Source organism: Lithobates pipiens, unplaced genomic scaffold (genome assembly GCF_037356315.1).
Source record: "Lithobates pipiens isolate NorthernLeopardFrog02 unplaced genomic scaffold, aLitPip1_a1.2 Scaffold_23, whole genome shotgun sequence".
Classification (NCBI taxonomy): domain Eukaryota; kingdom Metazoa; phylum Chordata; class Amphibia; order Anura; family Ranidae; genus Lithobates; species Lithobates pipiens.
In genome coordinates this window covers 237,493,179-237,781,536 of record NW_027507785.1, presented here as the reverse complement: position 1 = coordinate 237,781,536, position 288,358 = coordinate 237,493,179, and the positions used below count along the sequence as shown (strand labels likewise).

At 43.8% G+C, this 288,358-nt stretch overlaps 2 protein-coding genes and 1 long non-coding RNA gene across 6 annotated transcripts; 2 read left to right on the top strand and 1 right to left on the bottom strand.

Moving 5' to 3' along the window:
- The first annotated feature begins 54,602 nt into the window (after positions 1-54,602).
- LRRC8D (leucine rich repeat containing 8 VRAC subunit D) lies at positions 54,603-183,657 on the top strand. Of its 4 annotated transcripts, XM_077452945.1 has the most exons (4): positions 54,603-54,813; positions 68,606-68,632; positions 135,610-135,682; positions 180,566-183,657. In XM_077452945.1, the coding sequence occupies exon 4, from the start codon at positions 180,568-180,570 to the stop codon at positions 183,121-183,123; it is 2,556 nt and encodes an 851-aa protein (XP_077309071.1). In that variant the 5' UTR covers positions 54,603-54,813; positions 68,606-68,632; positions 135,610-135,682; positions 180,566-180,567; the 3' UTR covers positions 183,124-183,657. The 4 variants fall into 4 exon arrangements, with proteins under 4 accessions (XP_077309071.1, XP_077309072.1, XP_077309069.1 ...); XM_077452946.1 differs by lacking the exon at positions 68,606-68,632; XM_077452943.1 differs by lacking the exon at positions 135,610-135,682.
- LOC143927027 (uncharacterized) lies at positions 95,629-96,810 on the bottom strand. Its single transcript, XR_013262214.1, has 5 exons — positions 96,743-96,810; positions 96,476-96,613; positions 96,234-96,362; positions 96,006-96,093; positions 95,629-95,850 (listed from the first exon to the last, which is right to left on the bottom strand). It is a non-coding gene; the product is annotated as an uncharacterized LOC143927027 (long non-coding RNA).
- Positions 183,658-262,785: 79,128 nt separating the features above from the next.
- On the top strand, positions 262,786-276,909 carry ZNF326 (zinc finger protein 326). The gene is made up of 11 exons (XM_077452942.1): positions 262,786-262,951; positions 265,878-265,967; positions 266,675-266,750; positions 269,557-269,938; positions 271,558-271,738; positions 272,115-272,217; positions 272,767-272,914; positions 273,146-273,296; positions 273,649-273,779; positions 274,964-275,059; positions 276,275-276,909. Exons 2-11 carry the CDS (start codon positions 265,925-265,927, stop codon positions 276,458-276,460), a joined length of 1,497 nt encoding a protein of 498 aa, XP_077309068.1. The 5' UTR covers positions 262,786-262,951; positions 265,878-265,924; the 3' UTR covers positions 276,461-276,909.
- Positions 276,910-288,358: the final 11,449 nt, after the last annotated feature.

The following is a 288,358-nucleotide window of genomic DNA, read 5'->3' as shown; positions in this document are numbered from 1 at the left end:
GGTTATATTTCCCGACCAACTGGGCCGGTTGGACGTAATCCGATCATGTGTAGAGAATTTTGATCGGACCAAGTGCCACGCATGCTCAGATCAAATTCCTACATCCAAGCTATTGGCTACTAGCCTGAATGTAGTCCCATCGTAACGAAATTACATCATCACGTTCTGAAAGATCGGATTTTTCGACAACTTAGTCCGACCGTGTGTATGCAACAGTTTCGGACACAATCCGTCAGACTAAATCTGACAGACAAAATCCGACGGATTTGGTTGGCAGAATCTCCGACCGTGTGTACATGGGCTAAGACATAGTGGCAGACATATTCGCACGATAAATACTCAAGCTCGGTTTCCTGCTTTTCACTGTTAAACAGGAGTTTTAAAATGATATCAAGGTGAAATACTGATTGGTTGTGCCCATATATCCAAAGTCTGCCTTAAAATCTGTGTTCGGTGAGACCCATAATTATGTGCCCATAAACAATGTAACCAATGATGTGATGAAAATCCTCTGTTGATGCAACAAATTAACTTTGTATAAAAGTGAATAGCATAACCATAGACACATAATAGAGTCCATATACAGCTTCAAATAAAGACCAAAAAACATCCAAATGCTTAATTTTCATTTTCTGTGTCTTCAAACACCCCTCTCAATCTGACAAACAGACTGCGCTCAACACCTGTGCTCCATACAAATTCACTGGACGATCTAGGCCCTTATAGGAATAGGCTCCTCATGATGGCACATCATAAAAACAAATTTATTTAAATTTTAAAGTGGGTGCAAACCAGATTCATGAAATTTGACCTAGGCACATATATCTGTAGTGTTTACGTATCTCTCTCCAAAGCCCTGAGTCCATTGTCTTTCTGCTGCATCATTCCTCTGTTATCAGCAGACAACTTCTAATGCCGCGTAAACACTATCCGCCCGTGTGTGGGCAGACTTAGAAAGAAGTTTTGCCTTAAAATTGTCCGGCGGATAATCCGCCCGTCTGTTTGCTAGTCCGCCAGACTTTTGAAATGAACGGACTTGCCCACACACGGAGAAAAGTCCGTTCATTTTGAACGTGGCTCCAGGTAGATGGAACTAGCGAAAGAAGTCAATGTCACCGCCTCCATCGGCGAGATTGACACTTTGCTTGCCCCGTCACCAGAGCCGGTGCAAGGATTTTTGACACCCTAGGCGAAACCTCATTTTGCCGCCCCACATTGGCCCCACCCTTGACCAGGGGCGGATCCAGGGGGGGGGCAACGGGTCAATTGCCCCCTCCGAGAATACCGCCAGCTGATGACAGAACGGCCGGTTCCGCGGGTCCAATCGCGGCCGGTTCCGCGGGTACCCGCGGGCCGGTTCCGTGGGTCCAATCGCGGCCGGTTCCGCGGGTACCCGCGGCCGGTTCCGCGGCTCCAATCGCGGCCGGTTCCGCGGGTCCAATCGCGGCCGGTTCCGCGGGTCCAATCGCGGCCGGTTCCGCGGGTACCCGCGCGGCCGGTTCCGCGGGTACCCGCGCTGAGTGGACGGGTGAGGGGGGGGGGCAGCTGGGCGGCTTAGGAGGGCTGCTGGCCAATCAGGAAGCCAGCAGGCAGGGGAGCAGGGAGATGACATCATCTCTCACTGCCCTGCATCCCTCCAGTTCCGCCCTCACTGTGTAGGAAGCTGTGTGCAGCAGAGAGATTGCATCATCTCTCTGCTGCCTATGTTCACTCTGTAACCCAACAAAAGACCACCAGTAGGTGACAATCCGCAATGTGTGGCAGGCTACGTGGCAAGTGGCAATCCGCAATGTGTGGCAGACTACGTGGCAAGTGGCAATCCGCAATGTGTGGCAGGTGACGTGGCAAGTGACAATCCGTAATGTGTGGCAGTTGACGTGGCAAGTGACAATCCGCAATGTGTGGCAGGTGACGTGGCAAGTGACAATCCGCAATGTGTGGCAGGCTACGTGGCAATCCGCAATATGTTGCAGGCAACGTGGCAAGTGACAATCCGCAATGTGTGGCAGGTGACGTGGCAAGTGGCAATCCGCAATGTGTGGCAGGCAACGTGGCAAGTGACAATCCGCAATGTGTGGCAGGTGACGTGGCAAGTGGCAATCCGCAATGTGTGGCAGGCAACGTGGCAAGTGACAATCCGCAATGTGTGGCAGGTGACGTGGCAAGTGACAATCCCCAATGTGTGGCAGGTGACGTGGCAAGTGGCAATCCGCAATGTGGGTCAGGCAACTTGGCAAGTGACAATCCGCAATGTGTGGCAGGTGACGTGGCAAGTGGCAATCCGCAATGTGTGGCAGGCTACGTGGCAATCCGCATCTGGTGGCAGGCGACGTGGCAAGTGACAATCCGCAATGTGTGGCAGGTGACGTGGCAAGTCACAATCCGCAATGTGTGGCAGGTGACGTGGCAAGTGACAATCCCCAATGTGTGGCAGGTGACGTGGCAAGTGGCAATCCGCAATGTGGGTCAGGCAACTTGGCAAGTGACAATCCGCAATGTGTGGCAGGTGACGTGGCAAGTGGCAATCCGCAATGTGTGGCAGGCTGCTACGTGGCAATCCGCATCTGGTGGCAGGCGACGTGGCAAGTGACAATCCGCAATGTGTGGCAGGTGACATGGCAAGTGGCAATCTGCAATGTGTGGCAGGCTACGTGGCAAGTGACAATCCGCAATGTGTGGCAGGTGACGTGGCAAGTAACAATCCGCATTTGGTGACAAGTGACAATCCACATTTGGTGGCAGGCGACATGGCAAGTGACATCCTCAGGGCTCCCACTGATTCTGCATTATGGTGAGTTGAACCATTTAATTTTATATTACAATGTATTAATAGAAATAATGCGCTTCAATCATCCTGACACCATAACAACCATGGTGCCGTAATGATTGAAGCGCCAATACCAGCCATTTCCCATATAAATTGCCCCCCAAAAAACATATTTTATAGCAGTGCCCCTCCCGAGATTAGACTCTGGATCCGCCCCTGCCCTTGACTCCATCCACTTTGCCCTGCTAATGTGACAGAAGGCGCTGCTATACAGGAAGGAGATTGGCTCTGCTTCCTCTAGCACTGGCTCTAGTGCTGTACTGCACCTCTAATTACATTAGCAGTCAGACTGAGTTAGTTACATGCTGCAGCCTGCAGAGCATGCAAACGCGGAGGGAAGCCAGCGGCCGGGTGCCCCTAGGCAGCAGTGCGCCCTAGGCAGCTGCCTAGTTTGCCTAGTGGTAGCACTGGCCCCTACGATGTACCCCTACCCATTCACCTGGGGAAATAAAGTGTACATAAAAAACACAACACAGGTTTTTAAAATACTTTATTAGACAGCTCCGGGGGTCTTCTTCCATCTTCGGGACTCCTCCACTATCTTCTGCTCTTTTTCTAGCTCTTTTACTAGCGGAGGAGCCCGGCTTTCTCCTTTGTCGCCGCCGCCGTCCAGGGGTCTTCCTCCGACGGGTGTCAGAGAAGTACTTACCGAGGCCGAGATGCCGAGAGCGGTTCACCCTTGCGACTAAGCGCAGTACAGGGAGTGAATGGCACAAAGAGGCACAGACTACCCAGATTGCAGGAGAAGCCTTGTGTGAAGGTCCCTGTAGAGATGGGCACCTGTGCAAAGGCTGGCGGATGGCAAGTGCAGAAGACAGAATTCCTGAACCAGGCTGAGGGTCAAACACTGAAAGTGTGTAATGTGTGTATGATGTAACACAGGCAGAGATATAGTGTCTTTGGGAGACACAAGGCAAGTCTGGGTCACAGGCCAAGGGTCAAGGGAAGGAGACAGGAGGCAGGTTCGGGTCACAGGCAGAGGGTCAAACACTGGAGAGAAGTGGATTCCGTTTAAACAAGCCAGGGGTCAAGGTCCAGGAGATAAGCAGCAGAGTCAAGAACAATCCGGGCCACAGCAGGTAGTCACATGCAAGGAACAGGATCAAGTTAGCAGGAGCTGAAGACAAACCAGAAATTTGTCTGCACACCAGAGCCGCTTTTATAGGCCGCAAAGGAGACGCTAAGCGTGCGCCAATGCGCACACGCGTGCACCAGTGTGCATGTGCGTGCGTGCGCCGGGCCGTACATGCACCGAATCGCCGTTCTGCCGCGCATGTGCGCAGGAACGCAGCTAAGGCGCCAGGAATGTCTATTCCCCCGACATCGAGGATCTTGTCCCGCTCTTCGGGGGTCTTGTCCCGCTCTTCGGTTTTTCTTGCCGTGCCTCCGCTTTCTTCTTCCAGCTCTTTAACTAGCGTTGGCCTGGTCTTGTTGCTGCCGCCGCCACCTTCTTCTCATTATTATTCTCTTCTTCCTTCCGATGTTGACATGACGCTCTCTCCAGCCTTAATGGCAGGGACGCATTGTGCATTGTGGGTGACCCCGCCCCTTATGATGTCCTCCGGGAGTGTGACATCATAAGGGATGGGGTCACCATGTGACATCACCTGGTGACCCCGCCCCTCGTCCCTATATAAGTCGCCGCACAACGCGTCCCTGCCATTACGGCCAGAGAGAGCGTTGTGTCAACATTGGAAGAAGAAGCAGAAGAAGCAGAAGAAGCAGAAGGTGGCGGTGACAGTGACCGGGCCAATGCTAGTAAAAGAGCTGGAAGAAGAAAGCGGAGGCAAGAAGAACCGAAGAAGACAAAACCCCCAAAGAGCGGGACATGACCCCTGAAGTTGGAAGAAGACCCCCGGACGGCAGCGGGCTCCTCCGCTAGCAGAAGATAGTGGAGGAGTCCAGCAAGAAGACCCCCAAAGATGGAAGAAGACCCCGGAGTTATCTAATAAAGTATTTTAAAAACCTGTGTTGTGTTTTTTATGTACACTTTTTTTCCCCAGGTGAATGGTTAGGGGTACATCGTACCCCATACTCATTCACATAAGGTAGGGGGCCAGAATCTGGGGGTCCCCTTATTAAAGGGGGCTCCCGGATTCTGATAAGCCCCCCGCCCGCAGACCCCGACAACCAACAGTCAGGGTTGTCAGGAAGAGGCCCTTGTCCTCATCAACATGGGGACAAGGTGCTTTGGGGTGGGGGGGCCGCAGCCCCCCTTCCCCAAAGCACCCCATATGTTGAGGGCACACGGCTTGGATCGGCTCAGGAGGGGGGGCGCTCGCTCGACTCCACCCCCTTTCCTGACCGGCCGGGCTGCATGCTCGGATAAGGGTCTGCTATGGACTTTGGGGGGACCCCACACCTTTTTTTGACATTGGGGTTCCCCTTTAAATCCATACCAGGTAACGGGGCTAGAGAGGTGTCGATCTCGCCAATGGAGGCAGCGACATTGACTTCCTTCACTAGTTCCATCTACCTAGAGCCACGTTCAAAATGAACTGACTTTTCTCCGTGTGTGGGCAAGTCCGTTCATTTCAAAAGTCTGGCGGACTCCCGCCATAGTCCGGGGGATTGTCCGCCAGACCTAGTCCGCTGGAAAAGTCCGGTCATGTATGGGTGTGTGTGTGCAGGTCCGCTCATTCGGAAAGTCCGGCGGACCTCCGCTGCAAAGTCCGGCGGGTTGTCTGCTAGATAGTCTGATCGTGTGTATGCGGCATCACAAGTTCTCAGAGATGGGAGATAAAACAAGCCTGAAATGTGTGTCGGGGGTGGGTACTATAAATAGATTAGCTCTGAAACTATCTTCATTCTTCTGCCTATGTGGAGTGTGGGTGTGTGCCTTTCCTCGAATTAGCTGTCACACACAGTGTAAACCAACACTCCTACTGCTGAATGAGGAAGTACAAATTCTAACACAATGTAAGAATTCTAAAGAATATAGCAAGCTGAAGACAGCAGATATACATGTACAAATTATGTAAGGTGATTTGTTTGATCTCTGTGTATCATCTGAGGCTGTTCACTTCACTGGGTATAGGAGAGGGTTTACATCCACTTTAAAAACAATTACTCACATTTCACATAACAAATATGACAAATCCCACTGACTTCAATGCCCGCTCCAATAATTAGGTCAGTTAGGGACTAAGGCCGCGTACACACGGGCGGATTGTCTGTCCAACTTAGTCCGCTGAAACGTGTTTCAGCGGACAATCCGCTCGTGTGTGGGCTTCAGCTGACTTTTTCAGCGGACTGTCTGACGAACAAAGTCTTACGGAATTTCCGAAATTTTGTCCGTTCAAACTTGGTTTTGTCCGTCCAAACTTGGTTTCAGCGGACAGTCCGCTCGTGTGTAGGCAAGTTGGACGAACTAAGTATGGCGCATGCTCAGAAAGGATTTACACGGCCGAAGGTTGCATTGCAGTGTATAGGACGTCGTTTTTCTAGTCCCGTCGTACGTGCTGTACACGTCATCGCACACGCTTTCAGCGGACTGTCTGTTCATCGTGTGTGGTCAAGTCCGTTCATGCAAATTTTGAACGGACTGTCTGTCGGATTGTCTGACGAACTTAGTTCGGCAGACAATCCGCCCGTGTGTACGCGGCCTTAGAGTAAACAGTAATTGGTTGGGTCAAATCTACATGTCCCTTTAGTGACTTATCTACAAAGCCCTATAGCTGATAAAATAATAACAAAGACAAAAGACAAATCTGGGGATAAACATTCTCAGACACAGTTCCCTATGCGAGGAGAACATTACATTAATGCCGCATACACACAACCATTTTTTACGTCAGAATAAACTCTGACGATTTTTCCGACAAGGTACCGACAGAGTTCCGCTGAAACGGACTTGCCTACACATGATCACACCAATGTCCAATCGGTTAGAATGCGGTGATGTACAACGCGTACGATGGGACTAGAAAAAAAGAAGTTCAATAGCCAGTAACCAATAGCTGCCCCTGCGTCGTTTTTTGTCCGTTGGAACAGCATACAGACGAAAGGTTTTCCCAATAGAAATTGACTCTGTTGGAAAGATTTAAAGCATGTTCTATTTCTAGGTCCGTCAGAATTTTCGAGAAAAAAAAAAAGTCCCCTGAAGCCCAAACACGATCGGAATATACGATTAAATGATTCTGTCTGACTTTTTCTGCCGGAAAGTCCGATCATGTGTACACGGCATAAGGCTACCTAGAAGTTTATTTCTAGTTCTAAGGCCGCGTACACACGCGCGGACTGTTCGCCCAACTTGCCCACACACGACGAACGAACAGTTTGCTGAAACCGTGCGCGATGACGTGAACAGCACGTACGACGGGACGAAAAATACGACGTCCTATACACTGCATTATAGCTTTCGGCGTGAAAATCCTTTCTGAGCATGCGCGCAACTTTGTTTGACGAACAAGCCTACACACGAGCGGGCTGTTCGCTGAAACAAGGTTTCAGCGGACAGTTTTTCGGAAATTCCGAAAAACCTTGTCCGTCCAACTGTCCGCTGAAACTGTCCGCTGAAAGCCCACACACGAGCGGACTGTCCGCCCAAACACTGTTCAGCGGACAAAGTTGGGCGAACAGTCCGCCCGTGTGTACGCGGCCTTAGACTGCACTGTCATTGACAGATTCAAATCTCAGACTAATAAGTGGGATCCAGTTACTATGATTTCTGTTCTTGTGATCACCATGACAGCCATTCATAGTGATCAATGGAAATTTGTTATCAAAAATTTTCAGCCTGCAAGTGGTATTATCTTTTTCCCCTTTTTTTTCCCAATTTCCCTTTGGGATTAATAAAGTATTTTGTTTTCTCTCTGCATTTGCTGTGCACAGAGAAAGAGGTACAATGTAGGAAATAACTACAATTAAATATACAGTTAAAGTTAAAATGTTTGATCAAAAATTTGCAGTGCCCATTTACACTATGGTGCTGTGGTAAAGAAAGTTACTACAATGCACAGTATTGCACATTACACGTGTTGGTATGACCCCAATGGACTTTACTGACGCTACAACACACAGGTATGCACTAAAACGATTTGTGGTGTGCTGCCGTAAATGTCACATGCACCCTTTTTGGTACATAATTCTGCATTAGGCAGTCCATTCAAATGCATCATAATAGTGAGAAAAAGCCTTTACTGTATATCTAAAAGCTTATAATGAGCAGGTTAGTCATCAAATTAAAGTCTTACATCCTGAAGGAAAAAAAAAAAATAAAGCATAATGTTCTCTATTTCAGCACTCATTCGCATTGCCCATAACCAGTCCCTCCCAACTTCCCCAGGTATTATATTCTCAGGGGATCATTTTAGCATTAATATTATTAAATGTAAAAGAGAAAATGTTTTGCATCCCTCTGGAACAAAAGACTATGTTCTGAATCATATTTCTCAGTCCACAATGACCCTCAATCACAAGATAAAAAAATTCTACATTTTTCTTCCTTAATGGTTTATAATTGGTAATTAATTTCATTTGGGAACATGAAAACCCTGTATTATCTGCATTTGTGTATTATGAGAAAATTGTACTTCTATTTATGTAGGAAAACATTGTGAAATTTTAAACCGCTGATTGTAATTTGATTAAATAAAAAAGAAAAAAAGACAGTTGAATTAAAAAACAGAGTAAAAATTATTTAGCTATGTTGAGTAGTTAGTCAAGTTAATTGATGCATAATGTAGCTGCTAAATTTGGTCTAGCATCTAGGCTTAAGTATTCTACTAACTAAAAATATATTCCACCTTCGGATTCAGTAAACAATACAGACATCCTATGGTTTTATAGCGTTCCTCAACTAGGACTGAATGGAAGGGTTTTATTGAGTGAGGATTCTTAGCAAGCATTATGTGCTGTTGTCACGTTTAAAACATCTTTAGGATTTTATAATCAATATTCAGATTTTATATATATATATATATATATATATATATATATATTATATATATATTGGTTATGGAAGAGTAGCTTTTATTCTGTACTAAAATTATAATTTATATCCTTAAGGCTGGGTTCACACTGCTGCGGAAGCGAGAACCGGATGTGATTCGCACCGCACTGCAGTGCAAATCACATCCGATCTCTGTGCGATGCGAGTTCAGCCATACAGATAGTATGGCTGAATTCGCATCGCACCCGCCGCAAACTCGCACGGGACCCTTTTTTTGGTCCGCAGCAGAATCGGATCGCATGTGATCCGATTCCTGTCCGAGTTTGCAGATCGCACTGCGATATGCGGACTGATCTGGGGGTGTCATTAACATTTCACTGACACTCCCAGCAGTCCGCATAGGGCAGTGTGAACTGCCGGCGGGAGGCATGCGATGCGGGAAAACGCTGCGGATTCGCGGCGTTCCCGCATCGCTCCGGTGTGAACCTGGCCTAACTCACAGACTTGTTGATACAATAGAAAATTTCATTTTTTTGATGTTTTAATACTGCCTTCATGTAAAGAATTGAGTAAAATAATATAAACTGTCATGTATGCACCTTGTGGCCATCTAAAACTATCTCCAGGTCTGTCAATCACGTAAATCACTACTCATTTAACTTTCATCTGCCAAAACATTCATTTTTTTTCTTATACTAAGCAAATTGGGAAAATTGCTTTACCGCTACTGCAGAAGAAAACAGAACTGAAAATAACTCTGAAATTGGAATAATGGAATATAAATAAAACAGCAGTTTATGTTTATATTAGTAGAGTAATTGGAAGTGTTTTAAGGGCAAAGGAAGTAACAGGAGTTACAAACACTCTTTATTTTAGGGAAAGAGTCGCCATCTAGCAGTAGATATGTGTAAGATGGCAAACTCCTAACAGTCTGCTTAGACCAGGGGTGTCCAGCCTTTTAAAGAGCGAGGGCCACTTAAGTGACTTAGTAACCAGTCACAGGCCACAATGAGTGGAGCGAACGGATGACAGGTCCATGTCCAACCTGCATATGCAGAGCGGACACGCACATGACTCCCTCTACTCTATGGGCTTTCCGATCTGATCTGCCATGATGGAATGGGACAGGATCCCCCCCTTCTGTTTTTTTTAGTGGACCGGATTGGATAGGTGGGTGTATACAGCCACAAGTCCATTTACATTTGTGGCTCAATAGAGGTGAGCGGAGGATCCGATTGGGTCGGACCGATCATGCCAAAGGGGCCTAATGCTGCTTTCACACTGACATGCTGTGGTTTACCTGTACTGCAGGTGCAGTGCAGTACACCTGTGCCTTTCCTGTAGGTTAGCTGCACTTTGCCTTAGACTTCTATTATATCCTGCAGGTGTGATGCACTTTCTGAAAGCTCACCACACCTGCAGGTAATAACAGAAGTCTATGGCTCAGTGCAGGTAACCCACAGGGGTTCTGCATTGCACCTTCGGATCAGTTTGAAAAAAGCACAGTAACCACTGCAGAAGAGATATGCTCAAATATATACTGTGATTTTAGTAATAAACTTACCTTTAATAACAGTCTTCCATTCAGGTATCACCGGCTGTTGATGTCCCAGGCAGAGTGCATTTGGTATCACTCTGTCTGTACCAGGAAGCGGCGCTATACAGGAAGCATCAGTTTATGCAGCTCTGTAGCCACTTGCTTTCTTTACCATCAGCTCCATTAACAACACAGATGCTCTGAGATGGCGGGTCAGCAACCCACAATCTGGGCTTGCCAAGCCGCCATCAGAGAGCAGGAGGTCAAGGGCCACATCAGAGGGCTCCGTGGGCCACTGGCTGGGCACCCCTGGCTTAGACCAAACATTTTGGCTCAAACTGGGAGGGTAATGGGTACCATCTACAGAAATTACAGGTAGGAACCACACCACTGGCTCAAACTAGGAAAAAGAAGGAGATTGTTGAATGCCTGCTTTAGCAGTAACATACATGGAGCACATGATTATGGCTCAAACTGGGAGAGGAAGGACATTGCTTGGTGACAACTGTAGAGATTAAATGGACCTTGTGACTTTGGCAAACAATCCAATACAACAGGTGGCTCATATATATATATATATATATATATATATATATATATATATATATATTAAGAAGTTATCTAACAAGCCCCCAATGAAAAGTAAGGACAAGGACGGCATGGAGAAAACGTAAAAAAATATAATAAAACTAATATCACTGTAAAATTATAAATCTAGCCTACTTTAAACGTTAGCTTTAGCCAGAAACTCAGCATTCACTTTCATTCACATTTTTTTCATGTCTGGGGAGTAATTGGTCACCCATCAAGTCTGATGCAGCAGTGCATCATGAAAGCAGAACACCTGATGCTGCATGCTGAGTTTCTGCTCTGGCCAGTATAAATAGTAGGCAGTAGGTAGGGCAGTGTATAGACGTCAGCAGTAGGTAGGGCAGTGTACAGAGGTCAGTAGGAGGTGGGTCAGTGTACAGGGGTTAGTATTAGGTAGAGCAGAATACAAAGGTCAGTAGTAGGTAGGGCAATGTACAGAGGTCAGTAGTATGTAGGGCAGTGTATAGAGTTCAGCAGTAGGTAGGGAAGTGTACAGAGGTTAGTCGTAAGTAGGGAAGTGTACAGAGGTTAGTAGTAGGTAGGGCAGTGTATAGAGATCAGCAGTAGGTAGGGCAGTGTACAGAGGTCAGTAGTAGGTAGGGCAGTGTACAGAGATCAGTAGCAGGTAGGGCATTGTATAGAGGTCAGTAGTAGGTAAGGCAGTGTACAGAGTATTCAGAGGTCAGCAGTAGGTAGGGCAACGTACAGAGGCCAGTAGTAGTTAGGGCAGTGTACAGAGTATACAGAGGTCAGTAGTAGGTAGGTCAGTGTACAGCAGCCAGTTACGGGGCAGCAAAGGCAGGCACAGGATCGTGATCACCTGCCCATGGTTGACTGGTAGATCATGATCAACAGGTTACCTGCTCCTGTTCTATGGGGTATTGCTCAAGTGTAGGGATGAGCTTTGAACATAAGTTCTACCCGAACAACGGGCGTTTGCCCCTTCTCCGAACAGCGAGTTTTATGGGGCGCTATATATATATATATATATATATATATATATATATATATATACGCATACACATAATCTGCGTTCAGCGTAGCCTATATATACAGTGTAAACTATATATATATATATACATACATACATACATACATACACACAGTCAGTACAGGCAGTGTATTTGATATATTCAGTCTGTACAGGCAGTATATTTGATATATATATATACATATGCATACACATACACACAGTCTACTAGTATATACCATATTTATCGGCTTATAACACGTGCTGGCATATAAAACGCACCCCAATTTTAGGAGGGAAGTTTAAGGAAAATAAATAACTTTTAGGAGGGAAGTTTAAGGGAAAACTTTTAGGAGGGAAGTTTAAGGAAAAAAACTTACATTTCAAATGCCCATCAATGCAGCATTATCAGCGTCCATCTGCAGCCTTATCAGCGTTCATCTGCAGCCTTGCACAGTGTCCATCTGCAGCCTTGCACAGTGTCCATCTGCAGCCTTCCCCAGTGTCCATCTGCAGCCTTGCCCAAAATTGCAGCATGTTTGATTTTTAAATTTAGCGCAGCCGCTGCCGAGATATTCAGCTCCTCTCAGCTTGTCCCCCTGTCTCTGAGGGCAAGAGGAGCGCCGCCGACATAGACCGAGCCGAGCCAGGTGTACTTTTGTAATCAGCTACTCGGCTCCACTCGCAGCCATGCTTCCATCCTGGCATTTGGCCCGGCTCCTATGATGGACACGACACTGGTCCAATGGCAAGACGTAAAAAGGCTAGGAAGCGGGACTGGGCATGACTGCGAGCGGAGTCGAGTGGAGCCGAGCCTAGTCGAGTACACAGTACACTCAGTTTGGCTCGGTCAATGTCCGCGGTGCTCCTCTTGCCTCACAGACAGGGGGGATCGGCGTACAAAACGCACCCACAATTTCCCTTGATTTTAAGGGGGAAAAGGTGCATGTTATACACCGATAAATATGGTATATATATATATATATATATTCTGCATTCAGCGTAGCCTGTTTATACAGTCCACTCGGCAGTGTACAGTCTCTAATACAGTGGAGGGTGGTGTACACAGCATATAATACAGTGTAGTGCGGTGTTAAAAAATAAATAAATACCCCTCATGTCCGGAAGGCCTCCAAGGAGAGGCAGACACTCACAGGCCACTAAAAGAGGGCAACCAGCCTCTGAAAGAATATTGTACAGCAGGGCCCGTTCCTACACCCAACAAGAGTCTGCTGCCGCTCACTCAGCCTATTCGCAGCCGCCCATTTTGTGCACGGCATGGCTAGGAGACAGACTAGAGATCAGCTGACTAGTGAGGAATGTGAAGTGGGAGGGGCTGGAGGAGACCCTATCTCCTGATTTTGGCATAGGTGTCACTGTTACGAGACACAGTGAGTAACACTTCCTGTGATTATAGTTGCCATTAAACGTCCCCACTACAGTTCTCAGATCAGCAGATGACCTTGATCAAGAGCACCAGAGTTGGCTGATCAGAACTCCCCCAGCATTGCCATGCATCCCAACTCCCCGCCAGCACTGCCACTTATCCCAGCTACCCGCCAGCACTGCCACTTATCCCATTCCCACCAAGGAGTAAGAGAAGGAATACAAATAGAGAATACATGGAAGGGAGAGGAAAAGAGGGGGAGGAACAAAGAAAAAGGGAGAGAACGAATAATAGAAAATAATTTTGGAATACCCCTAGTGGTGGACTTTTAAGGCACGTACAGTAAATATCAGATTTTAGAGATACAAAAAAGCTTTTTTTTTGAAAAGATTAAGAAAATACATAAAACACGGAATTCATAAATACACTGGTAATCTGTACATATATTGGTTCCTTGAAGTTCCCTACACTTTTCGGAGAGACTGAATCTCCTTCTTCAGGGAGTATGTACAATTATAAGAGATAATCTATTAGAACAAAAAATTAGATATACATTAGAAAAAATTCTTTCTATCTTCGAAAAAAAACCCACATATATATAGTACATTCCACATTGTAATAATCACTTACATATTTAGAACAGTGTGTTGAATAAGCATTCCATCAGATTTGTAATTAAAAACATGACAGAGAGCCAGGGTGGATGTTACCGATGGCTGTTTTACCCCCTTGGAGCCTTCCAATGTGATCACTCTGACAGAAAGGGCCAAGAAACCAGCAAGATGACAAAGGTAGACAAAACCCCTAGCATTGATGGGCGGTTGGAGCTAAAAGCTAAGTAAAAAAGGAGTAAATAAAATAAGGTATTTTTTTTTAATAAAAAAATATTCACGGGGAGAGTACAAATATAAAAATAGAAAATAGAAAATCCCCTCCCTCCCCGCAATGCAGAAAGAAACATACTCTATACTATATATAGCAATTAGGAAAAATAGGTGAACTGCAAAAAATGTGAACCTTTACCTTTTTTGCCCTATAGGCAAATGACGGCTGCAAAGTGGTTTCAAAATCCTGACTGGGCGTCATATGATGTCCTCAGGATTTTGAGCCGCTGCGCGCCCCCGGGGGCGTGCATCACGGTGATCGTTGTTGTGGGGTGTCAGTCTGACACCACCGCAACTACGATCTCGGTAAAGAGTCTCCGACGGATCACAGTGTAAATAGGAAGAGCCGGTGATCAGCTTTTCCTCACTCGCGTCTGTCAGACGCGAGTAGAGGAGAGCCGATTGGCTGCTCCTCTGACAGGGGGGGGGTCTGTGCTGATCAATTATCAGAGCAGCCCCCCCAAGGATGCCCACTCTGGACCACCAGGGATGCCATCAGACCACCAGGGATGCCCAGCACCAGGTATGCCACCCTAGACCACCAGGGATGCCAGTCAGTGCCCACAATGGATGCCAATCAGTGCCCACAACGGATGCCAATCAGTGCCCACAATGGGCATCACTGATTGGCATGCATTATTGTTTGGCACTGATTGCCATCCATCAGTACAAAACAATACAATACAATACAATGCTGCCTATCAGTGCCCATCCGTGCCACCTATCAGTACCCATCCATGCCCATCTGTGCTGCCTATCCATGTCCATCTGTGCCGCCTATCCATGCCCCTTCATGCCGCCTATCCATGCCAATCCGTGCCAGCTATCAGTGCCAATTTGTGCCACCTATCAGTGTCCATCCGTGTCACCCATCAGTGCCACCTATCAGTGCCCATCAGTGCCACCTATCAGTGCCCATCAAAGCAACCTCATCAGTGCCACTTCATTGGTGCCACCTCATCAGTGCCCATCAGTGCCATCTTATCAGTGCCCATCAGTGCAGCCCCATCAGTGCCCATCAGTGAAGGAGAAAATGTACTTATTTACAAAGTTTTGATACTGAAACAAAAAAAAACATATTTTTTTTCAAAATTTTCGGTCTTTTTTTATTTGTTTATCAAAAAATAAAAACTGTTGAGGTGATCAAATACCACCAAAAGAAAGCTCTATTTGTGGAAAAAATTCATTTGGGCACAGTGTAGCATGATCGTGCAATTGTCATTCAAAATGCGACAGCGCTGAAAGCTCAAAATTGGTCTGGGCAGGAAGGTGTTTAAGTGCCCGGTATTGAAGTGGTTAAAAACACAACTGACTTCTGGGAGAGTGATCTCATACAGTATACTGAAAAACCAACTGAATGGAAAGTGGTTTCATACTGAACTTTTGTTGCCCAGATAAAAACAAACTAGAAACCACAAAAACTTGATTTTCATAACAGACCCCCTCAATTCCTTATGCCCTGTACACACGACCGGACTTTCTGGCAGAAAAGGTCAGACGGAATCATTCTGTCGGACATTCCGATCGTGTGTGGGCTTTATCAGACTTTTTCTTTCTAAAATTCTGACGGACCTACAAATAGAACATGTTTCAAATCCTTCTGCCGGAACCAGTTCCTATTGAGAAAACCGCTCGTCTGTATGCTGTTCCGACGGACCAAAAAAGACACAAGGGCAGCTATTGGCTACTGGCTATTGAACTTCCTTTTTCTAGTCCCATCGTACGTCATCGCGTTCTAAACGATCAGACTTTGGTGTGATCGTGTGTAGGCAAGTCCATTTCAGCGGAACTCCATCTGAACTACGCCGAAAAGCCCTTCGGAGTTCAGTCCGAGGAGAAGTCTGCTCGTGTGTACGCGGCATAAGAAGCAAAGTGTTTTTGTGAAACAACAGTTTTCACAGAGACCTTGTGCTTACTATCTGTTTTTCATGATATCTTGTTTTCTTTTGCAGACCAGAGGTACTGAGGATTTGCTACAAACCAAATAAACCTTGAACTGCTTTAAACAAAGTCCTGAGTGCAAAAATATTTATTTGAAGGTCAAATTCTCTATTCCAACCCATTTTACTTCTCTTGCCTCTAAAGATGTGGAAACTTTTGAGAGCATTAGGAGTTTTCTAGGAGCCTAGAACTGAGGTTGCTAAGGCAGCGTCATATGTGAGGATGTCTCTCTTGCTCCTAATCAGGAAATATATGACTAAAGCCCCATACACACTATCAGATTATCTGCTGAGTTTTTCCTTCAGATTTACCAAAACCATGTAGTAGAAGGGCCTGCCTGATTGCATACACATTGAAACTCCTAAGGTTTGTCCTCATATTATATGGTTTTGGTAAATCTGAAGGAAAAACTCAGCAGATACTCTGATAGTGTGTATGGGGCTTTAGATACATTTTGTTACAGATTGCTTTGCCAATGCAGGGAAATGCAGCAGTTTTATATAACTGCTTCCCTCCATCTCTCCAACTGCAAACACTCCCTTCGCTGCTCTGCCACTTAGTTTCGACATCACGGCAAAGAAAAAAGTACTTGGTACTCCCAGACATGAGAAGCATGTGACTCACTTCCCTTTGGCCCATAAGACAATGCTGGTGCTTGGTGATTGACCACAAAGGCTCATTGTCACATGGTGGAGGAGAGAGAGTCCATTGCCTAGTGTAAGCTCTCTGTGTACCAGTTCATTGCTGAGAGGGTCGAAGCAGGACAAGCTGTGAGATCAAACTGCTGAAAAATCAACCAGAACCAACATTGGTTCCTCTGCTTTGAACTTTGAGGATGAATTGCTCCACCACCTTGTCCTGGACACTGCAGGAATGCCGCAGACACCTCTTTGCTCTTAGAATATAGGAATAAATAATAAGGCAAAATGACCTGCAACATTTTCAGACTCAGTCAAAGAGGGAAACCTTAAAAAAGTAAAAAAAATTTTATTATTCAAAGGTGGCATGGGTCTGCAACCGTTGATCTGGTGGGCAGAAGACCCAAGCACATAGTTGGGCTTTAAAGTGGTAGTAACCCCCAAATGCAAAAATTGAATATATTGCAGCTTACAAATCCTTAGATGTGGTGGCTGCATTCGTTTTCTTTCATTCCTTTATTTTCAGCCTTTTAAATACTCTTCCTGTCCTGTGGATGTAAACCCACATTTCTGTATTTATTTTTTTGATGTCATAATGTAGAGTATACAATTTCCTATAATTTCAGCCAAGTCTTGCCACAAAGAGTTAACCCAGCTCCAAGCAATCCTCTTTTATTGTTCACTGAGATAAATCTTGACAAACAGAGCAAAGCTTTGTCAAATCCTCCCCCTTGCTGTGAGTGACAGGTGATTTACATATCTTGTGCACTAGCCTAAGAGACATGCATTATTTTTTAATTCCCTCCCACTCCTTTGTTCTGCTGCTCTGCTTCCACACCTCAGCATGATTTGGCATGTTGAAGTCATGTGGGGACTTTTTCTGGGTTTTGACTGGATGTTAGAGATCATAGCATAAGTTCAGTGTAAGAAATACACAGGAGAAAATGCATGTTGATAGAGGTGGGCGGGGAGTCTACTGAAATCATGACTTCACCTACTGAGCCCTGGAAAACAGACCCACCCACAAAATCTGCAGTTTTTCGGGTCTCATAGCAGAACAGAGGGGAGGCATTTGACAGATAAGTATACATGTAGGAGGCATGTATATCCTTCTAGATAACCAATATTGCAGTAGTTTAGAAAGGATGAGAGTGGGTTTACGTCCACTTTAAGGTGTCTGCATTCGGGGGGGGGGGGGGGGGGGTGTAGTAAAGCAGACATCTTTCGGATAGCAGAATTGTCAGTCTAAAGCTGGCCATAGGCATAGCCTGCTGAATCATAGCTGGTTCAGCAGGGACCAAGATTAGGACCATGTATAGGCAGGCTGAATCTACTTAAGTTAATTGATCGATCAACTGGAGTACAACCAGCCTGTTGGATTTTATATGTGAATATTGTCAGCGGCTATTTTAGTTGGTAGCAGTAATCACTTTGTTCTCCTGGCAGTGTTGGCTCACCACACCGCTTGGCGGGAGGGGTTCCCCCATCCACTGACTGTGTTGGTATAGGAAATCAAACAATTTTCTTTCCTGCAACCCAAGGTTGCAGTAACGTCGTTCTCTGCACAACTGCCATCTTGTGCCACTCCATATTAGCAAGTGCTAATTCTCATTTTCTAGTATTAGTTGTAGTAGTAGATTTGAGCAGAATTCAATTTGTTTTGTTCCATTTGCACAAGATGATTGCGTTTCATTTTTGTAATGAGTGGCCATTATTTTCCACATGAAAAGTTTTTTGTTAAGATTGAATAAAGTAAACAATCTTTGTGTATGTCTTGTACAAATGAGGCAATTTAATGAAATAAATCGCATGTATTCATTGTATGCAAAGCTGTGTTTATGTGAATACTTCTGAGGACAGGGCCCATATCTTTCATCAGATTCTTAAAGGGGTCAGTGACTCAAAAAGGTTACAAACCACTACTTTAAACTGCTACTTTGTCTGGGCGCCTTAGGCCTGATTCACACCTAAGCATTTTTAGTGCTTTTTGCATTTTGCAGATTTGCACTACAGAACGTGTTCCATAGGAAACCATGTTAAATGGACTGTAGTGCAAATCTGCAAAATGCAAAAAGCACTAAAACTGCATAGGTGTGAATCTAGCCTTAGTCTGTTAAAATCAGTTGAAAAACAGATTTACTGGTTGTATTATCTGGTGAAATTAAAGGAAAAAAAAACTTAAAAAAGAAAACGACTGCAGCCATCACATCTAAGAATTAGTGAGCCGCAATGCATTACATTTTTATTTATGAGTTTAATACCACTTTTAGAAAACTGTATACAGTGAGATGTGATACCGAACATAATGAAAAAAAGATTCAGAGTTTATGTAAGCTTTAATTTCTGTTCAAGATATAACTTCCAGCCCTAAAAGTAACACATACAAAAGCTAAATGACATGAAAGAACAGAAACAAGGCTTATGTAAGAGTGCACCAATAAAAGATAGGCCGAGAACGAACCACTTACATCATTAATAGCTGTGGGTAATCTAAGAGCAGCATGTACTTGTTTGCAGTACAGTACAGCATGCCATGTCTTTTATATAGTCCAGGAAGATCAGCTGGTAATTTATAGCTAGGTGAAGGAACAAAGGCTGCTGGAACAACTATTATGTTGACCAAATAGATTGTTAGATAACGTCTTCTTTGTTCGAAGAAAAACTTCTCCCATTATAAAAGCTACATCCTGTTTTTAATTTGCCAGAATTTTCTCTTTAACCATTGGGAAATGATCAGTGGCACAGATGACATCCAAAATGGGTAACCTGGCAGATGCAAAGGGCAGAATGGGGATGGAATACTTTATAGCAATGAAAACAATTGTTACAAAGCCTGGTATACCTTTGATCGAGGAGTGATTGAGAGTTTTATGATTGTTAGGATACATTCACATGATGATTAGGGCCGGTGCGAATAATAGAGGTAGCACCTATTCAAGGCTCTTTGCACAGCCAGCGATTACATGCGGTGGCTTTGTATGCATCAAGCAGCAATCACCACAGGTAATCGCTGGCTGTGCAGAGAGCCACTATGGTTGGCAACCTGTTATTATAGTGAACGGGGCCAGCGGCCACACATAGCTACTGAGAATCTCGGATTGCTGCAACTCATATTTACACCTGCCCTAATCGCCATTGTAAATGTAGCCCTATACCAGTAAGGGTGAACCTTAGCACCCCAGATGTTTTTGGAACTACATTACCCATGATACTCAACTACACTGCAGAGTGCATGAGTATCGTGGGAAATGTAGTTCCAAAACATCTGGGGTGCCAAGGTTCACCATCACTGCCCTATACCATTACTTGGATTTCTGCACAGGGATTATGGCTTATTAAATGGTGTTGGACTTTGGATACAATAGGCCATGTCATTAAATATTTTGGGGGAACCGTTGTTATTGCAAGCAAGGGCTGAAATATCTAAGCTGGAATATCAAATACTACTATATACATTTTATTTACATATTTATAAATTAGATAGTTAGTTGAGTGTCGGTTAACTATCAAACAAAGCACTTTTCAAACCTGAAAATACTAGTTGTAGAAAATGAATTCGCTCTTGTGCAAAAGATAATTGCACTCATTGGTGCTTCATCTGTTTAGGGACGCTTCCACAGCTTGCAAAGCTAACCTTTAGACCCCTTTCACGCTGGGGTCGTTTCAGGCGTTTTAGTGCTAAAAATAGCGCCTGTAAAGTGCCTGAAAAACGTCTCTCGAGGCACCCCAGTGTGAAAGCCTGTGTTTTGCTGATTGTAGACCTGTAAGTCTGATTTTTGATACATCCGGAATATACTGTACTGTATCCCAGGCTTTTTTCTCAGAGAATAAGTGTAGGAACTCCCCCCTTTTGAGTCACCCCTTGTCTCCACCCCCTACCCACCTCTGAGCAGTGTTCCTTGGTTCCACCTCCTACCCAACACCCAGTAGCACCTCTTTTAGCCCTTGTACACACGGTCGGAGAATCCGTCGTAATGTGTCCTATCGGACCGTGTCGTCGGATAATCCGACTGTGTATGGTATGCATCGGACTGATTCCGTCGGAATATCCGTCGGACCCAATTTTCCAACATGTTGGAAATATTTCCTGACCAACTGGGCCGATTGGACATACTCCGATCATGTGTAGAGAATTTTGATTAGACCAAGTGCCACGCATGCTCAGATCAAATTCCTACATCAAAGCTATTGGCTACTAGCCTGAATGTAGTCCCATCGTAACGAAATTACGTCATCACGTTCTGAAAGATCGGATTTTTTCGCCAACTTTGTCCGACCGTGTGTATGCAACAGTTTCGGACAAGATCCGACGGGCAAAATCCGACGGATTTGGTTGTGGAAATCTCCGACCGTGTGTACAGGGGCTAAGACTCCATTCACACCAATGCTTTTTTTCATGCTTTTTTTTTTTAACATGGGTTCCTATGGAACACATTCACATCAATGCATTTTTGTGCCTCTGCATTTTTGGAAACGGTCAAGGACCTCTAAGTGCTTTTTGCAGATTTGCACTAAAGATCGTGCTCCATAGGAAACCATGTTAAATGGACTGTAGGGCAAATCTGCAAAATGAAAAAGGCACTAAAACTGCATAGGTGTGAATCCAGCCTAAAACGCAAAACTGAACTTTTTTGCTTTTTTTGATCAGGCCTGGTGCAGGTTTCAGTTGCATATCAAAGGGGAATTTTGTGTCTTTCTTTTTTTTTTTTAATCCAACAAAATTTTATTAAATTCGCAGAAGTGTAATACAAACATTATCTTCATTGCAATATAGTTCAACTCCATACATCTTATTCCTATTGTTAACCAACAACGTACTTATAACTTCATTTTCACCTTATCCCTATAATTGCGTCTCTTAGCCCATTGTTCACCCTGCATTTATTCCTAACAATCTGTCAGCCACCAGTTCCACCGGGGCTAGTCCCGGCACATCCAGCCACGGTGCCCATAGTTTCTCAAATTTTTGTGCACTTCCCCTGTGCTGGTATATCAACTGTTCCATTCTCAGTGTCGTGCTATTATGAATCCATTATTTTATGGTCGGGGTGTCTCAGACTTCCAGTGTGTCATAATTAATTTTCTATCTTGAAATAGAACTCTGTGTATAGCCTCTCTGCTGTGCCCCTCCCAGGGGCGTTGCTAGGTGGCAGAGTCCAAGCCGGAAAGGGGGGGGGTTCGGGGGGTCGGGTGTTGTACGCGACGCAGGTTTTTTTTGGCTGGGCCATGACATTGATGGTAGTGACTTACATACACTAACGTACCTACACTGACGGCAGTGACCTACCTACCTGACCTACCTACACTGACAATAGTGACCTACCTACACTCACCTGCCTGATCTACATACACTTGACATATACATACACTGACCGACCTACCTACACTGACATTTACCTACACTGACATACCTACACTGACCTACCTACACTGGCATTAACACACACTGACATTTACACACACTGACCTACCTACACTGACATTTACATACACTGACCTACCTACTCTGACCTACCTACACTGACCTACCTACACTGACATTTACACACACTGACCTACCTACACTGACATTAACATCATACACTGACCTGTCTGAGCCGTGGTGTCACAGCAGTCAGTCCTCAGAGGAGAAGCCGAGGAGGAGAGGAGAGCGGCTCGCCCGAGCGCCAAGCAGGGATGTGGCACGGCAGCCTCTTTGTAATTACCTCCTTCTGGAGCCAACAGCGCCTATGATGGACGTCACACGTCCCGCTGTCCCGGCATTGGACCAGTGGGACGTCCATCATAGACATGCAGGCTCCAGAAGGCGGGACCTGCTCTGGCACTCGTCCGCGCTCGGCGGCACTCGGCCACACTCGGCCATGCTCGGCCACACTCGGCCGCGCTCGGGATCAGATTGGTCCCGGCGCTCTCGCCTACCCTGCAGAGCTGACACTCGGGGCTATAGGGGGACACATTCGGGGCTTCAGCCCCCCCAGCCACCCCCCTGCCGACGCCCCTGGCCCCTCCCATTCATATTCCTCCAAAGTACCCAGGAGACACGTTCTCGGGTCCTGTGGAAGAGTAACTTTGAACACTGAATTGATAGTGTTTACCATTCCTGCCCAATATGTGTGTAACTTGGGGCACCTCCACACCAGGTGTATGAGGTCCCCATGATCTCATTTGCATCTTGTACAAGTGGAATCAGGCTGCAAGTTCACCAGATGAAGTCTGTGAGGAGTGTAGTACATTCTTAACAGTACTGTATATATAGTTGAGTAAGTCTTTGGGTGAGCACAAGCCCACCGCCTGAAAGATCTCCTCCCATTGTTCCCCATCCAACTGTCCAACATCTGCCTCCCATTTCTCCCTTACCCTCATCACGGATTGTAACAGGATGGTATAGCATTGGAATTTTGTGTTTTTCAATACACGTTTTTGATCAATTGACATTGGATCTATGGCACCAAAAAACAGAAAAAAAGTTCCTGGCCCTTTCAATAAAATGCATAGATGTGAACGAGACCCATAGGAAACCATGTTAAATGGACTGTAGTGTGTTTCTGCAAAAACGCACAAAAAAAATGCATAGGTGTGAACCAGGCCTGAGTCATTTGTATGGAATTTGTTAATAACAAGAAAAGTAGTAAAATAGATCCTCAACAGCTAGCAGCAGTAGACCCCCCTCCACCCCCCACCCCCCAGCAACAATAGATTTGCTCAGAAACTCCCTTGAGGGGAGCGCGGCGCGCTCTGTGATCGGCGAGTCAATGAGACTCGCCTGATCACCGATCCGAACAAGGGGTCGATCCCGACCCCTTACCACGTGATCAGCTGTCAGCCAATGACAGCTGATCATGTGACAATACAGAGCCGGTAATCGGCTATTATTCCTCCTCGCGCTGTCAGAGAAAAAAAAAGCAGATCACCGGCGGCCGTGATCGGGACATCAGTCCCGATCACGGCCAGTGTATCAGTGCCCACCTGCCCCCTGCCAGTAACCCCCAGAGAATTAAAAAAGTGCCACCCAGCAGTGCCACCCATCAGTGCCCATAATGCCACCCAGCAGTGCCATACATCAGTGCCCACAGTGCCATACATCAGTACCCACAGTGCCACCTATCAGTGCCCACAATCTGCCTCAACAACATTGCTGCACCTCAGTGCCACATATCCGTGCCCATCAGTGCCCATCTGTGCCGCCCATCAGTGCCCAGCAGTGCCACCTATCAGAGCCACCTATCAGTGCCCATCAGTCCCATCTATCAGTGGTACCTATCAGTGCCCCTTAGTGCCACCCATCCATGCCACCCATCCGTGCCACCTATCAGTGCCCATCAGTGCCACCTTATCTGTGCCCATCAGTACTGCCTTATCTGTGCCTATCGGTGCCACCTTATCTGTGCCTATTAGTGTCGCCTTAACTGTGCCAATCAGTGCCCACCAGTGCCACCTATCAGTGCCCACCAGTGCCGCCTCATCAGCACATTTCAATGAAGGAGAAAAATGACCTGTTTGCAAAATTTTATAACAAACTATTAAACATGATTTTTTTTTTTGCATCTTTTTTTGTTTGTTTAGCAAAAAATAAAACTCCCAACTGTAATTAAATACCACCAAAAGAAAGCTCTATTTGTGGGAAAAAAATGATAAAAATTTCATTTGGGTACAGTGTAGTATGACCGCGCAATTGTCATTCAAAGTGCATCAGCGCTGAAAGCTGAAATTTGGTCTGGGCAGGAGGGGGGTTTAAGTGCCCAGTAAGCAAGTGGTTAAACTAAATTTTACCTTAAAATTATAACTAGAACATTGTATTTATTCTCCCCTACATGTTTTTCGATTATACAGTATGGAGATACACAAGCCAGAAGAAATAATTCTCTCGAAGCAAAAAATTGTAATTCCTACACATTATGCATATCAGTGCAGCTCTGCAAGGATGGAATATTCATGTCAGTTCACATTAGATATCAGAATTCCCCTTGAATGCATAAGGCAATTGAGGTCAGTCCACATGTTGTTGGAGGACTTCAGACAATTTCAGCTAAATAACATTTTGAAAGTACAATACATTTTTCCAATAAAAGTGATTAGGAAAGATGAATTTATTATATATTAGTGGTACACCTGTGCTCCTTATAGTGAACTCCAGCTGATGCTTCAAGATATCACCTGTTATACAAATTAGAGCTGCAACTAATGATTGTTTTCATAATTGATTATTTGGCCGATTATTGTTTTGATTAATCGATTAATCAGATAAAATGATTTTTTTTTTTAAGTAATATGCAATTCTTTTGTTTATTTAAAGTAATAATGAAATTATGGGGCACTATTTCACTCGGGAACACCAATGATGGGGCAGCACTATTCCTCCCGGCAACACCAATGATGGGGCAGCACTATTCCCTCCGGGAACACCAATGATGGGGCAGCACTATTCCTCCCGGCAACACCAATGATGGGGCAGCACTATTCCCTCCGGGAACACCAATGATGGGGCAGCACTATTCCCTCCGGGAACACCAATGATGGGGCAGCACTATTCCTCCCGGCAACACCAATGATGGGGCAGCACTATTCCTCCCGGCAACACCAATGATGGGGCAGCACTATTCCCTCCGGGAACACCAATGATGGGGCAGCACTATTCCCTCCGGGAACACCAATGATGGGGCAGCACTATTCCCTCCGGGAACACCAATGATGGGGCAGCACTATTCCTCCTGGGAACACCAATGATGGGGCAGCACTATTCCTCCCGGCAACACCAATGATGGGGCAGCACTATTCCCTCCGGGAACACCAATGATGGGGCAGCACTATTCCCTCCGGGAACACCAATGATGGGGCAGCACTATTCCCTCCGGGAACACCAATGATGGGGCAGCACTATTCCCTCCGGGAACACCAATGATGGGGCAGCACTATTCCCTCCGGGAACACCAATGATGGGGTAGCACTATTTCTCCCAGGAACACCAATTATGGGCAGCACTATTCCTCCTGGGAACACCAATGATGGGGCAGCACTATTCCTCTCGGGAACACCAATGATGGGGCAGCACTATTCATCTCGGGAACATCAATGATGGGGCAGCACTATTTCCCCTGGAAACACCAATGATGGAGCAGCACTATTTCTCCTGGGAACACCAATGATGGAGCACTATTCCTCCTGGGAACACCAATGATGGGGCACTATTCCTCCCGGGAACACAAATGATGGGGCACTATTCCTCCCGGGAACACCAATGATGGGGCACTATTCCTTCCGGGAACACCAATGATGGGGCACTATTCCTCCCGGGAACACCAATGATGGGGCACTATTTCTCCCGGGAACACCAATGATGGGGCACTATTCCTCCCAGAAACACCAATGATGGGGCACTATTCCTCCCAGGAACACCAATGATGGGGCACTATTCCTTCCGGGAACACCAATGATGGGGCACTATTCCTTCCGGGAACACCAATGATGGGGCACTATTCCTCCCGGGAACACCAGAGGCACTATTCCTCCCGGAAATACCAATGATGGGGCACTATTCCCCCCCTCCAACTCCAAGGAACACCAATGGGGCACCATTCCCCCCTCCCAGGAAAACCAATGATGGGGTACTTTTCCTCCCAGACCCCGGCACACCAATGATGGGGCACTAAAAACTCCCATCACAAATTACAATGTATGTACTGCTACTGACTGAGTATTGTTGTATACACTACAGCCGCTACCTTATATCATGGCTGCTTCTTGCCTCTCTCTCTCTCTTCCCTTGAGGCAACAGCGGGCAGGGCTGAGGGGGGAGCTGACGTCAGCGAGGAGGAGAGAGGCAGACGTACCTGGTCACACGAGCGCCACTGTAGTTTCATGAGAATACGGCACGCCGCCGCCTTGTACACAGGATTCACTGGGACGGATGCGGGACTGGCAGGGAGGAAGATGACATTAGACCAACTAATCGATAATGAAAATCGTTGACGACGATTTTCATTATCGATTTTTATCGATTAATCGTTGCAGCCCTAATCCAAATGCATAAAGTTATGATTGGAAAGCTGTGCTTTTACAAGGTTATATAAAAATAAATGTGCATGGAACTGACATACCTGAAAATGTTAAAATATAAAACTAGTAAACTGTACCTCCTACAGATATCAAAGTTCATTGAAATTGTAAAAATAATGTAATGCTTATTAGCTTATTAACACATACTTAACATAACTAATCAATAGCAAGTAATTAAGCGTTTACTATTATAGATTAACACATTCCAATGGTGCATACTTACTTCTAATGCCGCGTACACACGAGCGGACTGTATAGCGTACTTAGTTCGTCATACAATCCGACGGACAGTCCGTCGTACTTTTGACTGAACGGACTTGACCACACACGGATACCCAAACAGTCCGTCGAAAGCTTGCGCGATGACGTGTACAGCACGTACGACGGGACTAGAAATAGGAAGTCCAATACACAGCAAAGCACCCTTCCGCCGTGTAAATCCTTTCTGGGCATGCGCCATTCTTAGTCCGTCGAACTAGCCTACTGACGAGCGGATTGTCCGCTGAAACCAAAGTACGACGGACAGAATTTAGAAAAATCCGAAATACTTAGTACGCCAGACTGCACGCTGAAAAAGTCCGCTGAAGCCCACACACGAGCGGACTGTCCGCTGAAATGTGTTTCGACGGACTAAGTACGCCATACAGTCCGCCCGTGTGTACGCGGCATTACACTTATAATACCGTGTACACACGGTCAGACTTTCCGTCAGAAAAGGTCAGACGGAATCATTCTGTCTAACATTACGATCGTGTGTGGGCTTGATCTGACTTTTTCTTTCTAAAATTCTGACGGACCTAGAAATAGAACATGTTTCAAATCTTTCTGCCGGAAGCAGTTCCTATCGAGAAAATCGCTCGTCTGTATGCTGTTCCAATGGACCGAAAACAAAGCAAGGGCAGCTATTGGCTACTGAACTTCCTTTTTCTAGTCCCATCGTGCATCATCGCGTTCTAAATGATTGGACTTTGTTGTTATCATGTGCAGGCAAGTCCGTTACGGCGGAACTCCGTCGGAACCCCGTCGAAAAGTCCTTCGGAGTTCAGTCCGACGAGAAGTGTGTGCAATACAGAGTAAAGTGTGCAATAGAGAGTAAAGAGCTTACTTATAGTGATTCAACACATATAATAGTGCAAAAATCCATATGGAAAATAGTGATGATACCAGCCTGTATGGCTTTCAGAACCATAGGAATGCTTAGGGAGGTTTTACAAAAATTGATTTTTTTTGAGGCATCAGTATTGAAAATCACTACTGTAGCTGCTGACTTTTAATATAAGGACACTTACCTGCCCCTGGATCCAGCGCTGTCCTTGCCTAAGCCGATTCTTTAATTGGCTTCAGGGGAAAAAGGCGCAGGCATCTTCACTAAGGGAAACTGGAACTTTGTGACTGGTCCAGCCGTCTTCCTCTCAGATCACCATGGCCTCATTAATCATTTTCTCTATTGGTTGAACTAGACAGACTTGTGTCTTTTTTCAATATATTTAACTAGGCCCTTTGAAACCTACGCAATTGATAATAAGTTCTAACCACTTAAACCAGTTTAGAAGGTAGGGGGTGGCAACCAACTTGTTACCCCATGTGGGATAGATATGGTAAACAGAACCCCACAAACACCGCCACCGCCCCCACAACCACACACATCAACAACCCACTCCTGGAAATCATCCAAAAACAAAACAAAAATAAGTGAAAACCCAAAGGCTACCTCCTATTGCTTTATTGAATAGAATAAACAGCAGAACAAGGTATGCAAGGTGTATGATCCACAGTGTCCACCTCCACTCCAATAGATCTTTCCCCCTCTACTAACCAAAGATATCCCCCTAGAACCAATGCCAACAGATTCCCCTTTTAATGACCCCCCCCCCCCCCAGGGCCCACACCCACTAATTCCCCTAGAACCCCTAATCAGATGAAACAGCTAACAGTGACCTCCCCTAGGAGCAGGGACAGTGCAGCTTTAGCTAACTACCAATCAAGATATAACCCCTGATGAATGCCCCTCAAAAATAGCTATAATCAATGTCCATGAACGCAGAGACTCCAATGACCTCCCAGGATCTCGGATAGAGAGGCTCTACAAAGACGCAATGGGCGAATGTAGTGCAACCCATCATACCAGTGTAGCACTAAACCCCGAAGGAGCTGCTGATTTTGTTGGGCTTACTGTTACCTTCTTGACCTCGTGTGTGTCTAGGGGTTTCCCGAGGTAGATGGCCCAAAGAATTGTAGAAACTGACACTGGATCCGCTTTTGGGATTTTTATTTGCAAAAAGGAGTAGACAAAACACAGTCTCTCAATGAGGTTTAGAGGGTTTAGGTAGAAAGTTCAGGTACTCTTGGAACTGCTCAAATAGGGAGTCTCTCACTACAGAAATCCAGAGAATAGCCGCTCTCAACTGGATTCTCACAGATACTGGATAGACCTCCTCTCACTAGGCCTAGCAGCCGATAGAGTGTTCAAATAAGGCAAAGCCCCTGCCACAGACTTGCATATGGAACGTTTGAATAAAGTCTCTGCCACAGACTTGTTGTAGAACACTTGTAAAATAAAGTCTCTGCCACAGACTTGTTGTAGAACACTTGTAAAATAAAGTCTCTGCCACAGACTTGTTGTAGAACACTTATAGTACACTTATAGTACTGAAGGATGTAGACAAACTTAGAGAGCCCTCATAGGGTGCCAGTATCTTCCAGCCAGTCCGGCGATACCGTACGAGTGTAGATTCACTTGGAGTCTTTCAACTAAGCCTCCAAGCTCTTTCTGAGAAGCTAGCCTTCCGCGTGGCCTTCTCCCAAAGAGTCCTCCCCTGGTTGCTTCCTCAGTTGCTGGGCCTCTCCACAGATGAGACGGCACCGGACCACCTTTGAATCCTCCTTCCAGTTACTTTGCCTCAGGCTAGCCAGCCCCGAGACTCTAAATTGGATGGATCAGCATCCCAGGCCATGAGGGCCTCTGGGGCTGGTCAGAAGGGCCAGGACCAAACAGACAGAAAGATCTTCTGGACCGGACCCCAGAAGCATGTGATGTCAGTACCTTAAGTAACCTCTCCCAGAGTGCACAGCAGAATGACACTCCCACTGGGCTGGTTCCAAGAAAGAGTGGCACCCAATTCGCCCAGCTGAACTGCGTTCTCACACTTGCCAGTGATGACAGCGCCACCTGTGGCCAAGCAGAACACAGTGCAATCCATCTAGACTGGTACTGAAACCATAATTTGGTAGAATTAAACCCAAAACCCAACTGTGGTTCTAGGAACTTTAAATAGAGAAAAACACATAGCGCGTGCTCTTCAGGAGGCGGTGCTACACCAGGTATTCCTGTAAGTCAGTCAAAAGGGTGGAAGTATGATGACTGATGACTATCCTAGGAACAGTGATGTAATTTTCAATGCTACCAGTCCCGTCATGTCAGGTAAAGGTAAGTGCCTGTATACCTGGTTGAAGAGATGAATGGCAATATGGAAATTCATGTGTCCAACAATCTGTTATGCCAATGTGTGTAGGAAACTGCACCATCGGTAAAGATTGCACTAATCTCTCCACACCTGTGTAATAGCATGTAGTGAAGGAAATGGAAGGGCACCTATCATGCATCTCAGCAAGACCTAGGACAGTGTGAAGATGGAAATAGCTATGAACTGCATTAGATCTGGCCAGTGATAAAAAACTAGGCCCCATGCAATCTGGGTACCCACGTAATACTGCCAATGTGATCGATCTGCAGATAGTTCATTTACTCACTGTCCCGCTTCCTTCCAACTACTTCACTGTGTGTGCTGTAATCGACAACCTTCCCATGTTTTAATGGCCTCACAGAAGATGCGATCAGGTTGAAGATGGTGTGTATCCTGAAATATGTTGGTGCAAATGGGTATCCTGTACAGGTGTCGAGTGAAGCCAGCTGGTCGATCAGCCAGGCGGGCTGGCCACCCACGATCGTTCTCTGCAGTGACAGATCAGGGATCTGCCTGTGTAAACAAGGTATATCTCCATTCTGATAGGGGAGATCACACAGATCCGGTCTTTCTGCTTAGCAGGACAATGGATCTGTGCATTTCCCCAGTCACACAGTCCCCCGTACAGTTAGAAAACACCTACAGGGAACACATTTAACCCCTCTATTGCCCCGATGTTAACCCCTTCCCTACCAGTGTCATTAGTACAATACCAGTGCATATTTTTAGCACAGATTACTGTAATAATGCCAGTGGTTCACAAAAAAGTGTCAAAAATGTCAATTATGTGTCCGATCTGTCCGCCGCAATGTTGCAGTCCTGTCAAAAATCACAGATCGCCCCCATTACTAGTAAAAAACAAATTAAATAATAAAAATGCCATAAATCTATCCCTTATTTTATAGACGCGATAACTTTTGCGCAAATCAATCAATATATGCGTATTGGGATTTTTTTTTAACAAAAATATGTAGGAGAATACATATTAGCCTAAATTGATGAATGAATTAGTTTTTTTACAAAAAATAACTGCAGTGGTCATTAAATACCACCAAAAGAAAGCTCTATTGGTGGGAAAAAAGGACACTAATTTTGTTCGGATACAGCGTGCATTTATCAGTTAAGCACTTGCCGACCATCTGCCATCATTATACGGCGGCAGGTTCCAGCGAGCCATTGTACCTATACGTTAAGTGGGGTAGCAGGCGCGCGCACACGCGCTCGCTGCACTGCGGGGGTGCCGATGCCCGTAGCCGACGGTTGCGATGACTGCTGGTCACAAGCGATCGTGGGCACGAGAGGCAGAACAGGGACGTGCGTGTGTAAACACACAAATCCCTGCTCTGTTCTGTGAGGAGAGACAGAACATGTGTTCCTAATAGCTAGGAATCACAATCTGTCATTTCCATTAGGTCAGTCCCCTCCCCCCACAGTTAGAAACACACCCAGGGAACACAACCCCTTGATCACCCCTAGTGTTAACCCCTTCCCTGCCAGTGACATTTTTTACAGAAATCAGTGCATTTTTATAGCACTGATCGCTGTATAAATGCCAAAAATGTGTCAAAAGTGTCCGATGTGTCCGCCATAATGTCGCAGTCCCAATAAAAAATTGCCACCATTACTAGTAAAAAAATAATAATAAAAATGTTATACATCTATCCTCTATTTTGTAGATGCTATAACTTTTGCGCAAGCCAATTAATATACGCTTATTGCAATTTTTATTACCAAAAATATATAGAAGAATACCTATCAGCCTAAAAAAAAAAAATGTGGATATTTATTATAGCAAAAAGTTACGAAAAGTAAATACACTTTGCACTACAAGTGCACTTGGAAGTGCAGCCGCTTTAGATCTGAGGGGAAGATCTGAAATGAGGGGAAGCTCTGCTGATTTTATCATCCAATCATGTGAAAGCAGTTTTTTATTTTCCTTGCATGTCCTCCTCAGATTTACAGCGACTTCACTTCAAAGTGCACTTACAGTGCAAAGTGGATTTGCCTTTTGTAAATAACCCCCATAGTGTTTTTTTCAAAATTGTTACTCTTTTTTTGTTTATAGCGCAAAAAATAAAAACCGCAGAGGTGATCGAATACCACCAAAAGAAAGCTCTATTTGTGGGAAAAGAAGGACATCAATTTTGTTTGGGTGCAGCGCCGCAGGACTGCAATTAGTTAAAGCAACACAGTGCCGAATCGAAAAAATGGCCTGGTCATTGAGCAGCCAAATCTTCCGGGGCTGAAGTGGTTAAAGCGACGCAGTGCCGTATCACGAAAAAAATGGCCTGGTCAGGAAGTAGGTGAAGGACGACTCCTGTGTGTTTTTAAGTAACTTTTCTAATATCTCTTTTTTTGCACTGATGTCCATTCTTACCGTAGTGGCATCTTTGTTTCCTTTCTTTTATTCTCCGACTATAGAATGGCACTAATATATTTGTGCTTTACCTAAGAAGGAATCCAGAATCTTCACACGTCAGTTACAATGCTCTTGTCCTGACATTAAGCACCTGCAGAATATGGAATCAGCATTACAATATGTCCTGAGGCCTTAAAATGTCCCTGGGAGTTTCCGTACTTATGTAGTGTCGGTAATCATTAACCACACATTGTACTTAATACTATATTGCAAGCTATTGTATATTAGAAAGAAAAACTGGACATTCTTTAAAGATATTGCTGTCATGAGAGCTGCATATGTCATACAGCTAACAATACAGCCCTTTGGCAGCTCAGTATGAAAGGAGGACAGTTAGTCTGGCTGCTGCCACACACCTGACAGGGTCGGAGGGCTACAGGGAGGAAGGCCCATGAGATGCAGATGACAAATGACAAGGAGTGTGTTATGCAATCTCCCTCCGCCTTCTCCTGATCTGTGTGTGCAGCCTGGCCACTGCCACCATCTAAAATCTGGCACCCCCAGCATCCCTGCAAACCTTTTTTTTTTTTCTACATAGTATCACTGTCTCTTGTAAATGCTTTAAGCGAACAGTTAATCCTTAAGTTGTTTTCAACTCTGTAGTATAGTCACTACAAAAGGCAGGTAATGTAGGCCTTTAACTGCTTGCCTACCGGGGCAATTTTTAAATTTTTCAATAATTAAATGTACATTTTTTTTTTTGCTAGAAGATTACATAGAACCAAAACATTATATATTTCATAAAAGCAAAGGCGCTGGAGAATAAAATGCTGGCTGTTGCAATTTTTTATGCTACATATTATTTATGCAGCTGATGCAAAATTTTTAGGAAAAAAAATAAACTCTTGTCCAGTACGCTGGACAATTCGATCGTGTGTGGGCTCCAGCAGACTTTTTCATCGCAAAGTCCGGCGGACTAAGAAAGTAGTTTTGACTCAAAATTTGTCCGCCGGACAATCCATTCATCAGTGTGCTAGTCCGGCGGACTAAGAATGACACATGCTCTGAAGCAAGTACAAGAAGGAAGCTATTGGCTACTGGCTATTGAACTTCCTTTTTCTAGTCCCGTCGTACGTGCTGTACGTCATCGCGTTAGAAATCGCCAGACTTTCGGATCGTCCATGTGTGGCCAAGTCCGTTCGTTATAAAGTCCAATTCCGCCAGACAATTCGATCGCGTGTACGCGGCATTAGATGAATTTTATCACACACAAATACATAAAAAAAATACACGGTCGCACACCGAAATTAAAATTTCGATACGAAACTTCAGGATGCTCTTGGCCGAAACCAAAATTGATGTTTTTTAAAAAAAATCTATATTTTTTTATAAAAAATTATAAAAAATCTATTATCTCTTATTTCTGACATTTGTTGCTCACAAGTTAAAATCCACATTTTTTGTTTTTGTTAGAAGATTACTTAGAACTCCCAAACATTATATATATATATATATATATATATATATATATATATATATATAGAGAGAGAGAGAGAGAGAGAGAGAGAGAGAGATTTGACTACCATTTACATTTGCGAGCGTGACTAGCAGGACAGGGGTGCTTTAAACATTTTTTTTTTAATTTATTTATTTATTTTTAAATTGTCACTTTAAAAAAAAAAATTCTGATCACTTTTATTGCTGTCACAAGTAATGTAAACATCCAGTAATAGGTGGTGACAGGTAGTCATTATGGAGGGACCGGGGGTCTAAAAGACCTCAAATCCCTCCTTTTGCACTTAAGTATTCAGATCAGCAAAAACGGTGAATCTGAATATTGTCTTTTTTTTTCAGTCAGCACCATTGGCAGCCAAGAAAACCGGAAGTGACGTTGTGACGTCGCTTCAGGATTTTACATCGGAGACCTGATCAGAGCCAAATCTGTCTTCGTATGGGTCTCAGCCTTGGCGGCGGATGCTCTGGCTGGTGGCTCGGCTCTCCAGATGGGACAGGAGGCCCGGGAAGGTGCCCCGGGGGGGGTGTTCCCTCCCGCTCCTTTAGAATAACAGCCGATCTGCTTTTAGCCACTTCGGTTGTTATCACTAAAGAGCCAACCGGCCGCTCTAAAAAACGGTACCAGGGTGATGGCTGCAGCTGCATGCATCACCCTGGTATAACCCCTTCAAGCCTGAACGTAAATTTGCGTACGGTTGGCGTGAAGGGGTTATATTTGACTTAATGTCAATATTAATATCATGAATTTAAATGAATATGCATTAATTCTTATTATTGGCACCTTTTTGCAGCGATGTTAAAGGTTCTGTTTGCTGCATTTTTGGTGTATATTTGGCAAACTGCACCAAAAAGCACCTCCACATTGAAATTCATTAAACACATAGCAAGAATGCATCGTTCACACTGGTGCGTGGAAAACACTGCATGTGATTCGAACAGGAATCGCACCACATTCCTTTACACATTACACATTACATGCGATGTCTGTGCAGTTTGATTTAAGCCATACATTTTGTATGGCTCAAATCGCATCGCATCCACACCAAAATAGTGCAGGACCCTATTTTCCCCTGCACCTGATCCGCATTGCATGGGTGTTCACACCTATGTAATGCGATTCTGGCAATCGCATTGCATTTTGCGATCTGTTTTGGGGTGTTGTTAATCTAACATTGACACCCACAGCAGATCACATGGAGGCCGTGCGATTGCCAAGCAGTGTGATGCAATGCAGGGAAACGCAGCGAATCTTTGCATTTCCTGCCTCACACCAGTGTGAACCAGGGATCAAAAATCATCCATGTTGAATTTTTGATGGATTTTTTTTAACTCAAATGACCTATGAAAAACACACCATAAGCAAGTTAAAATCACGCCAAAATCACTGGCGTTTTTCATCAGCCATTTTCAACACAACGCTGAAAACCCCATTTTCGGCCAATAATTTTTGGCGGCCGAAATTTGGTGCATCACTATACAATATAATTTTTTTTGTTTGTGACGCACCCCCCTAGGGAGCCGCAGATGAACTGGGATCCCCCACCCTGCGCAGCCAGGCACACCAAATTTTCACAGGCACAGAGGCAGAGAACAGTCCGTGACTTTGTTTTTGTGGTTTATTTATGGTTAATAACTTGGATGGAGTGGGAAACTATGGGATGCCCACTTGACTTCAGCAACAACACTTTAGCAACATATTTAGGGACATCTTCCTATACACAGTCTATATACAGTCTATATACTGCCTCCTTGAGACTCCTGCACTTTACTTGCTTGCCAACTTCAGCTGGATCACTGTAATGATTTGACAGGCAGAGTCAGATTTAGCAATGGCCTTTTGCAGGCAGGAACTCAAAGTCCCTTGTTGTGCAGCAGAACACAGTGATCAGCTTGCACTCTCTCTCCTGTGGCTACTGGTCCCAGCACCACCTCTTCAGGCACTGCCAACCCACCTGGCTGCAGCTGCTTCAGGCTAACTTCCTCCACAGTCCTCCAGACTGACTCACACTGGCCCACCCAGCTGACTCAGCAGAAGATCTCCCAGGAAAGGGATGCAGACTTGGCACAACGCTGTCTTCAGGGAGTACTGACTACGTATGGCAGTCTCCCCCCTTGTAAGTCCCCAGTAGTGCTGCTCTACTCACACTGTCCTTCACTTGCTCCCGTGCCTCCAGGAAGGGCTTCCTCCATGTTTTGTGGCAGGATCCTTTCAGAACTCGAGCCCCGGCCCAAGGTCACCCCCCCCCCCCCACCAGACTAGGGGGTACCCCAGAGGGCCACTGCCAGTCTCTACAACACTATATCTCTATCTTCCACCCAACTGCCTTGCTGGTATGGCTCATGCCTATTTATGAGGTGAACCTTGCTCCCTGTCAGCCCTCTACTGGAGATTGTCTGAGGCCCTCATAAATATTCCAAACAGCTCCTCCTAACCTCCACCCACTAGCTCTAGAAGATTCTACAACCTTCTAGACCAGGGGGGGGCACCAGAGGAGCTGTAAGGATGAATCATCCTGCCCTAACTCACTGAATCCTGACCCAGATTCACAGCTCAGGCTTAGCCCTGAGCCAAACAACATTTTCCTGCACTAACAAACCTACACTACAAAACCTACAAATCTTACATCTAGCACACATTAGAGGGCACTACACTTGTAAATAGAAAACTGTAGGGATGAGTCACTGGTTGTTAAAATGCCAGTGGGTGCCTGTGTGAACTGAGCAAGCTCCTTCTCTTATAAAAAAAAAAAAAGCAGTGGCATGAAAAACGCATCACAAACATGTCAAAACACAACAATGTCGCACTACAAAATCACAGATTGGATCAAGTTGCAGCTGCACTAGAGTGAGCCTAGCCTTAGACCTTGGGGAGAGGCCCAGAGCCCCTCAGGTTTGATGGATCTCTTATACACAGAAATTAGGGTACGTTCACACTATATGCGATGACCTGCAATTTTCAGTAAATCACTGCTAGGTGTCACTAAAAATGTTTTTTATGTGCCCATTGACACCACAACCCTGATGTGATGTGTGGTGCAGTGTGGAAAAATGCAGACATTCTGCATTTTTATGCAGCACACTGGATAGCACTGCATGTCTGCGCCCGGGAGCACAACTCCCTGTACTGATCTGGAGAGACATGCATGAAGTGTCACTATGTGATGCCTAAATAAAGTTACAATAGTAAACAGTGTGATACACTGAAACATGCATTGCACCTCTGGACCTCACACAGATACTATCCCACACAGCAAGAGGTGGCATTTTACCAAGGGGGCTCTTGTGAGCAAGCCCTTTAAATACCTGGCAAATCGTTAAATTTAAACATCAGTCTGTTTATTGCATGAAAGGTTAAACGAGTTATATACATGGACATACAAGTCAGCAAAACTCCAAGATATTTTTTAATAAGACAAATTATAAAAAAAACTATAGCTACTGTATACTGGTATGTATTATTTAGTTTTCATAGCTAACAATGGCTGACTAATTTAACTCTGAACCTGTTAATGTATAATTTATAGGATGATCTAAGCGATTGGTAGGAATGTTACCAACTTATAGTGATATGCATCACACTACAAAATCTACAAAAAGTCTTTCTATCTACACTTGTCACCATCAGACTCAGATTTGTTTTAAGAGGTACATTAAAGTGATTGGAAACCCTAATGCCGCGTACACACGACTGGACTTTTCAACGGACAGTCTTCCTGACGGACTTCCGGCGGAGTTCCGGAGGACTTTCTGAATGAACGGACTTGGACACACACAATCACACCAAAGTCCAACGGATTCAAACATGATGACGTACGACCGAACTAGAATAAGGAAGTTCATAGTCAGTAGCCAATAACTCCCCTAGCATCGTTTTTTTGTCCGTGGGACTAGCATACACACGAGCGGATTTTTCGGTCCGGTGGAGTTCCGGCGGGAAAATTTCTAAAGTCCACCGGATTTTTGGCAAGCAAATGTCCAATGGAGCCCACATATGATCAAATTGTCTGACAGACTCTTTCTGTCAGATCTTTGCTGTCAAAAAGTCCAGTCGTGTGTACACGGCATTACATATACCCAGTGAAGTGAGGTGATACGCAGGGATAAAACAAATCTTCCTACATAACCTTGTACCTGTCTATCTGCAGTCTTCGCATCTCTACATCCATTCAAAGTGTTTCATTTATAAGCTTGTCTGAGAGTTCAGAAAAAAAGGGGGTGGATAGCTGAAATTACACTCTGCAGAGGTCAGTCAGGAGAACGCTAAGAGCTGATTGGAGGGAAGGGACACACCCCCTCCACACAGCTCCCAGGAACAGAGCTGAGGCTGTCAATAGGCTGGAGGTCCTTCCCTGTCACAATTTTTCTCTTGGTTTTAGAAAAACTTGTCAGAAGTGATTCATGCTGATAGCAGAGGAACAAAGCAGCAGACAGATATTACACTTTTAATTGAGAAAGTACACACTATACAGGGATATTCTTTGCTCATATTTCATGTCTAAGGTTTACAACCATTTTAACCCTTGGAAAGGTATCAGAGAGTCCTTCATCAAGGAGTAAAACCACCTGGTGTAATGGAATGAGACATGACCTACAGGTGGCAAAAGCTGAAAATAGGCCATTTTTATCTATTAACACCTTACTGAATTGACAAGTATAGCAACTTTCTAGGTTGCTAGATAGTGAGTAGGATTTTTTGTACAGGATAGGAAAATTGTCAGGTAAGCATGTGTGTTTTTCTTCTGGGTCAGGGTTGAGTGACTCAGGCAGAGCTGGAGACCCATAGATAGCATCACCAAGACCTCCCACTTCTTTCCAGAATATTCTAGCATCTTCTGGAAAGGAAGGCAAGGAAAAGTGGAGCTGCCTGGGGTATTCTGAGGAGCCCTGACCAATCCCCAAATTGGACTGGCTCGGGGCAGGCATCCTTAAATACCCAGGGTCAGCCCAGGTAGGAGGAGTTGTTTGGGTGGAAGCTGTAGATGGAGTGCTAGGCTGTCGTGGCCCTAAGGAAGCTCCCAAGTCTGGGGGGGGGAGACCTCGGGTCTGGGACTTGGGTGCAGACAGGACCCTTCTCACTACATATGGAGGTGTCCTGGACAGGTGGCATGGGAGCAAAGAGAGGACAGCAGGAGAGCACCGCTAAACAAAGTCTCCTGGGAGGAACAACAGGTCTCAGCCAAGAGGGCTGTTGAGTGACACACAGTCAGGAAGGACTGGGAGATTGCAGTCTGGGATGGGGGCAGAACCAGTGGAGTGGACTGTGGCTGCATTGGGCAGTGGAGAGAGGCAGCTGCAGCCAGGAGGGTTGGCAAGGCCCGAAGAGGTGGTGCTGGGATCGGTAGCCATGTGGACAACTAGCACTAGGACTACCACTATTTTTATGCTATACCAGAGGGGCCCATGGTCCCTGCCTGCAAAAGGCATTCACTAAGGCCTGGCTGGGACAGTGTCAGGCCTAAAATATAGTGCTAGTTGGATCTGGAAGAACAAGCAAGTGATGTGCTTGAGCTGAAGTGTAGAGGAGTATATACAGGAAGTGTATATAGTTGTGTCCCGTATACTTTCTTCAATCAAGTGGGCATCCCATACTCCCTTATGACATCCAAGTTTAATACCCGTCAATAAAAAAACAAAGTTCAAGGATTGGTTTTCTGCCTGAGGGTGAATGAGAACTGTGTGCCTGACTGGGCAGGTTGACAGACGGACCACAATACTCGGCAGCCATTACGGGTGTACCCAAGGGAAAGAAGTAATAATACATTTCTCAGCTTTATTTCTTATCTGTGCATCAGGTAGACAACATTTGTCTATATACTGACTGGTATGCTACTGTACTTTCTTGTAAAGCAGCAGACAACTGATGACATTGAATTTGAGCAATGAATACAAACAATCGTAGGCTACCTGAATGGTTTCATGGTATCTAGGTAGGCTATTAGGCCTGATCAAATTAGGCTATTAAATTCTTAAAGTATACAAATGTGGGGGACTACACAGAAGTAAACAATACTAAAGGATAGTTGGGGAGGTGGGAGGGGGATAAATAAAGCAGGAAAGGGTATCTAAATAAAGAGGATTGGGACTAGGGGCAAGGGTCCACAATTCTAAAATACCAGAATGTTGTGCAGGACTGTGGCTAGTTTTTTGGAACCATTGCTAGTAAAATCACACTCTATGAAAGGTTTCTGATCCTGTTCCTTTAAAGCATGAATAACAACACAGTGCTTGTGCTGTCATTGGCTCTTTCTATCACCTTAAATACCTGTCTGATCCTGCCTGGCTATGCCCTCCACCCTGTAAACTGACCACGGTTTGTCAGGGTTGCTGAGCCCTAACACTGTGGTCAGCCTACGTGCCTCTGTCATCTGCAGCTCTCTTGTCTCTCCTCTGTCCTCCTCTCCCTCCTCCCTCCCTGCCTATCAGATCTGTGTCAGTGACCGCCCCCTCCCCTCCTGCTGCTGAAGTTACATTAAAAGTTTCATACCATCCTCTCTGTTTAGGGTACCAGTCACATAGCCTAAATATCAGATGTTAAACCTTTTATATGCATGATATCATTTATATTTTGGATCCATGGGCTACTGAGACTTTAGGCTAGGTTCACATATGTGTGGGTGCGTGAGTGAGTATAAGCGCAGGTGTTTTTTATATCGCTGCTTTTAGCAACCTGCCCTACACCAACATTACGACCAGCAGAGGACATTTCTTCACTACTGCTTCTAATAATTGTGAGTGAGCACACTATTTCATGAGCAGTTGTACCTACTGTTCCCCTGCCTCCCAACTTTTTGAGATGAGAATGAGGGACACCTATTAGTAAAAGTATGTAGGCATAGGACACCCCCCACCATCCCTCCCCTTAAAGGAAAAATAAACAATGACAAAAAAAGATTAGTTAAACTCACAAGTGCTTTCTTTCATTTTTTTCAACCTCTACTATTCTGTAATACTGGCTTTTGAAATTAAAAAATGCAGCAATTTAGAAATTGGATGAAAGGTTTAGCACTGGAAAACACAATACAATTATATAGATGTGACCAAAATGAGGGACAAATGAAGAAGAAAGAGGTTGGAAGTGAGGAGGAAAGAGGTTGCTCCAAATCAGGGACAGTCCCTTTGAAATCAGGGACAGTTGTGGGCTATGTATGCCTAGATCCAGGAGTTTGCCTTCTATATGTTTGCATACTTACGGACCTTCCCAGTCCAGTGTTTGTCACCTAAGGCTACTGGTTTAATCAAAATATTTTTTACTATGCACTAAACTTTTGCATGACCCATCACAAAAGTTTGAATTTCTCATGTGGCCCCTTGGGAATATGAATTGCCCACCCCTGGTCTTGTCTAAACAAGGCTTCCTTGCTTTTCTCCTGGTGGCCAAATGGAGCAGTGCGAGAAAAAGTTTGGTACATACAGCTAGGGTGGTGGTAATTCCTATGTTTTTTTTAATCTAGCCTAAACCTATTATTTCTAGATAGGAGCATTGCTACGTTAAAACAAAAAGTCTTCTATACTCCATGTGCAGTGCAATCCTTCCCTATTCTCTCTGGCCTTTTCTTCTTTTATGTACCTGGCCCATAGACACTGGTGCATGTCTTTTCTCAATGACACAAACCACTGAACACAGCAAATTGACCAAGCATCCATCACTCCTGGAAATGTGTGATACTTCACTGGAGGTGACAGCAAAGATTGTTGACACGGGCAGCGGGAGAGGTTAGTATTTTATGTTTTCCATACAGGGAGCCATTTATTTTCAATCATTACTTTATGACAGTCCCTTTAAAGAATTGGCAGGCTCACAAGTTAGGCCGCGTACACACGGGCGGACTGTTCGCCCAACCTTGTCCGCTGAACAGTGTTTGGGCGGACAGTCCGCCCGTGTGTGGGCTTTCAGCGGACAGTTTCAGCGGACAGTTGGACGGACAAAGTCTTTCGGAAATTCCGAAAAACTGTCCGCTGAAACTGTGTTTGAGCGAACAGTCCGCCCGTGTGTGGGCCTGTCCGCTGTACTTTCGAAATGAGCGGACTGTTCCCGCTCGGAAAGTCCGCCCATTTCGAGCGCGTGTACAGGTAGGCGGGGCCCGCGAAGGAGACGTCGCGGGCTCCGCCGCCTGGAATGGGCTTAAAGGGGAACCCAAACGCCGAAAAAAATCGGCGTGGGGGTTCCCCCAAAGTCCACACCAGACCCTTGTCCGAGCACGCTACCCGGCCGGCCAGGAAAGGGGGGCGAGCGAGCGCGCCCCCCCTCCTGAGCCGTACCAGGCCGCGTGCCCTCAACATGGGGGGGTGCCTTGGGGAAGGGGGGGCCGCGCGGCCCCCCCCACCCCAAAGCACCTTGTCCCCATGTTGATGAGGACAAGGGCCTCTTCCCGACAACCCTGGCCGTTGGTTGTCGGGGTCTGCGGGCGGGGGGCTTATCGGAATCCGGGAGCCCCCTTTAAGAAGGGGGCCCCCGGATACCGGCCCCCCACCCTATGTGAATGAGTATGGGGTACAATGTACCCCTACCCATTCACCTGTGAAATAAAGTACAAAAAAAAACACAACACAGGGAAAAAATATTTTATTGCACAGCTCCGGGGGGTCTTCCGTCTTCGGGGGTCTTCTCGCCGGACTCCTCCGCTATCTGTGTGTAGCTCTTTTACTAGCGGAGGAGTCCGGCTTTCTTCCTCCCCGCCGCCGGCCTCTTCTCCCGACTTCGGGGGTCTTGTCCCCCTCTTCGGTTCTTCTGCCGGGCCACCGCGCCTTCTTGTAGCTCTTTTACAGGCGGTGGCCCGGTCTTCTGTCGCCGCTGTCGTCGCCGCCGCCGCCTTCCGTTCTTGTTCTTCTTCTTGTTCTTCTTCTTCTTCTCCTGGAGATGTTGACTCGACGAGCTCTCCGGCCGGAATGCCAGAGCCGCGCTGTGCGGTCACTTATATAGTGACAATGGGGCGGTGTCACATGGTATATGTCACATGGGTTGGTCACATGGGTTGATGTCACATGGGGACTATGACATCGTAAGGGGGCGGGGTCACCATGTGACCAACCCATGTGACATATACCATGTGACACCGCCCCATTGTCACTATATAAGTGGCAGCGGAGCGTGTCCCTGGCATTCCGGCCGGAGAGCTCGTCGAGTCAACATCTCCAGGAGAAGAAGAAGAAGAACAAGAAGAAGAACAAGAACGGAAGGCGGCGGCGGCGACGACAGCGGCGACAGAAGACCGGGCCACCGCCTGTAAAAGAGCTACAAGAAGGCGCGGTGGCCCGGCAGAAGAACCGAAGAGGGGGACAAGACCCCCGAAGTCGGGAGAAGAGGCCGGCGGCGGGGAGGAAGAAAGCCGGACTCCTCCGCTAGTAAAAGAGCTACACACAGATAGCGGAGGAGTCCGGCGAGAAGACCCCCGAAGACGGAAGACCCCCCGGAGCTGTGCAATAAAATATTTTTTCCCTGTGTTGTGTTTTTTTTTGTACTTTATTTCACAGGTGAATGGGTAGGGGTACATTGTACCCCATACTCATTCACATAGGGTGGGGGGCCGGTATCCGGGGGCCCCCTTCTTAAAGGGGGCTCCCGGATTCCGATAAGCCCCCCGCCCGCAGACCCCGACAACCAACGGCCAGGGTTGTCGGGAAGAGGCCCTTGTCCTCATCAACATGGGGACAAGGTGCTTTGGGGTGGGGGGGGCCGCGCGGCCCCCCCTTCCCCAAGGCACCCCCCCATGTTGAGGGCACGCGGCCTGGTACGGCTCAGGAGGGGGGGGCGCGCTCGCTCGCCCCCCTTTCCTGGCCGGCCGGGTAGCGTGCTCGGACAAGGGTCTGGTGTGGACTTTGGGGGAACCCCCACGCCGATTTTTTTCGGCGTTGGGGTTCCCCTTTAAGCCCATTCCAGGCGGCGGAGCCCGCGACGTCTCCTTCGCGGGCCCCGCCTACCTGTACACTTGCTCGAAATGGGCGGATTTGCCTCCTCCTTACGTGGGCGAGTCCGTTCATTTCAAAAGTTGAGCGAACTGTTTGCCCAACCTTGTTCGTCAAACAGTCCGCTCGTGTGTGGGCAAGTCCGCTCATGCAAATTTTGAGCGGACTGTTTGCCGAAACTGTTTGACGAACAAGGTTGGGCAAACAGTCCGTGCGTGTGTACGCGGCCTTAGAAAAGGCAAAAAAGAAAAAAGAAGAAAAAAAAAAAACAGAAAAGAATGACAGTGCTGGAAGGTAAAGAGAAAAAGCTGCTACTTTATGATTTTTTTATTTTTGAGTCTGCAAGGGTATGTATGTGTAGCGGATGACATTTGGGATCGAATGTCACATGCATTGTAAATTTAGTTTTTGCCTCAGGACCCTACGGTACTGAGGGTTAATTGTGTAGGTAGCCTTAACACCAGTCTGGCCAGGCCGTGATTGAAGTTCTGCCTGGTCATGTGAACGGTGAGGTGCCCATGACAGACTAGAACCAGGCCTGGTTGGATGTTTGGGTATGGCCCTCTCAGAGCCAATCAGCGGGAGTGCCGGACCCGCTGAGGAGTCTGGGAGGGGGCACTTAAGGAGGTGTGAGTCACGTGCTCGTGGTTCCAGAGTTGTTCAAGAGACCCGTGTGGTCTGTTCTGGTTCCAGGACCGGGGTAGCCCCGTGAGGGGTCCCGGTCACGGGGTGTCTGGCATCCCCCAGCATGTTCCTGTCAGTGGCCCCTGATAGACCCGACTGGTCTGGGGTAGGGATCCGTCTGTTCCCGAGTCTTGGAACCTGCTGGTCCGAGGCGCTGTAAATGAGGGAGGACTCAAAGTGTCCGGGTGTGCTCTCGGCTTGGAGGGGCACCACAGCTCATGCAAGTGACCGGGGGAGGACTCTTCGGAGGAGGGCTGGCAAGTGGCATCCTGAGAAGTGCCTGGTTACTGAGTTGGAAAGGACATTGATGAGTTCACACTTTTCCAGTACCACAAAGGAAGCGGGAAACGTTCCAGGTACGGTTGGAAAGAGGTTCCTGTTCTTCTCCAGTTGATTGTTCAAGTTTTCAGTCAACAAGCTGACTGCCATGACCTCTGGCTAGAGGTCTGTTCAGCCTTGAAGTACCCAGCTGCGAGTGGCTACTCTCGGGGTTGAAGTAGAGACTTTGTTAAACTTGCAGTTCAAGGTACCTGAGTTCTTCACCCATGCCCTCTGTTCCCTAAGAGACAGTGTTTTGTGAAAGTTCTACTGCAAAATAAAACCTTTTGAAAGGACTTTATCTATGTCAGTGTACAAGTCATTGGGTATCAACCCTGGGAACCCCTAGACACGGAAGAGCAGGCCAGGAGAAGGTAACTGGTAAGCCCATTCAGTCAAGGCCGCCCTGCAACGGGTGATGGCCGCTACACTTCACTTCATGTAAGCCTGCATGGGCAAAGCACAGGTTCACTTTAGACCAGGCGTTCTTACACTTTTTAATCTAGGGACCCAAACTAGAAAATTGTTACCATAATGGGATCCAAGATGACAAATTTTTTATAGAGCATTGGTAAAGCCATACAAAGACAAATAACAATAGCTGAACAACAACTGAAAAATAAAACTGTATTCACAATGCATCATGGGGGATGGTGAGTTGTCGGAATGATTGCATATGTGCACCAACTGCAGGATAATGCCTAAGCTGGAGGGGTGATGCCAACTACCCACAGTTACTGTCTGACAAGCTGATTCTGTCTCAAACAACTTGCTCTTTCACAGCCAAAACAATGTTTTTTTTAAAGCTTTCTGTGTTGCCACTGGAAAAATATTATTTGGGTCCTACTGGACCTGCAATGTACTTGATTACATCAGAACTGTGCATGCTGGGTGAGTAGTACCAGCACCAAACACGACCCATTCAAGTGCAATGGACTGCGCCACGTTAGGCTGTATGGGGTAATTAGCTCCGCCCCAATATGTGTCTGTGTTGTCATTCAAGTGGCGACCCATCCCAAATACATATGTGACAAGTTTATAACTCTTTTGCTGCCAGACCCTGCTTTCCATTCGTCACTTCAGGTGGCCAGATCATTTTTTCAATGTTTCAATTTTTTTAATAATTTTTCACTTACATCTGTAGGAGTTTGAAAACTTGAAATCATATATTTTATGAATAAACTGACTGAATGAATACAAAAGATGGTGCTACTAACTTCATAAGTCCCAGGATAGTTGTGGAAATTTTGCATAACATACAAAATTCCTACAAAATCTAAAGAAGTGCTTCCCAAAGTGGGTGATTCTGCCCCCTGGGCCATAGAATGCATTAACGTGAAAAACCTTTTGACTTTAGAGCCATTTTAATTACTATCACCAGGGCCCAACAAGCCTATTGGTGACAATATATACAACATTTTTGACAGATGCTCTTTGGAGAATCATCAGGATTCTAAACAGATTTCTGATGTTTCCCCTTGGGTGGTGGAGAAAGAGGTTGAGGATAGAGTCTGCAATCTCCTTCTCCTCATCTGCCCTGAGCTGAGCTTTGTTCATTTACAAAACAGAAGGAAATAGGAAACATGCAATTACTTTGTGCTTATGGACTTCTTTCAGCATGAATGAACATGGAAGAGCTTCCATGTTCATTCAGAAACTGAAGGATGTTGGTAAACATCAGTGGCATGTTTAACCACTTTACAACTGGGCACTTAAACCCCCCTCCTGCCCAGACCAATTTTCAGCTTTCGGTGATCTCACATTTTGAATGACAATTACTCAGTCATGCAACACTGTACCCAAATGAATTTTTTGTCCTTTTTTTCCCACAACTAGAGCTTTCTTTTGGTGGTATTTGATCACCTCTGTTTTTTTTTTTATTGTTTATGCTATAAATGAAAAAAGACAGAAAATTTTGAAAAAAAAAAAAAGCATTTTTCTTAGTTTTTGTGATAAAATTTACATTTTTCTTCATACATTTTGGCCACAATGTATACTGCTATATATCTTTGATAAAAATAACCCAAATTAGTGGATATTATTTGGTCTTTGTCAAAGTTAGAGAGTCTGATGTACTGCAACGAGCCAGGAAAGTAAAAATACCCCCCAAATGACCCCTTTTTTGAAAGTAGACATTCCAAGGTATTTAGTAAGAGGAATGGTGAGCTTTTTGATGTTGTCGTTTTTTCCCACAATTCTTTGCAAAATTAAGATTTTTTTTATTGTTTTTTTTTGTCCACAAAATTGTCATTGTAATAGGTTATTTCTCTCACTTGGCATGTGCATACCACAGATAATGCCCCAAAATAAATTCTGCTACTCCTCCTGACTATTACGATACCACATGTGTGGGACTTTTCCACAGCCTGGCAACATAGAGAGGCCCAACAATGCAGGGAGCACCATCACGTGTTCTAGGCGCATAAATTACACATCTAACTTGTTGACTACCTATTACACTTTTGAAGGCCCTGGAGCACCAGGACAATGACATGTGACACGGACGTGGCACTGATGACACTGATGACAGATGCCACTAATACGTGGCACTAATACGTGGTACTGATGATACATGACACAAATACGTGGCACTGATGACAGTCGGCACTAATATGTGGCACTGATGACACGTGTCACTGATGACAGATGGCACTGATACCTGGCATTGATGACATGTGACACTAATAACAGATGGCACGTGACACTGACAGGTGGCACAGAACTTCCCCGAAGCACGCTCGCGGGAGCAAACAGGAGGACGTCCAGGGACACCCTTCCGGCAGTTAGCGTCCGTGCTATAGCCGTCTTTTGGCTATAGCGCAGGCGCGAAGTGGTTAAAGTGGAACTTCATTCTCACTCCAGCTCTGTCCCCCCCGGCTCAGCCAATATAGTGCTGAGCAAATGTGCTGAAGTGTTCTGCCCTGTCATTGGTCCTGGCAAAGTCATTTGGTACATCTGTGCACGTGCATGTGATTTCTTGTGCATGCTCAAAGACAGCATAGTTTTAGGAATTCCCTAATATAGCTGTCTTTGTGCATACATGGATTCCCCCCTACATGCACAGATAGTCAGGGGAAACCTGTGCATGAACAGATGTGCCACAAGGCTCATTTAAGACCCAAACACCTGTGGCACATCTGCGCACGTGCAGAGGGGTAGGGGGAATGTCGCCTCTTGTCACCCTGAATGGAAAAACTGGTGATCAGACTGGCATGAAACCAGGACGGTAGTCTGATCACCAGTAAGCGCTGGGGTGGGGGGGTGACAGCAGAAGGGCACACAGTCATCTGGCAGGGAGAGCAGCACAGCACCACTGATCACAATTATTTACTAATGAGCAGAGTCCTGGAGATGCAAAGGATCTAAGGCTTGCTGAGCTGGCCAGCAGCGAGTGGTTCAGCCCTGCCATAAGCATAACCCTAAGTTCTCACCTATGCATTTTTTTGTGCGTTTTTCAGTTTGCAGAAACGCACTACAGTCCATTTAACATGGTTTCCTATGGTACTAGTTTGTATCTATGTGTTTTGCGGCTGGAGCGTTTTTGGAAAGGGCTGGGACTTTTTTTCCCACGATTTGCAGCTAATAGACTTCAATGGAGCTGCATCAGAAATGCAAGTGGTGCGTTTTTGATGTGTTTTGCATTTATTATTTTACCACTGTATATAGCTGGTTGCTAAACAGGGGGTCTGGATGCTGGACGCCGCTTTCCTAGTAACCGATGAGTCATTGGCTGTTAGCGGGGTTCCCTGCTGAAAGCTGAATGAAAATAAAAATTGCCAGCAAAAAAATTTGCAAAAAAAAAAGCGTAGGTTTCCCCCTCAGGTATGATCCAGGCCCTTCGGGTCTAGTATGGATTCGGTGGGGACACCCCCATGCCAAAAAAAATAAAAATAGGCATGGGGTCCCCCCCAAAATCCATGCCCAACCATTATCTGAGCATGCCGTCCTCAACATGGGGGGGATGGGTGCTTTAGGGCAGGGGGGGCTCTGCTCCCCCCTCCCCAAAGCACCTTGCCCCCATGTTGATGAGGACAAGGGCCTCTTCCTGACAACCCTAGCCAGTGCTTGTTGGGGTCTGCGGGCAGGGGGCTTATCAGTATCTGAAAGCCCCCTTTAACAAGGGGCCCCCCAGATCCCAGCCCCCCACCCTATGTCAATGGGTATTGGGTACATAGTACCCCTACCCATTCACCAAAAAAGCAGTGAAAAGTAAGAAAAAACAAGAGCCAGTTTCTGACAAATCCTTTATTAGTAAAATAGCTCAGAGCCGCCGTCTCTCCTGGTGTTGTGCAGCGTTTCAGATCCAAGCTCCGTGTCACAGCGGGAGATCCCCCTGTGTGTGACATACACATACACATTTAGGCATGGAGAGGAGGAGGGAGGGGAGGACTCTAACAGGGGTCGATGATGTAATTAATGCAATCATGATGTAGCCGTTCTCTGAATCAATGCAGAATTGTTTAAGGCTGCATCGTGATGCATCGATTACACAATTATTTTCAATGCCCCTACTCAGTAAGACCACCAGGTTGCCTTCCTCTCCTGTTTTGCCTTTACAATGGGTAAGGCAAGCAAAATATTTAGGTATTACCATTACTAATTCAGTGTCTGATTTTATAAGGTTAAAGGGGTTGTAAACCTGCGTGGTTTGCCACCCCAATGCATTCTATGCATTGAGGTGAAAAACCTCTTGCAGTGCAGCAGCCCCCCAGTGCCCCCGGTTTTACTTACCTGAACCTTCTTTTTCTTGCGCCGGGGACAAGCACACCAGCTCTAGCTGGTGTATTGTGTCCTGATTGGCTAGAATGATAGCAGCGCAGCCATTGGCTGATCCAATGATGCGGGCCCCGGGGGGCGGGGCTGTGTCAGGCATTCGTGTCTGTGGACACAAATGCTGGACTCGGGAGTGCGCCCGCAGGGTAACCCCCTCGGGGGTTTATCTGATGCAGGGAGGAGCCGCGAGAGCCACCGGAAGACCCCAAAAGAGCAGGTTTGGGGCCACTCTGTGCAACACAAGCTGCACAGTGGAGGTAAGTATGATATGTTTATTTTAAATAAAATAAAAAAACAAACCCTTGCAATCACTTTAAAAGTTTCCCCCTCATTGCCCACTTTAAACAAAAGATTAATGCCTGGAGAAACCTCCCTCTCTCGATCATGGAAATCAATCTGGTCAAAATGCAGTTTCTTACACTATTGCTGTATACTCCCCTGTGTGTATTCCTAAAGCCATTTTTCATTCCATCCATAGCTTAATTTCTTGATTTCTTTGGCAGGCAGGCACCCCCAGAATCCGCCTTGTAACCTTGCAACAACCTTGGAAGGGAAGGGGGCTTGGCAGTGCCCAACTTTTATAAATATTTTTTGTCTGGGCAACTTGTATTTGCACATAGGGGGTTGACCAGCCCATATGATGATGCTGCAGTAGCCTTAGAGCCCTGGCCCATTTAGTTTATAGAGGATCACAATCTCCTCATACCCAAACTAGCTCTATGAGATCTGTCATGCGGGCCTGAAGGGTGACCCATAGGGCGGAATTTTCGGGGCCTCTTTGTCTCATACTCGGCTGTGAAAAAATCCCAACCTCCCCCACTTTTACACATATGAGGAGGACCCCATAGTGTGGACGAGATATGTTCTTAAGAAACTGGGTGATAATACAAAAAATTGAGTACTGAGACCCTTTGATGGGTTAAAATCCTCATATTGCCTCCCAAATGCCCAGTTCCTTTAATATATACAGTTGTGGCATGCTTAACAGTCACAGTTTTGGTGTGTTCCTGTCTTTAGTCCTTCAGTATTAAAGGCCATGCTGAGATAAGAGGATCTACTCAAACCTCTATCTGCTGTTTGTAAATACCTCTTTCCTGATACTAGCAAATTGTTCAGAATTTGTAAAACCAAATGGCTGTCTGTTGCCCTGGACCTTGATGTGGAAGATTGGGAGGAAGTGTGGGAGGTGCCCTTCATCAGACTCATCTCTGTCAGGGACCAACTCATACAATATACATTTTGACATAACATATATTTAACTCCTGCTAAGGTAGCTAGAATGTATGGCAATAGTTCCTCCTCCTGTTGGCGCTGCTCTGTTACTAGGGCACATTTTAAGCACATGTTTTGGGATTGCTCAGCTATCCAGGTTTACTGGACTCAAGTCCTCCAATGTATTCAGTCTGTCACCACTATTCCTCTTAGCCCTTCTGTAAGGACCTGTCTATTAGGTGTGGTGGACGTTTTAGCCCCTACTAGAGCTATACGTACACTACTTACCCTATTATTGTACTATGGAAGGAAACGTATTATCCTTTTGTGGACGATGACTGCAGCCCCAAATGTAACATCTTGAAAGGCTTTAGTTAATATGGCCCTCTCCTTGTACAAAGCAAGTTTGATAACGTGTGTGTGTGTGTGTGTGTTGGGGGGCGGGGGAGGTAAATTGAATCGCCCCTCTCAGATTAAATACACTTTGTGAGATTCCCTGTGATTGACTGATTGTCAACTTCTTTGCGTTATGTACCACACTGTTCTGCTTCCCTGTTGATTACTTGACTGTATGGGTAATGCCTTTAATCACCTTACTGTTATGCGTTGTACACACGGTCAGAAATTTAGACGGAAAAGGTCCGATCGGATTATATTGTCAGAAAATCCGATCCTGTGTGGGCTCTATCGGACTTTTTTCCATCAGAAATTCCGACGGAAAAAATTTGAGAACGGGATCTCAAATTTTCAGACAAAAAAACAATCCGATCTGACTTTTTCTGATCGTTTGTAGAGAATTCCGATCGGACAAAGTGTCACGCATGCTCAGATCAAATTACGAGACCAAAGCTATTAGCTAGTAGCCTCAACGTAGTCCTGTTATAAGGAACGAACATCATCACGTTCCGAACGTTCGGATTTGCCAACAACTTTGTCCGACCGTGTGTATGCAACACCAGTTTAGGACAAAATCCGACGGATTTTGTTGTCGGAATGTCCGACCGTGTGTACAAGACATTAGAACTAATGTGTGAAGTATTGTAAGGTAATTTTTGTCCTTGATATGTAGAGAGGTTCATGAATCCTGGATGTTTCCATTGTGAATAGAGTACGCTGTTCCAGCCATTGGTAATTTTGTTTTCTATGCTACTGGTTTTATGTTTTTAGACTTCTTGTCACTGTTTTGTTAATTACAGACAGTCTCTGTCTTGTAACTCTTCTTAAAAAACTTAAATAAAAATGTATAAAAAACTGTGTGATTTTGTGCACATTTGTAAAACACATAAAAGATGTATGTTGTGTTTGTGCTGTCATTTATTGTTAATGCCACCTCAAAAGTGGCAAAAAAAGTATGTTTTTTGCATTAAAAAAATGCAATTTACTAAACATTGAATGAATTTGGAGGTATTGCAGGTATGAGATGTCCCAGGATGCACTGGGAAACCAACAAGAAAACTGAAAAGATGTCATCAGCAGTCAATTCTGGTTCATGTGTCTATATTCTGGGAGTGTCTGTTGTAGATGTCACATCTGGTGTGCAGTGTGGAGCAGTAGGAAGGTGAACAGGGTCAGGACTGGAGCAGAGCAACTAGCAGACAGCACATGTGGTGTGCAACGCGGGAATGTTATAGCGGTAGGTGAGTGGAGACTGGATAGAGAGGACTGAGAGTTGGAGGATCAGCAGAGTTGGGGAACCAGAGCAGGAGAAACTAGTAGACTTCACACAAGGTGTCCAGCATGGGAGCAATATAGCGGGAGGTGAGAGAGGACCAAAGAGAGAGTAGGATCAGCAGAGCTGGGGGTTACTACTGAGCAGGAGATCTGCAGAGTTTAGGGTTACTAGCAAGTGGGGGATCAGCAGAGCTGAGGGTTACTACTGAACGGGAGATCAGCATAGCTGGGGATTACTACTGAGCAGGGGATCTGCAGAGCTGGGGGTTACTACTGAACGGGAGATCAGCAGAGCTGGGGGTAACTACTGAGCAGGGGATCTGCAGAGCTGGGGGTTACCATCGAGTGGGAGATCAGCAGAGCTGTGGTTTACCATTGATTGGGAGATCAGCAGAGTTGGGGGTTACCATCGAGTGGGAGATCAGCAGAGCTGGGGGTTACCATCGAGTGGGAGATCAGAAGAGCTGGGGGTTACTATTGAGCAAGATGATCGGCAAAGCCGTGGGTTACTATTGAACGGGAAATCAGCAGAGCTGGGGGTTACTACTGAGCAGAGGATCGCAAGGCTGGGGGTTACTATTGAGTGGGAGATCAGCAGAGCTGGGAGTTACTACTGAGCGGGGGAGCAGCAAAGCTGAGGATACTACTGAATAGGGCATCAGCAGAGCTAGGGGTGCTACTGAGCAGGGGATCTGCTGAAAAAGGGTACTAATGAGCTGGGGATCTGCTGAGTGGGGGTACTATTGAGCTCCCTTGAATAGAAAATCAACACACACAGGGCATTTGCCAAGAATCATTAAAGCTTCAAAAAAGCATCACCAAAGCATCAAAAACACGTTGAAGCTGTAAGCAATTTAATTTGTGCTAAAGTTGTTGCAAGTATAAATGAGCCCTAAGTGTGAAAGCAGGCCAAGAGATTTTTCCTTTGCTTTGGGAGATTTCCTATCACTTTCTGTTTAGTCTCTAGAATAGGAAGTGAATGGAAATGTCCTCATTGGCACATATATATACCAAAAAGTCACCTTGGCCGGGATTTGAAAGTGGTTGTAAAGTTTGATGGTTTTTTACCTTCATGCATTTAATTCAGCATGCAGCTCCTACTCCAGCCCCCACTTGATACCCGAGCCAGTAATGTGCAAGAGAGCGGCTTCTCTTTGTCTCCTCATTGGCTGAGCCATTGGCTCCTACTGCTGTCACTCACAGCCAGTGAGCCAATATGGACGCCTATTAGAGCCTATGGCTCTAATCAGGTGCTTCAAAAACACCCTCCCTGATGCTGTATTTCAGGTGCCCTGCTCCTGAAAAAGGCACACTGGCAGCATTTGATGGGCACACTGGCAGCATTTGATGACACAGTGGCAGCGTATGATGGCACAGTGGCAGCGTTTGATGGGCACAGTGGCTGCAATTGATGGCACAGTGGCAGCGTTTGATGGGCACAGTAGCAGCACTTGACACAGTGGCAGCGTTTGATGGGCACAGTGGCTGCACTTGACACAGTGGCAGCATTTGATAGGCACAGTGGCTGAAATTGATGGCACAGTGGCAGCATTTTATGGGCACAGTGGCTGCAATTGATGGCCCAGTGGCAGCGTTTGATGATTTTTTTTCAAAAAGTTTTTTGCGCCCCCCCCCCCCCCCAAAAAAAAATTTGAGCACCAGCTGCCACTGCTGGTAATGATACATAATCACCTGATAAATGGCTATTTACAGTCCTGCATTACTAACAATTGAATTTTTCAGTTTGTTTGCACCCCCCCCCCCCCCCCCCCCCCAAAAGCTCCCCTGGTTGTAGACACTTGTACTATTGTTTGTACATACTGTACCTGCTTTTTGTTTGCATTAGAACTACTTTCCTCTTCATACAACTTACTAGATGGAATAGAAGAGCCATGGAGGAGTTCTGACTTGGCACCCAGCGCCACCTAGACGCCATAGGCGGTACGGTCACGTCTATAGAGTGTCCGGGGATGCGGCGATTTATCTATCGCTCGGCTCTCATCTCATCGCTCAATCTCCAGGAAAGAGCACCGAGCCGGCCGAGTCTATGTCTGTCCGTGTGTCCTGTCCCTTCTACACACAGCGAGCGCCCCATGCCGCCCTGTGCCACCCGCACTGCCAGCCCCTGACCGGCACCTGCCCACTGCGGAGGAGGAGGAAGAGGAAGGGAGAGCCGGACCGGGCACAGCTCAGGTGAGACCACCTTCACCCCCCCCTACACTGCCCACCGGGGGAGCACTGTGTGCGAGCACTGCCCAACACCCCTTTCCTGGGGGCATCGATCAGTCCATGTGCACGACTCCATGGCTTCTGTGTGTCATACCAACACCTGATCCGGGCACGCACATGCCAGGGAACTGCCAGAAATCTGTTGTAGGTGTGCCACAGGGGTGCCAATCGGCTGTAGCTGTGCCATAGATCCACGGTAGATCTGCTATAGATGTGTCTGGGATCTGCCATGTATCTGTCATAGCTCTGCCATAGTATCTACCATAGCTATGCCATAGATCTGGTAGGGATCTGCTGTAGCATTGCCATAGATGCACCAGAGATCTGCAGTAGATGTGCCAATGCCGTAGATCCTCCATATATCTTCTGTAGCTCTGCCATAGATCAGCCATGGATGCACAATATATCTGCTAGGGACCTGCTGTAACTGTGCCATAGATGCGCCAGGGATCTGCCATAGCTGTTCCATCGATCCACCATATATTTGGCAAAGATCTGCCATAGCTGTGCCATCAATCCACCATATATGTGGCAAAGATATGCCATAGCTGTGCCATGGATCTGCCATAGCTGTGCCATTGATTCATCATATATGTGGCAAAGATCTGCCATAGCTGTGCCATAGATGCTCCAGGAATCTGCAGTAGATGTGCCAGGGATTTGCTGTAGATGTGCCATAGATGCTCCATGGATCTGCCATAGATGTACCAGGGATCTGTAGTAGCTGTGCCATAGATTCACCATATATCTGGCAGCCATAGCTGTGCCAAAGATTCAACTTATATCTGTTAGGGATCTGCTGTAGATGTGCCATAGACAGGGTAGGACTTAGGGTGGTGGGGGCCCCTGGGCTTGAGTCGCTTTCAGGCCTTACCTTCTATACATTACCGTATTTATCAGTGTATAACACGCGCCGGCGTATAACACGCACCCCAAGTTTAGGAGGGAAGTTTAAGGAAAAACCTTACATTTAAATGCCCATCAATGCAGCCTTACCAGTGTCCATCTGCAGCCTTGTCCATCATCTGCAGCCTTGCCCAGTGTCATTTGCAGCCTTGTCATTGCAGTCTTGAAGTTTAAAAATGTCACCGCCGAGATACAGAGGGTCCTCTCGGCAGCTCTCAGTGGCTCTCGTGTCTTTTCGCAGTCCCGAGCGGAGCCGAGAGTAGCTGAGTGTACTCGGCTCGGCTCACAGTCATGCCCAGTCCCTGTGTTATGTCCATCATAGGGCGGCATTGGGCGTGACTGTGAGCGGAGCCAAGCCGAGCACACTTGGCTATGCATCTCAGCATGGCCCACGGGGCCCCCTATTGGGCGGGGCCCACAGGGCCCCCTATTGGGCGGGGCCCATGGGCTTGAGCCCAGTCAAGCCCAATGGTAAGTCCGGCCCTGGCCATAGATGTACCATGTATCTGCCATAGATGTGCCAGGGATCTGCAGTAGCTGTGCCATAGATGCTCCATGGATCTGCCATAGATGTGCCAGGGATCTGTAGTAGCTGTGCCATAGATTCACCATATATCTGGCAGCCATAGCTGTGCCAAAGATTCAACTTATATCTGGCAGGAATCTGTAGTAGCTCTGCCTTAGATGCACCATGGACCTGCCATAAATGCTCCAGGGATCTGCTGTAGCCATGCCATTCATCCGCCATAACTGCACCATCGGTGTGCCATGGCCTTCTTTGTATTACTACTGCAGGTTAAATCTAAAGTATATGCAGCAGCGTGAGTTAGGGCACTTTCACGCTGGGGCGGGCGTCAGCGATAAAGCGCCGCTATTTTTAGCGGCTCTTTAACGTTGTTTTTGCAGCGCTTTTAACCCCCACCAACAGCCGCAAAAGGTTTAAAAGCGCCGCTGCCCATCGATTTCAAGGAGCAGGGGCGCTGTAGGAGCAGTGTATAAACCGCTCCTAAAGTGCCTTTAAAGATGCTGCTTGCAGGACTTTTTTGAGCGTCCTGCCAGCGCACCGCTGCAACGTGAAAGCACTCAGGCTTTATATATATATAATATATTTTTCAGATTTATCCATGCTCCATGCACACTGTAGTACAGATGGATGAATGTCTTGCTGCAGCGATTGTATTTTGACATCTGGCCCCACCAGCTGTCAAAATCCCCAAACAGTGGCTGCATCTGATTGGATATTGGTGTTGCTGGTGTGACAGTTTTCTGCCCGGCTCCTTACATTTATCAGTCGGGAATGTCGGGTGGGAAAGGGCTGACAGGGCCACACACTGTGCTTAACTTGGCCAATCCATCTGGAAAAGGATGAAATCTGCTCCATGTGTGGATATGTACCAAACCCTGCCCAGCCACACACGGGGCTCTCATCATTACAGGGGACGGGCAGAAATCATTGTTGGCTGTATTTCACCTGTAACACTAGTTGGGTTCTATTCATCGGAATATTTTAAATGCAGTTTTTTTAAAGCACATGTTGCTTACTAAACGTGTCACTTACTAAAATGATAATGGTACACTTAAATCTTACCGATTTCTGCTCTTAAGGTGTATTACCACTTTTACCATCTTAATTAAGAACCCACACTATATGTTTTATATGTGTTGCCATTCACACAGCAGTGCCCACTGTTAACCCTCCATACTCCTCTGCTGTGCATACTGCCCCCTGCCATACCCACCACACTCCTCTCCTGTACATAGTGCCCACTGCCATACCCACCACACCCCTCTCCTGTACATAGTGCCCACTGCCATACCTACTACACTCCTCTCCTGTACATAGTGCCTGAAGAGAGATAGATATATCTATCTATATCTATCTTTCTAATTGTTTCATTGGAGTGGGTTGGTCCTATCAGGTAGCTAGCTTTGCCTGTATGGACACAGCCACGCATTCTAATTGGACAGAAGTGCGGGTTTGGGTGAGTGGCTCCAGTGGCACCCTGCTTGCATTCTGCACACCTGTTAATTGGGACGGCCTGACAGTGGCTGTGTCTATGCAGTCGCAGCATCCCCATACACTAAGGCTGGCCATACCTGCTTTGACAGGTACCTTTCCCCACTTAAACAAAGAAATCATTTTCTCCTGAGCTTGTGAATGCGTTGTGGATATAATATGGTAGTACTAAAAGGAACAGATAAATAAAAAGATGATCATGCGAGTCCCGCTGCCTAAACTGACCAGGCAGCCAAGTGTAAGAAAGAGATAGAATGCACGTGATCTGATGCATTGATCGATATGTTACAGTTTATTCATAAAAAAAGGGGGAGGAATCCATACAAAAAGGATCTACTATGTGGGACATCAGCCTCAGATGCATGCAGGTTCTTGTAAACCTGGATGCAGAGCGCAGACAAACCTGGACAAACGTAGAGTGTAGGAGAACTCATCGCTTGCCATGTGACACTCCTCCCAACTAGCAACTCCCCTTTATGTTGATCCAAAATACTGTACAGATCTCTTTTGTCGTTCTACAAGGCTCTGATGAAGAGGATTTTCCTCGAAACGTGTCATAAATTCTAGAACTTGCCTTTGCATGGGCATGTCTATTTTCTTATTTTAATGTGTATACTTGTAACCTGGTTTTATGAATACGTAGATACTTTTTGTATGGGTTCCTCCCCCTTTTTTTATGAATAAACTGGAACATCTTGATCAATGCATCAGATCACTTTCTTACACCCTTCCCCACTTCTGGGTGACAGTGACGCCGTCCCTCAGAAGTTCGTCCCCGCCTCCTTTCTTTTGACACCAGGCCAGTTAAAAAGCGCAGTGCGCTTCGCTCATGCACAGTAGCCTCCACCACTGCAGGGGGGGCTCTCAAGCCCATGTACAAGTGTAGTCCACTGTCTCCTCCATTGTAGGGGAGGGAGAAAGCACATGAGGGTGGTGTTTGAATTGGCTGAGAGTGTCCAAGCGTAGAGGAGGGAAAGCTAGGAATAAATGACGTCACCTCGCAGGCGACCTCTCCTCTACACTGAAGATGGCTGCTGGAAAGATCATGTGACTGGACCAGGGTGCCCCCAGAATAGGTAAGTATGCAAATTTTTCCCTTACAAGGTATTTAGAATGGGCCTAGAACGGGGGTGGGAGCAGGTTTAGGTATGGTATGGATCTGACTGGAGTTCTACTTTAAGCAAAGTAGAATTCCAGTCAAAGCTGTACAGTTTGTTTTTTAATCTACAGACACCCGTTATCTGCATAGACAGTTTGTTGGTAATGGGGAACTAACCCTTTAACCGCTTCAGCCCTGGAAGATTTGGCTGCTGAATGACCAGGCCATTGTCGTGTGACGTTGCACCCTAACAAAATTTATGTCTTTTTTTCCCCTGCCCAATAGAGCTTTCTTTTGGCGGTATTTGATCATCTCTGCGGTTTTTATTTTTTGCGCTATAAACAAAGCAAAAGCGACAATTTTGAAATAAAAACAATATTTTGTAATTTTTGCTATAATAAATATCCCCATTTTTTTTTTTAAAGCTATTTTTTTTCTCAGTTTAGGCTGATATGTATTCTTCTACATATTTTTGGAAAACAAAAACGCTATAATTGTAGATTGATTGGTTTGCGCAAAAGTTATAGTGTCTACAAAACAGGGATTTATAGCATTTTTATGACTATTTTTTTTTTTTTTACTAGTAATGGCAGCTATCTGCATTTTTTATTGGGACTGCGACATTGTGGCAGACACACTTTTGTCACATTTTTGGCAGCATTGGCATTTATACAGCAATCAGTGCTATACAAATGCACTTACTGTATAAATGTGACTGGCAGTGAAGGGGGTTAACACTAGGGGGCGATCAAGGGGTTAAATGTGTTCCCTAGTGTGTGTTCTAACTGAAGGGAGGATGGGACTGTCTAGGGGAGATGACTGATCATTGTTCATACTTTGTATGAAGAGACGATCTGTCTCTTCTCCCCTCACAGAACTGGGATTGGTGTGTTTACACACACAGTTTCAGGTTTTCGCTGTGTAACGAGCAATCGCGAAAGCCCGGCGGTCATCGCACCCACTGGGCACTCGCAGAGGCTTGGGGGTCGAGTAGGCGCACACCCCTAGTGGCCACAGGGCGAAGCGACGTAACATAACGTAAAGTAAGTAAGTAAAACTGCGGAGGCTGGTTGGCAAGTGGTTAATAAATACAGGGGGGGCGGGGGGGATTTACTAAGGAAAGTGCGGTTGCACTCCTTTTCCTTCAGAGCTTAGTAACTGTGGTAAAATGTCACTTTGTACAGAATAACTAATCATGTGCAAGGAAAATAAAGTGAGCAACACTTTTGCTTGCACATGATTGGATAATAGAAATCAGCAGAGCTTTACCAGATTTACCGTATATACTCGAGTATAAGCCGAGATTTTCAGCCTCTTTTTTGAGGCTGAAAGTGCCCCCCTCGGCTTATACTCGAGTCATCGCTGTCTGCCTGCTCGATCAGCGTATCGAGCAGACAGACAGCGGCCATTCTAACATTCAAACGCCGCGCCTCCGCCTCCGCCTTCGCCTGTGATAGGCGGAACACTGAATTTCCCAGCAGCCTGTGTTCCGCCTATCACGGACATCGTCTCATCCTCGTACTACGGACGAGGATGAGACGATGTCCGTGATAGGCGGAACACAGGCTGCTGGGAAATTGAGTGTTCCGCCTATCACGGACATCCGATAGGCGGAACACTCAATTTCCCAGCAGTCAGTGGGAAATTGAGTGTTCCGCCTATCACCGACGGAGGCGCGGCTTTTGAATCCTAGAATGGCCGCCGACGAAGAGCTGAAGGACGGAGGCTCGGCTCGGGACGGGACGGGCCGGGCCGGGACGGGCCGGGCCGGGACGGGACGCAGGCTGGACGGGACGCAGGCTGGACGGGACGCAGGCTGGACGGACACAGGCAGGCTGGACACAGGTAGGCTGCACGGACACACACACACACACACACACACACACACACACACACACACACACACGGATGCATGGACACACACACACACACACACACACACACACACGGATGCATGGACACACACACACACACACACACACACGGATGGATGGACACACACACAGGGATGGATGGACCCACAGGGATGGACGGACACACAGGGATGGACAGGCATGTCTCACCCTCGGCTTATACACGAGTCAATAATTTTTTCCAGTTTTTTGGGGGTAAATTGGGGGCCTCGGCTTATATTCGGGTCGGCCTATACTCGAGTATATACGGTACTAAGCTCTGAGGAAAATGCTCTTGCAAAGTGCACAGTCTATTTGCCTTTAGTAAATCCATCCCACTTTCTGCTACATTGCTATTGTTGACAATTTACTATAGATAAGGGAAATGAAGGATCGGAATCAGGCACCACATCCTATTGGATAAATAGAGACAACTGGCAAAAAAAGCGGGACTTTATAGGTGTCAAAAAAGTACACCACTTTTTATAAAAATATATAAATTTGAATATCAATTTCTTTAAAATTACAATAAATGTTCAAGCAACGTTTGATTAATACAACAATGCAGCCACTTCTTGCTATACATGTTTCGCCCAAAGGAGCTTCCTCAGGAGATTTAAAGGTACCTCATAATGTTGATACTATGAAAGAAACAGATAGTTGTGAATATTTATACAGTTATTTATATTGTGACAATCATGCCAAAAAGAAATGCATATCTTATCATTAACCTCTTGCTGATCGCCTCACGCCAATATACTTTGGCAGAAGGGGTCGTACAGGCAAACTAATGTACCTGTACATGGCCCTTTAAGAGGATACCCGCGATACTCTCACGGGAGGAAGAACGGGGAGGTGCTAATGTAAACAAGCATTTCCCCGTTCTGTCTAGTGACAGTGTCACTGATCTCTGCTCTCTGTGATCAGGAACAGAGATCAGTGACGTGTCACACGTAGCCACGCCCTCCCACAGTTAGAAACACTCCCCAGGGCACACTTAACCCATACACTGTCCCCTAGTGGTTAACCCCTTCACTGCCAGTTTCATTTTCACAGGAATCAGTGCATTTGTATAGCACTGATTGCTGTATAAATGACAATGGTCCCAAAAATGTGTCAAAAATGTCTGATGTGTCCGCCATAATGTCGCAATCACGATAAAAATCTCTGATCTATAGATAAGGTGTCATTCGGCACTGCATTGCTTTAACTGACAATTGCTTTAACCGACATTACTAGTAAAAAAATATTAATTAATAAAATTATTAAAAACTATCCCCTATTTTGTAAATGCTATAACTTTTGCGCAAATCGGTCAATAATCGCTTTTTGCAATTTTTTTTAAACAAAAATATGTAGAAGAATACATATCGGCCTAAACTGAGGAAAAAAATATTTGTTTTATATATTTTTGGGGGATATTTATTATAGCAAAATGTAAAAAATATTGCTTTTTTTTCAAAATTTACGCTCGTTTTTTTGTTTATAACGCAAAAAATAAAAAACGCAGGGGTGATCAAATACCACCAAAAGAAAGCTCTATTTGTGGGAAAAAAAGGACGTCAATTTTTTTTTGGGAGCCACGTCGCATGACTGCGCAATTGTCAGTTAAAGCGATGCAGTGCCGAATTGCAAAAAAATGCTCTGCTCAGGAAGGGGGTAAATTCTTCCGGGGCTGAAGTGGTTAAGCATAATTACATAAACTTCTCAAATAATAAACTGAGATTTTTTTCCCTACCAGATGCTTTAAAATAAGAATGCTTGAATCAGTAGAATAGTTTCAGTTCCTCTGTAGCCGGGGTCAGAGGGACATGTTGCAACCATGGGGAGAAGAAAATGTTCTGAAATGTATAAAATGAACACATAAATTAGAAATATATAGACATGGTTTATTATTGAAAGATGAGTAAGGTTGTCTATGTGTAAAATAGATTTACCTTATGCAGAACGGATTTCAAAGTAGAACCAATCGGTTCCTCATTTCCCTGGAAAGCGTAATTTGCTACTGGGATATGAAAAACCCTTAGGCCGCGTATACACGCGGGGACTGTTCGCCCAACTTTGTCCGTCAAACAGTTTCGGCAAACAGTCCGCTCAAAATTAGCATGGACGGACATGGCCACACACGACGGACGAACAGTTTGCTGAAACCGTGCGCGATGACGTGAACGGCACGTACGACGGGACGAAAAATACGACGTCCTATACACTGCATTATAACTTTCGGCGTGAAAATCCTTTCTGAGCATGCGCGCAACTTTGTTTGACGAACAAGCCTACACACGAGCGGGCTGTTCGCTGAAACAAGGTTTCAGCGGACAGTTTTTCGGAAATTCCGAAAAACCTTGTCCGTCAAACTGTCCGCTGAAACTGTCCGCTGAAAGCCCACACACGAGCGGACTGTCCGCCCAAACACTGTTCAGCGGACAAAGTTGGGCGAACAGTCCGCCCGTGTGTACGCGGCCTTAGGCTCCATGCACACTGAAGCTCAAAAAAGCTTTTTCTGGACGCCAGATTGCTGGCAGAAAACGCTGGTGAAAAACTTGCTTTTAACAGCGTATTGTACTAGCGTTTATGAGCGTTTATAATAAAAAATACAGAGGACACTCCAAAAATCTCACAGTGCATTCCAAACTCCCACAATGCATTGAAAAAATAGAACGTGAACACTAATTAACGCGTGTTTATGAGCGTTTATGCACGTTTATCAACGTTTTTCATTTTTTGGAGGTGAAAAACGGCACTTTGAACGCAAATTTCTGGCGTTCAGAAAAAAGCCCATAAACTCCACTGCTCATTAAAGCTGAAAAACGTCCATGTGTGCATGGACACATAGGCTATCAGAGTGGAGTTCATGGGCTTTAAAAAAAAAGGCCCAAACTCCAATAAACTGCAGTTTATGAGCTCCAGTGTTCATGGAGCCTTAAAGTCCCGCTCTTTTTGGCAGTTGTCTCTCTTTGTTATTGTTCACAAATAACTTGGAGCTGAATTCCAGAAATTCAGCAACTTTCTAAAATCTGCTGGCTTGGATCTCCAAACTACGGCCCTCCAGCTGTTGCGGAACTACAGGTCCCATGAGGCATTGCAAAACTCTGACATTCTCAGACATGACTAGGCATGATGGGAAATGTAGTTCCTGAACAACTGGAGGGCCATAGTTTGGAGACCTCTGACTGGGTTAGATTACCAAAAAAACTGCCTATGCAGGTAAGGGGCAAGTAAACTGTGCAGCTTTGATGAAAGTTATATAATGCCCTTGCTATAGGTGTAGGCCATTTACGTACCACCCGAAGTCTGACTGCAAAACTTCCAGAGATGGCAACATCTTGTCCAGTCTTGTTGCTAGGTTGTTGCTAAGACACTTCAAGCATGTGATGTGATGGGTGCTCACTCCCACCATCACATGAGCGAGCTCTCAAACCCCCGCACATGTGTTGTCCACTATTTTCTCCATCGCAGCATTGCTGAACTCAGGGCTACTGTGACATGGGAGATAGAACACATGAGGGGGGGCAGAATAGGCTGGGAGTGTCTTAGCAATGTCCTAGCAACAAGACAGGATGAGATGATGCCACCTCTGGGAGTTCTTCAGCTAGGCTATAGGAGGTACCTAAATAGCCTACACCTATAAAAAGGTTGTTCTGTCCCTTACCCGCATAGGCAGGTTTTTTGGTAAAGGTGAACTAACTTTTTAATTAAACATACTGTCTTCTAAATTACTATTCATTTTATTAGTGTGGAGTTCACAAATACTTTAAAGTTAAATTCCAGAAATTCAGCCACTTTCTAAAATCTGCTGGCTTACTACTATGAGGTAAGTGCAAGGAGGTGTTTGTTACCTCCTGGATTTATCTCATTAATTTTCATCTGACAATTTTACTGGGCCCTGTAGGTACAACTGCTACACTCTAGGTGCTCTGACATTGGAGACACTGTCTTCTCATACTCAGCATCCCTTTACTGACTATTTTCTGAAGGCTTTGTATCTTGTAAATGGGTTCACATAATACAAATTTGTGATTGGACAGGATAAGGGAGACGGGAACAGTGGCAGCTGTGACCAGAAGTACCAGCATCTGAGTGCAGGAAGTATAGCAATAGCTATGCTCCCGAGGCTCAGTAAAAATAAAAATTGTCAATTAAGTGCACAGGGTTGCATGCACCTTGTTGGACTTCAGACCCCATTCACACTGGGGAGCTTTTTCAGGCAATTAAGTGCCTCTCAAGCCACCCCAGTGTGAAAGCTTAAGGGCTTTCACACTGGGGAGGTGCGCTTTCAGGACGGGAAAAAAAAAGTCCTGCAAGCAGCATCTTTGGGGCGGTATATATACACCGCTCCCAAAACGCCCTGCCTATTGAAATCAATGGGCACCGCTGCTGAAGTGCCTGCAAAGCGATTTGGCGGCACAGCAACACAGGCTCTGTTAACCCTTTATTTGCCCGCTAGCAGGGGTTAAAAGTGACTGAAAAGCACCGCTATGACAGAAGTAAAATGAGCAGTAAAGAGGAGTTCCAGCCTGTATTAAAAAAAAATAAAAGTCAGCAGCTACAAATACTGCAGCTGCTGACTTTTAATATAAGGACACTTACCTGTCCGGGAAGCTTAACGGCTTCGGGTACAGGCACCGGTACACAGGAAGTGAAGCCTTGTGGGTTCACAGCCTGCTTACTACTGCGCATGCACAAGTCGTGCTGCACTTTCTGAATGGTCCCGATGTCTTTTGGGTTCTGTGTGTGTCTCCCAGAAGGCAGCGGTGGGGGGGGGGGGGAGGAAGAGGGGACTGTAAATGACTTAGGTCGCTGCATTACCCTTACACAGAAGTGGGAACGAGTACCTATTTTTGAAAGGTATCCGCTTCCCCCTCCCCCCAGAAAGGTGCCAAATGTGGCACGGGAGGGGAGAGGAAGCTGATGAGCAGAGCTTCCACTTTTGGGTGGAATTCCACTTTAATGACTGGAATCCAGAAAATATAAGAAAGTGCCTGAATTCCTGGAGTCGAGTTTATAACTGATAACGGGATCTGCCAGCACAGTATAGACAGGGTTAATTATGGCAAACATAACTTCGAAGCCCCCTTCTTAAAGTGTGTGTTTTTTTTTTTTGTTTTTTTTTAACACAATTAAAAAAAATGTCTTTTACTACCTTTACTAGAAGCCATCTGTGTCCTTTGTAATGTCAGCATAGGGCAGCCCAGCAATAAAAATAACTGTAAATCCTCCACAGCTGCAACTTCCTTTATGAGGGTGATTACGTTCGCTCTACGCGGTTCCACTGAATGTTGGAACGTGGCCACCCTCCTCTGCAGCTCCCAGCATGGACTACAGTAAAATGTGCTGATGCACCCAGTGTGTAAAATCAAATGGCGAACGCCCATTGATGAACTCGCGTGCTTCAGAGTGACAGCGCAAACTGATACTGGTCCTTGCCAGCAGACACTCATGGGTGATACCAGTCTGAAATAAACAATTAGTCATGCATGGTTTAGGTGAGCGGTGCACGTGATCACAATATATGTGCATTGCTTGCGCACAGAGCGGACACATGGAGGCACGCTTTCCTACAGTAACAACAGCAAAACCTATTACTAGGGGGTAAGCTAAGACAATGGTGGATTACTGCTTCTTAAAGCAGTATTAGACCCAAATGCAAACATTTATTATATTGCAGCTTACCAAACCTTAGATGTGATGGCTACATTTGTTTTCTTTTTTAGGCTTGCTTTCTTCTATTTTTCAGCCAGCAAGTCTGTTATTTTTTAAAAGAACAAGCTCTCCAGCAGAATGTATCAGTTACAGAAATGGGACAAACCATGTAACACTGGCAGAGTGCTTACAATAATCAGTTGTGTTGTGTTTATGTAAACTGTTATCCCAAAAGAAAAAACTGTTTGATGTAAGTGATTATAAAGAAATGGAGTTTGACTTCAATGTGTTAGTGTATCTAAATCTGCTAGTACAACTAATACTCCCCATCACCCCAAACTGTCAATGCTGCTGTCCAAAGGTGCCCCCTGTGCTCATTCATCCAGAGTAGATATACTCTAATGCAGGAGGTGTGTTAATGGCCAGATCACCAGGTGAAAGCAGAAGGGAAAAAGCCTAGGCCTCATGTACTCTGCTGCTGGTGCCGCACGTTCAGAGGCAGTTGGCTGCTTTTTTCAGCTGCCCCTGAACTCATCCAATGTTATCTTATGTGTACATGTACACGGGTTTGTTTAATGTCGTTTTTAGGCAGTTGCCTTTATAGGCTTTTCTTTGAAGGCAAAAAAATTTGTTCAGACGCCAAACGCGGCTAAACGCAGTAACTCGCGTTTAGCCGCATTTTGTTTACAGGTGTTTTTCATTTTTGGCTATTTAAAAAAAAAAAAAGTGTGTAATTAATATATATATATATATATATATATATATATATATATATATATATATATATATACACACACACACACACACACATTTATTTATGTTTTCAAACCCTTCTAAACGCAAGCGTTGCATGTAAACGTGGCAAAACTGACGTTTTAAATGTGGATTACTATCTGTCAAGTTAAATCGTTCAGGAGAGGTTGTAAAAACGTCCCGTGTACATTAAGCCTAAAAAATCTAAGGATTGGTGAGCTGCAATGTAATACATTTCTGGTTTTGGATTTATTACCACTTTAGCCACTTGAAGAACAAATTTTTTTGGCACGCTTTGTTTACATGTAACAATCATACTTTTTTTTTTCCTATAAAATTACTCTGAGCCCCCAACTATAATAATTATTTTTAAAGCAGAGGACCTAAAGAATAAATTTGTGTTTTTGGCAATTTTTTATGTCACATGGTATTTGCACAGAGGTTTTTCCAAACACAGTTTTAAAAAAATTTTTTTTTATGTAAAATATAAAAGATAATGTTACATCGAGTAAATAGATACCAAACATATCACGCTTTAAAAGCCTCTACAGGTTACCAGGTACATGATTGTGCAGCAAGTGGTTAAAAAGGAAGTAAACCCTGATGGGTTTTACATCCTCTTTTGTTCCCTGCAAAGTAAAACCATAATGGGCTAGTATGCATTATATGCCACTTACCTGCAAACGAAGTCCGCGATTTCCCCGATGGTGGCATCCATCTTCACCCCTCTTCCTTCTGGGGTCGTGGACTCTCTGTGATTGGCCCGGAGCTGCGCGACGTCACTCTCGCGCATGTGCGTGGGAGCCAGCGGTCACAACACTAGTGCCCTTTCTTCAGCGTGCTTGCGCCAATGACGCCGGCGCAAGCGTATATGGTAGATATCTCCTGAACCGTGCAGGTTTAGGAGATATTTTCAGTACCTACAGGTAAGCCTTATTATAGGCTTACCTGTAGGGAAAAGTGGTTTGTAAAGGTTTACATTACAACCACTTTAAATTGAGAATTTAATTAAACATCGAACGTTTAGTGACACTTCAAAATTATATAGAAGGGGAAAGTTGGTAGCAATTGTAACCCCTTAACGCCAATAGTACGCAGATATGCATTCTCACTGGACTGGGTGTTTTTCTGTGGGGCTACATATCTGTGTATCTGTCTTTGTGCTGGGAGTGTGCCACACAGTTCACTCCCAGCACAGGGATCCGGGTCTCAGCGGGTGCCCGGGTCCCATACTAATGATTGGGGCCCAGAACTCCTGGTTCTACAATCGTCGGGGGCAGGAGCATTTATTTTGGGTTGTTCCTTGGTGGTAGGTTTTTTTTTTTTTTTTTTTTTAAGGTATAATCCACCTGGATGCACAAAGTAGTTGTGATGATATGTACGATTTTACTAACCTGCCAAAGTTGCAAAATTGTCCTTAAGCATTAACATTTGTTTTACCCTTAGGCGCGAAGGGGTTATACAAGTTAGGAGGTAAGCAGCAATTTTTATTTATTTTTGAAGCTATGCTATGCTATAATTGGAACATGTTACAAATAAATATAAGGTATTATCCCAATTTGGCTGCAAAAGTGGAAATACACTTTTTAAGATATTGTCAGTGCATCTTGCGCAACTTTACTTAATATTATGTGTTATACAATAGTAACATTGAATACATTCAGGGCTTCAGGTGCTGCATGTTTATCTGCCTTATGTAATAATGTGTTATTGTTCATTAGTAACAATGAATACATTTAAAACTTAATTGAATTCTCACTTTAATTCAGCTAAATCCATTCCTGGTGCTTCAAAGCAAAAGCTGTTTTAATATTTTACAATTCATGTTCATTTCAAAACATCAGTCTGAGTAGGAAAGTCTGTCCCCTGCCAGCAGCTGCAAAGTGGGGCTCTTGCTAACTGTAAATAGGCAGTAGTCTCTACGCAGAAGTCCAACACCCCCCTGATTAATTAGGAGGATAGCTTTGCAGTTCTGGTGCAGCAGAAGCATGTCAGACTTCTGCAGAGAGACCCCTGCTTCCACACAGAGAACAAAGACCCCACTTTGTAGCTGCTGGCAGAGGACAGTTCAGCTCCTAGAAGATGTGAGACTTCAGCACCTAGAAGATGTGAGTACCCAGATTGCTGTTTTATAAATAAAATACGGTTTTAAACGATAAAACACCATTTAGACTTTATTTTTATCAGGATTCCAAAGAGCTTCATTCATGTGGAAACAAGGGGTGGTTCACAGGCGTTTTTTAACCAAACTTAGGTGTGCGGTCAAACGGGAGCGGGGGGGGGGGCAGCACAATGGACATTTTATATATTATATGTTATTATGTTTAATATCACGGTTTGCACTAAGATATTTATGTATTTTATATGTGTCATATTACATTGGCAAACTTAACATAGCTCTGCATTTTGTTTTTTTATATTTATGCACTTATGAGATTGTGATCAATGCCAGCAGCTGTATCAATTTAGAAGGTTCTGAGCCATTAGTTTGGTTTGCTCGCAAGCTTATTCAGTTTATCTCCAACAAGAAGAAACGAGAACAATTATTAATGAGGAATGTATGTTCCTTCCTAAAGAACAGGGCTTGGCAAATCACAGATGCCAGGTCACCATGGCAACCAGAAACCGTGTCCCGACACCCTGGCTTCCACCAGCCCACTCACCGCCAGCACCAAGCGTGAGCAACTCCCATTGCCTGATGCCCCGGACATGCACCGTGCCTGCAGCAACTTAAGATATACGCTTATTGAAGTTGCTCCGCTTGTCACAGGCTTCAAACCAGGCTGTGATCAGCACTTCAGCCACCCACCCGCTCTCAGATCAGCACTAAAAAAAGTCCTCACCCTTTGCCACCCAGCCTGGGATGAGCCACCAGTCCAGGAACCATAAAGGCTTGCCTCGCTCCTTCCAAGATGGCGCTGGGCTCAGTGAGCTCCATGAGGGACAGCGGCTCCCCTAAATTAACCTGCCAACTCTGAATACAGCCAAAACCTCTTCCCCCAACAATCTTACCTGCTGGCTGCTCCCCGGATGCATCTCTCCTTTCCCAGTGGTGGAGAGGAGTTGGCCAAGGTATCGGCCATCATTATTGCTGAGTTCCAGAGGGAACTCTGAGAGTTTGGACACAGCGCTATCTCGCTGGAGGTCCGCATTGGATGGCACTACCTCACTCCTAGAGGGACACAAGCAAGACCTGGAGATCGCTCCATGTGAATTAGAAGTCCTCAAAGACCAGCTAGAGGACATGGAAAATAGGGTCAGGAGAAGCAACTTGCACATCAGTGGCCTCTCAGAGAAATGAGTTGATCTGCAGGGTATTATACAGGCCCTGTTACAAAAATTAGCACCTGATCTTCTCGAATGCCTGGACCGTAGAGTCCTGGGCCCAAAGCGAGACTCTGGTCCTCCTCGTGACATTGAGGTAAAAATGCATTTCTATTGCTCTAAAGAACTCCTTCTACAAGTGGCCAGGCTCTCATTGTGCCTTCGATTCCAGGGCCATAAATATAGCCTCTATGCTGACCTCTCACAAGTTACCCTGCAGAAACGCTGAGCAATGGGGCCCTATTTGATGGCACAACAGTCAGCTGGCAAATAAAGAAAGAAAAAAAAAACTCCAGCTCTGCTGCTTACCCTCAGCAGAGCCAAAGTTTCTCTCTTTCTCTCCACATGTGGTCATCCCTGTGCACCCTCTACCCCCTCCTTCAGCAGGCCCGCCGTCACCATGCACAAAGGCTGCCCCACATTCCCCTCTCCCTCAGCACCAGCCAGTCCATGTGCACCGTGGCCCATCCCTCTTTCTCCCTGCCAGTTTCCACGTGCAGTGCTGGAGGGTAGCAGGGAGGCGAGCAGACACAACATACACACGCACTCATCAAAAACCTCAGCACCAACAACCTCAAATCCCCATACTCCAACCTTTTTTCCATGGTTTAGCATGTATGTTTACTTTTAATGGGACCTATGAAAATGAGTGCTAAACATCTGGAACACATGTAAATGTATTTGAGATTTTGTTCAGCATTTGCATGGTGGGACAGTAACCCTCATGCAGCTAACCAGCCAGTTACTCAATCTTTGGAGAACTTTCACTGTCAAATGAGTTGTGTGTAGCCCTAGGTTCACACCTATGCATTTTTTTAGTGAGTTTTGCAGTTTGCAGAAACTCACTACAGTTCATTGAACATGGTTTCCTATGGTACAAGTTCACATCTATTGGTTTTTGCTGCCAGTGCATTTTTGGAAAAGGTCGTGGGACTTTTTTCCCCCATGATTTGCTGGTAATAGACTTCAATGAAACTGCACCAGAAATGCAAGTGTTGTGTGTGTGATACGATTTTTGATGTGTTTTGCTTTTGCGGTTTTTATTTTAACACTGTATATAGCTGGTTGCTAAGCAGGGGGCGGGGAAGCCGACTGTCGCGTCCTTAACAACCTATAAATCATCCGCTGTCAGCAGGGTTCCCCGCTGATGGCTGAATGTAAAAAAAAAAAAAAAAATGTCGTGGGGTACCCCCAAGGTTAATACCAGGCCCTTCGGAACCAGATTGCCCCCCCCCCCCCCCCACCAAAATTAAAACAAAAATGGCGTGTGATCCCCCCCAAAATCCATACCAGACCCTTATCCGAGCACACTGCCCGGCAGGTCAGGAAAGGGAGGGGACGAGCGAGCGCCCCAACACCCCCCCCCAATTGCGGACAGAAATTGCTCAGCAGATAATTTAGGATACAGTGATGGCGTCTATAACCTCGCAGTATTTTTTTTATTATACATTTGTTCTTTTCTCTATCAGAGCCTCGTGGGTTAATATAGATCACATGCAATGTCACAAGTTTCAACCTTCACATAACTCGGTTCCTATATACTACAGATAAACAAACTTGGAACTTAGGAATGCATACACACATGGCAAAGGTTTATTGAGTAATGTCGGGTTGTTCATTTTTTCCAATGAATTTCCTTACTTAAATTTTTTAAAGAAATAGAAGTGTAAGGGCCGGTTCACACTGCGACGCGAGGCGAGGCGACACGGCTCGCCTCGCCTCGCTCCCGCAAGTCGCCCCCATTCAGTGCTATGGAACCGTTCTGAGAGGAGCGACTCGAGTCGCTCCGACTCAGAAAAAAGGTTCCTGTACTACTTCGGGGCGACTTCGGGGGCGACTTGCATTGACTTCTATGCAGAAGTCCTCTGCAAGTCGCCGCTGAGGTCCGTGCAGGTCGCGGCGAGGCAAGTCGGAGACGCCTCGCCGCGCATCGCTGTGTGAACCGGCCCTAACTCCATCCTCAGTATTATTTTGTAACAATGTGACATTTGTTGGTTTCAAGTTAAAATCACATATTTTTTTTTACTATAAAATTACTTAGAACCCCCAAGCATTATATATATATATATATATATATATATATATATATATATATTTTTTTTTTTTTTTGTAGAGATCCTAGAGAATAAAATGGTGGTTATTGCAATATTTTATGTCACACTGTATTTGCGCAGCGGTCTTTCAAATGCAGTTTTTTTGGAAAAATTACTTTAACCACTTCAGCCCCGGAAGAATTTATCCCCTTCCTGACCAAAGCACTTTTTGCGATTCGGCACTGCATCACTTTAACTGACAATTGCATGGCCGTGTGAGGGGGCTCTTAAACAAAATTGACGCCCTTTTTTCCCCACAAATAGAGCTTTCTTTTGGTGGTATTTGATCACCTCTGCGGTTTTTATTTTTTGCGCTATAAACATAAAAAGCGACAATTTTGAAAAAACACATTTTTTACATTTGCCATAATAAATATCCCCAAAAAATATATAATTTTTTTTCCCCCCCAGTTTAGGCCGATGCGTATTCTTGTACATATTTCTGGTAAAATCGCAATAAGCGTTTATTGATTGGTTTGCGCAAAAGTTATAGAATCTACAAAATAGGGGATAGTTTTATGGCATTTTTATTATTATTATTTTTTTACTAGTAATGGCGGCGATCAGCGATTTTTACTGTGATTGCGACATTATGGAGGACACATCGGACAATTTTAACACATTTTTGGGACCATTGGCATTAATACAGTGATCAATGCTAAAAAATTGCATTGATAACTGTAAAAATGTCACTGGCAGTGAGGGGGTTAACCACTAGGTGGTGCTGCAGGGGTTAAGTGTGTCCTAGGGAGTGATTCTAACTGTGGGGGGGAGGGGATGTGTGTGACACATTACTGATCACAGCTCCCGATTACAGGGAGAGCTGATCAGTGACAGTGTCACTAGGCAGAACAGGGAGATACATGTTTACATTAGCGCCTCCTCGTTCTTCCTCACTGTGAGACGATTGTGGGTATGACCGCGGACATTGCGTCCGCGGGACCCGCGATCACGGAGTTCCTGGCATGCACAGTAACTTTTAGCTACGCTTGTTAGACAGCAGTAGCCATTAAAGTGGCCACTAATCCATAACTACAGCTTGTCGAGTGTTTATTGTGTCTTATTTAGCTGATCTGTTGAGCCAGCTATGTGCAGATTCAGGGACACGGCCTTGATTGATGTTCTTATCGGAGATATGGCCTTTCTCAGTTATAAAGTGCATTGTTTTATTCTCTGTCTTCCCATTCACATGCTTTCTCATTGAATAAGCAGGGCTCAGGCCTGTTGGGTTTTAACCAGTTTAGTAGGAGTTTTTGTTTGGTGTTAATGATTATGTGCTTGACTGTATTTTGCATTCCTTTTTTAAATCCTTTTGTGTGAAAGTTTAATGTTTAACCGCTTCAGCCCCTTTCCTGACCAGAGCACTTTTTTGCGATTTAGTACTGCGTCGCTTTAAGGCCCCATTCGCACCTGAGCGTTTTGTAGCTTGAAGCCTGAAGCTACAAAACGCTGGAGGGGAAAAAAATCTATTCTCAATGGAGATGGTTCACATCTCCACTCCGTGTCGCCTGAAGCTCAAACAAGTTCTGGACTCTTTTTTTGTTGCTTGAATCGGGCAGATTTGGGAATTTTTTCTATATTGGTGTCCTTTTGCCCTGCACAAAATTGCGGCAAAATGTGATAAACGCAGCAAAATTGCGGTAAAATCGCACAATTTTCTGCCTGAAACAGCTATGCTCAGGTGCAAATGGGGCCTAACTGACACGATCGTGTGACCTAACACCAAAACAAAATTGACAACCTTTTTTGTCCCACAAATAGAGCTGTGTTTTGTTGGTATTTGATCACCTCTGTGGTTTTTATTTTTTGTGCTATAAACAAAAAAAAGAGCGACAATTTTGAAATAAAAAGCAATATTTTTTACTATAAGTACCCCAAAAAAAATATAAAAAACCCAATTTTTTTCCTCAGTTTAGGCTAGGGTTGCCACCTGTTCAGCATTCACCCGGACAGTCCGGGTTATGAATCATGTGTTCAGGTTTCAGGTGGATTGAAACCCGGACACATTATTCAGACGGGGCTGTGGCTCCCCAAGTAACCAAGATAGTCATATACAAATCTGTTGCCATTCAGGAGTTGCGGGGCAGCTGTCTTGGGGGCACTTTCGGCATTACTGAGGAGCAGAGCGATGATGTCAGCAAGAGTAATTTGACCACACCCACTGTTGGTCGTGGTGCACTATGTGGACCGCATTACTGCTCTCTTTGGGGCACCCAAAGGTGTGCCAGGCTGCTAAAGTGTTTGGGTTTGGCTTGAAGAAAAGGTGTCAACCCTAGTTTAGGCCGATATGTATTCTTCTACATATTTTTGGTAAAAAAAAAAAAAAAATGCAATAAGAGTATATTGATTGGTTTGCGCGAAAGTTATAGCGTCTACAAAATAGGTGATAGATTTGTTGCATTTTTTTATTAATCGTTTTTATTAGGAATGACGGAGATCTGCATTTTTTTTTTTTTTTTTTTGTGACTGCAACATTGCGGCGGACACTTTTGACACTATTTTGGGACTATTGTCATTTTATACAGCGATCAGTGCTATAAAAATGCACTGATTACTGTGTAAATGGCACTGGCAGGGAAGGGGTTAAACACTAGGGGGCGATCAAGGTGTTAAGTGTGTCCTAGGGAGTTATTCTAACTGTAGGGGGGATGGTCTCACTACAACATGACAGCTATCACTGCTCCCGATGACAGGGAGCAGTAGATCTCTGTCATGTTGCTAGGCAGAACAGGGAAATGCCTTGTCTACATAGACATCTCCCCGTACTTCCGCACCGTGACACGATCGCGGGACACCAGCGGAAATCGAGGCTGCGTGATCCACGGGCACGGTCACGCAGTACCCACTAGCCCGCAAATTAAAGGAGACGTACCTGTATGCCCATTTGCCCACCGCTGCCATTGTGCCGGCGTATATCAGCGGGCAGCACTTGGCAAGTGGTTAAATATCATTTACATGAATGTGTCACATTTGCTTTGTGTTGTTTAAAGGGAGTTTGGACTGGGGAGGTTTGAAGTTAAAGAGTAACTCCACTTTTGTTAATAAAAAAAAGTTCCCCTCTGGGTGATCTATTTACATTATAAAGATTTTGACAAACTTTGTTGCAGATTCCTACCTTTTTTTATTCTGAAGAAATCCCTGTGTGTTTGTAATGGGAGTGGTTTCCTTATTATCAGCCAGCTGCTGCACCTGCAGAGCTCTGAGGACAATTGCAGAATCTGCGTCTCTTTTTAGATGTGATTTCCTATTGGGAATATCTCACCAAAAATGACAGTTTATTGCCGGGGATGCCTGATATCTTAATGTAGGCTTCTGGAAAATCAGTAATCCAAACACACAAGCAGGAAATGACATATCTTGGGGGCGTTGTACACATTCTGTGTACAGAACACCTCCAGGTAGCCATATTGCATTACATTTCATAGAAAATTACAGAGCTGCATATTGAAAAGGAAAGGTAATTTTTGATAACATTCAATAACAATATGACTTGTGTCACAATTGTATATATATTATTATTTATTATTTTTTAATTGCTTTTTTTTTTTTTTATCACGAAAGTGGAGTTACCCTTTAACCACTTGCAGACCGGACCATTTTGCTGGCTTAAGACCAGAGCACTTTTTGCGATTCGACACTGCGTCGCTTTAACTGACAATTGCATGGTCGTTCGACGTGGCTCCCAAACAAAATGTATGTATTTTTTTTCCCACAAATAGAGCTTTCTTTTGGTGGTATTTGATCACCCCTGCGTTTTTTATTTTTCGCGTTATAAACAAAAAAAAGAGCGTCAATTTTGAAAAAAATGCATACAATAAATATCCCCCAAAAATATATATATAAAAAAAAATTTTCCTCAGTCTAGGCCTCTGCGGTTTTTATTTTTTGCACTATAAACAAAAAAAGAGTGACAATTTTGAAAAAAAAAACGCATAATTTTTAACTTTTTGCTATAATAAATATCCCCCCAAAAAATTGAAGAAAAAAAACATTTTTTTCCCTCGGTTTAGGCCAATACGTATTCTACATATTTTTTGGAAAAAAAAAAATCGAAATAAGCGATTGATTGGTTGGCGCAAAAGTTATATGGCATTTTTATTAATAATTTTTTTTTTTACTAGTAATGGCGGCGAACAGCGATTTTTATTGTGACTGCGACACATCTGACATTTTTGACACATTTTTGGGACCATTGTCATTTATACAGCAATTAGTGCTATACAAACACTGGCAGTGAAGGTTAACCAGGAGGTGGCAGTGTAGGGGTTAAGTGTGTCCTAGGGGCGTGTTTCTAACTGTGGGGGGTGTGGCTGAGTTTTACAGATCACTGATCTCTGCTCCAATCATAGGGAGCAGAGATCAGTGTCACTTGTTGCTAGGCAGAACGGGGAGATGCCGTTTACATCGGCATCTCCCCGTTCTTCCTCCCCGTGAGACGATCGCAGCTATCCCCGCGGCGATTGAGCTTGCAGATCCCGCGGTCGGACTCACGGGGGTCCCGACCAGCGCGCGCCCTGCCGGCGGTGCGCACGTGATGGCAAATTCAAAAGGACGTACTCGTACGCCCATTCGGCTGTCCGTGCCATTCTGCTGACGTACATCGTCGTGCGCCGGTCGGAAAGCGGTTAAGTTTGTAAGATCTAATTGCAAACTGATTTGGATTGTACAGTCTGTAGACATTGTATAGAAACATACAATCATTAAATCTACTATCTGATTTACAATATGTACAGTGCCTTGAAAAAGTATTCATACCCCTTTAAATTTTCCATATTTTGTCATGTTACAACCAAAAACGTAAATATATTTTATTGGGTATTTATGTGATGGACCAAAGTGACACATAATTGTGAAGTGGTTGGAAAATGATAAATGGTTTTACATTTTTTTTTACAAATAAATATCTGAAAAGTGTGGTGTGCATTCAGCCCCCTTTACTCTTAGGCCCCTTTCACACTGCAGCGTTTTTAAGGCGCTACAGTGCTAAAAATAGCGCCTGTATAGCTCCTGAAAAATCTGGCCCCTTTCAGCGGTGCACTAGCAGGACGGTGAAAAAAGTCCTGCTAGCCGCATCTTTAGAGCGGTGAAGGAGCGGTGTATTCACCGCTCCTACCCATTGAAATCAATGGGGCAGCACGGCTATACTGCCGGCAAAGCGTTGCTGCAGCGGTGCTTTGCGGGTGGCTTTAAACCTTTTTCGGCCGCTAGCGGGGGGTTAAAACCACCCTGCTAGCGGCCGCATACTGCCGCTAAAACGGCAGTAAATCGGTGCTAAAAATAGTGCAGCTTTACCGCCGCCGACACTCCCGCCCCAGTGTGAAAGGGGCCTTATACCCTTAACTAAAATCTAGTGGAACCGATTGCCTTTAGAATTCAGCTAATTCGTAAATAGAGTCCACCTGTGTGTAATTTAATCTCAGTATAAATACAGCTGTTCTTTGAAGCCCTCAGAGGTTTGTTTGAGAACCTTAGTGAACAAACCACACCATGGAGGCCAAGGAACACACCAGACAGGTCAGGGATAAAGTTGTGTAGAAATTTAAAGCAGAGTTAGGTTATACAAAATCTCACAGAGCACCTTATCCAAAAATGGAAAGATTATGGCACAACTGCAAACCTACCAAGACAAGACCATCCACCTAAACTGACAGACTGAGCGAGGAGAGCATTAATTGGACAAGCAACCAAGACGCCCATAGTAAGGCTGGGTCCACACTATTGCGAATTGGATGTGGATTTCCCTCAGCAGACTGTGACCAGCCCTCACATCTCCGGAGTGGCTCCAGAGTGAATTGCACAGGGGTCCTGTGTGTCTTCTGGTCTGGTTCAGGTCCCAATTCAGCCAAAAATTGGGACCAGAAATGGTGAATGGGGGACTGCTGTGAGACGCTCCGTGCAGCAGTGTGAACCCAGCTTTACTCTGCAGAGATCCACAGCTCAGGCGGGAGAATCTGTCCACAGGACAACTATTAAGAAGAAAGCCATTGTTGAAAGAAAGCCATAAGAAGTCTCATTTTCAGTTTGCGAGAAGCTATGTGGGGGACACAGCAAACATGTGGAAGAAGGTCTTCTGGTCAGAGGAGACCAAAATTGAAATTGAACTTTGTGGCCTAAAAGCAAAATGCTATGTGTGACGGAAAACTAATGCTGCATATCCCCCTGAACACACCATCCCCACCGTAAAACATGGTGGTGGCAGCAACATGCTTTTCTTCAGCAGGAACAGGGAAGCTGGTCAGAGTCGATGGGAAGATGGATGGAGCCAAATACAGGGCAATCATATAAGAAAACCTGTTAGAGTCTGAAAAAAACTTGACTGGGGTGGAGGTTCACCTTCCAGCAGGACAACATCCCTAAGCATACACCCAGAGCTACAATGAAATGGTTTAAATCAAAGCATATTCATGTGTTAGAATGGCCCAGTGAAAGTCCAGTCTTTGTAGCAAGACTTGAAAATTGCTGTTCACAGAAGCTCTCCATCCAATCTGACTGAGCTTGAGCTATTTTGCAAAGAAGAATGGGCAAAAATGCCACTCTCTAGATGTGCAAAGCTGGTAGAGACATCCACAAAAAGACTTGCAACTGTAATTACAGCAAAAGGGGGTTCTACAAAGTATTGACTCAGGGGGGCTGAATACAAATGCACGCCACAGTTTTCACATATTTATTTGTAAAAAAATAAATAAAATGATTATATTATATTATTAATTCATTTCATTGGCCAGAATAATGCCCATTGAAATGAAGTAACTCTCAATCACTTGTGTCTGCAAAACCCTACTTCTCCTGGACATCTGGAAGTGGTTTTTTTTCTGCCTCGTGAAGGTGAGGTCTCTGGAGGAGAACAAACAGATAGGTAAATTTGGATGAATGAGAGACACACACCTAGCAATGCTCTTCCAGGTGATATTCTAGCCCAGGGACCACCAGCTCCTATTGATAGATGAATAAAGCACCTGGAAGAGCATTTTTAGGTATGCGTTTCCCATTCATCCAGATTCTTGAGCTTCTTTGAGCTGGAACCCTGTTTGCCTGAAGATGGCAATGAAACTCAGGTTTAGAGTAATGCTGTGCTTTCTGGATGTCTAAAAATAAAAAGGTAGGTCTGCCATAATGTATGCTGTACATAGGTGCACAATAACCCTTTCACACTGCCCCTTAGTGACATTTAATGCAAGGAGGTAGCTGGCTTTCTATCACGTGACCACTGCGATTGTGTGTCTCTCAGAGATCACATAGTTATGTAGTACATGAGGTCGAAAACAGAGACAAGTCCATAAAGTCCAACCTATGTGTGTGATTATATCTCAGTATTACCTTGCATATCCCTGTATGTTGTGGTCGTTCAGGTGCTTATCTAATATTTTATTGAAACTAGGGATGCCCCCCCCCGCTGAGACCACAGCCTGTGGAAGGGAATTCCACATCCTTGCCGCTCTTAGAGTAAAGAACCCTGTATGTAGTTTAAGGTTAATCCTCTTCTAATTTTAATGAGTGGCCATGTATCTTGTTAAACTCCCTTCCACAAAAAAGTTTTATCCCTATTGTGGGGTCACCAGTGTGGTATTTGTAAATTGAAATCTTATCCCCCTCTCAAGAGAATAAGTTTAGTGATCGCAACCTTTCCTCATAACTAATGATCTCTGGACCCTTTATTAGCTTTGTTACCCTTCTTTGTAGTCGCTCCATTTCCAGTACATCCTTCCTGAGGACTGGTGCCCAGAACTGGACAGCATACTTTAGGTGTGGCCGGACCAGAGTCTTGTAGAGCAGGAGAATTATAGTTTTATCTCGGGAATTAATCCCCTTTTTAATGTATGCCAATATTCGGTTTGCTTTGTTAGCAGCAGCTTGGCATTGCATGCCATTGCTGAACCTATCATCTACTAGGACCCCCAGGTCCTTTTCCATCTTAGATTCCCCCAGAGGTTCTCCCCCCAGTGTATAGATTGCATTCATATTTTTCCACCCAAATGCATTTTTTTTTAAATTTTTCTACATTGAACCTCATGTGCCATGTAGTTGCCCACCCCATTAATTTGTTAAGATCTTTTTGCTAGGTTTCCACAGAAGTTATTGCCCTGCTTAGCTTAGTGCCGTCTGCAAATACAAAAATTGAACTGTTTACCCCATCCTCCAGGTCATTTATGAACAAATTAAACAGGATTGGTCCCAGCATAGAACCCTGGGAGACCCCACTACCCACCCCTGACCATTCCGAGTATTCCCCATTTATCACCACCCTCTGAACTTGTCCTTGTAGCCAGTTTTCAATCCATGTAATTGCCCCGTGGTCCATGCCAATGGACCTTATAAATGATCAGGAGCCTGCTGGATCATGGCCTGAAGCTGTGACCAAGAGCTATAGAAGACAGCTTGGTCAGTGTGCACTCTTGGCGCGGATCCTTAGGCTGCTAAGGACACCTATGTATTTCTGCCAGGCGTTAAAGCCCACTTTTGCTGCTGCTGCTTTCCATTTTTACGTTCATTTTTTTAAGTGCATGTAAAGCCCAATTTTTTTCAATAGAATGTTGAAGGGTTAGAACCCCTGATCGCGGTTTGTGTTCTCGCTTAGGAGATTCCCCCTCTCTATCTGTCCTGGTGACTTTTACCTCCAGTACAAAGAATAAAGGGAAATCCAAACTGGAGTATTGCATGGACAAGGGGTGAAAGGGAAATCTTCCAATGGGAACTGTCTCGGAGGGGAATATGTTTTGCTTTGCAGGGATCTCCTCTTACTTCTCGTGTTTTTCTGGAACATAAATCTCTGACAGGACATAGACAGATAAAAAAAAAAAAAAACATAGCTATTTGTTACTCTATTCTAAACTGATATGATAAAAGTTTTAAGCTGGCCATAGATGGATCAATTCTTTTACATTCAACAGGTGGGTTGCAGGAAGAAAACTAACCCGATTTCCCCAATCCACACAAGGTGGGGGGAGTCCTCCACGCTGTGTCATTGTATTCTGCCACCGGGTACATCTCCCCACCATCTGAATACACATGTCAGTGCTCCATAGCCTGCAGAGCTGATCGAGAGAGTTTTTTTTTGCTTCAGGGCGATTGTATAGAAGTGGATCAGTAAATGCCACAGTTACCATACATGGATCGAAATTTGCTGAACAGCTGAATTTTGATTCACGTATGGGCAGCATTTGTATGAATGCATTTTAATGCAGACCTCCACAAATGCTTACACTTGCCTTCTTTTGGCTCCAAGCCCTGTATAATCTATGGGTTGCTGGAGTCAAAGCTTACACAGGGCTAGGACTCCCCATGTGACAAGAGCTAGAGAGCTGGTTGGCCTTCATACATATTTGGGTGGCACAGTGGTGTAGTGGTTAGCACTCTCACCTAGCAGTAAAAAGGGTCGCTGGTTCGAATCCCACAACACTACCTGCCTGGAGTTTGCATGTTATCCCTGTGGCTGTGTGGGTTTCCTCCAGTTTCCTCCCATGCTCCAAAGACATGCAAGTAGGTTAATTGTCTTCTGTCCAAAAATTGGCCCTAGTATATGAATAGGGACCTTGGATTGTGGGCTCCTTGACCGATGTGAGTGTGCAATGTACAGGAATAGGGACAATTGTAGACACTCAGGTTGAACTGGATGGACTGGTGTCTTTATTCAAACTTACTAACTATGTACCCAGAGGTACCAGGTAATTTCAAGCTTTATTTCCCGGCACTGACTAGAGCAGCATCGGAGTGAAGAAGAGGTAGGTATATGGGTGAAGTGCAGGTTAGTTTAAAGCGGAGGTCCACCCTAAAGTGGACCTTCCGCTCATCGGAACCATCCCCCCCTCCGGCGCCACAATTGGCACCTTTCAGGGGGGAGGGGGGTGCAGGTACCTGTACAGTACAGGTATCTGCACCCACTTCCGGGATAGCTCTCTGCGGAAAGGGGCGTAGATTACGCCCCTTTCCGAAAGTCCCCCGCTGCCTGCTGGGAAACACACAGATCCCAGAGGCAGCGGGTCCATCCTTATTGCGCAGCGCGACTCGCGCATGCGCAGTAGGGAACCAGGAAATGAAGCCGAAAGGCTCCACTTCCTGATTCCCACACCCAAGATGGCGGCGGCAGCACCCGAGAGACGATCGAGAGATCGGCTTCGGGTGCCGACATCGCGGGCGCGCTGGACAGGTAAGTGTCACTATTTTAAAAGTCAGCAGCTGCAGTATTTGTAGCTGCTGGCTTTTAAAAAAAAAAACAACGCGGAGTCCCGGTGGACTCCCGCTTTAAGTTGGCGTAATCATTTGTAGAACATTTTGTACAGTTCAACCCAAATGTTAATTCTTATTACAAAGAGAGACTTTTGTTTTTTAGCTTGGAAAATGTAGCTTGTAGCTACGCCTTGTTTTTTTTTACTTTTTAAAGACTTCCTACCCCTCAAGTAACAATAAAGATAATCAGCGATTGTGCAATTTCATAAGAACAGACTTTAGTCTGTTCAGTTACTAAGGCTGCCATGCCTGCTATGCAAGTTTTGTCTGCTTGCAACTAGGAGTCATTTTATTTCTTTGTGATTGGTACTTTGACCGTGACCACTACATATTTTGGCAGCATAATGACTTGGTAATGTGTTTTCCCACTAGCCTTGTATGTGGTATTGGTTGAATTACATTATCTTGTGTTTCAAATAATTAACTAAGAGCAATAATCTAATAAAACTTCCAATTATGAATAAATGATGAATAATCTCTGTGCAGATTTATTGAAGGGCATATTTTCCTTTTGCAATAATAATGATCAGTTTTGTGCTGGATTGTTGTGTTTTTTTTTTTTTTTTTTTTAAGTTGAACTCCAGGATACAATATTAGATTTTAACTATCCAGGATGAAGACCTTATGGGAGGCCACTGCCACCAGAGAAGCACCTAAGGGCGGTGATGGTTTATTTTGGTGTGTTTCTGGAGCTAGGGCGTTTTGTAGCAAATTACTGAACTTGCCCTATAACATTCATTATCTACAAAGCTCCCAAAATTAATGTAGAGCTATGGTTCAGAAACCTTACAAGTTAAAGGCAGAAGGTTTTTTTTATTTTTTTATCTTAACGCAGTCTATGCATTAACCACTTAAAGAGGAAGTAAACCCTGATGGGTTTACTTCCTCTTTCATTCCCTGCAAAGGCAAAGCATAATGAACTACTATGCATCGCATAGTAGCCCATTATGTGTCACTTACCTGACACAGGAGCCAGCGAAGTCGCCGCTGTCCCCTGTAGTCCGCCGCATCCATCTTGCTGGTGGCATCTCGCAGCTCCGCCGCTGTCATTCGGCGAAGCCGCGATGACATCACTCCCGCACATGCGCACGGGAGTCGACACGCGCGGCAGCTCCATTCTTGGAAATGCTGCGCTCAGTGCGCCTGCGCGCCGCTGTCTACGGCGCATGCGCCATAGACAGCGGTGCCCGTTTTCGGGCAAATATCTCCTAAACCATATAGGTTTAGGAGATATTGCTTGGACCTACAGGTAAGCCTTAATCTAGGCTTACCTGTAGGTCAAAGTGGTTTGTAAAGGTTTACAACCACTTTAAGGACCAGGCCTCTTTTTCAGATTTGGTGTTTACATGTTTAAAACAGTTTTTTTTTGCTAGAAAATTACTTAGAACCCCCAAACATTTTATATTGTTTTTTTTTCTAACACCCTAGAGAATAAAATGGCGGTCATTGAAATACTTTTTTTCACACCCTATTTGCACAGCGGTCTTACAAGCGCACTTTTTTTGGAAAAAATTCACTTTTTTGAATAAAAAAATAAGACAACAGTAAAATTAGCCCAATTTTTTTTATATTGTGAAAGATAATGGTATGCCAAGTAAATTGATACCCAACATGTCACGCTTCAAAATTGCGCCCGCTCGTGGAATGGCGTCAAACTTTTAGCCTCAAAAATCTCCATAAGCGACATTTAAAAAATTCTACAGGTTGCATTTTTTGCTTCACAGAGGAGGTCTAGGGCTAGAATTATTGCTCTCGCTCTACCGATCGCGGCGATATATCACATGTGTAGTTTGACCACCGTTTTCATATGCGGGCGCTACTCACGTATGCGCTCGCTTCTGTGCGCAAGCTCGTCGTGACGGGGTGTTTTTAAAAACCTTTTTTTTTTCTTATTTATTTTAAATGATTTTATTTATTTTTACACTGTTTTAAAAAAATAAATAAAAATGGATCACTTTTATTCCTATTATAAGGAATGTATACATCCCTTGTAATAGAAAAAAGCATGACAGGTCCTCTTAAATATGAGATCTGGGGTCAAAAAGTCCTCATATCTCATATTTGGACTAAAATGCAACAAAAAAAAGAAAAAAGAAAAAATTACATTTAAAAAAAATATACCTTTAAGAGGTATGGGCGGAAGTGACGTTTTGACGTCGCTTCCAGCCTCCTATGGTATAGAGACGAGTGGGGGCCATCTTAGCCTCACTCGTCTCCATACCCAGCTAGTGAAAGGACCCGATTGGCACCTCTCCCACCGCCGATAACGGTGATCTCGCGGCGAATCCGCCGTGGAGACCACCGTTATCGTACAGTCGACCGGCGCCTGAAGAGATGGATATCTCGGTTGTGGCAGCAGCTGCTGCCGTTACTGAGATATCCCTCTTCAAAAATAGGACGTACATCGTCGTGCGCTGGTCGGTAAGTGGTTAATATAAAAAAAAAAACTTCTGTGTGCAGCAGCCCCCTTTAGTCCCTCTAATATTTACCTGAGTCCCATCTAGATTCAGTGCTGTTGCACGAGTGACACGGCTGTCTGGGACTCCCCTCTTCATTGGCTGAGACAGAAGAGCGGCGCCATTGGCTCCTGCTGCTGTCAATCAAAGTCAAGGAGCCAATGAGAAGAGAAAGGGGGTGGGGGCAGGCCATGGCTCCATGATGAAATGGACACAGGGAGCTGCGGCTTTGGTGCCCCCATAGCAAGCTGCTTGCTGTGGGGCCACTCAACAGGAGGGAGGGGCCAGGAGCTGCGAAGAGGGACCCGAGAAGAGGGGGATCTGGGCTGCTCTGTGCAAAACCATTACACAGAGCAGGTAAGCATGACATGTTAGTTATTTTTAACGGCGAAAAAAACAAGACTTTAGTATCACTTTAAATCTGAACTCTAGGTATGACCTTAAAGTGGATGTAAACCTGATTCATAAAATTTTGACCTGGGCACATAAATCTGCAGTGTTTTCTTATCTCTCCTCAAAGCACTTAGTCCAGTAGCTGTCTCCTGCCGTTGCATACTAGCTCATTATGAAATACTTACCTTAGAATTAAGCCCTCCATCAGTGCCCGCACACCTCGGAGATGGTTGTGTTTCTTCCAGGTTTGAGGCTCTGGTGTTCTGAGTGGCTGGAGCCACGATGACCGCACAGGGCTTTGAAGAAACGGCAGTTCCTTCAGAGTGCGTGCGCCAATTACCTCATCGGCGGCGTATACGGTAAATATCTCCTAAGCAGTGCACATTTAGGAGATATTTACAGTACCTATAGGTAAGTCTATAATGAGGCTTACCTATAAGTACAAACAAACCGGTGGAGTTTACTTTCTCTTTAACATTGTGCCAAGCTGGACCAATGCAAGTATGCAATTAACATAGCTGGAGTTCAGCTCTAACTTATATAGTTTCAGAAGCTCCTCAGCTCTACGTGATTTGTACTGAATGTTAAAGCGCAGGTTCAGTAATAAATGACAAACTCTGTAGCCATCTTCAATGCACCAAGACAAACCATCACCAAACACAGGTGCCTACTTACCTCTTCTGGTGACAGTAGCCGTCCATGTTGTTTTCATTATGGATGGTAAAAATCCAACGCTGGGCTGACCGCACCTGCGCATTACCATCCCATAGACTTGAATGTATAGGTATGTCCTATTCAAGTCTATGGGACATGATAGCTCAGCACTAGATTTGTACTGGCTGTGATGTAGAACCAGGTGGGTGTCTGCTGCCAGCAGAAGAGGTAAGTAAGCACATATGACAATTGCAACTCCCTTCTCATTGGCCTGCCTCTCCATAGGCTATCCTCTCTTCAGTATATCATGAATGCTGCTGCCAGACTTATCCACCTTACCAACCGCTCAGTGTCTGCCAACCCTCTCCTCCAATCCCTACACTGGCTCCCAATTACCCAGCGAATTAAATTCAAAATACTAACCACAACATACAAAGCCATTCACAACTCTGCCCCGAGCTACATCACCAATCTTGTCTCCAAATATCACCTAAATCGTCCTCTTCACTCTTCTCAAGACCTCCTACTCTCAAGCTCTCTTATCTCCTCTTCATATGCTCTTCTCCAGGATTTCTCCAGAGCCTCTCCCATCCTCTGGAACTCACTACCTCCACTAGTCCGGCTATCCCCTACTCTTGCTACCTTCAGGCGATCCCTGAAAACGCATCTCTTCAGGAAAGCCTGTCATGTCTCTAACTATTCTTTTACCACTTCCATCAGCTCATTCCCCACAAATACAACCTTTTGTACCACCTGCCCCACCCTATTAGATTGTAAGCTCTTCTGAGCAGGGCCCTCTTAAGCCTCTTGTATTTTATTGTATTATTGAAATATTAAGGTTTCTGTGCAATACACGAAGCATGTGTACTTTCCTTATATATATTTTTAGACATTGCATGGAGATATTACCATCACGTTCTAAGTTTATGTTTTTATAATGGACTTTTCCTATTATTAGGATTTGTGTTCATCACATGGAGCACGTGCACTTTATTTTATATTTTATTTATTTCATTCATTTTTAGCACTGCACAATTGGTATATCAGTCAAGATATCAGAATAGACCCCAGTGCTCCTACACTCTTAGCCCTTGTACACACGGTCGAAGAATCCGTCGGAATGTGTCCTATTGGACCGCGTCGTCGGATAATCCGACTGTGTGTGGTATGCATCGGACTGATTCCATCGGAATATCCGTCGGACCCAATTTTCCAACATGTTGGAAATATTTCCCGACCAACTGGGCCGGTCGGACATACTCCGATCATGTGTAGAGAATTTTGATCGGACCAAGTGCCGCGTATGCTCAGATCAAATTCCTACATCAAAGCTATTGGCTACTAGCCTGAACGTAGTCCCATCGTAACGAAATTACGTCATCACGTTCTGAAAGATCGGATTTTTCGCCAACTTTGTCCGACCGTGTGTATGCAACAGTTTCGGACAAGATCCGACCGACAAAATCCGACGGGCAAAATCCGACGGATTTGGTTGTGGAAATCTCCGACCGTGTGTACAGGGGCTTATAAATGCAGGACACATCTCGCTCAGGGGTGTAAAAGAGAAAAGCCTCTCATAGTATAATATATCAAATTTATTAAAATTGCAAGCTTAACCACTTATGCCCCGGACCATTTGGCTGGCCAAAGACCAGATAGTTTTTTGCGATTCGGCACTGCGTCGCTTTAACTGACAATTGCGTGGTCGTGCGACGTGGCCCCCAAACAAAATTGACGTCCTTTTTTCCCCCACAAATATAACTTTCTTTTGGTGGTATTTGATCACCTCCTGTGGTTTTTTTTTTTGCGCTATAAACAAAAAAATTGTGACAATTTTGAAAAAAAAAAACACATTATTTTTTACTTTTTGCTATAAATGTCTTTATGCTATAAATATCCCCAAAAAATATATAGAAAAACATTTTTTTCCTAAGTTTAGGCCAATACGTATTCTACATATTTTTGGTAAAAAAAAATCGCAATAAGCGTTTATTGATTGGTTTGCGCAAAAGTTATAGCTTTTACAAAATAGGGGATAGTTTTATGGCATTTTTATTATTCTTTTTTTTTTACTAGTTATGGCGGTGATCAGTGATTTTTATCAGGACTGCAACATTATGGCGGACACATTGGACACTTTTGACGCGATCTTGGGACCATTCCCATTTATACAGCCATCAGTGCAATTAAAACTGCATTGATTACTGTGTAAATGTGACTGGCAGCGAAGGGGTTAACCATTAGATGGTGCTGTAGGGATTAAGTGTGTCCTAGGGAGTGAATCTAACTGTGGGGGGGGGGGGGGGCTGTGTGCGACACGACACTGATCACCGCTCCCGATCACAGGGTGTCAGTGTCACTAGGCAGAACGGGCGGAGGCTTTTTACATTACATTAGCATTTCCCCATTCTTCCTCCCCGTGAGACAATCGTGGGTATCCCCGTGGACATCGAGCCCGTGGGACCCGCGGTGTGCCTCTTGTAGGGCAGCGTACAGGTACGTTAATCTGCCTGTACGTCCCCTTCTGCCGCAGAATATCTGTGTGAGGCAGTCGGGAAGCCATTAAAAGTTACACTTACAGCGTTGCAGATCAAATACAGCCTTTAAAGTTTGGTAATGCTGGGTTGCGCTCCACTTGAGTTCCACAGTGGCGGAAGTGATGTGTCATGTAGTGTCCAACGCGTTTCGTCAGTACGTCTGACATCATCAGGGGTCCCTGGATTGATCGATCATTTTGGGTACAACCACCCTTCTGGATTCTGCTATAGCCGCTAGCGATAATCGATCTCTATTCCCGGGACTGCCAGGAGAAGACAATGGCTCAGCAAGCAGTATTCCAGCATCGACACGTTCTGTGTTGATGGGGGAAACTAGCAAATTTCTTTTGCCCCATGTATTCGCTCTGTGTTGGCCGGCCTTATGGTGAGATCTGTGTGATGGTTACTCAGGACAGGCTCTCATTGGCTGCTCAGGCAGATAGACAATCATTCCCCCATAACCTCTCTAGTGGCGAGAAAGAAGCTGGCCACCTTTGGATGGTTACCCAATTCTGGTTGTAGATCTTTATTTCAACTTCACTTCAGGTATACAAAGTGAATTGCTCAGGATTAGGGATGAGCTCAGGCGTGTTCGTATTTACCATGTGCAGAGCCCGCCAGGAAGTCAGCGCAGAGCTGCGCTAATCACAGGCAGCAAGACATTGCCCGATGTCTGCAGCTGCACATCGGGGCAATGTCTCACTGCCTGTGATTAGCGCAGCACTGCGCCGACTTCCTGGCGGGCTCTGCACGTGGTCCATGCGAACGCGCCTGAGCTCATCCCTACTCAGGATAAACAGCAGCTGCGTACAGCTATTACTATGGACAGCTCTATGCAGCAGCTGTGTGTGCAAATTACATTGTAAGCCCCAAAGTGCCTGTATGCATGAGGCCTGAGCTTTACCTAGCTCGCAACAAGGGATGAAGGAGACCTTTTCCTTTAAGTGGACTTAGATCCACTTTAATTGCCTGGCATATTGCTATGAAGCTGTGGATGATTTGTCTTTGTTATTCTCTACAAAAAACCTAAAGCAAAGTTCTTTGTAAACAGGTTTCATTGTTTGCACTGCAAATCCTGTTGTAGTCTTATCCAAACACAAATGCTGGTAATGCAGGTGCCTTTATGCGACGTAATGCAAGACGTGGCGTTGTTTTTTTTATGCTAGCTGATATTAATAATATTAAAATAAAATATTTTTTTGTATTTGTTTTTTTACAGACAAAATCTTAACAAGTGAATACACCTTTTGCAGTTAAAAAATATAACCAGTAACTGCATGGTATGAATTTATTTAGGTATATGCTATCTATGCCAAATGCCTTATTTTTAGATTTATTTTATGACTTAAGCTTAGTTTGTGTGTGTGTGTGTGTGTGTGTGTGTGTGTGTACATACGTATTTGATATGTCAAAGATTTTTTATTATGTTCAACTAGTTTAGCGATCCAGGTACCCCTGCCAGAAAGCATAAGCAGGTCCTGTTTTTTTCCTGAGAGCTCTCTACTGACTACACTGCAGCTGAGGAATGAAGCTTGGTCACAGACCCAACCTAGCTTGTGTTAGACAATGAAGGAGCAGCTTTACACTTTCTCTTCATTGTTAAGGCGCTTTCACTCGGCTCTGCTGAAGGAAAATGAGGTAAAAATGCATATGCAACTTTCAGCCTGAACCTGTGAAACGTGGACATGTGATGCAAAAAGCGGACCAAAATGCAACCTCAATGCATTTTTGATGCATTTTCCATTCATTTCAATCAATGTGTTTTTTTTTTTTTTTTTGGTGCGCTATAGTCGAATGACGGCTACAGCTTGGTCGGACATTTCCCAGAACCCTGCCCCGCTGCGTGCTCCTGGGGCATGCATTGGGTGCATTCTGTGATTGCTGTGTCTTTTGGACACAGCTGATCACAGATCGAGGTACAGGGTCAATCACAGCTGCCCTTTACCATGTGATCAATCACAGTTCATCACATGTAAACAAATGCCGGTTATCAGCATTTCCTTTCCTCAGTGCTGTTACTGTCTGAGGAAAGGAAAGCTGATAACCGGCTTTCCTGTGACAGAGCACATTTACACTGATAATCAGGGCACTGGTCATCAGTGTCCTGATTATCAGTGCAACCTCATCAGTGCCCATTGGTGCAGCCTCAACAGTGCCCATCGGTGCAGCCTATCAGTGCCCATCGGTGCAGCCTATCAGTGTCCATCAGTGCAGCCTCAACAGTGCCCATCGGCGCAGCCTCAACAGTGCCCATCGGCGCAGCCTCAACAGTGCCCATCGGCGCAGCCTCAACAGTGCCCATCGGTGCAGCCTCAACAGTGCCCATCAGTTCAGCCTATCAGTGCCCATCAGTGCAGCCTCATCATCACACATCAGTGAAGAAGACAACATTTCTTATTTGCAAAATTGTATAACAGAAACGAAGAAAACGTGTTTTTTTTTTTTTTTTTCGTTTTGTTTAGCAAAAAAAACAGTGGTGATTAAAATCCACTGAAGAAAGCTATATCTGTTTAAAAAAAAATGTTAAAAATATCATATATGTACAGTGTTGCATTACGGCGCAATTGTCATTCAAAGTGCGGCAGCACTGAAAGCTGAAAATTGGCCTGGGCAGGAAGGGGTTGAAAGTGCCCAGTAGGCAAGTGGTTAAATAGGGTACCAAAGATTAAGCATGCAGGACTCCTAAAAATGCACTGCACCTTCAACACCCTGGTGTGAAGAGTTCCATAGAATTTAAGAGGAAATACTTTGATAGCATTTTTCTTGCACTTTTAGCAGGGTGAAAGCACAGCAAAAATGCATCCGAGTGAAAAGGCTTTTAGATAATCTTCAAATATGTGTCTCTCTGGAGCGTTCTATGAGACTCCGCTTCGCTACATTTTGGTGTGGTGTAATGAACAACGCAGTGCGCTGCAGCAGAGCCGAATTGGCTTCCAGCGCTGCCCCGCTCTTAGCCTCAGTAAATCATCTGCACAGCAGCACTAGGATTGATAGCAAGAAAAATTCAAATATAGCTGAGTTTGATAAATCCATACTATTTTTAAGCTGTAAGTGTACTAAATGATGGCCTTTTTATATATATGTCTCAACATTTATTTGTAAAAGGAAAACAAAGGACATATACCGTTCTGTCGTGAGGTGTGTGAGTGACTTGCATTGTAATAGACTATATATGACCGGCAGTTGAATGTGTTAGGTTACATTCACACAGGGGTGGCCAGAGGCGGCTAATGGCAGCAGCTGCCAGTGGTGGCTCTCAGATTTGTACTTGGCACTGCTGTAAGGCCCCTTTTATACTGGGGCGGTGGGTGCGCCGGCGGTAAAACGCCGCTATTTTTAGGAGCGCTTTACCGTCAATTTCGTGGCACTATTCAGCCAATAGCGAGGCACTTTTACCCCCCGCTAGCAGCCGAGAAAACCACCGCAAAGCGCTGCTGCAGCACCGCTATGCTGGCAGTATAGTATAGCCACGCTGCCCCATTGATTTCAATGGGAAGGAGCGGTGCATACACCACTCCTTCACCGCTCCAAAGATGCTGCTAGCAGGACTTTTTTTACCGTTCTGCCAGCGCACCGCTCCAGTGTGAAAGCCCTCAGGGCTTTCACATTGGAGACACAGCAGCGACTCTTTCAGGGAGCTTTGCAGGTGCTATTTTTAGCGCTGTAGCGCCTGCAATGGGCCCCAGTTTGAATATATATATTTTTAATTTGATTAGAGTATGTGTCAGGGGAAAGTTGGACTGGCGTTTATGGGTATAGTCACTATCTGAATATTTGCTACTTCCAAACTGCAAGTAGATCTTAAAACACAAAAATCAATAAGCTTTTATCTCTATTAAGGAGATATTTGAATGTTTTGCAGCCAGTGACCTCATCGCGGCATGCACACTGCGTTCTGAATGGAAGGCATACTTGAGTGTGCTGGCCACTGAAAGTGCTGTGCTCTGCCCCTAGACCACACGCGTGACATCCCGTCGCGGCCATTCAAGCGATTGGAGACTGAGAACCCAGAAGGAAGACCAGATGGGGGTGGAAGCTCTGTCAGCAGTCACAGCGCACTGCTTTGTTTACATGTACAGTTGTGTGAAAAAGTATTTGCCCCCTTTCTGATTTTTTATTTATTTTTTGCACATTTGTCACACTTAAATGACTCAGATCTTCAAACAAATTTTATTAGTATACAAAGATAACCCGAGTAAATACAAAATTCAGTTTTCAAGTGAAGTTTTCATTTATTAAGGCAAAAAAGCCGTCCAAACCTGCCTGGCTTTATGTGAAAAAGTAATTGCCCCCTAAACCTAAAATAACTGGTTGTGCCACCCTTGGTGGCAACAACTGCAATCAGACGTTTGCGATAACTGGCAATGAGTCTTTCACATTGCTGTGGAGCAATTTTGGCCCACTCTTCTTTGCAGAATTGTTTTAATTCAGCCACATTGGAGGGATTTCCAGCATGAACGGCCTGTGTAAGGTCATGACACAGCACCTCAATTAAATTTAAGTCCAGGCTTTAACTTGGCCACTCCAAAACCTAATTTTTTCTTTGTTTGAACCATTTGGAGGTAGACTTCCTGTTTTGTTTCGGATCATTGTCCTATTGCATAACCCAAGTGCACTTGAGCTTGAGGTCACAAACTGATGGCCGGACATTCTCTTTTAGGATTTTATGGTAGAGCTCAGAATTCATGGTTCCATCAATTATGGTAAGTTGTCCGTGTCCTGAAGCTGCAAAGCAGCCCCAGAATCGCGTTATCACCACCACGTCTGACTGTTGGTATGATGTTCTTATTATGAAATGCTATATTCGTTTTTTGCCAGATGTAACGGGACGCACACCATTCAAATAGTTACATTTTTGTCTCATCAGTCCACAGAATATTTGCCTAAAAGTCTTGGGGATAACATGTTTTTGGTAAATGTGTTCTTTTTGGTCAGCAGTGGCTTTGGCCTTGGATCTCTCCCATGGATGCCATTTTTGCCCAGTCTCTGAACACTGATCTTACCTGAGGCAATTGAGGCCTACAGTTCTTTAGATGGTGATCTGGGTTCTTTTATGACCTCCTGGATAAGTCGCCATACTCTTGGAGCAATTTATGTAGCCATGACACTCCTGGGAAGGTTCACCACTGTTCCATTTGTGGATAATGGCTCTCCCCAAGGTTCAATGGAGTTCCAAAGCCTTAGAAATGGCTTTGAAACCCTTCCTTGACTTATACAGTGCCTTGCAAAAGTATTCGGCCCCCTTGAACTTTTCAACCTTTTGCCACATTTCAGGCTTCAAACATAAAGATATAAAATTTTTATTTTTTGTGAAGAATCACCAACAAGTGGGACACAATTGTGAAGTGGAACGAAATCTATTGGATTTTTGAAACTTTTTTAACTAATAAAAAATGAAAAGTGGGGCGTGCAAAATTATTCGGCCCCCTTGCGTTAATACTTTGTAGAGCCACCTTTTGTTGCGATTACAGCTGCAAGTCGCTTGGGGTATGTCTCTATCAGTTTTGCACATCGAGAGACTTAAATTCTTGCCCATTCTTCCTTGCATTGTATATGTACATTACTTTGTTTCTATTCTATTATTAATGTTTTTTAGATTGTGACATGATGTGTGGCTTTTTGTGATCTGTTAGCATGCTTCACTTTGTCAGGCAGCTTCTGTTTATGTGATTTCTTGATTCAACAGGTCTGGCAGTAATCAGGCCTGGGTGTTGCAAGTGAAATTTAACTCCAAGCTTTCCAATTGCGGTTAATCAGTTAATTCATGATTCAGCATGGGAGGGGGCAGTTACTTTTTCACATAGGGCCAGGCAGGTTTGAAAAGCTTTTTCCCCTTAATAAATGAAATAATAAATTAAAAACTGCATCTTGGATTTACTCGGGTTATCTTTGGGTAATATAAAGATTTTGTTTGATCTGAATCCTTCAAGTATGTGAAATATGCAAAAAAATCAGGAAGGGGCCAAATACTTTTTCACACAACTGTAAGTCTTTCATAAAAAAAAAAAATGTATTTTTTGCTAGAAAATTACTTAGAACCGCCAAATATATGTATGTGTGTGTGTGTGTGTATGTGTGTATATATATATATATATATATATATATATATATATATATATATATATATATATATATATATATATATATATATATAGATATAGATAGATAGATAGATAGATAGATAGATAGATAGATAGATTATATATATATTTAGCAGAGACCCCAGCCTAGAGAATAAAATGGCGATTGTTGCAGTATTTTATGTCACACGGTACTTGCGCAGCAGTCTTTCAAACACAATTTTTTTGAAAAAAATACACTTCAATGGATTAAACAAAAACAAAACACAATATTTACCCACATTTCTTTGTACAATGTGATAGTAAATTGATAAACAACATGTCATTCATCAAAATTGCGCATGCTCGTGGAATGGCGACAGACTACGGTTCTTAAAAATCTCGATAGCCACTTTAAAAATGTTTACAGCTTACCTGTTTAGAGTTACAGAGGAGGTCTAGTGCTAGAACTATTGCTCTTGCTCTAACATTCGCAGCGATACATCACGTGTTTGGTTTAAACAACGCTTACATATAGAGGAATGGAAAGAGCTCAATGAGGCAAGGAATTGTCAGCGCACCTCATCCCAGTTGTAAAAGATAAAGGAAAACGAGAAGAGACAGGCGGGACTGTTACGGTGCTAATACTAGTAAGAGAAGAGTATATAAATGTATAGAAAAAAAGGAATATTTTATTAAATGTAATACACTAAAAGCGATCCAAAAAAAAAAAAAAAAAAAAAATTACAATAAGATCAAATTCAACAAAATTGCATATATTAGCTACCATACAAAGCAGTATACAAAATCCAACAATTAGTATAGATAACCATATTCTTGGCTGTTCAGATAGAATATTCCCGACATGTTTCGCCTATCGTTAGGCTTCTTCAGGGGAGCCAATAATTGGTGGAAGAGAAATTGTTTGGTTTAGAGTACAGACAAGGTACACTATAAATGAAAAAAATAGAACAAAGTTAATGGAGCCGGTCACATACTAAAAGCACACTCCCAGTCCCCAACCTCGCCCAACTGTCTCCAAAGATTGGTGGATAAGAAATAACACAAAAAGTATATATATGTCTAAAAAGCGAAATAGTACCTACCAATTTAAAACAATTACGTCTAGTCCCTGAGAAGACCCCACCCAAGATTGGAGAGTGGACCGATCACTTACAACCGCCAAAAGGGTGACTGCAGGAGACAAATCAAACATACAAACAAGTCTAGTAATCAGTAAACTTCGCAGGGAGCTTGATAAAGCTTCCATGGGGATAATTGGTTAGTCAATACGTTTAGAAAGTCCGTAACGATAAAAATAAATTAAACCATACCTGTGCTGAATTAAATGTAGAGTATGTTGCACATGGAAAGTTGAAAATTGCACAGATAAAGGTCCTTGGAAATATGTCTAGAGGCCCGTGAGGTAATTTTAATTCTAATAAAGTAGTTGCGGTAGAACACTAGGATAGAAAAGATGTAGAATATATAAAAAAAAAAAAAAAAAAAAAGGGAGGATCAGCTGGGTAGTGTGCTCAAAGGTAATTATTGGTCAATTAAAATGGTTCTTGCTTACCAAAAACATGTAAGAAGTGCAGTCACAGTTGTTGCTGTATCGCACAAGCGGCAGCACAAGCGTACCGCGAAGCAAACAGTACCAAAGCCACAATCATTCAGGCTCTAAGCAGAGCCACCAAAGGGGTCAGTCTAAGATCTAGAAATGACCAGAACAAATTTGAATCAATTAGACAAGAAAAAGGAAAAAAAAAAAAAAAAAAAAAAAAAGGTTGGAGCAGCAACCTAGTCTGTGTGGACAGGCTATGTGCTAATTCAATGAACTGACCTTGCGGCGAAAGCATCACACGTGGATTCAGCAGGGCGGACATACCTGCAACAGTGATGAACGCTTATTTATCTCCCTCAGCATCCGGCGTCTAATCAGCGACGCCGGATGTGAGCGGACAATAAATGCGGAACTGCGCATGCGCGCGCACCCGCGTCACAAGGAAAGCCTACAGTCCCCATAATGCACTGCGGCGGCGTCTCCGTGACCTAGGAGACCAAAAGAAAAACCGCGACAGGCAGTAGCGGGGAACATGGGAGAGACATTCAAGAGGGCTCAGAAGAGCTCTACAGAGAATGTCAATCCGAGAGGCTGGTGAAGCGGACGCGCACGCCCAGCAACCCGCATATTAACAGGTCCGGCTTCCACATAGCCGGACCTGTGTGTCCATACAGCACCCAAAACTGTGCAGGAAGAAAATGATCGAACGTACCCCAAAGAGATGGGGGGGGCCCTTCCAAAAGGAAGCAAAAAGACCAAAAGAAAATCTGGAAAATATTGCACTGTATTCGAGCCTATGTGGCTTAATTTAAATATATAATAATCAGAAAATGGCTGTTTAATCTAAGTTCCACCAGTTCTTATGAGACATATGGACAAAATTGAGAAGAAAGAATTGTGCCTGTTGACCGACACCATACAGATACATAAATGTACAGAAATGATAAACAGTATATAGTTAATTTAAAGGAATTTATGTACGTAACAATGCGGAACATCAATGAAAATTATGACACTGAATTAGAGAATATAAGCAAAAATCAATGAATATTAAATTATTATATAAAAAAAAAAAAAAAAAAATTAAAAATAGATGCAGTGGATTAATGTATAAACAGAAAAAAAATTGAATAAGAGGTAAGTAATCAAACTGGAAACTGAAAATAATAAAAATGAAAAAATGAAAAAATGATGATAAATAAAATGTAGCCGAAATGCAAAAAAAAAAAAAAAAAAAAAAAAAAAAAAAAAAAAAAAGGGGGGGGGGGAAAAGGGGGGGAGAAAAAAAAAAAAAAAAAAAAAAAAGACAGTAATGCAAAAGTGTGAAGGTACTGACAATTTGGCAGAAAGTAGGTGGCCCTATTTCCAAAAGATCAGGTGCACCATAACGCTTACATATGCTTGCACAACTTATGCGTTCACTTCTGAGTGTAAGCATGGAGGGATGGGCGCTTTAAATTTCGATTTTTTTTTTCTCATTTATTTTACTTTAAACATCCCTTGTAATATAAATAAGCATAACAGTTCATCTTTATTGAGAGATATGGGGTCAAAAAGACCCCAAATTTCTCATTTACCGTTTTAAAAGAAAAACATCCAAAAAATACTTTTTATTTTTTTAACTGTTGCTTTAACAAAAAAAAGAAAAAGATTTACTATGGGCGGGACCCCTCCCCCCTCGGGCACCCCTCCTACTACTTCTAAAAGGAATCCCGTGGCAAATCCGCCCGCCTGTCTCTGGCATTACGAAACTCCTGACCTTCAGTCTTGTTCTGGGTCAGTCATAACTGCCAGAAGAGGCCCTGCAATGCAGACTTCAATTCTGCCTTAACTATATATAATTTTGATTATCACATCCTTTTTTACATTTTTGTAAATATTTTATTCTCTCTTTTAATGTGACAACACTGAAGAAATAACACTTTGCTACAATGTAAAGTAGTGAGTGTACAGCTTGTATAACAGTGTAAATGTGCTGTCCCCTCAAAATAACTCAGCACACAGCCATTAATGTCTAAATTTCTGGCAAAAAAAATGGGTCCAATTAGCCATTTTCTCTCCCCTATGTCATGCGACTCATTAGTGTTACAAAGTCTCAGGTGTGAATGGTGGCAGGTGTGTAAATTTGGTGCTATCGCTCTCACTCTCTCATACTGGTCACTGGAAGTTCAATATGGCACCTCATGGCAAAGAACTCTCTGAGGATCTGAAAAAAAAAATTGTTGCTCATGACCACACAGTGGTTTAACAGGACAGGTTCCACTCAGAACAGGCCTCTCCATGATCGGCCAAAGAAGTTGAGTGCACATGCTCAGCATCATATCCAGAGGTTGTCTTTGGCAAATAGACATATGAGTCCTGCCAGAATTGCTGCAGAGGTTGAAGGGGGGGGGGGGGGGGGGGTCAGCCTGCTCAGACCATACGCCGCACACTACATCAAGTTGGTGTGGAGGAAGCCTCTTCTAAAGATGATGCACAAGAAAGACTGCAAACAGTTTGCTGAAGACAAGCAGGCTAAGGACACGGATTACTGGAACCATGTCCTGTGGTCTGATGAGACCAAGATAAACGTATTTGGCTCAGATGGTGTCAAGCATGTATGGTGGCAACCAGGTGAGGAGTACAAAGACAAGTGTGTCTTGCCTACAGTCAAGCATGGTGGTGGGAGTGTCATGGTCTGGGGCATCATAAGTGCTGCCAGCCCTGGGGAGCTACAGTTCACTGAGGGAACCATGAATGCCAACATGTACTGTGACATACTGGAGCAGAGCATGATCCCCTCCCTTCGGAGACTGGGCCGCAAGGCACTATTCCAACATGATAATGGCCCCAAACACATCTCTAAGACAACCACTGCCTTAATTAAAAAGCTGAGGGTAAAGGTGATGGACTGGCCAAGCATGTCTCTAGACCTAAACCCTATTGAGCATCTGCGGGGCATTCTCAAACAGAAGGTGGAGGAGCGCAAGGTCTCTAACACCCACCAGCTCCGCGATTTTGTCATGTAGGAGTGGAAGATGACTCCTGGAAGATTACTCACCTCTAAATACCTGTTGTTAGGGGGTCCCTCCTAGTCTGCCTTCTTCCTTGCCCGGGCTGGTGACATCACTTCCCCTTGCGCCGCACACTCACCTGGGACCTGTCACGTGTCCTAGGTGACTGTGCGGCGTATCACGGCGCCCTGCGCCGCTTGCGCATGCGCAGTGGGTGCCCGGCTGTGAAGCCACAGCCGGGTGCCCACAGTACGAATGATGGCGCTGTGAGCGGAGCGGGGAATGAGGGGGGGCTTTGTTCCCCCGCATCGCTGGACCCTGGGACAGGTAAGTGTCCGATTATTAAAAGTCAGCAGCTGCAGTATTTGACTTTTTTTTTTTTAGGGGGCACCCCACTTTAACACCCCATTCACACTTGTGTGAACATCAAACTTGCATGACAAATCGTACTCCTTGTTTTCCAATGATAACCATTCATATATGTGTGACTTAGCCCCCCATTCGCAATGGTGCAGCTTTAAAATGATGGTAAGTCAGCGCAATTTCAAAGCCGCACTGCTGATTTCATTGCAACTTCATTTAACAGACGTCTATGCAAGTCACAATGAAATCAGTAAAAAGTAGTGCAGGAACCTTTTTCATAAGTCATGACGATATGAACAGTTCCATTGCTGGCAATGGGGTGCGACTTGTCATGTTGCACCGGTGTGTACGGGGGCTTCAAGTCACACGGACTTCAAAGTCATTCATGCACTACTTTGGTCTGACTTTCATGCAATGTGGAGGCCATAGACTTCATTGTTAACCCTCAAAAGTTGAATGAAAATCGTACCTGAATGTTTTACATGCAATAGTGGGTCCAACTTTGCAGAGGGACAACAAGTCACATCCAAGTTGCACTCCAACGTCACGTGTACAGGTGTGAATGGAGCCTACATCTTTCTGGTCTGTGTCCTTCATCTACATACTTTGTGCTGAAAAGTGCCCTTCTTTGTCATCTCAAAAATGTGGGAGTTATGAAGAAGTATTCTTAATAATAAGAATGTCTACAATAGACCAGTCCTTGCTAACTAACGGATACCTGCAGTGTGTGGTTGTTAAGGACACATCCTCCAGGATGCCATACATATACAATACGTTCTGTGGTCAGCAACAGGTTAAATATTACACTCATAATTTCCCAGGATCTTAAACTAGGTGGTTATACCTTCACTAGTCCATCCATTGTAAACCAGTTTATGAGCCTGTACATTCCACATAGCTTTACTACCTGTGAGTGCAGCTCTGCTTTTTATTACCATGTATGAAGCATCACATAAGTGACCATTCTGACATCTGTGTGTTATTTGATAGGCATTTAAGAGGAATATCTGCTCTAAGGGATTACAAAAAAAGCTTTAATTATAAAGGAAAAGTTCACTTTTTTTTAAAGACCAACGCCAACCAAGTCTCCCTTGCCCACTCAGTACAGTAAACTCCTAGGCACTGTAATACCATAGATTTGAATGAGACATACCTATACAGGAGTGGAAGAAATTTCCCATTCAAGTCTACGGAATGTTAGTCTACAAGTGTGGGCATACCCTGCCACTAGATAATTATTGGCCAGGCTATAGCTGGCATAGGAGGTCTTGGCTGTTTGAGGAGGTAATAACCTGCAGGAGGGGGTGGCTCAGTTTACTAACTAAGGACGGTCATACACAGTGCAAACTTCTTTCCTGCAATGATGGGTTGCAGGAAAGAAATTTGCACGATTCCCCCATCAACACAATCAGTGCTGACAGGGGATTCCCTCCTGCCAAGCTGTTATTTGCTCTCGGCAGGGGTGGGCGGGGGAAGCTGTCGTTGCCGGGAGAGGACAGTAATTGTCGCTAGTGGCTATAGCAGTCGCTAGCAATAATCGTAAAAGAATCTGTCAGACTGGTTGTATCCAAGTTGATCGATCGATCGATCAACTTAGTACATTCACCCTGCCCATTAATGGTTCGAATCTTGGCCGATTTCCTGCTCAACCCGCCGAGATGTGAACCGGCTGGGGGGATTTTGTAAAATGTGTGAACTTGTCCTTGTATTCTGACAGCGGAGGAGTCCTTGCTGTCAGAATACAATAGTGCAGCGGAGAGCATTTCTTCATCCACCTCAAATGTGTGGATGGGGGAATCCATTCAGGTTTTTTTAATCTATATATGGCCATGTTAAGGCTGGATTCTTCTCTGTTGTGTGTTGTGTTAACACGTGTTGCGTTAAAGCGTAGCTCCACTTTTGTTGAGAAAAAAACATTCACCGCAGGTGATCTATGTACATTGCAAGGATTATAACAAACGTTGTTGCTGATTCTTACCTTTTGTTATTCTGAAGAAATCCCTGTGTGTTTGTCTGTGCCTCTGTACTGAGTGGGTCTAATGGGAGTGATTTCATAATTATCAACCAGCTGTGGCAGCTGCAGAGCACTAATGAGGAAAGCTACTGGGCCTGCATCCCTTTAGACATGTTCCTATTGGAAATATTGCACCAAAAATAACATTTTTGTTGCAGGGGATGCCAGAAATCTGACTTGTATCTTAGCCATGCCATACATGGGTTGAATTTCGAAAAATAATTTTCTTTTGAAAATCAGAAAATTTGTGCATTTTGTGATTCAACCAAGCCTTCAATTTCACCTCCTGTTGCTAGAGAAAATCATTTCTGTGGCTGGGAATCTTTTCTTTCCGTGAATTTTCTTTTCTTGCACATGCGCATTTCATTTTTCATACGATTCTCCCATCATTGATTAGAAAATCGTTCGATTTCAAAAAATTTCAAACATATCCGATAACTCAAATTTGATTGCTGCATGAAAATCGGCTGTTGCTGCAGCCCACTAAATCTATAGCCTGACTTAGGCCTCTTTCACACGGACGATCCGTTTAGGTCGGCCTGTCAGTTTTTTAGGCGGACCTGAACGGACACTCCATAGACTTGTATGGTGCATCGGATGTTAGCGGTGACATGTGCGCTGACATCCGACCCAATCCGATCCGAAAAAAAGTGTGACGGAGGAAAAAACTACTTTTCCATCCTTCTACGAATCAGATCGGGTGACCACGGACTCTACAGTCCGTCCTCATCCGATCCTCCATAGGGGAGAGCGGCGCTCTGACAGGTCCATCCCTGCACAGTGTGCAGAGACAGACCTGTCATCTTCCTGTTCAGCGGGGATCAACGGAGCGATCCCCCACTGAGCAGAGCGGGCTCCGTACATGGACACGTCCGTGTGAAAGAGCCCTAAGGCAGACTTCTGGGAAAATTGGTGAGCCAATCACACAAGCAGGAAATGATATTTTCTGGGGAGTGGTCAGTACACATTCTGTGTACAGAACAACTAGATGTAGCCATATTGCTCTGCATTTATAGAAAATTACAGCGGCTGCAGATTGAAAAGGAAAAGTAATGTTTAATAACATTCAATTACAATATGATTTGTATCGCAATTGTACATGCTATATTATTTATTTTTTCTTTCTTTGCTATTTTTTCCCCCCACAAAAGTGGAGTTACCCTTTAAGGCAGCCCATTTATTTGAGCAGGCTGTCAATGCACAGGAAAGGATCAAAAACGGACATCGAGCATTTGTATAACAATGCATGGTGCGTTGTGGTTCGCTACAGCACATGTGAATTTGGAGCTGTGTTGCCATAGTTCAGTGATGGCGAACCTTGGCACCCCAGATGTTTTGGAACTACCATATTTATCGGCGTATAACACGCACTCCAAGTTTAGGAGGGAAGTTTAAGGAAAAAAACCTTACATTTAAATGCCCATCAATGCAGCCTTATCAGTGTCATTTGCAGCCTTGTATAGCAGCCTTGTCAGTCATTTGCAGCCTTGCATGGCAGCCTTGTCAGTCATTTGCAGCCTTGCATGGCAGCCTTGTCAGTCATTTGCAGCCTTGCATGGCAGCCTTGTCAGTCATTTGCAGCCTTGTCAGTCATTTGCAGCCTTGCATTGCAGCCTTGTCAGTCATTTTCAGCCTTGCATTGCAGCCTTGTCAGTCATTTTCAGCCTTGCATGGCAGCCTTGTCAGTCATTTGCAGCCTTGCATGGCAGCCTTGTCAGTCATTTTCAGCCTTGCATGGCAGCCTTGTCAGTCATTTGCAGCCTTGTCAGTCATTTGCAGCCTTGCATTGCAGCCTTGTCAGTCATTTTCAGCCTTGCATTGCAGCCTTGTCAGTCATTTTCAGCCTTGCATTGCAGCCTTGTCAGTCATTTTCAGCCTTGTCAGTGTCGTTGCAGGCTTGCCGTTTAAAAATGGCACCGCCGAGATACAGAGTGGATGTCCTGTGTATCTCGGCGGTGCTCGTAGCTCTTGGCCGTTCTCAGCGGCTTTCGGCTATTTTCAGCAGCTTTCGGCCGTTCTCAGCGGCTTTCAGCTTTCTGAGAGCGTCCGAAAGCCGGCGAGAAACTGACAATTGGTGGGGGATTGGCGTATAACACGCACCCACGATTTTCCCCTGATTTTATACGCCGATAAATATGGTACATTTCCCATGATGCTCATGCACTCTGCAGTGTAGTTGAGCATCATGGGAAATGTAGTTCCAAAACATCTGAGGTGCCAAGGTTCACCATCAGTGCCATAGTTCCTTGTGGTGCCATTCAAAATGAACAGCAATGCAGCGCGCAAACACATCTTGTTGTAAAAGTGTGTTTCACCTTATTAGAAAATGCAGCAAGTGAAGCGCCCATCCTCAGCTGGAGCAGCTCATCAATGATGGTACAGCTTGCTTTCCCTGTATGCAGTGATGTAACCTGGGAGGAAAAGAGGGCTGTCAGTTGAATGGTATTTGGTAAGAAGATCTCTAGCAACCTGGGTGCTGGTAACGGAAGAAAATACATGCTGGACATAGGCCTTGTCAGTAAAATGTTAGTGTGGGAAACCTCTTTAATATTCTAAAAGGATTGAAAAGAAGAAGTCACATTTAAGTGCTGACACATGCTAATTTCATTCCCGAGCTCCTCCATCTGCTGTGTGGGTGGTTCCTTTACAGACGCACAGGTTTTTCACCATGCCAGCTTGCCAGTGAAGTTCTGTATATGTCTGACATTTGCAAGACACACATCCTCTCACTACCTGGAGGGCTCCATGAGAACACCGCAATCACCTAAGATGATCTTAGAGCCAAGTTTTTCTTCAAGATGCTTAGTCTGCATGGCATATATCCGGATTGACAATATAGGATAGACATAGGGATGCCACCTCATCCCTTTAACCACTTAAGGACCAGCCTCGTTTTGGAATTTAGGTGTTTACGTGTTTAAAACAGGTTTTTTTCCTAGAAAATTACTCAGAACCTCCAAACATTATATATTGTTTTTTTTCCTAACACCCTAGAGAATAAAATAGCGGTCATTGCAATACTTTTTTCACAACGTATTTGCGTAGCGGTCTTACAAGCACACTCTTTTTGGAAAAAAATAACTCTTTTTAATAAAAAAATAAGACAACAGTAAAGTTAGTCCAATTTTTTTTATATTGTGAAAGATAATGTTACGCCGAGTAAATTGATATCCAACATGTCACGCTTCAAAATTGCGCCCGCTTGTGGAATGGCGTCAAACTTTTACCCTCAAAAATCTCCGTAGGCGACGGTTAAAAAATTCTACAGGTTGCATGTTTTACCTAACAGAGGAGGTCTAGGGCTAGAATTATTGCTCTCGCTCTACCGATCGTGGTGATACCTCACATGTGTGGTTTGACCACCTTTTTCATATGCGGCGCTACTCACGTATGCGTTCGCTTCTGTGCGCGAGCTTGTCGGGACAGGGCGCTTTAAAAAAAATATTTTTTTCTTATTTATTTTACTTGATTTTATTTTTATTTTTTACTGCTTTAAAAAAAAATTGGGTCACTTTTGTTCCTATTACACGGAATTACTGCTATGGTATGGAGATAGATGGGGCCATTCTTAGCCTCACTCTTCTCCATACCAAGGACGTGAAAGGACCCAATCGCCTCCGCCGCTACCAACGGCTCCGTTAAGTGGCGGAGAGCGGCGGGAGGAGGGGGTGGCACCTCTCCCGCCACCGATAATGGTGATCTTGCGGCGAATCCGCCGTGGAGACCACCGTCATCATAAAGAGGACCTGCTCCTGAAAAGATGTATATCTCGGCTGTGGTAGCAGCTGCTTCCGTTACCGAGATATCCACCTTCAAACTGCCGACTTATGTACAGGAGCCGGCAAGTGGTTTTTAACTACTTGACCACTGGGCACTTAAACACCTTTAATAACCAGACGAATTTTCAGCTTTCGGTGCTCTCACATTTTGAATGACAATTACTCAGTCATGCAACACTGGACCTATATGAAATTTTTGTCAGTTTTTTCACACAAATGGAGCTTTCTTTTGGTGGTATTTAATCACCGCTGGGTTTTTTATTTTTTGTGCTATAAAAGAAAAAATACAGAAAATTCTGTAAAAAAATGAATTTTTCTTTGTTTCTTTTATAAAATTTAGCAGATTAGTAATTTTTTCTTCATAAATTTTGGCCAAAATTTATACTACTACATATCTTTGGTAAAAATAAGTACAAATTGGTGGATATTATTTGGTCTTTGTGAAAGTTATAGAGTCCACAAGCTATGGTGCCAATATCTGAAAATTGATCACACCTGAAGTACTGACGGCCTATTTGAATTCTTGAGACCCTAACATGCCAGAAAAGTACAAATACCCCCCAAATGACCCCTTTTTGGAAAGAAGACATTCCAAGGTATTTAGTAAGAGGCATGATGAGTTTTTTGAAGTTGTCATTTTTTCCCACAATTCTTTGCAAAATCAAGATTTTTTTAACTTTTTTTTTTTTTCACAAAATTGTCATATTATCAGTTTATTTTTCACACAGCATATGCATACCTCAAATTACACCCCAAAACACATTCTGCTATTACTCCCGAGTACGGCGATACCACATGTGAGACTTTTACACAGTGTGGCCACATACAGAGGCCCAACATGCAGGGAGCGCCATCAGGCGTTCTGGAGCACCCAGGACAATTCTGACATTTCTCTCCTACATGTAAAAATCATAATTTATTTGCTAGAAAATTACATAGAATCCCAAAACATTATATATGTTTTTTAGCAAAGACCCTGGAGAATACAATGGTGGTCATTGCAACTTTTTATCTTGCACGGTATTTGCGCAGCAATTTTTCGAATGCTTTTTTTTTGGAAAAAAAACAGTTTTGTGCTTAAAAAAAAAAAAAAAAAGCACAGTAAAGTTAGCCCAATTTTTGCATAATATGAAAGATGAAGTTACACCGAGTAAATCGATACCTAACATGTCACTCTTCAAAATTGCACAGGCTCGTGGAATGGCGCCAAACGTCGCTACTTAAAAATCCCCATAGGCGACGATCTCTTTTTTTTTCACTGGTTATATGTTTTGAGTTACAGAGGAGGTCTAGGGCAAGAAATATTGCTCTCGCTCTAACGTTCGCAGCGATACCTCACATGTGTGGTTTGAACACCGTTTTCATATGTGGGCGGGACTTACGTATGCGTTCGCTTCTGCATGCGAGCACATGGGGACAGGGGCGCTTTAAAAAAAAAAAAAAAAATGTATTGTTCATTTTACTTTATTTATTTTAGTTTGACATTTTTTTCCCCAAAAATAAATTTTTTGATCACTTTTATTCCTATTACAAGGAATGTAAACATCCCTTGTAATAGGAATATGGCATGACAGGTCCTCTTTACAGTGAGATATGGGGTCAATAAGACCCCACATCTCACCTCTAAGCTGGGAAGCCTGAAAAAAAAAAAAAAAGATTCTGGATTTGATCGTATTGGCAAGTCGGTAGAAGCACCGGAGGGCGGTGGGAGGGGGGGGGGGGTGTCTATGGCTTGGTATTGCAGGGTATCACCGACTATGGCTGGGTATCTCAGAGTATGGCGTTGCAGAGTATTGCGTTGCAGAGCATTGCAGGATATTGGAGGGTGTTGCAGAGCATTGCAGAGTGTTGCAGGGTATTTGTGGGTGTTTCAGAGCATTGCAGAGTGTTGCAGAGCATTGCAAAGTGTTGCAGGGTATTGGCGGGTGTTGCAGAGTGTTGCAGGGTATTGGTGGGTGTTGCAGAGCGTTGCAGGGTATTGTATTGCAGGGTATTGCAGGGTATTGCAGAGTAATGCAGAGTAATGCAGTGTGTTGCAGAGTGTTGCAGAGTGTTGCAGAGTGTTGCAGAGTGTTGCAGAGTGTTGCAGGGTGTTGCAGGGTGTTGAAGAGTAATGGCAGGGTATTGCAGAGTATTGGCAGGGAATTGAGGGGTTAATTTTCGGTGAGCAGCGATGTGGGCACTGCAGATGCAGTCCACATCGCTGCTGACACCGATCTCTTCCCCCTCCGCTGTTCCGATCGGTACAGAGAGGGGGAGGGAGGAACCGGCGTCATAACATGACGTCAGTTTGTTTACAAGTGATCACGCCGTCATTTGACGGAGCGATCACGTGGTAAACGGCCGCTATGAGCGGCCGTTTACCGTGATCTGTGATACAGGACCCGGCGGTCACGGATGCTCTCGAGTGCGCGCCCCAGGGAGCGCACGAGAGCGGAATTCTGGGAGGACGTCATATGACGGCCTCCCAGAGTTAAGAAACCGCCCTGTAGCCGTCATTCGGCTATAGGGCGGTTGTTAAGTGGTTAAACCCAAACACATATGAATGTTCTGAGGCCAATTAAATGCAGATAAGGCAACACAAGTTTAATTACCACCTTAATCAGCCACAGAACCTGCGTAATTAAAGTAGGGCTGAAACAACGAATTGATTAATCGACAACTAATCAATTATGAAATGAATCGATTACTATTTTCATAATCGATTAATCGCCCAGCCGATTAGTTGGCCTGCATACAGAATGCATTATTTGTTTACATATCAGGAAATAGAGTGCAGCACACGTGAATAAGTGAAGTATGTGGCGCTAACTAAAGTGCAGAAAGTAATCAATATGTATATAAATACTAAATAGAACCGATGAAAATCTGCAAAACGGTCTAAATTATTTTTTTCTTTAAATAAAAAAAGATCTGAGTCCGATGATATTTACCAGATTCAACCTCCAATAGTATATACAGTACATCTCTTCTAATATACAGTATATCTCCTCTAATAGTATATATAGTATATCTCTTATAATAGTATATACAGTATATCTCTTCTAATATACAGTATATCTCCTCTAATAGTATAAACAGTATATCTCTTCTTATAGTATATACAGTATATCTCTTCTAATATACAGTATATATCTCCTCTATTAGTATATACAGTATATCTCCTCTAATAGTATATACAGTATCTCTCTTCTAATATACAGTATATCTCTTCTAATAGTATATATAGTATATAGCTCCTCTAATATTATATACAGTATCTCTCTTCTAATATTCAGTATATCTCTTCCAATATACCTCTTCTAATAGTATATACACTATATCTCTTCTAATATACAGTATATCTCCTCTAATAGTATATACAGTATATCTTTCCTCTAATAGTATATACAGTATATCTCCTCTAATATTATATACAGTATATATCTCCTGTAATAGTATATACAGTATATCTCCTCTAATAGTATATACAGTATATATCTCCTCTAATAGTATATACAGTATCTCTCTTCTAATAGTATATACAGTATATCTCTTCTAATAGTATATACAGTATATATCTCCTCTAATAATATACACAGTATATCTCTTCTAATATACAGTATATCTCCTCTAATAGTATATACAGTATATATTTCCTCTAATAGTATATACAGTATATCTCCTCTAATAGTGTATATTTCCTCTAATAGTATATACAGTATCTCTCTTCTAATAGTATATACAGTATATCTCTTCTAATAGTATATACAGTATATATCTCCTCTAATAATATACACAGTATATCTCTTCTAATATACAGTATATCTCCTCTAATAGTATATACAGTATATATTTCCTCTAATAGTATATACAGTATATCTCCTCTAATAGTGTATATTTCCTCTAATAGTATATACAGTATATCTCCTCTAATAGTGTATATTTCCTCTAATAGTATATATGTAGCGATGACACTATGGACAAGGTGTCTGTCATGTACAAATTTAGTTTTTGCCTCAGAACAGTAAAGGGGGGTTCTGAGGGTTAATTATGTAGGTTGAACTTTGACATCAGTTTGGCTGGGCTGTATTAGAGTTCTGCCTGGTCATGTGTACAGTTAGGCGCACATGACAGGCTCAGAATCAGGCCTGGTTGGACGCTTTGGTTATCGGGGTTCCCCGGAGCCAATCAGTGGGTGTGCCTGGCCCCGCTGAGGAGTCTGGGGAAGGGTACTTAAGATGTTGAAGTCACATGTTCCAGGTTCGTTCTTGAGGCCATAGCAGCCTGGTCCTGATTCTGGACCGGAGTAGCCCCGCCAGGGGTCCCGGTCACGGGAGCGTGCATCGCTCTGCAACATGCTTCGGTTGACTAACCCCAATAGACCCGCATGGTCTGGGGTAAGGATCCATCTGTTCCCGAGTCTCGGAACCGGCTGGTCCGAGGCGCAGTAACTGAGGAAGGATTCAAGGTGTCCGGGTGTGCTCTCGGCTTGGAGGGGCACCACAGCTTGTGTAAGCAAACTGGGGAAGACTCTTCGGAGGAGGGCCAACAAGCTGGCATCCTGAGAAGTGCCTGGTTGCTGGGTTGTGAAGGACATCAGCGAATCCATGCTTTTCCAGTACTGCCAAGGAGACCGAGAACGTTCCAGGTACTGAGTAAAGGGTTCCTGTTCACTTTCTGTTATAAGTTACTCAAGGTCAGAGATTTCACAAGTGTTGGATCAAAGTGCTGATTGCCATAATCTCTGGCTAGAGATTTGTTCAGCTTTGAAGCACCCAGCTGCGAGTGGCTACTCTCTGGGTGGTATTAGAGACTTTCTGATAATTAGCAGTTCAAGGTGCCTGAGTTTCTTCACCCTTGCCCTCTGTTCCCAAATGAGACTGTGTTTGTTGGATGTTACCCCTGCAAATAAAAACCTTTCTAAAGGACTTTTATGGTGTCAGCGTCCAAAGTTTTCAGGTACCAACCCTGGGAACCCCTAGACATGGAACAACCAGCCAAGCGGAGGTAACCGGTAAGCCCAAAAGTTATGGCCGCTACACATACAATATATATTTCCTTTAATAGTATATATCCTGTAATAGTATATACAGTATATCTCTTCTGTCTGTTATTCTCAGAGTGGATTGGAGATTTTGCTCCTTAACCATATAGTTGGTTATTTATATTTACCACTGCATAAAGATATTTATGAATAAATAGACTTTTTTTTTAAACTTTACATATTAACTAAATTATACACCACACTTTTAAGGTTATTGACTGATTAATCTAAGCAATAATCGGCCAACTAATCGATTTATGAAAATAATCGTTTGTTGCAGCCCTAGTTTAAAGGGATGAGATGGCAACTCTAGATAGACACATGTATATAAGGAATCCTGTTTATTTGATTGCTAACTGGTTTGAAGCATAATCAAACTTGGCATCCTGTTTCCTGTATTTATGCTCACAGACTTCTGCTTGTACATCCTGTTTTAATGTTTAATCTTTGGCACTCTTTGCACGTATAGCAGATCGCTGTATGATGTATTTGGGATATGATCGTTAATATTGATGAACAAAAAGCCAATGTCCGCTCTTCCAGGCAATTCTATTCAACTGTCAACCGTACATCTGCATGCATAGGCTTCCCACCCAAGAAAAGTGCCTAGAAGAGCGGACATTGGAGTGCAGCTTTTTCTCATTGGTATTTGATTTGCTTTTTGGAGCCGGTACCCTGGGTGTCTGCAGAAAGTGAGAGGCGCCGGTCTGTAGCCGTGTTCTGGATTTGGCATAACATTTTTATATATTTTATTCAAGTTTACAAACCTGGCATATTGAAAAAAAATCTGTCTTCAGATATTTCTTGGCCCAGTCTTGACGTTTCAACTTATGTCTTGTTCAGTGGTGGTCGGGTTTCAGAACCCTTATGCCATACATACGATCAGAAAATCGTACGGAAAATACCGCTTTCGAAACGATCGTGCGATAATCAGATTGTTAGTACAGAGCTTTCGAGAGCCAATCACGACAGTTCATCCAATATTATTCTATCGGACATGCACAAATGTATTTTTCCGTACAATGCCAGATCCTACGATTTTCGTTTATTCAGTACAGCTATCGTTTGAATATGCAATACAAATGCGTTACAGCACATGACATCACTTCTGAATTTTTTTCTGTCTGAATTTTCGTAACGTTAGTAATCTCATCAGGTTTGATCTGAGATTAGCATGCAAAAAAAAAAAAGGACGATCATTCGTCCAATTATCTCATCATCTGTACGGGGCTTTACCTTGACCATTTCTCTGGGTACTGAACACCTTCTGGGCACTCCAGGTAGGTTGCAGTTCTGGAATATGACAGCACTGGAGGATAATGGGTTCCTGGTAGCTTCACATCTGATTCTTCTAAAATATTTGACAGTTAATTTGTATCGTTTTTTTCGACCCTGTTGACTATTTGCAACAGCACACGTTTGATGGTTCGGTGATCACGCCCCAATATCTTAGAGTGCTGCATCCCTCTGAAAGACTTTTTTTATTTTTTTTATTTTTTACTTTTCAGAGTCAGTTAAAGCTTTTTTTTGGCCCATTTTGCCTGAGGAAAAGAAGCTGCCTAATAATTATGCACACCTTGATATAGGGTGTTGCTCTCCTTCGGCCACACTTTCCATCATTACACAAATACACTTCACCTGATATGCTTAAATCCAATAAGCATTCAAGTTTATACAGCTTGGAGTTGGACAATATGCACAGGAATGATGATTTGGTTAAAATACTGTATTCACCTGTCTAAAAATTGTACACACAGTGTTAGGGCTGGGGAAAAAATGGATTTGAATTTTGAATCGAGTTGAGAGGTCAAATCGATTCAAATTTTCAGCGATTTTTATTTTTATTTTTTTTTCACTAGGATACCGCTGCGGTCCTGCTGAGCAGCGGGCAGGAGTTTTTAGGTGAGGCCGCGGCTTCGGCCTAGTCCGTGAGGACGAGCTAGGCCAAAGCCACGACCTCCTCTAAAAATTCCTGCCCGCAGCTCCTCAGGACCGGCGCAGTGTCCATCAAAAAAAAAAAGTGAATCAAGTTTTTTTTTTTTTTTTTTAGAAAATCGCCCAGCTCTACACAGTGTATCTTTCTATTATAGCTGGGTGATAGGCGGCAGATGCTAGGATGCTTTTGTACATTTGCCTACTGACAAAGAAATGATCAGTCTATAATTTTAATGGTAGGTTTATTTTAACAGTGAGAGACAGATGAACAAAAAATATCCAGAAAAACGCATTTCAAAAAAGTTATAAATTGATTTGGGTTTTGCCACCAAGTACTAAGTCATGCCCATGTGCATGAGGCCTTATTGCTGTGCTTACCTTGAAGTAATGTGAGTTTCACTAGCTTGCTTTTACAAATTTTTTGTTGTTTATTTAAATATATAAATTTTGTGATTAGCCAATAGAGGTAGCTGTCAAAAGACATTTTTACATCTGCAAAAAACGGCCCATCTTCCCTGGGCTCTAATGAAGTGGGTTGAATGGTGCTGGGCTTCCATTAACTTGGAAGACTGAGGGCATCTAGTGGTAGAAAAGAAGTACTGTGGGGACAGCTCTGATAGTGAATATGAGTGATGCAGTAAATGCTGCTTTTTTATTTTTTTTAGTATTTTAATAGGGTATTTATTTTTGGATTTTTTGCTGGAGTCTGCTTTACTTTAAGCTAGTTGTCATTTTTTTGGACTAAAAGCTCCCTAAATGCATTTCAGCCCCTCTCCAGGACAGATTGTTGTCATGTAGGAGATGTAATGCTATTAGTATAATTTGTACATTTGAAAAAGTTGATATTTGCATAGGTAGTTCATGGGACTGCATGGCCACTGTGGATGGATTGGGACCTAAAATGTCAGGATGATCTGCTACTATATGCAGATTTCTTGGTTATGCAAATGTCCTTTTACAGGTTTAATTTGAAGTGTGTTACCCTAGAAAAAAAAAATTCTGGGCAGAGTTGCCACCTATCAAATGTGCCCAGACATTGCAAGTTTTGTGCATAGGATGAAGTTCCCAGTGTTTTTTTTTCTTTTATTTCGTATTTCGTTCTTTTTTTGTATAGAGCACCAGACACGCTAGTTATATGCAGTGGCGTCACTAGGGTTGGTGTCACCCGGTGCAGTAAAACATGGTGTCGCCCCTCAGTACAGACCACCCTCAGGATAAACCACCCCCCCGGGAATAAACCACCTCCCTCCATCAGTGCAGACCCCCCTCCATCAGTATAGAACCCCCGTCAGGATAAACCATCCCCTCCATTAGTGAAGAACCCCCCCAGGATAAACCACCCCCCTCCGCCAGTGCAGATCTCCCCGCCAGGAATAAACCACCTCCATCCATCAGTGCAGACCCCCCCCCAGGAATAAACCACCTCCCTCCCTCAGTGCAGACCCCCCTCCATCAGTACAGAACCCCCCCTCAGGATAAACCACCCCCTCCATTAGTGAACCCCCCCCCAGGATAAACCACCCCCCTCCATCAGTGCAGACCCCCCTCAGGATAAATCCCCCCCCCCCAATAAGTGCAAATCCTCCCAGGAAAAGCTGTCTTCCAGTACTGTAAAGTTTTTACAGCAGTGGCTGCCACTGAGGAAAGTTGTGCCGCTCACCCGTCCCCCTCTGCCTTCTCCAGCGTTTACAGAACTTCTTTTACTACACGCCTACAATGCATCACATTTTGTGAATGGGCGGAGGGAAGCTGTCACTAAGCTGCTCTTTTGCCTTTCACAGAATGTGATGAATTGTAGAACAGTAATGGTATGAGTACTGTGAATGGCAGTGAGGGAAGAAGGGTGTGGGTGAGTGGTGCAACTTTTCTCAGTAGCAGCAGCTACCTTTTCTTCCCTGCCATGCTACTCGGCTGCCAGGAGTAGAAACCACCTTGTTTAAAAGTTGCTCAAGTCATGGCTTACATAGGGCTATGGCCTTTCTATACACTCACTGGCCACTTTATTAGGTACACCTTACTGGTACCAGGTTGGACCCCCTTTTGCCTTCAGAACTACCTTAATTCTTTGTGGCATAGATTCAGCAAGGTGTTGGAAACATTCCTCAAAGATTTTGGTCCATATTGACATGATAACATCACGTAGCTGCTGCAGATTTGTCAGCGTCACATCCATGATGTGAATCTCCACTTCCACCACATCCCAAATATTCTCTATTGGATTGAGATTTGGTGATTGTGGAGGCCATTGGAGTACAATGAACTCATTGTCATGTTCAAGAAACCAGTGGTGGGATAATTTTAGCTTTGTAACATGGTGCATTATCCTGCTGGAAGGAGCCATCAGAACATGGGTACACTGTAGTCATAAAGAGATGGACATGGTCAGCAACAATACTCAGGTAGGCCGTGGTGTTTAAACGATGCTCAACTGGTACTAAGGGGCCCAAAGTGTGCCAAGAATATGTCCCCCACACCATTACACCACCCCCAGCCTGAACCGCTGATACAATGTAGGATGGATCCATGCTTTCATGTTGTTTACGGCAAATTCTGACCCTACCATCTGAATGTCGTGGCTGAAATCAAGACTCATCAGACCAGGAAACGTTTTTCCAATCTTCTTTTGTCCGATTTTGTTGAGCCTGTGCAAATTGTAGTTTCCTGTTCTTGGCTGACAGGAGTGGCACCCGATTTGGTCTTCTGCGGCTGTAGCCTATCTGCTTCAAGGTTTAATGTGTTGTGCGTTAAGAGATAGTATTCTGCATACCTTGGTTGTAACGAGTGGTGATTTGAGTTACTGTTGCCTTTTTATCATCTCAAACCAGTCTGCCCATTCTCCTCTGACATCAACAAGGCATTTTCGTCCACACAGCTGCCACTCACTGGATATTTTCTTTTTCAGACACTTAAATCCTCTTTCTTCCCCATTATGATGCTCAGTTTGAACTTCAGCAAGTCATCTTCACCACATCTATATGCCTAAATACATTGAGCTACTGCCTTGTGATTGGCTGATTAGCAATTTGTGTTACTAAGCAATTGAACAGGTATACCTCTTAAAATGGCCGGTGAGTGTATGTGACTGCTTTGGTACTTGGTGATTGGCCCAGCACTATCCCACGGTGGGGGTGCCAAATGCTTTTCCATACCCGGACATGTCTGTTATTTTTTGAGACCTTCTACAACTGAACAAAGTGGCAGGGAACAAAGCAAAGGTATGTACTGCTGGGGGTGGGGTGCATAGATGGGTACTGGGGGGAGACTTTTTGCTTTGCCCTGCATGAGTGAAGCACAGATTTAATAGGCCCCCCGCTCAGATCTCTTCTGTAATTGTGTGAACATGCTTTTCATTGGGATGTCAGTGACTTGTGTATATACATTCTTACTGAGATAGACTAAAGCTGTAGAGAATAGAGCGGCTCAGAACTGCTTTTAAGAAGCTGTAAGTGGTTTTGGTTTCCTTTACGTTATTTTTAACTGTGCTGCAGGAAGTCCTGGCTCGTGCAAAGCTGATTGTTGCATTTTTAATTAAAACACGAGCTTGCGTCTTTTATTTTAACTGCTGCCCTTGGGAAGAGACCATTGTATATCTAACCAATAAAACTATTTTTTTCTAGGTACAGATCAGTTGTCTGGATTTTTTTTTTTATAGTTAAAAACCTGTGACAGGATGTAAGAACATCACATAGTATTTGAATTTCCCTAATGGACAATAAAACATATATAGTTTGTGCATGGGCGTGGAAAACATAGGTGGAATCATGAAGTTGGCTTACAGTATACTCTATGTACACCCAGTCACTAAAATCGTATTTTAACCACTTGCCGACCAGCCCCTTGGCTCGGCTGCGTGAATCGCCGTCATGGCTCAGCTCCCCGAATCGCCGTCATGGCTCGGCTCCCCGAATCGCCGTCATGGCTCGGCTCCCCAAATCGTCATGTTACGTTGCTTCCAACTTTAGCCACTAGGGACACTGTGCACGCACGCCCCCTGCCCGCCCAAGGAGCCAATGCGATTGCCCGGCGGTTGCGATCGCTGCCGCACTGGCCTCACGCGATCACTCGGGGCACACCGTGAACCGGGATTTGTGTGTGTAAACACAGTTTCCGGTTCTCTGAGGGGAGAAGGGACAGATCGTCTGTTCATACAGAGTACAAACAGTGATCCGTCATCTCCCCTACACAGTCCCCTCCCCCCTTCAGTTAGAACACACACTAGAGAACGCATTAACCCCTTGATCGCCCCCTAGTGTTAACCTCTTCCCTAGCAGTGATATTTTTACAGTAATCAATGCATTTTTATAGCACTAATCACTGTATAAATGCCAATGGTCGCAAAAATGTGTCAAAATTGTCTGACGTGTCCGCCATAATGTCACAGTCCTGATAAAAATCGCAGATCGCCATCATTACTAGTAAAAAATAAAATAAAATTAATAATAAAAATGCCATAAAACTATCCCCTATTTTGTAGACACTATAACTTTTGCACAAACCAATCAATATACACTTTTTGCAATATTTTTTATTTATTTTTTACCAAAAATATGTAGAAGAATACATATCGGCCTAAACTGAGGAAAAAATGTGTTTTTGTTTTTATATATTTTTGGGAGATATTTATTATAGCAAAAAATAAAAAATATTGTTTTTTTTCGAAATTGTCACTTTTTCTTGCATTGTCATCCTGTCACTATGGACTACTAGTCGAGACTAAAAGCAGCCATGCTGATACACCGTGTGCAGGCATAGTCTACTGTTCACCATTAGGATCCCCCCAAGAAACAACGTGCAGCAGTCGCTGGAGTACATGCAAGTAGATGGAAGTGGCTGAAAAGAATCTGCAAGAGATCAGCAATGTTGATATACAATTCTTGTTGGCCTCTTGCCATGGTGGGCCAAATAATCAATAAACAGTGCTGCGCTATAAATCAAAAACAATTAATAATGGTACAAGTGTAACTAAAAAATGGGAATCAATAAACCCTATATTGCTGAAAGTTCATATATAGATAATATATATAGATAAAATCCCTGATCATCTCATCCAATGATGGATGTGCAAAAGAAGGAAGGCAGAATCTAGGGCTCTCCGTTTTAAAATGTTTAATTATATATATGTATATATATATATATATATATATATATATATATATATATATATACATACACTGTGTCACTGTGTGTGTGTATATATATATATATAAAGGGTAAGGTATACATTTAACAAAGATAGCACTGTAAGCGGTGCAAGCTGAAAACACATTTCAGACACAATAGGTCTCAAGATGGCTTTGTCCCCTCGAGGCATATCGTCAAAGCATTGACTTCTTCAGTAGTCAATGTTTTGACGAAACGCGTCTAGAGGACGTGTATAGATTCTGAGCACTGGAGCACTAAATTCTGCCTTCCTACTTTTGCATATCCATCATATTTGGTGAAATGATTGGGTTTTTTTTATCCCATGGGAATAAGCGATTTGTAGGAGGAATGTGATTACCAGCACCCCGCCAGCCTTCTCTACTATCCCCAGAGGGGAACATTGCTGATTTGACTCAGATATGAGGTGAGCAGCCTGTGAGACTGGTGGGGGAGAGCACAAGCATTTTGGATTTTTGCACCGTTGATAAATAGTTTTTTTTTTTAATTAATTTCAATCAGTCACACATTTCATATATGAACTTTCAGCAATGTATGTTTATGGATTACCATGTTTTAGTTACACTTGTACCATTATTAATTGTTTTTGATTTATAGCGCAGCACTGTTTATTGATTATTTACACCTCTTAAGTGAAGTGAGAACACTTTATTTCACGAGATTGCACAGATTGATATTCACTTTATGCCCCTTTCACACTGAGGCGTTTTTCAGGCGCTACAGCGCTAAAAATAGCACCTGAAAAAAGCGGCTCCTTTCACTCCAGTGTGAAAGCCCCGAGTGCTTTCACACTGGAGCGGTGCGCTGGCAGGATGGTAAAAAAAAGTCCTGCTAGCAGCATCTTTGGAGCGGTGAAGGAGCGGTGTATTCACCGCTCCTACCCATTGAAATCAATGGGGCAGCGCGGCTATACCGCCTGCAAAGCGCTGATGCAGCGGCGCTCTGTGGGCGATTCTAACCCTTTTTTGCCTGCTAGTGGGGGTTAAACCTGTCCTGCTGGTAGCTGAATAGCGCCACTAAAACTACGGTAAAAATCAGCGCTAAAAATAGCGCCGCTTTACCGCGGCCGCCCACACCGCCCCAATGTGAAATTGGCCAGTAAGGATTTGATGGTGTTCCTTGTACACTGTGCTCAGTAGTTTCAGTGATCTAGGGTCATTCCCCCCCCCCCCCCCCCCCAGAAAGGGGGAAATGTTTTAGGATTTTTTTTTTTTTTTTTTTACACTTTGATTGTTGTTACAGTGATGATTACTATAATAGCAACTTTTTGAACTGTCACGAAAAGAATACATTCATAACAGCTGTGATTTACTATTGTGTGCTGTAACTGGCCCACAGCTTTAATTTTCTTTGGCTTTTTTAAATGAATTGGAGGGGGGGGGGGGGGGCACTAAAAAAAATGTAAATATTTATTTAGAGCAGGAATATGCAATTAGCGGACCTCCAGCTGTTGCCGAACTACAAGTCCCATGAGGCATAGCAAGCCTGACAGCCACAAGCATGACACCCAGAGGCAGAGGCATGATGGGACTTGTAGTTTTTCAACCGCTAATTACATATGCCTGATTTAGAGAATGCCCTAGCGATTGCTTGCACAGTTTGAATGCAAATGATTCCCAGTACTGAGGAAGCAAGTTGTTTTCTTAATGTGAATAAACAAGCTCAACTTTTCTCATCTAAAATCTATTTCCAGATTCGGAAAACACTATAATGCAATTAAATATTGAAAGAATTATTTCTGTTTGTAAAGATTTAAGACGTTTCCTGCAGAATATTAATTTTCCCCGCAGCACAAATGCTTTAGCCGTGACGTGTCCGCGGACCCCTTCTGCTTCTTATTAGAATATGGATTAAATGTCATTGTGCATTACAGTGGCAGCGGTCACATATTTCACCAGAGTATGAGGACTGGTGTCTGTCTTCTGGATTCCCTCTGCCCTACTACAATAACTGTTCTGATTTCCTGCTGAGCTTCCTGTGAGCACGCGGCGCGGGTAAGAACACTGCTATCTGATTCTTACTATACAGAAATGTGTCGCCGACTGTTTATATATAAAGAAACTGCACTTTCCTGGTGGCTGCAGTGCACAAAATGTCACATTTATTACAAGAGAATGAAGTCAGCAAATAGAAAGCACAGAAAAGTCGATCTATTGCTAGAGCGTATTGCAAAGTCAGATTACAGAACTGAAATCGGAGTAACATTTGTACAGTCTCTACACATTTGTGTAGCTGCGACAACTAAAGCCCCATACACACTATCAGATTTTCTGCAGATTTTTTCCTTCACATTTACCAAAACCATATAATATGGAGGTCAAACCTTAGGAGTTTCAATTTATATGCAATCAGGCAGGCCCTTGCACTACATGGTTTTTGTAAATCTGAAGGCAAAAATCATCAGAAAAACTGATAGTGTGTATGGGGCTTGAGTGGTGCACCTAAACTGCTTCAGCCCCGGAAGATTTTACCCCCTTCCTGACCAGAGCACTTTTTGCGATTTGGCACTGCGTCTCTTTAACTGACAATTGCGCAGTCGTGCGATGTTGCACCAAAACAAAATTGGCGTCCTTTTTTTTCCACAAATAGAGCTTTCGTTTGGTGGTATTTGATTGCCTCTGCGTTTTTATTTTTTGCGCTATAAACAAAAAAAGAACAACAATTTTGTAAACAAAAGCAATACTTTTTTACTTTTTGCTATAATAAATATCCCCCAAAAATCTACAAAAAAACAGTTTTTCCTCAGTTCAGGCCGATATGTATTCTTCTACATATTTTTGGTAAAAATAAATCGCAATAAGCGTATATTGATTGGTTTGCACAAGTTATAGCGTCTACAAAATAGGGGATAGTTTTATGGCATTTTTATTATAATTTTTTTATAATTTATTATTAGTAATGGCGCCGATCTGCGATTTTTATCATGACTGCGACATTATGGCGGACAGATCGGACACTTCACACTATTTTGGGACCATTGTCATTTATACAGCAATCAGTGGTATAAAAATGCACTGATTACTGTGTAAGTGACACTGGCAGGGAAAGGGTTAAACACTAGGGGGCGATCAAGAGGTTGTGTTCTAGGGAGTGATTCTAACTGTGGGGGGTGGGCTACCACTGACATGATATCGATCACCGCTCCCGATGACAGGGAGCAGTAAATCCCTGTCATGTCACTAAGCAGAATGGGGAAATGCCTTGTTTACATAGGCATCTCCCCTTTCTGCGGCTCCATGACACGATCGTGGGACACCGGCGGACATCGAGTCCGCAGTACCCGAGGCCACGGTCACGCTGTACGCGGTGGACATGCGGGCCCACTAGTGCCGCCAATTAAAGAGGATGTACAAGTACACCCATTTGCCCACCGCTGCCATTGTGCCGATGTATATCAGTGTGCAGCAGTCGGCAAGTGGTTAATGGCAGCAGTTGCACTCCATCTTGTGGCCTCCAGCCCATTCCAACCTTGCACATGCTGTGAGCTGAATGGCTTCATCGGACAGCGTCAGGTTATCTCTGGACACTTTGAGAGCACAGAATAAAACCTGACATGGGAGAGTGGTATAGTTTTTTTGAAGGTTGGCTGACTTGATTAGAAAGGTTTAGAAATAGATGAGGGTTCTCATAAAAATATGTAGGCCTGCATATCTAAAGAATACTTAAATTTTGTATGTATGCTTCAGGGTCATACCATGAGACTGGGTTCACACTAGTGCGAATTGAATGTGGATTTTAACTGCATCCAATTCGCATGTCAGGAGACTGTGACCGGCTCTCAATGGAACCGATTCACACAGCTCCGGGACGGCTGCGGAGCGGTTTGCAGAAGAGTCCTGTACGTTTTCTGGTCCATTTCAGGTTTGAATCCAGCCCAAAATTTGGTCCTGATTCATCCCTGAAACAGAGAACAGGGACGCACTGGACCCTGCTGTAAGCCGCTCTGCACAGCAGTGTGAACCCAGCCTGAAAGTGATGAGCACCAACCTATAAATTGTATCTAAACCCAAAATGAAAATGTAAAATATTGCAGCTTACCATTTAGATGTGGTGGTTGCATTAGTTTCCTTTTTCTATGCCTCTTTCCCTTTTATTTTCCCTTGGTGATGTGGCCAGTAACACATCCTGTCTTAGCATTAGGCTACTTTCACACTGGGGCGTTGCGGGCGCGGGCGATAAAGCAGCGCTATATTTAGCGGCGCTTTACCGTCATTTTAGCGTTTTGGAATGTTTGAACTTATCATGGCTTTTTGTTCTTGGAGACAATCCAAACACTTTTGCAGATCTGTAACACAGCATATATTAAGAGATATGATAATATTCCCCTTATATATGTAACAAGGTTTAGCCATCATTACCTGTGAGTGGTCTCCATCGGACTGTTTCCATCGGAATATCCGACGGACCAAGTTTTCCAACTTGTCTATAAAATTTTCCGACAACATGATCCGATCGGACTTTGTCCGATTGTGTGTAGAGAATTCCGATCGGACAAAGTGCCACGCATGCTCAGATCAAATTCCTAGACCAAAGCTATTGGCTACTAGCCTGAACGTAGTCCCGTCGTAACGAAATAACGTCACCACGTTCTGAACGATCGAATTTTCTGACAACTTTGTCCGACCATGTGTATGCAACACAAGTTTCGGACAAAATCCGATGGATTTTGTTGTCGGAATGTCCGACCGTGTGTACAAGGGCATACACTTTTTATGTAGTTACAGCAAGTTTTCCTGTTTGGATTGAAGGATTTACATATATGAAACACTGACCATTGTAAGCACCCGTTAGAGCATTAGAACAATATTTTTTTAAAGTGCCACTTTTGATTTACAAGTGAGTCTGGTAAAGGAAAAATAACAGACTTGCTGTAATTATCTGCAGGTGGAAAAAAGGAAAAGCCCAAAACAGGACCTGTGTCAAATCCTGATATGCCCGTCCTAGAGGACACAGACGTAAGCCTCGTACACACAATCGGATTTTCAGCAGGGAATTGTGTAATGACAGAAATCCAACCGTTAGTACGCTCCATCAGACAAATGTTGGCCAACTTTCTGCCAACAAATGTTGGATGGCAGGCTAGTAAATTTTCGACGTACAGTGGTCTGTTGTCAGATTTTCCTATCGTGTGTACACAAGTCCGTCACACAAAAAGTTGAAAGTACACACACGCATGTTCAGAATCAGTGCTCATCAAACATGACATTAGCAGAAGGTACCCAAAGGGTGGAGCTCAAGTGCTGAAATTCCTCGTAGTACATCACTACATTCGAGTTTGTTGGCAGATAATTGTGTGCCGTTAGTATGCAAGACAAAATCCAGGATCCTATAATCTATGTGCTTAACAAACATCTCACTGTAATTATTGAGGTTCATTTTTTCAAAGATTCTGCGGAAAGAAAATTTGAGACACTCCTAAGGAGAAAATTCCACATGGTTACAGTGTAGCATGACCCCGCAGTTGTCATTCAAAGTGTGACAGCTCTAAAAGTTGAAAAATGGCCTGGGCAGGAAGGGGGTGTAAGTGCCCTGTATTGAGGTGGTTAAGATACATTAATTATTGTGTTTATTCAGCATGAAATGGAGCTTAGTTCTGTAGTATGAGGCTGTATATAATGCAATATTTACAGTACATTTTTGGTAAACAAATTCAATGAATCCAAGCTCTGCAAGCTGAGATAACATGTACCGCATTGATGCATTCACACAATGTCACAGTAACCATGAGATAAAACAAATTTCAGGAATATTCCTTTATCCCATTGTTTTGCAAATCTATGTACACTACAAACTGTATGATTGAATCGGTTCTGATATCGCTTTTTTTTACAAACCTGACAGCTTATTATTCTAAATAGGAAATCTTAATTTTGTTAATTTTACAAATATTAAAGATTCTAACTACCAGCAAGAATAAGTCCTTACATTTAAAGAGCACTTGTCATTTCAGATCCATCATGGCAGATCCTGTTAGCGGGCATCCACTCACCTGCTGCCACCATGTCCCTCGCTTTGTTGTGTCACTGCCGCATCATCAGCCGTCCCATTAAAGTGAATGGGACTGTCGGTGAGTCAACAGCGGGTCAGAGGAGGCGCCGCTACGGGACAAAGATGACACTTGCTCTTTAAAAATTATGATTTAAATCGAGTTGATTTAAATCAAGCCTTTTTAATAGTGACTTAAATCGTGGTTTAAATCGACTTGATTTAAATCAAATCCACAGTGCCACAAACTGTCCAAGGGCAGTTAGATTTGCAGCATGCCCTCAACATCTCTTGTCCCAGGAGTCATTGTGCCAGAAACACCACAAGATAAGTTCAAAGGATTTTACTCAAACCTTAAGTTTGGCTCTTACCTACCTATCATCCTTGTGCTTTGCTTCCATGCATCCAAAGGAATTGTCCCTAAATAGTCACAGCTATTATACTAAACCGTAAGGCCTCATTCACACAAGGCATACACAAGTGTGCACCCATGTAGGGCTGTGTGTCGGACCTGTACACCCGCATGCTTGTCAGATTGGGAGCAGCTTCTGTGTCTGTGCAGCCGCAGTGTTCCAATTTACGTCAATCGGACTGCCTGCAAAGGGATGCACAGAATACCTGACGGGTAAACATGACTGTAAATGAGGGTATGCTTTTGTACCTGTGTGAATGTGACCTAAAGCTACTGCTTCTTATCAGACAAATCCCTGTTTATTCCTTCCTTGGGACCTCGCAAGGGACACCCTGTGATTGCAAGAGCTTACACTCTTAAACAAAAACCTCCTCTTTCTCTGACGTGCCCCTACTCCACCAGATCTGTAGGAATTTTTCTGGGCATTTTGGCACCACGTTTCTAAAGCCCAACTGTGTCTAAGGCCACCACCTGGTCTACTGTTCATACTTTCTCAAAGTTTTACCCCACACTTTTGTGGATGCAGTTTTTGGCAGCAAGGTTCTTGCGGTGGCACTGTGAACCTGTGTCATTTTGACTTCTGTTATTTATCGGCATTTTGGCACTGTTTGCCTAGTTGTTGCCCACTCTTATTTTTATAGTTTGGGTACGTCCCATGGTGTATGAATGTACGTTGCCTGTGCCATCTGTATGCTCTACTATGATTAAGATGATAGGAACTTTGACTTACCTGCAAATTCCATATCTTGGCGTACAGTACAGGACACAGGCCACCCTCCCTTTCTTCCTTTCCTGCTTGCTTGGATTACTATGCTTTTCTTGTTACAAAATTGGGACTCAGAGTGGGGTAGGGTTATGGGGAAGCAGTGTCCTCTAAAGCTTGCCAGTATACAATCACCTGTACACGCCCTTATATGCGTTATGTGGTCATGGCGTGAAATGTCATTGACTACTTTGGGTCACTCCTTGTTTTACATTGTCATTTCTCTGTGTTGCCGTATTGAATAAATCTGTATATATTGTCAATTGGCTCCATTTCTGTGGTGGCTGCATTGATAATGTATGGTTTGATTTGGCACACAGTAATTTTAATATAAGCAGAGGGCTTTTTATTTAGATTGTAATCTCCTTCTTTGGCCCTGCCTGTTCTGTGATTGGAAGAGTTGTTGCTCCCCCAGAGTGAAAGTAATCAGCTTAAATTAAAGGGATTTTCTGATACATTTAAATAAAGGAACCACGGGTAGGCAGCCTTGGCACTCCAGCTATATTGAAATTACAAATCTCATGAGTCATTGCAAGGCTGATAGCCCCAAGCGTGACTCCCAGAGGCAGAGGCATGATGGGTCTTGTAGTTTCATAACAGCTGGAGTGTCAAGGTTATATACTTGCATTGCAGTTTTTCTGGTCCTCTTGTTTTTAGGAGTTACAGAAGGCACTGCATGTTACAAACGACCAGCATCCCCTGAGGAAGCCCGTTTTAGTGGCGAAACATGACGGAAAGTCCATCTTAAACTGCTTTGTTGTTTAAGCTACACAATTATTTGCATTAGCCTTAATCTGTATTTTCTTCTCCTTTTTCATTTGTGTGTTTTTTTATAAATTCATTTTTATTGTGCTTTTTAAAATAAAGGAATATTTTTTATATATTTGATATCTTTTTCTAACTATTTGCACCTATAAAGTCCCTATCTCTATGCATTTTTTACCTAATTTTGGGTTGTGATGCTAAAAACGATTTGGAATGCTCTTGATCATAACAATTTGTACATAGTTGCATAGTTATTCCGGTTGCAAAAAGACACGTCCATCGAGTTCAACCCACAGAGAAAAAAAAGAAAACCAACACACTCGAATAGAAAATCTCCCAATACCCACAGTTGATCCAGAGAAGGCAAAAAAATAAAAGCCCAAACCCCAATAGGTTGCCTACCCCTGTCTATAAAAGAACACCTGATCTGCAAGTAATGTAAAGTAAAGTGAAGGTAAAGTTTAAGGTCTAAGAATATCAATTTTAAGATAAAGGAAAGCACATAGAGGCAAACACAACTAGTAGGAAGTGTGGCCCAGGAGTTGAGACCCATCTAAGCCCTTGTACACACGGTCGGACATTGCGACAACCAAATCCGTCGGATTTTGTCCGAAACTGTTGCATACACACAGTCGGACAAAGTTGTCAGAAAATCCGATCGGTCTTAACGTGATTACGTTATTTCGTTAGGACGGGACTACGTTCAGGCTAGTAGCCAATAGCTTTGGTTTAGGAATTTGATCTGAGCATGCGTGGCACTTTGTCCAATCGGAATTCTCTACACATGATCGGACAAAGTCCGATCGGATCATGTTGTCGGAAAATTTTATAGACAAGTTGGAAAACTTTGGTCCGTCGGATATTCCGATGGAAACAGTCCGATGGAGACCACTCACAGGTAATAATGGCTAAACCTTGTTACATATATAAGGGGAATATTATCATATCTCTTAATATATGCTGTGTTACAGATCTGCAAAAGTGTTTGGATTGTCTCCAAGAACAAAAAGCCATGATAAGTTCAAGCATTCCAAAATGCTGTAGAGTTTTGTTTCCAAGCATACCAGTGGGAAATAGTTTAGTATATTGTCTCTGCAGGAGACATGTTATTTCTCACAAGGCTTAGCTCTTCCTTTATAAATGAGAACAGTAGTCAATATAAAGCCCTATTAATGTCCTCTTATGAGCAAATGTTGCATTTGTATTGCGTGTGACCAGTGTTTAGAATTATTCCTTATGGTGGCAATTGCAGGTTTTATTTATTTATTTATTTATTTTAATTTTTTTGAGTCACATGGTAATTTCAGGTAATTGCATGGTTTATTAAATCAGAATTTTCAGTAAAAAAAAAATATTTATTTCATTTAAGTGCACACAAACACAGTATAATATTTAGGTAAAATATTACAAGTAAATAGCTACCAAATACATAAAGCCATAAAACTGCATGTGCCTGTGCATAAAACGATGCTACTCAAAATTGTCTATAGGTGATGCTTTAAAAGCATTTGCAGTTCAATTTAGTGTTACCTGTGAATGATGGCCCTAGAATTCTTGTCCTCACTCTGGTGTCTGCAGTGATACATAATATTTGTGGCATAATCTTTTTTCATATTTATGCCCCGAAGAGGGGGGCTTTAAAAAAATAAATGTTTTAACCGCTTGCCGACCAGCCGTCATCATTATACTGTGGCAGGTCAGCTCCTTCCCGCAAACCGCCGTAGCTGTACGTCGGTCCCTTTAACAGCTATAGCAGGCACGGCACGCACCCCCGCACAGCGGGGGAGCTGATGCGCGTGGCCAGCAGCCCGCAATGTGCGCCAGCCACCTGCGATCGCTCCACAGAGAGCCAGAACTGGGATCTGTTGAATTAAACAAACAGGTCGTCGTTCTGCCAAGGAAGTACAGAGGTATTGTCTGTTCTTAGTGATTAGGACCAGTGATCTCTCTGTACTCCCATTCAGACCTCTCCCCCACGGATAGAAACACCTCCCAGGGAACACATTTAACCCATTGATCCCCCTATTGTTAACCCCTTCCCTACCAGTGTCATTTATACAGTAATCAGTGAATTTCTATGGCACTGATCGCTGTATAAATGTCATTGGTCCCAAAAAAGTGTCCGATCTGTCCGCCGCAATGTCGCAGTTCCACTAAAAATTGCTGATCACTACCATTACTAGTAAAAAAAAAAATGAATAATAAAAATGCCATAAATCTATCCCCTGTAGACGTTATAACTTTTGTGCAAACCAATCAATATACGCTTATTGCGATTTTTTTTTTTCCAAAAATATGTAGAAGAATACATATTGGCCTAAACTTTTTTTTTTGCATATTTATTATAACAAAATATAAAAAATATTTTTTTTTTTTTATTGTCTTTTTTTGTTTATAGCGCAACAAAAAAAACAACACAGAGGTGATCAATGAGCAAAAGAAAGCTCTATTTGTGGGAGAAAAGTACGTCGATTTTGTTTGGGTTCAGCGTTGCAGGACCGCGCAATAGTTAAAGCGACGCAGTTCCGTATCAAAAAATGGCCTGGTCATTAAGGAGGAAAATCTTCCAGGGCTGAAGTGGTTAAACTTGTGTAATAGCATACTGCAGGTGATAGGTTCTCTTTAAGGAGAATCTGTTACTTGTGCTATTTTATTACATAATAGACCCCTGATGTCTTTCTTGCACTCGGTTGAAGGTAATTGAACCAAGACTATGCTTGATTACCCCAGTACCCAGAGAGTGACAGCTCTGAACCCGAAAGCGCTCAGAGCTGATGCCAAGTTCAAATGCTTTGGCAAACGTTTTTTTGGAATTTGCATTTCAACATTCAGGCAAAATCCTACTAGTGTGTGGTCAAATTGATGGTTTACATACAATCTAATACCTAGTACCTGTGCCTCCTATAAACATGTTTAGACATTGTCAAAAAGATTCCTCCATCCACACAAACAGGATTGATGGAGAAATCCCTGCTGCCGAGACATTTCTGACAGCGGGGCTCGCTGCTGATCAACAAACATTTTCCAGCATGTCCCTTCTACAGAAGTTGATCAAATGATCAACTTGTGTCTAACAGGGATGGCCACACTGATTGAAATTCAGTCGATCCCTGCTGAACCATTCAAATTTCAATTTTGCCTGTGGCCAACTTAAACTTTGGAGTCTTTTTTTTTTTTTTTGCACACAAGTGTACTTTAATAAGTGGCCAGCGCAGGTTTGATTTTGGCACATAGCCACATTTGCGCAAGAGAATAAGAGTAATAAAATAAAGGTGTGACCTTATAGTAAATCAGAAAAAAATATGTGGGGCTAGCACAAGTATATTACCCATCAAATAATTTTTATTGATCAGGAAGGATGTGCTGGAACTGGAGAGAGTCCAGAGAAGGGCAACAAAGCTAATGAAGGGACTGAAGGACCTTAGTAAGACCCCTTTCACACTGGGGCGTTTTTCGGGCGTTTTTCAGGCGCTTTAGCGTTAAAAAAAGCGCCTGTAAAGCGCTTGAAAGAAGCCGCAACTGCAATCCCAATGTAAAAGCCCGAGTGCAAGCAGCTTCTTTGCAGCGCTTTTGGAGCGGTGAATACAACGCTCCTAAAGCGCCCCTTCCCATTGAAATCAATGGGAAGCACCTGTAAAACTCCCGAAAAGCGCCTGAAAAGTGCTATTGGCAGCAGCATTTTGTGGGCGCTTTTAATCCTTTATTTGGCCACTAGCAGGGGTTAAAAGCATCCCAATAACGCTCGAAAAACGCTGGTAAAGCGCTGCTAGTTTAAGCGGCGCTTTACGAGCATTTTTCAGGCGCTGACATTGTGAAAGGGCTCTTAATGCACTTGGGCTTTCACATTGGGATTGCAGATGAGGCTTCTTTCAAGCGCTTTACAGGCGCTTTTTTTAACACTAAAGCGCCTGAAAAACTCCCTGGTGTGAAAGGGGTCTAATGAGGGAAGATAACAAGCATTGAACTTATTCTCTGTGGAGAAGAGACGCTTGAGAGGGGATATGATTTTAATGTACAAATACCGTACTGGTGACCCCACAATAGGGATAAAAGTTTTCTGCATAAGGGAAATTAAAATGACACACGGCAATTGACTAAAATTAGAAGAGAGGCGGTTTAACCTTAAACTGTGTAGACGGTTCTTTACTGTAATGCCCCATACACACGGTCAGATTTTACGCCGGAAAATGTGCGATCGGATCATGTTGGCGGAAAATCCGACCGCGTGTGGGCTCCATCTGACTTTTTCCGTCTGATTTTCCGACGCACAAAGTTTGAGAGCAGGATCTAAAATTTTCCGACAACAAAATCTGATCACATAAATTCGATCCTGTGTAAACAATTCTGACGGATAAAGTGCCACGCATGCTCATCTACTATGTAACATCATACAAGTGACACATGTATTGATGAAGAGACCCTTTGCTTTTATTGAACACTGCACTTTTATGGCGATCAAAGTGATCACTTGGTGAATAGATGTGGTTGAACATTATCATCAATCAAGTTGTTGTAGGACCCATTACAACCAGGTCTTAGTACTGCATGGTGTGTGACCAGGATGTGATTATTTATTACATAAGTCTGCTCTTGTTTAATATAGATTTGCTGCACAGCAGAGTTAAAGGCTATTTCTAGGTGTACCAAGAATGAAGCATTACATTACGTTCTCTTGCTGTTTTTATTAGTTCTTAGTTACACAGATGCTCATTTTAGCACAACAAAAAAGCTGCTGACAAGTTTAAAGTGCGGCTCCCTAGAGGTACCAGTACATATTTGTAGCAACTATCAGTACCTTCTGTTCCCCCAGATCTATGGGCCAATCAATAGGCAAAGCTTTGACATTACTTATTACTTGATGGTGTTGAAGCTTGCCCACTTCTTCCTGCCTCCTACACATTTTAATAGCCAATATGGAAGCCCATGGTGGTGGTGGTGGTGGGGGGGGGGGGGGGGGTGCTCAAATGCTGACACCCCCTAAAAGTGCCATTCTGGACATTCATTTGAATGAAGCAGGAGATAATGAAAGCTGATTGGTGATCCTTTGGACCTGTAATCAATGTTTCGTTTTCCTAAATCTCCACTATGAGAGCAATTCGCTGGAGAAAAAAATAATTCTAATTGAAATGCCTGTTTTTACCCATGGTTATGTGATGCCGCAGCCCACGTCTTCTCCTTCTTACTTCCTGTTTGGACCCTTTTGGGGGGGAGAGGATAGTACTAGACCGACAATCTTTGGCTTTATTTGCATTTCTGGATTCATGGTCTCTGGCATCTGGCACCTGAATTGTCTGTGCCAGTGACCTCAAGATGGGACACGGTCAGAAAATCGTACAAAAAATACCACCTTCAAAGTGATCTATGATAATCTGATCGTTAGTACACAGCTTTTGATAGTCGATCACGACGGTTCATCCAATATTATGCAATGTGACAAGCTAATTTTTCCCGTACAATACCAGATCGTACAATTTTCGCTTAATCGGTACAGTTTTTGTCTGAAAGTACAATACAAATCCAATCCAATACATTACATCACCAATGCCAATACAATTCAATACATTACATCACTAATACAAATACAATACATTACATCACCAATACAAATACAATACATTACATCACCAATACAAATACCATTCAATACATTACATCACCAATACAAATACAATCCAATACATTACATCACCAATACAAATACAATACATTACATCACCAATACAAATACAATACATTACATCACCAATACAAATACCATTCAATACATTACATCACCTATACAAATACCATCCAATGCATTACATCTCTTCTGAATTTTTATGTTGTATGAGAATTTTCGTAACTTTAATAACCTCTTCATTTTCAATATGAGATTAGCTTTAAAAAAAAAAAATGGATGATCATTTGATAATCTCATTGCATGTACCAGGCATTATATGAGTATATGTGGCTTCATTGGGTAAGAGGATAAAAAATCCTGTTAGGATGGGTAGGAGAGTGTTGGAGAGAGGGATAGGGATAAAAATGTTTTGCCCTGGATTGGAGCTTTAAGGTGACAGGGCCTCTTTAAAACTGAGTTCTGCCCCCCTTCCAAAAATTAAAAAGTCAGCAGCTACAAATACTGTAGCTGCTGACTTTTACTATTAGGGCACTTCCCTGCCTAGGCATCCATCCTCACCTGGCGCCGCCATCTTGGCTAAGGGAATCTGGCAGTGAAGCCTTGTTGCTTCACAGCTGATTACTACTGTGCATGCTCGAATCGCGCTGCGGTCTGTAAATGGGCTGGTTGCTGGGGGAAGGAAGGGGGTGGGGATGTCTGGCTCCCTTTTTCATGGCGAACTGAGCTGGAAGTGGGAGCGGGTACCTGCCCCCCCCCCATCCAAAAGGTGCCAAATGTTGAGGGGGGGGGGAGTCCGGACAAGCATAGCTTCCCCTTTTGGGTGGAGCTCTGCTTTAAGATGTTGATTTTTGAGCTAGCAGAGTGGGCAAGGGTATGTCAATTCTATGACTCATTTAAGTATCTGCAGCCAGTAGATGGAGCTATAAACAAGTCTCAGCTGTTAGGCAGCAAGTAGTTGGTAGTCCTTTGCTATGTTGTATATTTACATGATTTTATTACTGAACACAATACAGAAAATATTTATATCCTTTATATATGCATAACTTTAAACCCCTGGCACTTCCGTGTTCAGGAAAAAAAGGCCATATAAAGATAAATGCTGATGCAGCCAAGCATTGGCTTTTACATGAGTATATGGGCGTTCAGCCATCCATTTATGGGAGAGGTTGTACGCCCAACCTGCAGCAGAAAATCAGAGTTTTTTTACTATAGGTATATTTAATGCCTATATATGTCTGTGACCATGTACTCTTATTAGAACTTTAACAAAATGTGGCTATGCCCATGACATCGAAACAGTTAATTCACTTCTAACTCAGAATGCATTGAACTTGTGCACTGAAGAATGATCTTTAATGTCAAAATTTTATTTTTGATTAATCTGTGAAGGTCTGAAACTTTGTTCCTAGTCTGTTAGATGATGGGAAAATTGGAATAAAAGCTTTTCCTTTGATAATACAGCATTAGTAAGGAGCAGCGGTGTTCTTGACCTGTTCTTGTGTTTGAGCAGGAACTTTAATGGGATCCTATATCAAGGGGATATGACATCATTGAGACAGTGGGCATGGTACGCAGAGCTTTAATAGTGTTATTTATCAACTGGGAGCACGGATCTCTTTGGCAGAGTGGAAAACTTGCAAAGCATAACCATAAGTGAATTGAGACTCCTGATCCGGCAAAAGCACTGACTTTTAAAGTGGTGGCATGCAAGTGTGGAAAATGGATAGGTTGCCAATGCACTTTAGTTTTTATTGCAAGGAATAATGATTACTTTGAGCATCTTGATATGTGTTTTCTATATATTCTGCATTATCGGTTGAGAGACAGATTTGTTCTATATTTATCCTGCGAGTTTCAACTACGGAGAGATAGAACTAACATTATTAGAAGCTGCTTCACTTATCCTTTCTGCATCATTGGTCTGTGCCCATTGTATGATTTGCTGAAAATACAACCATCAGACAGGTACCAGGCTGCCATGGGGCAGAGTAGACCCAACCCATTAGGAAAAAAAAATTGTTTCACTCCTGGTAGCCATCTACCTGCTTGGTTATACTGCTACCTGCAGAGGAATAAGGTCATCCTTTGAGTCCTTCCTTCCTACCTAAGGTAGTGTTCTCCTTTCCTCTAAATGAGAATACTCTGCTTTCATCACTCTGCCCTATGCTGGTTTATCAAATGAGAGATAGCTTTTTACTACTTGGATGTGGTCCAGGGTATTCGCCAGACAGTGGTTAAAGTGGTCCTAAAGCCTTAACCACATCGGCCCCAGAAAGTTTTACCCCCTTAATGACCGGGCCATTTTTTGAGCAGCAGTTTTTCAACCTCAATTTTTTTGGAAAAAATACACTTTCATGAATTAATAAAAAAACAAAACAGTAAAGTTAGCCCAATTTGTTTGTATAATGTGAAAGATGATGTTACACTGAGTAATTAGATACCTTACATTTCATGCTTTGAAATTGCACACACTCATGTAATGGCAGCAGACTAAGGTACTTAAAAATCTCCATAGGCAACGCTTTAACAATTTCTACCGGTTCCAGTTTAGAGTTACAGAGGAGGTGTTGTGCTAAAATTATTGCTCTCGATCTAATGATTGCGGCAATACCTAACATTTGTGGTTTGAACACCATTTACATTTGTGGCTGCAACTTGCTGCATGCTTTAAATATATATATATATATATATATATATATATATATATATATATATATATATATATATATATATATATATATATATATATATATATATATATATATATATTTATATTTACATTTATTTTATTTATTTTCTTTATTTTATTTTATGATTTTTATTTTTACACTCTCTTTAAAAATAATTCTTCTAATATTTTTTTTTGCTGTCACAAGGGATGTAAACATCCCTTGTGACAGTAATCGGCAGTGACAGGTACTCTTTTTGGAGGGATCTGGGGTCTAAAAGACCCCAAATCCCTCCTTTGCACTTAAAAGCATTCAAATAGCCAAGTTTGCCTGTTTTCAATGCTGTTATTTTTTTAAATGTTGGTGCCTTTAAGGCTCCAGTAAACAAGAAGTGATGTCGTGACATCGCTTCCGGGGTAACTAGATATGAGACACAATCGAAGCTGATTCCGGCTTCATTCTGAACCCTGGCTAGCCAATGGACGTGCCGGCTGGTCGAGTGGGCCTCCTGGTGGGGCGGGAGAGCTGCACGGGGGGGGGACAGCTGTGTGGCTTTCAGCTGCATCGGTTGTTATCCCAAGAAAGCCGACCGTCCGGTCTAAAAAAATGGTACTGCGTACGATGCATGTCTATGGACACAAATGCTGGACTCGGGAGCGCGCCCCCAAGGTAACGCCCAGGGAGAACACTTCTCCTATGGGGTTTACTGATGCGAGGAGGAGCCGCAAGCTTCGTCGGGGGACCCCAGAAGACGATCAGGGCCACATTGTGCAAAATGAACTGCAAAGCGGAGGTAAGCATGATATGTTTATTTATAATAAATCTAGTATCATGCAATTCTAATTCATACAGACTTTTACAGAAAAAACACTTTTATTATTTGGACTAATAATATCACTATGGTCTGCTGCTGCTTTTAGATTTGACACATTGGTCCACATACAGCAGTGTATCCAGGCGCATATAACCACTAGGGAAAGTTTGATCTCTTTGCAGAGGGAAGGGAAAGGAATGGCATATGTCGCTGTCACATCAGCATCATCAATATTTCACCAACAGTTCTATGCACAAGTCTTTTGACAGAGATTTTCTATACAGAAAAAACTCTGACCAAACAACTATACACAATTCAAATATCTAAATATAAACCATCTAACTTGACAGTATATTTGTATTTCTACTCGGCTTTCATGAAAATCCCTCCCTGACTTATGACATAGCCAAGATGGTAACACCATTATTTATTCCTACAGATTCCTAACTGGCCTGCCGGCTCATTGGACAGTCAATAGGCATCCTCACATTTTCACATTTCTGCTTGTGACGTACCTGGACAAGGCAGAGTTGACGAGGGGGCTTCCTTTACACCTCTTGTCCTGTTCCCCTCCAATAATCTTCTGGTTCTCCAGAGGTTAACAGAATTGAGGAACCTGAGATAATAGCTTATTCCATCATTAAACAACAATATATGACTAGAGGATGGGCGGATAACTGAAATGTCAATAAAAGTTAGAATAGGTACTTTACTGTCGGGTTGAGAATTTTTTTTTGGTTGATGCAGGTTTACTTTTAACTTTTAACAACTTTTAAGCAGCATTAGTAATATGGACTCATTGGATAAAAATTTCAGACTGGCTTTATAGATGAGATTACTTTTTTCAGATTGGGTGGTGGCAAGTTGGGGAATTCGCAGCTCACTGGGAGCGCCAAACAGTGAGTTAACTCCACGCCAGAGGTATGTTTCAGAGCTTTTTCTACTCACCTTTATTTAAAACAAAGCAAAAAGTTCACACTTAGTAGTTTCCCATGCAGGGGTTTCTCTCCATCAATGCAATTCAGTCTTGTAGCTCTTTTTGCAGCTTCACTGCTCGTGCCTCCTCCGCCTTGGTCCTCCAGACAATCAAACACACAGTCCCAGTGCTCGTGCACAAAACACTGTAGCTTTTGTTGGCTTGACTGTTTCTCCTGCAGCTCCCAGCTGCTACATCCTCACAGGCTCGGGCCTTTGTCTGTCTTAACCTGGATAGCATGGTGCAATGTGCACTTCACAGCTCTTTTTACTTATGGACCCCGTCGGGAGGGTGAGGCCACTGACCTCTAACTCTGGCTCTAACGTGAGTGCAGCACACACCTGCATCATCAGTGCGCTTGCTTCATAAAAAACCTGGCCCAGAGACAGTGGCAGTGGCACAGGCTCTACTTGCTGGATTTATATATTGGAGAAGAAAGAGACCTGTAATGCTCAGGATGTAAGGTTATGACAGCACCACATCCCAGATTAGTATTGAACAAGCCAAATAGCGTAGGATGGGATTTTTAAGATGCATTTTGAATCCATGAACACAGAAAAAATAACTGTTTTTACAAAACCTTATTTTAACAAAGTTAAACAATTCTAAATATATATATATATATATAAATCCAAGTACAGTAAAAAAGAAACAGTCATGATTTGTAACCATGCGTTTGTTAAGTTGTTGATGATTCCAAGTGTACTTAATTTCTTCTACATGTTTCTTCAGGAATTAGTAAGTGCGAACAACATAACCTGAATAGAAAAACATTTTTTTTATAATACATAAAATAATCAATTTTCACGGTAGCCCTCCATTTTCATCTGGGTACAACCATTGGAACCCATGCTATGTTATATAAATCTGGCATGCTATATTAACTATCACTATGTATGTATTCATTTATTTGTTTTTTCTATTCAGTTATGTTGTTCGCACTTAAATAATTCCTGAAGAAGCCATTATTGGCGAAACATGTAGAAGAAATTAGGTGCATTTGGAATTATCAACAACATAAATGCATGGTTAAAATTTTTGCCTGTTTCTTTTTCACTGTACTGAGAATTTGTGTGTGTGAGCACGAGTGTGTGTGTGTGTGTGTGTGTATGTATATATATATATATATATATATATATATATATGTATATGTATTCAGTATTTTTAAACGTTGTTAAAATAAAATCACAGCGTGTATATATATATATATATATATATATATTAAATTACTTTTGTCAGGATTACCTTTTTACATTTTATTTGGGAAGCTTATAGTGGGACTTGGGAGCCGATTTCCAGGTCAGTGCCGATGGTATGATAGAGAGGAAATGACTGTAGCATGACTGTAAAGGTTTTCAGCCAAAATCTAATGGATTTCAGAATAGAGTTATTGATGCATTGTGTAATTAGGCTCTGAGTTTAATGTACATGTGTTTTGGTAATGCTGAACAGCTTCTGTCTGATCTCTGTAGAAATAGATATTAATTGTTATCTCTGGCTGTAGCTCTAATTGCAAAGTCATTTTCTGACTTGGCTGAGATGCACTGATACAGAACTCCCTACATTGGATGGTGCAGCTTCCAGCTCCAGGCAACTTCTATACCAGTGTTTACAGACATTGTTGAGGAAAGCGTACAAAGAGCAATGAGTCACAGAAACCAATCCTATTTAATTAGTCAGTGCAGTGAATGATTGCTGTGGATTGCTTAATTACGGGCAACTACTGTTTTCTAGCTATTAAAAGTGTCTTCGGTCTCTACATTTCTAGATTGTAAGCTGCAGGGCCCTCTGATCCCTCCTGTACTGAATTGTATTGTAAGTGTACTGTCTGCCCTCATATTGTAAAGCGCTGCGCAAACTGTTGGCTCTATATAAATCCTGAATAATAATAATAATAATAATACATACCTAACCATCAATGGGTAATTATTTACATTTTTAGCTTTTGCGGACTTAGGACCTCTTAATGTCCCAGTGACCACCTTTTAAGGCACCTTCATGCAGGTGCCTTAAGATTCCCACCACACAACCGATAGATAGCATGCTGTGATAAACAGAGCTTTGACGGCTCCTAGTAGCGTTCTCCTGCCTGCAACACATCCCTTTTGGTCCATCATTATGATTGATTGCCTTAGTGGCCAAAAAGAACAGGCATGAGGCTTCTAAGCTTTGAAACCTCATGGAAGTATCTCAGAAAACCTAGACTGGAAAAAGCCTCAGATTTAAACGATGCTGTGGGTGTGTGGTGCACCTCCTTTTTTGGGGGGGACTGATTTTACTTTTAGTGTTGGGGTGCAGGTTACTGGTTGGTAAAAGGGAGAACATGAGATGAAGATAGCTTTTATTTTAGGGAGAGGGTGGATGATTGGCTTGAAAGCCTCATGCCATAAACAACTGCGCTGGACCTCCGGTCCTGAAAACTATTGTTGAAAGACCTCTTGAGCTAACCTTCTGGTATCTGAATTTTACTCAGTGTGAGGTGCTGTGCAAAGCTAATACCAGTTTCTTTTTTTGTTCTTGAGTTTTAATGCATTACACTAATCACAGCTTAGAGAAAGAAGATTACAGAATTCGTATTCCTTTCCAAGAGCTCTCTGGTATTTTATATTTGACCTGTGGTTGTCTACTAATTTATTTATTTTAGAAAAAGGGAATTATGTTCCATTAAGTAAATGTTAACAATGAGACTACTGTGCAGTTATGTGAAAAGGTATTATTATATGCTGCATGGCAAACTTAGAGCACAGTCAAATCTTTTTTTTTTGTGTAGTTTTGGATAGAGCGGGGGAGGGTTAGAATCCCTGTCAGGTTTTTATTGCTGTGGTGTCCCTGCTGGTGAGGTTCACTGTCTATTTTATCCTTGTGACTGGGGAAATCACTTAATCACTCCTCAGTTGCATAAGGCCCCTTTCACACTTGTGTGACTTTTGACTGCAAAGTTGCATGACAAGTCATACCCCATGATTTCCAATGAGTACCATTCATAACTGTGAGACTTCATGTCGCAGCGACTTCAAAGTAGTCCCTGCACTACTTTAGTCCGACTTTGATGTGATTTTAGGTCCATAGACCTCAAGATTACACAGGCATTGCTTCAAGTCGTAGCAAAACCGTGCGACTTTAAGGTCGCGCATGTGTGAAAGGGGACTAAGCTGGGGGAAATCAATGAAACACCTGTTTCAATCACAACTGTCTACAGTCTAGTACACACGGGCCGAATGTCGGGCGTGTGTACGATAGTCCTGCATCGGTCCGATGCTGCATCTGTCCCCCGCTGGTTGTAAGACTGAGAACTGAGTGATCAAAGACCACTGATCGCTCGGTTCTCAGAGCTCTGTGAGCAGAGAGCTGTTGACTGTCAGTGGCCGCTCTCTGCTCTACCCACCCCCCACAAGCATGTGCAGGTGTTGAGGGGCCAGGAGTGGTTTACTAAGGCTCTCAGTGGCTCGCTGAGAGGCTGAGCCATGGGGCCAGGTCGGGATTGGGGGGGGCCTGACTTTGTTTCCGCAATCCTAATCAAGCCTGGAGCAGCTCTGTGACATCAGCCGACAGCGGGCTTCAGCATGCTATCTGCTGAAAACAGGTCAGAGGAGTGCATCCTGTGATCCACAGGAGAAGTACAGTCAAATGGGCTTTGGCTGTACTTCTTCTTTTACGCAGTGGAAATAAATTATTTCTGTAGGATAAAGATATTGTTTAGCTTTATTACTTTAAGAGACGGCCTTATAGACATCATTGTACATTGACAATGCAAGCAGGACTAGGGGATAGACGATTTCCTCCAGAGGCTTTGAAGGTACCTGTGGGCCTCAACTAGCCGTTTCAGATGAGTTTACATCTGGAACAAGGATAGGGGGGTACATTCGCTTGCTGGGAGGGTAGGCCAAAAGGACAACTGCTTTCTGTGACAGTACATCGATCTTTTCAGATCGGTTAGATTGCTTGAGGTTAAACAAGGAAAATGTTTTTGTGTGTAGGCCATTAGGAACGCCTGTAGTTGTTCGTGACACTAGTCATGGTAGGAACAAATAGATGTAGTTTCTCAAGGCCATTTTCAGCATACCATATACATTGAGATTTGGACAGGTTTTTTGCATTTGGCGCTCTAGAACTTTATGGAATAACCTGTGAATATGCTTGTACAGCTGTTTTCCCCTGAATACAGGTATCGGTCAGGGAGGAAAAGTCAGGGGGGGGGTTTTTTATTATTATTTTGGTGTGTGAGGAAGGGTGGAATGTCTGGAATAGTTATTTGCTTTCCATGAGGTCAGGTCAATGTTTCATGAGGACAAAACACATCAGAACACAGACCAGAATAAGCTGTAACCAATCAGTGAGAGCAGATGGATTGAGTAAAGCAATCGTGTCGCCGTTAGTAGGATCAGGCTGAAGGCTGTTCTCATTTTCTTTCTGGCAGCGAAGGCTACTTAGGAGATAGTTGTCTGTGATTTGTTTATGAGATTTGCTTTGCCAGTATGTTGTCAACTACAAACTCTCCAATGTGAATATAATTTAAAACCTGTATGTGGCTAATATTTGCTAGAATTACTGGGAGCATTGGCGCTCTGCAGATGCTACATAATTCTATTTACAATGAACATTTGTACAGTTAACCTCCATCACCTACAAAAGAATATAAGACAATTGGTGCATACAGTTATAGGGGAACTATAATGTGTTTTCTTAGAGTAGATCCGTAAAAATAACATTTTGTTTTGTTTTTTTTAATTTCTTTTACATGCCTCATTGCAACTATGTATCTAAACCTAAGAATAAAAATTTACTATATTGCAGCTTCAATGCATCCGCTCAGGGCAGCGCAAATGCCAGGGCTGTTATGCTTTACTGCGGCAAAAATTAAATGGCATGTCACATTGCACTCTTTTCAAGTTAATGGGGCTGCTGTCAGGGCTGGGCTCAGTCCTTCCTTCTCTGAGCTGGCCGCTCAGCTGTTGGCTAATTGTCAGCTCCCATCTCTCTCCACAATTACTCAGCTGTTGATGATCCTGCTAGTCAGTCCTGCCTACTTAACCACTTTCAGACCGGACCATTTTGCTGGTAAATGACCAGAGGTCTTTTTACACTTTGGCACTGCGCTGCTTTAACTGGTAATTGCGCGGTCATGCAATGTTGTACCCAAACGAAATTTGCGTCCTTTTCTTCCCACAAATAGAGCTTTCTTTTAAAGGTATTTGACTGATTCTGCGATTTTTATTTTTTGCGATATAAACGTAAAAAGACCGCAAATTTTGAAAAAAAATGATATTTTCTACTTTTTGTTATTAGAAAAATCCAATAAACTCAATTTTAGTCATACATTTAGGCCAAAATGTATTCAGCCACATGTCTTTGGTAAAAAAAAAGTCAATAATTGTATATTTATTGGTTTGCGCAAAAGTTGTCACATCTACAAACTAAGGTACATTTTCTGGAATTTACGCAGCTTTTATTTTATGACTGCCTATCTCATTTCTTGAGGTGCTAAAATGGCAGGGCAGTACAAAACCCCCCCAAATGACCCCATTTTGGAAAGTAGACACCCTAAGGAAATTGATAAGAGGCATGTTGAGCCCATTGAATATTTTATTTTTTTGCCGCAAGCGATTGAATAATGACAAAAAAAAAAATTTTTTTTTTTTTTTACACAAAGTTGTCACTAAATGATATATTGCTCACACATGCCATGGTTATATGTGGAATTGTACCCCAAAATACATTCTGCTGCTTCTCCTGAGTACGGGGATACCACATGTGGTCGACTTTTTGGAAGCCTAGCCGCGTACGGGGCCCCGAAAGCCAAGCACCGCCTTCAGGATTTCTAAGGGCATACATATGTAATTTTACTCCTCACTACCTATCACAGTTTTGAAGGCCATAAAATGCCAAGATGGCACAAAACCCCCACAAATGACCCCATTTTAGAAAGTAGACACCCCAAGCTATTTGCTGAGAGGCATGTTGAGTCCATGGAATATTTTATATTTTGCCACAAGTTGCGGGAAAATGACAAACTTTATAAATTTTTCACAAAGTTGTCACTAAATGATATATTGCTCACACATGCTATGGGCATATGTGAAATTACACCCCAAAATAAATTCTGCTGCTTCTCCTGAGTACGGGGATACCACATATGTGGGACTTTTTGGGAGCCTAGCCGCGTACGGGGCCCCGAAAACCAAGCACCGCCTTCAGGCTTTCTAAGGGCATACATTTTTAATTTCACGCCTCACTACCTATTACAGTTATGAAGGCCATAAAATGCCAAGATGGCACAAAACCCCCACAAATGACCCCATTTTAGAAAGTAGACACCCCAAGCTATTTGCTGAGAGGCATGTTGAGTCCATGGAATATTTTATATTTTGCCGCAAGTTGCGGGAAAGTTACAAACTTTTTTTTTTTTATTTTTTTTTTTCACAAAGTTGTCACTAAATGATATATTGCTCACGCATGCCATGGGCATATGTGAAATGACACCCCAAAATAAATTCTGCTGCTTCTCCTGAGTACGGGGATACCACATATGTGGGACTTTTTGGGAGCCTAGCTGCGTACGGGGCCCCAAAAGCCAAGAACCGCCTTCAGGCTTTCTAAGGGCGTAAATCTTTGATTTCACGCCTCACTACCTATTACAGTTTTGAAGGCCATAAAATGCCAAGATGGCACAAAACCCCCACAAATGACCCCATTTTAGAAAGTAGACACCCCAAGCTATTTGCTGAGAGGCATGTTGAGTCCATGGAATATTTTATATTTTGCCGCAAGTTGCGGGAAAATTACAAACTTTTTTTTTTTCACAAAGTTGTCACTAAATGATATATTGCTCACGCATGCCATGGGCATATGTAAAATGACACCCCAAAATAAATTCTGCTGCTTCTCCTGAGCACAGGGATACCACATGTGTGGGATTTTTTGGGAGCCTAGGTGCGTACGGGGCCCCGAAAGCCAAGAACCGCCTTCAGGCTTTCTAAGGGCGTAAATCTTTGATTTCACGCCTCACTACCTATTACAGTTTTGAAGGCCATAAAATGCCAAGATGGCACAAAACCCCCACAAATGACCCCATTTTAGAAAGTAGACACCCCAAGCTATTTGCTGAGAGGCATGTTGAGTCCATGGAATATTTTATATTTTGCCACAAGTTGCGGGAAAATTACAAACTTTTATTTTTTTTTATTTTTTTTTCACAAAGTTGTCACTAAATGATATATTGCTCACACATGCCAGGGACATATGTGAAATGACACCCCAAAATAAATTCTGCTGCTTCTCCTGAGTACGGGGATACCACATGTGTGGGACTTTTTGGGAGCCTAGTCGCGTACGGGGCCCCGAAAACCAAGAACCGCCTTCAGGATTTCTAAGGGTGTAAATTTTTGATTTTACACCTCACTACCTATCACAGTTCTGAAGGCCATAAAATGCCAAAATAGCACAAAACCCCCCAAAATGACCCCATTTTGGAAAGTAGACACCCCAAGCTATTTGCCGAGAGGCATGGTGAGTATTTTGCAGCTCTCATTTGTTTTTGAAAATGAAGAAAAAAAAAAATAATGTATATTTTTTTTCTTTTTTTCAATTTTCAAAACTTTGTGACAAAAATGAAGGTCTGCAAAATACTAACCATACCTCTCGGCAAATAGCTTGGGGTGTCTCCTTTCCAAAATGGGGTCACTTGGGGGGATTTTGTGCTATCTGGGCATTCCATGGCCTCCAAAACTGTGATAGGCAGTGAGGAATGAAATCTAAAATTTACACCCTTAGAAATCCTGAAGGTGGTGCTTGGATTTTGGGGTACCGTACGCGGTTAGGCTCCCAAAAGGTCTCACACTTGTGGTATCCCCGTACTCAGGAGAAGCAACAGAATGTATTTTGGGGTGTAATTTTACATATAACCATGGCATGTTTGAGCAATATATCATTTAATGACAACTTTGTGCAAAAAAAAAAAAAAAAATAATAATAATGTATTTTTTCCACAACTTTTGTCAAAATATAAAATATTCCATGGACTCAACCTGCCTCTCAGCAAATAGCTTGGGGTGTCTACTTTCTAAAATGGGGTCATTTGGGGGGGTTTTGAACTGTCCTGGCATTTTATGCACAACATTTAGAAGCTTATGTCACACATCACCCACTCTTCTAACCACTTGAAGAAAAAGCCCTTTCTGACACTTTTTGTTTACATGAAAAAATATTTTTTTTTGCAAGAAAATTACTTTGAACCCCCAAACATGAAGTGTTTTTTTAAAGCAAAAGCCCTACCGATTAAAATGGTGGGTGTTTCATTTTTTTTTTTCACACGGTATTTGCGCAGCGATTTTTCAAACGCATTTTTTGGGGAAAAAACACACTTTTTTTTATTTTAATGCACTAAAAATCACTATATTGCCCAAATGTTTGATGAAATAAAAAATATGATCTTAGGCCGAGTACATGGATACCAAACACGACATGCTTTAAAATTGCGCAGAAACGTGCAGCGGCGACAAACTACGTACATTTTTAAAAGCCTTTAAATGCCTTTACAGGTGACCACTTTAGATTTACGGAGGAGGTCTACTGCTAAAATTAGTACCCTCGATCTGACCTTCGTGGTGATACCTCACATGCATGGTGCAATTGCCGTTTACATATGCCACCAGACCAACGCTTGTGTTCCGCGTTGCGCCTTAGCAGGGGGGGACAGGGGTGTTTTTTTTTTTTTTTTTTTTTTTTATTTTTTTTTTTGCTTTTTTATTTTTTTTTTAAACTGTTCCTTTCATTTATATATATTTTTTTATGATTTTTATTGTTATCTCAGGGAATGTAAATATCCCCTATGATTGCAATAGGTAGTGACAGGTACTCTTTTTAAAAAAAATTAGGGTCTATCAGACCCTAGATCTCTCCTCTGTCCTCAAAGCATCTGACCACACCAAGATCGGTGTGATAAAATGCTTTCCCAATTTCCCAATGGCGCTGTTTACATCCCGCAAAATCTAAGTCATGAAATGCTCGTAGCTTCCGGTGTCTTAGGCCATAGAGATGATTGGAGCCATTCTGGTCTCTGATCAGCTCTATGGTCAGCTGGCGGAACCACCGGCTGCATTCTCAGGTTCCCTGTTGGGACAGGAGAGCCTGAGAAAACCATGGAAGATGGTGCGGGGGGGGGGACATTCCCTCCCACTGCTTGTAAAAGTAGTCTAGAGGCTAATTAGCCGCTAGGATTGCTTTTACATAAAAGCCGACCGCTGGCTGAAAAGAATGATACCAAGATGATACCTAAACCTGCAGGCATCATTCTGGTATAAGCACTCAAAGTCCCGCAACATACCAGTATGTTGCTGGAACTGGTTGGGCATATATTGTATTTTTTTTTTCATGCAGCCTGTGGGCTGAACGAAAAAAAAATATTGATCGGTGGGTATGCCCACCATTAGATACCACCCTTCATCCACCCACTTTCTAATGGTGGGCATACATGCACCATTTATATATGCCAAAGCATGGGGGCATCCTCCCGCAAAAGGTAGGAGCAGATCGCTCCTCCACCCCTTATGCCCCCATGCTTCGGCATATATGCTCTTTTTTAACTGTGGTGGTGAAATCACCCCCGACAGTGCTAGAGTCGCGGCTTTATGTATCATGGGAGCAAACGCTGTTGCTGTCAAGATAAATAAATCCGCTCTGCAGCAGAATGGCGTACCTGCTAAGCAAATGATGGTTAACAATAAAACAAAGTAACATTACAGTATAACAGTAGGACTTACCATACCTGCAAAGCAAATACAAAAAAAATCGCAAAAAATAACACATTTAACACAATCTGTGCCTAAAATATATATATGCCGAAGCATGGGGGCATCCTCCCGCAAAAAAGTTATGCCGCGTACATACATTCAAACTTTTCCACGGGCAAGCCCTCCGTCGGAATTTTGACTGTATGTACGTGGCATTAGGAACAAAATCGCTCCTCCACCCCTTATGCCCCCATGCTTCGGCATATATGCTCTTTTTTAACTGTGGTGGTGAAATCACCTCCGACAGCGCTGGAGTCGTGGCTTTACGTATCGTGGGAGCAAACGCTGTTGCTGTCAAGATAAATAAATCCACGCTACAGCTGAATGGCATACCTGAAAACAAAAAATGGTTAACAATAAAACATTGCAGAATAGAATACAGTACAAAGGAGCAGAACAATAGAGAGAGAATAGAGAGAGAGAGAACAATAAAACGACAACTATTTTTGGTTTTTTTATTTTATATTTTTTTTGGTTTTTTTGGTTTTTTTACTTTTTTTTTTTTTTTTTTAACACTTTTTTATGTAACTTTAACACTTCTGTTGTAACGGTTCCAGCGGTTTGGGTCTCTCAAAATGTGATGGCATCTTGGGAGACCCTGTGAACGTGTGCCTAGCTTGTGCAATGCTGTACCCTACGCTAATACTCAACTAGTTCATGGTAGCGTTCAAAACACTCACCCTGACAAAGACCAGGCTGGCCAGGACAGCGGGGACAATAAGAACGGGTGTCACGCCTAAATCCGCGCTTTCTGCAGACACGACATTTTCTTTGGGGGGCTCGTTGGGTAGGGGTACTCGGGAGGACATAAGAATAATGCCTCTCATGCAGCCGGCTTACTGCATCTGGTAGGGGAAGGTGAGGTGGAGCACCGCCTGGATACAGAAGGGCTCTGACGATATCCTCCTGGAATTTGAGGAAGGATCCAGTCCGTCCTGAAGCTTTGTGTAGTACATAAGCATTCAGTATAGCCAATTGGAATAAATAAACAGACACTTTTTTGTACCAGCGTCTGGACTTACGGGCAACTAGATACGGCGCCAACAACTGGTCATTGAGGTCCACCCCTCCCATGTTAAGGTTATATTTGTGGACACAGAGGGGTTTCTCCACAATACCAGTCGCCGTAGGAATTTGGACCGTCGTGTCTGCATGAAGGGAGGTAAGAACGAAAACATTCTTATTATCCCTCCACTTCATAGCGAGCAAATTATTACTGCGCAAGCAGGCTCTCTCCCCCAGCCTAAGACGGGACTCTACAAGCCGCTGGGGAAAGCCCCGGCGATTAGGTCGCACGGTGCCACATGCTCCAATCTGATGATCAAACAAGTGACTAAACAGTGGCACGCTTGTGTAATAATTGTCCACGTACAAGTGGTACCCCTTTCCGAATAAGGGTGACACCAAGTCCCACACTATCTTGCCAGCGCTTCCTATGTAGTCAGGGCAGTTCTCCGGCTCTACGTGACTATCTCTTCCCTCATAAACCATGAAACTACGTGTATAGCCTGTGGCCCTGTCACAGAGCTTATACATCTTGACCCCGTATCTGGAACGCTTGTTGGGGACGTATTGCTTGAATGACAAGCGACCAGAAAATTTAATCAGGGACTCATCAACGCAGACAACTTGATCGGGAGTAAACAAGGCTGCAAAACGTTGGTTGAAGTGGTTTATGAGGGGCCGAATTTTGTAGAGCCGATCGTACTCAGGGTCTCCACGAGGACGACAGAGTTCATTGTCGCTGAAGTGCATGAACCGCAAAATCATCTCGTATCGTGCCCTGGACATGGAAGCAGAGAACACGCGCATATGGTGAATTGGGTCAATGGACCAATATGACCGCAACTCACTCTTTTTGGTTATGCCCATGTTGAGGGAGAGGCCCAGAAAGATTTTAAATTCGGAAACCGTAACTGGTTTCCATTGTCTGGCAAGGGCGGACTGGGGAATAGTGGCGATGTGTTGAGCAGCGTACAAATTGGTTTGGTCCACAATAGATCTATAGAGATCTTCGGTGAAAAACAGTGAGTAAAAGTCAAGTGTCGTAAAATCAACTGTTTCCACGTTAATGCCAGGTTGGCCAGTGAATGGGGGAAGTACGGGTTCTGCAGAAGTGGTGGGCACCCAAATAGGATTGGCGAATTCTGCAGGAAGGGCACTATGGGTACGACGGGCCTGTCTTTGTTTTCTTGGTGGCAGCGGGACACTACTTGTGCTTGCCACCTCGCCAGCTTGAACTGCACTTATGGGACTCGCCACGTCACCACGTGTTACTGCAGTGCTGGATGTAGGTCCAGGGTGTACTAGGCCGCTGGTGCTTGCCAGTTCACCAGAAGGCTGAGCGGCTCTAGTACGTCTCTGCTCCATACGAGTGACCTGCGGTTCCTGCACCTCAACAACAGAATACATACGGGATTGGGCACACCTGTTCTTAGCAGCGGCCTCATCTCCGTCGTCAGAGCTATCTGTCATGGAGCCGCTGTCCTCTACAGGTTCGTATTCTGAGCCTGAATCTGACAGATGAGTGACGTCCTCTTCACTATCTGTCATGCTCAGAAACGTGTAGGCCTCATCACTAGTGTACCTTCGCTTTGCCATTTTGGGCTCTAAATTTAGGGGTACACTAGTGAGACTCACAGGTAAAAAAGCACCTAGCCTGTCAGCGACTGTTTCAAAACGCTACAAAAAAAACTGTTAGCGATCGCAGGGATCAAGCCTGACTCTGCGAACGCTGCAGTTATGTGTGTTGTGTTTTGTAAGTGACAGTGATCGATCGATACTGCACTTGGGTGGGCTGGGCTGGGCTTGGCGTAGGGGCTAAACGCAGGTGCTAGCGGGTATCTGGGCTGATCCCGCTAACAATGCGTTTTGGGAAACCTAAAATGCTGGCAACGATAATATATATCTGATCAGATACTATATTACTAAGGGAGGTGTATGCTTTGCGCGTGGGTGTTAGCGGTACTGGCACTAACCTGACGCTGGGGCGACGCAGGCCTTATCTGACCCTAAAAAACTTATATCACCCGCCGGGTGATCAGGGGGTTAAACCTTTATTAGGTAATAAATGGCGGGTGCCCTGAAACAAAAAAAAAATAACTAACCAACCAGCGTCACCTGTAACAGTTATATGGTGATCACTGGTGAAAGGGTTAACTGGGGGGCAATCAGGGGGCTATGCGGTAGTATATGGGGGTCCCTGACGCTATAAAAAGCTGCGGCGAACCCAAATACTTACCTGCCTATCTAGGGTCACCTGTGACACTAATACAGCGATCAGAAAAAAATCGCTTATTAGTGACACTGGTGACGGGGGGTGATCACGGGGTTAAACCTTTATTGGGGGGGGTTAGGGGGGCACCCTAGAGCTAAAGGGGGCTAGCCCTAACTGCCCTAACAGTTATTACAGTCACAAATGACACCAATGCAAAAAAAAAAAAAAAAAAGAAAAAAAAAAAAAAATGCACTTGGTGTCACTGTGACTGGGGGGGGCAGGGGTGATTGGGGGGTGATTGGGGGTGATCAGGGGGGTGAAAAGTGTGCCTGGCGTGTTCTACTGTAAGTGTAGTGTTGGGTGCAACTTACCGATCCTCTCTCCTCCGTGCCGGAACGAAAAAGACCGACACGAGGAGAGATTACATCATTTCCTCTCCTGTGTTTACATTACAGGAGAGGAAGTGATGTCACCGAGCATTTTCATTCGTCGGGAGCGATCGCGAGGGGGTGGCCATGAATGAATGGCCGTCCCCTCGTCCGGGATCGCTCCCGAACGAATACCGACCGCCGCAGGCACCGGGCGGGGGCCCGATCGGGCCCCCGACCCGCGGGAGGCAAGGGACGTACATGTAAGCCCTTATGCCTGCCCGTGCCATTGCACCGACGTACATCGGCGTGCGGCGGTCGGCAACTGGTTAAGCCGTCCAGTTCAGAGGAGCTCTGCCTTTGCCTTGGTCACATCTCAGGAAACTATCTCCTGCGTTCCTGTTTTAAAGACTGGCTTTGCTGGCATCCCTTCTGGCTCCAGATCCTGCTTACTGTTCCACTACATTGTTCCCTGACTTCTGGCTTGGCTGACTATCCGTTATGGTTATGGAACTTTGGCTATGTTTTGACTACGTTTGTTCTTTTTACTTTTATTTAATTAAACAAGTGTGATTTAACTGGACTTCTGTCTCAGCCTGATTTCAAGGTTTCTGACAGCTGCGCCACAAGACCCCTAAATAAAACACAACCGGTGTTCTCTTTTAGAGTGCTTGGGACTTCATATTGTATCTCACTCTGTGATTATGTGTAATCCAATGTCTCAGTAGGGGTAAAGATCAGTTCATAACAGTCCCATTGTAGTAACAAACGATTTATTGGAGCTTAACCACTTGAGGACCGCCGTATTGCCATTGTACGTCAGCACAATGGCACAGGCAGGCACAATCACGTACATCTACGTGATTGCCTTCCAGCGGGTGGGGGGTCCGATCGGACCCCCTCCCGCTGGTTACGGCGGTCCGATTCGGTCCAGGAGCGCTCCGTGATGAGGGGATGGCCGTTGGTTTTCGGCCACCCCCTCTGGATCGCTCCTGGCCAATGAGAAGCTTCCTCCCCTGTGTATTGTTTACACAGGAAGGAGGAAGTGATGTCATTCTCCTCGGGGCGGTCTTTTTGACCGGACTACGAGGAGAAGAGTAAAAGGAAGTCTGCACGAACACTACACTGACATGTAGGTACACACAGGCACACAAACCCCCCCCGATCCCCCCCCGATCGCCCCCCGATCCCCCCCCCCCCCGCCCCCCCTCCCCCCCCAGTCACAGTGTCACTGATTGCATTGATCATTTCTTTACTGATCAATGCATTCAGTGTCAGTTGTGACAGTAAAAACTGTCAGGACAGTTAGTGTTAGGTCCAGGGTAGCCCCCTATCACCCCCCAATAAAGATTTAACCCCCTGATTGCCCCTAGAGTTAACCCTTTCACCCCCTTTTGCCAGTGTCACTAAGCGATCATTTTTCTGATCGCTGCATGTGTCGCTAGTGTCGCTAGGTAGCTAGTTATTTTTTTAGGTTCACCGCCAGGTTTTTATATCGCTAGGTACCCCGATATACTACCCAATAATGTTTTTAACCCCCTGATTGCCGCTAGTTAACCCTTTCACCCCCTTTTGCCAGTGTCACTAAGCGATCGTTTTTCTGATCGCTGCATTAGTGTCGCTACAGTCGCTAGGTAGCTAGTTATTTTTTTAGGTTCACCGCCAGGTTTTTATAGCGCTAGGTACCCCGATATACTACCCAATAATGTTTTTAACCCCCTGATTGCCGCTAGTTAACCCTTTCACCCCCTTTTGCCAGTGTCACTAAGCGATCATTTTTCTGATCGCTGCATGTGTCGCTAGGTAGCTAGTTATTTTTTTAGGTTCACCGCCAGGTTTTTATATCGCTAGGTACCCCGATATACTACCCAATAATGTTTTTAACCCCCTGATTGCCGCTAGTTAACCCTTTCACCCCCTTTTGCCAGTGTCACTAAGCGATCGTTTTTCTGATCGCTGCATTAGTGTCGCTACAGTCGCTAGGTAGCTAGTTATTTTTTTAGGTTCACCGCCAGGTTTTTATAGCGCTAGGTACCCCGATATACTACCCAATAATGGTTTTAACCCCCTGATTTCCGCTAGTTAACCCTTTCACCCCCTTTTGCCAGTGTCACTAAGCGATAATTTTTCTGAACGCTGCATCAGTGTCGCTAGTGTCGCTAGGTAGCTAGTTAACTAGGCTCCCAAAAAGTCCCCCACATGTGGTATCCCCGTACTCGGGAGAAGCAGCAGAATTTATTTTGGGGTGTAATTTGACTTCTGCCCATAGCATGTGTGAGCAATATATCATTTAGTGACAACTTTGTGCAAAAAAAAAAAGTTTGTAATATTCCCGCAACTTTTGGCAAAATATAAAATATTCCATGGACTCAACATGCCTCTCAGTAAATAGCTTGGGGTGTCTACTTTCCAAAATGGGGTCATTTGGGGGGGTTTTGTGCTATTTTGGCATTTTATGGCCTTCGAAACTGTGATAGGTAGTGAGGAGTTAAATCAAAAATGTGCACCCTTAGAAATCCTGAAGGTGGTGATTGGTTTTCGGGGTGCCGTGCGCGACTAGACTCCCAAAAAGTCCCACACATGTGGTATCCCCGTACTCGGGAGAAGCAGCAGAATGTATTTTGGGGTGTCATTTCACATATAACCATGGCATGTGTGAGCAATATATCATTTAGTGACAACTTTTTGTAAAAAAAAATTTTTTTTTTTTTTTTTGTCATTATTCAATCCCTTAGGACAAAAAAAATAAATATTCAATGGGCTCAACATACCCATCAGCAATTTCCTTGGGGTGTCTACTTTCCAAAATGGGGTCATTTGGGGGGGATTTGTACTGCCCTGCCATTTTAGCACCTCAAGAAATGAGATCGGCAGTCATAAATTAAAAGCTGTGTAAATTCCAGAAAATGTACTCTAGTTTGTAGACGCTATAACTTTTGCGCAAACCAAAAAATATACGCTTATTGACATTTTTTTTACTAAAGACATGTGGCTGAATAAATTTTGCCCTCAATGTATGACTAAAATTTAGTTTATTCGATTTTTCTTATAACAAAAAGAAGAAAATATCTTTTTTTTTCAAAATTTTCGCTCTTTTTCCATTTATATCGCAAAAAAAAAAAATCGCAGAGGCAATCAAATACCATCAAAAGAAAGCTCTATTTGTGGGAAGAAAAGGACGCAAATTTCGTTTGGGTGCAATATTGCATGACCGCGCAATTACCAGTTAAAGCAGTGCAGTGCGAAATTGCAAAAAGACCTCTGGTCCTTAAGGTGTTTATTGGTCCGGAGCTGAAGTGGTTAAAGGTCACATAAAAATCAGTCGCAATTGGCTTCTATTTTGAAAACTCATATTGAAGAACATAATGTTACTGGGTGGTTCTGTAGTACTCAAACGTGTAACAAACCCAATTGTTGACCCGAGCCTTGTCAGAGATGGTAAAGGTAAGGCTGCTTGCACACTGATGGAGATAGTATGGTGAAAGTCTTGGGCTGCTGGAATATCCGTTGCACACGGTGCAGCTTGTGGGACTTGTAGCAGGACATCCTTGATTTTCCCCTGCGTGGGGACTCAGCACCTGAGCTGTAGAGCTGGATATGATGTCACCGGGCCACACCAGAAGAGGGGCAGAGCCGGAAAGGTCGATGTGGGTGGTTGCGAGGTGGAACACACAACAGTGTCTGAAAGTGTCACAATGCGCTTTCTCAAGTCACCTCAGTTGCCACGACAGCCCTGCAACTACGTGCAATGCAGTAGGGTGGGATTTTAAGGTTTAAAGTAGGAAAATAGTTGGCGTGGAGGCGACCTATCACCTCCTTGCCATCTGCCAAATGAACTCTGAAAAAGTGATTTATCACAGATCACTTTTCAGAATGGCAGCAATAATCGCTACACATGTGAACAAGCCCGTAGGCCCCTTTTGTATTGACGGATGGAAAATGGACAGCAATGATTTACTATGGGCAAACTGATGTAAAAAAAATGTTCGTTTACATCAATTTTTCATCCGCAGGCCCATTTTTTTTTTTTAAACGTAACAAGTCTGCATTTTTCTTCAAATTAAAAAATGGAAGCCGATGAAAAATGGATGTAAACGGATAAAAAACTGATGTAAACAGAATTTGTTTTTTCTTAGCAAAATCGTGACTGAATGGATGACGTCTGTGTGAAAGGGGCTAAAATCTAAAGGAAATTTGTAAAAGAGGATTGAACATGTATGGCCAGCTTTAGTATAAACATTGTAACAATTTGTCCTTTAGATCAAAGGAATACACTTCGGGTGTAAATGTGGGAAGTTTAACCACTTAAACACTAAACCTTTTTCTGACATTTGTTTGTATCAAGTTAAAATCATTTTTTTTTGCTAGAAAATTACTTAGGACCCCCACACATTAGATATTATATATAATATATATATATATATATATATATATATATATATATATATATATATATATATATAATTTTTTTTTTTTTTTATTTTTATTTTTTTTAGCAGAGACCCTAGAGAATAAAATGGTGGTTGTTGCAATTTTTTATGTCACATTGTATTTGCATAGCAGTCTTTCAAATGCAACTTTTTGGAAAAAAAAATACACTTTTAATGAATTAAAAAAACCTAACCAGTAAAGTTAGCCCAATTTTTTTTTGTGTAATATAAGCAAAAACATATAAGCAAAAAAATAGTGTTTCTCACTTTAGCCAGAATCGTGCAGCTCTACAGCTCTACTGGAAATGTTGTGTTTCAAAGGCCAAGTATTCTGCGGAAGACAGACTCATAACTCACAGTGCAGATGATCATTTAATCCCAAGATCCTTTGGCTGTAGTACCGCTCCAACTGCCATAACCATTTAATTTGCCTTCATGGATAATTCAAGACTGGAGAGCGATCTGACCACACGTATCTTAATCACGCATGACTAGTACACACATGACAATAAATTATTCTTTTGAAGGGAAAAGTATTATTAATCACTTCAATAAAGGGCATTTTTACCCCCTTCCTGCCCAGGCTAATTTTCTGTTTTCAGCGCAGTCACACTTTGAATGACAATTGCACAGTCATACAACACTGTACCCATATGAAACTTTTATCATTTTTCCCCCCAGAAATAGAGCTTTCTTTTGGTGGTATTTGATCACCTCTGCTGTTTTTATTTTTTGCGCTATAAAAAAAAAGAGCGACAAGTTGGAAAAAACACAATATAGGCAGTTCCCAGGTTACAAATAAGATGGGGTCTGTAGGTTTGTTCTTCAGTTGAATCTGTTTGTAGGTAGGTACATTTTTTTAAGTGTAGCTCCAGCCAAAAAAAAAAGTATTTTTAAGCTTTTTGGATAGCGTAGGGAAGGGTTACACCCCTGTAAGGTTTGTTTTGCTGTCTCTGCCTCTGTTCAGAAGATTTCATCTCACTTTCTGTTTCAGTGACAATTGAATTTAGAAAATTTTGGGTTGTTGTAGAAAAAAAGCCTTGGTGATAAAGCTTCAGTGGAGACACCTTTTATAATAACTCTTACAGGAGTGAATTTCCTTTCCCAGGGAATAGATTTCCTCTCACTTCCTGTTGTCTCCTTCCGTTTGTAAGTAGGAGTTGTTTGTAAGTCGGATGTTTTTAACTAGGGGACCGCCTGTATTTTTAACTTTTTGCTATAATAAATATTCCAATTTTTTAACCAAAAAAAACAACTTTTTTCCTCTATGTATTCTTCTACATATTTTTGGTACAAAACAAATCGCAATAAGCTATTGATTGGTTTGCACAAAAGTTATAGCGCCTACAAAATAGGGGATATATTTATGGCATTTTTATTATTATTCTTTTTTTTTACTAGTAATGGCGGCAATCTGTGATTTTTATTGTGACTGTGACATTGCGGCAGACATATCAAACACTTTTGGGACCACTGACAGTTATACAATGATCAGTGCTATAAATATGTACTGATTACTGTATAAATGTCACTGGCAGGGAAGGGGTTAACACTAGGGGGCGATCAGGGGGTTAAATGTGTTACCTAGGGAGTGATACTGACTAGGGGAGGAGACCGATTGGTGTTCATACTTGGTATGAACACACGATCGGTCTCTTCTCCCTTGACATGACGTGGATCTGCGTCTTTACACACACAGATCCACAGTCCTGCTCTGTAACGAGGGACATCGTGGCCGCCGGGCATGGGCACCGGCTCCTCTGTGACATGGTGGGGGCACGCACGTGCCCCCTATACTGCTGGGAAGCCGAGGACGCCATATGATGCCCGCCCAGGATGGGAGATCCCATCTGCCGACATCATATGACAATGGGCGGGTAGGGAAGTGGTTAAAAAACACACTAATATGCATGGTTATTGCACACTGCAAGCCTTTATTGTTGGATCTCTTTGTGGTTAGTTATGATGTATGTCTTATTTTAGGTAGTTTCAAAAGACTTAATGGAGAAAATAACTACAATAAGCAAGCATTGTGCTGAGAACACATTTTGTTGCAGGTAATGTCACAGCTGACAAAGGAAGGAACAGCAAGTGCGCATAACCTGACATGCCAGGTTACTGATTATCTCTTGTTCACGGCAGCGTTTTCACCCTGTTTCCAACCCCTTGTGGAGAGCTGTTTTAAGAAAGCTGTGGAGATTTTCCTTTTGTTCTTTCAGAGAAGACCATACATTCAATTGTAAAATGATGAAAAAATAGGAGGCCTATCGGAGGTGGCAGGAGGCAGTTCGGGATGTTTCCCTGCTGGCTGTGACCCAGACCCAGCAGTCAATGTTACACTCTAAGCAGAGGATTTTTGAACATGGCAACAAGAACGGTAGGCTGTTGGCGTGGCTGGCGAAGGTTCGCTCAGCTTCCACACATATTGCCAGTATCCGTGATGCTCAGGGGCGGGAGCTCACCTCCCCTGAGGACATAAATGGTAGGTTTTACGAATTTTTTAAAGGGGTGTATGAGTCTAGGCGAGTCTACTCAGACGCTGCACTGCAGAGCTATCTGGCGGGCATCCCCTTTCCGGTGTTGTCTGCAGAGCAGAGGGCAATGCTGGACAGGGAGATTTCGCTGGAGGAGATCCAGTTGGCGATCGGAGGCCTTCAAGCAGGCAAGGCTCCGGGCGCTGATGGTCTACCGGCGGAGTTTTACTCCCAACATAGTGATGTGCTGGCTCCTAAATTTAAGAAACTCCTTGACGGGCTCGGAGAGGAGGGCTGTCTTCCGGATTCTATGGGGGAGGCTATCATTGTTCTAATTCCAAAACTGGGAAAGGACCCTCGAGATTGTGGGGCTTATCGTCCAATCTCTCTCTTAAATGTGGATGCCAAACTGTTAGCGAAGATTCTAGCCACTAGACTGAATTCGGTGATTTCGACCCTGGTTCACACCGATCAAACGGGTTTTATGCCTGGAAAGGGCACCGATATCAACATTAGACGCTTATTCCTCAACCTCTCTATAGCTCATGAGACACCGGGGTCCCGTGCGATTGCCTCTCTCGATGCCGAGAAGGCATTTAACTCGGTAGAGTGGGGCTTTCTCTGGGGGGTGCTCGGTTGCTTTGGGTTCGGCCCTGACTTTACCAACTGGCTCAGATTGCTCTACAGGGCTCCCAGGGCAAGGGTGCGTACCAACGCTTGGCTATCGGAACCCCTCTCTCTTCAGAGGGGCACCCGGCAAGGATGCCCTCTATCACCGGGGTTGTTCGCTCTGGCCCTGGAACCCCTGGCAATCCTAATTAGGGAGTCGTCGGTAATTAGAGGTTTTCGGAAGGGGGACCTGGAGGAACGAATTTCCCTGTACGCCGACGATGCCTTACTCTATTTAAACGACACGGGTCCGTCGCTATTGGAGGCGCTCGCGATCTTTAACAAATTTGGTTCCTTCTCGGGGATTTGTATAAATTGGTCCAAATCCATCTTGTTCCCTGTGGATGACCAGGTGTCCTTGTCGGCCAGTAGTATCCCACTGCAAAGGGCCACCGAGTTCAGGTACCTCGGGGTGACGGTGACTAGGGACCCGGGCCGGTACTACGCTCAAAATGTGCTTCCTCTTCTTCGCACCCTGCGAGAGAGGTGTCAGTCCTGGTCCAGCCTCCCATTGAATCTCATAGGGTGCATAAATATTCTGAAAATGGTACTCCTACCTAAATTTAATTATGTCTTCCGAAATTGCCCTGGCTGGGTTCCGGGGTCTTTTTTCCGGGAGGCGGATAGGCTCATTGGCTCCTTTATATGGAACGGCTCGTCCCCCCGGCTGGCTAGGTCTGTTTTGCAGTCTCCAGCGAGTGTCGGTGGCTTATCCCTCCCCAACTTAAGGGCCTACTATTGGGCGGCTATACTGGTTACGGTTTCGTGGTGGTTTGCGGCGTCGAGGTCGAACGGGGCTGTGTGCCTGGAGGCGGCTGTTGTGGGCTCGCTTCAGGACCTGCAGGAGCTGGTTTACCGGGGGGTGGCGGCGAACACGGCGCTCCCCGGCCCGACGAGGACGACGCTCAGGGTTTGGCGAGTAGCTGGGCGAAGGTTTGCGAGACCCAATTGTTGGTCTCCGGCCCAGCCATTGTGGGGCAACCCATATCTGCCGCACTTTAGGTCGATCCCGGACCCGCAGGTCTGGGTGCGCTTCGGAATAAATGCGCTGGGGGACATCTTGTCGTCGGGAGGGATGCTTCCCTTTGCTCGTCTGGCAGAATTGCACGCCATGCCTGGTTGGATGTATTTCAGATACCTCCAGCTGCGCCATGCCGTTAGAGCTCAATTTTCTATATCCCCGACCTTACAATTCACTCCACTTGAAGAATTATTCAGGGGGGAGGGTCCAAAGCAACCCCTTTCGGATGTGTACCGGGTGGTCTTCCCAATTGAACCTACGAGGCTGAATCTGCTTTGGAGTAAGTGGCAGGTTGACATCCCTGCTCTGGAGAGGGAGGATTGGGAGGAATGCCTGGAGAGGGGTACTAAACTGGTTATCTCAGCGAGTGATAAACTCATTCAGACGAAATTTCTTCATCGGGTGTACCTCACTCCAGTGCGTTTGTCCAGGATATATCCCGCTAGAGACCCCCACTGCCCCAGGTGCCGAACTGAGGTTGGGACATACCTGCATATGTTCTGGGAGTGTCGACGGCTGGATGACTTCTGGTCAGGCGTTTTTGATCACTTGAATGTCCGGCTGGGGTTGGGGGTCCCTCGGACCCCTGCACTAGCCCTATTGGGCATCCATCCCGATGAAAACACGCCTTACTACTCGAAGCTGTTGACCTCCTATCTCCTCTTTTATGCGAAGAAGGTGGTTTTGTGTAAATGGCTCGCGGTACGTCCCCCAAGTGTAGCCCGGTGGGAACGAGCAGTCGACGCTGCCCTCCCATTATACAAGCTAACATACCATAATTGGGGTTGTCCGTGGAAGTTTGACAAAATCTGGCTCCCGTGGACTTCCGGGACTGCCACTTGAGGTTAGAGTGGGGATCATGGCTTTGCCTGCCCTCCAGTTTGTCAGGGCCTGCTCCCCCCCCCTTGCCTCCCCCCCTCCCCCTCCTTTCCCCCCCCGTGTCCCCCTCCCTCTGTCCTCCCCCCCCCCCCCCCTCCCTCCCCCTCTCCCACCCGCCAGTGCTTACTATGTCGACCTAAGTCTACCTATATGTGTATATCTCATGTAATGTGTTTGGTGATGGGTGATCTGTTCTGGGACTCACTGTAGGGGTAATTGAATATCCATTTTCTGCTGTATGACACTCTGAGCTACAATGTTAGTCTGTAACTACTTGGCTGTACGATTGAGTTGTTCCTCTGCCTTATTCTGTTTGTATCCTGTCATGGTATCTTTGAAATAAAGCACTCCTGTTTTTCAAAAAAAAAAATGATGAAAAAATGTCAAGGTTTATCAGTTTAAAAAAGAAGGTTTAACTTATTTTTAGGTTGCCTTTATACATTACAGTAAGGTAAAACCTAGTGTTACTAAACCCACAACAGTAAAATCAATCTGTATATGCAATAAAGCATTCTTGTTATGCTCACTGTGGAACCTAAGGAGTTAATACTCTGCATTGTACAAAAAGGATGTTTGATCCTACTATGTCTGATCCTCCCCTTCTTCCACTGTCCCCAATCCATCTGCTGATGGTACAGTGCCCTAGGAGGCACAGTCTCAGTTTGGTGTGTATTGCTAGAGAGTTTTTTTTTTCTTGGGAGGGTGCATGTGAGCAGCACAGGGCCAATCAGCACTGTCCAGACAGAGGGTCAGGGGTCCTGCAGCCCCATAGGACAGTCAGAGGAGAATGAAAACTCCTCCTACAGCTTTAAAGTGGTTATAAACCCACGTGGACAAAAAAACCTACAAGACAAATGCATAGCATGCTAGCTCATTATGATATACTTACCTTAGATCGAAGTCCCGCAGTGGTCCCGGAACACAACTTTAGCCGACGACATGAGTTACTTCCCGGTATCGTGGGCTCCGGTGCTGAGCCACGATGACGTCACTCCTGTGCATTGCGCACGAGAGCTGCCAGCAACATCACACTAGCTGAAGAAATGGCACGTACTAGCCGTCTCTTCAGTGCACATGTGCCGATGACATCGCCACATGTGTATGCAGAGAATATCTCCTAAACTATGCAAGTTCACGGTAGCTACGGTATAGGCTTACCTGTAGGCAAAAGTGGTTGTAAAGGGTTTACGGGTTTACAACAGCCTGCATTTCTATAGTCTTACCTCCACTATTTTGTCACAGCAGCTGTGCAGGGCATCTTAAAGTGGTTCTAAAGGCTAAAGGGTTTTCACCTTCATGTATTCTATGCAGCCCCCTCCAGCCCCGTAATACTTACCTGAGCCCCATTTTGATCCAGTGATGTGCACAAGAGTAGCTGCTCTCCCAGCTCTCTGCCACCTCATTGGCTGTGACACAGCAGCCATTGGCTTCAATTGCTGTCAGTCACAACCAATAAGGAGGGAGTGGGGACGGGTCTGAACCCTGTCCTGTGTGGCAATGAACACACAAAGCAGGGCTTAGCAACAAGCAAGCACAAGTGCCCCCCATAGCAAGTGGCTTGCGTGTTTGTTACTCAGCTCTACTGGTGCAGGGCCCTGCAATGTTAAGCTGGCCATAGATAGATCGAAATTTGGCTGGTTCAGCAGACACTGACTGAATTTAGATCCATCTGAATGAATGAATGAATAATTTGTATAGCGCACAAAGCGAACTGAATCGCATCAAGGCGCTGTGCATCTGTGACTACTCCCGTTCAAGAGCAGTTGATCTAAGGACTGATTGCTCTCGAACGGGCTTGTTGGAAAATTTGAAGCCACATATCAGGGCAGATGGAGGTCCTGAAAGGAAGTTACTCATGGGACCAAGCAGCATTAGTACAAGACGGATGTGTTCGCCAGTGCGGACCTCTCTAAAAGTTTTACGATCAAGGAGTTTATCAACTGCTACACTACCCATTTACTTATATGTTTGTATGTCCCTGCAACAAATATTATGTTTCTAAAACAAAGCAGCAGTTGCATGTCCGCATTGACAAACTCATCCGTAGTATAAAAAGGATGTGGAGAGCCCACTGACAATACACTTTGCTGCGCATCATGATGGAAAGCCACACAAATTTTGTGTGAAGTGGATCTTTGTGCTCAACCTGCCATTGCACAGAGGTGACTTTAATGCAATCCTCTTGAAAAAAAGAAAAATTTGGATTTTTAAGCTGGGCACGCTTGCCCCACACGGTCTAAAACCAGAATGTAACTTACGGGTCTTTCTTGAATCATTTGATAATGGCAATTGATAGCTGCCTCTATTGTTTCATCATTTTCCTTCGGTCTCTTTTTTTTGCCCTTTTTTACTAGCTGACTAGCTCTATTTTTGCCTTTATTATAATTATAAGATAATATAACCATCTTATGGCCTTCTGTTTAGGATTTAACGCACTAATGTTATGCAGGTATATTCCTGGTCTTTCCTTCCCTACCTCCACCCCAGGCCATACTGACTTCCCCTGCCTTGATATGTGGTTTATGGTTTTGCTAAGTTACTGGGATGAAACCTACCCATCCATTAAGGCAAGACAGCAGTAGATTGGCTGATGGTTTAACTGTTTATGTATATTCCTACAATCCTTTCACATCCTTTAAGACAGGTCCTTGGCTTTTTTATTTATGTTTTGGAAAATGTTGCCTTGATCAATGTATTCTGATGGTGGAAGAGCCCCGCTGTCAGGATACAATGACACAGTGAGGGGAAATCTGCTCAGTTTTTTTTTTTTGTTTCTAGTCAGCCCGCTGGCTTATAGCAAAAATGTATGTGTTTTCCAGCCCCATAGCTGGCCATATACGTATATTTCCTGGTAGACAAAAAGTTATTTAAGGCATTTCCTAGCAAAATTCGGGCACAAATTACAACAAAATTGTGGGGGCACTGGACTATCCAGGGGTAAAATGAAAGGCAAGGGCATATGTGACTGATGGCTTTCAGTTGAAAGCAGTATGATTTTGATACAGCTTTGAGGTAGAAGATAAAGTAGTCAGTAGTGACCCCTGGATAGCCAGTGTGTTCAGCAGTGTTGATGGAAGGTGCAATTATAATTTCATTTGGGGGAGCCATAATTGCCTTGATTTTGCCTCGACTTGATGGCCCAATGTAAATATCGCACCGCATAGATCTTCCTTAGCCCTTGTACACACAATCGAACATTCTGACAACCAAATCTGTTGGATTTTGTCCGACGGATTTTGTCCGAAACTGTTGCATACACACAGTCGGACAAAGTTGTCGGAAAATCCGATTGTACATAACGTGATGACGTTATTTCATTACGATGGGACTACGTTCAGGCTAGTAGCCAATAGCTTTGGTCTAGGAATTTGATCTGAGCATGCGTGGTACTTTGTCTGTCAGAGTAGGCTACACATGATCGGAGTATGTCCGATCGGAGCATTTTGTCGGAAAATTTTACGGACAAGTTAGAAAACTTGGTCCGTTGGAGTATGGAGACCACACACAGTCGAATTATCCGACAAAACGGTCCGATAGGACACATTCCGTCGGAATCTCTGACCGTGTGTACAAGGGCTAAGAGGGAATTAATGAGAACTGCTGGAAGCCGTCATACACAGAATTTCTAGTTATAGTCCGGTGAGAATTGAAAATTAGTCACATGACTAAAATAAAGATCCATACCCTGTGGTATTTATCTCTGTATGTGTTTTAAGGTTTAGTTTACCCTTTCCAGAAAATAACCTATGCAGTTAAGGGGGCCCAGTAGATATTTAAAGTGGATGTAAACCCGAAAAAAAATTTTGGGGGGGTTTTTTATGTCATAATGTAGAGTATAAGATTTCCTATCATTTGAGCCCAGTCTTGCCACAAAGAGTTAATCCAGCTCTGAGCAATCCTCTTTTATTGTTCAGTGAGATAAATCTTGACAAACAGAGAAAAACTTTGTCAAATCCTCCCCTTTGCTGTGAGTGACAGGTGATTTACATATCTTGTGCACTAGCCTAAGAGACATTATTTTTTAATTCCCTCCCACTCCTTTCTTCTGCTGCTCTGCAAGGATTGGCTGTTCCACACTTCAGCATGATTTGGCATGCTTTAGTCATGTGGGGACTTTTCTGGGTTTTGACTGTATGTTAGTGATCATAGCAGAAGTTCAGTGTAAGAAATACACAGGAGAAAATGCATGTTGATAAGGGGAGTGTAGAGGTGGGTAGGGAGTCTACTGACATCATGACTCCACCCATGTAGCCCTGGAAAACATACCCACCCACAAAATCTACAGTTTTTCGGGTCTCATAGCAGACAGAGGGAAGACATTTGATAGATAAGTATACATGCAGGAGGCATGTATATCCTTCTAGATAACCAATATTGCAGTAGTTTAGAAAGGATGAGAGTGGGTTTACATCCACTTTAAAAAAAACTGTGCAGCTTTGTAAAATGTTCATTAATTTTACTGTCATACTTGTAGGCCATTGGGACTCCCCTGGATGCCTGGCTCGAAAAACTCAGCAATCCCCACATGCTGCCTTGTTGCTAGAATGTAAATAACGCTGGACACTCATTCCCAGCATTTTCCGTTCTAGCAGCAAGGCAGGAAAAAGGGATTGTTAACTAGGAGTATCTTGGCCAGGCTTTCTGGGGGCCCAAATGGTCTACAGGTATGACAGTAAAATTTATGAACATTTTACAAAGCTGCACATTTTTTGTATTACTATTGGGACCCCTTGACTGCATAGGTTGTTTTTTGGAAAATGGGAACTTCACCTTTTTAAGCCTTGTGAATTGAGCCTTTTTTTCTCTTTTTTAAATTATTTTTATTGAGATTTTATGAAGTGCAAAAAACATAGTAACAACGACCACAGGGCCGACGCCACAATAATAGGCCTTGTAATGCCAAAACAACATAAAGCAAAACTACTTCCTGACTAAATAACAAAGACGGGGGGGCGTGGCCTGACGTGAATGGCGACGGACGTGTAGCTGAGGAGCTCCTGCCGCTCACGGAGCTATCCGTCGCCATCCACCTTTATTTGTGCACTGTCTGCCGAACCACTCGCTCTGCCCGGACCGCGCTGTGCCGCCGAGGGATCCCAGACGATTTTCCCCGGAATTGGGGCTCCCAGCCGCCTGGATCCGTAGTTTGTCTCTCCGCCGGCCGCCGCCATCTTGGGCCTCCGGGATCGCCCGAGACCTCCGGAGCCACGCCGGCGGGTGAGGTAAGGGGCTGTCATCGGTCCTCTCCAGCTATCCCCCCCCCCGCCCGGATCGTAATTGGGGTGGTTTCGGACCCCTGTGACCCCCGTGGCTCCCCGGGGGGGCCCCGCGGCCGGCTCCGGCCTAGTGCGGCCTACTGAGGCCTGAAGATCCCCGGGATTTCCTACGGCTGCTGCCCGGGCACGTGCTCCGCGGATGTTCTGGCCCACTCCTGCGGTTTGCCTGTCAGCTCAGGCCTGATTGCCCACCCCCACCAAGGAGGATTGTTTTAATTGACTTGTCCCCCTGCTTGTGGTTCTCCATCCACCTCTGTTTGTGACCCCAGCCTGCTCTTCTGGTCCACTACTCCAGGCATCCTTGCTCCAGGCATCCCCTGCAGCCCTCTGCACACAGACTCAGCTCTGGACACCTTGGTATACTCATTTACTCTACTGCAGCAGGAGACTGACCACTTTACATTCCTTTTACCTGGATCATCCTTTCATTCTCTCAGATTATACGTCACTATACCTCTCTGAATTACTACGGCGAAGGTCGCCTTGCTTTACCTCAAGTCTGTACCTATAGGACCACGTTTTGATTTATGCACGTCCCTCCTGAATGATCTGGACTTTCACCTGTGAGGGCCTGCCCCCACGTATGGAGAGGTAGGTCGGGCCTACGCTCAGCTCCTGGCTCCCCCGGCCCCACGGCCCTTATTTCGGACAGTAAACCGGCTATTCACAGCACCATGGGGAAAGACAAGCCCAAAGCACACAAGAGCGGTAATAGCCGTCACCCGGGAGGGGATCTCGATGATTATTTTGGCCATGGTCGGTCGTCCTCACAGCACCGACCGGCATCCAAGGGGACGCCGGCCCCTCCATCCCCGGCACGCTCTGAATCAGCTCTGCAGTCTCAGGTGAGACCCCACAGTCTGCTTTCACACTCTGAGGACTCTGCCCTCTCCCCCAGGCTTACCAGAAGCCGCTCTAATGCCTCCCTAGGTTCAGGGGATGGATGGGACATGGAATCACAGATTAGATCCCTGCACAGCTACATGAGGTCCCTACCCACCAAAGCTGACTTTGAACATTGTGTACTCCGGATCGAGGAAACGTACCGAAAGGAGATCTCTGACCTGAGAAAAGATGTGGGGGTGCGTTTTGATGATGTGGATAGCACAATGGATGGCCTGCGGGACACCGTACAATCGCATGATCGGATCCTCAATACTCACACTGTCCTGCTTCAGCAGCTCTCATACCAACAGGACGACCTCGAAAACCGCAGTCGCCGCAACAACATACGTATACGGGGGATTCCCGAATCGGTTGACCCCAAAAATCTGCCTGCAGCTGTGACGGCTATCTTCAACCAACTGCTTCAGCGACCCAAGGATGACCCGATCGAATTGGACCGGGTGCACCGTACATCGGGTCCCCGTACCCCTGACCCCTCCTTCATTCGTGACACGTTGTGCCGTGTCCATTTCTACAAAGTAAAGGAGAACATCATGAGGGCCGCTAGCACGCAGCAGTCGATCCTCTTCAATGACACACCCGTCATGCTTCTTCCTGATCTCTCTCGCCAAACACTGGCTTTGCGGAAATCCCTACGACCCCTCACGCAACTCCTGCAAGCAAGACAGATCAAATACCAATGGCGGTTCCCGTTTCATCTCCGAGTGCACCACGCGGGTAAAACCGCTGTATTTCGTACATTGGGAGACCTGCCTACATTTCTTAGCACGCTTGAACTGCCTCAAGTCGCCCTACCTGACTGGCCGTTTGCTCCGACCACTCCAGGTCTGCCCTACACCCCGCAATGGCAGAAGCAAGGACGCAAGCGCACCCCTCGGTCCCCGCAGCTTCAAGATACCAACGACTGACCCGATCCAGTGGGCCCCCGGGCCTGTTTTCTCCTCCCGCCGCTGGGGCCTCCCCCTGTGATGGCCTTGGACCCATATGGGTCGAATATCTCACATGTTGATTAACCCTTCTGTTTACAGGTTTTTTCCGTATCTTTTATAACCCCCGTTGCTGTGTTCCCCTCCCCCCTTTCCCTATAGTTGGGGTTCTCCGTTGTGCTGATAGTTCCTGGACTGCTCTCAAGACTTGTCTTTGCAACCCACTGTATACAACGGTCCCCTCCGTGTTGCCCTTGATTTACTTTACGATTATTGTTTTGTTTAAATCTGATCCCTTTGTTGGGCCTGTTGCATGTCCTTCCCCTTATGACTCATAGATGTTCTCTATTTTATGCCGGTTTACAATTGCATTTATTGATGACCACTAAGATGATTATGCTTACTATGTTCTTTAGTTTACTCCTTAGGTCGCACCTGATACTGGTTTACCCGTGGGGCCGGGGTGCTGGGAGCTGCCCGACTCTGGGTTTCTCCCCCACACTCCTCCCCCCCTTGCGGATTTTTTGTTTGTTTTTTTTTGTGCGCCCCACGGTGATCCTCTGATCACTGTGCGATGCACTGACTTGTGCCTTTCTGATAGGCTTCTTTTCTTTGTAATGTTTGCCTTTTGGAGCCACCTAGTGGCCTTTTTTATTTTTATTTTTATTTTATCTTTCTTGCCTACTCCTCTTTTCTGCCTGACCTACTGGGCCCATCTCCTGTCACTGATGTTTCTAAATGCCCTGTTTCATGTCCCTCTGTTTACTGTGCTGGGAATGGGTTGCCATACCTGCCACTGTTGTTACTACCTATGCAAGGTTGTTGTGCTGTTCTTTCTCTCTCTTCTTCCTTCTCTTCTCCCCTCCGCCTTCTCTCTGCCTTTACCCTCACACCCCTCCCCCCCTCCCTTACCTCCCCTTTACATCCTCTATTCCTGTTCCTTACCCCAATGGGGTTTGCCCATAGTGTCACTCATCCTATTGATCTCGAGCACCACTTCAATGATCCCCCATGGCTAGTGACGATTCGATAACTTTTGCTTCCTTTAATTGTAGGGGTTTCAACACTCCCGAGAAGCGGAGCCAGACACTTTACCATTTTCACAAACAGCGTGCGAAAATTCTGTTGCTCCAGGAAACACATTTTCGAGCTGGAGCTATTCCGGCACTGCGCAATAGGTACTACCCTCAATGGTTCCACAGTGTTAATCCACAGGCCAAATCCAAGGGGGTATCTGTTGCCTTTCATAAATCTTTTAACCCGGAGGTTCTGGACTCTCTCATAGACGATTCAGGCCGCTATGTATTTTTGAAACTGAAACTAAAAGATTTTCTCTTTACAGTAGCTAACGTTTACGTGCCGAACGTGGGCCAGGCTCGGTTCCTCTCTTCAGTCCTCACCAGACTATCCTCCTTTGGAGGGTCGACTTTTATTGTTGGAGGTGATCTCAATATTGCCCTCTCCCCATCCGCAGACACATCCTCGGGTAAGTCTTCTGTACCTTGTTCCACCTTGACACGTGTTAAATCACTCCTCCATTCCTCCCATCTGGTGGATGCCTGGCGAGTCCAGCATCCCACAGAGAGGGATTACAGTTATTTTTCAGTCTCACACAACTCCTACAGTAGATTGGACCACTTTCTCATATCGCAATCACTTCTAGACATGCCTCTACAAACAGCGATCGGTAACCTCCTATGGTCCGATCATGCCCCCATCTATCTGACTCTAGTCCGCCCCCCTGTTGCCCGCCGGGGGGCGAGCTGGAGGCTTAATGACAATCTGCTGCGGGACTCAGTGTGCGTGGCGGATGTCTCCACAGTCATTAAAAATTTCATAGGTGACCACTCCGCAGACACAACCTCCCCTTTGAACCAGTGGGACACACTCAAATGTGTGATCCGGGGTACCCTCATACAACACGGCTCCCGCCTTAAGAAGGCCCGCGCTCATGACATACGCAAACTCCTTTCTACCATAGCGGACCTTGAACCCCTTCATAAAAAAGACCTGGACCCTACGGTTTTTGTCCAGCTTTCCAACGCCCGCAGAGACTTGCTCCAGCTTTTAGACGCGCACTCCCTGATTGCCAGGGATAAAGCACGGAATCGCTTCTACTCCCTGGCGAATAAATGTGGTAAACATCTGGCCAGAACTATTCACCCTAGACCCCCACGACATTCTATCCCCTTTATCGTCCAATCGGACCTTAGGAAAACGTTTAACACCTCCGGGATATCTGAATCCTTCCGGCAATACTATTCAAAGCTTTATAACCTCCCGCGTGCAAACCCCTCCGACCGGTCCCCCCCCTCTCCCGACCCCACACGGGATTATATTATGGAAACTGCTCTACCCACTATTGATGATGCAGACGCTACGTCCCTAGATGAGCCCCTAACTACTTCTGAATTTCTGCAGGCCCTCAAAGCCCTTAAGGTGGGCAAATGCCCGGGTCCTGACGGCTTTACACCCCGGTTCTACAAGACATTTGCCCCACAACTTGCACCCCTTCTGACAAAGGCCTTTAATTCGGTAGACAGTCTTCACCTCCCCTCCAAGGAATCTTTATCTGCCAACATCTCTATTATCCCTAAACCGGGCAAAGACCCATCCCAATGCAGCAGCTATCGACCCATATCCCTGCTCAATATAGATATTAAGCTATTTGCGAAAGTTCTGGCTACCCGTCTGTCCCCTTTATTGCCTAAAATTATTCATAACGATCAAGTGGGTTTTGTCCCTGGCAGAGAAGCGAGGGACAACACCTCCAAGACAATACATCTTATCTCCCTGATCCAACGTAAAGGCCTGAAAGCTTGCCTTTTATCCTTTGACGCTGAAAAGGCCTTCGATAGGGTCAGCTGGAGGTTCCTACAGCTGTCTCTACAACAACTTGGCCTCGGAGCTCCCTTCATCTCTAAAGTTATGTCCCTATATTCACGACCCTCGGCTACGGTCCTGGTCAACGGTACCACATCAGCCCCCTTTGACATTGCAAACGGTACCCGCCAGGGCTGCCCCCTGTCCCCCCTCCTCTTTGTCATTATTATTGAACATTTGGCCTGTGCCATACGACAAAACCCCTCCATTCTAGGTATCCAAACTCCATCTGCGCATCACAAACTTTCCCTGTATGCTGATGACCTCCTCGTGTACCTTCAGAATCCGCACACCTCCCTACCATCCCTACTCAGAGAATTTCAACGTTTTGGTACCCATAGTAATTTCAAGATCAACATTACTAAGACTGAAGCCCTTAACATATCCCTCGCCCCCTCCACACTGTCCCTTCTAAAATCCAATTTCTCATTTAAATGGCAGACCAAGGGGATTTCTTATCTGGGGGTTATTATACCCTCCAACCTAGCTAACTTGTTTTCCCTGAATTATATTCCCCTGCTTAACCGTATACGGAAAGACCTTGAGGAATGGGGGGGGTCTCCCTTGCCCTGGTTCGGAAAGATTAATATCCTAAAGATGGACATCCTGCCCAAGCTCCTGTATTTATTCCAAACCATCCCCATCCAAGTCCCCAAATCATTTTTCATCTCCCTGCGTTCGTTAGCCATCAGATTCATGTGGAACAGGGGCCTCCCCCGAGTTAAATTTAAACTGCTTACACTCCCGAAGACTATGGGGGGAACAGGCCTCCCTGACTTTGAGACTTACCATACGGCTGCTCTTATGACTCGCATCATAGAGTGGTTCCCCCGTCCTCCTTGCAAGGCCTCGGTGGCCGTTGAACAGGACCTTTCTCCTGTGGATCTCCGAGCTCTTCTATGGGGATACACTCAGGACTACTCTAGTATGACCTCCCTATCCCCATTGACCTTGGCCTCCCTGAAATTATGGTATAAGACAGGGCTAAACACCACCCTTTCCTCTGATCCGGGCCCCCTGACGTCCCTCTTTGATCACCCTGCTTTACCACAAAGTACAGGGGCAGCCTCCCTAGGACCCTTTAGGCGTACGGAGTGGCCGCAAGCTTTTACATTTGTACATCCCTCTCAGGGGACCCCGGTCCCCCTGACAGACTCTGGAGATTGGCTCACGGCCCTACAGGTGTCCGCATTTACCAAACGCCTACACTCCTCCTCTCAAATACACCGCAAGCTTACCAACTTTGAGGTATTGTGCTCCCTCCCAGAAACCCCCAAACACCTGCTATCCTCCTTATATAGCTTACTACAGACTTTAGCGCATGATCAGCTCCCACCTTATACTAGGCTGTGGTCTGCGGATTTGGGTGAAGACATCTCTGTGCCGGATTGGCAAACCTCTTTCCACTTCACCCACAAGTCGACCATCTCCTGCTACTCTCAAGAGAAGAACTATAAGCTGCTGTCCAGATGGTACAGAGACCCTGCTACTTTACACAAAATCTTCCCGTCTACGCCAGCCACCTGCTGGCGCTGTGAAGCCTCAGTCGGAACCTATTTACATGTCTGGTGGGACTGTGAGAGGATCCGCCCCTTCTGGACACAGGTTTTTGAATGTTATAATCTTCTAGCTGATACTCCGGTTCCTATCTCTCCGAAAATTGCATTACTCTCCATACTACCCGGGTCTATTAAATCGCAGAGACAAAGATTGCTTCGTTTTTTTATGTCCTCTGCTAGGCAGCTGATACCTGCTTATTGGAAGACGACGACTACCCCCCCATTGTCACGGTGGGTATCCATTATGAATGACACCATGAGAATGGAGGAGATGTTGGCGCTGGACAATGATACTTACTCCAAGTTTATATCTCAATGGTCGATCTGGCTCCGCTTCTCTTCCTCTGACACTTTAATGGAACAAGTATTGAATGCGTAGGGGCGCTGTGGGCTCTCTCCTACCCTTCCCCCCCCCCCCCTACCCGTATCCCTTCCCCTTCCCCCCTTTTTTCCCTCTCCTCTCATCTTGATATCCATTTTTTCCTGTAACACTCTGTTCCTCTTTCTTTTGCTCCTCTCTTCCCTTTCTTTTCTCTCTCTCTCTCTGTCTTCTTCGTAATACTAATTGCACGTTGTCTCATGTAGTAACCCATGAGTATTCTTTCCCTACTGTGGCCTTGTGGATCGGGAACAGGCTGCTTTCCTTGTTTTCCAAACTTTCCGACGGGACCGACTGTGGCTGATAGTCGCTAGCCGTCCATTCACAAATGTAGTCCTGTTACTGTTCCTGCTTGTATTTGCCTCATGTAGGTTACTGTCTTGTTGTTTTTTTTTTTTACTTGAAATGTTCAATAAAAATATTTTCAACACTAAATAACAAAGACGAAATACCTAGTCTAAACCCCAATTACACTATTTCCCGCCCCCCCCCCCCCCCCCAACCACCAACTCAACCCCAACAACCTGTCAGGCTTCTATAACGGGACAATAAGAGGAGCAATAATAGCCACAATGTCACAGTATGTTGGATAACCCAAGCAAGTCAAGAAAATGGAGATTACGAATATTTTGTGGTTTAAACCATGATAAATGTAGGCAGCCTAAAACAATTTCACAACAAGAGGAGGGAGAGGTTCGACCAACCTGAAAATTCGATCACTCTGCCTAAAGACTTCCAATTATCAATCTCCCAAGGGTGTTTGTGTTAAAAATTAATTTGTCCTAAGTGTACTCTATACCCTCAACTGGTGGTGGAGGATGCAGCTAACCAAGCCTGCCATATTTTATCAATTTGTTCTCGCAACCCCAAGAAATGTAGGTTGCTTTGTAGATGGAGCCATGGCATTCACCAAATATTTTAGCAGAGACCCTAGAGAATAAAATGGTGGTTTTTGCAATATTTTATGTCACACGGTATTTGCGCAGCGGTCTTTCAAATGTAATTTCTTGGGGAACAAAATATACTTTAATGAATAAAAAATTTTAAAAAATGGTAACGTTAGCCCAATTTTATTGTATAATGTGAAAGATGATGTTACACAGTGGGAATCGTGATCTTTATTCTAAGCAACAATTTTATTGTATAATGTGAAAGATGATGTTACACAGTGGGAATCGTGATCTTTATTCTAAGCAACAAAAAAAAAATATGATTCTAATTTTGGCCAGAATCATGCAGCTTTACTTTAGAGGCACCGCATCCTCCACTAGACCAAGGAGACAGACCTGGACTGACATAAGAATGGGAACAAGTAGTGAATTAAGCCTTTAAGGACTGGTTGAAATAGGATCTAGGAGGTAGACAGGCAGACAGATCATCCTCTTCATACTTACGGTTGCACTATCGTGAGATTTTTAATGTGTAAGGGTGGCATTTTACCAACTCTGCTTCCTTTTCTTATTGTAACAGAAGTGTTGATCCCCATGGGGATAGAAAGGGTTCTAATAAACCCAAGAGGGTGGTCAAAAATGGCTGGATTGGTCAGCTGTCTTTTCAGCTCTTGTCTATGTCTATGGGTATGCTAGGTCATGTTGGTCAGGTGATTGTCATTGGATTTAGGGCCTTTCACACTGTCCTGCAGCTCAAACAATGATGCCTACACAGAGTTTTGTGCTGCAGAGCCATGTAGCAGGGGTCTGTGTGATGCACTTTTTTTTATTTTTCCCTTGAAGATCGCAAATATGTACACTAGTCTGAACGTGACACACACAAAACTATTGTCCTCCATGAGGAATAATGTACAGTAAGTAACTGCACAGTGCATATAAAATCCGACACTAGCCCTGAAGCTGTACAGTCCACTTTATTAGAAAATGGTAAAAATTGCCATAGCGCGAGTATGGAACTCTCCCATGGTTACTAGCGCTGGCTAAACATAAAATATCTTTGATTATGATTAATTAAAAATTGACACGTATTCTAAGGGACAACCAAGCCAGATTTGAGAAAGTATGGAATCCCTGGATTAAATACCTCCAGGTTCTGTAGTGGTGGGGATGTCTTGGGGGTCTAAGTTGAGGGGACCTGTCTCCCCCCTTCCTTTTTTCTTTTTCTTTTCTGTCCCTTTCTAAGTTTCCTGTTTCATTTTTCTTTTTGTTTATGGATGTTAATGAGAAGGCCATGATGTCTCTCTCAACCAAACCTATATTGGAATGTAAGGCATAACACTTTGTGGTAAAGGAAACTCTAGTTGATGCTATGGTACCCTATTTTTCAGTATAGTTGCAATAATATCTGCATTGTTCTTTAATAGCCAACATTTGTGTCGTTTTGGCTTATCCAGTGCGATGTACGTGGCTATTTCCAAATGCTGAGCTTTACACCCTTAGAAAGTGATTATCTAATTTAACAGAATCCACCTGTTAGAAGCGCTTCTTCTACTGCTTTTCATGTCCTTTTCATTGAGACACCGGGGTCCATGATTTGGTTCAAGGGTGCGCTCACCCTTTTATACTTGTATGCTACTATTTGCGCTTTTTGTATTTCAAATGTATTTGAATAAAAGCGATTGAAAAAGAAAATAAAGTAAAAGTAAAAGTAAAAACCATCTGATACAGCAGTGCTGTGTTTCAGCCAAGGAGGCTTTCCAAATAATATCATTAATTAATTAATTAATTAATTAATTAATTTAATTTAATTTAATTTAATTTAATTTAAATTTAATTTAATTAAATTTATTAAAACACATTAATGTGTTTTTTTTTATTTTATTTTTTATTGTTTTTGAGGAGATGTAATGTAATTGTATATGTGTATGGGGTACTCAAGCATTCTCACAATACTTGCTGTGTTGCCCATCTGACCCACTGAAAATAATGGAAGATTATAAAGAAATACAGAGCTCCCTCTAGTGGCTAATCTATACATTTCTATAGCTAATAAAATATATAAAATATGGATAAACAAGCACCAAGTTACTTTGGGCTAAACATTTCAATTGTAGTGAAAATACACCCTCGTTGAAAATACATCATTCTTTTAGTGAGTATCTGTCTATTAAATATTTTTTTTAACTGTGTAAAATATTTATTTGCTAGTAGGGTAAAATAAAAATGTCTTAATTAGTTATTTACTCTGGACGGAAGTCACAATGTGTAACAGCTCTCGTATGTTCCAGCCACGCATCTGCGTTTGGCATATCCATCCTCGCTGTACCAGCAGTCAATTAATATGATATGGGTTGGCTTTCTCTGTCTGAGACATTCCCACACTATTAATTGTGGCTGCTGACTAAGCGAGCGAAAAGTTTAACATGCCCACCTGTTAACTGTTATGTTTGTCCTCTCTGTGTTTGGTTGGGTCATACTGCTTATGTAAACATGCTTGACCAATCTCTTTCTTGGGTTTTATGGAATTGAAAGAGTGATCATGTAGCTCTAATATGCACATTGACTATGCATAAATTAGAAATAGCAAGAGCCCCTATACACTTGTGAGTTTGTGTTTTTAACACAAATTGATGCAAGCTGTTTTGTTGGTTAAGATGCGTTGCACTAAAGCAGCTTAACCAGTTCCCGACGATGTACATCGGCAGAATGGCATGGGCAGGCATATTGGCATACAGGTACGTCCATTTCTATATGCCACCCTGCCATCGCGTGCGTGCCGGTCGGGGCCCCCGTGAGTCTGGTCGTGGGTCCCGCGGACTCTATTGCCGCGGGGGTACCCGCAATTGTTTCACGGGGAGGCTAAACGGGGAGATGCCATTGTAAACAGCATCTCCCTGTTCTGGCTAGCAACAAGTGACGCTGATCTCTGCTCCATGTGATTGGAGCAGAGATCAGTGTTCACTAACACAAAGACCAGCCCCCCACAGTTAGTAACACGCCCCTAGGAACACTTAACCCATACACTGCCACCCCTTGGTTAACCCCTTCACTGCCAGTGTCATTTACACAGGAATCAGTGCATTTGTATAGCACTGATTGCTGTATAAATGACAATGGTCCCAAAAATGTCCGATGTGTCCGCCATAATGTCGCAGTCACAATAAAAATTGCTGATTGCCGCCATTACTAGTAAAAAAAAAAAATATTAATAAAAATGGCATAAAACTACTATCTCCTATTTTGTAAACGCTATAACTTTTGCACAAACCAATCAATAATCGCTTATTGTGATTTTTTTTTTACCAAAAATATGTAAAAGATTACGTATCAGCCTAAACTGAGGGGAAAATTTTTTTTTATATATTTTTTGGGAATATTTATTATAACAAAAAGTGAAAAATAATGTGTTTTTTTCAAAATTGTCGCTCTATATTTGTTTATAGCGCAAAATATAAAAACCGCAGGGGTGATCAAATACCACCAAAAGAAAGCTCTATTTGTGGGCAATTTTGTTTGGGAGCCACCATGCATGACTGCGCAATTGTTAGTTAAACCGTGCAGTGCCGAATCGCAAAAAGTGGTCTGGTCTTAAGCCAGCAAAATGGTCCGGTCTGAAAGTGGTTAATAACATTTTTGAATGGACTCTCAATGTACAAAATCTGGACCTGCAGCATTTTGGAAACTCAAGGTACCATGTTGGGGTGTGCTATAGCATAGGTGTTTATACTGTACTGTGTATGGGTGTTAAGCTGCCATTCTAAATAAATTCTGCCACATAGTACTGTGCATTTACAAGTGTTGTGGTAATGCACAAGTGTGAAGCCGAACTTAAACAAAAGGAAGTTCATAGCTTTAAATTGCTTTATACCCAGCTGGACTCTGTGAAGGCATAAACCGCTCTATTTTCTAAAACTGGAAAGAGGGGGTGCCTTTTACCTCCACTTTAGGTCGAATACAGCCTTGCTACACCCTAATTTTTACTGTTCATCATACTAGATGTTGAAAATACAAATCTTGATGCAGCTAGACACATAGGGCTCATACACTCAGATGAGCATACAGCAAGAATCATTTTATTTGAGAGTCAGAAATTGCTCAAGGAACCCATAGCAACTTCAAGGAACCCTAGTTGAGAAACCCTGGTCTAGAGGGGGGCTGGTAGATTTGGATCCACAAAATGGGACCAGAAGAAGAACATTTAGAAGCCGGGGTAGTCTGGCATAGTAGCTGTAATGGAAGAGGGCCATTGTAGATGATCAGACTGAGCTAAGTGCTCTGATCTCTGGCTAGATTAGGGAATATTTGCCTATGGCAGGCAGATGCGCTGCTTGACCAAGTCCACTCTTTTTCTTTTATTTTACAAAGGAAAAGCAATAGGGTTGTAAACATTTAATGGATCACCACTATATTGATAGAAGCCCATATGCTCCTCGCCATTGGGTAAGTGCCCCAAGAGATGGAAGGAAGAGGAGGCAAAATTCACAGGCGTGAAGGAATTGGAATTGCAAGAAGATTCGAATTTACACTATTAACTCTTACCTCTGTGTCTTGGTGCCTTTCTTTTCAGCCTGCTAGGATTTTTGTTTTTTTTTAAGAGGAACAGACCAAGTTTTTTTGGTCCTCCTTCAAAGCATACCCAATACTAAGGGACATATGAGCTGATGGTATCTGCAGCATTCCTGCAGCCATATGGCTGTGGGCACAACTGGCCATGTACTGTATTTTGGTGCATATTTATAAAGCAGTGAATCTGACAGCAAACATTCTCTGCAAGTGAATCTTCCAGATGCGTGTTTTTTTCAAAGACTGTAATTGATTCACCACAATAGAAAGTTTGGTGAAAGTCACATTCATCACTTTATAAATAGCAGTGGGGGTTCTGCTAAGTTGTATTGCTTTATAGAACGGAATCACCTTATTGACAAGCCACTTCCAGTATGACAGTGAGGGAGTCGTGGGTAAACAATGTTGATTTATCAGTATTTCAGTCTGTACACATTTTACATTTATCTGAAATCAAGATACTTTGACCTAGCTTAAAGCGGGGTTCCACCCGCTCGGGGTTCCACACCGCTCATCGGAACCCTCCCCCCTCCGGTGTCACATTTGACACCTTTCAGGGGGGAGGGGGGTGCAGATACCTGTCTAAGACAGGTATTTGCACCCACTTCCAGTCCCACGGGCATAGACTCCCACTGTTTCCTGTTCCACCGCTCTGTCTGCTGGGACACACATGGGTCCCATAGACAGCGCGGACCATTCCCATTGTGCTGCGTGACTCGTGCATGCGCAGCGGGAACCGGGAAGTGAAGACGCAATGCTTCACTTCCTGATTCCCTCACTGAGAATGGCGGCGGCAGCAGACGAGAGCCGAGTGATCGATCGTCCTCGGCTGCCAACATCGCTGGACCCTGGGACAGGTGAGTGTCCATTTATTAAAAGTCAGCAGCTGTAGTATTTATAGCTGCTGGCTTTTAATAATTTTTTTGTAGGTGGAATCCCTCTTTAAAGAAATGTAATGGCCTAAACAAAACCTTGATGGATTCTCTTATAAGGTTTGAGGACTGAGAATCCCAGTTGGAATTTGCAGAAGGACCGTTAGGTTGATGGGCTTGTAGTGGGCACAGTATGACAATTGATGAAGGACAAATTCAACTGTGTGGAAATTTAGTAATTTACAAAACAAACAAAAAACTTGTGTTTTAAGTTCACACCTCCTCTTTCTATATAGTCCCACCCTGGACCTCGCTTTCTTTAACATTTTATGCGAAGAAATAAATCAATCTGCATTTTGAGGGCCACACCTATCATTCCACATCTCAGAACAGAGGGCCTTTTATTGTCACTTACACATTTTGTTTTGTTTTCAGCCAGTGGTCAATTACCATTTTATGCATTAACATTTAAAATTGCTGAACATCACAGTTAAACGAAATAAGTCTGCCTACGTCTGAAGCTCGTTTCCATACAGATCAACTGTGCTATGAAAAGTTAATACAATGTTTTATTCCATGTTTCAATTTAGAAGCCCATTTACAAAATTGGAAAAATGAAAATGCTTTCTCTTTTCCATATTTCACATTTGCACTTTTGTATTTCAGTGAGTGTTCCTTCATGACATAAACTACACTTGAAGTTTGATTGCCAAACTGTACTTTAAAAACAATTGGCTAAATGCAGCAAAAAATTAAAAATGCTACTTTTAGGCCCCTTTCACACTGAGGCGCTTTGCAGGCGCTAGAGTGCTAAAAATAGCGCCTGCAAAGCGCCTTCAAACAGCCGCTGCTGTATCTCCAGTGTAAAAGCCCGAGGGCTTTCACACTGGAACGGTGCACTTGCAGGACGCTGAAAAATGTCCTAAAAGCTGCATCTTTGGAGCGCTGTAGGAGCGGTATATTTACCGCTCCTAAAACGCCCCTTCCCATTGAAAACAATGGGGCAGCGCTCCAAACCCGCCTGCAAAGCGCCGCTGCAGCGGCGCTTTGCGGGCGGTTTTAACCCTTTTTCAGACGCTAGCAGGGGTTAAAACTGCCCCGCTAGCGGCCGAAAAGCGCAGCTAAAATGACGGTAAAGCGCCGCTAAATATAGCGCTGCTTTACCACCAGCGCCTCAGTGTGAAAGTAGCCTTAAGGTTCCCTCTGCAGCGTTCCCCTTTGTAAATAATAAAGACAAATTTGTTGATAGCAGTTTTTTTTAACATAATTTTTCCCCCAAAAAAAGAAATTTGTGTTTATTTCATGGACAATGAATGCAAGGCTTATAATATCAAGTGCATTAATCTAAAGCTGTGCTCTGCTATTGGCTAGCCAATCTTCTGGGACCTGTGTTGTGTCCCAGAAGATCGCTGGCAGGGAGGGGCCGCCTAGGGCGAGAGGAGAAATCGACTAGGCAGCCAAAAAGAGAAAGGAGGAAGTCCCGCTAAAAAGAGGGTACACACCCCCTCAGGCCTGAGCATAGTCAAATACTTTGCTACACCGAAAAAGCCCCACTCTAGCAAAGAGGGGCTTTCAGAAGGTGCTGTCATGTTTTCCCGAACAGGCAGAATGACAAATTATTTTTTAAAATCAACCAAACATTATAAATCAGGCAAAACAAAGCAGAGACAGCCCCCCAGAATGCTGCAAGGTCCCCGAACCTCAGGTGCTCCTTATGAAAACACTGGCTTTCACCCCCAAAGGTCATCTTCTTGTATGCAGCCCTTTAATGCACCCCCTCTGTTTGTCACATTACAGTATGCTTTACAAAGATAGAGTGCTGGGAAAAAGTTTTCCAAACAACCTGGGTACCCGCTGTTAAAGAAATATGAGCTTGGAGGTTTATGCAGGCTGACATTGCGAATTCTTTTTTATTTATTTTTTTTTCCTCCAAAACGGTGGCCATGGTGTCTTTTTTGCATCAGTATTTTTTGACAGAATGACCTGAAACAGATCTGCAGATCGGAAGTTGTTACTTTATGCAGGCTTTTTTTGTCAATGACTCAGAAGGTCATAGACAACCAAGCAGCTAGCCTTCTTTAGAGGGAAGAGGCATCAATATCACCCTACATGCCTGCTGGTTTCCTTTAAGATGTTGTACTGCCTGTACAGTTTAAAGCTTATTTTTAAATTTGCTTTAAGCCCTTGTACACACGGTTGGAAATTCAGACGGAAAAGGTCCGATGTTGTCGGATAAACCGACCGCGTGTGGGCTACATCGGACTTTTTCCATCGGAATATCCGACCAACAAAGTTTGAGAGCTGGATATAAAATTTTCCGACAACATGATCTGATCGGACTTGTAGAGAATTCCGATCGGACAAAGTGGCACGCATGCTCAGATCAAATTACGAAACCAAAGCTATTGGCTACTAGCCGCAACATAGTCCCGTCGCAACGAACGTCATCACGTTCCGAATGAGTTTCAGACAAAATCCGTCGGAAAAAATCAGACGGGTTTTGTTGTCGGAATGTCCGACCGTGTGTACAAGGGCTTAGAATGAAGACAAACTTGGGTTCACAAGTTCTAGGATGACATTTTAATCGAGAAATATGAAACCACGGAACTTGACTTTTTTGAAACCCATAGGTAAAGTGAAACACCACATTTAAAAGAAACTGAATGGCATTCAGACCATGAATTGAGTAAAATGCTAGAACATGATTACCACAGAGTTAAAGTGGTTGTAAAGGCAGAAGGATTTGTTATCTTAATGCAATCCTTCATGCATTCTATGCATTAAGATAAAAATCCTTCTGTGTGCAGCAGCCCCCCTAATACTTGAGCTCCCCCTCTCTACCCAGTGATGTCCACGAGTGCCTCGGCCATCCGCAACTCTTCCTCCTGATTGTTTGAGACACAGCAGCAGCACCATTGGCTCCCGCTGTTGTCAATCAAACTCATTTAGCCAATTAGGAGATAGGGGGCAGGGCCAGGTCGCAGCTCCATGTCTGAATGTATACACTGAGCTGCAGCTCAGCTCGGGTGCCCCCACAGCAAGCTGCTTACTGTGGGGGCACTCAACAGGAGTGAGGGACCAGGAGCTCTATGCAGTTATTTGACCAATGGACTGTTCTCTGCAGGGTAAACAAAGAAAATGTAATACTATATTTGGCACTCCCCAAATATACACTATCCATTGGCTGTGTATGAGGGGTGAAAACTTAAGGCCCGCCATTGACGGTTCGAATACTGGCCGGTTCAGCAGGAACCAACTGAGATTCAAATCATTAATGGGCAGGTTGAATGTACCAAGTTGACAGATCAATCCGCTTGGGTACAACCAGCCTGCTGATTTTGCTTGCAACTATCGCAAGCGGCTGCTATAGTCGCTAACGATAATCACTGTCTTGTCCCGGCAAGGATGCCCCCCCCACTGGGAGCAGACAATTGCTCAGCAGGAGCGAATCCCCTGTCAGCACTGTCTGTGTTGATGGGGGAATCATGCAAATTTCGGTTGCAGGAAAGAAATCTGCACCGTCTATGGCTGGCTTTAGGGGGAAATCCTTTTCATATTTGGCACCTTCAATCATAAGCACATACTGGATTTTGTTTAAACAAAGCTGCATATAAATAGGGCAGCAAATCTGTTTTATTCACTTCTATGGGGTGGAATAATTATATCTTGTATGACTTCCCTTGCATTTGTTAATAATGACATTTCTTCTTTTTTCTTTTTCTTTTTAGGAATGTTTACCCTTTCAGAAGTTGCCTCACTTAATGACATACAGCCCACCTATCGGATTTTAAAGCCATGGTGGGATGTTTTCATGGACTACTTGGCAGTGGTTATGTTAATGGTTGCAATCTTTGCAGGGACCATGCAGCTAACCAAAGATCAAGTTGTTTGCTTACCAAAGTTAGATTCAGCTGTATGTTCAGCCTCTCAAACTAGCAAAACCATACAAGTTTCTCCTATATTTGAAGAAACTACAGCAGGACCTGATACAAAATGGGAAAGTACATTACCTAACGTTGAGTCAGAAGAACCTTTGACAAGACAAACTGATACTTTGGTTGCTTCGACTCAGTCTTCTGTTGAGAGCATTAACAAGGAAACAAGGAATCCAGGAGGGAGAAAGACAAATCTGGATTACCAACAATATATATTCATCAACCAAATGTGTTATCATGTGGCTCTCCCATGGTACTCTAAGTATTTTCCCTATCTTGCACTTATACATACAATTATTCTAATGGTCAGTAGCAATTTCTGGTTTAAATATCCAAAGACCTGTTCAAAAATTGAGCATTTTGTCTCGATACTGGGAAAATGTTTTGAATCCCCATGGACAACAAAAGCTTTATCCGAGACAGCATGTGAGGATTCAGAAGAAAATAAGCATAGACTTACTGGTGCTCAGTCCCTCCGTAAACACTTTTCAAATAGCAGTGAGGAGGGAAGTCCTAGCCCCAGCACTCCAATGATCAGCAAATCTGGACTTACGTTTTCAGCTGACAAACCAGTAGTGGAGGTTCCCGGGATTACCATCTTGGATAAAAAAGATGGGGAACAGGCTAAAGCTCTTTTTGAAAAGGTCCGTAAATTTCGCACCCATGTTGAAGACAGTGATTTAATTTACAAACTTTATGCTGTACAAACAGTTGTCAAGACCGTGAAATTTATTTTTATACTGTGTTACACCTTAACATTTGTAACTGCAATAAGTTTTAAACACGTCTGTAAACCCAGTGTTGAGCACCTTACAGGATACAAGGAGTTTGAATGCACACATAACATGGCATTCATGCTAAAGAAGCTTCTTATCAGCTATATTGCTCTTATTTGTGTCTATGGCCTTGTTTGTTTGTATACTTTGTTCTGGCTCTTTAGGAGACCTCTTAAAGAATATTCATTTGAGAAAGTGAGAGAGGAAAGCAGCTTTAGTGACATTCCTGATGTTAAAAATGATTTTGCATTTCTTTTACACATGGTTGACCAGTATGATCAGTTATACTCAAAGCGCTTTGGCGTTTTCTTGTCGGAAGTGAGTGAAAACAAACTGCGTCAGATTAGCTTAAATCACGAGTGGACCTTTGAGAAGCTTAAGCAGCACATATCTCGCAATGCCCAAGATAAGCAGGAGTTGTATCTTTTCATGCTTTCTGGAATTCCAGATGCTGTGTTTGAGCTAACAGATCTTGAAGTTATTAGGTTTGAACTTATTCCAGAAGCTAAGATCCCGGCTAAAATTTCTCAAATGACTGCTCTTCAAGAACTTCATCTCTGTCACTGCCCAGCTAAGGTTGAACAAACTGCATTTAGCTTTTTGCGAGACAACTTGAAGTGCCTTCATGTGAAATTTACAGACGTAGCTGAAATTCCTCCCTGGGTCTACTTGTTAAAAAATCTTCGAGAACTACACTTAGTAGGTAACTTAAACTCTGAAAATAACAAGATGATCGGACTTGATTCATTAAGGGAGTTAAGGCATCTAAAGCTTCTCTATGTGAAGAGCAATTTGACCAAAATACCAACTAATATCACAGATGTGGCACCACATCTAACAAAGCTTATCATTCATAATGATGGCACCAAGGTTGTTGTGCTAAACAGCCTTAAAAAGATGATGAATGTAGCAGAGCTGGAGCTCCAAAACTGTGAATTAGAGAGAATTCCGCATGCTATTTTCAGTCTGACCAACTTGCAAGAGCTGGATCTAAAACAGAATAGCATTCGTACTATAGAAGAAGTTATCAGTTTTCAGCACTTAAAAAGGCTAACTTGTTTGAAATTGTGGCACAATAAAATTGTCAGCATTCCTCAGTCTATTTCACAAGTAAAGAACTTGGAATCTTTGTATTTGCCACACAACAAGCTAGAGTCCCTTCCAGTAGGCCTGTTCCTCTTGCAGAAGCTTCGACACTTGGATGTCAGCCACAATTCTATATCTATGGTTCCTATTGAAATTAGTAATCTCCAGAATCTTCAGCATTTGTACTTTACAGGAAATAAAGTGGACATCTTGCCAAACACATTGTTCAAATGCATCAAATTAAGAACTTTATGCTTGGGTCAAAATTGTATCACTTCTGTTCCAGAAAAAATAGGGCATCTAGTACAGCTTACACATCTAGAACTAAAAGGGAATTGCTTAGATCGCTTACCTTCTCAGATTATTCAGTGTCGCCTTCTCAAGAAAAGTGGGCTGCTCGTTGAAGATCACCTGTTTGATGCTTTACCATCAGAGGTAAAGGAGGCATTGAACCAAGATACAAGCGGCCCTTTTGCCAATGGCATATAGACCATTTTGGCTAGCGTGTGGTATATTGAACAGAGGTTTAAGCAAACCGCTTCTTTTTCCCATAATTTTTTTTTTTTTTTTTTTTTACAAACAACCAAAAATGACAAACCTTTAGTGTACATATTACATGAGCACATAAGAAGTAGAGGTATAAACAAGTCTACATAGAACCATAAGAACAGGAGAACAAAAGGTGAACAAAGAACCACATAACGGATCGGCGAGTCAAGACTGGCATTCAAACAGGCCACTTTTTTTCTTCTCAAAATCTGAGACTGGTATTTTTTTTCTTTTTCTTGGTAGGCCAACAACATTGCACCCCTCAAGACATGATCCTTGCAGTTTGTCTATTTACTAACAGTTATTGTTCATTATTGAAGGTATAATTACATATTTCAATAGGTTTATACCATTTGCAGATCTTATGGAAATGCTGCAGGTTTTTTTTATGTAATTTGAAGGAATTCCTCTGGATGTTTACAGATAATCTGTTTTGTTCACGTTTGTAGATCAATTACATAGTAAGTTTTGGTACTCTGTGTTTTTCTTCTTAACTATTGGATGAAGTAAGCACAAAATAGTTTTAAACTAGTGTCACATCCATTACATAAACAAACAAAAAAACGTTGATGCTTGGAGGGTTTTGTCCTCCGAATATGGTGTCCAATCCCATCTCTCTCTCCTTCCTATTGGCCACATTAAATTCAGTAGGTGGCCTCATTGTCCAGTGGGAAGGCATAGATTGAAGGAATGCTTCAACCCCCAGCAAAAAGTATGAAATCAAGTATGGAAAATGTTCAGTCAATTGTTTAACCACTTCAATACTGGATACTTAAACACCTTCCTGCCCAGACCAATTTTGAGCTTTCAGCACTGTTGCAATTTGAATGACAATTGCGTGGTCGTACAATACTGTACCCAAACTAAATTTTTATCATTTTGTTCCCACAAATAGAGCTTTCTTTTGGTGGTATTTGATCGCCTCTGGGATTTTTATTTTCTGCTAAACAAATAAAAAAAGACCTAAAATTTTGAAAAAAAAATGTTTTTTTTGTTACAAAACATTGTAAATAAGGAAGTTTTCTCCTTCACTGATGGGCACTGACGGGGCTGCAGTGATGGGCACTGATAAGGCGACACTGATAGGTGCCACTGATAGGCACTGATAGGTGGCACTGATATGCGACACAGGCACTGATATGTGGCACAAATAGGCGCTGATAGGTGGCACGGATTGGCATGGATAGGCGGCACAGATGACCATAGATGGGCACTGATATGCATGGATGGGCACTGATAGGCATGGATGGGCACTGATAGGCAGCATGGATGGGCACTGACGGCATGGATGGGCACTGATTGGCATCCATGTGTACAATACTGTACACTACAATGCCCATCCGTGCTGCCTATCAGTGCCAAACAATAATGCATGCCAATCAGTGATGCCCATTGTGGGCAGTGATTGGCATCCATTGTGGGCACTGACTGGCATCCCTGGTGGTCTAGGGTGGCATCCCTGGTGGTCTGGTGGCATCCCTGGTGGTCCAGTGTGGGCATCCTCGGGGGGGCTGCGCTGATAATCAATCAGCACAGAACCCCCTGTCAGAGGAAAAGCCGATCGGCTCTCCTCTACTTGCGTCTGACAGACGCAAGTGAGGAAAAGCCGATCAACGGCTCTTCCTATTTACACTGTGATCAGCCGTGATTGGACACAGCTGATCACGTGGTAAAGAGTCTCTGTCAGAGACTCTTTACCGAGATCGTAGTTGCGGTGTGTCAAACTGACACACAGCAACAACGACCGCCGCAAAGGGGGCGCGCAGTGGCATAACATCCTGAGGATGTCATATGACGCCCAGTCAGGGTATTGAAACCACTTTGCCGCCGTCATTCTGCTATATGGTGGGCGGCAAGTGGTTAATTGTGTAAAAAAAAAAAAAACGAATCACGGACATGCCTCAAAACTATTTTCATTTAACATTCCAACCTTCTGGCTTTAAGAAGCGCATAAAAAATAAATAAAGAAAACTAGTCAATTGCAACTGTTTTTGCAGATCAAGCAAAGAAAAAAAATATGGAATCACTCAATTCTGAGGAAAATATTATGGAATCACAATGTACTTTATAGTATTATTACATCCTGAAAAATGATGTCTTAACCACTTGCCGACCGCCGCACGACGATGTACGTCGACAGAATGGCACGGGCAGGCATATGGGCGTACATGTACGTCCCTGCCTTCCCGCGGGTGGGGGGCCCGATCGGGCCCCCCCCCCCGGTGCCAGCAGCGGTCGGTATCCGTGCAGGAGCGATTCCGGGATGAGGGGGCGGCCATTCATTCATGGCCACCCCCTCGCGATCGCTCCTGACGAATGGGAGTGAAGCATTGCATCACTTCCTCTCCTGTAATGTAAACACAGGAGAGGAAGTGATGTAATCTCTCCTCCGTGTCGGTATTTTTCGTTCCGGCACCGAGGAGAGAGGATCGGTGAGTTGCACCAACAGGACACTTCACAGTAGAACATGCCAGGCACACTCACACCCCCCCTTTACCCCCCGATCACCCCCCAATTACCCCTGCCCCCCCCCCCAGTCACAGTGACACCAATTGCATTTTATTTTATTATTTTATTTTTTATTTTATTTTTTGCATTGGTGTCATTTGTGACTGTAATAACTGTTAGGGCAGTTAGGGTTAGCCCCCTTTAGTTCTAATGTACCCCCCTAACCCCCCCAATAAAGGTTTAACCCCGTGATCACCCCCCGTCGCCAGTGTCACTAAGGCTGGGTTCACATTGCAGCGGTTTATGAGAACGGATGTGATTCGCACTGCAGTGCAAATCACATCTGATCTCTGTGCGATTCGAGTTCAGCCATTCGCCGCACCCGCCGCAAATTCGCACGGGACCCTTTTTTTGGTCCGCAGCAGAATCGGATCGCATGGGTGTTCACACCATGCGATCCGAGTTTGCAGATCGCACTGCGATATGCGAACTGATCTGGGGGTGTCATTAACATTTCACTGACACTCCCAGCAGTTCGCATAGGGCAGTGTGAACTGCCGCCGGGAGGCATGCGATGCGGGAACCCGCCGCGGATTCGTGGTGTTCCCGCATCACTCCAGTGTGAACCCAGCCTAATAAGCGATCGTTTTTCTGATCGCTGTATTAGTGTCACAGGTGACGCTAGTTAGGCAGGTAGGTATTTAGGTTCGCCGCAGCTTTTTATAGCGCCAGGGACCCCCATATACTACCGCATAAAGCCCCCTGATTGCCCCCTAGTTAACCCTTTCACCAGTGATCACCATATAACTGTTACAGGTGACGCTGGTTGGTTAGTTATTTTTTTATAGTTTCAGGGCACCCGCCATTTATTACCTAGTCTCACTAGTGTACCCCTAAATTTAGGGGTGTCTACTTTCCAAAATGGGGTCATTTGGGGGGGGGGTTTGTGCCATCTTGGCATTTTATGGCCTTCAAAACTAACGCCCTTAGAAAGCCTGAAGGCGGTGCTTGGTTTTCGGGGCCCCGTACGCGGCTAGGCTCCCAAAAAGTCCCACATATGTGGTATCCCCGTACTCAGGAGAAGCAGCAGAATTTATTTTGGGGTGTCATTTCACATATGCCCATGGCATGCGTGAGCAATATATCATTTAGTGACAACTTTGTGAAAAAATAAAATTAAAAAAAAAAGTTTGTAATTTTCCCGCAACTTGTGGCAAAATATAAAATATTCCATGGACTCAACATGCCTCTCAGCAAATAGCTTGGGGTGTCTACTTTCTAAAATGGGGTCATTTGTGGGGGTTTTGTGCTCTCTTGGCATTTTATGGCCTTCAAAACTGTAAGGCCGCGTACACACGGGCGGACTGTCCGCCCAACTAGGTTCGTCAAACAGTTTGACAAACAGTCCGTTCAAAATTTGCATGAGCGGACTTGACCACACACGACGAACGAACAGTCCGCTGAAAACTTGCGCGATGACGTGAACGGCACGTACGACGGGACGAGAAATTCGGCGTCCGATACACTGCAATGCAACCTTCGCCGTGTAAATCCTTTCTGAGCATGCGCGGAACTTAGTTTGACGAACAAGCCTACACATGAGCGGACTGTCCGCTCAAACCAAGTTTCAGCGGACAGTCTTACGGAAATTCCGAAAAACTTTGTTCGTCAGACTGTCCGCTGAAACTGTCCGCTGAAGCCCACACACGAGCGGACTGTCCGCTGAAACACTGTTCAGCGGACAAAGTTGGACGAACAGCCCGCCCGTGTGTACGCGGCCTAATAGGTAGTGAGAAGTGAAATCAAAAATTTACGCCCTTAGAAAGCCTGATGGCGGTGCTTGGTTTTCGGGGCCCCGTACGTGGCTAGGCTCCCAAAAAGTCCCACATATGTGGTATCCCCGTACTCAGGAGAAGCAGCAGAATTTATTTTGGGGTGTCACTTCACATATGCCCATAGCATGTGTGAGCAATATATCATTTAGTGACAACTTTGTGTAAAAAAAAAAAAAAAGTTTGTAATTTTCCCGCAACTTGTGGCAAAATATAAAATATTCCATGGACTCAACATGCCTCTCAGCAAATAGCTTGGGGTGTCTACTTTCTAAAATGGGGTCATTTGTGGGGGTTTTGTGCCATCTTGGCATTTTATGGCCTTCAAAACTGTAATAGGTAGTGAGAAGTGAAATCAAAAATTTACGCCCTTAGAAAGCCTGAAGGCGGTGCTTGGTTTTCGGGGCCCCGTACGCGGCTAGGCTCCCAAAAAGTACCACATATGTGGTATCCCCATACTCAGGAGAAGCAGCAGAATTTATTTTGGGGTGTCATTTCACATATGCCCATAGCATGTGTGAGCAATATATCATTTAGTGACAACTTTGTGTAAAAAAAAAAAAAAATAGCTTGAGGCAAAAAAATAAAATATTCAATGGGCTCAACATGCCACTTATCAATTTCCTTAGGGGGTCTACTTTCCAAAATGGGGTAATTTGGGGGGGTTTTGTACTGCCCTGCCATTTTAGCACCTCAAGAAATGAGATAGGCAGTCGTAAACTAAAAGCTGCATAAATTCCAGAAAACGTACCTTAGTTTGTAGATGTGACAACTTTTGCGCAAACCAATCAATATACAGTTATTGACTTTTTTTTTACCAAAGACATGTGGCTGAATACATTTTGGCCTAAATGTATGACTAAAATTGAGTTTATTGGATTTTTCTAATAACAAAAAGTAGAAAATATCATTTTTTTTCAAAATTTGCGGTCTTTTTACGTTTATATCGCAAAAAATAAAAATCGCAGAGGCAATCAAATACCATCAAAAGAAAGCTCTATTTGTGGGAAGAAAAGGACGCAAATTTTGTTTGGGTACAACATTGCATGACCGCGCAATTACCAGTTAAAGCAGCGCAGTGCCAAATTGTAAAAAGACCTCTGGTCATTGACCAGCAAAATGGTCTGGTCTGAAAGTGGTTAATCACCAAACATCCTTTCAATTGATGGAATAAGAAAAGTGTCCAAAATATCAATATAAACTTGTGCATTTATTGAAGATTTAATGACTGTCATCTCCCCGCACCTTTACCTGACATGCAACCCTATATCATCAATGATTGTGAAAATTTGCATGTTTTCTTCAGGCAGTCATCTTCATATATTTCATTGGAATGGCACCAAACAAAAGTTCCAACATCATCACCCTGCCCAATGCAGATTAGTGATTTGTGAATTCTTTAGCCCACTGTAACCTTGTTTTTTCTGTTTAGGTGTTATTAATGTTTTAAAAATTAAATGGAAAGGTTGTTAAAGGGAAGTGTACTGATAGAACAAGGAATACATCAAAACGTCAAGATAGAAAATGCCCAACAGAACAAATGAGGAACTAATGGTCAGAAACTGGAGTCAATGTCTGTACCTGAACTGACAAGACATTGCCTAAAGGAAATGGGATTTACAAACAGAAAAGCCAAACGAAAACCATCATTAACACCTAAACAGAAAAAACAAGGTTACAGTGAGCTAAAGAAAACCAGTCATGGACTATGGATGACTGGATGAAAGTGAAATTCCAGCAATCTGCATTGGGCTAGGGTGATGATGCTGGAACTTTTGTTTGGTGCCGTTCCAATGAATTGTATGCGTGATGAAAGCATGCAAATTTCCCCAATAATTGATGATATAGGGTTGCATGTCAGGTAAAGGTACGGAGAGATGACAGTCATTAAATCGTCAATAAAGGCACAATTTTATATTGAGATCTTGGACACATTTCTTATTCCATCAATTGAATGGATTGTTGGTGATGATGACATCATTTTTCAGGTTGTGATCTGATGCAGATGTTTGTTTTAGAACTGCAAAGTACATGGTGATTCTATAATATTTTCCTCTGAATTGACTAATTCCATATTTTTTCCTTTGCTTGATTTGCAAAAAATTGCAGTTGACTATTTTTTTCTTTCTTTTTTAATTTTGTTAAGTGTTTTTTAAAGCCAGGAGGTTGGAATGTTAAATGAAAAATAGTTTTGAGGCATTTCTGTGCTTAGTTATTTTTTCTACACAATGAAACAATTGAATGAACATTTTCCAAGAGTAATGATTCCATACTTTTGCTAGGGGTTGTAGATTATGCCTAGGAAGTAGGAATGAGCTCAGGTGAGTTTGGACAATTCCGCCAAAGGTATCCCAGCAGAAAGCTGACAGCCAATCATAGCCGGTGGACGCATTCCCCATCCTCGCAGCCACACGTATTCACACCCCTTGCATCTGTGTGGTTGCGGTGCGGGAAATGCCTCCACTGCCTAAGATTGGCTGTCAGCTTTGCTAGTGCAGGTGACTATGAACTCTTGTTCAAACTCTCCTGAAATCATGCCTACTAGGAAACTGTGGTTGTGGTTTATGCTTTTGTTTTTTCGGTGAAATTGAAACACACAGCCAGATACGCTATGGTTTGAGCGATCACTTTAAGAGGTCACAACCAAACCCTAACCCCCCCAAAACACACATGCACCCTTAATGAAGACTATTGTGTCGACATTATTATTTAGTTGCTTTTAAAGTTGAGGTAGGTGTTTAAGCGCTACATAGAGTTTATTCATTTCTCCCATTCCAACTTCTTATTATAAGGCTAAATGAAAATTCTAAAGAGTACGTTTGTTAAATTTTACAATATACCATCTTGCAGAGGTAATTAGAAATATAACTGCTTTGGTCCTTTTGATGCAACATTTCATCTTAGTATTAAAAAAAAAGTTTATTCTCTGAAGCATACCTTAAAGTCAAGTTTTGCAGCTATTAACACTGCCACACAACAATAAAAGAGTTCTAATATATGAATTTTTGTTTTACATAATATAACACATATGCATTATTCCTTTAGAAATACAATCCATAGATGTTTGTGTGGGCCAACCTTTTAAACTGTCATTTGAAGCAGATGATGGATATAGAGAAACAAGAAATGGAATGAGTAATGCGATTATGTGAACTTTTGCTGTTAATAAAAAATTGTGAAACTGTCCATAAAGAGTGCAGGTAAAACAAAAATTATTCAAAGGACTTTCACAGCAAGGAGTGAACATTTAATGACTACTGGCAGTGGTTATGATATATATATACATATAGATAAATATATACACATATATATATATATATATATATATATATATATATATTTTTTTTTTGCATTCTGTCACTGTTGGGCCACTAGTTCTCTGCACACATAGCTAAAGGGCAATTCAGAGGGCTAGTCTATGGGTGAAGTAGCATTTTTAGATGCTGCTGAAGTTAGCATTTATCAAATATGATCACTTGACCCACACTTGTGTGACAAAGATTTATCCCCACTCAAGTGTGATAAGAAAAATATGGTTAAAATGTTCACAACATGATATAAACTTTGTTAAAGTGGAACTACATTGTATCTGAGCACCACAAACCAAAAACACTATTTCATTTTCAATATTCAAAGAAAACTCCCCCATCCATCTATGTCTCCATGCTTTATTTTGCTGAGAAATCACTTGCCTAGCATTTTTGAATGTGGCCATCTTGAGTATGATTCATGTACCATTTACTTCCTGGAATCCATCTAATCTTAGCTTAGGCATGCAGTCAGGAGGGTGTGCTTAGCTGAAAAAATCCCTCCGCCTCTCCTCCTGAAGATTTCTGGGATATATGACATAATTTGCCTAGGCCAGAAACTAGGAAGTAACTAAAGAAATGTAAAAAAAAAACATTAAAACAAGTAAATATGACATACTTTCCTATCTATTTACTAATGCTAGCAGTATAAGCCCCTTTCACTGTCAGTTTTTCAGGCAGGCCCGATCAAACCCTCTGCTGTCATCTGATCCAATCCTACCTGCCAGAAACAGAGGGATGGTGGTCCTATTCCCCATCTGTCCAGATCAGATGGAAATGGACAGGCAGTCCGTTTCCATCCAATTGACCCATAGAGAAGAGCGGGACTGTGTCTGTGTCCGCTTTGCATAGCGGAGTGGACACTGACCTATGATCCGCCTACTCACCGGAGAGATCCCCAGCTGTGCAAGTGGATTTCGATTAGTGGAGGTGCCTGTGTGAAAGGAGCTTAAGAATTAAAAATATTCAGTGTTGATAGAGAGAGTGAAGTTCTGCTTTAAATTCATCTATATACACTGCTCAAAAAAATTAAAGGAACACTTTTCAATCAGAGTATAGTATCACGTCAATTAAACTCCTGGGATAGTGATCTGGTCCATTAAGTAGCAGAGCGGGTTGTTAATCTGTTTCAGCTGCTTTTAACAACAGGTGCACTAGATGGGCAACAATGACAACGTATGCCAGGCAGTGGCGCCCAACACGCACCCTGCAGTGCAGGGTTCTGGAAAACTCTCAACTCTACTGGGAAACAGAGTGATCTTCACCCATAGTACAAGCAAATCCAAAACAGGAATGGTTTTACAGGTGGAGGCCACTGACATTGTTTTTCACTAGTTTTGCATTTGGCTTGGGTCAGAGTCACTACTGGTAGCATGAGTTGATACCAGGACCCTATAGAGGTTGTACAGGCTGTCCAACTCCTACAGGATGGCACATCAATAAGTGCCATTGCCAGAAGGTTTGCTTGGTCTTCCAGCACAGTCTCAAGAGCATGTAGGGGATTCCAGGATACAGGCAGTTACTCTAGGAGAGCTGGATGGGGCTGTAGAAGGTCCTTAACACATCAGCATGACCGATATCTCCTCCTTTGTGCAAGGAGGAACAGGATGAGCACTGCCAGAGCCCTACAAAATTACCTCCAGCAGGTGACTGGTGTCAATATCTCTGATCAAACAATCAGAAACAGACTTCATGAGGGTGGCCTGAGGGCCCGACGTCCTCTAGTGGGCCCTGTGCTCACTGCTCAGCACCGTGGAGCTTGATTGGCATTTGACATTGAACACCAGAATTGGCAGGTCTGCCACTGGTGCCCTGTGCTTTTCACTCATGAGAGCAGGTTCACCCTGAGCACATGTGACAGATGTGAAAGGATCTGGAGAAACCGTGGAGAACTTTATGGTGCCTGTAACATCGTTCAGCATGACCTGTTTGGCGGTGAATCAATGATGGTCTGGGGAGGCATATCCATGGAGGGACGCACAGACATCTACAGGGTAGACCAGGGGTCTCCAAACTATGGCGCTCCAGTTGTTCAGGAACTACAATTTCCATCATGCCTAGTCATGTCTGTGAATGTTTTACAATGAATCATGGGATGTGTAGTTCTGCAACAGCTGGAGGGCCATAGTTTGGAGATCTCTGGGCTAGGCAATGGCACCCTGATTGCCATTAGGTATCAGGATGACATCCTTGGACCCATTGTCAAACCTTATTCTGGTGCAGTGAGTCCTGGGTTCCTCCTGGTGCACAACAATGCCCAGCTTCATGTGGCGAGAGTATGCAGCCAGTTCCTGAAGGATGAGGGAATTGATACCATTGAATGGCCCCCACACTGATCTGACCTAAATCCAATAGAACACCTCTGGGACACTATGTTTTGGTCCATCCGATGCTGCCAGGTTGCACCTCAGTCTGTTCAGGAGCTCAGTGATGCCCTGGTGCAGATCTGGGACGAAATACCCCAGGAAGCCATCCGTCAACTCTTTAGGAGCATGCCCTGACATTGTCAGGCATGCATACAAGCAAGTGGGGGGCCACAAACTACAGAGTACCATTTTGAGTTGCTGCAATGAAATTTCAGCAAAATAGACTAGCCTGCTGCATCATTTTTTCACTTTATTTTTCAGGGTGTCTTTGAATTCAGCTCTGTGTAGGTTTATAATTTTAATTTCCATCAAATAATGTGGCATCCTATCGTTCCTAACACAGTCAATATCATTATAGATGATTTTTCCCCATTGAGTTCTGATGTGTTTTCAAAGTGTTCCTTTAATTTTTTTGAGCAGTGTACATTTCAGGTATATTAAAACAAAAGGTGCAAAGATCTTGGAATTAATTTTCTTCTGGGCGTGTTCACATGTGCAGCCAAGGGGTCATAAAACCAGCTGTTTTTACCACCCCTACGTCCACCTATCTAAACACAGACATGCAGCTGTTCAAGGGTGTTATAATACTGCAACCATGATGCTGTACTTCACAGGTGTGACAAAAATGAAATCGCAGGGCAGTTATGTGGCATTTACAAAGTTACATCAGGCAATGAATCAATGACAATTCCTGTCAAATGCCTCTGAAAAGTGACCCATCGCAGATCAGCTGGCAAGGGCTGCTGAACATGTGAGCTAGTCACAAGAAAGTAGCCACCATCTGAGTAGAAACACTCTGATTATTAGAAACAATGTTCCAGCCAGATTAAAAGCATTTAACATTTCCAATTTATTTATTATTAATAGGAAATCTCAGTGAAAACGTAGTTATGGGTGGAATGCTACAGCTACATCTGATGGCAACTGGGCCTTATAAATACCCAGAGGATAAAAAAATAAAAATTTTACACTTGTATAATACCTTGAATATAGTGTATGAGAATTTCAAGGAGAACTCTTTAAGAGAGAGCTTTTTGAAGCAGCAGCAATGGAGCCAAGGGAAGGTTTGCGCTGGTGATGGGGACACCATTAAGGTAAATCTTGTGCTTTACCCTGCATGCATTCAGCTGAACATGCACGTTTTCAAAGCCGCATTTCAGTCCAACTTCGGGGCGCCTTGAAAGACACCTATGCGGGTTCATGCACAGATGTCTATTGCAATCTCTCTTGAAATCACCTAAAGTAGTGCAGGAACTACTTTTGGAAATCGGTGCAATGCCATAAAGCTACAGGCTCCTGTTGCGAGCAATAGGCTTCGATTTGACATGCGATTTGACCTGTCAAATCTCATGTCAAATTGCGCTGATGTGAATGAGGGCAGATATGAAAAAGATCCTTGTGGTTTATGTTTTCATAACTTTTAAAACTGATCTCCATGTTTTAGTACAGTTTAAGTAGTTTGGACCAAGATGGTCCAAATGAAATAGTGACAGATGCAGTGGCTGTGTGCTCTGTATAACCTAGTGTTTCTCAACTCCAGTCCTCAAGGTGCCCCAACAGGTCATGTTTTCAGGATTTCCCTCAGATAAAACGGCCGTGGTAATTACTAAGGCAGTGAAATCAAATCACCTGAGCAAAATTATGGAAAGCCTGAAAACATGACCTGTTGGGGCGCCTTGAGGACTTGAGTTGAGAAACACTGGTATAACCTGTATGTAGCCTGTGGAAAAAAGTATTTGCTCCCCTGCTAATTTTGTATGTTTGCCTACTGACAACTAAATGATCAGTCTATAAATTTAATGGTAGGTTTAATTTGACAGTACGAGACAGAATAACAACAAAAATATCCAGAAAAAAAGCATTTAAAAAAAGATATAAATCAATCTGCATTTTAATGAGTGAAATAAGTAATTGATCCCCCATCCATCAGCAAGATTTTTGGCTCCCAGTAGTCTTCTATAGAGGTAATGAGCTAAGATTAGGAGCACTTTTAAAGGGAGTGCCCCTATTTTCAACTTGTTACCTGCATAAAAGACACCTGTCCACAGAAGCAATCAGATTCCAATCTCTCCACCATGGCCAAGACCAAAGTGCTGTCCAAGGATGTCAGGGACAAGATTGTAGACCTACACAAGGCTGGAATGGGCTACAAGACCATCCCCAAGCAGCTTGGTGAGAGGGTGACAACAGTTGGTGCGATTATTTGCAAAGGTAAGAAACACAAAATAACTCTCAATCTCCCTTAGTCTGGGGCTCCATGCAAGATCTCTCCTCGTGGAGTTTCAATGGTCATGAGAACAGCAGGGAATCAGCCCAGAACTACACGGGAGAATCTTGTCAATGATCTCAAGGCAGCTGGGACCATAGTCACCAAAAAAACAATTGGTAACACATTACGCTGTGAAGGACTGAAATCCTGCAGTGCCTGCAAGGTCCCCCTGCTCAAGAAAGCTTATGTACAGGCCTGTCTGATGTTTGCTAATGAATATCTGAATGATTCATAGGAAAACTGAAACAAGGTGTTACTAGATCTACTGATTACCAACAATACAGACCTGATCACAGATGTGGAAATACGGGGCAATTTAGGAAACATCGATCACAGGTCAATTTGCTTCAGCATAAATCACACAAATAGGGAACACAAAGACACTGAATTTCAAAAAAGCCAACTTCCCTAAACTACGAACCTTGCTAGAAGATATAAATTGGGATAAAATCTTAGAAAAAAAGAACATGGAGGAGAGATGGGTTTGCTTTAAGAGCACATTGCATAAGGGCATTAGCCAGTGCATCCCATTGGGAAATAGATTTTACAAGGGTGCAATTAGGGCGGCTAAGATAGAATACGAAACACACATAGTGGAGGAGAGCAAAAAAAAAATCCCAAGAAATTCTTTAGGTATATAAACAGTAAAAAAAGGGGGACAGACCATATTGGCCCCATAAAGAATGGGGAAAGACATCTGGTTACAAAGGATAGGGCGATAGCGAAGGTAATTTATTCTTCACAAGGGAATCGGGGGGACTTCAGTAACCAAAACTGCAGTGTTTGTCCTCATGACACATCACAAGAACCACCCTCATGGCTAACAGAGGACAGAATTAGAAATAGACTTGGGAAACTTAACATTAATAAATCACCTGGACCAGATGGCTTGCAACCGAGGGAACTCAGTAATTGCCAGACCATTGTTCCTTATTTTTACTGACAATCTAATGACTGGAATGGTACCAGCTGATTGAAGAAAAGCCAATGTAACACCAATATTTAAGGGCCAAAATATATCTATGGGAATTAAAGACCAGTTAGCCGAACATCAATAGTATGCAAGCTCTTGGAGGGGGTGATAAGGGACTATATACAAGATTTTAGCAATGAAAACAGTATCATTAGCCGTAATCAACATGGATTCATGAAGAAACGTTCTTGCCAAACCAATCTATTAACCTTTTATGAGGAGGTGAGCTGCCATCTAGATAAAGGAAGGCCCATAGACGTGTATCTGGATTTTGCAAAAGCATTTGACACAGTTCCCCATAAACGTTTACTGTACAAAGTAAGGTCCGTTAGCATGGACCATAGGGTGAGTATATGGATTGAAAACTGGCTACAAGGGAAAGTTCAGAGGGTGGTGATAAATGACCAATACTCAGAATGGTCAGGGGTGGGAAGTGGGGTTCCCCAAGGTTCTTTGCTGGGACCAATGCTGTTTAAAAACGACCTGGAGGATAGGGTTAACATTTCAATCTCTGTATTTGCAGACGACACTAAGCTAAACAGGGAGATAACTTCTCCATAGATGTGTGAACCTTGCAAGATCTGAACAATTTAATGGGGTGGGCAACTACATGGCAAATGAGGTTTAATGTAGAAAAATGTAAAATAATACATTTGTGTTGCAAAAATATGAATGCAATCTACTCACTAGGGGTGAACCTCTGGGGGAATCTAAGATGGAATCCTGGGGTCCTGGTAGATGAAAGGTTCAGCAATGGCATGCAATGCCAAGCTGCTGTTAACAAAGCAAACAGACTATTGGCAAGCATTGTATGGAAGAAAGGGAAATAGATTTGGCGCTATACCCTTAAATTAAATAATAGGTGGTGAAAAAAATATATAAATTGTGAAAAACTGTGAAAAGACTAGTGTGTAGATTATCAGCACGCTGGTAAATAATAAACCTAAAAAGGTTAAATCATTCCAAATACCCTTATATCAGGTGTTAGTGTCTAGTATCACTAGAAAAATTCCATATAAAATCACATGCACATATGTGTGAATACAATAAAAAGTGCAAGCCTAACCATGAAATAGATTAATAAAGGTGAGTGAACATTCAATTGCAAAGAATAATAAAAAATGCAAGTGAAAATAGTACAAGTCCCAAGTGAAGTTTAAACATAAAGTATGAAAAATAAAAGTTATCACAAACTATTTTAAAATTCCAATCAGTGAAAGTCCCACGTTTATAAAAAATCAATGTGCTAAGTGCCAAAACATAAATGACAGGTGAATAATAATGATGAATAATGAATGGTGAAAATCCTCCGTGATTCTCTTCAGAAAGTATATGCAACTGCTACTCCCAGTGTACAGTGAATGATAATGTGATTGCTCTCACCAAAACTCTTACCCCATCCGGGGTGGATCAGCCTCCACAGTATGAGCTGCATGGCAAGTCAACATATGTCTGGTCAAGTATGTGGTGCCCAAGCGGCTGATGTTTTGGCCACGCGAGATACGCTTGAGACATAGTTTCATAGTTAGTAAGGTTGAATAAAGACATCAGTCCATCCAGTTCAACCTGAGTGAGTGTCTACCCCTATCCCTGTACATTGCACACTCACATTGGTCCCTACCCTCAAGGAGCCCACAAGTCAAAGTCCCCATTCATATACTAGGGCCAATTTTGGACAGAAGTCAATTAACCTACCTGCATGTCTTTGGAGTGTGGGAGGAAACCGGAGTAACCGGAGGAAACCCACGCAGGCACAGGGAGAACATGCAAACTCCAGGCAGGTGTCGTGGTTGGGATTTGAATCGGTGACCCTTTTTACTGCTAAGTGAGAGTGCTAACCACTACACCACTGTGCCACCCAACATATGTTGCAAATAGCAGTGGTGCGATCTGTTGCACTCATCTCAAAAAAGGCACACATCAAAAATCTTTTGGAATAAGGTGCAGAGGCAGCGCCCTACACAGGTGGAGCTCTGCGATGTGATGCTGTCGGTGTGCTGCCATTAAGCTGGCCCCTGAGGGCATCCTGCCTCGGAGATCTGCCTCCTCCTTTCTCCTATCAGGAACCCACGTGGAGTCAGTGACCTCCTCTCTCCTATCAGTCACTCCTTCCATAGACCCACCATGTCCTTCTGAGGAGTCCCTCAAACTGTTTGAGCACAGTGTTGGGTACATGCTCCAGGAGGATGCCCAACGTTTTGAAGGCTCTGATGATGATACCCAGATAGAGGAAGGCAGTAGTGTGAGCACAGAGAGAGGGGATGCTTAAGAAGGACAGCAATCTGGCAGTCATGTTCCACCAGCTGCAGCATACTGCCAGGTTTGCTCCAGTGATGAAGAGGGAGCAGAAGATGAGACATCTACGGGAGGCCTTGCAGAAAGGTATGTGCAACACGTTCCCTGAGACTGGGAGGTTAAAAACTCCTGGTCCTGGACAAAGTGTTGCTGAGGCTTCGGTCAGTCACAGAAGGAGTGGTGGAGAAGGTGGCCGTCTGACCGATGCGTTAAGACAATTTTTTAGTCCCCAGCCCCAAGATATAATCGGTTCCAGCAACCATCGCCAGCGTCTGATTTACATGGTGCAGGAATACCTAGGGGCAAGGTCAGACTTGGACACCTTTTACCACCGAAAATCCTCTGGCTTACTGGGTCTTGAGGATGGATTACTGGCCAGAGCTTGCACAGTATGCATTTGAGCTACTGGCCTGTCCTGCATCCAGCGTTCTTTCAGAATGCACCTTCAGTGCTGCTGGAGGCTTTGTAACCAATCACAGGGTGCGCCTGTCCACCGACTCGGTTGATCGACTGACCTTCATAAAGATGAATCAGTCTTGGATCACCACCAGCTACCAAGCACCTAAAGCTGATGTAACCGAATAATTTCTTTTGAAATGTCACATCCCTTCAAGACTGCCTATACTGATGCTGAGTGACTGTCCTGTTATGTTGACTGACTATCCTCTTCCTCCTCAATGATCCTACTGATAGCTTGGAAGAACATTTTTGGTTCTGGGTGATGACACCAGTGGCTAAGGCCCAATTTTTCAGCCCCTGTTTAACAGAGGCACGTAATTCAAATTTTTGATGCAATGCTTTGTAGCAGGGCTCATTCCTGCACTCCAAATAGAGTATCTGGGAGAGGTTGCAGTGTCGTAGCACCAGTGCCTAAGGCCCACATTTTCAGCCCCTGTTTAACAGGGGCATGTAATTAAAATTTTTGATGCAATGCTTTGCAGCAGGGCTCATTCCTGCACTCCAACTAGAGTATATGGGAGAGGTTGCAGTGTCGTGGCCCCAGCACCAGTGCCTAAGGTCCAATTTTTGTGCATGTGCTTGCATGTGCTTGTTTAACAGGTACATGTAATTACAATTCTTGATATAATATTTCACAGCAGGGCCCATTCCTGCACTCACTGAGAGTAACTGTGAGGATTTACAGTGTTGTGGCACCAGCACCACCACCACAACCACCAAAGTCGCAATTTTTCTACCACTGTTCAACAATGGCATGTAATTAAAATTCTTGATATAATTGTTCGCAGCAGGGTGCTCCAGCGCCCACCAAGAGTCACTTTGAGGGCTTACAGTGTTGTGGCAACATCAACACCTTAGGCCCAAATTTCTGCAGAGCATATAGGGCAGGCCCCTACTTTCAAACATCCAACTTACAAACGTCTCCTACTTGCAACCGGAAGGAGACAACAGGAAGGGAGATGAAAAAAGACGGACGGCAAAAAGAAATATACAGGGGTGATAACCCTTCCCTATGTTTTCCAAAAAGCTTAATAATAGATTTTTTGACTGGAGCTACACTTTAAAAATGTACCAGTTCAAAATTACAAACAGATTCTACTTAACACAACAAACCTACACAGTCCCTGTCTTGTTTGCACCGCTTGTATACTGCTGTTCTGAGTATATAGGACGCCCCACGCCTTTCCTTTTTTTAATTTAGGTACGGGGTTCCCCTTAATATCCGTACAAGACCCAAAGGGGCTGGTAATGGGCAGGGGGGCTACCCATGAAATTTTTCTCACTAATTTTCATCCATATTGCCGAAAGCAGACGTTACATTAAAACCGCAAGCAGTTTTAAATGACTTTTTTTCCGTTAAATGTAATTTTGTGCAGGGACTGTTCTAAACACGGGAAACATGTGCCACTTTACAGGCATACTATAGACATCCCCAGGCACAATATTTAAAGGAATATTTCACTTTTTTTCACTTTAATCATCATTAAAATCAGTGCTCCCCAAAAAACTGCCATTTTTTTTTTATTTGGCATCGATCCATGTCCCCTGGGGCAGGAGCCGGGTCCCCAAATCCTTTTTAGGACAATATATTGCATATTAGCCTTTAAAATTAGCACTTTTGATTTCAAACGTTCGAGTCCCATAGACTTTAATGGGGTTCTAAAGTTCGTACGAATTTTAGGTCCGTTCGAAGGTTCTGGTGCGAACCGAACCGGGGGGTGTTCGGCTCATCCCCACTGGTGACCCCAGAATAGGGATAAAACTTTTTTGCGAAAGTGAGTTGAATAAGACATGTGGCCAATTAAAATTAGAAGAAAAGAGGTTTAACATTAAACTGCCTAGAGGGTTCTTTACTGTAAGAGCGGCAAGATGTAGAATTCCCTTCCACAGGAGGTGGTTTCAGCGGGGGGGCATCGATAGTTTCAAAAAACTATTAGATAAGCATCTGAATGACCGCAACATACAGGAATATACAATGTAATACTGACATAGTTACATAGTTACATAGTTAGTAAGGTTGAATAAAGACACCAGTCCATCCAGTTCAACCTGAGTGAGTGTCTACAAATGTCCCTATCCCTGTTTATTGCACAATCACATCGGTCCCTACCCTCAAGGAGCCCACAACCCAAGGTCCCCATTCATATACTAGGGCCAATTTTGGACAGAAGCCAATTAACCTCACTGCATGTCTTTGGAGTGGGGGAGGAAACCGGAGTACCCGGAGGAAACCCACGCAGGCACAGGGAGAACATGCAAACTCCAGGCAGGTAGTGTCATGGTTGGGATTTGAACCAGTGATGCTTTTTACTGCTAGGTGAGAGTGCTAACCACTACACCACTGTGCTGCCCTAATATAATCACACACATTGGTTGGACTTGTGTCTTTTTTCAACCTCACCTGCTATGTAACTATGTAACTGGGTGAAAGCGTTGTGGTCAGATGAGACCAAAATAAACTCGTGTTTGGAGGAAGAATGCTGCCTATGATCCCAAGAACACCATCCCCACCATCAAACATGGAGGTGGAAATATTATGCTTTTTGGGTGTTTTTCTGCTAATGGGACATGACAACTTCACTGCATCAAAGGGACGATGGATGGGGCCATGTACCATCAAATCTTGAGTGAAAACCTCCTTCCCTCAGCCAGGGCATGGAAAATGGGTCATGGATGGGTATTCTAGCATGGCAATGACCCAAAACACATGACCAAGGCAACAAAGGAGTGGCTCAAGAAGAAGCACAGTAAGGTCCTGGAGTAGCCAGTCTCAAGACCCTAATCCCATAGAAAATATGTGGAGGGAGCTGAAGGTTCGAGTTACCAAACATCAGCCTCAAAACCTTAATGACTTGGAGAGGATCTGCAAAGAAGAGTGTGTAAACCTGGTGGCCAACTACAAGAAACGTCTGACCTCTGATTGCCAACAAGGGCTTTTGCCACCAAGTACTAAGTCTTGTTTTGCGAAGGGGTCAAATACTTATTTCACTTATTTAAAATACAAATCAATTTATAACTTTTTTGAAATGTGTTTTTTGGATCTTTTTGTTGTTATGCTGTTAAAATAAACCTACCATTAAAATTATAGACTGATTATTTTTTGTCAGTGGGCAAAGGTACAAAATCAGCAGGAGATCAAATCTTTTTTCCCTCACTGTACATATCTTTTACAGTATAGTGTGCTGTATAGTATAGTATAGACTGCTGTGTTCTGGCAGCAGGACAGGAACTACCCACCCTACTCCTGGAACAAAATTGAGTCGGGCTGAGCACTGCTCAGGCAATCATATGTAGCTATGTATTCTATGAATTAATACAAAGCTTTATCTGATTGGCTAAGAAGGGGTTCATGATATCATTCACCCACCTCTCCCCGGCCATTCAGAGAAAGCTTTGTATTCCTTCATAGAATATAAAGCTTCCTGTGAATGCGCTCAGCCTACCTTGATTTTGTTTCATGAGTTGGATGGGAAGCTCCTGTCCCACTGCCGATGTTCTATTGAAAAATGGCTCATATGGGTCTGCGCATGCTCAGTGCCAAACGTCACTCCAGCTGATATGTTGATCAGCTGGCATGACGTCGACCCGGCGCATGCGCAGATCCTCTGAGGAGTTATCCAATGCTATGCAAACAGCGAAGGTAGAAGGTACATGTCAGCTTGAGCCTCACTGTTGCGGGATGGGTTCTGGGTGTGTTGAAGGCCAGGTTTTATGTGTTGCAACCCACCCTTACACACAGGAAAAACCGTTCAGCACAAAAACGCACCCCCCAACAGTGAGGCAGAATCTGACAAATGCGTTCTCCCTCCGCTGTTTTTATACATCAATAATTTCTCCCGTCGGAAAATGCCTCCAACGATCTGCACATGCGCTGTGGCGACGTCACGCCAGCTGACCAACATATCAGCTGGAGTGACGTTTGGTACTGCGCACGCGCAGACCCATCTGAGACATTTCTCGATATAACACCAGAACACAACGCTCTATACTTATGTAGCTGAAGCTGCACAGAGTGTTTATACAGTGCACACTGCCGCTGCATCTGCTAGTGATGTAAATAGTTCATTTGGAACCAACAAATTATTTAAACTTTTCTAAAACTTGGAGATCAGCTTTACATATCCAGCAATGGATAAAAGCCACAGCTGTGAAAACTATAAACCACACTAGCAGGTTCCATTAAAGGGAAATTGGCTGTCGTTTCACATTTTTCAGGGTTTAGTCTTGAGTTTACTCTTATCAAGGAATATACAGCGACAAATATTAATATGCTCAGTTTCAGACATTTTCATATTCTTTGGAAGGTTTTGAGTATTGAGCGTACTATGCAGTTTGCATTCCAAAATGAAGAGGCACCAGGCTGCCAAAATCCGATTCTTATCTGCAGTCCACTTTGCTGCATTATACTGCTCTGCAGTCACTCTGCCTCCTGTGAACTTGCCAAAAACAAGCCATAGTGATTAGCTTTCTGCATTGCTAATTCAGCCAACATTCTGTGACATTTTTATTTGCTACTTACCGGTATTTATAATAGTAAAGAAGAATTCCCGGAGGAATTTATTGTTGGATTCTATCTAGGAAAAATCTCACTGCAGTTGCAGAGAAACAATAACCCTTGTTGCAACCACAGAATCTGTCATAAAAAAACGTCTGCAAGTCTAAAGTACATCATCTAGAGCTGCCTACACATACCTGCAGCAGCCAATAATATGCAGATTTTACAGCCAAATGCCAGGCGGTTCTGACAGGCTCTTCCTGATAATAATTAACTAATATGAATGAGAGAGTGGGTGGTTGGGTAGGAGTGGAAGCTCAGACACTACCCAAAACTGTTGGATCTTTGCCTTGAATGGCCAGGGAAAACCAGGATCTTATGGCTGCTACACATAGGCCGATATCAGCAGGGCCAACATTCGGCCCGTGTGTTTAGCAGCCTGTCCAACAGAAGTCAGCCAAATGTGTACGGCTTCTGTCTAACCAGGAAAACCAGCAGCTAACTGGCATCCAATCAGCAATGGCAGCGAGCGCTGACTGGTGGGAGGGCAGTCCCCCTGTAAGAACAAGCTCAGATCACTATACTAACGTTGCATAGTTAGTACAGCAAGCTCCTCCGTTTTCTTTTTTTTCAGTCCTCTGAGTTAAACAGAAAAAAAAACTACCTGTTTGTAACAGGCTTGAGGCCGGGTTCACACTTGTATGACAAACGCTCCTACATTGGGAGTTCATGTTGCATGACGTGTGCAAATCAATGGTTCAATATGAGAGCCGTCTTAACTGGCCCGACAAGGCGGTCAGACTTTGAAAAAGGTTCCTGCACTTCTTTGGTCCGACTTTGGACCTACTTCAGCCCATTAAATATTATTGAAGTAAGATAAAAGTCGGATCCTTATCCTAGCCATCCAACTTGTGACATCCGACATGGTGATTACAGCAGCAGTAAAAGGAATTTATGTCACACACTCACTGTTACACTGAGATTGTTTTGATTGGTCAAAGAACAAGACAGACTATCTGAAAGTCAGAGCAAAATCTTATCCTATCCATTCAAGTCAGATTGAAGTAGGACCGATGTAGGACGAAGTAGGATAACAGTCATGTCGTACCGGTGTGAACCCAGCCTCAAAGTCTGCTGCAGGTGTGTACAGGCACCTCTAGTGCTTGTAGTTTATACTTAAAGTGGTTGTAAGCCCTCCCCCACAACTTTGTTCCATGTAAATAAGAATAAAAAACCCTAATTAACACTGCTTGTAGATATCTCCTTACTTGCTTAGTATTGTTGTAATCCTTTTTATTCTTTAGAATGAAGTCACTGGGCATGCCCAGATCTCCCCTGATTTACGACACACTCTATATGTGCTGATCTATCTGTTATCAGGACTTCCTACGGCACATAGCACTGAACTCCCAGAAGGCTGCAGAATCATTCAGAGCTTCCTTCTACACACCATGTGACCATGCGACATGCCATGCAGTGTAAACTTGGCCATTACTGCAGTCTTATCAGCTGAAGCTGATAAGACTGACAAAGGCAAACATCAGACATTGGCACAAGTAAATACTATGAAATAAAACAAGTCAGCTATGAACAGGGAAGCAGGGTTGCCATAGAAGCGGATTGAGAAGGAGGCTTGGTTAACAGTACAGGAAGTGCTCAATGTAAGGACGAAAATACACTCCACTGTGGACTCAGAAAACAATACTTAAGATGGCGCTGCCTAACCCCTGGAAACAAATTTTTTAAAGTCTCTTTAAACAGTAAGTAATATGCGATTTGGGCTGGATTACAGTGGCTATAGTTTGCTCATTACTTATTATAATGGACTAAATGAAAAGAAGCATCAGAGTGGGAGAGTTTACTTCCTCTTTAAAGCAGTGTTTTGTTTTTTTTGGATGAAAGCAACAGGGAGCAGCGCCTATATACAGTAAGTGCAGTATGGGGTTAAAACAGTTACGCATTAACCACTTGCCAACCGCTGCACGTCGATATATGTCGGCACAATAGCAGCGATGGGTGTACCTGTACATCCCCTTTAACTTGTGGGGCTAGTGGGTGCACGCGCCGCGTGACTGTGCCCACGGTTCCCATGGACTCGATGTCCACCGGTGTTCAATCGTGTCACGGAGCAACAGAATGGAGAGATGCAAACAACGCATTTCCCTGTTCTGCCTAGTGACATGACGGGGATCTACTGCTCCCTGTCATCGGGAGCAGTGATCGCTGGCATGTCAGTGGTAGCCCACCCCCCCCCCCCCGCCCACAGTTACAATCATTCCCTAGGACACATGTAACCCCTTGATCGCCCCCTAGATTTAACCACTTCCCTGCCAATGTCATTTACACAGTAATTAGTGCATTTTTATAAAACTGATCGCTGTATAAATGGCAATGGTCCCAAAATAGTGTCTGATGTGTCTGCCTTTATGTCGCAGTCAGGATAAAAATCGCAGATCGCCACCATTCCTAATAAAAAAAAAATACTAAAAATGCCATAAATCTATCCCCTATTTTGTATGCGCTATAACTTTTGCGCAAACCAATGAACAAATATACACGTATTGCGATTTTTTTTTACCAAAAATATGTAGGAGAATACATATCGGCCCAAACTGAGGAAAAAAATTTTTTTTTAATATATTTTTTGGGATGTTTATTATAGCAAAAAGTAAAAAATATTGCTTTTTTTTCAAAATGGTTGCTTTTTTGTTTATAGCACAAAAACTAAAAACCACAGAGGTGATCAAATACCACCAAAAGAAAGCTCTATTTGTGAGGAAAAAAAGGACATAAATATTTTTTTGGTGTAACATTGCACACCCATGCAATTGCCAGTTAAAGCGACGCAGTGCCGAATCACAAAAAGTGCTCTGGTCAGGAAGGGGTTAAAATCTTCCAGGGCTGAAGCGGTTAATATAAGGTGCACTCACAGGATAAAAACAGCATTAAGATCATCCATGTCTCATGGCTCCATCTGGGTGTAGAGCTGGGGCCTGTGATGTCTAAGGTTTCCGGCAGTGGCGGTGGCATCAGGAGCTCCAGGGTCGTGGGCGGAGGAGAGAGCCAAGTGTTACCATAGGCACGGAGTGCCAGCAGTGGGCGTGGTCGAAGTGACGCGCGTTTGGTGCATGGGTGCACCTTCTTCAGGCCTGAAGAAGATGCTGCAAACCCCAGCTCTCCACTGGGATGGAGCCATGAGACTCTAATGCTGTTTTTTCCTGCTATCCTTTGAATGCACCCTATATTAAAGGTGCTGTAAAGGCAGAAGGTTTTTTTTTTATCTTAATGCATTCTATGCATTAAGATAAAAAGCCTTCTGTGTGCAGCAGCCCCCCTAACATTTACCTGAGGTCCCTATCTGTCCAGTGTTGTCCACGAGTCCCTCGGCTGTCCAAGATTCTCCTTCCTGATTGGCTGGGACACAGTAGTGGCGCCATTGGATCCCACGGTTGTCAATCAAAGTCAGCTAGCCAATCAGGGGAGAAAGGGGCGGGGGCTGGGTTGGGGCCTGTGTCTGAATGGACACAGGGAGCTGTGACTCAGATCGGGTGTCCCCATGGCAAGCTGCTTGCTATGGGGGCACTGAACAGAAGGGAGGAGCCAGGATCACAAAAGAGGGACCCGAGAAGAGGAGAATCCGGGCTGCTATGCGCAAATCCACTGCAACAGAGCAGGTAAGTATAAAAAATTTTTATTTTTATGGAACTTTAATCACTTTAAAGTGTGACTGTTTTAGCCCTATACTGCACTTAGATTGGCGCTGCTTTCTCTTGCTTTCATATCCATAAAGTCCCTTCTTAAGCCGCGTACACACTGGCGGACTGTCTGGCCAACTAAGTCCGTCAGACAATCCGACACACAGTCCGTCCTACTTTTGAATGAACGGACTTGACCACACACGATGAATAGACAGTCCGTTGAAAGCTTGCGCAAAGACGTGTACAGCACGTACGACGGGACTAGAAATACGACGTCCAATACACTGCAATGCAACCTTCGGCTGTGTAAATCCTTTCTGAGCATGCGCCATACTTAGTCCGTCCAACTTGCCTACTCACGAGCGGACTGTCCGCTGAAACCAAAGTTGGACGGACAATATTACGGAAATTCCGAAAGACTTAGTCCGCCAGACTGTCCGCTGAAAAAGTCCGCTGAAGCCCACACACGAGCGGACTGTCCGCTGAAACACGTTTCAGCGGACTAAGTTGGACAGACAGTCCGCCCGTGTGTACGCGGCCTTACTCTAAAAAAACTGGCTGCCTATCTGCATTTTAATTAACCACATCTGTCAGCATGGACTCTCCCTCTCGGACATAATACTATGTACACATATGATATGTAATACACACAGCTGTGTGTTATTGATCCATTTCTTATCCTTTGTGCCATTTACCAGCAGCTAACCAACATAGCGCTCACCATATTCACATATTGTTTTTTTAGATGATAAGGTTTCTACCTGTTTTTGGGTCCACATATGGACATTAAAGTCCCTAAAGATGGGTCACTGCTGAGGATGTCCCATGTAAGGTATGCATTGAAGGGGGGTCTGCACTGAAGAGGGTGGTCTGCACTGAAGGGGGTGGTATGCACTGAAGGGGAGGTCTGCACCGAAGGGGCCGGGCTGCAATGGAGGGGTGTCTGCACTGAAGGAGAGAGGTCTGTACTGAGGTAGGGGGTCTGTACTGATGAGAGGGGTCTGTACTAAAGGGAAGGTGGGTCTGTATTGATGAGAGGAGTCTTTACTGAGGGGTGGTCTATACTGCAGGAGGGGGGCCTGTACTTAGTGGAGAGGGGACTATAGTTGGTGGAGGGGGGGGTGACACTGTGCTTTTCTGAACCTGGTGACACCAACCCTAGCGACGCCACTGCTCCCGCTGCGGCAGTCCCAATTTCTGCTCACTATTGACTTACATTCCAGCGGTGGTTGGTTGCTAGGACCGCTCAGAGTCTAGCAACCAACCATGTGACTCCGCCTCCTGGCATTCAGTGGAGAGCGTAACTTTCCTGGCTTGCAGTCCTGCACACCTCCCTGCTTACTGTCTCCTCAATGGTATCAACCAACCAACCACAGTTTGCTTAACTCCGCTCCCTCCCAGCATGGAACCTTCTCATTTATACCTGGCTGCTGCCAGTGACCCACCTCCCTCTTCATACGTTGTAAATTTAAAGAAGGTAAGAAACTTTAGGAGGCTTATATTTAATGCTAGAGGAGGAGCTGCTCTGGAGACTCTGATGTAAGGGGGGAGGGGGGTGGCTCTCTGGGGACCCTTATGTAAGGGAAGGCTCTCTGGGGACCCTTATGTAACGGGGGGCTCTCTGGGGCCCCTTATGTAATGGGAGTCTCTCTGGGGACCCTTATGTAAGGAAAAGGCTCTCTGGGGACCCTTATGTAAGGAAGAGGCTCTCTGGGGACCCTGATGTAATGGGGGGCTATGGGGACCCTCATGTAAGTAGGGAGGCTCTCTGGGGACCCTGATATAAGGGGAGGCTCTCTGGGGACCCTGGTGAAATGAGGGGGGCTCTGGGGATCCTGATATAAGGGGGAGGCTCTCAGGGGACCCTAAATAAGTAGGGGTGCTCTCTGGGGACCCTGATGTAAGTGGGGGGGGGGCTCTCTTATATATGGGAAAGGTGGCCAACAGTTAGGTCTCTGTATTCCTCAGTAACATTGCATTGTAACCAATAAGCTTTTAACTGCAGCTTAATTAAGCTTTGACAATAAAACCTAGAAGCTGATTGGTTACTATGCAGAGCTGCACCAGATGCTGTGTGCAATCATTTTGGTAAACCTTCCCATTAGTACTTTGGGGAAAGGCAAGTAAAAACGAAATTTTGTGCTTTGCTTCGATTTCATGTCTGAGGCTTAGGACCACTTTAATGTATCTGTTATTAGGATATATACACATTTCTGTAAGTAAGCACTATGACTAACTGATCTAAAGTGATCAAAAGCAAAGGGTAAAGTCAACAGAAAAGAAGGCCATCAAAGACAGAGTAAATTGCCTTTTTTTTTTATTCACCCACATACTCTTTAGGAACTCTCTGTGGTACCCCTTCATTTCTGACACAAATGGTTGAGCCAAGGTAGAGAAAGGAGAACTACCTACCTTGGGCACAATGCTGGCAGGGGTGCACAGCTTGGGCAAGGGTTTCTTCTGCCTCTGCATTAACCTAGCCACTAAGACGAAGTTTAATGTAACAATACAGGACCCATTCACGTTAGAACAGTATGCCACAACGCACGGATTTTCACACTTAAGGGTGCCTTGTGATGTGCTGCAGTCCATTTATAATGAAAATAGTGCATGCTGCTTCTTTTTTATTTTATTTTTTGCAGTGGATCACACAGGAGAATATTTGTTGTGGTGTGCGGTTTTGCAGTGCACATGTTGTGGAGATGGGCTGGGGGTGATGTAATGTGCTTTGCCATGTGAGTTTACCACTTCATGGGTGCTGTAAATGGGCTGTCAGCCCTGCAGATTACCCAGGAAAAATGCACTCCAAATATAATCAGTGGAGCCCAGCTGCCAGTGTTAAAAATTCCCAGCTGTAGGCACCCCTCCTGATAAAAAAATACAGCAGACTTTGCTGTCAAAGTGACAGCAGAGTCCTGATTACACTGGGAGAACTGCTCTCCCAATTGTATCTGTAGTCATGGGATGTCCTGATTATTTATTAATGAAATTGCTGTTGTAGCTTTCATAAATAAATTTTAAAAAAAACATGTTTAACAAAACTTTATCATTTTATTAGTGTGCACCTTGGATTGAGTGGAGAGGGATCAGAATGCTTGTCAGTTTTTATTTCCATCTGATAAGAAGATTCACCCTCTCTATTTGTCCTGTTAGGCCCCTTTCACACCAGCGGACTAATCAGCTCTGCCTGCCTGTTTTTCAGACGGATCTGATCGGACCACCTATTGTTCTCTGTGGAGTGGCGGAAGTCCGCCAACACCCGCAGGCATCTGATTCAATCCAATCCGCTAAAAACAGATGGATGGGGTCAGATGGAAACGGACAAGCAGTCCGTTCTCATCCAACCGCCCCATAGAGAACAGTGGGCTTTGTCCGCTCTGCATAATGGAGCAGACACAGACCTGTCATCCGCCTGCTCAGCGGGCATCAGCGGACAGCTCCCCCACTGAGCAGGAGGATCGACTTGGCGGATTCCGCTCTGTCTGAAAGGGCCATTTACCATTATCATTGAAAGTATAAGTAAAAGAAAATCCCAAATTTTGGGTTGTCCCGAGAAAAGTAATAGAGGGGAAATCTTCCAATTGGGAACTAGGTCCAATGGCAGCCCATCCATTATGGTTGCATTGGGCTACCAAATCCATGCGCCTGGCCCCTAACCTACATGCAGGGCGCCGGACTCATGGATTTCAATTGGGGTTCGATTGGCTGGGGAATCTTAAGTCACGGCCAACTTCCTATTCGGCCACGAGGAGAAGCAACCGCCCCATCTCTTCCCTGGAGCAAGGAGCACCACCAGCATTAGCCTCTTAAAAGAGAAGTATGGGTTTTGGGTTTTTTGTAGATTCATACTTACCTAGGTGGATGCAGCATTAGACCGATGCTGAAGCTGTACCCCAGTGTCTCTGCACTGAGAACCAAGCCACGAACACTGCCGATGGCTCGGTTCTCAATCCTCCCAAGCGGAGAGATGCTGCCTGTTAGTCAGCATCTCCCCTGCTCTGATCTTCCACGCTCATTGGAGCACTGAGCTGCGTAGGGGCATGGAGCGACTGTCTCATCGGCTCGCTGAGACTGCCATCAGTCAAGGCAACTGACGGATCCAGACTTGGGAAGTTGGAATGATGTGCTGCCTCAACTGATAGCAGTGATGCACTTCAGACTGCTCTCCGCTGAAAACGGGTCACTGGAGTGCAAAACGAATTGCACTCCTGGGACCCAGAGGAGAAGCCCAGCCTAAAAAGCTCAGGCTGGACTTCTCCTTTAAGGTAAGGCCACTGATCGCCACCATCCATCTCCCATGTGGGGGACACTGATTGCTGGCATCCATCTCCTGGGGGGGGGGGACATTGATTGATCGCTGCCATCCGTCTCCTGTGGGGGGAGGGGGCACTGATCACCACCGTTTGTCTCCTGTGGGGGGGCAGGAATGTTTGGCCCACCAAAAATTATTAAGCACCAGCCTCCATTGACTGGGTTTGGTGACCAGGGGGTCCCCAAGGAACTCCATTAATTTGCAGGGAGGTCCCTATCTTCCTTTTTGGCAAAGGGACAGGAAATTTCTGCAATGGGAGACAGATGGCGCAAAAAAAAATCTGACAGGGGTTATAACCTTTCCTTACTCTATCCAAAATAAAAAGAAAAAGTTTTACCTATAGTTCTACTTTTTTTTATAATTAACAGTTTTTTTTAATTTATTTTCTCCACATAACAGCAAAAAATGGTATTAAACAAGGGACTACATATAGTTCTAAAACAATGAGTAGTCTAATAAGGACACATAGCTAAATGATATGCATTAGTTATAGTGAACAAATCAACTAGAAAAATTAACAATGGGTTGAAGAAAAGAAGCATACCAGCCAATCTAGCTGCGTAGATTCAAGCAATTGAGCACTGTTCCCAACCGGGCCTAGTTCTACTATTAACGGCAAAAAAACAAAACATTGCAACACTCTGTAATCTCTTTTCACTTTTCCCCTTTTTATAAAAGCTTATCTTTCTGGATTTACTTTTTTCTGCTGGACCACCCTCTGTCTCTATTTTTGCCTAACCGAGAATGACATTTTAATATCCTCCTGCAACCTCCTGGGATACTAAAGATACTGGCATATGTACTTTCCACCAATTAAGTAAAAGGACATGGCGTCAGATCTCGCACAGATAGAGATCTGGTATTGTGTCTGTTTACATGTTCTATGAATGGTAGAAAGTCATGCCTCCTGGGATATATAATGTCTATGCCAGGACCAGAAGACACCACTGTCAACCATTAATGGAACATGTAAACAGATACAGCGCCAGATCTCCGCGAGTGTCCAAGATCTTATGCAATCTCGTTACTGGCTAGCTGTATCACCAGAAAGACAGCCAGCTCCCCATGATGTAAAAAAAGGAAGATGGTTATGTGGACAAGCGTTGTAATAGAAGAGTGGTGTGAGAAAAGAAGACAATGCTGGATCCAGGCCTGTAAGAATATTATTACAGCTTAAAAAGAGCACCATAGGTAAGGAGTAAAAGACTGATATTTTCATTGGTGGGGTGACGTTCCTCCTTAACTTTTTATTTAACGCTAGTTTTTGAAAAGTCCTTCGTCCTCTTTTTTTTTTCCCCCATCACATATTGTTTTGTCATTCCTATGTTAATGTTTTAAAATTTGCATTAATTTGTTTATATAGTGCCACATTAATGCTTTGTACTAGAAATATAATTCAAGCGCCATTAAAAAGAGAAAAATTGCAAAATAAAATTTGCACTAGTTATAAACTATTGTAGGTCAAAGATGGAAAAATACATTTTGGTTATGATAAGCTGTTTTAACAGGATAACTATGACTATATCACATTTAACCATGTCACAACAATCCCCACCATCTCATTTATTTGTCAGCACTGCAGAGCAGGGTGACACAGAGATAGGAGGGCTTTTTTTGCTCATAGGGAGGTGTATTGTTTAAGGATCTGGAGTGTGCTGTGGCTATATATGGACCGGGAACCACATTTAAGGCTTCAGATAGCACTGTTCACTTAAAATTTAGACCTTGTTTAGCAATCTGCCACATGTCTCCTTACGATCACCAGTCCAATTGAACGGATAATCCCTCGTTCCTCTTATATTGTTGTGCATTACTGATGCCCCAGTTGGGCAGCCACTGATACCCCCGCTGGCAGTGTATCATCTATTTTTATAAGTTCTATGGTGGAACATGTCACATGTAATGCCGTGTACACATGGCCAGACTTTTCAACAGCAAAGGTCCAACGGAACGAATCCGTCGGGCAATTCAACCGCGTGTGGGCTTCATCGGACGGACTTTAGATTTAGAACATTTTTTAGATTTAGAACATTGTTTCAAATCGAAAAATCCATTCGTTTGGCTACTGGCTATGAACTTCCTTATTCTAGTCCAGTCGTACGTCATCACGGTTGAATCCGTCTGACTTTGGTGTGATTGTGTGTAGACAAGTCCAATTCGACTGAGGTCCGTCGAAAGTTCGTTGAAAAGTCTGACAGAATTGAGTCCGTTGAAAAGTCCGGTCATGTGTACACAGCATTAGAAAAAAATTATGACTGCATAAACTCTTCTCTAATTTCCCTGACGAAGGTGCTTGAACCAGAAATACGTCTGGTATCAGAGATCATTATATACCAGAGAGTAACAATTACTCGTACATACCACTTAACTTATTGTGTTTTTTGTCTTGTTTATACTTTTCTGTATATTCATTTAGTATTTTTTCTATTAACCATCGGTCATTGTATGATTGAATGATTTATATGAACATTTAATAAATGAATTTTTTTCAAATTCCTTTGTGCGGTTGCTGCCTATAAAGTCCCAACGAAGGGGGAATATTTTTTCTTCACATGACCAACAACAGGTGGTAACCCCAGGATCTGTGACAAGTGACTGTCATTTCTCTACCCTGCATCGGCTCAGCCACTGTACATTCGCGACCTTGTCTCACCATTACGGACATATGACAGATTTCAGCCTCTGCTGCAAAATTACCAGGGCATCTAAATACATAATTAATACATTGATCGAAAAATTCAGTCAGTTCAGCAGGGACCGGACACATTTCGATCCATGTATTGGCACTGTGGTTGAACAGAAGTCGATCCATCCATTGACTGTACAACTGCCCTGTTGTATTTTAGATGCTCGATCAGCACTGCAGGCTATAGACTGCAGCACTGATCTGTGCATTCTGATGGCAGGGAAGTCTCCAGCTGAGCTATTGTATTCTTCAAATGTCTGGATGGGGGAATCTGGTGAGTTTTTATTTTGTTCAACCTGCTGGAGTACTGTATGGACAGCTTTAGTGGTTAGCATTTATGCCTTGCAGCCCTATGGTCCTCAGTTTGATTCTCAACCAGGACACCACCTGCATAGAACTTGGAAACATATTTTCATATTGAAAAGTATGAAGTTCTGTATGAGCTGAACAGTTGAGGGCACTTTTTTTTTTAATTATTTAATTTTTATTAATATTTTCACCAATACAAAAATAATAATTTACAATACCGGGGTGGCGTAGCCTGATACATTCCAAAACACAAGACAAAAAATTATTGAGTAGTGGCGCTAACATAGCATACATCACGCTTAAACCTGAATGTTAGATATACTATTGGCTAGTGGCTAGGCTAGTGCGCTAAAACTGCTATGTAGCGACTACACATCTCTGCCACCCCTTGATGCCCTTCCCCCGCCCTACCCCCCCCAGACCTCCCTACCCCCCACCCCACCTCGAGCGCGCAATGCCGACAACAACTGTCCCAGTCACAGCCAGACAACCACCTCCATGCAGGCCAGGAAAAAGAAAAAAGAGAAAAAAAAGGAGGAAAAAGGAAGGGGCTCCGCATTAGAGGGAAGGGGGCAGAATCCCAAGCGGGTACTAGGCCATCCATATATTGACCTCACTCCAGGGGGAATCCCATATCAGTCAGCCAGGGGCGCCATAATATCTCAAATTTTCTTAGATTGTTTAGCTTTATAAGCATTACTCTCTCGCACCATATTAGGGAGTTAATTGCGTTGACCCATTGTCCAGTATCGGGGGGGTTTCTAGCTTGCCAATTAATTGCTATCAGTCGCCTAGCTTGATATAAGCACTTCAGGACGGATGGCTTGATTGGCATAGGAATATTAACCCCGTCAAATATCCCCAGTATACAGGCCCTGGCCTCAGGTTTCAGGGTGGTCTTAAAAGCTCTATTTATTTTAATAACTATTTCTAGCCAATAACTGTACAGCTTTGGGCATTTCCACACCATGTGGAAGAGGTCCCCCGGTGCCCCACATCTAGGACATTCATCCCTGGTTTTCCTCCCCATTTTCCATAACTTCTGGGGGGTGTAATATGCCCGATATATGAGGAACAGATGGGACACGCGCTGGGATGGAGATATAGAGGCCAGGTGCCCCTGTTCAAGCGTTTTAGCCCACTGTTCCCGAGATATCGGGCCGAGATCCCCTATCCAACCCTGTCTACTCTTGGCTGGGCCTTCGCCTTTCAAGAAACTGCCTCTAAGCTTCATATATAGGCCCGAGATCTGACCTTTTGCGTGTCCATGATCTATGAGGGCCTGGAGCAGGGGTATTTCAGTTCGCTCAATAGTGAGTGATCCATATTGGGCCTGAATTGCATGCCTCAGTTGCAAATATTTGTAAAATGACCTATTAGGGACATTGAATTCCTGGCTGATAGTTTCAAAAGATTTCATTGTGTTCCCCTCATAAAGGTGTACTATTCTATTAATCCCCTGGCTATCCCATTCCGGAGCTTTGTCGACCTTATTTAATTCGAACAGATGACGGTTACACCATAGAGGAGTATAGGTAGTTATTCCCACATATCCCAATTTACGCTTTGCTTGCTGCCATACCTTCCTCATTAGAGTATTGGTGGGGCAGCTATAAGAAAGGGCATTAGCCTCCAGAGCTTCGGGAACCAGTTTGTGAGGTGCTCCCATCATCATCAACTTGTGACCTATGGACCCCCCCTCTTGAAGTCCTGCCCCTGTTAGATGCTGGAGTTGGGCGGCCAAGAAGTATGCCCCCAAATGTGGTATGGCCAACCCTCCCTCCGCGACGGGCAGCTGCAGCGTGTGTAAGCCTATCCGAGCATGCCCCTTTTTCCAGATTAATTGCCGAATAAGCGAGTCCATGACCTGGAACCATTTCTGGTTGATCCAAATTGGAGAGTTGTGTAGAATGTAAAGTATTTGGGGTTGCCAAATCATTTTTACCAGGCTGCAGCGGCCCGCCACCGAGAGAGGGAGGCCACACCAACTATTAAGTTTCCTCTTCATTTTCGTCAATAATGGTGCCAGATTCTCATTGGCATATTGACTTACGTCCCCTGATATCCAAATGCCCAGGTACTTCAACTTAGTCACCAACTCCAGGCCGGTTATCATTGGGGGTGCCCCATGTTCCCCATGCCGGAGCAGTGGTAAAAGAGCTGATTTGTCCCAATTGATCTCTAAGCCCGATTGTTGGCCAAACTCGCCCATCAGATGGATCACTCTATTCAGGGTAGAGTCCACATCACCAATAAAGAATAGAAGGTCATCTGCGAACAAGGCAATTTTTTCCTCGGAACTACCCCGCCGAAATCCCTGTATGTCCGGGCAAGACCTTACCAGGGCCGCAAGGGGCTCCATGGCCAATACAAAAAGGAGGGGGGAGAGCGGACATCCCTGCCTTGTACCTCTTTCCAGTTGAAATGGTTCAGAGGTTTCAGTACCCAGCTTGATTTTGGCCCTAGGTTTGTTATACATTAATTTTATCCACTGGGTAAAAAGGGGGCCAAATTCAAACCTCTCTAGGACCCTCCACAGATAGCCCCATTCCAAACTGTCGAAGGCCTTAGTGGCATCAAGTGCTAGGATGGCCCCCACCCCCTCATTATCTCTAGGTAATTGGACATTAAGGAAGACTCTTCTAATGTTGGTGCTAGTCGCCCTACCCGGGATAAAACCCGACTGGTCTGGGTGTATAAGTTTGTGAATGTATGTGTTTAACCGGATTGCTAGTACTTTGGCTAGTATTTTGATATCCGTACATAACAGGGATATCGGCCGGTATGATGAAACTTCCTGGGAATCCTTTCCCTCCTTCAAAATTAGGGTAATATTAGCCTCACGCATCGAGTCAGGGAGTTCCCCTGTCTCCAATGCGTGATTCAATATCACGAGGAGTTCCGGCAACAGGACCTCCCCATAGCGTTTATAAATTTCTACTGGAAGGCCATCTGGCCCTGGGGATTTATCGTTAGGCATTGCGGCCACTGCATTCCTTAGTTCTTCCAGCGTAAGTGGTAGCTCAAGAGAAAATTTATCATCTGTTGATAAAGTTGGTATTGCTGTCCGAAGTAGAAAATCAGTCGCCGAATTACCTTGTCCCTGAATGACAGATTTATATAAATTCCTATAGTAATCGTGGAATACCCTCATAATTGCGGAGGGGCTGGAGACCAGAACACCTGTGGGTGACTTAATTACCTGGGCTACTGTTGGAGCACTGTTAGTTTGAACCAGGAGAGAAAGGGTTCTACCTACTCTCTCTCCTTCGCCAAAATAATGCTGGCGCTGGAAAATCCGCCTGTTCTCAGCTTTTTTTAGGAGGGCTATTTTATAGACTTGTTGGCTGTCCAGCCATTCCCGCTGACTTGCAATCGATGGTGCTGCTATGTATGCTTGTTCTGCCTGGGCTACCTTATTTCTCATTGCTAAATCCTGGTCTCGAGTTTTCCTCTTAATAATTGCTACTTGTTGTATCGATGTGCCCCTAATGTAGGCTTTTAAGGAGTCCCAAACCACACCCGGGGGGGCAGAGCCCCTGTTTATTTGAAGAAATTCCTCTAACTTTTCCTGGTGGGAACTTGGGGGGCCCATTAATACCAGCCAGCCCGGGTTAATCCTCCACTCTCTTGGGCCTGGTCTAATACCCAGAGACAGTATCATGGACAGGGGGGAGTGGTCAGACACCCCCCTTACTCCATATTCTATCTCCTGGACCACCTCCGCGGCTGCTTTATTGCCCAGTACCATGTCAATTCTTGATAGTGTGCAATAAGTGCTGGAGAAGCAAGAATACTGTCTTACTTGAGGATGGCGTGTTCGCCATAAGTCGCTCAAACCTATTTCGGAGATGAAGCCCTGCAAACGCCCCATTTTGATCGCCAGTGGAGCAGGAAATCTATCAATGTGCGGGTCCAGCGTTTCGTTGAAATCGCCTACTACTATACATGGGACAGCTGGTTTATCTAGACAGAACGTCGTCAACTTAACCATTACTTCCAGTTTGAAAGGGGGGGGTATATAGATATTAGCTAAAATACATTGGCGCCCGGACAGGAGGCCAAACAAAAAAACAAATCTTCCCTCTTTGTCAATAGAGGACTCTTTGCACAGAAAATCTGTGCCTCTTTTAACAAGGACACTCACCCCTCTTGAATAAGTTGTGTGAAAAGAGTGATAGTATGCCGAGAACCTCCGGTTCCTTAACAATGGGGCTGTACTGGGAATTAGGTGTGTCTCTTGAAGGAAAAGCAAGCCAGGACCTCCCCTTCCTGTTTCCAGAAAAACTGCTGCCCTCTTTTTTGGGTCTCCCAATCCCCTCACATTCCATGATAAGATATGTGCACTACCCATAGGTGCTGTTAGTACTCAGACCGGACGGGACAGGGGGGAGGGAGAGAAGGGGGCCCGCCCTCCCACGACGGGCCCACTGTCCCTCCCCCCCCCCCAATTCCGTTGTATCGGCTATACGCGCTCGAGGTGGTCCCCTTAACCCTACGACCCACCCATCCTCCCCACCCTCCCATCCCCCCGCCCCCCCCCAACTTCCTGAGCAGCTCCTCCCCCCCCCACCTCCTCCCACCCACCCGCCCACCCATCAGGGTATCCCCTGGGGGACACTATTGTGGCTCGATTTTCCATACTCCCCAGGACCCTGGACACCCAACTCCGTTCCCCCCGCTCTCCCAAATAGCCCAGGGAGCCCTAGGCTCCCCGGAATGTCTCACCTCGACCTCACTCAGTACCCCGCCACTAATGCCACCTAGGCTCAAAAGGAAAAAAAGAGAAATAAAAATAATAAAAATAATAAAACGAAAAACAAAAAATACAAAACACAAAAAGGGGAGGGGGGGGGAGGGAAAGTGGCAGGGCGTATTCAGTGAGGCATCCTCGATGCCCAACCATTAAGCATTTCTAATAGTGTTTACACTATGTTATGACGTACCTGCCATCTCCCTTCCTCACCCCCCCTTACTAATCAATGATCCTATAAAACATACCACATACTTTCATAATAAAAAATTCCCCCGTGCTGCTCAATAAAGTTATTTCAAGTGCAGATATTATATAGAATTAAGACAGTGCACCTTTGCATCCAAAAAAAAAAAAAAAAAAAAAAAAAAAAAAAAAAAAAAAAAAAAAAAGGAGAGGAGAGAAAAAAAAAAACAGGGGGGGGGTGTTCAATGACACCCCCTCCAGGACCTATGTGAGGTATATAATGATCTTTGCATTATATTGTGCGGTTTATACCAACATTTATACTAACACCCTTGCTCACCCCTCCTTTCTAAAAGGTGCAGATTAGTGCTAAAAAAAAAAAAAAAAAAAAAAAAAAAAAAAAAAAAAAAGGACACTATAATCCCATACCTCGAGCTAGATCTAGCTAATATAATAAATTTTCTACATCTCTAGAATTGTTACTCGTGCAGGTTTTATACAAAAACAGGGGGGGGGTGTTCAATGACACCCCCTCCAATACCTATGTGAGGGATATAGTGATATTTGCATTATATTGTGCGATTTATACCAACATTTATACTAACACCCTTACTCATCCCTCCTTTCTAAGAGGCGCGAATTAGTGCTAAAAAAAAACATTATAATCCCATGCCTCAAGCTAAATCTAGCTAACATATATAAGTTTTCTACATCTCTAACATTGTTACTCGTGCGGGTGTTATCCCCAAAAAAAAAAAAAAAAAAAAAAAAGGCTCCCAAGGAGCCAGTCCTATTTAGCCAGTCCCAATGGTTGCAGAGTGGCTAAAAATCACTTTTATGTTCCTCCAACCATCTTTCCACTTCTCCTGGGGTGTCAAAGAAAAGAGTTGAGCCCAAAGCAGTTATTCGTAGCCGGGCAGGATACAACAGTGCATAATTTAACTTATATTGGCGGAGGGTTCGCTTAATAGGGATAAACTCAGCTCTCCGTTTCTGTAGATCTGGCGAGAAGTCTGGATAGAATGAGACCCTGGATCCTTTATAGAAAACATCCTTCAGCTCCCTGGTCCTACGTAATAAAATGGTACGATCATTATAGTTCATGAGTCTCAATATCAGAGGCCTGGTGCGGCCCTCTGATAGATGCGGACCTGCGGGGACTCTATGGGCCCTTTCAATAGCAAAGAGAGTGGTAAAGGGGGTGTTACCCATAAGTTCCCTGAACCAAATTTCCAAAAAATCTATGGGGTTAGACCCCTCGCTTCCCTCTGGGAGGCCAATCAGGCGGATATTATTCCTACGGTTGTTATTTTCCAGCGCGTCTAGTTTTGCTGACTGTATGGCTGATTGTTTCAATAGTGCATTTATTTTTTGCTGTAGTGGGGAAAAGTCATCCTCGATCGTGCTCAGTCTCCCTTCCAGAATCGTAGTTCTTGCCACTGTATTGCTCAGTAGTTGGCCCATGGAGTGCAATTCAATTTTAATACTGGCTAGCTGGTTATCGAGGCCATCTATAGACACTTTGCATTCATTAACTGCCTTCAATATATCACGCAGTGTGGGCTCATCACCCTCCAATGGAGGGGATTCCACCGGCGCTGGTATATTGTGTGCTATCTTGCTTGCTGCTGTAGCTGCATCATGTATCTTGCTGCCACTAGGTGATCGTCCTGGATTAGATGCTAGTTGAGTGGTACTTCTCCTTTCCGCAGTACCCCCCTGTGTCTTTGTTTGGACTGCTGGCTGGGGGGGCCCTTTTCTGGTAGGGGAGGTTGCATGGGCAAAGCGTTCCAGTTTTGCTACTACAGTAGCCGATGCCTGATTTGCTTTCTCTTTAGCAGCCCGAGTTTTTTGATTCCCCTCACCAATCATCCCATCCTCGTTAGCCCGCTTACTAAGCATGGTAAAAAAGCGGCCAGAAATAGAGATGTTAAAAAATTGCGATAGAATCGCCCCCCAAAAAACCTAGTGTTAGCAGCGTGATACAAGTCCATGCGGTAAGGCAAAAGAAATAGTGCGGTGGCTCCAAGCCAAGGTAACAGCAGGGTAACCGTGCAGGCTGAGCATGGACCCAAAAGACTATTCCCCCAACAGTTTGCCTGGTTCTAAATGTTCTAGATGTTGTATTGGATTTGCATAGATAATTTAACAGAGTTCATCACGCTATAGAGACTGCAATACTAAAAAAAAGAAAAAGAAGGGGAGACAGCCCTTTCAGTAAGTCCCAAGGGCTCCAAAGGCTTGGGACCCTATATCTTCCAGCAAACAGGCTTAGTGTGTAGTAGAGGTAGACAAATATATTTGAATGTTCATATGGTCATTCCCAGGTACTGTCCCCTCCTCCTTACTTGCCTCTCACCCCACCGCACACTGCCGCTTTACCGTCAGCCTAGGTAGATGCCATAGGCTTCTTCTTTATGAATTGCTGCGGGCCGCCGCCCGGGTCTTCTTAATGACTTCTTAATAGCTGCTGCTGCAGTCACTGCTCTCAGCGCGTCCCGAGTCAGCTGGAGAGGTTCCCTCGGGCTCCCGCAGGCTCCCTCTGCTCGGCTCGCTCCCGATGACGCGCCTCTGATGACGCTGGCGCCACGCCGACACGAACTCCCGCGAGACCCACCGCCAAGCACCGCCCGGCGGTGTACAACAAGCTCCGGAGCCAGGCGACCAGGGCCGCCACGTCCCACACAGGGTCCAGGTAGAAGCCCAGAGTAAGCGCCACCTCCACCAGGGAGATTCTCTTACATGGAGGGAGAGCTAGGGGAGGCTAGGAGCGGGCGTCCAGCGTTCTCACTCTCTCACTCACTCACTCCCACATCCGGCCACGCCCCCCTGCAGTTGAGGGCACTTTGAAGTTAATGTGCAGATGTATTCATTAGAGTCTTGAGTCATAAGAAAGATGGCATGTAGTAGCCTATTTAACCTTGCACTTACTCTGATTAAAATTATGATCAGTGAATAAATTACATTAGCAGTACATTAAAACCCATACATCCACATCCATATTTCAACATTTTTGGGCACAGTAATAATTACTCATGTATGTAAATTAGTGAGTTGTTGGTAGATTAACCGATGCATACTGAAGCTGTTACATTTGGTCGAAGGGATAGTATCTAAGGGGATAAAGCAGTAGCAAAGTCTACAAAAAAAAAAGTAAGTTAATGTCATAATATGCTAGTATGCATCGCATGCTAGCACATTATAAAAGACTTACCTTAAAATGAATCTCGCCAAACGTGTGCTGTCACCACTGATAGGGCTTCCATCTCCACCCAGTCTTCTTTCCAGATTCGCAGGCTCTGGGCCCTTTCAATGGTTGAGCTGTGATGATGTCACTTCCGTGCATGCGCACCGGAGTCACGGCAGTGGCACAGAGCTCTGGATTGAGGGCACATTTATTGTGTCCTCAATTCAGAGCAGTTTGCATGCACCAGTGGTGTCACCGGCTGCAAAACATATGAATAACTCCTAGACGATGCATGTTTAGGAGAAATTAATTTTGCCTACAGGTAAGTTTTATTATAAGACTATATAAGATATATAATATATAACAGACAGAGGCAGTCTAAAAATAAAAATTTAAAATTAAAACAAATAACATTTTAAAGCGCCCCCATGATCACTCGCAAATGCATACATAGGTCCCGCGAGCATATGTAGATAGTGATTGCACCAAACATGTAAGATATCGCTGCGAATGTTGCAATAGAGTGAGAGCAATAATTTAGGTGCCAGACCTGTTTAAAGTGATACTAAGCACACACTGTTTCATTTACATTGTCCCTTCTATTTCTGTATGTGGATGATACAGCTGTCACATGACCCAGATCTTTCTCAGCCCGTCTGTAGGGAAACAGGCAGAAGGAGCTTCTAGTCCTCTGCTGCTTGTCACATGTTTAAGATGAAAAAAAAAACAGCCTTTGGCATACGGGGTAAAATGTAATCATTAATATCAATGAACTGTTTTAAATTGTCATACAAATATATATTTAAAATTAAATATTTATTATTTTTTGGCAATAATGGCCGTGTCTTGGAATATGAGGGAGGTGAAGCCTCCATTAATCTACATGTAATATTCCAACCCCATTGTGTTTAGTTGGTTAGTGGGCATAGTAGAGGGAGGGAGTGGGCATAGTGGAGGGAGGGAGGTAGTGGGCTGTCATTTACCACTGTGTATACACAGACATGTGTGACTCTATAGCCACATGGGCAGATGTGATAGGGAGGAAATACTCAGCAGAGAAACTCACTGAAAACTGATCATGTGCAGAGTTGCCACCACAGCTGAAAAATCCCTAGCTGAATTGGGGACATGGACAGAAGGGTGAGATAGAGAACAGCAGGATCAACCAGGTTTGTGAGTATGAACAGCAAGTAATACAGCAATTATTGATAGTTTTTTTATGATGTGGGTTTAGGGACACTCTAAACTCATAACCTATAAAGGCATTTAAGTGCTACCTATGGATAATTTTATGTACCGTAGTTTGTCGCCTTACTACAGGCGTGTGCAATTTTAAAGCGTGACATGTTTTGTATCTATTTACTCTGCATAATATCACCTTGCATATGCTACCAAAAAAATGGGTTCTATATTGTATTTGTGTTTGCTAAAATTCTTTAAAGTGTATTTTTTCCCTGAAAATTTGTATTTGATAAACCGCTGCGCAAATATCATGTGACATAAAAATTTTAACAGCCACCATTTTATTTTCCAAGACCTTTGCTTTCAGAAAATATATAATGTTTAGGGGTTCTAAGTAAGATCCCTTTCACACTGAGGCATTTTTCAGGTGCTTTCAGGCAAAAAATAGCACCTGTAAAGCACCTGAAAAACGCCTCCTCTGCAGCCCTGGTGAGATAGCTCGAGTGCTTTCACACTGGGGTGCTGCGCTGGCTGGACGTTAAAAAAAGTCCTGCAAGCAGCATCTTTGGAGAGGTGAGGGATCAGTGTATACTCCACTCCTCCACTGCTCCTGCCCATTGAAATGAATGGGTACTGCTGCCGAACCGCCTGCAAAATGCTTCAGTAGCGGCACTACACTGGTGCCTTTAACCATTTATTCAGCTGCTAGTGGGGGTTAAAAGCGCCCCACTAGTGACGGTAAAGCACCACTAAAACTAGCAGCGTTTTACCGTCAATGCCTGCCCGCCCCAGTGTGAAAGCAGCCTTATGCCGCGTACACACGAGCGGACTGTATGGCGTACTTAGTTCATCATACAATCCGACGGACAGTCCGTCGTACTTTCGACTGAACGGACTTGACCACACACGGATGCACAAAAAGTCCGTCGAAAGCTTGCGCGATGACGTGTACAGCACGTACGACGGGACTAGAAAAAGGAAGTCCAATACACAGCAAAGCACCCTTCCGCCGTGTAAATCCTTTCTGGGCATGCGCCATTCTTAGTCCGTTGAACTAGCATACTGATGAGCGGATTGTCCGCTGAAACCAAAGTACGACGGACAGAATTTTGAAAAATCCGAAATTCTTAGTACGCCGGACTGCACGCTGAAAAAGTCTGCTGAAGCCCACACACGAGCGGACTGTCCGCTGAAATGTGTTTCGACGGACTAAGTACGCCATACAGTCCGCCCGTGTGTACGCGGCATTATATTACACAAAGTTGTCAATTGATAAGACATCTCTAATAAACATCATATTAGATGGAATTACACCCTAAAACACATTATGCTCCTCCTCCTGAGTATGGTGACGCTACGTGTGATACTTTTTCACAGACTGGTCACAAAGAGAGGCCCAAAATCCAAGGAGCACCATAAGGCTTTCTAGCGTCAAAAGGTACACATCTAATTATGTGACTACCTATCACACTTTTGGAGGTCCTGGATTAACAGAACAGTATAATACATCTGGGGCCGGCTTAAGGGAAATGTTGTTATTATTTTTTATTTTTTTTAAATGTTGTGCCTTTTTAAAGATTTTTTTTTTTTTTTCATAGTAAAAATTGTTAAGAAATAGCACCAAAAGAAAAGTCGACCCCTAGGTTCACATCTATGTGATGTGTTTTTCTGATACATTTTGCGGTGCGGTTTGCATTTTTGAACCCGTCTTTTTTGATGCATTTTTTTTATCAAACTGTGAACAGCTGGTTATTAAGGAGCTGGCCAGGAAGTTGGCCACCATATCCTTAACAACCGATGAATCATCAGCTCTCAGCGGGGTTCTGAATGTAAAAAAAAGAACTGCTGCATCTGGTATGGATTTTGAGGGGAACCCCATGCCAAAATGTAGAGGAAAATGATGTGGGCCCCCCCCCCCCCCCAAAATCCATGCCAGGGCCTTTTGCGAGCATGCAGCCCAGCAGGTCACAAAAGGGATAGGAGGAGTGAGAACCCCCCACCCCCCCAAACCATACCAGGACACATGCCCTCATTTTGATGGTGACAAGGACCTCTTCTCCACAACCCTGACCGGTGGTTGTGGGGGTCTGCGTGCGGTGGGCTTATCAGAATCTGGAAGCCCACTTTAAGCTTCCAGATCTTGGCTCCCTCCATGTGAATGAGTATGGGGTACATAGCACCCCCGTGTTGAGGGCATGTGGCCTAGTATGGTTCAGGAGGGGGGGGGGGTAATCTCTTGTGCCCTCCCTTTCCTGACCTGCTGGGCTGCATGCATAAGCACCTGGTATGGATTTGGGGGGGGGTGGGGGGACTAATGCCATTTAAAAAAACAAACATTTCCAGACCCAAAAGGCATGGTATAATGGGGGGGGGTGCACCACGCCATTTTTTCTCCCCTAATTTTTTTATGGCCGGCAATTCTTTTTTACATTCAGCTGTCAGCAGGAAACCCCTGCTAACAGCTGATGACTCATCAGTTGTAAAGGACACGGCGGCCTTAACAACCAGCTATATAACACTTTTTGTTGTGGGTCCATTGAAGTCAATTACATGCAAAATGCATTCTGCTGTGGGAAGAAAAGTCCCTGATCCAGTCCAAAAATGCATCGGCTGAAAAACGCATAGATGTGAACGTGTACCATAAAAAATCATGTTAAATGGACTGTAGTGCATTTCCGCAAACTGCAAAATGCACTAAAAAATGCATAGGTGTGACCCTAGCGTAAATGAAAAAAAATGTAAAAAATGTAAATGATAAAAATGATGATGTCAGATATTAGCACCGGAAACTGAAACATTGGCCTGGTAATGAAGGGGTATTAAGGGCTGGTACTTAAGTTAAAAAGGATGTGTAAAATACAGCGATCAGAGTGTCCCTGTTCCTAAATTTCATTTGCATTTTACTAAATTGTCCTACTTGTGTCTGCCCTTTAAAAATGTTTAGAAACAAAAGAGCCAACTGGTCATTCCATCCTCCAGACTTTCATTGTAAAATATTTTGTAAGATGAGACTGCGTCTTATATTTTCAATCCCATCTCCATTATACTGTATTGGTCTGACCTTTCTATGCAATATTGTGGCATAAATCTGAACACATTTCCATAGAACGATGCCACCAGCTGATCTGTGCTGTCATTTTCTGTGTTGTGAACAATTCAGAATTCATTTTAAATGTTGCGTATTCTTTCCCCTTGTGGGAGGAGAGCTATGAAGACTGCGCTGAGTCTTCCTAAATTGACGATTCAAGCTACTTCAATAACTCCTTTATCTTCTATGGCAAATTGCCATAACATCCATTTGTCTAATAACATATGGAGAGACCATTCAATTATCCAACCACAAACAGATCCAGACATATTTATTAGATAACAAAATCTTTCCCATTCCTAATCTGTTGTTAAAAATCTAGGATGCCTTTGTTCTATTGTTAATAACTATCCAAATAAACACCTAGTCATGCTGAATGCTTTATTACTACAATACAGTATCAGTTAGGTGTAGCCCTTTGTGAATGTATGACGAAAATAAATGGTAGTTGACCATCTATTGGTTGCTATGGTTATAGTATACCATTTCTTACTCCACTTTATTTATTATCCCAGCTTCATAAAATGGTAGTGGGCTATCTCCACCATATGTGTGTGCAGCCTATTATTATTATACAGGATTTATATAGCACCAACAGTTTGCACAGCACTTTACAAAATGAGGGCAGACAAGTATAGTTTCAATACAATTCAATACAAGAATCAGAGGGCCTTGCTCATTAGAGCTTACAATCTAGACCTAAAGCTCAAACAGACATGTGTGTGTTTACTTAAATACACATTGAACTGCCTGCCAGCACAGTGAAAGAGAAATGCACAAGCACTAGGGATGAGCTTCAATCTTACATTTGACTCGAATATCGGGTGTTCACTGAACAGCAAATTTTTTGGGGCCTTCGCAGCAAATTTGAGCACCCCATAATGCACATCAAGACCGCAGTGCAGAGCTGTATGATGATTGGCCAAAGCATACACCTGACCTGCATGCTTTGGCCAATCACAGCACACTCTTCAGCGAGAGCCATAATTGGCCAAAGGCAGGCAACTTGGACACGACCTGAGTATGAATAACAGCACGACTTGGAGTGACTTCAACATGACTTGGGGCGACTTACAACACAACTTTAAGTCACCCCAGGCCAGGCGACTTTGGCCGTGGCCAATCAGAGAATAATGAGCTCTCAAGGGGGAACTCCACGCCAAATTTTAAATAAAATCCGGCATGGGTTCCCCCTCCGAGAGCATACCAGGCCCTTAGGTCTGATATGGATTTTAAGGGGAACCCCCCACGCCGAAAAAACAGTGTGGGGGTCCCCCCAAGGTCTATACCAGACCCTTACCCGAGCACGCAGCCCGGCTGGTCAGGAAAGGGGGTAGGGACGAGCTAGCGCCCCCCCTCCTGAACCGTACCAAGCCGAATGCCCTCAACATGGGGGGTTGGTGCTTTGGGGAAAGGGGGTGCCCTACGGCCCCCCCCCCACCACAAAGCAGCTTGTCCCCATGTTGATGAGGACAAGGGCCTCTTCCCGCCAACCCTGGTCGTTGGCTGTCGGGGTCTGCGGGAGGGGGGGCTTATCGGAATCCGGGAGCCCCCTTTAATAAGGGGGCCCCCAGATCCCGCCCCCCACCCTATGTGAATGAGTAATGGGTAGATCGTATCCCCTACCCATTCACCTGGGGAAAAAAGTGTCAATAAAAAAAAACACAACACAGGTTTTTAAACTCTGTTCGGCCTCTTCTCCCGGTGTCCGGCCTCTTCTCCCGTTCTCCGGCGTCTTCTCCCGGGCTCCTCCGCTGTCTTCTTGGAGCTCTTTTACTAGCGGAGGAGCCCAGTCTCCTCCGTCCTTCTTCCCTCTTCTTTCTTCTTCCGATGTTGACACTGCATTCTCTTCCGCTGTAATGGCTTGTGCAACGTGCGTGGCGACTTATATAGGTATGGGGCGTGGTCACCGGGTGATGTCACACAGTGATCCCACCCTTTATGACATCACAGTCCCAGCATGCCCCGAGACTTGACATCATAAAGGGGTGGGGTCACCATGTGACATCACCCGGTGACCACGCCCTATGCCTATATAAGTGGAGGCTAATGGCTACCGCTGCTGTCTCTGCCAATGAGGAGGGAGAGACCCGGGACACCCAAGGCTCTCATGCACATTGCTAAAATTAGATGGGGCTCAGGTGAGGTGTGGGGGGGGTACTGCACACAGAAGATTTTGTAACTTCATGCATAGAATCAGGACTGGGACAAGGGGTTGGCAGGAGGGGAGACTGGCCTGGGCACTGTGGTTTCATGTAAAGTGGGGGGCACGTCAAGGATTTTGGGGGTAGGGGATTTGTGTTTAGAAGGGGAATTTGGGGGGGCTGCAGAAGGGCAAATTTAGTTAGGTGCTAGGAGTGGTGATTTGGGAGAATTTGTGTTGGGAGGAGAATAGGGGAAGAGGGTTTGTGCTAGGAGGGGGGATTTGGGAGTTTGTGCTATAAGAGTAAAATGGTAAAGAGAGAAATATTCTTTGGGGGGGGATTTGTGCTAGTAGAGATGATTGGGGGGATTTGTGCTAGGAGTGGGAATTTGTGGGGGGACCAGTGTGTAACATTTTACTTTAACCACTTGCCGTCCGCCCTATAGGCAATTGACGGTGGCAAAGTGGTTGCATAATCCTGATCGGACGTCATATCACGGACGTGATCAGGACTATGAGCCGATGCGCGCCCCCGGGGGCATGCATCGCGGCGATCGTTGTTGCGGGGTGTCAGTCTGACCACCTGATCAGCCATGTCCAATCACAGCTGATCACAGTGTAAATAGGAAAAGCCGGTGATCGCCTTTTCCTCACTCGCGTCTGTTAGACGCGAGTAGAGGAGAGCCGATCGGCTGCTCCTCTGACAGGGGGGGGTCTGTGCTGATCGATTATCAGCACAGCCCCCCCGAGGATGCCCACACTGGACCACCAGGGATGCCACCAGACCACCAGGGATGCCCAGCAAAAGGTAATCCTCCCTAGACCACCAGGGATGCCAGTCAGTGCCACAATGGATGCCAATCAGTGCCCATAATGGATGCCAATCAGTGCCCACAATGGGCATCACTGATTGGCATGCATTATTGTTTGGCACTGATTGGCATCCATTAGTACAGTATAACATAATACAATGCCGCCTATTAGTGCCCACCTGTGCCGCCTATCAGTGCCCACCTGTGCTGCCTATCAGTGCCCATCCGTGCCACCTATCAGTGCCCACCCATGCCCATCTGTGCCGCCTATCCATGCTCATCTGTGCTGCCTATCCATGCCCATCTGTGCCACCCATCCATGCCAATCCGTGCCAGCTATCAGTGCCAATTTGTGCCACCTATCAGTGCCCATCCGTGTCGCCCATCAGTGCCGCCTATCAGTGCCCATCAGTGCCACCTATCAGTGCCACATATCAGTGTCCATCAATGCCACCTCATCAGTGCCACTTCATTGGTGCCACATCATTGGTGCCGTTCAGTGCCGCCTTATCAGTGCCCATCAGTATAGCCCCATCAGTGCCCATCAGTGAAGGAGAAAACGTACTTATTTACAACGTTTTGAAACTGAAACAAAAAAAAAACATATTTTTTTTCAAAATTTTCGGTATTTTTTTATTTGTAGCGCAAAAAATAAAAACCGTAGAGGTGATCAAATACCACCAAAAGAAAGCTCTATTTGTGGGAAAAAAATGATAAAAATTTCATTTGGGTACAGTGTAGCATGACCGCGCAATTATCATTCAAATTGCGACAGCGCTGAAAGCTCAAAATTGGTCTGGGCAGGAAGGTGTTTAAGTGCCCGGTATTGAAGTGGTTAAAGAGACAAAAACTTGAGTACTTAATGTTCCCAGCAACTGGTGTATAAGTACTTTGGCAGCCACGACAACAAGCATACTGTAACAATGGTTGGTTTTGGCTGCACATCTAATTTTAAGTGGACGCCACCCTTAAAATATTTGCATTTGACTTTATAACAAGATATTTGGCTGAATTAAAATTAAATTGAGATAAAATGTATCAGTCGTCTTGCTGACACTCACAATATTATCACAGATGGCAGAATGTATTCTTCTGCAACTTCATTGTGCCAAGAGTTCCATCTTGTGGTATATTTGAATATTGCAGTATGGGTTCACATCAACATCTGCACCAACTGTACAAGAAAATGTCAATCCTATATATAAAGAACAATTATAAAAACATTTAAGAACATACTCCATTGAAAGAGAAAGTAAAAAACAGACCTGTGTGAGTGGGTGTGTACAGAATGCCCTTTTGGAATCTAATGTATTGCTTGTGTGATTGGCACACTGCCTTTTCAAGAAGTTTACACTTAGATACAAGTGAAGTTTCAGGCATCCCCTGCAACAAGAGTTTCATTTTTGGTGAGATGCTCTCTGCTTACCCACTTCTAAAATAATTCAGACACTGCAGCTTTTCTCATTAGATCAGTGATCTTTATCAGCTAGTGATGATTAAAAAGGATGCTTTCATTCAGGAATTAGCGTGAGAAAGGACACAATGAGACTAACGTTGGTTTCTACAGTACAAAAGAAGGTACAAAACAGTAAAAAACAAAATGCTAAAATCCTAGTAATATATAACTAATTTAAAGGGGATTGTTTTTTCTTAGAAAAACTGCGTTAAGCTTTCACATGCAACATGAACAATGGCATGCCTGTTTTGCATATTAATTGTATTGCCATTGGTGGTAACAAGTTTGTTAAACATAAACAGTTTCATTCATTTGTTAGCTCTACGAAAACAGACGTTTTTCCTATACTTTTTGTGTACATATATTTACCCAGGTCAGCAACCTCTACTTGCCTCGCACAATTACACCTCTAAATATTTCATGAGTCCTTGCACTTGCCTTAACTTGTAAAAGTAAACGCGGCAATATGAATGGTTCCATTGCCAGCAATGGGGCGCAACTTGTCATACAATTTGGATAATCGCAAGACAAATTGCATCGTGTGAACGAGAGTCCACCGGACAATCCGCCCGTGTGGGCTCCAGCGGACTTTATTTTTCTCAAAGGTCTGGCAGACTTAGAAAGAAGTCTTGACTCAAAATTGTCCATCCAACCGCTTGTGCGCTAGTCCGCTGGACTTTTGAAATGAACGGACTTGCCCACACACGGAGAAAAGTCCGTTCATTTTGAATGCGGCTCCAGGTAGACGGAGCTAGCAAAGGAGGTCAATGTCGCCGCCTCCATCTGCGAGATTGACATGTCGCTAGCCCCGTCACCTGGTATGGACTCAAAGGGGAAGCCCTACACCGAAAAAACGGCGTGGGGATCCCCCTCAAAGTCCATATCAGACCCTTATCTGACCACGCAGCCCGGATGGTTAGGAGAGGGGGTGGGGACGAGCGAGCGCCCCCCCCCCTCCTGAGCCGTACCAGGCCGCGTGTCCTCAACATAGGGGGTGCTTTGGGGAAGGGGGCCACTGCGGCTCCCCCCACCCCAAAGCACCTTGTCCCCATGTTGATGAGGACAAGGGCCTCTTCCCGACAACCCCGGTCGTTGGTTGTCGGGGTCTGCAGGCGGGTGGCTTATCGGAATCCAGGGGCCCTCTTCAATAAGGGGGCCCCCAGATACCGGCCCCCCACCCTATGTGAATGAGTATTGGGGTACCTTGTACCCGTACCCATTCACCTGGTGAAAAAAAAGTGTAAAGAAAAAACAACACGTTTTTAAAATAATTTATTGCACAGCTCCGGTGGTCTTCCGTCTTGGGGGGTCTTCTCGCCGGACTCCTCCTCTATTTTCTGCTAGCTCTTTTACTAGCGGAGGAGCCTGGCTTTCTTCTTCGTCATCGCTGCCACCGTCCGGGGGTCTTCTTCCGACTTCGGGGGTCTTGTCCCCCTCTTCATGGGTCTTGTCCCCCTCTTCGGTTCTTCTTGCCGGGCCTCCGCTATCTTCCTATAGCACTTTTACTAGCGGTGGCCCGGTCTTCTGTTGCCGCCTCTTCTTCCGACTTTGGGGGTCTTGTCCCCCTCTTCGGTTCTTCTTGCCGGGCCTCCGCTCTCTTCTTCCAGCTCTTTTACTAGCGGTGGCCCGGTCTTCTGTCCCCGTCGCCGTCATCGCCGTTTTCTCTTCTTCTTCCTTGAGATGTTGACTCGACGTTCTCTCTGGCCGCAATGACAGGGACGTGTTGTGCGGCAACTTATATAGGGACAAGGGACGGGGTCACAGGGTGTTACAATGTGATTGTAAAGGCTCAACTTTGTTTCCTCTAAAATAAAAAAAGGTTTATATTTACTTTCTCTGTGCATGGATATTGGGGTTCCCCGCCAACGCTTTCCGTTATGCCTCTTTTGTGTGCTACCATAGCAAGCCATTTGCTGTAGGGGCACACTCGTGGGAGTGCTCTTGAGCAGGACAGTGTGTGTCCATAGACTAGATTTGATTGACAGCAGCAGGGGCCAGTGCCTCCTGCTACTCTCAGTATGTCCCTGTGAGAGCAGGAAGAGAGACCAGGCTGAAGGTTGTTGTACTTTAAAGTTAAACTAAAGGCAAAACTTTTTTTTATGGACAGACTGGAGAGGGATTAGAACACCCATGGCCGGACTGGCCATAAAGCACATGGGGGGTTTGCCCGGTGGGCCACATTTTTTGGGAAGAGCGGCATCTTGATGACTGAAAGTCATTTAAAACTGATCGTGGCTGTAATGAGTTGTCAGGTCTTGGCAATATACTGTAGATAAAACTCATTGATAAAAATGGCATGGGTTCCCCTGCCAAGTCCATTACCAGGCCCTTTGGGTCTGGTATGAATATTAAGGGAAACCCCGAACCAAAAATGTAAAAACAAATTGTGCGGGTATCCTCCCAAAATCCATACCAGGCCCTTTAGGTCTGATATGGAAAGTAAGGGGAACCCTGCACCGATTTAAAAAAAAAATGGCATAGGGCCCCCCCCCCAAAATTCATACCAGACCCTTATCCGAGCACACAACCTGGCAGGCCACAGGAAAGGGGGGGGGCAGTGCTCCTGAACCGTACCAGGCCACATGCCCTCAACATGAGGAGGGTGCTTTGGAGTAGCCCCCCAAAGCACCTTGTCCCCATGTTGATAGGGACAAGGGCTTCATCCCCACAACCCTTAGACGGTGGTTGTGGGGGTCTGCGGGCGGGGGGCTTGCCAGAATCTGGAAGCCCCCTTTAACAAGGGGACCCCCAGATCCCGGCCTCCCCCCATGTAAATTAGTAACGGATACATTGCACCCCTACCATATTGTGTCCATGGAATATTTTATATTTTGCCACAATATATGGCCTTCGAAACTGTGATTGGTAGTGAGGAAGTAAAATCACCATTTTACGCCCTTAGAAAGCCTGAAGGCTGTGATTGGTTTTCGGGGTTCTGTACACAGCTAGGCTCCAAAAAAGTCCCACACATGTGGTATTATTGATGAGCTTCGTGTTCGAGTCGAACATACGTTCGACTCGAACATCGGCTGTTCGTCCGTTCGGCGAAGTCCGAACATTTTGGTCCGTTCGCGCCAAATTCGTGTGGCGCTCACGGCCCACAATGCACTGCGATGGCGCAGTGCATTGCTGGCTCATGATTGGCCAAGCATGCACTGTGACCCCGCATGCTTGGCCAATCACAGCGCCAGCAGCGAGGAGAGCCATGATTGGCCACAGGCAGGCTGTGTAGTGCACGCCCCACACTATATAAGGCCGCCAGCGCGGCGGCCTTGTGTAGTGTGTTGGCGTCTGAAGCAGTGGGTGTTCTGTGTACCTTCAACACAGTACACACCGATCGTTTTCGGACGATTTTCGATCTTGCTGTTGTGTAGTGGTTGTTGTCTGCGTGCCCTGACCGCAGTATACACCGCTATATTCACCTCACCTATATAGCTAGTGATCTATCTTTTATAATAGAGCTTGCAGTCAGTAGTGTTAGGAGCTAGTGCGTGCTGTCTGCGTGCTCTGTACCCAGTACATACCGCTATATCCACCTACATAGCTGTTCTCTATTTGAGCCCACTTGCCATCTGCAGGAGTTATTGGAAGTTGTGTGTGCCTCCAGCACAGCACAGTATACATCTGTATATACCCCTTTATCTCTGGTGTTCTATAATAAAGGCATCTGCAGGAGTTAGTGGGTGTTGTGTGCCTCTAGCACAATATAGGTTGCAGTGTCATGGCACCAGCACCAGTGCCTAAGGCCCAATTTTTCTGCCCCTGTTTAACAGGGACATGTAATTACAATTCTTGATATAATATTTCACAGGAGGGCCCATTCCTGTGCCCACCCAGAGTAACTGTGAGGACTTATAGTGTTGTGGCACCAGCACCACAACCACCAAAGGTCAATTTTTCTACCACTGTTCAACAATGGCATGTAATTACAATTCTTGATATAATCGTTCACAGCAGGGCGCTCCAGCGCCCACCAAGAGTCACTTTGAGGGCTTACAATGTTGTGGCAAAACCAACACCTTGTTCCGCCATTTCTGCAGAGCATATAGGGCAGGCCCCTACTTTCAAACATCCAACTTACAAACATCTCCTACTTGCAAACGGAAGGAGACAACAGCAAGTGAGATGAAAAAAGATGGACGACAAAACAAATTATACAGGGGTGATAACCCTTCCCTATGTTTTCCAAAAAGCTTAAAAATATTTTTTTTGACTGGAGCTACACTTTAAAAATGTACCAGTTGAAAATTACAAACAGATTCAACTTAACACAACAAACCTACACAGTCCCTGTCTTGTTTGCATCGCCTGTATACTGCTGTTCTGAGTATATAGGGCCTGGGGGCCACACGCATTTCCTTTTTTTAATATGGGTACGGGGTTCCCCTTAATATGCGTACAAGACCCAAAGGGGCTGGTAATGGGCAGGGAGGGCTACCCATGCCATTTTTCTCAATGGTTTTCAACCATATTGCAGGATCCAGATATAACATTAAAACCGCAAGCAGCTTTAAATTACGTTATTTCCGTTAAATGTCATTTTGTGCAGGGACTGTTCTAAACACGGGAAACACGTGGCACTTCACAGGCATACTACAGACACCCCCCATGTACCATATTTAAAGGAATATTTCACTTTTTTTTTCCACTTTAATTGTCATTAAAATCAGTGCTCCCGCCAAAACGGCCGTTTTTAAAACTTTTTTTTGCATTGACCCATGTCCCCTGGGGCAGGAGCCAGGTCCCCAAACCCTTTTTAGGACAGTATCTTGCATATTAGCCATTAAAATTAGCACTTTTAATTTCGAACGTTCGAGTCCCATAGACTTCAATGGGGTTCTAACGTTCGTACGAATTTGGGGTCCGTTCGAAAGTTCTGGTGCGAACCGAACCGGGGGGTGTTCGGCTCATCCCTATGTGGTATCCCCACACTCAGGAGAAGCAGCAGAATGTATTTTGGAGTGTAATTTCACATATGCCCATGGCACGTTTGAGCAATATATCATTTAGTGACAACTTTGTGGAAAAAATAATAATTTAATTTTCCCGCAAATTGTGGCAAAATATAAAATATTCCATGGACTCAACATGCCTATCAGCAAATAGCTTGGGGTCTACTTTCCAAAATGGGGTCATTGGGGGGTGGGGGGGGGGGGTTGTGCTATCTTGGCATTTTATGGCCTCCTGTGATAGGTAATGAGGAATGAAATCAAAAATGTACACCCATAGAAATCCTGAAGGCGGTGATTGGTTTTCGGGGTCCTTTACGCAGCTAGGCTCCCAAAAAGTCTCACACATGAGGTATCCCCGTACTCAGGAGAAGTAGCAGAATGTATTTTGGGGTGTAATTCCACATATAACTATGGCATGTGTGAGCAATATATCATTTAGTGACAAGTTGATGTAATTCATTTTTCAATCACTTGTGACAAAAAAATTAAATATTCAATGGGCTCAACATGCCTCTTAGCAATTTCCTTGGGGTGTCTACTTTCCAAAAGGGGGTCATGGGGGGAGTTGTACTGCCCTGCCATTTTAGCACCTCAAGAAATTAGATAGGTAGTCATAAACTAAAAGCTGCGTAAATCCCAGAAAATGTACCCTAGTTTGTAGACGCTATAACTTTTGCGCAAACCAATAAATATACGCTTATTGACATTTTTTTCTAACAAAGACATGTGGCTGAATACATTTTAGCCTAAATGTATGACTAAAATTGAGTTTATTAAAAAAAATTATAACAAAAAGTAGAAAATATCATTTTTTTTTTCAAAATTTTCAGTCTTTTTCCATTTATATCACAAAAAATAAAAATCACAGAGGCAATCAAATACCATCAAAAGAAAGCTCTATTTGTGGGAAAAAAAGAACACAAATTTCGTTTGGGTACAGCATTGCATGACCGCACATTTACCAGTGCAGTGCCAAATTGTAAAAAGTGCTCCGGTCATTGAGCAGCCAAATCCTCCTGGGCTGAAGCAGTTACAATCCATACCAGACCCTAAGGGTCTGGTATGGATTTTGGGGGGCCCTACGCCATTTTTAAAAAAAAATTGTCGCAGGGTTCCCCTTAATATTCATACCAGACCTGAAGGGCCTGGTATGGATTTTGGGGGGACCCTCACGCAATTTTTTTTACATTTTTGGTTTCGGATTCCCCTTAATATTCATAACAGACCCAATGGGGGGGGGCATGCCGTTTTTTTCAATGAGTTTTATCTATATTGCCGAGACCCGACAATTCATTACAGCCGCGATCAGTTTTAAATTACTTTTTTCCTTTAGAAATATCATTTTGCTGTGGTACTGTTCTAAACACTATGCCACTTTACAGGCATACTATAGACACCCCCCAGGCACGATATTTAAAGCAATATTTCATTTTTATTGTTTCACTTTAAGCATTATTAAAATCACTGCTCCTGAAAAAAACTTCAGTTTTAAAACTTTTTTTTGCATTGATACATGTCCCCTGGGGCAGGAGCCGGGTCCCCATACACTTTTTATGGCAATAACTTGCATATAAGCCTTTAAAATTAGCACTTTTGGTTTTTCATGTTAGTGTCCCAAAGACTTTAATGGTGTTCCGTGGCATTCAAATTTCCTGCGAAGACTGCATAATGTTCGCTGTTTGGCGAATAGGCGAACACCCGATGTTCGAGTTGAACTTACGTTCGACTTGAACATCGTGCTCATCCCTAGTCCGGACCAGTCTGATCATTGGGTCAACACTGAGTTCCCAGAGAACTGACAACCGTCTCCTGCCTAGTGTGGTTTTAATAGGAAAGTAGAGGGACTGGCGGGAACACCATGGATTTCACACAAAGGAAGCAATACAAAGAGAATAGGATACATTTTCATACAAGTACATGGTACAGCAGTCACATATCAGGAATATGAAATGTTGGGTTTACATGCTTTTAAAAAATATATATAATTGGACTTCAATTAGAAGCAAGCATGATTCATTCTATGCTGGTGCAGGGAAGTCTCAGGCCAGTGTCTAATCTCACACAACCTCAACACGAATAAGAGAAAAATTCTGGATTGTTTCTACAGATCTTTTATTGCCTCTTGTGTAGTTTTTTTTTAGATGTTGGTTTTCTACTTGTGTTCTGGACTGACATATTAAACATTGCAGGATCCCTGTGCAGAAATAAAAATGAATATCATTGTTGAAAACTGTTGAGGTCTAGGTGTCTATTATTTCCAATATATGTTGGTATAAAGCCAGCTGAGATTTGAACTGCATGTTGGCAGGCTGAATGTACCAAGTTGATTAATCAATCAAGTTGGGTACAACCAGCCTGTCGGATTTACTTGCAATTATCTCTAGCGCCTGCTAAAGCTGCTAGCAATAGTCACTGTCTTCTACAATGTCTTGGCAGGCGCTTGCAATAAGCAGAAGCGAATCCGGCAGACTGGTTGTACCCAAGTTGATCAATCGTTCAACTTGGTCCATTCAGCCTGCCCATTAATGGTTCAATTTTCAACTGGTTCAGCAGAGTTAAACTGTGTATGGCCACCCTAAGAGTATGTAAGAAAGAATACAATCAAGATTAACCACTTACTTACTGGGCACCTAAACCCCCCTCCTGTCCAGACCAATTTTCAGCTTTTAGCGCTGTCACTCTTTGAATGACAATTGCGCGGTCATACAACACTACCCAAAGTAAATTTTTATAATTTTCTCCCCACAAATAGAGCTTTCTTATGGTGGTATTTGATCACCTCTGTGTTTTTAAAAAAAAAAGACCTTTTTTTTTTTTTAAAGAAATACAAAACCATTTTATATTTTGTTAATAAATTTTGCAAACAGGTAATTTCTCTCCTTCATTGATGTATGCTGATGAGGCTACACTGATGGGCACTAATAAGGCGACACTGGTGGGCACTAATAGGTGGCACTGGGCACTGATAAGTAGCATTGAAGGGCATTGATAGGTGGCACTGCAGGGCACTAATAGGTGGCACTGATGGATGGCAGTGATGGGCACTGGTAAGTGAAACTGATAGGCAGCACTGATTGGTACCACTGGTGGGCATTGATACGTGGCACTCGTGGGCATTGGTGGCACTCATTGCTGGCACTTATACTGGTGGGCACTGTGGGCACTGATTTTTGGCACTGGCAGGCAGTACTGATGGGCACATATGAGGCAGCTTCGCCTCTTCCTCTTTGGGACCGATGTCTCTTGAACAGAAGCCGGTGATCGGCCTTTTTTTCTCCTCGCGCTATCAGTGTGAGGAAAAAAAACACATTACCGATCTTCTGTCTACATCACGTGATCAGCAGATCAACCCCTTACTCTGATCTGTGATCACCCGAGTCTCATTGACTCGGGTGATTACAGCGTGCGCGCCCTTCAGGGGGGCATGGTGAGCGTGTAAAGGGGAGGCCGTCTATTGACGGCCTCTTGGCAAAGCAGATCCGCGCTGTAGCTGTTATTCGGCTATATCGCGGCTCTGAAGAGGTTAAAAACATAGAACCTTCCAGCTAATAATACACCCCCAAAATATTAAAAGTAACCAAAATGGGAAAAAAAACTGTCAGCATATTTATAAATGGGGAGTGGTTAAAATTCAAAATACAGCACTGTAATCTCTAGTTGGGGTCTTCTGAATAAGATTAGATGAATAAAAGTGTAAACAATGAAGTGTGAGGTTCAGTGTATAGGTTATCGGTTGTCTAAATGTTTTGTAAACAAAAAATTTAATCATGCGCAAAATAGACACAGAACAGAGAAAACGCCTATTGTTTACTAACCGTAAAAGTGTATTGCTGCCCATTCACAAAAAATCCTGTTGTGGGTGGCCCCTTCTGCAGCACCCAGCTTGACAAAACCTTACTGAAAAATCTAAAGAGACGTGTAGAAAATTGTTGAACAATGAACTGTTATGGGTATTCAAGCCTCCTCAGGTGCTGCAACTGCTTGAATACAATGGCTGGCAGGGCAGATTACTCCACTAAAGATGGCTATAGATGGGTAGAATTTTGAATAAAAATTCCTGGAAAAAGAATGGATGGAGGTATCTATTTTCTCTCATTAAGGCCACGGGCTGAATGTAAGAAATCTAGTGTGTGGTTAGGCTTGTGCCTGCACGATCTGACTTTTCGACGGACTTGGTCCGGCGGACTGGAATCCATCGGACAATTCGATCTTGTGTGGGCTCCAGCAGACTTTTTTTCCCAAAAGTTTGACGGACCTAGAAATAAAACATGTTTCAAATTTTTCCAATGGACTTGAGTCCGATCCAAAAATCCAGTCGTCTGTGAGCTAGTCCGATAGACTAAAACCGATGCTAGGGCAGCTATTGGCTACTGGCTATGAACTTCCTTATTCTACGTCATCACTTTCGAATCCGTTGGACTTTTGGAGTGATCGTGTGTGGGCAAGTCCATTCGTTTGAAAGTCTGGCGGACCTCCGCTACAAAGTCCATCGGATAGTCCGCCGGACCATCTCCATTGAAAAGTCTGATCGTGTGTACACATCATAAGGCTTGATTCAGATGGGTGTTGACACTCATTCTGCATGCAGACTGCCCATGTTATTGCGCCTGCATCTGCCCTGGACTGCACGCAGACAGCCTATAGAGGTAGATACAGATGCAGTGGCTGCATTGCTATAGCTGGACACACTTTGCATTGGGATCTATGCACATGCTTCTGCATGCATGTCATATTTTGATATGTGGTTGTGGCCATATAGCCACTGTGTCTGATGCAGGCACAATAACAAACACAGCCTGCAATAATAAGCCTGCATGCAGAATGGATGTCAACACCCATTTGAATGAAGCTTTATATAAAACCATTTATATATGGCTTTTTTTCCTTTAATCTGTTATTTATAAAGGTGCAGAACTGCAAGCTATGCAAAGATCTTTAGGCCATATAAATGTCTGCATACAAGTAAAGATCCATCCTTTTCTCTCCTGCTGCCCATTCTACCATGGGTGAGAAATAAGTGAATTGAAACTGCAACGTCTGAAAATAAAAAAGTTAAAATTTCTCAATCTCTGATGCTGACCCCACTGAAAAAAAGTTTGTTCATTTTTTAGCAATGGAGAAATACTTAATCAAGTCTGAAACTGAAAGAGAAACTGTTAAATGAAAAAAATAAAGCAAGAAATCAAGTGGAAGTACAAAGAAGATTACAATCGCTTCAATCTGATTTGCTCTCAAAAGCAGAAACATGTATTTATTTGAATTTGTTACAATGTTTCTTTTTATCACATCTTTTTATCACATCTATTGTAGCACTTGCAGGGCAAGATATCTTGTTTTTTTTGCAGGGGTTATTAGCATTTAGGAAATATTATTTATTTGACATTCTATGCATATTACATTATTATATATTATACATTATTATTATTACACATTTGGAACAATTTTATTGTGTTATTGTGTATTATGTTTGGGTATTAAGTGTACACAACCTTTTGGGGAATTATTAGCTTTGTAATAATGTATTGTTTGCAGGCTATATCAGTTCATATCAGTACAGCTGCTTAGGGTTTTATTTTGGGAATTTACTGGTTTTAGTTGGGTTACTGTACAAATATAAGGACACCTATCAGAAATGTTTTGCAGTTTGGTCCTGCTGGTTACAATTTAAACAGCCAGACCCTTACCTCACACAGATGTCTCTGTCTTCATGTATTAGGCTGGGTTCACATTAGTGCAAATTGGTTGGGGGTCCCCCCCCCATGCAATTTGCATGGCAGGAGAGTGTGCCTGGCCCTCAATGGAGCCGGTTCACACCTCTATGGTGGCTGCAGAATGAATTGCACAAGAGTTCTGTGCGTCTTTGGCTCCATTTCAGGTCCAAATTTAGGCAAAAATGTAGGCCTGATTCATCTCTGCAATGGAGAACAGGGGTGCACCGGACCCCTGCTGTGAGCCGCATGTGAATTAATTGTGAACCCAGCCTTAGAGGGAGTCTTTTGTGCAATCTTTATAAGGTTTCATACTATACAGTATAAGCACCCTCTTTCATGAACCCTATTCTCTTTCCCTCTCCCCCTGCCCAGCAATTCTCTCCTGGTGTCTTCTGTCCTCATATTTGCTTTCACCTACAGTATGTATAAAGCTGGACATACTCTATTAGTTTTTTTTATTCAGCCTGAAGGCTGAACTAAAAAGTCCAACAGATTCCCTCATCTATGCTATACAGGGCAGGTGGAAGAATCTCCCTGCTGGCATTGGCTGTCAGAATACTAAAATATTGGCTGCAAAACAAAAGTGAGTACAATCCTAAGTGAAAATGTCCAAATTGGGCCCAATTAGCCATTTTCCCACCCCAGTGTCATGTGACTTGTTAGTGTTACAAGGTCTCAGGTGTGAATGGTGAGCAGGTGTGTTCAATTTGGTGTTATTGCTCTCACTCTCACATACTGATCACTGGAGGTTCAACATGACACATCATGCTAAAGAAGAGGTGCCATGTTGAACTTCCAGTGAAGACCTGAAATGGTCTTATGAGACCAAGATAAACTTATTTGGTTCAGATGATGTCAAGCTTGTGTGGGGGAACCAGGTGAGGAGTACAAAGACAAGTGTGTCTTGCCTACAGTCAAGCATGGTGGTGGGAGTGTCATGGTCTGGGGCTACATGAGTGCTGCTGGCAATGGGGAGCTACATTTCATTGAGGGAACCATGAATGCCAACATGGTACTGTGACATACTAAAGCAGAGTATGATGCCCTCCCTTTGGAGACTGGGCCGCAGGGTAGTATTCCAACATGATAACAACACCAAACACACCTCCAAGACAACCACTGCCTTGCTAAAGAAGCTGAGGGTAATGGTGATGGACTGGTCAAGCAAGTCTCCAGACCAAAACCCTATTGAGCATCTGTAGGGCATCCTCAAACAGAAGGTGGAGGAGCATAAGGTCTCTAACATCCACCAGCTCCATGATGTCATCATGGAAGAGTGGAAGAGGACTCTAGTGGCAACCTGGGAAGCTCTGGTGAACTCCATGCCCAAGAGGGTTAAGGCAGTTCTGGAAAATAATGGTGTCCACACAAAATATTGACATTTTGGGCCCAATTTCGACATTTTCACTTAGGGATGTACTCACTTTTGTCACCAGCAGTTTAGACATTAACGGCTGTGTGTGTTGAGTTATTTTGAGGGTACAGCAAATTGACACTGTTATACAAGCTGTATGCCCACTACCTTACATTGTAGCAAAGTGTAATTTCTTCAGTGCTGGTTCACACTACAGCAACTTGGGATCTGACTTGTCAGACCTCAAGTTTCCCCAAGTCGCTGGACATAAGAAATTCCATTGAAGTGAATAAGAGCCGTCTTAATGTACACTACTAAAGTTACTCCGACTTCAGAAAAGGTTCCTGTACTAATTCAAGACGACTTCTAGGCAATTTGTAACCATAGATTTCAATGGAAGTTACTTCCAAGTTGGATCTCCATCTATATTGAAGCGACTTTACAGGGCGTTTACCCAGGCAACCCTCCCTCCCACAGAGCTGATTATTCTGTGATTATCTGATTCAAGGTATGGATTAAACATCTAAATCTGCTTTCTATCCTGTTTATACCCGAGTGATACTAATTGATACTCACTACCTCAATACTTTATATGCTTTATAATCAGTGATTTAACCCTTTCATGACTAAGCCTAGTTTTGGCATTTGGTGTTTACAAGTTAAAATCCATATTTTTTGCTAGAAAATTACTTGGAACCCCAAAACATTATATATATTTTTTTAGCAGAGACTCTAAAGAATAAAACGACGATTGTTGCAATATTTTATGTCACACTGTATTTGTGCAGCAGTGTTTTTTTTAAACGCAACTTTTGGGGAAAAGGGACACTTTCATGAATTTAAAAAAAAATGAAACAGTAAAATTAGCCCAATTTTTTTGCATAATGTGAAAGATAATGTTACGCCGAGTAAATAGATACCAAACATGTCACACTTTATAATTGCATGCACTCGTGGATTGACGACAAAGTACGGTACCTAAAAATCTCAATAGGCGACGCTTTAATTTTTTTTTTACCAGGTTAGCGTCACAGAGGAGGTCTAGTGCTAGAATTATTGCTCTCCTTCTGATGATCGCGGCGATACCTCACATGTGTGATTTGAACATCGTTTACATATGCGGGCGCAACTTCCGTATGCGTTTTCTTTGCTTCACGAGCCCATGTGACAGTAATAGGTGGTGACAGGTACTCTTTATGGAGGGATCGGGGGTCTAAAAGACCCCCGATCCCTCCTTTACACTTCAATGTATGCAGATCGCCGAAAACAGCGATTCTGAATACCGTATCTTTTTTTTAAACCGGAGCCATTGGCAGCCGAGTAAACGGGAAGTGACATCATGATGACGTCGCTTCCGTGTTTACTATTAGGATACTGGAACAAAGCCAGTTACGGCTTCATTCCAGTTCCTCCCCAGCAGCCGGAGGCAGCGGATGTGAAATCGGTAACAGCGGCGGGAGGCGGCGGGAGGGGGGACGTCCCTTCCCGCTCCTCCGGCATAACAGCCGAGCGGCTTTTAGCCGCATTGGTTGTTATGGCTGGATAGCCAATCGCCCGCTGGAAAAAATGGTACCAGGATGATGCCTGCAGGTGCGGGCATCATCCCGGTATACCCCCGGAAGCCGAGTACGCAGATCTGCGTACGCTCGGCGGGAAGGGGATAAACTCCTTAAACGCATCAATTGTACATTCCCTTATATATACATTATACAATATTTTTTTTTTTTACTCAACTATTTTTCTCTCTCTTTCTTCTGTCTTAAGGTTGGGCGCTAATCTTTCCGCCTAAGTGCCTCTCCCGTGTGCGGACCTATTCCTTTTTGGGGTCCTTTAAAATCTGTGGCTGCATAATGCCTATTATAAAACACTGTTGGAGATCCTTGAAGCTCGGGGAGTCATACTCATGCACCTTTTGACTCATCCTACCTACTTTTAATTAACGCCATACCATTTGCATATAGCATCAAATTGTTGATATGTAAGTACATGGTTATAGATGATAACACTTCCTTTTTTGTAAATTTGTCTACTATCCTAATGTTCCAGTTGTTTGTATTTTATTAGAATTGTACTCCATACTGTATACCTTCCCCCAAAGAAGGAGACTCCTCAATGCTACGAAACGCGTAGGGAGATTAACCGGTTCCCGACCAGCGCACGACGATGTACGTCGTCAGAATGGCACGGGCAGGCATATTGGCGTACAGGTACGTCCAATATTCAATGCCGCCCTGCCATCAGCGGCTCGCTCCCGCGCTGGTTGGGACTCCCGTGAGTCCGGTCGCGGGACCCGCGGACTCGATCGCCGCGGGCATCCCCGCGATCGTCTCACGGGACGACTGAATGGAGGAAATGCCGTGTAAACAGCATTTCTCCATTCTGCCTAGCAACTAGTGATGCTGATCTCTGCTCCATGTGATTGGAGCAGAGATCAGTGTTCACTAAATGAAAGCCCAACCCCCCCACAGTTAGTAACACACCCCTAGGAACACTTAACCCCTACACTGCCACCCACTGGTTAACCCCTTCACTGCCAGTGTCATTTACACAGGAATCACTGCATTTATATAGCAGTGATTACTGTATAAATGACAATGGTCCCAAAAATGTTTAAAAAATGTCCGATGGGTCCCCCACAATGTCGCAGTCACAATAACAATCGCTGATCGCCGCCATTACTAGTAAAAAAAAAATAATAAAAAATTATTAATAAAAATGCTATAAAACTATCCCTATTTTGTAAACGCTATAACTTGTGCGCAAACCAATCAATAATCGCTTATTGCGATTTTTTTTACCAAAAATATGTAGAAGAATACGTATTGGCCTAAACTGAGGGAAAAAAATGTTTTTTTTATATATTTTTGGGGGATATTTATTATAACAAAAAGTAAAAAATAATGTGTTTTTTTCAAAATTGTCGCCCTATTTTTGTTTATAGCGCAAAAAATAAAAACCGCAGGGGATATCAAATACCACCAAAAGAAAGCTCTATTTGTGGAAAAAAAAGGACGTCAATTTTGTTTGGGAGCCACGTCGCACGACCGCGCAATTGTCAGTTAAATCGACGCAGTGCCGAATCGCAAAAAGTGGTCTGGTCTTTGACCAGCAAAATGATCCGGTCTGTAAGTGGTTAATATTGTGGTTAATTATATTATGCATGGATAATCAACTTTTCGTACTTTATGTATGATGTCGTTTAACCCTCTTTATGGTATAATTTTATTTAATTAAATACATTTTATATTTTGCTTTCTGTGTACGTGCCTCAAACGTCCACCACCAGGGCAACTCATATTTCCATTATTCTGTGATTGGCCACAGCCAAAGTCGCCAAAGTGGCGCTGAAGTCGTCTCCAAATCGCCTTGCAAAGTCACGCTGTAAGTTGGGTTGCCCCTGTGTGAACCAAGCCTCAGTGTTGTCATATAAAAAGATATAATTAAATATTTCCAAAAATGTGAGAGGTGTACTCACTTTTGTGAGATACCATATCTCTTTAGATGTGTGTCATTGTCAAATGCCCTTAAGCCTCATTCACACAGACTCTGAGCCCCATAAACCATGAACGACCTATTTTTTTCAGCGTTTCTAGACTCTAGGTGCTATATACAGGCATCCCATTTAAGCCCTTTAGGTTATTCATCCTAATGTGACAGGCATGCTGATATACAGTGGATATAAAAAGTCTACACACCCCTGTTAAAATGTCAGGTTTCTGTGTTGTAAAAAAAGAGACAAAGATAAATAATTTCAGAGCTTTTTCCACCTTTAGGCCTCATGCACACTGGACGTTTTTGGACGTTTTTACAGCAGCTGTTTTTGGCAGTAGACGTTTTTTTCTACAGTCATTAAATGTTACATCATGTTATCCTATGTATCCATGCACACATAGGCTGTTATCAGCAGTTTTGGGCAGTGGTGTTTTTGAGCAGTAAAAAAAACCCCAAAACGAGTGAGTTCTAAGAGACGTTTTTCAGCTGTAAAAACGTTGAATAACGCTCAAAAACATCGATCACCAGCGTTTTTTTATGTTTTTGATCCATTGAAAAAAAATTTAAAAAAAATTCTTAAAAAAAATAAAAAAATAAACGATAACGCGGAGAAAGGCTAAAACCGCTATTGCAAAAATGTTGAAAATTAGCTGAAAAAATTAAAAAAACTCACTGCAAAGCTACTGCCATTTTTCTGACGTTATTTTAACGTCCAGTGTGCATGAGGCCTTAAATGTTACCTATAAACTGTACAAATCAGTTAAACAACAAACTGAAATCTTTGAGGTGGAGGGAAGTAAAAATAAAAAATAAAATAATATGGTTGCATAAGTTTGCACACCCTTAACCAGTTCCCGACTGAGTCATGCCTTTTTACGAGGGCAGAATGGCACCCCTGCGTGAAACTCCGTACGGGTACTGAGTTCCCTTTAAGGGCACCAGGGGGCATGCATGCACCACTGGAGGTACCCGCACACCCGCTGCACAGCGGGGGACCTGATGCACGTGGCCGGCGAATGCATGCACGAGAACCAGTACCTGTTTTGTCAGGGGAGAAGAGACATGTCGTTTGTTCCTACTAAGTAGGAACAACAATATGTCTCCTCCTGTAGTCAGTCCTATCCCCATACAGTTAGAACAAATTGAGGGAACACACATTTAACCCCTTGATTGCCACCTAGTGTTAATAGTACCGATCGCTGTATATATGTCAATGGTTCCAAAAATATGTCAAAAGTGTCTGTCCGTCGCAATGTCGCAGTACCGCTAAAAATTGCAGATCACTGCCATTACTAGTATGAAAAAAAATAATAATAAAAATGCCATTAATCTTTCCCATAGTTTGTAGAGGCTATAACTTTTGCGCAAACCAACCAATATATGCTTATTGCGATTTTTTTATTACAAAAAAAATGTAGAAGAATATATATCGGCCTAAACTGATGGGTATGGTGTTATTTTGGTAATGTGCAGTGTTGTTTTTGCTAAATTTAACTGGGCTTGGATATTTTTCTTCCTAAGAAAAGGCTTCCACCTTGCCACTCTACCCCATAGCCCAGACATATGAAGAATACGAGAGAATACGGGAGCCAGTACTTGCCAGATATTCCTGCAGCTTCTTTATTGTTTTTGTAGGCCGTTTGGCAGCCTCCCTAACCAGTTTTGTTCTCGTCTTTTCGTCAATTTTGGAGGGATTTCCAGTTTGTGGTAATGTCACCGTTGTGCCATATTTTCTCCACTTGATAACTGTCTTCCCTGTGTTCCATGGTATAGCTAATGCCCTGGGAATTATTTTGTACCCTTCTCCAGACTGATATCTTTAACCACTTCCCGCCCGGCCTACAGCAGAATGATGGCTGGGCGGTGGATTCGTTACCCTGACTGGGCGTCATATGACGTCCTTCAGGATAACATGGCGCACAACGCGCCGATCGGTGGAGCGGTGTGTCAGTCTGACACACCGCTACACTGATCTCAGTAAAGAGCCTCCGGCGGAGGCTCTTTACCACGTGATCAGCCGTGTCCAATCACGGCTCATCACGATATCAACAGGAAAAGCCGGTGATCGGATTTTTCTCACTCGCATCTGACAAACGCGAGTAGAGGAGAGCCGATCGGCGGCTGACAGGGGGGGTCTGCGATGATTGTTTATCAGCGCAGCCCCCCCCCCCCTCAGATGCCCACACTGGACCACCAGGGACTCCACTAGGACTACCAGGGAAGTGGGCAACATGTGGATGGCCAGGTATGTACCCCCTGGCCATCCACATGTGCAAATGATGCCCAATCTGTGCCAGCCAGTGCCCACAGATGGGCAATGACTGGCACCATCATGTGCCAATCAGTGTCATCAGTACCACCCATCACCCAGCAATGGCACCCACCAGTGTCATCAGTGCCACCCATCAGTGTCCAGCAGTGCCACCTATCATTGCCCATCCGTGCACACCTAACAGTGCCCATCCATGCCACCTATCCGTGCCACCCATAAGTACCCATCAGTGCCACCCAAAAGTACCCATCAAGTCAAGGCGCCTATGAGTGCCTATCAGTGCCACCTATGAGTGCCCATCAGTGCTACATACCAGTGCCACCTATCAGTGCCCATCAGTGCCACCTATCAGTGCCCATTATCAGTGCCCATCAGTGCCACCTCATCAGTACCACCTCATTGGTGCCACCTCATCTGTGCCCATCAGTGCTGCCTTATCAGTGCCCATCAGTGCAGCCATATCAGTGCCCATCATTGAAGAAGTAAATATACTTATTTACAAAAAAATTTAACAGAAAAACTTGTTTTTTTCCAAATTTTTGGTCTTTTTTTATTTGTTGCACAAAAACTAAAAATCTCAGACGTGATCAAATACCACCAAAAGAAAGCTCTATTTGTGGGAACAAAATGATAAAAACTTTTTTTGGGTATAGTGTTGTATGACCGCGCAATTGTCATTCAAATTGCTACAGAGCTGAAAGCTAAAATTGGCTTGGGCAGGAAGGTGTCTAAGTGCCTGGTATTGAAGTGGTTAAACAATGAGATCCCTCTGATGCTTTGGAAGCTCTCTGTGGACCATGGCTTTTGCTTTAGGATGAGACTAAGAAAATGTCAGGAAAGACCTACTAGAACAGTTGAACTTTATTTTTAAATGATGGCAGGTGTGTACTGACTCCTATTTAACATGAGTTTGAATGTGATTGCCGAATTCTGAACACAGCTACATCCCCAGTTATAAGAGGATGTGCACACTTATGCAACCACATTATATTTGTTTTTTATTTTTACCCCTCCCCCCAAAAAAAAAAGGTTTCAGTTTGTTTTTTAACTGATCTGTACAGTTTATAGATGACATTAAAGGTAGAAAAAGTTCTGTAATGATTTATATTTGTCTAATTTTTTTTACACCACAGAAACTTGACATTTTAACAGAGATGTATAGACTTTTTAAATCCACTGTAGGTGAACGGTCCCAAACACGCACTCTCTGCATTTTGTGCTGCTCAACTCCACCCACATGCTTGTAACATTGGGACAAGTGGCTATGATTTTGCAGTCGTTGCGTTCTAATGGACTAACAGACTGCCTCCATGTCAACAAGGCCTTGTTGTGTGTGTGCTCTTATAGTTTTTTAAACAAAGAAAGAACTAAAAAAATTACAGCAAGAATCATTCCTCTGAGCTCAGAGCATCAAGGATCCCACCCGCTCTTTGCAGCATTTAGAATTTGTATACTACCAGTGGAAGAATAGGTCAAAATTGGACCTGTCTGAAGTCACTGGCAAAAAAGCTAAATATATATATATATATTTTTTTTTAAAGATGGCAGGGGTACTCCAAGAGGTGTGGGGCCAGAGAATGGGGAAACAAGGGGCCACCCTGCTGTTATTATTAGTATATTGATGCAAGGTTATCTGCTAACAGTATTTACCCCATCCCACCCATATTTAGTCCTGTGGTGGGCAAATAAATGCACATATTCCAATACGCCACTTTGGAGAACCTTCAGGAATATGTGCCAATGATTCTCTGCACCTGCTGGGATTGTGGTACAGTCACACATCGGTGCATATGTGTTCTCAGGCCTCAAATTATTTTGTGTGAAATCTGTTGGCAATCAAGTGCTAAAAGAATACAACCCCACGGATAAACCCTTGTCCAAATCACTTCAAATAATCCAATGGCACTGTTACTTGATAATATCACCAGATTGCACCTCTCTAAAAACTGCTTAAAGCGGAGGTCCACCCAAATTTATTTTTTACCTGTCTTTTTTTACCTGTCCAGGGCGCCCGCAATGTCGGCACCCAAAGCTGGTCTGTCGCTTGGCTCTCAGGTGCTGCCGCCGCCATCTTGTGGCCTCACTTCCCGGTCCCTGCTGTCTCTGGGACCCGTGCGTTTCCCAGAAGAAAGCGGGGGGGGGAGGCGTAGACTCCTGTGGGAGTCTATGCCTGGAAGTGGGTGCAAATACCTGTATTATACAGGTATCTGCACCCCCTCCTCTCTGAAAGGTGCCAAATGCGACAACGGAGGGGGGGGGGGTTCCGAAAAGCGGAGGTTCCATTTTTATTTGAACCTCTGCTTTAATCTAAAACTAAGGCTTCATGCACACTACAGCTCATAAACCTGAATTTAGGAGCTCTTGTTCTGTTTTTTTGCCTTCTAAACTCAACTCCATAAGGCTCCATTCACACCTGGGAGATTTAAATCATGGGCAGAATCACCATGATACTTCCCAGAATTCAGAATTGCAGCAAAACACTGGACACGTTTGCGCTGCAATTATTTCTCAATGGCACCTTAATTATAGGGCAATTTCACCGCAAATGTTGCGTGACATATTGCAGCAAAATCGCAGGACACATTTCGCTAAAAAGAAGTTCTGGCAACACATGTCCAATGATTTTGTTTGCATGATCTTGCAACAATAGCAGTGAAATTGCCCTGAAATTAAGGTGCCATTGAGAAATAACGGCATTGCAAACGTGTCCTGCACTTTGCCGCGATTCTGAATTGCAGGCAGAATCGCCCTTGTGTGTCAATGTACACATAGGCTTTTAGAATCATTTAGGAGCTGCTGCGGTTAGGGGGTTCAACCTCCCTCTTCTGAACGCTTAAGAATCACGTTCAGGATAGGAACATTGTGACTGCTGGCTGCAAAACTTTTTTTTTGTGCTGCATTTTCCATGGCTGCAGAACCTAGACTCACTAAGACAAAAAAGAATGCACTGGCCTCATGCAAAATCATCAATAAAAACATTATTAGTAAATGCTGCTTATACTTACAAAGCTGCTTCCAAGTCAAATATAACAAATATGGAATCCATCCAAATGGAGATAATCTCAATACACTGAATACAGATAACCAACTGTAGAACTTGTTCAGCCACCTTGAGTCATCGACCTAATAATGCATTTTATATGACGCATTTCGAGTGCAAATAACTGTTCTTAAAGTTCATCAATTCCATACATCATTAGTTCCATAACAGGGTAGCTGAATGAGCCATACAGTTGGTTATCTGTATCCAGTGTAGTGGTACCCCGGTAAGAGCTGCTGAGTATTGTGGTGCGTCTGTCACCCTGCCCCGGTCAGACACACACTTGCCATTCATCCAGAAACATGAAGCAGTCCTTGTGTTTATTTTTGTTATTATTGTTTTTATTGAAGGAGATTGAACTTGAATAGTGATGGGTACTTATGAGATGCCCATGGAATCAAAGCTTCAATGATTGGGACTTTATATACATAACTCCTTTCCTCCTCCTGCACATCACTTCCTTTCTTCAGAGTATCACTCCTTACTACTCCTGCACATCACTTCTTCTCTTTCCCTCTCCAGACTAGCTAGCACTGTAGGCCTGACACTGGCTCAACCAGGCCCAAAGCAAATGCCCTTTACAAGCAGGGACCTCAGGCCCCTATGGTGTAAATAGAAAAGTCCCAGTGCTAGCTGTCCCTGTGGCTACTGCTCCCAGTACCACCTCTTAAGGCACTGCCAGCCATCCTCCAGACTGGCTTTGCACCTATCCCAGACTGCTCCACATCAGTCCTCTCAGGTGTGCCTCCCAGTCCTCCAGACGGTGGGCTCACTCACCCTGTATAACCACTTGAAGGCTAGCAATGTACCGCTAAGTCGCTGGTCAGCAAATGGTTAAGATGAAATGTATTAATTGTGTGCCTGGTTCTGCAGGAATACATTTTTACTCCCAAGTATATGCAGCATGTGTGCATTCCATTGTTTTAAGGGTATATTTATATACTAGTATTCCACACCCAAAACAGACACAAAATTAAGGTTTAGTCTTAGAATGCTTCATGAAGGTCCGGGTAAAAACTACATTCCCTGTTGGTTCTGTGTTTCTTATGTCCCATACACACGGTCGGACATTCCAACCACAAAATCCGTCTGATTTTTTCCGACGGATTTTGGCCCAAACTTGTGTTGCATACACACGGTCGCACAAAGTTGTCGAAAAATCCGATCGTTATGAACGAGGTGACGTCAAACATGTACGTCGGGACTATAAACGGGCCAGCAGCCAATAGCTTTCGTCTCTTAGTTTATTCTGAGCATGCATGGTCTGTTGGAATTGTCTACACACGATAGGAATTTTGTTGTCGGAAAATTTTAGATCCTGCTCTCAAACTTTGTGAGTCGGAAAAATCCGATGGAAAAAGTCAGATGGAGCCCACACACAGTCGGATTTTCTGACAACATGATCCGCTCGCACATTTTCCGTTGGAAAATCCGACTGTGTGTATGGGGCATTAGACCTCGAACGTATGGGGCAGATTAATAAAGACACAGTATAGTCCTCAAGCAGTCAACAAGTTGATTTAAAAAGACCTTGTTACCAAAATAAAAAACTTCAGGTAAAGGGACAAAAAAATCAAGTATTTTAAATACTTACTTGCAGTGTTTCTTTTCCATTAACTATTTTTATTGATTTGCAGTGTGCCTCTAAGCATACTTGCAAATTTGACTACTCCAAGAGGAGTCGGTTCCCCAGCACAGCCCCCTTCCTCCTTGCATATCATAGCCCTATCCTTTCTTGTAGTATCTAACTACTCTCTGTTCTCATCAAGCTCCCAGAACCCTTCCCTTCACCTTCATAGATAACCTGCTGCTAAGGTGAGCAAAAAATTATACTTTATTTATATAAAAGATATATAAAAACAGGTATTTAATCACATCCCATCCTGTATTGCTACGCTACGTTCATAAACACACCACATTGCAATACCGTTCCAATCACAAAATAAATTACATGTACATATACATAGCATGATGACTATGTGCAGTGCCCCTGATCCCTCACATCATGCATGATGCCCCTTTATCCTGTAAACGGTATGTGGACCCTGAGATGCCACCAAAATACCAGTCAGGGTGCACATCCTTTATCACACCACTACACAAAGAAAACTATTCCAAACTTTACAAATGGCAACGTGTGTTGATGGGGAATAGGAAGGAGGAATAAGGGAGGGGGGAAGAGTCCACAGGCCTGAAGCTTTATGACAAAGACACATAAAGGAAAGTGGGGGAAGGGGAAATCTTCTCAGATATCTTCTTTCTCCCTAAAGCCTAGTACACACAATAAGATTATCGGCCACTGTGGACCAGTCTGCAACACTTCTCAATGGACATTATCTCACTCTGGTAGAAGGGGGGCTTCCTGGCATACCACAAAGCCACACATCACCTGCCATGCACCATCAATATCCTCCTGTGCAAATGCACCACAGAATAGTCCATTTAGCACCCCAAAGTGGGTGAAGGCTGTCTGTGGTACAAAGTCTTTGAGTTCTGGCTTGAGAGCCCTCAACAGGTTCTGAGCAAAGGGGCACTGCCAGAAGACATGTAAAACTATTTCTTCCTGAATTATTCAAAAAAGGGCAGTGCTTGTACCTGTTCAGGTTTCTGACATGCTTTAAAGTCCCCAAAGGCAACCCCCTTGGATCACCGTTCATGCCAGATCATTGGGCCTGTTAGTGAGTCTTTTTTAAGAAACATTTCTCCAAGGCACCTTGCAAGTGGCTATCGATAGGACTAGAACAGGCTCCACAATGTCCTTGTCTATGATTAACTTGTGGACAGCCTTTGGTTTTCACAAGTTGGGCTTAAGGCTGGCCATAGATGTTTCTAATCTCAGCCAGTTCCTGCTGGATTCACTTGCGATTATCACTAGCGGCTGCTATAGCCACCAGCAAAAATTACTGTTTTCTCCTGGTGGGGATGGCTTCCCCCGCTGGGAGCAGACAATTGCTTAGCAGGAGGGATTCCCCTGTTAGCACTGTTTGTGTTGAGAAAATCGTGCAAATTTCTTTAGTGCAGCTCCTGATTGAAGGAAAGATATTAGCACTGTCTATGGCCTGCCTTACACTACCTCGGATTATGAGTAACGGGGTTAACGAGCGCTTCGCAATACGAGCTATTATTTAAAAAAAATCCTGACTCGGTTTGCGAGCGTTGTCTCGTGAAACAAGCAGGATTCAAGCCTCTGTGTGCAGTACCGCATTTGGCCAGAGGTGCGGGGCGCTGGTGACATTTGGAGCCGCTCGGATGAACCAGTTCCCGAGTGCATCTGAGCAGCTCCAAACGGTTTCCAAGTGTTTGCGGCACCCCCCACCTCTGGCCACATGTGGTACTGCATACAATAGAAGTCACTGTGGAACGAATTATCTGATTTTCCATTAACTTCTGTGGGGAAACTTGCTTTGATATATGAGTGCTTTGGATTACAATTATTCTTCTGAAACAAATTATGCTCGTAATCCAAGGTACCACTGTAATACTAGGAAGTGTCCCAATTATAGAGGATGGAGCTGTTCCATCCAAGGGTCCTCATTTCAGGCAGGAGGATGAAATGGAACATGGATTTATAGTCTTATAGTACAGTGCCTTTAAAAAGTATTCATACCCCTTGACATTTTTTAATGTTACAACCAGAAACATAAAAGTATTTTATTGGGATTTTATGTGATAGACCAAGACAAAGTGCAACATAATTGTGAAATGGAAGAAAAATGATAAATGGTTTTCAAAATGTTTTACAAATAAATATGTGAAAGGTGTGGTGTGCATTTGAATTCAGCCCTCTTTACTCTGATATCCTTAAATAAAATATAGTTAACCAATTGCCTTCAGAAGTCACCTAATAAGTAAATAGAGTCCACCCGTGTGTAATTTAACCACTTGCCGACCAGTGCACGCCGATGTACGTCGACAGAATGGCACGGGCAGGCAAATGGGCGTACATGTACGTCCCTTTAAATTTGCCGCCCTGCCATTGGGAGCGCGCCACCGGAGGTGCGCTCCCGCGCTGGTCGGGACCCCCGTGAGTCCGGTCGCGGGACCCGCGGACTCGATCGCCGCGGGCATCCCCGCGATCGTCTCACGGAGCGACCGAATGGAGAAGTGCCGTTGTAAACAACATTTCTCCATTCTGCCTAGCAACTAGTGACGCTGATCTCTGCTCCATGTGATTGGAGCAGAGATCAGTGTTCACTAAATGAAAGCCCAACCCCCCCACAGTTAGTAACACACCCCTAGGAACACTTAACCCCTACACTGCCACCCACTGGTTAACCCCTTCACTGCCAGTGTCATTTACACAGGAATCACTGCATTTATATAGCAGTGATTACTGTATAAATGACAATGGTCCCAAAAATGTGTCAAAAATGTCCGATGGGTCCCCCACAATGTCGCAGTCACAATAAAAATCGCTGATTGCCGCCATTACTAGTAAAAAAAAAAAAAAAAAATTGTTAATAAAAATGCTATAAAACTATCCCTATTTTGTAAACGCTATAACTTTTGCGCAAACCAATCAATAATCGCTTATTGCGATTTTTTTTTACCAAAAATATGTAGAAGAATACGTATCGGCCTAAACTGAGGGAAAAAAATGTTTTTTTATATATTTTTGGGGGATATTTATTATAACAAAAAGTTAAAAATAATGCGTTTTTTTCAAAATTGTCGCTCTATTTTTGTTTATAGCGCAAAAAATAAAAACCGCAGAGGTGATCAAATACCACCAAAAAAAAGCTCTATTTGTGGGAAAAAAAGGACGTCAATTTTGTTTGGGAGCCACGTCGCACGGCCGCGCAATTGTCAGTTAAAGCGACGCAGTGCCGAATCGCAAAAAGTGGTCTGGTCTTTGACCAGCAAAATGGTCCGGTCTGAAAGTGGTTAATCTCAGTATAAATGCAGCTGTTCTGTGAAGCCCTCAGAGGTTTGTTAGTGAACCTTAGCAGCAGGTTCACTTAACAGCATCATGGAGGCCAGGGAACACACCAGATAGGTCAGGGATAAAGTTGTGGAGAAGTTTAAAAAGGTTATAAAAAAATATCCCAAGCTTTGAACATCTCATGGAGCAATGTTCAATCCATCACCCAAAAATGGAAAGAGTTTGGCACAACTGCAAACCTACTAAGACATGGCCATCCACCTAAACTCACAGGTCAGGCAAGGAGAACATTAATTAGAGAAGCAGCAAAGAGGCCCATGGTAACTCTGGAGGAGCTGCAAAGATCCACAGCTCAGGTGGGAGAATCTGTCCACAGGAGGACTATTAGTTGTGCACTCCACAAATCTGGCCTTTATGAAAGAGTGGCAAGAAGCCACTGTTGAAAAAAGTCATATCAAGTCCCATTTGCAGTTTCCGAGAACTCATAGTGGAAAACTAACACTGCTCAATCACCCTCAACACACCATCCACATTGTGAAACATGGTGGTGGCAGCATCAATGTTGTGGGAATGCTTTTCTTCAGCAGGGAGAGGGAAGCTGGCAAGAGTTGATGGCAAACTGGATGGAGGCAAATACATTTCTTAGAAGAAAACCTGTTATGCCGTGTACACACTATCGGAATTCTCGTCGGAAAAAGCTCTGATGGTTTTCCCGACAGAATTCCGCTCAAGCTGTCTTGCTTACACGCGGTCACACCAAATTCTGATCGTTTAGAACGCAGTGACGTACAACACGTACGACGGGACTAGAAAAAGGAAGTTCAATAGCCAGTAGCCAATAGCTTCCATCTCATAGTTGAATCTGAGCATGCATGATTTTTGCAGTGTCAGAATTGCATACACACTATCGGAATTTCCGATAGAAAGTTTTCCCATCTGGAAAATTGAGAACATGCTATAAATTTTTGGCTGGCGGAAATTTGGACAGCTAAATTCCGATGCAGCATACACACGGACGCATTTTACGATGAAAAGCTCTCATTAGTCTTTTTCTGGCCGGAATTCCGATTGTGTGTACGTGGCATTAGAGTCTGCAAAAGACTTGAGACTGGGGCGGAGGTTCACCTTCCAGCAGGACAACGACCCTAAACATACAGTCAGAGCTACAATGGAATGGTTTAGATCAAAAAATATTCATGTGTTAGAATGGCCCAGCCAAAGTCCAGACCTAAATCCAATTGAGAATCTGCGGCAAGAGTTGAAAATTTCTGTTCAGACACTCTCCATTCAATCTGACAGAGCTTGAGCTATTTTGCAAAGAAAAATGGGCAAAAATGTCACTCAAAGCTGGTAGACACATACCCAAAAAGACTTGCAGCTGTAATTGCAGCGAAATGTGGTTCTACAAAGTATTGACTCGGGGCGGCTGCATACAAATGCACGCCACACTTTTCACATATTTATTTGTAAAAAAAAATGAAAACCATTTACCTTACACACATATTATGTGCCACTTTGTGTTGGTCCATCACATAAAATCCCCCCCCCCAAAAAAAAAAAATTTAATTTTTGGTTGTAACATGACAAAATGTGGAAAATTTCAAGGGGTATAAATACTTTCAAGGCACTGTATATAGTAAGTCCTATGCATGCATGCAGCTAAGTAGTGAAGTTGGCCCCTTACCAACTTTGAGGGGCACCTTGAGGGGCTTTATTGTGTCCTTGGAGCCCCTGATGCAGTCAAACACTGCCCTGGTAATGGCCTTGCATGTGCTGCCCTTGAGGGAGGGCCAGACCTGGATGAATTACCACCACACAGGGAGAATCTCGCTGCAGAGTACCAGTGTACTTCCTTCGAGAGTGAGTTTACCGAGGCTCTCCTCTGGAGGATGAATCATATAAAGAGAGTCATAAGAGCTCATTTACTAAAACTGGAGAGTGTAAAACCCTGGTGCAAATGTGCATGGTAGCCAATCAACTTCAGCTTGTTCAGTTAAGCTTTGATAATAAGCCTTCGGTCACACCGGGTACGATTTAAAGTAGTGCGATTTAAAGCCCGATTTCAAGCACTACTTCTGTGAGATTTGTAACGATTTGATACGACTTCAGTGCTACTTTATGAGAGGAGCTGTCCATGTCACAGGGAGAAACATTGATGTTATATACAAAATTGCAAACCGTACTACTTGAAATAGTACATATTAAGATGCTGCCATAGAAATACATTACATGCTTCTTCATGTAAGAATTGTAAATCGCATGTCGTATCGGTGTGACCGAGGGCTAAAACCTGGAAGCTGATTGGTTTCTATGCATAGCTGCACCAGATTTTGCACTCTCTAGTTTCAGTAAATTTCCCCATTATGTCTAAAACCAGACCTATCCTTCCTCCAAGCCTTAGGCTGGGTTCACACTGTTTCAAATTACATGCAGGTAGCTTTAGCTGTAGAACAAGTTTTTCAGTGTTTGCATTTTTTAGCAAAACGATACTCCCGCGAAAGCTTATGGCTCAAAAATGCTTATAAATGCAGAATAGACGCTTTTTTAAGATTTTATCAGAGTTGGAGCATTTTTACAGCTGAAAACCTCCTCTTAAGGCCTCATGCACACTGGATATTATAAAAATGGCAGTAGCTTTAGAAAGCGACTGTATTTTTTGCTCAATAAGACACACTTCCCCCCCCCCCAAAAAAAATGGGGGAAAATGTCTCTGCATCTTATGGAGCGAATACTGACCAGGCACCACCTCTACCAAGCAGTATGGCCCCATAGATCCAGAGCTTTGCTCTGCACCAAGGAATCGGCTTCAACATCACAGCCCAGGACCTCTTCAGCAGTGATCCATCTAGTCTCCTGGCATGCTCATACCCTGCTGACTGTCCGGACATGCGGACCCGCCGCCTCTGAAAAAATTATCGGCTTTCTACTCAACCGTGCAGTGTGGGCTTCACCAAAATGGCGGCTGGAGTCACAATGCACCGCCAGCTGCTAGACCTCTAGAGCCTTGCTACTTGGCTCGAGCAGCAAGCGTAGGCTCAGAAGAACCTGTCATTACAGGTGAGCAAACTTCAACCATGCCCTGGAGGTTCACACCTTATCTCCCTCCAAGCCCAGTGAAATCTACACCCCGCATAGATTCTGGGGAGCCAGATGTATCTTCTCCTCTTATGGATGTGGCAGACTCCTCTCCTTCACAGCACCCTCCTGCCGCTCTCCCAGACCCCATTGTACAGTTTTCAACTACAGGCCACTATGAAAGAAATGCCCATGTCGCTGAGAGCCTCTATACAAGCATACGGTGATGGAATGCACCCGTCAGTGCGAGCCAGGTGGCTATTATCTCCTCAGTCTACAATTTTAGTACACCATTTGGTTCAGAATATTTTTTTCTTCCTCTAAAACCTAGGTGCATCTTTTGATGAGGTGCGTCTTATGGAGCGAAAAATACGGTATACTCCCACAAAAGCTTAGGGCTCAAAAATGCTGATAAACTAAAATAAAAATATTTCATATAAAAGTGGTCTCTGTGGTGGATTCACTTATATCAGCAGCGGGAGAGGTGCCCACCCCCCCCTTCTGCCATGTCCCGGTCATCTCCGCTGCTTACTGGAGCCGTTGGTAGCAGCGGAGATGATCCGATCCTTTCTCGTCAAAGGCTGTGAGCCGAGTGAGGGAATGATGGCCCCCACTCGACTCCATGCCATTGGATGATGGAAGTGACGTCAAAAGTCACTTCTGCCCAATAGTCTTAAGGCTGGATTCACACTGGAGCGATGCGGGAACGCCGCAAATCCGCGGCGGGATCCCGCATCGCATGCCTCCCGCCGGCAGTTCACACTGCCCTATGCGGACTGCTGGGAGTGTCAGTGAAACCTTAATGACACCCCCAGATCAGTTCGCATATCGCAGTGCGATCTGCAAACTCGGACAGGAATCGGATCGCATGGTGTGAACACCCATGCAATCCGATTCTGCTGCGGACCAAAAAAAGGGTCCTGTGCGAGTTTGCGGCCGGTGCGATGCGAATTCAGCCTGTATGGCTGAACTCGCATCGCACAGAGATCGGATGTGATTTGCACTGCAGTGCGGTGCGAATCACATCCGGTTCTCGTAGCCGCTCCAGTGTGAACCTAGCCTAAAGGGGGAAGATTCTGGGAGGACTTCCAGAGTCGCCCTCCCAGAATAAGCTGTAGTCGTCTTTCGGCTATGGCACGTTCGGCATGTGGTTAAAGCATGACATGTTGGGTATCAATTTACTTGTGTAACATTATCTTTCACAATATAGAACAATTGAGCTTACTTTACTGTTTTCTTATTTTTTAATTCAAAAAAATATATATTTTCACAAAAAAACACTGCACAGATACGGTTTGATATAAAGGGGTTTATTTACTAAAGGCAAATCCACTTTGCACTACAAGTGCACTTGGAAGTGCAGTCCAATGGACACGGCTGATCATGTGGTGAAGCGCCTACGTCAGAGGCTCCTTACTGAGATTGGTATAGATCACACCGCACCACCGATGGCCATAATGCGTGAGAGTGGTTGTTCTGGGAGGCTTCAATATGACATCCACCTGGAACAATAGCTGCGCCGCCATCTGATGACCTGGAAGAGGTTAAAGAAGGCGCGCTGGGGTCCAACTTCAAAGTCGCACTCGGTGTGGACCCGGCTTAGTGTTTTTGAAGCTAAAAAACTCCTCTTCAGGCTGGGCTCACACTAGTGATATGATTCGCACCACATCACATGCGAGGTCTGTGTGATGCAAATTCAGGCAGTTTGTATGGCTGGAATCGCGTCACATTTGCACCAAAATGACGCAGGACCCTTTTTTTTTGGTCTGCACTGGAATCAGATTACATGGTGTTCAGAGCCATGTCATCCTATTTAGGGGCGTCATTAACTTTACATTGACACCCGAAGCGATGTGCGGAATGAACTGCCTGTGAAATGCGATGCAGGAACCACACTAGTACCTGCACCAGTGAGAACCAGGACTCAAACTGGTTGTTTTTTTTTTCCAGCCAGTAAACGCTGATAACAACCTATGTGTACATGGATAAACAGGATAATATGCTGGGGAATTTACTGGCTGCAAAAAACAAAACAAAAAAACACCTGAAGCCCAAACCAGCATCTGTAATAACATCCAGCGTGCACGAGGCCTCATAATATGGCCTTCATATTAATGGTTGAGGGAAATTCCCATCCCCCTCCCATTACACAATTACTCGGTAGAGGTGCCCTCGCTCCTCAAGATGGCGGCCAGTGAACGCGCCCCTCCCTTATAAGAAGCCGCCTTTACATTGGTTACGCCTGAAAATTGCCCACCCTCTTTATAAAAGATCCGTTTACATTGGTTGTCAGGTCAGCACGTATATACTTTATGTTTTCAGTTAATGGTATCCCTGCGCCAGCCGAACTACATTGAGTGAGGTGTCTATATCCCTGAGCAGAGAATTAGTCCCCGCACTAACTTTGGCGCCACAGCTATCCGCCCGCATTGTAACATTCCGAACCAATTACATAACCCCAGAACAAAGCGCCTGTGGGCGTGTCCGTGGCAAAGAGACCTTCCCATACCTTCCGAAGAAAGGGAGGGCGGGGTCAGGTGAAGCAAACGTTCAATCACAGCCCGTATTGGAGTGGGCGGGACAGCGCTGACGTCACCCACACGACGGCCATTTCTGCAGCACGCAGGAGGAAGCGAGTCTCCATCTTGTAGCAGGCGACTGGTGAGGAACACAGGTCTCTTGGAACGCTCGGCTTACCCGGAATTAAGTCAGTCTGCTCGGATATTGATTGAGGTGAGGCGGCGGTGGGTGTTTGGGGAGTGTGCAGTGAGCGGTGCTCTCTCCTCAGAGGTCACAGGAAGGTGGCGGGGATGTGTGACATGGCGGCCGGCCGCGCCTTTGTTCGCTTCCCGCGCTGTGTGCTGGAGATTAGACCGGGGATAGGGAAAGCCCTGGAAAGCGAGCTCTTTTATGGAATGTCTATTGGCGATATCTATGTAGTGTTTTTAAAATTTTCTAAGCTGTAACAGCTTTATATGAGGAGATATATAATTTTCTCTTGTTAGTCACATGACTGTAAATCTCATTTCTCATTGGGCGGATCAGAGTAGTGCCAATTGCAGATTGGAATAATTTTATACTCGGGATCCTATTGGTAGAAAGCCCCCAAATGATCTGTGAGGCCTCATTCATCCCCATTGTCCGTATTGCAACGTATACTCTACGTTACAGCCGATGTAGAATATTCCATGTCATGGTTCATTGCTGAGCTTTAATAAGCTGTGCATTGCTCCATAAACAAAATGGCGCGCTATATTGCATCACAAAAAAAGATGGCCATAGAGGCCTAAGGCTTCATATCACATGGCCCATAGATAAAGCATAAACGAGCCCTCTCTTTACTTTTTATTACGGCTGTGAGCACAACTGCATTGTTTTCAATGGAGACCTCAACACGGGTGTCCTATGCATTGTCTTCGGATTTGTAACAGAATCCAATAATCTGTGCTTGCATGCCAGATACTGGGGGAGGGGGTTATTGGTCATTATGCAGGAAATGTATGCTAGAAAACATGCAAAATAGCTCTGTCTACATACATGTCTCCTAAATCCTTGTGCTGGCTTTAAGATTGAGCCTGTTTCTTGGGAGGGTGTGTAACCTCTTAGCCTATTGGCTTGCAAGCACTAGGCTCTTAACCATGTATAGTAGGATCCAATAGTTATATGATCTCTCTGCTTTGTTCTATTAGAGGTATTGGTTGTCTCTAGTTAGTGCATTACAAGGCCAGTGTTCTGTGATTGTCTGCCATCCTAAGATTGGTCTTGTCTACAATAGTTTTTTTTTTTTTATTCCATGTCAAAGCTCTAAAGCAAACCAGTTGTGTTTTTTTTTCTCCTGCCTCTGAGCTGCTTCTACAGGCAGACTACAACTCCTGTAGAAGGTGTCTTTTTTTTTCTTTCTGATCATGGGCCCTCTGAGAACTTGTCTGGATAACTGTAGAAAGATGTATGGGATTGCCTTATACTCTATAGTATATTTGGTAGTTTTGTGTGTAAAATCTAGTCTCATCTAATCAAAATGTGCTACAAAACACAATTCTGCAGCAGGACTAGTGAGCCTAGGCTAGTGTGTGGTGTGTGTGTGCACGCACATGGTGGATTAATACTATTAGGACTACTTTCGATCTGGACCAGGGTCATGCTTTCCGTGTGCATGGTATTGTCTGTATGAAAATGGCTGCAGCCTGTGAAGATCACAAGGGCGGGGGTAGGGTTATGAAGACGGAAGCAGTTAAATATTCTCCCTGCTCTGTAAAACAGGCACCTGGCTACATTCACTGTCTCAATCCTGAGTTTATTATCACGAGAAATGATTTGGGGGGTGGGGGTTGAATATAAAGATTTTATACTTCCCAGGTAAGTTCTCCAATGTGTAGCTGCCTTTATACAGATTTAGCTACTTGAGTTTCATTTGAATTCGGAGCACACAGAAGGCTTTAGAGTATCTTCTTGCATTCAGTATCAAATTTTGTTACTTGATCTAAGCTGTTTTCAGTTCTGCTTTGTCTTGGCCTTTAGAGGGTTGTGTAATCTATGGCCTGTGTAGTGAGAAGGCAATGTGAATGCAGCAATCTACACACTGCTGATCTAGCTTATGTGTATTTAAGAATATAAATATAAAAGGCCTGGTTAGTAAGCTCAAACATTTCTGATTTAGAACCATACTTGGGGAGGGGCCTTGTAAGATAGTGGCAGTCTCACAATCTGCTTTTCTATTGTCTCCTGTGTGTGGGCTGGGGAATTTGGCCAAACGAATTCAGCAGCAGCTGTTAAGCCTGAGGTGGGAGGCAGCATTGTTCAGTCTTTTTGTCAGTTTAATGTGTTTCCGGGGGATTTTTTTTTTTCTGTGATAGCCTTTGAGATGTAGAGCTCCTCCCACCAGGACAGGAAATGGCTTGCCATGAAAATTCATTGTAAGCCTTTTCGTTGCACCATGCAAATCAAAGACTTTTATATTTTATCGCCATATCTTATTTGCCTAGAGAGCTATGGGTAAATCTTTTTCCCATTAAATGTCTTTCGTTGGATCAAGTTTGCATTTTGTTAACCAGTTGTATATAGTGTGTGCAAAATTTTGTATACGTAAGTTGGCAGTAGTTGGTTGGGTCAATTGCTGTTGAAGCAAGGATTGGACTGCGTCGCCTGGAACATTTTGTTTTGGTTAGTGGATTGTTGGAACCCTGGTAAGATTATGGATATCTTGAGCTCCAGTGTGTGTAACAGTAGTAAAATGCTTTTCTGTCTGGCAGATGCAGGTTTCACATTTCCCCTTGCCTATTGAGCTTTCGGGGGGTGAAAGTAAATCTAATGGAGCTTCAGTTGGCATTTCTAATTTCCTCTTTCTCAAACTAAGCTTTTTGGTATCCCCCAATACATGCTTAGGGGACACCTGGCTCAGGTGGGGAAAGTTTGTCCAGACCCAAAGCTTGCTATAGAAATGGTTTGGCTGCTGCACACCTTGCCCAGCCGTAGAAGCTGCTTCATCCAGACCACACCCTCTGGGGGCATGGCTTTGCTGAATTGAGCTAATGCTTTTTACCTGTTCACTTCTTGGGCTGGGTGAGGTATGCAACAGCTGAGTTCTTTCCATTTCTAAACATGTACTAGCTGTTGTACGATGCCAAATGAAACATTATTATTAATTTTTTTTTTTTTGTAGGACATCAGCAGTCAAAGAATCCACAGGAATAAATCTTTTTCAAAACTATGGACGGAGTACCTGGCAGAAAATCTTGGGGAATGGCTGGAGGTATGTGGTCTCATGGTTGTTTCTGGACCTGCTAAGGCTGGGTTCATGCTATGTGCAGAGCGACTTGAAGCAGGGGGTCCAGTGTGTCCTCATTCACTGTCTCGGGTCTGGATCGGGGGGCCCAAATTTTTGCTGCCAAAAAATGCAGAGCCCTCCTGTGCATTCCATGGCTGCCCCCAGACATGTGAACTGTCTCCATTGAGAGCTGGTCACACTCCTGTCATGTGAATTGGATGTGGTGAAATCTGCATCTAAGTCACATAAGTGAACCCGGCCTAAATTGCCTGACGGTAGAACTGTGGTTGACCCTGTTGATACCACCTGGTTTCAACAAAGTGATTAAATTGAACCGGGTGCAATATTGTCAGGCATTCCAGACCGTTGTAGGTGCTGTGGCTATTGCCATACAATAATCAGAGGTGTTGGATTCCTCCACCCCTTTTAGCAGGCATAGGAAAATTGGTATAACCGTAGGAGAGCATTAATGTATATAGCTAGCCTTATTACTTTGGAAGAGTGTGGTTATGTACTGTTGCGGGGGTGTCAAATTCAGTAAACACATTTTACAATATAATTCCGTTCTCCCTGCTTTGTTTTCCTTTAGTGTTTATTGTCCCACTATTCTTGCATTCTTTTAGAAAAGGAAAATAAGCAGATGTTACACTTTAAGGGAGACCTCAAATAACCTGCTTGTGAATGATTTTTAGGTGCAGTCCGTGAATATGGGCACGGGAGCTATGACCGAAGTATGGACAGTTATGGCATGGACAGCGGTAGTGACAGGTAAGTTTGGCCCCATATGTGATTATCATCACTGGTGATTGCTGGGATTGATGAAGTCATGGGGTGTAATCTATCCATGGTTGCAAAGATTAATTGGGTTTGACTTGGAAACAATGTATGGGTTAAATTTAATTTTTAGTTAAGGTAGATGGGAATATGTAGAGATGTATTATATGATGTAACAGTTTTAAAATGATCTGAGGCTCCATTCACACTTGGTGTTTTGGAATCACTGCAGTTCTGCCTGATCTCAAATGCACTAAATTGTAACACGCAGGTTCAGGTGACATTTTTGATTTGCACCTATAACAATGTGGTTTTGATGCAATTTGTATGTCAAGTTGCATCACGTGACTTTTGTTGCCTAAAAGAAGCTTGTGCTGCTTGGTGACTAGCTTCGTGAAATGCAATTCACTGCATTGGGTGCCATTAAAAAATGGTACCTGAACCTTTTGCGATTGTAGTGCATTTTTTCCCTTAGTGATGTAGAATTGGGTTACCTTTTGCCAGATCTGTCCCATCAAGGTATTCATGTTGCCCAAGAACCTAAAAGTTGGCTTCTAGTGGAACTGCCTCTTTATTTGGCGTAGAGGGTATGTGGTGGTTCCTAAACCTGTGCACTCACTATATGCCTCTTATCAGTCTGAGCAATTTAATGCCTTCCCTGTATCTCGGTGCAGTGGACTGAGCCTCCTGTGGATTACCCTTTCAGGGTTTGGCAAAGCTCACCTGAGAGGGGTTGTATATTGAGTACTTCTGGTCTCTTCTGGAAGCTGTAACTGGTGTTTAGGACAGTTAGACACTTGACCGCCTTTATCCATCTAAGTTGGAAAGCGTCAATGTAATAACTGGGTTATACTTATGTTAAAAAGGTAACTATTTAGAGTAACCTTTCCTGTGCATGGCATTTTATAATGTAATTGCCTAAAATGGTTCTCGCTGGATATCTTTCACAGCCTTTTGCAGAATCTTTCCAGTCCCTTATCTGCTCCTGGCACATGTGAGGCCAGGTCTTTGAACTTCAGTTGGTTGGTCTGCAGATAACTTGGAAGTCAATGGCATTAGGTCTGTTTGTGCTAGCGGGCAAATAACTGCAAAGATTTTGTAGAAGGGATGTTTAACACTGGATAGCTAGCCAGTGGATGTCTTGGTGACTCGCCTTAAGTGTGAACTATTGGGTGGTATGATTACATTTACTTGGCCTTTTAATGTCCTACATCCTTTTCCAAACAAGATCTTATGGGCAGCTTTCTTATACAGGGCCTGTGTAGCTTTATTAAGCCTGTCCTTAAGCTCAGATGTGGCAATGTCTCATGTGAGTTATTGAATATGTTCAGTCAGAGCTATCCACTCCACCTGAACACAAGCCACATGTTCACATCACAGCTGTGCTTTGGTGCTGGCAGATAGAGGTAGTCAGATCAGCTGGTAGACGAATATTAAACATTACTTGTTAGGATGGCCATACACTGTACAAGAATCCTCCTCCTTTTAGATCTGCTATCAAGTATGTTGTGCATGGACAAGTCTATATAACAAATTGATTTGTAATGAGGACATGCCTAAACAGAACTGGTAAAATGTATTAATCTGAAGGAGTTGTGCAAATTGTAGTGTGTATGGTCAACTTTAGTGTTGGGGCAGAGGATGGATGTACTGTAGACAAGGGGATTATAGTCTTGAGGCTTTGGGTAAATGTTCAGATGCAATAGTTGAAGCATGAACTGGAGAATGACAAAGGAATTTACTTTGCTAGCTCTTCAGTTGTTTGCATGGATTACCTACACCTAACTTTTACCCAAAATATAAAGTAGAATTGTGGGGTTATTTGAGAATTGTGTTGAGCATTTACTTTAGATTTGCAGCTTCAATATAAAACCTAAGACACAAATGTCATTACTTGAAATTGTCTGTTTTGGCTGTCTATTTTTTGAAAATACTTTTGTTTGCAATATTTAGATTATAGTCAACTTTTTATTCTGTGCATGCTTATGTGCTGTCTTATTTCAAGAAAGATGGTTAAAGTGCAACTAAAGCCAAGCTATGGCTTTGTGTAAAGTTGGGAAAGGTTTGCTTTTTGCTCAGTCTGGTCTATTGAGACTTTCCTGTTTCTGGTCTTGGAGACATGCTGCGTGTACAGTTGTCACTTGAACTGGGGTCTCAAATGGAATACTTATTCTTTCAGTTCTGGTGACAACTGTAAAACTGCAGACATCTTTCATCAATGACTAGTCACTAGGCCAGAGGTGTTAATCCTCCCCAGTGGGGCACATGACCATTCAAATCTCACTGGGTTTAACACTTCCCCACATTATACAAAGCTACAGTATTTGCTTTAGATGTGCTTTATTTCTTAATCTTGCAAGAAGTTATCTAAATTTCTTAACCAAGCATTTATTCAACTTAATTTACCTCCTGAAATGGTGACTGAACATTTTTATATAAATGTTACATTCAATTGGCCCTAACTTTAATTTTAGTGTTTTCATGGAAACTATCAGCAAAAGTGCATTGGCTGATCAAAAAAATGTGCACTGTAAAGCCCATAGATATTTTCAAAGCCCCTTTAAGTGTACCTTCATATCCCCTTTAATTTGTTATAAGGTTAGCGCACCACTTTTTTATGAAGGAATATTTGCTAGTTTTGTTAAGCATAATTTTATCAGCATCTGCTATAAGACAGAGGTTAGGTATTGTATGTTTAAGATTTAATGTAAAGTTGATAAATGTCAACTGATGCTTTTTTTTTGTTCTGCTTTGTCTAGTAAGCTTACATTTATTTTTCTCCTCACGTCAATTCTTCCAGGTTTGGACCTTATGAGTCTTTTGACTCCAGGTCTTCTGTGGGTGGGCGAGATCTGTACAGATCTGGCTATGGTTATAATGAATCCGATCAAGGCTACGGAGATAGTTATGATGGCCGATATGACAACCCATACCGGAATAGCGTTGACTCTTTTGATGCTAGAAACCAAGGCGGGTCCAACTGGGATCCGTCTTTCCCACGAGCGAAAGTGAGGACTGGGTTTATGGAGGACAGAGGAAGAGACAATTACTCTTCCTACGGCGGTTTTTCTTCACCCTATATGAAGCCTGCAGCAGTAGGCTCTCGGGGAAGAGGAATGCCTGCATACCCCGACGGTGCTTTTGGAGGACCAGCAGCAGGCAGAGGCCGTGGCAGAGGAGGAGTAAGTATAGAATCTTCTCAGATTCTTTTTGATAGTCACTTTTAATGATTTCAAGCCCAGAACTTTAAAATGGCGCAATGTCCATCTTTATTGCAAATCTGCTTAGAGGCTTGTGTGTTGTACTCCCAGTCTAAAAGCTGACTCTTAAAGAATACATGCTTTAAAAGTCACATGGGGAGTATTTGGTACATTCTTTTCTTGTGAAAGAAAAATTGAAGTACCATATAATTAGCATGCTTTGTGGCTGCAAGGATATCTGGTTTTCCTTGATCTCATAATAGATTGATTAAAAACAAATGCAAAAGGTTACACACAGACCTTTTTGAAGTTCTGAGTAGGTTAAAGGTGCAATGTATTATGTTAGACACTCTGAGCAGACAAGATTAACTTTTGGGAATATCCCAAAGCCATATAAACCTGTTTGGATTAAGCATATCCTAGACTGTTAACATTATATATGTAATTGTTCCAAACTTCTAAATGCTGTCATAGATCTGGACTCTAGTCCTAGTGTTTTGGTGCTGACTAAATTGGAACATGGCATTCTGTGTCAATGATGCAAAACATCCTGGGTAAGGAGGAACATCTTGTGAGGTGGCATAATACCCAGACTGTCAGATTGTTCCGCATTAATCAGCATCAACTATATATGGGGGGGGGGGGGGCTCTATTTAGAGTCCTGTTTAGATGTCTGCTTTTAAGGGGCTTTGACTCCTAGATAGAAACCAGATTAGTTCTGTTAGGCACATGCCTAATAGCATTAAGTACCACTGTTGATCCATGTGACTTAAGCCATTGTTTGCATTATATTTGGCCCAAATGTTTTTTCCCCAGTAAGTGCTATTAAACCCAAAGGCACACATTCATTTCAGTTTACCAATTGTTTTAGATGTTGGCTGTATTTTAGGCTTTCCTTTTTAATTTCACCTGTATGAGCTGGCCAGTAAGTCTGCCTTTCAACATAACACGGCAATTTACCACTGACGGAGGTGCTTGCAATGATCACTTTTTTTCTTTAAAACCTATATCCCACTTTATGCCCAATTAAACTGTTGCTGTAACAGCTTAAAGTGTTTGCGTTCAATTTGTTTTGGCGCTTTTAAATCTGCTAGTATAGAACGCCCCTGCCCAAGTTTCTGTTGCCGCTTCATCCAGCGTGTAGGCAGTCTAATGTAAAATGTTTCACAGATCACCAGGTGACAATACAAGGAGAAAAACCCTCAAAACCATGCAGCAAAGGCATCTAATGTGCAATATATATTTTTGGGTTTAATACTGCTTGAAGCAGGGCTTAGAAATGCATGCTTTTTTTTTTTTTTTTTTTTTTTTAAGCTAATGGGGGTTAATGTTTGTTTTTTGTTAACTAAATAGTGAGGCCCCTCTTTGATTTTTAGTTAGGTTTTTTTATTTTTATTTTAGAAATGCATTGCACCTTTAATAAACACCTGTAATGTGTCATGTATTTTGTATTTCTGGGGCATGTGGGTTCTACCTTGAATAAACATAGAATTCCCTTATTGCTGTCTTGAGATGACAATAGCCTTCTCAGGTACAGTAAGGGATGATAGTAGAAAAAATAGTTATGCATGTGCTAACTTTAAATTGCCCAATTTCTGCAGCTTGCTCGTGGTATGCGCAGGCCTGCTATGGACTATACCCCCCAGCCTTTGTCTGGTGGAATGGCAAGAGGAATTAAGAGGAAGATGGCTCAGCCATTCAAGGCTCCTGTAGGTTTTGGCAAAAAACCAAAGCTGGCAAAAGCTGGTGCAAACCAAGCTGCCAAGCCTGCTCCTGCACCAGGTATGTGCTTTTGTACTGTGTATATATTTTACTTTTTGTGCTGGTCCTGTGAGTTGGATAATCATACCTTGGGGGCAGGAAAATCATGTGCCGTGTTACAAACGGGCTGCCCTTGCAAGACCCCAATGGGTGCTATTGACGCACCAAGTGATTGATACAACCACAGCGCATTTGGCTACCTAATTGCATGGTACTGCAATACTATGCATGTTGGCTCAAATAATGGGCTGCCAAAATTGGAATGTCGTTATTCTGTTAACTGTCCCTTTAGACCACATGCAGTTATGTACAGTGATTTATTACTCTAGTAGTCTGGACATTGTTCTTGAGTCTCTGCTGTCAAACATCATTCTAATCTCCATTTCTCCTTCTGTAGCAGAGCCAGTTGACCCAGAAGAGGAGGAGAAGCGCCGCACAGAGGCTAGGAGGGAGAAGCAGAGGCGTAGAAGAGAGAAGAACAGTGAAAAATATGGCGATGGGTACATGTCTGCTTTTACTTCTGGGGAAGCAGTGTTATTTTGATGGGAAGATGCTTTGCAAGTGTCTAATTCTCCCTGAGTGATTGCTTTAGTGCTTGGAGATGACTCTTAATAATTCAGTAGTGATGGTCATTTTGCTCTTTTTCAAGAGCTATGTTCTCCAGCATCTGATGCATGCATTGGGTGTGTTCTGGAAGCCATATTTAACGAACAGTGAGGACCTATTTGAGGGAATGACTTGCATTTTCATTAAATCTTTCTACTTTGGCTAGCTTTTCCCCTTAAAAATACAGGCTTTATAAAGGGGGGGGTGTTATGAATTGGTTTGACTTCATTCCCTCTAACACTTTCAGGTTAGTCTAAGATGTGTTTGAGTAGCTGAGGTCATAAAATCTAGACTACTCAAACTATCCTGCATAATTGGCATTTGGAGGCATGTCTGACAGTCTGCGGGAGTTAAAAAAATTAAATAGTGGACTTGATGTTTACAATTTCTATAGAAATACATGTAATGTTCGGTTTTCTTCTTTTTTTTTTTTTTTTTTTCAGAATGGCTTTTACATGCTCATTCTGCAAGTTCAGATCATTTGAAGAAAAGGGTATTGAGGATCACTTGGCCAGTGAAGCTCATCAGGAGATGCTTGATCATATCCAGAAACAAACTAAATTTGACAAACCTGTAATGGAATTTTTGCATGTAAGTAACTTCAAAGTGCCTCAAATGGGCAGTAGATTTAAGATGTATTGGCAAGTATCTGCCAGCCTTTAGATAGCAGAAGACACCCCTGTGTCTTAACACTCGACATTCCATCAGAAATTGGGATTGGATTAATAAAGCAAGAGTGAAAAAGTGTGTTCATCTTGAGACTCGAATGTTCCCTCATTTTACTTGCATTTTAACTTTAACCCCATCCAATATTTCTTTTAGGAATGCATTGTTAACAAGTATAAGAAAACTGCTGCACGTAAAGCGCAGGCTACCCAGAATCAGACTCCAACTCTGGCCCTTACTCCGACCCAGACTCCAAATCAAAATGAAGCTGCAAAAGCTCCAGAGAAAGAGAAGGATATTATGGAAGGTATGTGGATTGTTTGTGTTCCCTTGTAGCAGATGGTGGTTTCCTTGTAACAAGAAGGTAGTCTTGGCCCAAAATTCTGTTCTGCAAAATCAATTGTTCATAATCCCCATTCTCTAGCGCAGTGTACAGATAGCCTTGTGCACTCTTACAGAAATAGGGGGAAGTCCCATGGGATGAAAACAAAATTATACTGGCACATGGTGGTTGGTGAGGTTTTATTTTTTGATGCAACCCCTTTCTTCCCACTTACACTTCAATCTATTTTGACTTTTCTCAGTATAATTTAAATTACGTCTTCACCCTATTGCCATGGTTTATGTAAGCCAATGTTTTTTTTTTTTGTTTTTTTTAGGAGTTACACCAGATGATCACATGATGAAAGTCGAAACCGTACACTGCAGTGCCTGCAGTGTCTATGTACCTGCTTTACACAGCTCTGTGCAGCTGCATCTTAAATCTGCTGATCATTCAAAGAGCAAGCTGGTAAGACATATGCTTTGGTCATGACTGAGATGCCTGGGAACATGAACATAATTCCACCCCTTATCTGTGGGCTTGACTGTCAAACAACTTTAAATGACTGATCACATGTGCTGTACTATGGCAGCTGCAGTTCAGAGGTTAAGATGGCAGCCTGTTAGTCTGAAAAGTGTTGGAGGGTTTCAGCTTTATGTATGCACTTCCTGTCTCTAAAAGGCTGGGCTAAAAAATCCCAGCGCAAGGAAGTACATGGAGGTTTTGCACAGAAGCGGTTTCCTTGGCAGTAAAGGGTAGGAGGGTTTTTCCACTTAAAGGCTGTCGGCAGTGCCTAAAAATGCAGAGCAACTGAGTGCAGAGTGGGGTGAGACTGTATATTGTTGGATTTTTTATTTATTTTTTTATTTTATTTTTTGTTGCATGGCTGTACCTGCATTAGGGGCCAACTTTAAGTTGTCTAACTATTTTTTTTGACTAAAGTTCCACCAGCATTTACTGGTTATCATTTTGGTTAAAACGTGAGCTTTGGTGCTTCATTTGTGGCACTACCTCATGTGTGGTGCAGTGGCTGTTAACATATGCATATGGAACCTGTGTGCACTTACCTGTGAGCAGGATTTGCTGCTATAAAGTTCCCTTTTTGCAAGGGATGAGCAGCATCCCTTGTAATTTGTGCAGTAATGAGAAATCAAGGGTTCTATTGGACCCCCGATCTTGCCTCTGCCCTACAAAGCAACCAATCAGTTGAAACCAAAGTGACTACATCATCTTGGCCTCTGACTTTGTTCATCAGAGTAAGAACAGATGTTCCTCATCTTTAGTGCGCCCAACTGCTTACCTCAGTCCCAGGCTTTTCTCCATTAGAGCAGGAGAACCTGGAACTGGTGGAGGGCCCACCTAAGCACTAAAAGTTGGGCAGCTATAGAGCTGCTCAGATCACCTTTTTACTTGTAAGATGGTTGCTGGCTCTAACAATGACACTGCATAGTCTGCACCTATGATCCTCGTATAATGGCTTCTCAGGAGTTGGCTCTATGGTAGGCTGGAATTGGTATAAAAAAAGCTACATGAACACTTCCAATGTGTTATCCTGCTTGGGACAAGAAAAAAAGTTCACTGTAGGTTTAACCTTTTTATTTTTTGTTTCTGGAACTGATATTTACATGTAATGCATTTCTGCTCCTCCCCAGGCTTACAAAGATCAGATTAAGAGAGAAAGCATCTTGACTGCAACAAGCATACTAAACAACCCACTTGTAAAGGCAAGATATGAACTCTATTTGAAGGTAAGTTAATGAGGTCCCTAAGTGTTCAATCTCACATCTGTGCTACATATGTACAGCAATAACATGAGCAGGATTCAAGGCTCTGTGCAGTACCACATTTGGCCAGTGGTGCTGGTGACATTCGTAGCTGCTTGGAAACACTGTTCCCAAGTGTCTGAGCGCAAAACCTGGCCACCTGCAATACTGCATACCATAGTCGCTGTGGAACGAATTCTGAGTTTTCATTGACTTGAGCAGCTTTGATGTGAGTGCTTTTGGATTACAAGCATTCTTCTAAAACTGCTCATAATCTAAGGTTCCACTGTATTGTGTTTTTAAAGGTTTAGAAAAGGCAGCCAATTTTAATGTGCTGCCTTATTCTCAAATAAGCATGTGCTATTTAAGAAATGCCCGACGCTCATATTGCTGGCATGCTTTGTTGCATTTGCGGTAACCTAAAGTATGAATGTGACGCATGTACCCCACACTGACTTTAAATCTTGAGGCAAGAATCTTGTCCCCTGGGGATTCCTACACAACCCTAAACAAGAGCGCTCTATTTTTATCTGTCATGTATAGCATGGTGTACACTTTATTGGATACTAGCATGTTTGGTATACATATGGTATAGTTTGTTCATATTTTGCCACAAAAATATTGACTTGTTCAGCTATGGGGAGAGTAAAGCATGGTACATATAGGTTGAATATTGGGTAACTTCAGCTGGTCTGACAAAAGCTGTCTGGAAGTGTCAGAATAGAGCAGCCACCCATGGCTGAGAGTGCTGACTGAAGTGTTTGTGGTAGGGGCAGCATCCTCCTGTAACAACACAAAAGCACAGCAGGAAGCTAACTGTATTAACACTTAAGTGCCCTAGTGTGTACTAGGCTTAAGACTAAATCGTAACATCAGGGATTTATTTTATTTGTATTATAGCTAAAATTAGCTTGCTGAGTGGGTGGTTAGATTTGACACTGTTTTACATTTCAATCTTTGAAGTAATTTATGAAATGTTTTCCAAAACCTAAATCAAGCTTCTATACCACCTCCAGGCACTTGTTTGGGACTGGGGTGCCTGGTAATGAGGCTTGATGGTGGGGCATTTTAGAAACAGGTGATTAGTTGGTTTAACCCGAGCCACTGATTGGGCAAGGTGGCAAAGTTACTCTAAGAACAAATGCCTGCTATAACTTTTAGAACATCCCACATTTATGATCATTGCTTGTCTTCATGAAGGGTGAAAATCCATTTGAAACTCATGTTGAAGAAGCTACTCAGGAAACGGTTACGGAGGATGCCGAAGCAGCTGGTACTGTAGCAGAGGGTGAAGCGGCAGCTGCAGCACCCAACACTGGGGAGAGTGTTGCAGAAAATGAAGAAGACTTTACTGCTGATCCATTGACCTCAACTGATGAAAATTAGATAATTGGACTTATCAATCTGTAGACCTTAGATCCATCCTTTTTAAACTGTTGTGCCATCCTTTCAAAATCTATCCTCTTGGGGAAATTTGAAGTTCTGTTTTGCAAAGAAATGCTTCCTTATGTATTTTTTTTTTTTTTTTTTTTTTTGTTCTTTGCATATTCATACAATTTGATTTTTAGCTGATGGGTTTATTTATCAGGGTGAACTGATAAAATGCCATTTTATTTTCTGTCACCATGCTAGGCCCTAGTATTTTTAACCTGAAAATGCTGTGAAGTCTCAGAATGTATTTGTACAATGTTGGACAGAGTTAGTGTTTATTGTAGTTTGTGACACCAAGTAATGTGGCAGTGTAAGCTTCATTTTTTTTTTTACTTTTCTATTTTTGTTTGCTACTTAGATGGCCGTGTCTCAAAGATAACAAATAAATCTAAACTCGAACTGTTTTTCTTTTTGCTGCCTTAACTGTTAGTCTAAAGTCACTGCATACTTTCACAATCTCTATATTGTAATGGCAGTGCCCTACATAAATTTTAACAAATCCCTAGTATAGGCTTACTTGAAAAATGTCCTTTCCACGTGGAGTCTGTCCATCCAAAGCTTTGCAGCTTTTCCTCTGAGGGTGTTTTATTTTTTTTTTTTTGCAAAATAGCTAACGCACTTGAAATATAAGTGCAAAATCTAAGATACAGCTCCTAGCACCCCAAGTCAAATACAAACTCCAATATATAAAATGCAAAATAAGTGCAGTGCTAAAGTTAATTACGCAAGTGAAAAAGGGTTAAATAACTACCAATGCAGTCCATAATGACAGGAGAACCCATAATCTGTGCTTTGTATAGATGGAAAAGCTGTAGGTAAGGGGAAAGTGATCCTCCCACAATAGCTAGATCATGCTCCACACACGCAGGTGAAAGTAATCCAGCTTACCATGACCACTATGCAGTGGTCTCGACAAGCTGCTTCTGTGCAAAACAATTTACTGTTCCAAAGCCAAATTGAGACTTGACCTATTTTGGACTACTTGGAATTTTTTTTTTTTTTTTTGTTAGCTACATGATATTGTACAGGTCCAAGACCGGTCCAACCCAGAAGCTGAAGACCCCCCCCCCCTTGAGGGTGTAGAACCACATGACAAGCAAAGCTCTGGACCTTTTTTCCAGGGCCAGCAACATGTACCTGCTTTGTTTGCATCTTCACTAGCATATGTTAAGATGTTAAAACTATATCAGGAAACTGGAATAAACTAAACACTTAAAACTTTGGTGCCAAAATTTCAGTGCTGCAGAGCTGGGTCTTGGGTGGATAAAATTCTTGCCGTTCAGCAAGTTACTGATGGGTTAAATTGCACCACAGGTAACACTACTAGCACTTCCGCCTAGAGATCTTTGGAAGGTACTTTTTGCCGTAAGGGCTTTGCTACATGACGGTATACACATGGCACATGGCTGTGTACTCCCTTGGGCAAGCTTACTCCCAAACCTTATGGTTGAACGCCTTTAGAATGCCTTCACTGATGGCAGTGGCAAAAGCTAGCTGCAAGGTATCCTTTGCAAAATCTTAGGTGAATGTTTCACTCTTCCAAACACTCAGACCGCCCAGAGTGGTGATTCTTTGCACCAGAGCAGGGCCTTATTTTTGTTCAATTTGATACGCTACAATGAAGGTGGCAATAACTTGTTGAATGGCAAGCGTGTATTCTGTGCACCGATAAGCCACCTAATATACATACCGTGTCATGCTTTAGAATTTAGAGAAGGAGTTGAGCACATGTATGACTCTAATATCAAGCTTTTTTTTTACATCGGGGGACAGAGCGCTATAGTACTTACTATGTGGGTTGTAGGGCTACCGATGGGTGATGGACACTGGTATGCCCTAAGGCAAGAAGTGTACTCCCTAGATAACCCCTCTCACTACATGTCCTCGGGTTTTGTTTTTGGCCAGTGTCTAAGGTGTTTATCATGAGTAAGATATGCTGAGCTCCACTGGAAGCTTCCCTGCTGGGGCTAGCCATGCTGACCAGATCCGTTCTGATATCTTTATGGGCTAAATGGATGGTATCTGTGCCTCGTGTCCAAAGAAACACGGTTTTGCTTGCAAATGCTTCTCTTTAGAGAGCTGGACCCTGGGATCCAGTACTTTTTGGTAGTAGGGCCATAAAGTTTTTACTGGCAGGGTGCTGTCGCAGGTCCAAGATTGTGGGTAACCTGCGGTTCCTAAGTCTCAGAGCCCACCGTGAAGATTGGCTATTTATCTCAGATAACCCTGCTGCAAGGAAAAGGTACGAATTTCTCCTATGTATAATGCGTTCATGCCTCCACCACTGGAGGCTGTAGTGAGCACTCACCGACCTGATGCTGGAAAGGGCACAGCCTTCGTTTCTCATCTGGGTTGTCTCCTGCGCCACAATATTAATCCCTTTCTTCAGGGGGTATATGAGCAGAACGTGCAGCAGATGGTTTACCCCCCCCCCCCCCGGACCATGTCTGCTGTTACAGGATGCCTGAGCTACCGCTTGTGAGAACTTTCCTAGGAAAGGAGGGAAGTGGCTAACTTGGACGCCAACCACGCATGGAAGTGTTTAAGCACTGTTTGTGTAACTACTGGCTGTGGGGGGACAGAGCAGGAGGGTGGCTTGTTCAGGTTAGTGACAGGCCTTTCCCTTTAACGCATTATTCTTTGCCAGGCTAGGATTAATAGCAGCTAATGGTGCTGAACTATAGCCTAGCAGTGTACATTATTTTGCTGGTAGTTGCTCTGCTTAATGCTTCAGGCTATGAGTGGTAATGGGGCAGGCAACCTCTCTAAAGGGAGGTCAATGATTTTCACTATAAACTGAATCCATTTCCAAAAGATTGTCTTCCTCTGAGAGGGATGCGACTGCTCAGATTGAGCCGTCAGGGGAAACTTGTTGCATAAAACACTTCAGTCCCTGTATATATCACACCAAGGTTTTTTTTTCTACCATTTGTAATTTGGAAAAAAAGATTGATGCCATGTCTCTCCATAGTGGGTCCATTAGAACCTCCATCTGGGGATGTTTTTTCCTAATTCATGAATGGCTAAAAAAGCTTATGTATTCTGAATGGGAACATCCGGATAAACAATATTATCCCAAGAAATTCTCCACACTTTATCCTATGAAGAAAATTGGTTCCAGCAATTGATGCTGCAATTGCCTTAGTGAGTAAGAATCTTGCATGTCCGGTGGATAATGCACTGATGTTACATAGTTAGTCAGGTTGAAAAAAGACACAAGTCCATCCAGTTCAACCAAAAAAAATAAAATAAAAATAAATAAAATAAAATCTACTATACATATATATATATATATATATATATATATATATATATACACATATATATACACATACATATACCAGCCCATATACCCAATTCTATACCCACAGTTGATCCAGAGGAAGGCAAAAAACCCCAGCAGAGCATGATCCAATTTGCTAAAGCAGGGGAAAAAATTCCTTCCTGATCCCCCGAGAGGCAATCGGATTTTCCCCGGATCAACTTTACCTATAAATTTTAGTACCCAGTTATATTACGTACACTTAGGAAATAATCCAGGCCTTTCTTAAAGCAATCCACTGAGCTGGCCATAACCACCTCTGCAGGGAGTCTATTCCACATTTTCACAGCTCTTACTGTGAAGAAACCTTTCCGTATTTGGAGATGAAATCTCTTCTCCTCTAGACGTAAAGAGTGCCCCCTTGTCCTCTTTGTTGACTTTAAAGTGAATAACTCGACACCAAGTTCCCTATATGGACCCCTTATATATTTGTACATGTTGATCAAATCCCCCCTTAATCTCCTCTTATCAAGAGTGAATAAATTCAGTTCCTCTAATCTTTCCTCATAGCTGAGTTGCTCCATGCCTCTTATCAGTTTGGTTGCCCTTCTCTGCACTTTCTCCAGTTCCCCGATATGTTAAACGATCCAACAGATAAAAAGTTGGAACTTCTTTCTAAAAACAATGGTGTGTTGTATCAGACTCACTATGTCTTGCAGTATATGCTATGAAAGACTATCATTGAAGCCTCATGGCTTATGATTGGACTAGTGCATTCTCGCAGAGTTCTGTGGCTGAAAAATTGGCCAGCTGAAGCACCGTGTAAAAAGCTCTTAGCCAGTTTTCCCTTTCATGGTGAATGACTATTTAGAGACAATCTGGATAAGTACAACCAAAGGACCTCTGATGGGAAAAGCTTTTACCGGTAAAGAAGTTGTTCAAATATTTCTTTTAATCGTGCTGTCTCCTGTGCCAGGGGCATCTAGGCAGTCTCTACGGCCTCAACCGTCCGGTTCAAGGGAAAGTCCACAAGGGCAGCATTGGGGTCAGAAGAGATCTTGTGGCAGGACGCCCACAAAGAAGAATGCTAAAGCCTCATGAAGGGGCGCCACCGCTCGTTCGGGTGGGGAGGAAGGCTCCTGCAATTCTCAAGATCTGGCAGGAACAATGTCAAGACAGATGGGTGGCTTCTGCAGTTTTTTTCTTCTCTAGGTTACGATTAGAGTTCCGAGAGTTTCCATCTCCTCGTTTTTTCTAAGGGAAAATGTTCCCAAGGATCCAGAGAAAAAGAAGTCTCTCTAGCCTCTGGATCATCTATTATCCCAATCGGTGATATCAGAGGTTCCCTTAGTGGAACAGGGCACAGAGTCTGGTTGAAACCTTTTACAGTTCCAGAACCAAAACTGAGAGGTTAGACCCATTCTAGATCTCAAAGATCTGAATCGGCACTTAAACATCCGATCCTTTCCCACAATCCGAACGGTTGTGTCCATCCTGCAAGGAGGGGAGTTTTTGGCTTTAATTGATATCAATAATGCATATCTCCATGTGCCAAATTTTCCCACTCACCAGTAATTTCTGCGCTTTGAAATATAAAATCATCATTTCAAATGTGGCCCTACCATTCGGTTTAGCCACAGCACCACGGGTGTTCTGAAAGATTCTGGCACCTTTAGACAGATTAAGGACCCAAGGCATAACGGTCCTAGCCTATTTAGAAGATCTACATTAAAGTGGTTGTAAACCCTTACAACACACTTTGACCTACAGGTAAGCCTAGATTAAAGTGGGGTACCCCCTAAAAAAAAAAAAATTAAAAGTCAGCAGCTACAAATACTGCAGCTGCTGGCTTTTAATAATCGGACACTTACCTGCCCCAGGGTCCAGCGATGCGGGGGAACGAAGCCCCCCCCCCCCCCTCGCTCTCCGGCTCGCGGCGCCGTCATGCATACTGTGGGCACCCGGCTGTGGCTTCACTGCTGGGCACCCACTGCGCATGCGCGAGCGGCGCAGGGCGCCGTGATACGCCGTACAGTCACCTGGGACACATGACAGGTCCCAGGTGAATGTGCGGCGCGAGGGGAAGTGATGTCACCAGCCCGGGCAATGAAGAAGGCAGATTACGAGGGACCCCCTAGCAACTGGTATTTAGAGGTGAGTAAAAAATTTTTTTTTTGCCAATTATTTATTTTTTTTTTTTACGAATTTTAAGCAGCTTTTATTTTTTTGGTGGCAACACCACTTTAAGGCTTACCTGTAGGCCCAAGAAATATCTTCTAAACCTATATGGTTTAGGAGATATTTGCCTGCGCCGTAGATAGCGGCGCGCAGGTGTACTGAGCGCAGCATTTCCAACGACGGAGCTGCCGCGTGTGTCGGCTCCCGTGCACATGCATGAATGACAGCGGCGGAGCTGCGAGACCCCACCGAGAAGATGGATGCGCCGGACTACAGGGGACAGCGGTGACTTCGCTGGCTCCTGTGTCAGGTAAGTGACACATAATGGACTACTATGCGATGCATAGTAGTCCATTATGCTTTGCCTTTGCAGGGAATGAAGGAGGAAGTAAACTCATCAGGGTTTACTTCCTCTTTAAATAGATCATTCAGTCTCAGGTCTAAACCAGAGTCTGATCACAGCTGTAACTACCTGGAATCTCTGGGTTGGATACTTAACTTAGGAAAATCCTCCTTAAAACCATCAAGGAGATTACAGCACTTGGGGCTGGTTATAGATACCGTACAGTAGAAAGTGTTTTTACCCCAGACAAGAATTTGTTCCATTGTAGGACTAATTCAATTTATCAAAACAAAGAAAAATCCTTCCATTTGGCTGTGCGAGATTATGAGATTGTTAGGGGAAATGGCCTCCTTCGAGGCCGTCCCTTACATGCAGTTTTCACTCAGACTGCTTCAAAACACCATCCTGTCGGTCTGGAATAAAAAGATTGTTTTTTTTCCAATACGCTTGGCTCCTGGTGTAAGCCTAAATTGGTGGTTGTTATCCAGCAAAAGGGAAAATCTTTATTACCTGTCTCCTGGATACCAACAGATGTCAGCCTTCTAGGCTGGGGAGCAGCCCTGGAAGATTCTGTCCAGGGGAGATGGTCCAGGTTAGATGACCTTGCCTATCAACATTTTGGAAGATTCAGGCAGTATGTCTGGCCCTAGAATCTGGGACGGTCAGGCTACGGGACTGTCCTGTCAGGTTTCAGTCTGACAAGGCCACGGCGGTGGCTTACATCAACCACCAGGGGGGCACGACCTTCTCACACAAGGTCTGGTATTTCATCCTACCTTATGGACGAAAAATTTAACAGGTTTTGCTGTTAAATCACACTTTATAAAAGATAGTGGGTGATCTCCTTCGGTAGTGTCTACTTTGATTAATGCCAGAAATCCGGCTTCCAGAATCACTTACTATAGAGTCTGGAAGGCATATGTTTCTTGGTGTGGATCCAGGGGTTGGCACCGCAGGAAGTATGTCATAGGCAGGATCCCTGATTTCCTGCATATGGGATCTGAAATGAAGCTGGCCTTGACTTCTATCAAAAGCCAGATGCCAGGCTTGTCAGTGTTTTTTTTTTTTTTTCAATGGCTTCTTGCTTCCCACTCTTGGTGCGTAGCTTATTCAGGGGGTAACACGGATTAATCCCCCTATCAAGGCACCTCTAAATCCTTGGGATTTAATATTGGTCTTATTGGCTTTGCAGAATTAGCCGTTTGAGCCTTTACGAGAAATTCCCTTGGCTCCTTTTGACAAGAAAGATAATCTTTTCTGGTTGCCATTTCTTCTGCTAGAAGAGTATCGGAACTAGCGGCTCTGTCTTGTAAAGAGCCAAATTTGATCATGCATAAGGATGAGGTGGTTTTATGTCCTCATCCTGAATTCCTACCAAAAGTGGTAACAGGTTTTCATTTAAACCAAGATATTATTCTTCCTTCTTTCTCCCAGAGCCTCAGTCTAGGGAAGAGAAGGCACTATATTCCCTTGATGTAGTAAGAGCGATCAGAGCCTATTTAAAGGTGACCGCTCAGGTTCGCAAAACACGTGTTTTGTTTGTACTGCCAGAGGGTCCAAAATGTGGACAGGCAGCGTCAAAATCCACTATTTTCCAAATGGATTCGTCAAGTAATTGTGCAAGCTTCAGCTCAAAGAAGAAAATTCTTTCTTCCTTCTTATGTTAGAGCACACTCATCCAGGGCGATTAGTGCCTCTTGGGTGGTGCATCATCAGGCCTCTATGGCTCATATCTGTAAGGCCACGACTTGGTCTTCGGTTCATACGTTTATCAGATTTTATCATATCGATATTAAAGGTCATGAGGATATTGCCTTTGGGTGCAGTATGCTGCAGTATGAGTCCTCTGGCCTCCAGTTTTTTGTTGTGTCTCCCTCCCTTCAGTTGTCATTGCTATGGGACATACCACATAGTAAGTACTATGGCTCTGTGTCCCCTGATGTAAGAAAAGAAAACAGGATTTTTAAAACAGCTTACCTGTAAAATCCTTTGATGTACATCAGGGGACACAGAGATCCCTCCCTTCTTGGTATACACTTGTATTGCTTGGCTACAAAACTGAGGACTCCCAGTAGTGGGAGGGGATATATAGGGAGTACACTTCTTGCCTTAGGGGCGTGCCAGTGTCCATCACCTATCAGTGGCCTTATAACCAACATAGTAAGTACTATGGCTCTGTGTCCCCTGATATACATCGAAGAAACTGATTTTACAGGTAAGCTGTTTTAAAAATCTTGTTTTTCAAGTCAATGAGTCTATGGTCAAAATCTGAAGGCATTAAATAAGCAACCCAAGGATCCCAGACATGGTGGAATTTAGATATTGCATCTTTCAGTTTCACTGTTACTTTTTCATTAATGATGGTTGAATGAGTCCTCTTTACTTTATTTTACATCACAGGAAACCCCGCCCCCCCCAAAAAAAAGTGTCTGTAAGGTGGTGGTCACTGATGTGCTCTTGGAGGTTTAGAACAGTTCTACTGAGAAGCAGGGATTTCAATCTGATCCATTCGAAAAAGCTTTTTCAAAATAAGTGCAGCGCAATTAAAAAAAATATATATAATATAGTATATATGAAATTATTACAATATTCACTCTAATCATAAACAGTCCATATGTGAGATATATATATATATATATATATCTATCTATATATATATATCTCCTCCATCAACAGCACAGTACATTCAATGTGACAAGTCTTAGTGACATCTTCAGTGACCACCACCACTAGGTGAAAGACCTCAAATGGAGACCCCACTACAGAGTCTGCAAAGCCTCATTAGGTATCCTCCTGCTACAGCACTGAGATGGATGATCACTCCTCTTTAATACTCATCAAACTTTCAGCATTCTCAACTTGAAACACCACTACAGGGTATACAGAGCTTCTACCAAAGCACTGGAATGAAGGAACACTCCTCTTTTCCTCTCTACATCAGGAGCGCCACTCTCAGAATAAACATGGTAGGGAACACAAAGAGCAGTGCTCTGTGCTATAACAATTTATTGAATAAAAACATTTACAGAGTAGTAAGAAAAAGCATGCAAGTTATCAGTACTTTCTGATGTATTATGTCACAGGCTCAACTCCTCCCACCTATAGCCCGGTGATTGGGCTTCCTCGGTAGACGGAGTTGAGTCATCAGTGGCCCTTAAAGGGGTTGTAAAGGCAGGTTTGTTATCTTATTGTATCTATGCATTGCATCTATGTCTTCTGTGTGCAGCAGCCCCCCTAATACTTATCCGAGCCCCATCTGGGTCCAGCGATGTGCACGAGTCCCTCGGCCGCCCTGTACTCTCCCTCCTGATTGGCTGAGACACAGCAGCAGCACAATTGGCTCCGCTACTATCAAAGTCAGCCAATCAGGAGAGAGGGGGCGGGGCCAAACCACATCTCCATGTCTGAATGGACACACTGTGCTGCAGCTTGGCTCGGGTGCCCTTATAGCAAGCTGCTTGCTGTGGGGGCACTCGACAGGAGGGAGGGACCCAAGAAGAGGAGGTTCTGGGCTGCTCTGTGCAAAACCTGTTTGTTATTTAACCACTTCAAAAACAATAATAACATTTTTGTTATTTAACCACTTCAAAAACAAATCGCCGTACCGGTACGTCGGCTTGAGGAAGTGGATGTGCCCTAGTACCGTTCTATTCAGAGCGGGCGGACGGCTATCTTCTGATAACGGGAGGGGACATCCTGGGCCTCCTGTCCCACCGGGAGACCCGATCCAAGATTCGTCACGTCCGCCGGCTAGGCTTTCACCCGAAGGAAGCCGAATTCTGCTTTGATCGGGTCTCTGTAGTAAAATGCCAGAACTTCCAGTTTTCTTGGCTGCCAGTAGCGGCAATTTTTAAAAAATTACTGTTCAGAATTGCAGATTTTGGTGCTCTGAATACTTATGAAGTGCAACGGAGGGATTTGTTTTTTTTTTAGACACCCCATCCCTCCATAAAGAGTACTTGACATTGCCTATTACTGTCACAAGGGATGTTTACATTCCTTGTGACAGCAATAAAAATGATCATATTTTTTTTTTTTTTAACCACTAGACATCCGCGCTATAGCCGAATGACGGCTACAGCGCGGACCGGCTTTGCCGGGACGACGTCTATTGACGTCGTCCCGTGCACGAGCGGCCTCCGTGCACCCTGAGGGGCACGCTCTGTGATCAGCGAGTCTATGAGACTCGCCTGATCACGGATCGGAGCAAGGGGTCGATCCCGACCCCTTACCACGTGATCAGCTGTCAGCCAATGACAGCTAATCATGTGACACAACAGAGCCGGTAATCGGCTATTTTTCCTCCTTGCGCTGACAGCGCGAGGAGAAAAAAAAAAGCCGATCACTGGCGGCTGTGATCGGGATCTCAGTCCCGATCACGGCCAGCTTATCAGTGCCCACCTGCCCCCTGCCAGTGCCACCTAAATAATAAAAAAGTGCCCCCCATCAGTGCCCACAGTGCCACCTATCAGTGCCCACAATCTGCCTCAACAACAGTGCTGCACCTCAGTGCCACATATCCGTGCCCATCAGTGTCATCTACCAGTGCCCATCAGTCCCACCTATCAGTGCCCCTTAGTGCCACCCATCAGTGCCGCCTTATCTGTGCCTATCGGTGCCGCCTTAACTGTGCCCACCAGTGCAGCCTATCAATGCCCACCAGTGCCGCCTCATCAGCACATTTCAATGAAGGAGAAAAATTACCTGTTTGCAAAATTTTATAACAAACTAAGAAATTTTTTTTTTTTATTTTGCATCTTTTTTTGTTTGTTTAGCAAAAAATAAAACTCCCAGCTGTAATTAAATACCACCAAAAGAAAGCTCTATTTGTGGGGAAAAAAATTATAAAAATGTAACTTGGGTACAGTGTTGTATGGCTGCACAATTGTCATTCAAAGTGCATCAGCTCTGAAAATTGGTCTGGGCAGGAGGGGGGTTTAAGTGCCCAGTAAGCAAGTGGTTAAGGGAGTGTTGAAGAATTCCTTTTTTTTTTTTTTAAAGGGGCGCCGTCCCCTTGCTCACGCACAAAGAAAACGCACACATAAGTCGCACCCACAAATGTAAACAGTGTTTAAGTCACACGTGAGGTTTCGCCACAGTCCGGGTGTGAGCAAAAATTCTAGCACAAGACCTTCTCTGTAACGCCTGATAACCGTTAACATTTTTTAAAGCGTTGATTATGGACATTATAAGTACCGTCGTTTGTCGCCATTCCACGAGTGTGTAACATATTTGGTATCTATTTACTCGGCGTAACATCCTCTTTCGCAATATACAAAAAAATTGGGCTAACTTTACTGTTTTCTTATTTTTTTTTAATTCAAAAAAGTATTTTGCGTTTGATAGAGCGCTGCGCAAATACCGTGTGGCAAAAAATATTGCATCGACTGCCATTTTATTCTCCAGAGTCTTTGCTAAATAAATATATATATATATATATATATATATATATATATATATATATATATATATATATACACACTATATATAGAGATATATATATATATATAGCTATATAAAATATTTGGAGGTTCTAGGCGCATGCGCGAGGCTCTCTAGGATGGCTGCATAGCCCGAGAGCTCCGTGCCGTTCTGGCCGTTAACCGTCAGCCACAGCCGACAGAGTACCCCGAATGGACCGGTAACGACACCCACTGGTCTGGGACTTAAAGGGGAACATTTTGATATATAATAATAGACACTATTTCAGTCGGGAGAAATTTTTTCAGTCAGCGGGGAAACAGTGAGGAGAAACTGTCACACAGCCACCTCAGTTACCTCAGGATGGCTACCGCGCTATCTTCTCATTCTGCACAGGGGGAAGAAGAGGATTCAATTGCTGACCAGAACACAGAACCAGAACCATTAAAGGAGCAGAGACCAGAACCAGGAACAGTGAGTAATAAGCTCCTGGTCTCAATTAACCAGTCTCCTACAGAGTCATATACAGAAAGAGCCCTGAGTGACTTACACAGGACACCTATGAGAGACTCACTATTACCATCCCCTGACACAGGCTCTATAATGTCACAATTTTCTCCTCACACTGCAATAGATTTACCAGCCCTGA

What these genes read in the sequence shown, in the direction of transcription:
- ZNF326 (XM_077452942.1), top strand. Translation starts at nt 265,925, where the DNA reads ATGGACGGAGTACCTGGCAGAAAATCTTGGGGAATGGCTGGAG. An exon ending in CTGTAATGGAATTTTTGCAT is followed by an intron (nt 272,915 to 273,145) that starts GTAAGTAACTTC and finishes TATTTCTTTTAG; the next exon opens with GAATGCATTGTTAACAAGTA. An exon ending in ATCATTCAAAGAGCAAGCTG is followed by an intron (nt 273,780 to 274,963) that starts GTAAGACATATG and finishes GCTCCTCCCCAG; the next exon opens with GCTTACAAAGATCAGATTAA.
- LRRC8D (XM_077452944.1), top strand. Translation starts at nt 180,568, where the DNA reads ATGTTTACCCTTTCAGAAGTTGCCTCACTTAATGACATACAGCCCACC.